Source organism: Cryptomeria japonica, chromosome 1 (assembly GCF_030272615.1).
Source record: "Cryptomeria japonica chromosome 1, Sugi_1.0, whole genome shotgun sequence".
In the NCBI taxonomy this organism is placed as follows: Eukaryota; Viridiplantae; Streptophyta; class Pinopsida; order Cupressales; family Cupressaceae; genus Cryptomeria; species Cryptomeria japonica.
In genome coordinates this window covers 419507479-419795836 of record NC_081405.1, presented here as the reverse complement: position 1 = coordinate 419795836, position 288358 = coordinate 419507479, and the positions used below count along the sequence as shown (strand labels likewise).

The 288358-nt window shown below is 36.2% G+C and overlaps 1 protein-coding gene and 1 non-coding gene across 3 annotated transcripts; both read right to left on the bottom strand.

The window, feature by feature from the left end:
* Positions 1-81132: 81132 nt before the first annotated feature.
* On the bottom strand, positions 81133-208206 carry LOC131065353 (uncharacterized). Of its 2 annotated transcripts, XR_009111406.2 has the most exons (13): positions 207828-208206; positions 202808-202893; positions 195499-195578; positions 177104-177159; positions 175493-175541; positions 151363-151524; positions 151129-151224; positions 113431-113544; positions 113160-113287; positions 96696-96943; positions 82172-83053; positions 81582-81831; positions 81133-81411 (listed from the first exon to the last, which is right to left on the bottom strand). XR_009111406.2 is itself a non-coding variant. In XM_057999847.2 (12 exons), exons 1-12 carry the CDS (start codon positions 208019-208021, stop codon positions 81782-81784), a joined length of 2145 nt encoding a protein of 714 aa, XP_057855830.2. In that variant the 5' UTR covers positions 208022-208206; the 3' UTR covers positions 81133-81781. The 2 variants fall into 2 exon arrangements, 1 of the variants encoding a protein (XP_057855830.2); XM_057999847.2 differs by having other exon boundaries at positions 81133-81831.
* Positions 101769-101840, bottom strand: TRNAN-GUU (transfer RNA asparagine (anticodon GUU)). The gene has a single exon. It is a non-coding gene; the product is annotated as a tRNA-Asn (tRNA).
* Positions 208207-288358: the final 80152 nt, after the last annotated feature.

Here is a 288358-nt window from a genome sequence, read left to right as displayed (position 1 = left end):
TTTGTAAACGTATTTTCATTTGTAAATGTTATGCTTGCATGAGTGTTCAATTTGGTAATTTGTTTAATTTATAAATTTCAATAGGGACAATTGCCATGTGTGTATTTGTGAGGTGGAATTTTTTTTGTAGTGTCACTTGACACATGTGTTGTATGTTGAGTTGGCATTGTCATGCCTGTTTTTGAGGAATTTATTTTACCAATGTTATATTTCCAATTATCCTTGAAGGTCCCAAGTAAACCTAGGATAGCGAGCCATTAGGAGAGTCAACTCAAAGTTGACCCGTAGGTAAACTTTGGGTGGACTTTCAAAGGGTTAAACAAACTCCTAGAGTTAGTTTAGGAGCATTTTTAGTGGGCCATATGGTGTACCTATGGATGAAGGCCAAATTTGGCCATGTGTCCACTCCCTAGGACTTGTTTAACCTCCCCAAAAAGTGAGTTTTCCAAGTTGGCCGAATTTCATTTTTAGGAGAGTCTTCCTTGGTTAGATAACCTTCTTGGTATGTGTCATTCATTTTCCCCATTTCCATTTCCCTTTTTGGAGGTGTCTTGGTTAGGGAGTGTGTAAGGCTTTGGGAAGACCAACCAATGTGATCTCTCACTCTATCCAAGAAGTTGGAAACAGTGAGAGAAGCCTTCTTAGGCAAGGGTTTGAGACTAAAGAAGTTAATCACCCACTCTCCATCTTTGGAGACTAGTTCTTGAAATTTTGGAAGCAAGTTTAGGATATAATTTTTGGCTAAGTGTTGAAGGAAAGAAGTGTGGATTTGCGTTGCTCTTTTCCAAACTATCCCTTGTAAACCCTTGGCAGATTCAAGGTTGGTTCAATCTTTTACTTTGTATGTTGAAACTTTGTTTTTGAAAGATTGTTTGAATGTAGTTGTTTTCTTCCCTTGTGTTTTATTTGTGAAGATATATATGTGATCTTTCACTTGTTTTTGGTTATGCATTTACTTGTGTTTTGGGAGTATCCAAGGCCATCTCACCCTTGGGAAGGTAGAGTGGCCTTGGAGGTGGAAGCTTGTTTGACAACCTTAGAGTGAGAGGCTCTTTTTGGAAGGGAGTGATCTCAAGGGTTTGTTTATGTGACTCTTGTTGCATAGTTTTTGTTTATGCATTTGGGGGTCATAATGGAGAGATATTATGGCTTGCATGCCTTGGGGGTCATAAGGATGTTGAGTCAAGTTGGACTTTTGATGTGTTCTTGGTTGCCATGAGATGGCTTGTAATCTACTATTTTACAGTTTCTCCTCAAGGTACTTAGTCCACTTCCACCCATGTAAAAATCACATTATGTGATGATGTTTAGCCTTGGGATGGGAATATGTTTGTTGTGATTTTTTCATGCTTGTTTGTGTATTGCTTGAGTGTAACCTGTCTAGGTCTTGATTCTCCAAGCTCGGGGGTGGCTTCTAGTAAGCCTAGGTTGGGAGGTGAGCCCTCCATGGTCACAACCTTAAGATTTTGTATTGCAAGTTTGCTTGGAAAAGAAGAAAAACGAAAGCTAGGAGTTGCTACAATATTATTTATTCGAGTTGCAAAAGAATAATGTATTTATTTATTTAAGTCTTCATTTATTAGAAAAGAGAGGTTAAGTTGGGTATTTCACCCATTTGTAAAGTTGACATATTGTATTTAAAGTATTCTTTTAAGAAATGCATTCTTTTGTTAAGTTGTTATTGCAAAATGAAATATATATTTATGGGTTAAGTTTTTTATAGTTTGAGTTAAAATCTATTGCTTTTATTTCTTAAAAAAAAAAAGGGCATTCTATCTCTTTATAAACATGAATGTTAGTAAGCTAGAAATAAACATTTAGTCCTAGTTATTTATTTATTTCCAAATACAAATATGCTTAATAGATATTAGAAGAATAATAGTTTTGCATTTTTAATGTTTTTAAGAGATTTCTAGACTATATTAATGCTGCTGTAATCTATTTATTTCTGTCATTTGTTTAAAAAAAAATGCAGAAAATAAAGGTAGATAAATTAATCTTTTTCTATAGTTAACCATATAACAGTAAAAGAAAAAAGAAAAAAAGAAATACAGTCATTTAATTCTGTTAGTTTTAGAAAATATGCTTTTATGTGATTAGGAAAAAAAAATACAGATTTAGACATAGAAGAGAAATCTAGAAATTCAGATAGATTTAAAAAAAAGGAAAACCAGTTAGTTTTAAATACCTTGTATAAAAAAAAGGGGGGAGAGAAATACATATTTAAATATTCTATACTTTAAAACTATTGGAAAGGAAATATTTAACTACATGTTGTTGGTTTACTTCCATGACAGTCATTATTTTATGACATCCTTGCATATTGAAAAGTTAGAGAAACATTATATTCATATATATATATATATATATTCTTCTATTTACAAGTTAAGTAAAAGGAAAAAAAAAAAGAAATGAAATGTATATATATTTATAGGTTGTCATTATTTTATTTTTTACTGCATAAAAAAAGAGAGAGTAATATAACCCTATATATTCTTTTGAGGGCATTATATATATATATATATATATATATATATATATATATATGTTTTATGTTTTTTTAAGCATTTATATTTTTCTTTAAAAAATAAAATATTAAATAAAGAAAAGCCAAAAAAAAAAGTAACCAAGGGCAGACTCGGCCCCACCGTGGATAGCCAAAGTCGGCGGTGCCAGAGTCCGCCACTGTGGGTAACCACAGTGAGCGGCGCCGGAGTCCATCACTGTGGGTATCCACAGTGGGCGGTGCGGAGACTGCCACTGTGAGTGAGCAGCGCCAGAGTCCGTCACTGTGGGTATCCACAGTGGGGGCGCGGAGACCGCCACTGTGGGTAACCATAGTGAGCGGCACGGGGCCACCACTGCAGGTACCTTCAGTGGTGCACGTCGGCCTCCTCTGCGATGCGGCAAGCCAGCCTTGCCTCGTCCCCCACCATGGCTGCCTCTATTGATCTCCGCTGCCATTTAACCCCGTGCCTCCACCGAGCCATCCCACCTGCACACACACACTTTGCATACAAGGAAAAATATGTTAGAAAAGAAAATATGCCCTAACCCAATTTTGGGTTAGGGTTAGTTATTGAAAAGTATGAGATAAGGGATAAGTTTTAAAGAAAACAAACCCTAGTTAGGGTTTTAAAAAGGTATAAATTATAAAATAACGAGAAAAGAGGAGGGAAAATGTTCCTCTAAGTATTTGAAATGGAATTATTCACTTAACTTGAGTTATTATTTAGTTTAGTAGGCTAGTTAAAAATTTAATGGATAATGTAATGAATTATTTTATATTTGGGTAAATGTTTTTAGTGAAAAGTTTAATTAGTATGGAGAGTAAAATTTAGTTTAAGAAGTAATTTTATATGTCTATCATTAATTATTAATATTTATTAAATTTGGGAATCGTTTAGTTATAGAGAAGTAATATACTCTTTTTGAGTAGTTTTATTAAAAGGGTTTATTGATGGAAATTCTTATTAAGTTTAATGATTTAACTTTAAACTTAGAGGTAAGGTATATCATGAATATTAAAAATTTATATTAATGTTTGGATGATTAACATATTACAACTTGATTTAAGTTGTATAGATATTTTTTAGAAATTTTATTGGTATTTATAATTAAATGGAAGAATTTAATATAGGTTATCAAAAGTTTATTTGAAAGGGGATATTGTAGTGAAATTATATATATTTCTAAAATAAGTCAATGATCTTGATCTTGCGAACTTATTTAATCCAGATGGAACTTTATATTAAATAAACCAATTAACATTTTAACATTTGGCACAACAAATTTTAATCGCTCAATTAATTAATATTATTACGTTAAAATCGTATTAATAATTAATTAATAGATGCAAGATTTAATTCAGTTAAAGGAAGGATGTAATAACAATGATGGAGGAAACTTGTTATTAGATAATAATTGATATCGAATCAAGTAATTATATTATGTCTATTTAGTAGAAGTTGATCTAATTGAGTATTATAATTCGCAATGAAATGGAAGGGACATTTGAGTGAATTTATTATTGTCCTTATAAAATTTATTTCTTCCGCTTGATAATAGGAGTTATCGTAATTGTTATGTAAGTAATATTCTAATTATATCGTCTAGGAGTTTTGTCGAAACCTAAGGCTTCTAATTAAATTTTATTTCATCGCTCTCTAAGAAACCCATTTTAATATTAATTAAAGTTTTGTTGGAACAACTTATTAAGTTGTCATGGCTATTTAAGCACAGGATGCATATAATTAAGTGTTCAAAAAATTTGTTGTTTATGTTTTTGCCCAAAAGTTTGGGCATGACATTTTGGTATCAGAGCCCTAGGTTCATACACTAGTGAACATGGGCTACATTCATAGCTTAGTTGAACTGAACTATGGCTTCGAAGAATAACACCTAGGTGGAAACTCAAGAAATAACAAAGTGAAACATAAGTAAAAATTCTTTTAAACCAACATATCAACATATATCAATTCAAGGGTTTCCAAGGGTCACTAAAAGCCTTGAAATTTGAAACTTATTAGTCATAATGATTATGGCATAATAAGACCCCAAAGGCTACGAAAATTTTAAAATTATAAATATTTTTGGTGTTTAATAATGGAAATTAGATCCTTAGTGCTTATGAGGTTACCATTCAATTTGAACCTAAACGCACTAATTGCCCTAATCAAATCGAGTATGAGGAGTTAATTCTTCAATAAAATACCTCTGATGGTAACTAAGAGTATACCATCCGTCGAGGTATGTTCTTGACATGGCAAGTCAAGCAAGATAGTTAGGCATGAGATGAAGGCACTATAAACAAGATAATTAAGATAGAGACAGTCCAAGTTAACCTTTTAAGCTATACGAAAATTTTGGTGGTTCAAGAACCAAGACCGCCATTTGAGGCACCAATGAAGAAAAGATAGTACTCCTATGAATCTCAGAAAGAAGTATTAACCTATCCTAATGAATAGGTACCTTAAGCGTGTGGTCATGCTAGGTTGCTTATTAAGGACATTTGTTAGACAATTCTCATAGCAATGCAGAAAAGCCAGTGGTGGATAACCCAAAAGATAAGGACTAAAATGATGAATGACAATCTCCTTGATAAGTGAACCCTAGTAAAACTATAGATGGATTAAAATAAGAAGAAAAGAGACATGAACTTCTTGGGTTAAAACACGTAATTGAAATAAACCCTAAGTTCTTCCATAGTTATATTTTTGGGGAAACAAGCAAAGTAAAGCCACCACTAGTTCCCTTATGGGAAGATAGTCTTGAAAGGACTAAGTAAAATGGTGAAAAGAGGAGAGAATTTGGGAATCATGAAAAATCCCTATTGAAGTACAAGGAGTGTAGAAGAATCATGGTATTATAATCTAGGAATGATTAACTTATATCCGTTCAGAACCTAAGGAGAAAAGTGCAACTCAATCATGGCTAGTCGCTAGGTACAAGACAATATGGAACACAATTTAAACTGCTTGGTACAACAGAAGTAGGTTTGTAAATTATGGCACTCAAGTGTGTGAGTATGCGAAACATTAAGTATGGATGAAACAACATGCAGTTGGAAAGGGGCTTATGGAAAGATTGTATAGCAGTATTGTAATACCAAAGTTTTAATGAAATTAGCTGGCAGAATAAAAAAATGTTTTTTGAGAACATTGACAAGGAGCCGAATTATGTGGTTAGCTAAGGGAGAACTTGAAAATTATGGGAGTCTTAAGACATTGGTAATTATTGGACACCTTTATATTATACCGTAATTGGGTAACTGGATATTATGATGATATGTTGGTATATTTCGATTGAGGAGAATCGTAAGTTGTGATATGTCGGAATTGGCTAGTAAGTAAATATAAATAAGTAATATGGAAAGAGATAACTTCCTTTTTACCAAATTTTATTTAAAAGGGTGGGTGTTGGTCACTTCTCGAGTGCACACCCCCTTGATTTCATAGTTGCATAAGTGAAGTAGGAGAGAATAAGTCAACTCTCTGAGTTGTTTGAAATATGTCATGAAATGTGTGGATAGAAATTGTTGTCAACCGTTATTGATTTTACTTGACAATTATTCCACTCTAAATGGTTCTTAACCATAAGTGTTAGTAATTTGGCAACATGCTCCTACTTAACGAGAACAAATGGATGATTAGAGGTGATAATTCAAGGAGCTAGCAAAGGTGCTAAGAAAACAAATGAGGTCCCTAGTAATATTATATGATTACATTATACAAATCCTAAGTGTTTCTAAGTATACAAGTGGCAATTTTGTACCGAACTATCAACCGCGTGTGTAAGTAAGACTTGAAAGTGTTGATGCATGAGTTACCACGTAACATTGAACCAAGGTTTAGCATATTAAGATAATTAATGGAAGTCCAAGAAGAATGGATGGAGAATGGTAGAGTTAGTGCAATCACCTGTTAGATTTTAATTATGGATGTTAATAACTCTAAATGGATAGCAAATTATATCAGAAAGTGTTTCTTATAATAGAAATCATGTGAAGGTTAATTTGGAACATGATCTATAAAACGATTGCGATCTCTTGTGTATAAGATTTTATTTCGTAAATTAATAAAGGATTATAAATAATCTAAGAACCTTAAGAGTCTAATAATCACTTCCTAACACACTCAGGACGTGTGATCTTGGGTGATGTGTTGCGATTACTCCCTATAGTATGACTAGTATGGTCATCTTGTTTCGAGTTTTGATTCGTCAGTGTTTTCAACTTTCTTTGAATAGTATATTGTCACCTAGGGGCTAGTACTTTCTTTTATATTTTTATTTTTTATGATGAAAGGACCACTAAATTTATGTTTCTTTTATTGGAGCTATGGCACTTGCTGTGTTGCTTGCTAGTTTTAATATCTTTCAATTGCCGATATTTTTCTTCTTTTTATTGGACTTGGCAAAAGTAACTTTTATTTTTTGATCTTTTAAAGTGTCAAGTGGTCATTTTGATGGTTGATATAGCTAGCCCTAGTGATATGATTTGTGTAATGTCTATCATGTTCATTGAACCACTGATAGTGTGTCAAGGGAGAATACCGCAAGAAGTGAAATTAGGCACAAAGAATTAACAAAGAATGTTATATCAAATTAAGATAAAGGAAGGAATACCCTCCTAAATAGAATTATTTGCGACTAATCTAATCGAGAAAATTTATAACAAAAAAAAATTATCTAGACCTAATGAATTGTGAAAGTGATGATAATTGCAGACTTGTGAGTTTGGCATGTGTACGGAGATGTTTGCATGGATGATATCTAAATTTAGTATTATTATTTTTCATCACTCCCTTCAAACGAGATGGTTATACACCTTAATGTTTGGGGTTTGCGAATAATGTACCCTATGTAACTTAAACCTTGGTGCCTAGAAATATAAACATTGTAAGCCCTAGAGGTAGAAAACTACCCTATATAGGGGTGGATTTGAAGAACTTAAATTTGATTATGCCTTCTTGCCTAAGGATGTTAGAAGATATAATGCACCTAGGGTGGTTTAACAAATATGTAATTAACACCCTTATGAGGTGACTTGATGTAAAATAAGTAGATTCATTTTGCATTAAGTGTGATGTCAATTTTCTTAAGTAACATGCATGGATGAGAATTGCAGTGGGATAAACATGTTTTTACACAAATCCTTAACAAAGTATGACTCCTAGAAGTTTAATAAGTAAACTATTATGTGTAACCTTGATTTTGGGAGTTGATGTGTGTTATTGATATGATTTGGATGGTGCATTAATGTAAATTGTTGAAAGATAGAATTTTGTAAACACCTACCTAAGATGGAAGTGAAATGTAATAAAAATGCTAAGAATTTAACCTTATGAAGATAGTAAGCTAATTACAATAGTAAGTTGGTTTTGGTATTGCATATTTCTAGTAGGAAAGATAAGATTTAGAGTAACTTATTGAAATTGTGGGAAATGTTATGTCCCTATTTCGTATTCTACTCATGCGGCCTCAAGGCATAAGTCAAACTCTAGGGGAGGAGGATGTAGGGCCCCTCCCCAATCAAGCTCTGATTAACTTATTTGACCATGGTTGACCCTGTAATACCCTAAAAATGGTCATCTAAACCATGAGCCCCTAATCTCGACAGCGTCACCAAAGTCCTAACCAAAGGCAATTAAATAAATCTTGAGCACACAATTAATTCTAAAATCATCAAAGTCACATGGCAAAATTAATCAACCAATATTAATTAAATATTTATTTAATTAATTAAATCATTCCAAGTAAATCATTTTTTAAACAATTATCTTATTTATTTTAATTAAATATCCTAGCATATTTAATTAAATAAATCAATTTGCCACAAATCTTCAAAAAAGGAAATAAATCAAAAAAATGAATTAATTGACCAATAAAGTATTAAAATTTGAGAAAAGAAATCAATTGGAGATAATCTTGAAAAATAAATTAAAAATTGATAAATAATCTCAAAGAAAGAAATTAAAACAAATTAAATATTAAAAATGAATGAAATAGAGAATAAATCAGTTTTTTCTAATTTTATCTTAATTTTAGTACAATTTCCTTTAAAACTGAGAAAATCATCCAATCACATCAATTCACCTGGATTGTGCTTCCTCTTGGAAAATCTTGAGTGCTCATCATCATTTGATCTCAGCCTTTGGTTTCTTTCTGAATTTTCTATAAATTCAAGCTCTCGTCTCTCATTCAAAAGATCCTGGAGAATATATTGTTATCATGTTGTTTTCGCTCTAGGTTCAATAATATTTGTGAATTTAGATAAGACATCAATTGTCGTATGATTCTGTTTTCTGTTAGATTAAAAGCAAGTTTCACTTTTCGGAGTTTTCTTGAATTAAATTTTGATTACGCTAACGCTGACCCTGAATTGTCTTCTGTCTACCTAGTATTTTCACAGCCTAACCAGTTTCTTGTAGGATGCTTGTCAAAGAATTTATCAATCAAACATATGCCTGCCAAAGAATAAAAACAACATGACTACTGATGCGTTGTTTTTGCAGGTTGCCTAAAGAGAAATCAATCAAACATCATGTATTCTTCAATTTTTTTTAGGTACCTTACTTGCTATCTGGTTAATGAACAAATCTATCTTTTGAACAAATCTAGACCCTTGAGGTATTTTCTTTGTTTGAGATTTGTACATCTTTAGCAGGCCTGCCCTTCCGAGGGGTTGAAAAACTCTTAAAGCCGTTATAGTCGGTATGAGGGGAACGACCTAAGTGGAAATGACTAAATGCCAAGTACTCCAACCCACTATAAAATAAACATGATTTGATGAAAATCAAGTCAACGACAGTGCTCGAGAATAGCTCTCCTCAGTACCTTCAAGTATATTGAACCTTGGTTTTCAAGGTTGGGAGACCTCTTAATTGAGTTTATACCTCGACGCGTCAAACGGAACCCTTACTAGATCCAATTAAGATTATAAGCTACCTGATTCACCTCTGAAAGGTTGATAATCTTTGTGCAAGAGAGATAGTAACTCTCTCAAGGCACTTGCCATATCATGCCCCATTAGCATTCGGCTAATACGGCATTGAGAATCCATTGCGTGAGACTCAACAGCCATATTTTGATTAGCTATTGGGTGTGTACCTAAGTCAACAAGCAAAGGTTTTTTTCTCTAAGATAACTTCCATAGGGTTTGCATGTTGTGATTGGAGTTACTATTTATACTACGTGTTTTCTGTGTTTTCATCTCTGAAACTAAAACTGGAATACCAAAACTGGAGAAAACCAATCAAACAAATCAACAACTCAGTGATAAAACTCTATCCATGTCAAAGCTACTCTATCCATGTCAAAAATCAGTCCACCTCAGAATTGGTCATACTCAGTTGTCAGACTCAGCAATCGAAAAAACTCAAAATTCTTGTCTATGTCCTGTTAACAGTCGTACAAGCTTGATCATTTGTCGTCCTGCACTATATCCTGTGTTGTACGAGTATTCTAAATTGTCATCCGAGCTAAATCCTTAGTCATACGAGACCCAACAGTCTCTCATTTAAGCTAAATCCTGTGTCATACGAGACATAACTGTACTGAATCTTTTATCGTTCGGGACCTACCCATTTGTCGTACGGTACTAGGCAGCAACTCGTACGAAACAAAACTGTTGTCGTCCTAAAGCTATTATATTGTCGTATGGTCTCATAAATTATGTCATACAAGTTTCTGATTTTGCCAGTCCAGAACAGCCAAACCTGTCTAAAATAGTCTACAACAAGCCTAAAACTGGTTATCATCCTTTGGAGCATAAACAACCTTGATAGTGTACCTCTAGCATTGTGTTGCATGATTTTGTCAATCATCTCTCAGCTAGTTCAAACAAACATCTTATCAAACCTAAGTTAACTTAGATAATGTCTTATACATAATAGATCATTCCTAAAACCAGACCAGATCTTAGTTACTTCTCTCAATCACTACGTTAAACGAACTACTAGCTACAATTTGATCTTGACTTTTGCAAAACATTTGGCTCTCGGTCCTGTCGGTTACAAAATGTCTGTTCATACCAGAAATTTTAGCAACAAAAGAGACAAAGAAAAAGAAACGCCCTTTTCATCAAAAGACAATCCATTCTTTGTGGAAAACCCCTTTTACAATAAACCGTCCTCGTCACAGATACCAATTTACGATCTACCAATCTTTGGTCAACCCCTATCTCCCACCATGTCTGGGGAAAGACAAGAAAGGGACGCTAATAAACGAGACACTCATGATGACTTCAGAAATCATGCCACTGACAGTGATTCCTCATTGACTGAATATGAGCTTCCTGAACCTCCTGAAGCCGAAGTACATAGATGTCATAATGATAAAGAGTTTGGAAAAATGATGAAGGTCATCATGGCTAGGGAAAAAGAAGACTATTTCTTAGAATTAGCAAAGCAAGGTGCCAAACTCCCTACTAGTTATAATGTGGAGGCCCTCGTCACTAAAGAGGAAGAGACACCATGGGGAAAGATAAGCAAACAAATGCAAACATTACAAATTGTGGTCACGAAACTGCAAAACAAAGATAAAAAACCAAAACAATATTCTTTGGACACAATATGCCCATTCCCATTTGACAAAAACCTTTACATGCCTCCATCTCCTTCATGGGTTGAGATCCCAAAATTTGACAAATATAATGGTACCTCAGATCCTCAAGATCATGTCAGAGAGTTTTGTGTCACCTCTATGGAGTTCATGCACGATCAAACATACCTCATGCGCCTTTTTCCAAGAAGTTTAGGGGGTCAATCAATGGAATGGTTCTCAAGTCTACCCAAAGGAATAAAAATGTTTGAAGAACTAATCCAACTATTTTTACAACAATACTCATACAAAATTCGTCACCTGGTCACCATGATAGAACTTTGCAATACCAGACAAAAGATAGGAGAACCCTTTCTCACTTTTCTCCAACGATGGAGAAAGATGTTCTCTAGATATTCACAGAGTATCCCAGATCTTGAGAAAATGGATATCTTTGTCAACAACCTAATCCTGAAATTAAAGTACAGTGTCCAGATGCAAGTACATCCTTCATTCAACAAAATGGTAGATAACGCCCTCAGAATGGAAGATGTGCTTATAAAAAAGGGAGATATATCGCTTTGGAAAGAAACATCGCAAGGTTCTAGCTCTAAAGAAAAGAGCAAGTACTAAAAAATACATAAAAGATAACAACAGAAATGTTGTTAGTGATGGAGTGGTAGATATTGTCCAAGCAAAAACAAAATCCATAATATTTAACTTAGCCAGTGGCATGCAAGCACTCAAGGCAACTGAAACTGCAACAGAAAATCCTCCAAAGAAAACAAGAGAATGGTTTAAAGATAAGCCTTGGCTCTCAAAACCTAAGCGTGATTTTACTCCTCTAGATGAATCATATGAATCCACTTTTAAAACCTTATTGGCAAATAATCTGATAACATTGCCAGACAATTCTAGACCATATGACCCAGAAATTAGACCAAAATGGTGGAGAGAAAATGAATACTGTGACTACCATCAGAACAAGGGACATAACATAAACAACTGCATGAAACTCCGACATGAAATCCAAGATCTCATTGACGCAAGCAAGATCTTCGTTGGAAATCACACAACTAATGCTGATCATAAGGCCTTTAAAGATCCCTTACCGACTTATGAACAAGGAGATTCCTCAAAATCCAAGGGAGGAGCTAGAGTCAATTATACCTACACTAACAACGATAATGTGATCAACATGATTGAATATGCTCAACCTAAATATTGCAATGTGATCATAGTCCAGGATCACCAAAGTCAAGCACAAACTGCTAATGTCATGACTCACGCTCAAAGGAAGATTACTCTCCTAGTAGCTAGTTCCTCAACTTTCGATCAAACAACATCAAATCTACCAAATAGATAAATAGACACAATCATGGCCAAATCAAAACAGTTGGCTTCATCATCTTCTCCTGGTTATAGTATTGTTGAACAATTGAAGAGAACCAATGCTCAAATCTCCATTTTGGAACTGCTTAAGATCTCTTCTACTCATAGAGAGGTCTTGGACAAGGCTTTAGTTACCACCAGTGTCCCTAAATATTTAGACATAGATTGGTTTCAATCCATGGTGGGTCACCTGACCTCACCTCATTACGTCACTTTCTCTGAAGAAGATGATAACTCACTGAGTCACCCACATAACCAGCCATTACACATTGAAGCCATGATCCATAAACATCGAGTTAAACATGTTTTGATAGATGGAGGCACTGGGTTGAATATCTGTACATACAATCTACTGACATAGCTGGGATTTTCTGCAAATGTTATTGATCCAATAAAGAAAATAACAATCAAGGCTTATGATGAAGAAGAAAGAACCTCTAAGGGTCTGGTACGATTACCGATCAAGGTAGGACCTGTAGAAAGAGATGTCATTTTTCAAGTCCTGGATCTTCATCTTTCATACAACATCTTACTGGGCAGGCCATGGATTCATGAGATGAAAGCAGTACCATCTACGTATCATTAATGCCTAAAATATCCTTATAATGGAGTTGAAGTTAGTATTCTTGCCGATACAAGTTATACCTGCAATGCATTAACGCAAAGTGTCGATGCTTTTGTTCCTCATAATAGAGCAGCCTCTACAACTGAAAGTTCAAAATCTTTGCTAAAAGATTTAGAAAAGAAATTGAAAATCGCAAACACTGGCATAGATGGCTACAAAATAGAGCATATACTCTCATTAATGTCTCTTCCTCCATCGCCAAGACAATCAGGAAAACCATCAGAGGTTATGAAGCCACAAATTTCAGCTCCAAAAGTCATTTATAATGGTGTCTTTATATAGTCCTCTACTTCTCTTGTAGATGAAATAGAAGAGGATGATGTTCTCAAATCGCTTTTCTAAGAAGATAGTGCAAATAAAGAAATACGACATTGTGAGATTTCCCCGACACAATATGGTCCAAGCTATAAGATGCTTCAACGCATGGAATATTCAGGTACTGGTCCTCTAGGAAAATGTCAAAAAGGTATTGTTGAACCTATTCAGTTACAAACTAAGTCTGTCAATGATAAAGTTGGACTAGGATATGATCTAAGAAAGCAATCAGATCAGAAGCACATGTCCCACCATCAACGTAAGTGGAAGAAAAAGGTACTACCTTTAACAACACAAGAAATTAATACTCAACAAACTTAGGAAGAGTGTGATGATGAACAAAAAGAATTGCCCACCCAAAGAGAGGAAACATATGGTAATCAAGTTCCAGTTATATCAACTATAATACCACAGGAAATAGAAGTCCTAGAGGATATGAGAGAAGAAGTATACAGAATCAGAGAATTGTTTGTCCCGCTGAACATTCTGGTCACATATACTGGCAAACAACAAGTAGATGATTCAGAAACTGATTCAAATGAGTATGAATGGGGTCCTGACCATCTCTCAGATACATCTACTATAGAAACTCCTAAAGAATCCAGTGATATCACAGATGATGCACAAGAGCTCATACGCCTAAAAATGCAAAAGGAAATGGAAGAAATCAAACTAAAAAGACAAGAAGACTATGAATGACAGTTGGAGGAAGAATAGACCTAAGCAATTTCTTCACCTACCAACTCTCCCTCTAATGAGATAAGCCAAATCAGGTATGGAACTACAAAAGAAGAATTAGAAGCTACAAAAACCGAACCAGTCATCAGTCCAAAGGAAGCTGAATGGAACAAATGACAGGGATTAACAGAACCATCAAGGTTATGTCCACAAGTGTGTCAAATACAAGAAATCAATGAACTAAATCACGAAGAAAATTGCACCATCAAAGATGTGGGTATTGATACTATATATACTTTTACTAAGCCACTTGAAGATGAGTCAGAAACTTCATCCTATGACTCTGATGACTCAGACAGGAGCTCTATTTATAACAACAACTATTCAACAACGCATTATGACTACTCTGTTATGAAAGTTGAGATGTTGTCCGCTGACCCTATTACCGTCACACCACGGTATGTAGTCCAGTCTGAAGTAGGTGACAACGCTAGAAGTAGGTCGGTTGGGTTAGGTTCAATAAATACTAACATGAATTTCTATAATCGTGTTGTAACTCTTCCTGGTCTCAAGACACATACGCAAGGTTGTCTTCTGGAACTCGACTGGTCAGTCCGAAGCTATGATGATAGTATCATGAACTCCCTTGAGCCTGTTCCAACCTTATCCTTAATACACCCTGAACTGATTGATTGTACTCTTTATAACCAACCCTTGAATGTACCTACTTTTGCCAATGACTATACATTAGCCTATTATCTCAATGCAGTTGAACCCATGAACTCTTCCACCAGTGAACAAAGTGAAAACATGACTGGAATGGATATCAAGTATCTTAGTCGCAAAAGTAAGAAAAATAAAAATAAAAGACCTGATGGTGAAAACCACATTGTGGCGGTATCAGAATCTAAAAAAGAGAAAATAAAGGATGTACCTAAGGGTGAAAACCTCTCCGAGGCACCTGGAGGTGAGATACTTGATATACTGCCAAGTCATTTTCAGGAGAGATTTTCCATATTGATCGAGCCAACTCAACCAGTGAACATTGGGAGTCAAGAGACACCACACATCATTCATTTAGCTCAATCACTATCAGCAGAAGAGTTAAAGGATTTCAACAACCTTTTTTAAGAAAATAAAATCAACTTTGCATGGACATACTCAGATATGCCAGGACTAGATCCTGATCTCATCATGCATCATCTCTCTATTACACCAGGAGTTAAACCAGTCAAGCAAAAACTTTGTAAGATGCATCCTCATGTGGCACTACTAGTCAAAGTTGAACTAGAAAAATTGCTAAAAGCTGGATTTATCAGAGCTATAGACTACACAGAATGGATATCAAATATAGTACCTATATCAAAGGTAGACAAATCTATTAGAGTTTGCACAGACTTAAGGGATCTCCAACAAAGCATGTCCATAAGACGATTTTCCATTACCCAACATTGACATGATAGTAGATATGACTGCTAGATATGAGATGTATTCATTAATAGATGAATTCTCTGGTTACAATCAGATCAAGATAGCACTTGAAGATCAAGAAAAGACATCTTTCACGTGTGCATGGGGAACCTTCTGCTGGAATGTTATGCCATTTGGGCTAAAGAACGCAGGAGCTACTTACCAAAGAATAGTAACCATTATCTTCTATGATATGATGCTTACAAACATGGAAGATTATGTTGATGATACCCTGGTAAAGACTATGAAGAGATCTACGCATATTCAAGAGCTAGGCCTCATACTCGATAGAATGGAAAGATTCAAGCTCCGATTAAATCCTAAAAAGTGTGTATTTGGAGTAACATCAGAAAAATTGCTTGGTTACATAATTTCAAAAAAAAGAATTGAGGTTGACCCTGAAAAGGTCCAAGCTATAATGGAAATGCCCCCACCCAAGAATATCAGTCAAATGAGAAGTTTACAAGGCCGTCTTCAGTCAATAAGGTGCTTTATATCTCAGCTAGCAAACAAAGCTCAACCCTTCACAAAGGTATTAAGGAAAGGAGTTCAATACAACTAGGATAAAGATTGTGAACAACATTTACAACAAATCAAAGAATACCTTTCTAATCCACCCATATTAATGCCACCAATTCAAGGTAAGCCATTGATCCTATACATATCAGCTATAGATACTTCACTGGGGGTGCTTTTGACACAACAAGATGACAATAAAAAGGAATGAGCTATCTATTACATCAACAGCAAATTGGTGTCGTATGAAATGAACTACACTATAATAGAGAAAGTATGCTTGGATTTGGTCTTTACATCACAAAAATTAAGGCACTATATGTTGGCACACTCTATTAAGCTGGTAGCTAAGATTGAACCGTTCAAATATCTTCTCAGTAAAGCAACGCTTACAAGGAGACTGGCCAAATGGGTTATGGTTCTTACAGAATTTGATATCAAATATGTGGAATGCAAAGTCATCAAAGGATAGGTTATTGCAGACCAACTTGTTGATACTCCACTTGAAGACAATCAACCTCTGCATATAGAATTCCCAGATGAATCAATCATGCACCTTACTGAACAATCATGGAAGATGTTATTTGATGGGTCTTTCACTCAACATGGTTCTGGTGCCAGAATACTTTTTATTACTCCTAAAAAATATTCAATCCCAAAAGCTTACAAGATTCTCTTCCCTTGCACAAACAACATTACAGAATATGAAGCTTTGGTAAACGGGATCAAGCTGGCCATCGAGTGGAAGATTGTTGAATTACACATCTATGGAGATTCTCAACTCATTATCAACCAAATAATGATCTATATCAAACAAGAGATGATAAATTGATGCCTTATAAGAGAATGGTGGATGATCTCAAGAAATACTTTGCCTTCGTATCATTTCAGCAGATCCCCAGAACAACAAATAGAGCAGTGGATGCAATGGCCACTTTGGCATCTATACCATAGCTACAGGAGTCTAATTTTCGCTTTGAATTCCTGGTGGAAGAGTTACATTATCCTGCCTATGATTCCCCCGAGTCCCAGATGGTCTGTTCTATTATTGGACATGACTCATCTTGTTATAGCCACATTTACTCTTACCTACGTGACCAAGTTGTCCCTGCTAATCTTTCCCGAAATGAAAAAAGGAACCTAATTTGAAATGCATCACAGTACGTCATCATTGCTAACGACCTATTTAGGCGAGGTTTAGATAATACTTTGCTTAGATGTCTAGAAACTGAGGAGTACCAACGTGCATTATCTAAGGTTCATGAAGGCGTTTGTGGATCCCATTCGAACGGTCTAACTTTAGCACAAAAACTACTAAGGGTTGGCTACTACTGGCCAGACATGGAGAAAGAAGCTATAAAATTTTCTAAAACCTGTGAAAAGTGTCAGTTGCATGGGCACCTTATACACGCTCCAGCAAGGGATCTCATACCCTTTGTGACACACTGGCCCTTTCAACAGTGGTTGTTTGATCTAATTGGCCAAATATATCCTGCATCATCTAACGAACACAAATTTATTATCACTACCACTGAGTACTTCACTAAGTGGTTAGAAGCGGTTCCACTCATCAAAGCAGCCGACAAACAAGTAGCTCTATTTATTCTTAATTATATCATTTGCAGGTATGGTATACCTTCATCCATTATAACTGACAATGGAGGACAGTTCAAGAACAAAGATCTAGATGAACTCTGTGAGAAATTCAAAATAAAACAACACTGGTCATCAGTATATTACCCTCAAGGTAATGGACAAGTAGAGACATCTAACAAAAACCTACCGACTATCTTGCACAGAACAGTGAACAAATCTAGGAAGGATTGGCATCTGCAGCTCAATCCTGCACTATGGGCTTATAGAACAAGTATTAGAACACCTACTGGAGCTACACCTTTTTCTTTGGTGTATGGGTCTGAAGCAGTATTACCTATTGACGTGGAAATACCATCTGTAAGAGTTTCTTTGCAAGGTCTTGTTACTGATGAAGAATATAGAATATCTAGATTACAAGAGCTCGAATTGCTAGATGAGCGTCAGCAGGTGGAATTTGATCATCTCAGAGTATACCAAAAGAGAATGTCCAGATGATATAACAAAAAGGTTCGACACCAAGAATTTCAGGTTGGTGACCTAGTTTTAAGAGAAAATCCTAAAAATCAACAGTTTCGAGACAAAAAAGGGAAGTTTGAACCCAACTAGTCGGGTCCCTATATCGTTACTGTAGCTTTTGGCTCTGGTGCCTATCAACTCTTAACATCGGAAGGAGAACAGCTCCACGAACCGATCAACACCATCCACCTGAAGAAATTCTTCACTTAAATATTATCTACTCCAGCAGCCTATACAACTAAAAAGTCCTGAAGAAATCATAAAAATCAGAAAAAGTCCTGAAGAAATCCTAAAAATCAGAAAAAGTCCTGAAGAAAAGAAAAAAAGAAAAAAAAGGGGAAAAAGAGAGAAAATGCCTTGGTGAAAACCTAGTAAACAGGCACCTTGGTAAAAAAAAGAAAAAAATGAATCTCTGCCAAGCAAGTGAAAACCTGGTAAACAAGCGCCTCTTGTACTCAAGCGCTCCATCTATCAACGCAACATTGGCATTCCCACTTTCCTGCATATTTTCTTTCGCTTGTACATATTTCAATCACTTTTGTGATATCCTGGTTCATTGGAACCTTCATGGCTTGAACTAATCAGCGTCCTAGTCTTAGATTACTCGACAGAACAATTCACATGTCCTAAGCAATATCAACCAAGTCAACCTTACGTCAGTGAAACCTGGTCGTCCACTCCGAGTCAGACACCTGTCTCCTGACTACTGAAGAGTTTTATCATTCAGTAAACAAGCAAAACAACAAACCAAAAAATAATCACTAAACAGTTTGAGCTATGAATGAAAATTTTCTTTGTGTGTTGTCTTTTATATTGGTTTTCGATTATTATCCCTCTGAGTAACTCGAGGAAGTCTATCTTGATTAAGAGGAACAAGGATCGGGGGCATAATATTTTCTTGTTTTCTACTTGTAGAAATGATTCCAATGATCTGGAAACATGTAACTTAGTTGGGTTTCTGTGATAAGAGCCTTCACATCAAGGTGTAATCACCTCACATACCTCGACTTCGCTTATTTGTATGCTACAAGGAGGTTCCCATCATTTCTTTGTCTGTTTTGAGGAAATTTCTTCATTGTGCAATCCAGGTCCCTGCGAAATTTGTCCAAGGATATGAACCAAAAAAAAGGTCATTGCGGACAAGATAATTAATATTGCACATGAAAAGCAAGGAACTCTAATCTGCCTGTTGTGGTTGTAAAACACTCAATGATGAAAATTAAGCTTTTCAAATCCAATGACTAGGTTTAGATCACATTTTGCATCTCATTTTGCATTTCATTCTGCATCTTGTGAATTTAGAGTGAATTCGGTATGGTAACAATGATCTCCTTATTTTCTGAATAAGAGTTGGAAGCTTCATCATTTCTTCACTAAGTGGTCTCTTTTCATCATTTTTCTGATCGAGTACTTGTGTTTTGAGATGTTAGCTGCATACATAAGCATTTTATATAGATTCATACATTTCATTATCACTTATTTGCATTCATCTTATTGCATAGAAAAAATGAAAAATTTGCATTACTCCTTACTCATTCACATTCATTTATTTGCATATGAAAAGAAAGAAAAATAGACATCCATGATCATTTGCATTGCATACATTCATGCTAGAAAGAAATGCATACATGTAGAATAAAGCATATAGAAGACATCTCATAAACGAATCAACACAAACTCCCATTGGAGCAAGAATCGTATGGCTACAAAAAATGGGTGTGCCTACAAAAAATATCTGAGCTACAAAAAGAATATCTAGCTCTGGGCCTCTCCCTCTTCGCCTAGTGGAGGAGGTGGAGCCTGATGATCGAGATCCTGACGAGGTGCCCGAGCTCCCTCTGAATGTGCCATGTACTGCGAATAGGGTATAACCTAGTGCGCAACTAGAACTATGACAATATATGTCGTAACATAGTAGGTTACCCTACTATTCTGATGAAGGACCTCCTGTCGCAAGGGCTCTATCTCATTTCTCATATTTGCTCTCATATCTGAGATCTGGCGATCACTCTCAACCTTAAGATCGGCAAGTTGTCGGTCTTGCTCCACTAGTTGAGTCTGAGCCACTGTCAACTGTGACTGCAGCTCTGCTAAACATGCCCTCATCGACCGTCCAGCGTCTGTCCCCTGCTCTCTCACAGGCTCTCCACCCCCATCTCCACCTCCAGTACCACCCTGCTCCTCTCGCCATTGAGGGACCTGTCTCGGAGCTGCTTGCTCCTCCTCAGTCCCGCCCAATCTCACTCCTACACACCCTAGGGATTCGCCCTCACCCCTCTATTGTCCACCCTCAACCAGAACCCTGCTGCTACTAGCACTAGGATCACCACCTGTCTGGCTCGGAGCCTCAACTATCTGTCCCTATCCCTGCCTTTGCCCCTGTCCCTGTGCCAGTGCGGGGCATCATCCTCAACATCCTCAATATGAGGAGACTGCTCTGCTGGATCTGTGAATCGAGGGAATGGATGCTACTGAAACCAATCCCTGAACTGGGGCAATACCCCGGCATCTGTCACATCGTCCAAATAGTCCCATCTCAATCGCTGGAGACCAGTCAGCTCCTGCATAGCCAGGGCATAGGATAACCGTGGAGACCATCCCTGTCTCTCCTCATCCGCATAATGCACATAAGCTATATACTCTTGGGATATCCCCTAAGGCCGGCCATACTGCCTCATCATCCGTGAAACAATGAATCATTTAACAATGGTCAGTGATCTCCCGATGAGAGGCGCGTAACAAAAAGGTCCCTGCGAACCAACCGCCAGCCATCCCATGACTCTAAGCCCCTGTATGATCTCCATAGTACAGATATCAGGTCATCAAGCTGTCGTCTCCAAAAATTTGTCCTGCTCAGATGGGGCTGTGTAATATAACCAGCACACCTGTATATAATCAGTTGCCCAAACTCTCTACTATCATCTAGAATCGATAGACAAATGAGAAGATGCTCCCAAGCCCAAACCTGTAAAATATATACACTCGCAACCATGCTCCTACCATCTCTGTACACAATCTCATGCATCTCTTGATACATGTGAGCCTGTATTCATGAACCTCAGCCAAGTCTCTGAGGGGTCTCAACCAATCTCTCCAGCATCCAACCCCATTCACACTGGAAACCTTGTTGCCCTCTATCTGGCATCAAAAAACAACCAATGAAACCTACTAGAACACATGCCAGCAGATACTCCTCGTTGTATTTGCTCATCAATATGTCCCAACTGATAGAATGGGTCAAAATGTCCGGATCCCTGAATACATGCCTAACCGCCTGTAATCCAAGTAATAGTGCGGTATCATAATCCACCTTATCCCCAGCAAAAGGGATACGAAGGATCCTGTACACATCCTCGAGAGTAATGGTCATCTCCCCCAGTGGAAAATGAAACGTGTTATGCTCTGAGGGAAAGCGCTCAACCAATGTTGTGAGCATACCGTGATTAACACAGATATCTGGTAAACCAAGAAGATGAGTCAAACCACATAAATCAACCTGATCCTGCTCAACCTCAGATAAATGTTGTACTAATGCCATGGTGGGAGGATATAAGCATTTGAAGAGCACGGGAGGTAATCGAACCTGCAAAAAAAAAAAAGAACATCAGAAAACATTCCAAATAAGCCGAGACGAGAAATAAAATATCACGCAAATCCAACTAAGTCAAGTGCAAAATCAAAATTTCAAGTTTAGACCTTAAAAAATGCTCACTGTTTCCCGAACGACAAAACACAGAAGGGCAGCATCTCGTACGAGTCAAGAATGGCTTTTGTATGATAAAACATTCTCAAATGACAAATTATAAGACCCCGCACGACAAAATAGTCTTTTTACTGACATGTCATACGACACAAGGGTAGGGTCCGAACGACAAATCTAATGGTCCCAAATGACAAAAGAAAATTTACCAGTTACTCGTACGAGACAGGATCTTGTCTCGCACGATAAAACGTAAGACCCGATCCCAAACATGCGAAAAACTTGAAAAATGAACAAAAAATTCAAAATTGGAAACATAAAGAGGCTTAAGATAGATCACTTACCACTGGCTCGTAGTTTCGGGGTCGGTTATGACGTCTTTGGTGTTCGAATCGATGCTGACGAGTAGGGACCACCATTTTCTTCGCAGAAGGCTTTTTGAATTTTCAAACTTTGGAAGGTTAAAATGAATTGAAAATGACCCTTTTGTCCCATATATAGCCAAAAACCTAATTTTTCAACTTGCTCCGATGGTCATGAAAATTGTACCCTTAGCTAATTTGACCATCTTGATTCCATTTTTGGGATCGAAATCGAAATTCGAGATCATCTTGTTAGTCAATTTCACAAAGTTTGGACCACTTAGTGCTTTTCATCAAAAGCTCATTCTCTCTTCTAATTGCACTCAATTTCTTGCAAATCAACGCTGAATCTCAATTTAATTTCTACAAATCAACTTTGTGCTCAATCAACACAAATTTTTCAAAATTTCCTCTGAATCAATTTGTGCTCAAAACAACTTATCATCGCTAAAAATTGCCTATCATCATGTACCCTCGCTATCTTTCGATTTCGCTCCCGAGGGGGCATACTCGTGACCTTATGACCTCACATCTTCAAATGTCGAGAAAATTTTCAAATCTTCATCGAAAGTCGAGCAAAACATCTTTTTCAACTAAAGACAATCAAACAAAACCTCATCGCTAGGGGCATCTCAACTTCATCACTTATATCAAGTTGAGATTTCTCGATCATCTGAATCAAATCAATCTATAGGGGCATATGAGTTTCATTGCTTCATATCAAGCTGATATTTGTCTTCATCTAAATCAATCTCTTAACGTTAATCAGTTTCATCGCTTTTCATCAAGCTGATTATTCGTTTAAACTCAATCAAGGGTTTAAAGATTTTTCTTTGATCATGTTCAATCTAAGCAGGTGTTTAGTATTCGTCGCTTTGGATCAAGCTGGACAGTTTATCTTCGCTCATCGTGTCTTGATCAATCAAGTTCAAGATCGATTTTTTGTCATCACTCACTGTATCTAAGTTCAATCAAGTTCTAGATCAATAAGATCCGCTTCTTGATCAATCAAGTTCAAGTTCGGTATCTTTTGTTTTCTATTGTTCCTAAGTTCAATCAAGTTCGGGAACGATATCGCTTTAATCAGACTTCATTCAGCTTCATCGCTTCGAATCAATCTTAACACCTCGCTTTCATCTAGTTCGTGATCAATCAAGTTCAGAATTGGTATCTCCTAGACATCAACTATTCTTTGAACCAACGTGCTACTCGCATATTAATTCAAAGAGGGGCAAATGTAATACCCTAAAAATGGTCATCTAAACCGTGAGCCCCTAATCTCGACAATGTCATCAAGGTCCTAACCAAAGGCAATTAAATAAATCTTGAGCACACAATTAATTCTAAAATCATCAAAGTCACATGGCAAAATTAATCAACCAACATTAATTAAATATTTGTTTAATTAATTAAATCATTCCAAGTGAATCATTTTTGAAACAATTGTCTTATTTATTTTAATTAAATATCCTAGCATATTTAATTAAATAAATCAATTTGCCACAAATCTTCAAAAAATGAAATAAATCAAAAAAAGGAATTAATTGACCAAGAATTAAAAATTGAGAAAAGAAATCAATTGGAGATAATCTTGAAAAACAAATTAAAAATTGATAAATAATCTCAAAGAAAGCAATTAAAACAAATTAAATATTAAAATTGAATGAAACAGAGAATAAATCAGTTTTTTCTGATTTTATCTTAATTTTAGTTCAATTTCCTTTAAAACTAAGAAAAGCATCCAATCACATCAATTCACCTGGATTGTGCTTCCTCTTGGAAAATCTTGACCGCTCATCATCATTTGATCTCAGCCTTTGGTTTCTTTTAGAATTTTCTATAAATTCAGGCTCTCATCTCTCATTCAAAAGATCCTGGAGAATATATTGTTATCATGCTATTTTTGCTCTCGGTTCAATAATATTTGTGCATTTAGATATTTGCATATTAGTTATTACATACATATTTAAACCATTTATCTTGTTTATTGATTAAATCATGTTAGATTAATCTTGCATCCATCTACCTTGAATTCATGTTCATACAGATTAAAAATCCTTCGTTTAAGTGTTGTCTAGTCACTGGATAGCTTAGCAATCTAAGAGCAATCTATACTTGCATCTACTAGAAGGCAATGGGTCAATTTGTTATGGTGTTCATATTCATCTTTATATCTATCTAACCATACATGTAATGACTTAAATGAAGTGTTTTGTATTCTAGATACAGATACAGCTCCACTCTTCACACACACAGACCCTATTAATAAATGCTATAATTCAATAGGATGGGCTATGTTAGACGGATAGATTGGTGAGAAAAGTAATTGAACCAAGTTACAGAATCATTTCACGTTGCGGTGTACACTTTGATGTGTTGTGGATTTGAAATCCTATATAATCCAATGATTGGATAATCTTGATCTGATGTATGACAGCTATATCTGAATTTGCAGAACTTTATTATGATGTTAGAAATATGATGCATGTCTTATGAATGGTTGAAATTTATGAGGGTTATGATAATGTCATTAAGTGAATTGCTTTATGTGTATTTCATTAGATATATGGTAAATTGATTCGTATGATGGCAATTATATGTGGAGTGATTGAATTGTATTCCTTTTTATATGTTAAATTTATATATGGTTATTCGGGAATTACTAATGTGTAATTGAGATGCACAGGAAAATTATCCATTTGACCATGGAAACAATATGGAGAATCAAGCCTAGGTCTATGTGTGATTGTGAAGTCAGGGGTTGTCTATTAGGAGAGACAACCCCTCGTTTGTAAACATATTTTAATTTGTAAATGTTATACTTGCATGAGTGTTCAATCTGGTAATTTGTTTAATTTATAAATTTCAATAGGGACAATTGTCATGTGTGTATTTGTGATGTGGAATTCTTTTTGTAGTGTCACTTGACACGTGTTGTATGTTGAGTTGGCATTGTCATGCCTCTTTTTGAGGAATTTATTTTACTCATGTTATATTTCCAATTATCCTTGAAGATCCCAAGTAAACCTAGGATAGTGAGCCGTTAGGAGGGTCAACTTAGAGTTGACCCATAGGTAAACTTTGGGTGGACTTTCAAAGGGTTAAACCAACTCCTAGAGTCAGTTTAGGAACATTTTTAGTGGGCCATATGGTGCACCTATGGATGAAGGTCAAATTTGGCCATGTGTCCACTCCCTCGGACTTGTTTAACCTCCCCAAAAAGTGAGTTTCCAAAGTTGGCCGAATTTCATCTTTAGGAGAGCCTTCCTTGATTAGATAACCTTTTTGGTATGTGTCATTTCTTTTCTCCATTTCCATTTCCCTTTTTGGAGGTGTCTTGGTTAGGGAGTGTGTAAGGCTTTGGAAAGACCAACTAATGTGAGCTCTTACTCTATCCAAGAGGTTGGAAAGAGTGAGAGAAGTCTTCTTAGGCAAGGGATTGAGACTTAGGAAGTTAATCACCCACTCTCCATCTTTGGAGACTAGTTTTTTAAATTTTGGAAGCAAGTTTAGGATATAATTTTTGGCTAAGTGTTGAAGGAAAGAAGTGTGGATTTGGGCTGCTCTTCTCCAAACTATCCCTTGTAAACCCTTGGTAGATTCAAAGTTGGTTCAATCTCTTACTTTGTATGTTGAAACTTTGTTTTTGAAAGATTGCTTGAATGTAGTTGTTTTCTTCCCTTGTGTTTTATTTGTGAAGATATATATGTGATCTTTCACTTGTTTTTGGTTATGCATTTACTTGTGTTTTGGGAGTATCCAAGGCCATCTCACCCTTGGGAAGGTAGAGTGGCCTTGGGGATGGAAGGTTGTTTGACAACCTTAGAGTGAGAGACTCTCTTTGGAAGAGAGTGATCTCAAGGGTTTGTTTATGTGACACTTGCTGCATAGTTTTTGTTTATGCATTCTAGGGTCATAAGGGGAGATATTATGGCTTCTATGCCTTGGGGGTCATAAGGATGTTGGGTCAAGTTGGACTTGTGATGTGTTCTTGGTTGCCATGAGATAGCTTATGATCTACTATTTTGCAGTTTCTCCTCAAGATATTTAGTCCACTTCCACCCATGTAAAAATCAAATTATATGATGATGTTTAGCCTTGGGATGGGAATATGTTTGTTGTGAATTTTTCATGCTTGTTTGTGTATTGCTTGAGTGTAACCCATCTAGGTCTTGGTTCTCCAAGCTCGAGGGTGGCTTCTAGTAAGCCTAGGTTGGGAGGTGAGCCCTCTATGGTCACAACCTTAAGATTTTGTATTGCAGGTTTGTGTGGAAAAGAAGAAAAAGGAAAACTAGGAGTTGCTACAATATTATTTATTCGAGTTGCAAAAGAATAATGTATTTATTTATTTAAGTTTTCATTTATTAGAAAAGAGAGGTTAAATTGGGTATTTCACCCATTTGTAAAGTTGATATATTGTATTTAGAGTATTCTTTTAAGAAATGCATTCTTTTGTTAAGTTGTTATTGCAAAATGAAATATATATTTATGGGTTAAGTTTTCTATAGTTTGAGTTAAAATCTATTGCTTTTATTTCTTGAAAAAAAAGGACATTTTATATCTTTATAAACATGAATGTTAGTAAGCTAGAAATAAACATTTAGTCCTAATTATTTATTTATTTCCAAATACAAATATGCTTAATAAATATTAGAAGAATAATAGTTTTGCATTTTTAATGTTTTTAAGAGATTTCTAGACTATATTAATGCTGATGTAATCTATTTATTTTTGTCATTTGTTTCAAAACAAATGCAGAAAATAAAGGTAGATAAATTAATGTTTTTCTATAGTTAACCATATAACAGTAAAAAAAAAAATACAATCATTTAAATCTGTTAGTTTTAGAAAATCTGCTTTTATGTGATTAGAAAAAAAATATACAGATTTAGACATAGAAGAGAAATCTAGAAATTCAGATAGATTTTTTAAAAAAAGGAAAACCGGTTAGTTTTAAATACCTTGTATAAATTTAAAAAAGGAGAGAAATACATATTTAAATAATCCATACTTAAAAACTATTGGAAAGGAAATATTTAACTACATGTTGCTTGTTTATTTCCATGATAGTCATTATATTTATGACATCCCTGCATATTGAAAAGTTAGAGAAACATTATATATATATATATATATATATATATATATATATATATATATATATATATATATATATATATATATATATATATATATATAATTTCTTCTATTTGCAAGTTAAGTAAAAGGCAAAAAAAAAGAAATGAAATGTGTATCTATTTATATGCTGTCATTATTTTATTATCTCCTGCATAAAAAAAAAAAGTAATATAACGCTATATATATATATATATATATATATATATATATATATATATATATATATATATATATATATATATATATATATATATATAACATTTATATATGTTTTATGTTTTTTTTTTGCATTTATATTTTTCTTTTAAAAAAAATATTAAATAAAGAAAAGCACAAAAAAAAACGTAACCAAGGGCAGACTCGGCCCCACCGTGGATAACCACAGTGGGTGGTTGCCGCCACTGTGGATAGCCACAGTGGGCGGCGCCGAGACCGCCACAGTGGGTGGTGTCGAGGTCGCCGCTGTGGATAACCACAGTGAGCGTCACGAGGCCGCCACTGCGAGTACCCTCAGTGGTGCACGTCGGCCTCCTCTGTGCTGCGGCAAGCCAGCCTCGCCTCATCCCCCGCCATGGTTGCCTCCATCGGCCTCTGCTGTTGTTTAACCTCGCACTTCCACCTAGCCATCCCACTTGCACACACACACTTTGCATACAAGGAAAAATATGTTAGAAAAGAAAATATGCCCTGACCCAATTTCGGGTTAGGATTAGTTATTGAAAAGTATGAGATAAAGGATAAGTTTTAAAGAAAGCAAACCCTAGTTAGGGTTTTAAAAAGGTATAAATTATAAAATAATGAGAAAAGAGGAGGGAAAATGTTCCTCTAAGTATTTGAAATGGAATTATTCACTTAAGTTATTATTTAGTTTAGTAGACTAGTTGGAAATTTAATGGATAATGTAATGAATTATTTTACATTTGGGTAAACGTTTTTAGTGAAAAGTTTAATTAGTATGGAGATTAAAATTTAGTTTAAGAAGTAATTTTATATGTCTATCATTAATTATTAATATTTATTAAATTTAGGAATCGTTTAGTTATAGAGAAGTAATATACTCTTTTTTAGTAGTTTTATTAAAAGGGTTTATTGATGGAAATTTTTATTAAGTTTAATGATTTAACTTTAAACCTAGAGGTAAGGTATATCTTGAATATTAAATATTTATATTAATGTTTGGAAGATTAACATATTACAACTTGATTTAAGCTGTATAGATACTTTTTAGAAATTTTAATGGTATTCATAATTAAATGGAAGAATTTAATATAGGTTAGTAAAAGTTTATTTGAAAGGGGACATTGTAGTGGAATTATATATATTTCTAAAATAAGGCAATGATCTTGATCTTGCGAACTTATTTAACCTAGATGGAACCTTATATTAAATAAACCAATTAACATTTTAACGTTTGGCACACCAAATTTTAATAGCTTAATTAATTAATATTATTATGTTACAATTGTATTAATAATTAATTAATAGATGTAAGATTTAATCCAGTTAAAGGAAGGATGTAATAACAATGATGGAGGAAACTTGTTATTAGATAATAATTGATATTGAATCAAGTAATTATATTATGTCTATTTAGTAGAAGTTGATCTAATTAAGTATTATAATTCGCAACTGAAATGAAAGGGACATTTGAGTGAATTTATTATTGTCCTTATAAAATTTATTTGTTTCGCTTGATAATAGGAGTTATCGTAATTGTTATGTAAGTAATATTCTAATTCTATCGTCTAGGAGTTTTGTCGAAACCTAAGGCTTCTAATTAAATTTTATTTCATCGCTCTCTAAGAAACCCATTTTAATATTAATTAAGGTTTCGTTGGAACAACTTATTTAGTTGTCATGGCTATTTAAGCATAGGATGCATATAATTAAGTGTTCAAAAAATTTGTTGTTTGTATTTTTGCCCAAAAGTTTGGGCATGACAATAGGATTCTGAATAGTATGAGTATCTACCACTAGTGGCCTCTTGCGAGAGATATTTTGTTGTTGCACTTGTCCAACACCAAGACAACTAGTATCAGTAGTACTACTCATGCCAACCCCACCAATCGCAGTGGCACTTGACTGAACACTAATAGGAATACTATCCCCATATTCCCCACCAGTGGCAATGGCACGTGATTCACCACCAATGGGAATACCAAGATGTGGTGGTGGTTGTGGATTTGAACCTCTAACAAATGCAGGTGGACCTGGAGGGTAATTATTTGTACCTTTCTGTGATGACTCTGACGAATCAAGTCCAATGACTGGTTTAACAAGAGCTTTTGATTTTGAATCTGATGGAAGTTGTACCTCAAGTGGAAACCAAATGCCGTCTCATCGGGGACCTAGACCACCACCTTCAAAACCCATTTTTTCCACAATGTTTGCCCCTTTGCTATATTTTTCTTTCATGGACTCATTGGCTCCACCTAATATTGCAGGGACTGTAGTAGTTGTTGGAGTGGCCTCAACTTCATACTTATTTTCATCATCACTCATGTCATATGTTGTTGTGGGATGCACTGTATTCCACAATTTTCTAAACTCTGCATCCTCATCGATGGTCTCAAAATCTGCACTGGTCTTTGGTTCACCGAGATTCTTCCTCATATTCCAAAAATCATTTATTTTGGTTTGAGTCCAAAATAAGTCTACACATTCTTACAAAATTGTTTTAGGAATAGATTTGTTAGATGGATTAGCAGATTTTTGGTAGAATTTGTAGGACCTCCTATTTTGGATGCCCTCCTCTGTTGTCTTGTGTGTGTGCAATGTCATAATTTGTGATGACAATTCTTTTGTTGAAATGTTATTGTCAGCGGCAATTTTTTCCATCTCTTTTTTTACCTCATCCCAGGAGTCCATGTTTCTAAGCTTTTCTAGCAATGGTTTACTTTCATGTTGACATAACGCTAAAAAGTTCCTATTTTTCTTAAGCCTTGCTTGAACTACACCGATTGGATCATACTACCAGAGACCCTCATCACCAAAGCTAAAAACTGTCAAAAAATCATGTGCCACATTGAATGCTTCTCTCTCAAATGTGAACCCTCCACATGAGAAAGGCAAGGAAGGAAATATGCTCTTCTTTTGCTAACCATGAAAGTGCCTATCTGTACTCTCCAGCTTTCGTACATATTCCAGTGCAAATACCCTCTCTGTCACATGTATTGGAAGTCTGTAGCGTTTTAATGTTGATCCATAAAACCTTAACATAGTGTATTCTTTCATGAAAAACAATTTGCCAATTGTATTTGACTTCCGAGTTGAATGCAATCTCTACAAGACACAGACAATCTAGGCATTGGAGTGCTTGTAATTTCATTATACATTAGTGCCAAAAAGAAGTCTATAAAATGGTTGTCGTTCTTTCTGTTATCATGCATCCTTATCTTAGGTGTCCATTCATATATTGGACACTTTGTTATGTTCCGAGTCTTCTCATCAATCTTATAGTTAACAATGTGAAGATTGTTGATCTCAAATATTGCATGATACTTGGATAGAAGAAGATAACACCAGTAGGATGAGAACCTAAATGTCTTAAAGGAACTTTTTTTTATCATTAGTAATTGGTTTTGCATGGATTGAACAATGTGGTCAACAAAATTATATCTTATTGGTTGACTTACACAATGGATAATAAAAATCATTTCAAGAAGGCTAGCACCCACTTCCCTCTCATTTTCCAATCCCCGACAAAATGTCAGCAAGGAAATTATATCCTGAACCCATGGAACAAAAATGTTACAATCATAAGGAGGCTTATGATTCCGATCCAACGGAGTACCGCACATTATTAGAGCTTTGATAAATGAATCTCTATGACTTGGATCGAGACTCTCATAATTCTCTCCCAACTAACCTAGGTCAATGTGGACGTTTGAGTTTTGTGCTTCAAACCCTAGGTTCAACAAACGAACAAATTCTCCCTCGTTTATGGATAGAATTTCCTCTTTTGTATTTTTATTGACAATTTGTTTTTTATCTTCATCATAATTTTTGGCCAGAGCATGACAAATTCAAGGCAAGGGAATACTTCAGGTAACACCATGCTTCCCAATCCAGCATCCCACGATGCGATTTTATTTGTTCTTTGTTTTAACTTTGTGTTGAAAATAGTAAATTTTGCCATACTTGGATCTGTCACATTATTAGACAATGGATATCTAATTTCTATGGTATGCTTTTCACTATGGATAGCAGGGTCATAAATATCATGGTATTCATCAGTGAAACCTGGTGTTTTAACCAGTTCGGTTACGTATATTTTTTTATTCACTTGGCTTCCTGTTGAACTACTACTTCCCAGTTTCCCCATCGCTGTTACTATTAATAATTCAAAATAATGCTTGATACAAAGCTAAAAATGCTAACCCTCAAATTGAACCACGAGATTAAAAAAAATAAAAAAATGCGGGATGTAGGTGTTCTAGATTTTACCCGAAATTTCTATTTTGCTAGATTGGCACAGACAGACTCTGTTGAATTCCTCAATCTAGTAGTCGTTTCTGAATCTCCCTGGATTTACTAGTTTGTCCATGAAATGAAATACGATTATGAGTCACTTATTTTGAAAACACTGAAAAGTTCAAAAGTAATACCTAAAGGGCAAATTTTCTAGAATCTTGTTGTAATTTTATAAATTATTATTAATATCTATTCGCCGCCGAAGGACAAAACATTCATTGCTTCAGTTTAAATTCTGAAGACAATGGACACGTCACCAGACTCGACTGATGAGTCACTTTTCCAAACTGTTTTTGAAGTCTTTTAAATCATTTTCAACTTTCGCCTGAAATAGAGCTTAATTATAGTTAATTAAATGTAAAAAGTTCAATTCCGAGTCAAGTTCTCAAAAATGTATTTACTTCCCACATTCGATCCAAAATCCACCCTAAGCCATTGATCTATGCTCATCCAACGAACAATGGTATCTGTTGTTGGTTGTCGTGGGTCCTACGACTTTTGCCATTTTTCGGCCACATCACCAGACTCGAATCACTTTTCGGGAATGGTTTTGAAGACTTTTTAATCATTTTCAACTTCTGCCCGAAAGAGAGCTTATTACAGTTAATTAAGTATACAATTACAAATTTAGAATTTAACTATACTTAATTAAATGTTTATCGTTTATGGAAGTCTTCCGTTAGAACTTTGCAAAAAAAATTATCGTTCCCACATTCGGCCCGAAATACACCTTACGTCGTTGATCTGCGCTCATCCAACAGATGACAATATCCTTTGTCAGTTGTTGTGGGTCCCATTATACATAGGATTTCTGCCACCCAAACGCCGCGTCACCTGACACTTCCTCATCCCATGGGCCAAAACCTTTCTTTGCTATCAGTGTTCAAAGACACGTATTTCCGGTGAAAGTTTGCAAAAAATTTAGAGATCCCACGTTCGGCCCGAAATACACCTTAAGTCGTTGATCCGTGCTCATCCAACGGACAACAGTATCCATTGTCGGTTGTCATTCGTCCCATTATCAATAGGATTTGAATATGAATTAAATGAAAAATATATAAATTTATAATAAATTAAATATATAATTTAAATATGTAATTTCAAAACTTGCATGATATTTCATTTTTTTTTATCGATAATTTTTGTATTGTATTACTTGGAAATAAAATATTACAAATATGCAAGTATAGGTGGTATAGTAAAACCACCAGAGTTCTGCCACCGCAAAAAACACCCCCAAGGGCCAAAACCACCATTCCCAACAAAAAATAAAACCCTACTACATGCAAAAACCCCAGAATTCCAATTCGACATACCAAAATTTGTAGCAAAAATCCCCTCATACATACAAAGTTGGGGAGAAAACGAACATGGAACAAAAAGATACAAACAAACAATACCAAACACCACCGACCATAGCAGGATTAACCCAGAAACGGCCTGTACTCCGAGTCATCATAGAATTCTGAGGGTCGCTTCATTGCTTGGGTAGTCTTGGGTCTCATCCGCAACTCTCAACCCACCTCTGCACGTGCCACTTCATGAAGGATCGTTAAAAGTTCATCACGTTGCATCAACCTTGCAAACATTTTGAAGGCCTTCCACCCGCGCCAAGCAGGAGCTCTACATCTTGCCTTCAAATCATCATCAACCCATTGAATGAGTGGTAGCGGCGCCACCGGACCAGCCACCCCTTCCTCAGGAACAATGCCCACCTTCGGGACCACATGAGTACACACACTATCCAGATTTAACAGGTAGTGCCCATCAATTACAACTCTCAGGGCATTTTTTACCTTATCCACCTCGTGTTCAAATTGGAAACCCCAAGCGGCAATCAATGAATATGCCTCCATGTTTGTCCTGTAGCGATGACCTACATGACCAATTTCCTCTCCCAACAACATTTTCACACTCTCGTGCAGTCGCTCATCCTTAAACAAGAACAAACCTTTCAATCTCATGTCCATAAATCGTCTGAGAAATGAGACTAATTTCATATTAGTATGGAAGGAAAAATTGGCTTCCATGCTGCTTAAGAAACCCAAGACAATGCTACAAGTGCATATAGTATGATACCAAGACTTCCAATCCACCCAAGATTTAAACACCTCTCACTCAATTCTAATTTATGGCATCCAACGGTGGCGATCGTCGGTATTAATCACAAACTCTAGCATCATTCCTCTGCATGCACTAGTTCAACCACATAATTCGTCCGCACAAGCCGACATTAAAGTCGAATAAAGGCTAAATGTTAACCATTAACTTTCAGTGATGTGCATACCATAGGTTCATAAGGCAATATTACTGCATATCCGTTGTCATTTCCCGTGGGTCCCATCATACATAGGATTTCTGCCACCCAAACGCCACGTCACCTGGTGCTTCATCATCCCATGGGCCATAGCCTTTATTTCGTGTCGGTGTTCAATGACACGTATTTTCGATGTTCAATGTACATGTATCTAGTTAGTTGGACTTTTTTTTATATTGAAATTAAGCAGAAAAAATTACAAGTTGGACTTTTAATTCACTTGTTTTTCATGCGATAAACATAATTTTTTTTTAATATTTATAATCAATGATAATCAATGTACAAATAATTAATGGAATGAAATAGATTTTTTTATATATATATTAAATATAGAGGAAAAAACATTACATAAAAAAGATCACAATATTAAATTTATTTCCATTGTTTAACAAAATATTGAAATAATGTAGCTCATAGACATTGCGATCCTTATTGGATGCTATCACTTGCAGCCAAACCCTGACATTATGTTTTTTCAAATACTTCTTTGTCAAGCACTTCAAATATCTTTTAGAAAAGGTCGTCGTAGAAGTGACCCTGAGTTTGTTCTTTAACTTTAGAGAAGAAATTAGAATAGACCTGCTATTTTTTATGGTGAAAATTAAATCTTATATCCACACAAATTAATAACTATTTAAGATATTTCAAAACAATAATGATTATGCTAAGTATCCTTCCATGGCATGATGCTAGCAACAAATAATAAAATCAAATAGAAAGCATTTTTATATCCACAAGAGGCAAACTGAAACGAACTGAAATTTAAAAAATTATCATTAATATATATGTTTCGCAAATTTACAATTTTTATATGTAGGAGTCCCTCAAAAACTTTAAAGCCAAAATGAGTGAGATTACGAGGAAATAGCCAAAAAAAAAAAACTACTAGGGGGTCTAGGCTAGGGCACAAGCAATGGACACATTCATGGTTTATGTAGTACCCCTGCCCTAATCAATTTCTAATCTCGGTTTAATCTTGGTCAGTTTATCTTAATATAATGTTATAGTCAAATGTTTGATTTAGTGCATAGCTGTTGATGTGGTTTTCGCACTAGTTGTATGCAAGTTGTTTAGTGTTCCTATTTCATGGTATTAATATCGCGCTAATGCTTTCATTAAGGTTATATATGTATGCATGTATGACTCTTGGTTGCAAGAGATTTCAGGTACAACGCCGCATGAGTGCGAGGTTCGTCTTCACCTAGATTTGCAGGTTTGAGTGTACCTCTTTAATCCTTAGAGTTGGATTAGGTGGTCGTAAGACTCTAGTTGACCATAGTCATGCTCAAGTGAGCATCGTCAGTCGTCGTCGGTATTCCCTTTTTGTTTGGGTTTGCGAGTCGTCTGTCTGGTTGACCTTCTTGGTTTGCGTGTTTGGTGTGTGTGGTTAAATTGATTATTAGTCCTTAGTATTTAATTTGATTAAATATGTGTTTGTGCATTAAAGATTATGGACTAAATTAATCAAGATTTCGTTATGTGATTATCGTTGATATTGGATTGCTCGTCTTAAATTAGGAGTAAGTTCAATTAAATGGTTGATTTTGAATATTAAATGCATTTTGTATATGTTGTTGAAAAAGAAAGATTTAAATTTAATTGCAATAGAATTAATTTAATCTTTTGGCATTTTTGAAATAGAAGGTTAAATTTCAGTGAGTGAGAAAATCAATTTTGAATTGAAAAACAATTTAATTTGTTGACATAGTTGGAAAAGAATTATTTTTTAGAATTATTTTTTAAATAAAAATTTTAATTCCAAAAAAATGAAATTTTGGTCAACTCTTCCTTATAACCTAGACTTTTGGAAAATTTTGGAGGATGGATATTTTTGGAAAAATGTTTTGTTGGAAAAAAAAATATTTTGGAAGAAATTTTGGGGTTTTGAGAGGAAGAAGGTTTTTGGAGCTTGCAGGTTGGGCTCTTCTTCAAATCTCTTCCAAGAATGCGTATGGAGGTAGGAATTACCTTATTTGTCTTCCTTGTTACCAAAGAAATGGTCTGTGGTTGAAAGAAAAATGTTTGTTGTTAAAAAAATGAAGCTTTCAAATTGATTTTAGATTTAATTTGGATATGTGATTTTAAAACTATGCATATGACCGGTGTTCTTGCAAAAATAGTTGAATCATGGTGTTAAAAATGGTTCTTTTTGCCCATATATGGATTTTTGTTTAAAAAAAAAATTAATTGGGGTTTTGATATTCCTCAATTTGTTTTGGGTGTTTGAAACCCATTTGTGTTTGGAAGGAAGAATACCCATCAAAAAAAAAAAAAAGGAAACCAAAACATATTTCATACCAAACTGATTTTCATGGCAAATCAAAATTGTGTTTTTTTTTTTTTTTAAAAAGAATATTTTAGTCTCTGGGAGACTGTATTTTTCTTACTGTGCATTTTTGACAGTAAAATGTTTTTAAAAAAAAAAAAAATTTAAAAAATAATAATATTTTATACCCACGTGGCAGGGCACAAACCCCCACCACGTGGGAGGTAGCTTGATACCATGGTAGCGGACTACTACCAAATGGTAGCAGCGCTACCCATGACAGCCGCTTGCTACCATTCGGTAGCAGCGCTACCGTGGGTAGCGTGAGCTCCCAAGGGCGGGCCCACGTGGGGTTCCACGTGGGTACCCTCCCTCCCCTTATTTTATAATTTTTGTTTTCGTAAAAAAAAAAAAAGAATGTGTTTTTTTTAAAATAAAAATATATATATATTATAATTTAATATTATAAAAAATGCATTTTTAATTAAGTTTATTTTTAATTATGATTAAATATTCATTAAGTAATAAACTATGATTAATTTGTTATTAATTATTTGTATAATGGAAAGTGTACATTAATTAATGCTCAAATTTTATTTTATTATTAATGAATATTTCTCTAATTAAATACTTAATTTGTTAATTCCGTTATTAATTATTAATTTGTTATATTTAATTAATCGTGGATTAATATATATATTTATTAATTAATAGTTAATTTTAGATTCTTCTATATGCGCGAAGGGAAGTAATTTTTGGATTTTGGAAATGATTATCTTTATTTGGATTTCGTATATATTTATGTTTCCTTGATCCGTATAGTATAACTGAGCTTGGAAAATATGAAACTGTAGAGGTTGGTTTTGAACCAGTATGTCAATGATGTTTTAATTGGAGATTAAATATCTTATTTAATTGGTTAATGGTTGTCTGATTTTATGAATGAGAAATTGGTTTAAGAACTCATTATGGCTTTTATGTGTGTTCGATGCTATGAACCTTAGAGAGTTAGAAAACCAAGAACAACCTGTATCTTAATGAAGTAGATAACTGCAATCTCTTTTAGATCATGTAGAAAACTTGATCAACTTTTAATGTTTAGATCAATTCGGAAAAGATTGTATCTGCTGAATATTACCTATGCGAGTTTAATTTATGTATTCGCTTTTGCTTATGTAATGGCAAGTCGTGTTTTGTTTGATAGGACCCTGTCATATGGAATGATTTGGGGGTACCTGTTTCAGTCCTCGGTTCCGAGTTGACTGTTGTTTTGTGGTAGTGTCGTGTTTGGTCATATCCTTTGTGTGGGAGTCGAATGATGATTCGTGGTTGACCTTAGTCGGTCAGGTCTCTAGTTGAAGTACCGTCTATCAGTGCACCTCGTATGAAGTCATGTTTGACCAAATGGTGGATTTCTCCATTTTGAACTCCGTTCGTCTGACCATGTGTATTCCTTGGTTTTTGAGTTCGTCTGAGTATAGTCCAGTGTCGTATGGGAAAGTGGCTTTCGATTGGGGGCCGCGCCCAAAGTGGTTGTTGGGTAACCCTTCGAAAGTGAGTCTAATAAGTGATAACCTATCAGTAGATTAGGATGTAATCTCTAAGTAAGATAAATGTGTCTCACACATGGGACGAGTGCTAACATAGACTCGACATGTTGTGAGAAGGCCTGAAATGGCAAACCATCATCCTTGTCTTCACGAGAGGATGTGTGGGTCCACATGAGGCTGGGATGGGCCGGAGGCTCGGATTAGGTTGCCAGGGTAACCCAGTGTATGGGGTCGGGACCTATGAAGACCTGCCATGGTAACCATACCAGGTTGTGTGATGACACTTGTCCCTACGTTCGCTAGTATGTTGTCGTTTTGTCCTGTTAGGAGTACCTTTGTGGGTCGTCCTTCTGTCTATGCCCTTCTAAGTACTTGGTTTCATGTTAGACCTTGGGTGGGGATGACTCAGTTTTGTGGATGCTCCAATGGACCTTTGTATTAGCTTAGATTATGTTCAGTTGGATCCTTTTATTTTAAGGGGTCGTTTATGTATTAATTGACCGATGTGGTCGTTTGTATATTGTTTATGTTTCGCCTTGATGGCAGGATTGTAAATGGTGTAACCTCTTGTATTCCTAACTTTATTATTTATCAGAGGGGTCTTGTAGTTGAGCAGACCTGGAGATGTAGCCCTTTAGGGGTGAACTCCGAGATCATTATGGTGTTATGTGATGTTATTCTCTAATGTTTCCCTTATTCAACTTTATCATGTATGAATAGCTTATGTTAGAATGTATAAGTGGATAAGATGGAATTAACTTTAAATGTTTATATGCAGTTCTTTCTTGAATGCCATTTTGATCGAATGCATAAGTGGTTTAGATGAGATTTATCGTAGATGCATGTATGCAATCGCCTTTTAAAATGCAATAAATTGGAATATGAAAGAATGTAGCTTAGAGTAATGGAATATATTCAGTTGTTGTTAAGGAAATTAAGTATGCTTGAAAAGATCTCATATGTTATGATGAAATTCTAGTGTGTTAGAATATTAGATGTATGGCTTGTATTTTAATGAAAAGCTTGAATGAAGATTATGAATAGATCTTAATGGATGAATCTTTGCTTGTGATTTATATTTCCATCTTCTGAAAGAAATTATCCTGATTAAGAATTATCTCGTTATTAAGATAATCAACTTATTGGATTAATTGTGTGAGTTAAGTGAATTGTGAAATTTAAGTAATCTTGTTGGGAAACTCTTTAGGTGTTAGTTGATGTCTTCCGCTATGTAATCTGAATCTTTGATATCTTGTTGTATCTTAATGTGGTGTAACTTTAAAAAAAAAAATTATTGCACTCTATTCTTGTGTTTTGGCTTATCCCTTCAGGGTTTCCTGGTGGGGCATTACAGTTTACCCTAAGAATCTTTCCCTCCCTCTATGTAGAATTCTTCAGACATTATAAGCTATGAGAATTCTTCAAGCCAACTGTAGTCTGAAAAGTCATCCAGGAGGAGCCATTTCCGAAGAAAGTCCTTACCAATCCGCGCCCATTTCCTATGACGTGTCAACTGCTCCGCATTCAAGTTCAAAAGAAATGGTTGTCTGGTCACTATTTGGTCGGGGAGGAGAAGCTTGCTTAATTCATTCGCCCAAGGGATCCCCACCCCTACTTTTGCAAAGACGACAACAGTAATGTCGTCTCCAAGCAAATCTTCTTTAAACACCTTCCTTAACAGCATCAACATATCCACCTTGTCTCGTCCGAGGTCCAGAAGAGACACCAAGAACCGAGACATAACGTTCGTGTTAACAAAGTATTTATTTTCATTACGCAGAAACTCTCTGCCTAGCACCATCCTCACAGCCTCATTAGTAAACATCTCAACCTCCTTATAAACTGATTGGAGGATTGGGTCTCTAACAGAGCCCAAAAAGGCCCTTTGGTCCTTTGCATAAATGTTTCTCAAGCGGATAGGAGTGTCAATCTTGAGAAATCAGAATACCCAATTATACAGCCTGAGCCTATAGACCTAAACTAGAGACAAAATTTAAATACCGTGAGCTCCGACGATTTATCTACCAAAGGCTAATTGAAGATGAAAGAAGCAGAGATCGTCTATAAATAGCTGAAGTTCTTGATTGTAATAATTTCTTCTCTAACTGTATTAATTCCTTCAAAAAAAATTTAAATCTTTCGTATATCTTTGCAAATCTTTCCCATAATTGCACTAGTGTGCAAAATTGGAAACAACTATAAACCAGTACCAAATACCATATTGGAAGTCGTGGGGATAGAGTGGATTGCAGTTAGTGACTAGACATATACTAAATGACCAGCGTTATCAACCGTGATATTTGATGTGTCTATTGAATCCAATTTCATTCTGGGCACTTTATGGAAAACTACGTTCTCTTCATAAATTTGGGCCAAAATAAAACTTCAGCCATTGATATATGATCATCAAACGGTTTAAAATCATTGATGGATTTTAGGTACGTGTCACGTGGCAAAGAGGTTGCACTTATCAATAGATCGTGCAGATTCCGGACTCAATGTGATATACTGATGTGATGTGATGTGCCTTGTCTATTAATGGCAATGAATTCATGAAATCGCCAATAAAATATATATTTTTTCATAAATAACGAAATATTAGCCAAACAAATTAAATAATTTTCAAGCGGTGGATAAAAATCGCCAATACACTTAAATAATTTTTCCTTCAGAGTAAAAAATTTTGCCCATACACTTATATATTTGTTCCTTTAAACGAAAAATATTCGCCTCATACAATATATATTTTCCCCACAGAACAAAGTATTATTTGCCAAAATTTTATGGAATTTTCGTACCCTAGAAAAAAATCACCAATACAAATTAATGTTTTTTCCTACTTTGAAAAAAAATTCGCCATCAATATGAAAATTCCCCCCCCAAAATAATGCATGATTCACCAGGGTTTTACAGTTTTGCCCGGGGGGTGTTTTCTTAAAGTTATCCCTAAGGACAACAAGCTTGCAAGGTGAAAAGTATTTTATGATATTAATTGATGATTTTACTTGTATGACATGGGTGACATTTTTGAAAGAAAAATTAGAGGCCTTAGAAAATTTTAAAGCCCTAGTTGAGAATGAAATGGATTTGAAGATTAAGTGTTTGAGTTCTAACAATGGTGGTGAATTTACATCTAACGAATTTGTGATTTTTTGTGAGCAAAATGGAATTAAGAGACAGGTTCCAACGTCCAGAACACCACAACAAAATGATGTTGTTGAAAAGAAGAATATAACCATATAAGAAATGGCTCATAGAATGATGAATGAAGCCAAGATTAGCGATGCTTTTTGAAGAGAAGATGTTCATACAGTTGTGTATATACAAAACAGAGGTTTGCTAAGAGTCAAATATAACAAGACAACTTATGAGTTGTGACGGGGTAAACCAACAACAAATAAATATTTTTAAGATTTTTGGTAGTCATTGTTATATCAAAATAGATGATGATAATCTAGGTAAGTTTGATCATAGATCAGATGAGGGTATTTTCTTGGGTTATTCTTCTAAAATCAAAGCTTATAGATGTTTCAACAAAAGGTTGCATAAAATTGTTGAAAGTGTTAATGTAAAAGTTCATGAGATGACTAACACTTCTTATGAGAATGGAAATGGCAACAACAATGCTCAAAAGGAGGAGACAAGTAGTGCTATTCAACCCTCTTCTTCACAACCACAAGCGGGGACAACAAGTAATAACACTCAAAATACTTCTAGAAATTCTCAATCAGGAGCTAGAAATGAATTTTCTTCTTCTAATACGCAAGCTAGGACAACAAGCACACATTCTGAAAATGAATCAGAGATTGAATTTGGTAAGACCTCTTTCAAAACTCCTTATAAGTTTGTGCAAAGAAATCATTCTGTTGATCAGATTTTACCTGAGAATAGAGCTAGAGCTAATAGAAGGAATGTAAATTATTTTGAAGATGAAGATGTTTCATTACTTTCTATGTTTGAACCCAAGTGTTTTGAAGAAGCAGCTGAAGATAAACATTGGATAGCTGCTATGAAAGAGGAGCTTGGGCAAATTCAAAAGAGTGACATATGGGAACTTGTGCCTAGCCCCAAAGACGAGAATGTCATTGGCACGAAATGGGTCTACAGAAACAACCTAAATGAGGAAGGTCAAGTGGTAAGAAATAAAGCACATTTAGTATGTAAAGGATATGCTCAAATAGAAGGTGTGCTTTATGATTAAACTTTTGTACTTGTAGCACGTCTAGAAACCATTAGACTTTTTCTTGCCTTTGCCACATATAAGGGTTACAAAGTGTTTCAAATGGATGTTAAATCTGCATTTTTGAATGGTAATTTGAGTGAAGAAGTCTATATTGAACAAACTAGTAGATTTGTATTGACTGACAAACTTGACCATGTTTGCAAGATGAAAAAGGCACTATATGGTCTTAAACAGGCTCCACGAGCTTGGTATGACAGGCTGCATAAGTACTTGCCACAACAAGGCTTCAGAAAAGGTGTTGTGAACAACAATCTGTATGTGAAGGAAGAAGGTAACACCATTTTGGTTGTTGTAGTTTATGTGAATGATATAATATTTGGTAGTGATTGCATAGGTATGAGCAAAGAGTTCACTGCAAATATAAAACAAGAGTTTGAAATGTCTATGTTGGGTGAGTTGTCTTATTTTTTGGGTCTTCATATTCAACAGTTATCAAAAGGTATCTTTATCTCTCAAACAAAGTATATTAGAGAAATGTTTAAAAGATTTAGAATGGAGGATTGTAATCTTGTTAGTACGCCTATGGAAACATGATGTAAACTTAGTAAAGATGATCAATGTCTTAATGTTAATCAAACTTATTACAAGTCTATGGGAGACAGTTTATTATAGGTTACAACTACAAGACCTGACATTATGCAGGCAGTTGGGTATGTTGCTAGATTTTAGGCCTCACCTAAGGATACTCATGTGCTACCATTAAAAAGGATTTCCAAGTACCTTAAGGGTACAATGAACTTTGGTTTAGGGTATCCTAGATGTCGTGATTTTACACAACAACATATACTAATGCAGATTGGGGAGGTTCAATAGATTGGGGTGCTTTCTTTGTTGGTGGTTGCCTTGTTTCTTGGCTTAGTAAAAAACAAGCTTCTGTCTCATTGTCAACAATGGAAGCTGAATACATAGCAAGTGTATCTTGTTGCACTCAGGGGATATGGATGAAACACACATTGCAAGTTTTTAAGGTTGAAAATGTTGAACCTATTTCTATTCTATGTGATAATACGAGTGTTATTGATATCTCAAAAAATCCAGTTTTGCACTCTCATACTAAGCATATCCCTATTAAATATCATTATTTGTGAGAACAAGTTGATATTCAAATTGTCAAGTTGGAATATGTGTGTTCTAAAGAACGGGTCGCTGATATTTTTACGAAGCCCCTATCAAAAGAAATATTTGAGTTTTTCAGACAGAAACATGGAGTGCTTACCTTACAATATTGATTTATGGGTTGCTTTCAGGGGGAGTACTCATGGTTTCATTTCTTGCCCCTGTTCAGTTATTCGGGTTGTTTTCATATTTGCAATTTTGCCAAGTTCATTGATGTCAAAAGGGGGAGACGTAGGGGGAGCTTTTCAGGTGGTTTGGTATCAATGTAAAATAGGGGGAGATTGTTATTTTTGTTTTGTCATTGATGTCACGTTGTAAGCTTGTTGTTTTCAGTTCAGAGGTCGCCATGTGTTCTCAAGTATGAATTTTAGAGTTGGATTTTGATTTCAGTTTGGAAGTCGATAGGTGTGAGTTGCTCTCTTTTATACTTATGCCAAATCTATATTTTGTTGAGCTTCCAAATGCGTTACTTTAACTTCTTCCAAAGTGCGTAATACATGTTGTGTCAGAACTGCATGTGTAACATCTCTTCTAGAAATGTTTACAATGATTTTGGTATGTAAGTTTTTCTTGAAAGTTGAAATTTGTTCTCAGCATGGTTGGTGGCGACAATTAAGTTGTTCAGAAGAGTCGTTTTCTTTACCTAGTTCGATTCTTGTGGTTGGACAAGTGGAAGAATCTCTAACCACTGTAATTTATGCGATCTGTACCTTTTTTTTCTTGGATGATTTGTTTAACCTATGCCTAGTTAATATTGTGAGACATTATTCTTTTCTGGAACAAGTGTGCGTGTGTGTCTGATTGAGGCTAAGTTGAAACATTTTTGATGGAATGATTTAATATCTTGTAACTTTTTTTTTAGTTGAGCACCTTATTTTCCATTGTGGTTTGATGAGCCGATTTTTTTGATATTCATGGTCTATTCTTGGCGTGAAGGTGGTGATGAATTTTTCTTTCCAAAAAAACAGAAGATGTTGAGAGGCATAAAAACATAATGCAGATTCATGTTGATAAGACTTTTTTTTAGAAAGGTTTTTGTTTACTGAAGACTTATTTTTAGAGAAATTTGTGTGTGGTGCCATTTCTTTTGATGGGGTATGAAGAATAGAGATGAGAAATTTGGATATTTTGTTTGCAACGTGGAATAAAAATTGTGAAGGCTAAAGGTTAGATTATGTGTTGTGAATAGATCACATTTTACTCTGAATATTATTCTCCCAGTGAAATGTATGAAGTCGTTGAACTCTTACTTGGTGAAAAGAAAAAAGAAAATGGAGTTTATGTTTTTGATTAAGGAAAATCATGGTTTAAGGGACCCGAAACCCTCTTACATAACGAGGAAATAAGCATAATAGAAACTAGAAAGAACAAAACAAATATAGAAAGGCTGCAACAGAACAACAGAAAAAACAACAACCAAGGAAAAGAACAACATAAGGCCAACGAGAAACTGGAGTTTATGTTGTATTCATGCAGCAGAGATGTTTTTTGAGAGCATGTTGTATTAAAGAGAAGATACATTTTCTCGTATGTAGCCTTGTCATAGAATTTGTAGAAATAATTTTATGAAGTTTGGACGAATAGTAAGCTGGGAAAGTTCTGGACAATGTTTTCAAGGATTTATGATTGTTTCTACATGGTTGATTGTTTGATAGATATAACTATGAGACTGTGATATATTTGTGTGTGTGTAACATATAGGTGCAAAATATCTTTGTAAACAGTGTGTAGAACTAAATACTAAATGTTTCAAAGTCCAAAAAGAGTTGTGTGCATTTTACTTATATCAGAGTAAGACATTGTGTCTAAATGGTCTTTTAAGTCTTCATTTGCAATAAAAAAATTAGAGTGGGTGCTCTAAAGGGTTTTGCGTGATTGTATTGATTTGGTTCTCTTTGAGTGAGTTGGAGCTCACCGCTATAAGGGTTGATGCCCAAGTAAAGTTTTGAAAGTATTATTTTGAACCATGGTTTTTTACCATGTTGGGTTTTCCACGTGATAAAAATTTGTGTCATTGTCTCTTTGATTATCTTGTTCTAAGATGTGTGTGATCAAAACTCTCTAAATTTTATAAATATTGATTCACCCCCTCCCCCTCTCAGTATTTTTTGTTTGTTTTTCACCATATTCTCTACATCTATTAAAGATTTGCCTCAAATGAGAGAAGTGCTCCTTTGCATCATTGAAAAAATAGCAATATCATCTAAATAAATCAGCACCATTTTATACATTAAGCCTTGAAAAGCAATATCCAAGGCCCTTTGAAATTTTGCCCCAACATTAGACAAACCAAAAGGCATCTTATTGTAAGTCATTGTACCCCATTTTGTTGTAAATGTTGTCTTATATTGGCTTTCTTCCTTCACTAAAATCTAATTATAACCAAAATACTTATAAAGTAGGGAAAACCTTTTAGAACAAGAAACTACTTGGAGTATTTGGTCCATCAAAGGTAGTAGATAGTGGTCTTTAAGTAAAGGTCTATTCATGTCATGAAAGTCAACACAGAACATTATCTCTCCATTCTTCTTCCCAACAAGCACAAGGTTGGAAACCCAAGAGGTATTTTTGATGGGATAGACTATGCTACCCTCAATCATCTTATTAAGTTATTTTCCCATGAGAGGCTCAAGCTTGGGGTTAAGAGGTCTTTTCTTTTGCCTTACTGATTTTGCACTAGGCTCTAATTTAATAGTATGATGGACAGTTTTGGTGTCAAATCCCTTTAAATCATAATACTCCCAAGAAAAAATATAACTAAATTCTTGAGAAAGCAATACAACAACCTCTATTTCTTCTTTAGTGAATACCTTTTCCAACTTGAGAAGCTTACCTTTGATGCTCTCTACTTCTTCATAATGATCAAGTTTGATTTGCATGCTGATTTTCTTTTTTTTGTTTGGTCATCAGAACTGAAAATAGATTCCAAAGTGACCAACCCCTTAGGCAACTTATTAGTTTTCAGTCGTATGATCTGATCACCATACTTTGGTTGTAACTTGTCTTAGTTGTTAGCTAAAAACTCAACCTCTCCTTGCAAAAAATTAATTATTTAGTGGTCACTATCAAAAACTTGCCAATGAACATGGTTATCAGGAATAGAAGGCCTTACCACCACTTTTTTATACTAATGTTTTTTACCACTACTGATTTCACTGGCTATGCCATTGTAATGGTGGGAAATGAGGTATTCACTAGTTTAACTATGTAAACAACAATTAACCCACTTCTTGTAAATTACATTAAAGAGAAATGAAATCAATAGATTTAACCTCAATTTTGTGAAAAGGCTTGAATGTTGATCGAATTTTATCCCTTTGTTTGAGTTGAAAATGAGTTATGCAAAGAATGTGAAGTGAAGATGATGTCGAATTGATATTAGCATGCACAAACAATCTCAGATCAGATATGCGGACATAAAATACAAATATGGAAATAGGAGCTAGAGATGAACCTATGTTTGAAATCTTGACTAAAAAATGCAGGACATGGTCACTTGGGGTGACCTTGTTCTTGGTGTCGGATATAGATAACGTATATCTTTTCAAGATTAGGATGTTTTGATTAATTAAAAATAGGTTTTTGAAAGGAACCCTGAACCTTGTTACAGGGCAAGAGAAAGATACAGCATACAAGAGGCATAAAACAACAGTGCCTGATCACCCATAGAACAGTTCCCAGTCAAAAAAAAGGGAACACAAGACAAAGGAAGCAACACTAGACAGCCAAAGGAAAGCACAAAGACATCACATAGACAAAACAAGGACAACTAAATGTTTCTCATGAGTTCTTCAGCATGAACCACCATCTCCTTCATATTGATCGCATAATTTTTCATTTCTTCCAGCTCTTTTTCCTTGATATCAACCTGTTTCTGAGTGTTGGCCCTTGTTCTTTTTCGGTGACCCTTCTTCTCCATCTGATCCTTATCATCCTCCTTGTCTTTAATCTGTTCAAATTTGTTAATTACGATGTTAACATGGTCAACAATGGCCTTAAGGATCTGGAAGTTTTGCTCAACAATCCTCTTCACAGTAAGTTCCATCCTATCCACTCTGTTGACCAGATTGTTCAGGTTAGTATTCAGACCCTTATCATCTCTGATCCCTTCCAGCTCCTTCACCTTCTTTTTCGTTTTCAGAATTTTACTAACCATGGCCTTAAATGCTTCAGCCTTGTTAATAACAACCATTAATTCTTTAACGTTTTCAGAGAGAGGCTTCTCACCCATAGTAGCCTTTTTTATCATATTGAGGTCGGTCTTCAAGTCACTAATCTCTTTCGCCATTTTGCTAGTGACCTCACAAAAACCCTTGATGATGTCATTACCAATGGCACCATGACTGTCATTTTGATTTCCCATGTTGTTCTCTTGACCCTCATTCTGCATTCTCTCTGTGCTCAGGTTCTCCCCATGATCACCCTCTAGCATTTCATCTTCCTCCTTACCCTTATAATTGTTTGTTTTTTCAACCTTAGTATCCTCATCAAAAGAAATAATAATCTTCCTTTTCACCTTATTTATCCCCTTACTAGTCTCCTTGGTCCTTTGGGTTTGTTTACCCATACCCTTTCTCTTCTTGCTTTTTATGAATTTATCATCAAAAGACTCGTCCTTAGAGTCTGAAAGGTTAGAATCCAGAACAATCCCCTTGCTCTTTCCCTTGGTCTTCCCCTTGTTGTTGAAATCCTCAGACTCACCTTCAGTTTCAGAATAGAGATTGAACCCACTATTCTCACTTTCAGTATCATCATCCCTAATTTGTTTGCCTTTATTTATGGGTTTCTCAATAGTCTTCCCCTTCAACATCTTATAAACTAAAATCATTAAACCCTGGTGGAGGGCATAGTCTCTTTGAGAGTCTTTCTGCACTTCACGAATAGTATGATCCATAGAGAATGCAAGACAGTAAGGTAGACTAGCCTTGTCACCATGGCGAAAGTGATTGAGCAGCACAAAATGATGCCCATAAGCCCTTGTGAATCTCTCGTCCAGAGTAATGTAGCTGATGGTGGCAAACAACACAAACCTCCATGACTTGCAAATACGTTTAGGGGAATGGTAGGGATTATCCACCTTCACCAGTTTCCTTTTTTCTCCATCAATGACGGGAAACCTATCCGCAACCTTGTAAGACACACTTCGATCTCTGTAAAATTTAATACCTTCTTTAACCATACCCGTAGCTTCAGCAATGACATCTTCGTCCACCTTCATCATCTGGGTACCAACAAGAACCTTACCATTCTTCCAGTTTTTTATGAAATGCTTAGTGACAGTAGGGTCTTTGCCGCAGAGCCTTTCCATAAAAACACTCAAACCTCCCTCTTGAAGAATCTCCCAGACTTCATTGTTTTTCTTCCAGTCCGAGCAAGAAGCCAGTTCAAACCTCTTTTTATTACCTCCCTTATTACCCTTAATTTTACAATTCCTCCTTATCTCAACTCTGTTATTTTCTCTGTGATCTCTGTGAAGAAACCTAACAATTTTGTTGTTGTTATGAAGAGCCACCTAGAATCTATGCCAAGTAAATATGATATAACAAATAATAAAACAAGCCACGCCATCGTAGTGATCGATCATAGGAAAATGAGGAAAAGACATTAGAAGTTGTGATTAGCAAAGACACGTTGCTTCATCTGGATATGGTCCAGTTCAATCAAAGATTTCACCTCACACTTGAGATTACTCTCACCATAAAGGGCAATGAGTTTGTCAGAGCGGCAGCCAGGTTGGCAGCCCAATTAGCACACATGTTGGCTTCTCTATATGCATGTGTGAAAATACACATTTCAAAAGTTTCACTAATTTCCTTCGCAATTTTGATGGCATTGTGTATAGACCAAGAAGGAGGGAAAACATTATTCAGGCAATTAATAATGTTCAAAGAATCGCCTTCAACCCACACTTTAGTGCAATTTGAATCTTTAGCAAGAACCAACCCTTGATAAGCAACAATGGCCTCGAGCACATGGTTGGTTTGATTACCTATAGGAATACATTTGATAGCTTTGCATATTCCCCTTTCATCCCTTAAAACCACACCACACCCTGCATTGCCAAGGTTACCCTTGGAAGCACCATCGAAGTTAATTTTCATCCATCCATGAGGGGGGCATTCCCATCTCGCCTCTTCTATAGGATTAGCATGTATGAGGTCACTCCCCTTTATTCTCCAATTCTTGAAAATGATGTTATCGCCTTGATCTTTGGGGTTCATTATTCCACCACTGATGTACAGGTTGACCACCATATGTCTTTTGATTTTCTCAAAAATAATTTGAGCTTTTGAAGCCTTATCTCTTAACACTGTCATTTCTTTCTTTCCAGATTCCCCAACAAATATGGGGTAAAGAAAATCTCCATAACAAAGTAACTGAATTGTTCTTCGAAGGGTGGAACCAGGAATTAAAAACATCTTGGACAGCTTCAGGGAAGACCCATCTGACATTGAACTTGTCCAAACATCTAGCCCAAATATCAGCAGAGAAGGGACAATGGATAAACATGTGATTAATGGTTTCCTCATTCTGCATACAAAGATGACAAATACTAGGCAAACAAAAACCTCTAGTTTTGAGATTGTCAGTCGTTAGATTCTTATTTTGAAGGACAGTCCAGAAAAAAAATATTAATTTTGGGAATAAGTCCTTTCACCCAAGCCTTAGCCCAACAGGGACTTTCCTGACTAGAATATTGTTGAAAATAAAGAGAGGAGACAAAAAATTTACCATTAGTAGTAAGTTTCCAAATAAGTTGGTCCTCGTCATCAACCACCACCATAGAATTCATAATTTTATTCAGATGCTCAAGGGAAAGATCAACAAAGGATAAGTCCTTCCACTAACCTAAATTCCAGTAGTCAGCCATAGTAGTACCAAATTTTTTCTTACACTGATCCTAAAACTTGCCCCACTCAGGATTGTCACTAATGGGAGAGTCTAACCAAGTGTCTTCCCAGAATTTAATAAAATTACCCTTCCCCACCTTCCATTTCACTCCTTTGACTATAATATCTCTAGTTCTAGTGACATTCTTCCAGATATTGGAGCCAATCGAAATATCTTCAACCTTGAGGAAACTGTGAAGGGTAGGGAGTTGTCTTTTATACTTATTGCCCCATATCAATTTCCATTCTCCCTCAATATTATAACCTCTCCATATCTGCTTAGCCATGAGAAACTCATTCATATCTTTGATTCTTCTAAGACCAAGTCCTCCTTTTCTTATAGGTTTGCACACCTTGTCCCATGCAATCAAATTCATTCTCTTCTTTTCCTCAACCCCAGTCCAAAGAAAGGTTCTTTGAATTTTTTCAATAGCCTCCGCAAACTTAACAGGGATTCTAAAAAGACTGATGGTATATGGGTAAGTGCACAAAGTTGTGTCCACTTAGTGTGGAAGTTTTACACTTAGAAAAAAATGGCAAATCTCACGGAGCACATGAGAAACGAAACGGGATCTCGTTTCACATCGGGATCCTGAGCCAAAATTTGAAACGGGATCTCGTTTAGCTTCGAGATCCTATTTCAAAAACAAAATGGGATCCCGTTACAAAAAAAAAATGGGATCCCGTTTCCTTTTATTTTTATTTTTTAATTTTTTAATTTTTTAAAATTTCTTTTATAAAAAATACAAGCTATATATACATGAAATATAAAATTTATATATAAGTCGCATTTCTCTTTGTCTTTTTTTTCCTTTCTATCTCACCTTGTCCCCTCTCTCCCAAAATCTAAAACTATGTCTCTACCTCTCTCTCACATCCTTAACTCTTTACTCTTTATCTTCGCTATCTCTATAAACCTCCCCTACCTACCTATATTTCTCTAAATATACATCTCTACCTCTCTCTTAGCGTACCATCTCTCTCTCCCAACCAACTTATCTTTCTCTACATATGTCATAATAGGTCCTACTAAGGGGTCTTATGTCATAATCGGTCCTAATAAGAGGTAGAATGTCTTAATAGATCCTCTTAAGGGGTCTTATGATATAATAGGACCTATTATGTCATAATAGGTCGTATTATGTCATAATAGGACCTATCATGTCACAATGGGACCTATTATGTCATAATGGGACCTATTATGACATAATAGGTCACATTATGTCACAATAGGTCCTATTATGACATAATACCTTTAACAAGTCCTAGTAAGGGGTATAAAGTCATAATAGGTGTTCTTAAGGGATTTTATGACATAATATGACCTATGATGTCATAATAGGACCTGTGATGACATAATAGGACCTATTACATCATCATAGATCTTATTATGTCATTATTAGTCCTATTATGACATAATACCCTTTAACAAGTCCTACTAAGGGGTACAATGTCATAATAGGTCCTCTTAAGGGGATGACATTATAGTCCTATTATGTGATAATCGATCTTATTATATCATAATAGATCCTACTAAGGGGTCTTATATCATAATAGGTACTCTTAAGGGGTCTTATGACATAATAGGACACTATTATGACATAATAGGTCGTATTATGACATAATAGGTCGTATTATGTCACAATAGGACCTATTATGACATAATAGGACCTATTATGTCAAAATAGGTCATATTATGTCACAATGCGATTTAGTATGACATAATAGGTCGTATTATGAAATTATAGGTCCTATTATGTCACAATGTGACCTATTATGACATAATAGCCCGTATTATGACATTATAGGTCCTTCTATGTCACAATAGGTCCTGTTATGACATAATACCCCTTAACTCTTTCTAAAAGTACCATCTCTCTCTTTCAACCGGCTTATCTTTCTCTACATATATCATAATAGGTCCTACTAAGGGGTCTTATGTCATAATAGATCATAGTAAGAGGTATAATGTCATAATAGGTCCTCTTAAGGGGTCTTATGACATAATAGGTCGTATTATGACATAAGAGGTCGTATTATGTCATAATAAGACCTTTCTCTTAAGGGGTCTTATGACATAAGAGGTATTATGACATAAGAGGTCGTATTATGTCATAATTGATAGTTCTGATACTTAATGTAAGTACAGTGATGGAAATATTGTCATTGATGTCAAAGATGCAAGAAGACTATCATCAATGTCAAAGGTGATAGTTAAGGAATTTGTTAATGGAGATTGATGAACATATAGTTGATGAGATTGCTATACTATGGAGATTGATGAACATATTATGTGATGAGATTGCTATACTATGAAGATTGATGAACATATTATGCTATGGAGATTGAAGGGAGATTGATGGAAACTTCTTAGAGGCAGGTGTGTTGGAAATATTGTCATTGATGACAAAGGAGTTTACTGTTTCATAAAGATTAATGAAGATACAATGGAGATTGATGGACATATCATGGAGTTTGATGAATGCTTGCACATTGTTGATTATACAAAAGTTTGGTTTATATTATGATCATGATATCCTACAGTCTGATCATAAACATCTCACAGTCTGATTATATATATTCTACATATCACAGATCTAATTTAGTTGAAGTCGCCCAACGTAGCTACAGATCTGAGTATACCATCCATTGTACATACAGTGTGCATATAATTGAGTATACCATCCATGTGTATATCATTCCCTTTGTTTATGATAAGATATCAATCCATGAAAGAAAACGATGATATATTAGTAATCATCGATCACCATTCTAAGTGGTAGAGTCGGTGAACATACAATCGGTAATTAATAACTAAGTCTTCTTTATTTAGTTTTGATAACCGATAAAAGGAAAATGTTGAGATATTGGACATTGATATATGAACTCCAGTATATAATTTATGATCAGCAATCAAGGAGCTTGTGAGAGCAATGATCTGTTAGTTTGAGTCTATGGTTTACTGAGACAACCGATTGAAGGAAAACGATTGTTGTAATTAGTCAAAACAAAAGAAAAAGCAGACCACATTATGCAGCGATGTCTGAAAGTGACTTATGCAGCAATACAGATATGTAGCGATCAGTATTGAAGATAACAACAAAACAATGAACACATGCGGTGAAGATAAGTAATACTTTATACAAATTGAGTTATTTATGGAACGGTTTGATCATTGTCTTTAGTGACTTTGTATTTGTATGCAAGTGATGCGATTAAAACAAAAAGACAACTGATACGATTAATAAGATTAGTGAAATGAAGCGATCATATTATGAGGCCCATACACAGAGTAGTGATTTGGAAAGAAGTATAGCTAGAACAAATTCTAGATAGCAACGGTTGATGTCAGTAATAATGACGGTATCATTATGCATACTCCATACCTGTACAATAACTCACAGTTATCGTGAAGTTGAAATAATGTTATTATGAACAATAAGATATCGTGGACAGATGACAGACATAGATGCCTAGTGTAAAACAGATATCATATATATGTCAGCCATTGTAATAATATTATGACAAATGCCACATCACGTAAGAGGATGTATTCTATAACTAAAATAAATGACAGCGATTCATAAAAGATGAAGTTATCAAGACAAGCCAACATACACGTCAGAAAGAAGATCAGAATATGTTGATCGATAAAAAAAAAAAGGATTAAAATTTGTCAAAACAACAGTACATAAATTAAGAGTGCAGCGATTACACTCTGACAGTAATCTACGATGATTTCGTTGGTAATTATGAACAAGTGATCGATCAGTTTGTAATGCTCAGAAAGACAGCGACTAGTTTTTAAAGAACATTTTATAGAAGTCGACTTCATGGTGTATGCAATCTGGACTGCAATAACAAAGCAACGTGGCAGGATTATTTCATAAGTGTGATGCTTTTAAAACAAACATATATCAATTAAAAGATTATTGATGGTTAAAGAATGTTAAAACCGATAGTCATATTAAAACAAGAGAATTATGTATCGGTAATTAAAAGTAATAAAACATGACCGATAGTTATTGAATTGGTATATTCAAGAGAGATGCAATTATAGGCATGACCTTTGGGTCTCAAAAAGATGTACCTTTTCATGAATGGTTACGTGAAAGATATTTAAGGGAAATAGAATCGTGTGAAAAAAAAAAAAAGGTGTGTTGAGCATGAAATAAAAACTATCTAGAAAAGAGTTGAGAGTGTGAATAAAGTGTGTGTGTGTTTGGAGTAGAGAATAATAATTTTCTGAAAGTAAATGATACATGGGTTATAATTAAAAGACAAGAAAATCATTTGTACAGAATACACCAAAAGCATGTATCAGAAATTAGAATCGAGGAAATTTAAATGAAAGCCACTACCATGAATGTATGTTGTGTATAAGAGGAACTTGTAAAACAATACTGAAACCATCTATAACAGAAGGATAATTTTGATGCAGATTATGAGAAAATAAAGAGTATGGAATAAAAAAGGGAAGGAAGATCTTTGAGATGTAAGTGTGCAGTATATGAGAAGTTTATATCAGATATACATATGAAGAAATATGAACAGTTAGGATAGGTCTCAAGGCAGAAATGTATATGAAGAAATTGCCATATTTATGATCAGATTTATAACAGAGTTGGGAAGGGAATTGCAGCAGATATAGAAGAAGATTATGCAAACTTAAAGGTAGATTTGTAGAGTTTATAACAGAATTATAAGTGCAGATTGGAGAACAGATTGGAAAGGATTTTATCAAGGAATTGTGATCAATTTTGTGACAAATTTATTGTCACCATAATGATAGTTTGAATAAGAGAGTTTGAGAAAGAAAAGGATATCCATCATCCGTTGTTATAACAACATTTTGAAGGTGGAATTTCAGATTTATGTGAAGTGGGTTGGTGCTCACAAATTCAGAAGTGAGAGTTGGTGCATCCAGTGGGTAGGTGCTCACAAATCAGATTTGGGAGTTGGTGCTCACAAACAGTGTTAGGGGTTGGTGCCTCTAGTAGGTTGGTGCCTATGAAATATTGTAAAAGAAGAAATATATATATAAGCATTGATTTACCGTGGTTTTCTCCCGTAAGGGTTTCCACGCATATATCTTGTGTTCTACTTGTGTTCATATTATTTAGATCACATATGAATATTGGTGTGCAATGAATATGTTTATGAGATAACTTATATACTTGTGAATGAAGTTGAAAAAGTTCAAATTGGTAAAATTAGTTGTTATACTGATTCACCCCCCCCTCTCAGTATAACCGTGTGCTCTTCATACAGATGTCGATAGCTAACAAGATGAGAGGGGGGGGGTGAATCATACAAACTTAATCTTTCATAAAAACAACAGATTCGACCTCGGTAACTTATACTTCAGCAATATAACCAAAATTGCTAAACATGCAAACTCATAAGCATATAATTATCATAACACTCATAACACCAGATTTAACGTGGAAACCCAAATAGGGAAAAACCACTATGGGATTTCGGACCCACTAAGAAATATACTCTTCTAGAGTATGCTCGGTTAAAAACAAATCCTGTTAAAGATTACAAACACATTGCTAGATGTGACCCGGTTAAGGGATTTCCCTCAGATCTGTTAGGATCTTCACTTTGTTAGAAGTGACCTTGTCAAAGGATTTCAAACGCTCATTTAGAATGTTACCTTGCTAGAGGGTTTACATATAAGACTGTTAAGTCCACTCGGTTAAGAGATTTTCTATCACTTACAAAATAACAGTAATAAAAATCTATCTGCAACTTCACATCTAAAATGCTAAAGCAGATTCTTATTTGCTCAAAACAATCTAGTCATAAGACTTATCTTGTCCCTCTGTTGGGCTTTCTACTATGTTATTCAAACAGGTCTTCAAGCTTTTGTGCTTGGTAATCACTATGTAGCATCCATGTGCATACACTTGCACGCATTCATTGTTTATAAACAATTCTTTATTTATAAACAATTGCTAACCGCTAAATCTCCTTGATCACATTTCCCATGATCAATCTTAGCCATCAGATCTTCAAACTTGACCAGGTTCAATGTATCCTTTCGATCTGAAAACGTTTTACCTTACCTTGGGACTTGCAGTCCTTTCTTGGAACTTGCACAAGTTTATTGCGGTTCAATTTGTGCTGTAGATCTCCCTGTCGATTTTCCTTTGCCATAGATCCTTAACAAACTTCATGCACGACATGCCGATCATTTATACATCTCCAGCTAATCATTGTTCTTCATTAAATAATGCTTTTATCCATCCCATGCGCACTGTCATAACTCGGTAAATACTAAATTTTACTCGGTAGACATTTCACCTTCATTAATCGATATCGATAACCTTAGGGTTTACCGACTAGGTTCTTTTCTCGGTGACATAGTATAGTATTAACCTTACAATTAACAACATGTGTAGAATATCAAAACAATCTAAACATCATGATCTCATCATTGTCTAACTTGGTAATAGTTGCCCATTGAATAACTTATTTCTCCCCTTTTTCATCACATTCTTTCTGTGTCTTTTACCGACATCTTAATTCTCTTCAAACCAATCTTCTCAAGATATGGCAACATCATACTGAGTCAGATAATCAATCTCTTGACATCAATGACAAAATAATGTTATAAAGATAGTTATCATCCTTCTTCAGTTATATCAATAATCTTCAACAACCTTCTCAATATCCTTACTGAATATCAACAATCTTCTGATATTGAAATGCAAACAATCTTTCTTACAGTACTGCCAACAATAATAAGACCTATTATGTCACAATGGGACCTATTATGACCTAATAGGTCATATTATGACATTATAGGTCCTATTATGTCACAATAGGTCATATTATGACATAATACCCTTAACAAGTCCTAGTAAGGTGTATAAAGTCATAATAGGTCCTCTTAAGGGGTTTTATGACATAATATGACCTATGATGTCATAATAGGACCTATGATGACATAATAGGACCTATTACATCATCATAGATCCTAATATGTCATTATTAGTCCTATTATGACATAATACCCTTTAACAGGTCCTAGTAAGGGGTATAATGTCATAATAGGTCCTCTTAAGGGGTCTTATGACATAATAGGACCTATTATGACATGACAGGTCCTCTTAAGGGGTCTTATAACATTATACGACATAATAGGTCCTATTATGCAATAATCAACCCTATTATGTCATAATAGGTCATACTAAGGTCCGTCTTATTTCATAATAGGTCCTAGTAAGAGATATAATGTCATAATAGGTCCTCTTAAGGGGTCTTATGACATAATAGGACCTATTATGGCGTAATAGGTCCTATTATGTAATAATCGATCATATTATGTCATAATAGGTCCTACTAAAGGGTCTTATGTCATAATAGAGTAAGAGGTATAATGTCATAATAGGTCCTCTTAAGAGGTCTTATGACATAATAGGTCGTATTATGTCACAATAGGACCTATTATGACACAACAAGACCTATTATGTAATAGGTCATATTATGACATGGTATAGGTCCTATTATGTCACAATAGGTCTTGTTATGACATAATACCCCTCAACTCTCTCTAAACATACCATCTCTCTCTTCCTACCAACTTATCTTTCTCTACATATGTCATAATAGGTCCTACTAAGGGGTCTTATGTCATAATAGGTCCTCTTAAGGGGTCTTATGACATAATAGGTCATATTATGACTTAATAAGTCATATTATGTCATAATGGGACCTATTATGTCACAATGGGACCTATTATGACATAATAGGTCGTATTATGACATAATAGGTCGTATTATGTCATAATGGGACCTATTATGTCACAATGGGACCTATTATAACATAATAGGTCGTATTATGACATTATAGGTCTTATTATGACATTATAGGTCTTATTATGTCGCAATAGGTCCTATTATGACATAATACCCCTTAACATGTCCTAGTAAGGGGTATAAAGTCATAATAGGTCCTCTTAAGGGGTTTTATGACATAATATGACCTATGATGTCATAATAGGACCTACAATGATATTATAGGACCTATTACATCATCATAGGTCATATTATGTCATAATTCATCCTTTTATGACATAATACCCTTTAACAAGTCCTACTAAGGGGCATAATGTTATAATAGGTCCTCTTAAGGGGTCTTATAACATAATAGGACCAATTATGACATGACAAGTTATCTTAAGGGGTCTTATGACATTATATAACCTATATGACATAATAGGTCCTATTATATGATAATCGATCATATTGTGTCATAATACGTCTTATTAAGGGGTCTTATGTCATAATAGGTCCTAGTAAGAGGTATAATGTCGTAATAGGTCCTCTTAAGGGGTATTATGACACAAAAGGACCTATTATGTCACAATGAGACCTATTATGACATAATAGGTCGTATTATGACATTATAGGTCCTATTATGTCACAATAGGTCTTGTTATGATATAATACCCCTTAACAAGTCCTACTAAGGGGTATAAAGTCATAATAGGTCCTCTTAAGGGATTGTATGACATAATATGACCTATTATGTAAATCATAGGTCCTATTATGTCATAATCAGTCCTATTATGACATAATACCCTTCAATAGGTCCTACTAAGGGGTATAATGTCATAATACGTCCTCTTAAGAGGTCTTATGACATGACATGTCCTCTTAAGGGGTCTTATGACATTATAGGACCTATTATGACATAATAGGTCCTACTAAGGGGTCTTAAGTCATAATAGTTCCTATTAAGAGGTATAATGTCATAATAAGTCTTTTTGAGGGGTCTTATGACATAATAGGACCTATTATAACTTAATAGGTTGCATTATATCATAATAGGACCTATTATAACTTAATAGGTTGTATTATGTCATAATAGGACCTATTATAACTTAATAGGTCGTATTATGTCATAATGGGACCTATTATGACACAACCTATTATGACACATAAGGACCTATTATGTCACAATGGGACTTATTATGACATTAGAAGTCCTATTATGTCATAATTTATAAGATCTTCTAAAATCTAGAATCTATATTATAACTCCTAGAGATCTGAAACCACTCTCAAACATCTTGCCAATATATACATGAAATATAACTTAAAGTATAAGAAAGGAAAAAGACAAAGGGAAATGTGACTTAAACTTAAATGTTATATTTCATTTATATATAGTTTGTTTTAAAATAAAAAATTATTATTATTTTTTTAAATGTATATATAGTTTATTTAAAAAAAAAAAATTTAAAAAGGGAAACGGGATCTCGTTTTGTTTTTGAAACGGGATCCTGTTTGCTAAATGTTTTTTTAATTATTTTAAAAAATGAAACGGGGTCCCATTTTTAAAAATTTCAAACTTTGGTTCGGTTGTAGCTTCGGTTTTGGCTTGGGAAATGGCTTGGAGAGCCAACCCTTTGGCTTGGACTTGGTTTGACCTGCAACTTGAAGGCCAAATCACTCTTCATATAAAATAATGACTTCAAAAATATATCTGAACACCAAATTTTCAGAATTTTTTTAAACAATGAAAATCCATTATAGTAGAGACTGTCTATATTCAAAATATATTATTTTTAAAAAAAATTGATCGATATTTTTATTTTTAAAATAATTACTAATGAAAGAGGTCTATGAACTCGAAATAACATGGTTTTTTAGTTTTTGTAATAACTTTTTTGTCTCTAAGTTTTTTGAAAAAAAATTATATGGCATCAAACAAGAGACAATTCTATACAGTTTAAAAAAAAAAAAAAAAAAAATGTTAAGTTTAGGTCAAATTATGCTTGTCGTACACAAAAAATTTTCAAAACAATGATTATACCCAATAAAAAATTAACCAAAATAAAATATGCAGAAAAAAATTATAAATAAATATTCTCTGCAAAGGTGAGTGAGTTATAGATCTTTTCCCAAAAGGATTTATAAAAATAATTTCATTTAGGTCAAATTATGCTCGTTGTACACGGGCATGGTATGGGCCTGAAAAGTGACTTTTAAACTATAGGTTTTAGTAATGCCTATTCAAACTTCATTTTTAAGATTTGGGTATTAAAATAAATTACATATTTGTAAAGTAGACATCGAGCACTACATTTTCTATTACTGAATTTTTCCAAGATTCATTCTTTAAGTGCCTCAAATATTTAGGTCAAATGGGACGAAATCGAAACAAAAGGGAAAAAACTTCCACTTTTTGGCCAAAAAGTGGACACAACTTCTTGCACTTACCCATATAGAGGGATACTCTGAAGAGTAGATTTCAAAAGTTGGACTTTTCCTGCTTGACTGAGCAAAGAGTCTTTCCATCCAGCTAACTTCTTATGAACTTTATCCACAAGAGCGCCCTAGAAGGTATCAGGAGGCACCTGACATAAAGGGAGCCCAAGATAGGAAGCAGGGAGATTCCCAATTTGGCTACCCAAAATATTACTAATCTTTGTCTATCTTCTCTCTGGAGTGTTTATGAAATTAACAAAACTTTTAGACCAATTAATCAGTTGACCAGTAGCAATCCCATATCTATCCAAAGCTTTCTTTAAGCTTCTAGAATCTTTCACAAAAGAATTCCCCATAATAATTGAGTTGTCCACAAATTGTTGATGAGAACACACTTGGTCAACTGATGAAGGTTTAAGCCCTCTAAAATCTCCCTTCTCAACTAGTTTTCCAATAAATCTACCCAAGCATTCCACCATGATTTTGAAAAGAACAGGGGAGAGAGGGTCCCCCTATCTGAGACCCCTGGAGGACTTGAAAAAGGGAGAAGGAGACCCCTTGACCAACACAGAAAAAGAAGTAGAGGAAACCACTTGCATATAAGACTGATGCTTCTTGAACAAAATCCAAAGGCAGAAAGAACAATCTGCATAAAGCCCCAATCAACTCTATCATAGGCTTTAAATAAGTCAAGCTTCAAAAAGAAACCTTCTTTTTTAACCCTAGAAAGAGAATGAATGTTCTCATGGACCGTAATTATCGAGTCCAAAATTTGCGTCCCAGGGACAAAACCACTTTGTCGAGGAGATATGATAGAGGGGAGCAAAGTCAAAATTCTAGAGGTCAAGACTTTAGAGATAATATTGTACAAAGAATTGCAGAGGCTGATAGATCTAAAAAGGTCCATGGAGTCAACTCCCATCTTCTTGGGAATAAGAGCAATGAAAGTACCATTCAATTCTTTAAAAATTCTCCTAGCACCAAAGAATTTTTTCACAGCACTGGAAACATCCCTTCCAACAATATGCCAATATATTTGAAAAAAGAACATAGGGAAACCATCCGGGCCCAGGGCCTTATTACCTTCAAAAGAGTTGACAGCTTTCAAAATCTCATCATTAGTTGGGATAGTAGTCAGATAGGAATTTTGGTCAGCATCCAAGATAGGATGGATGCGGTCCAAAAGATCCCTTTGAGCTTGAAGGTCCAGGTTTTGATCCTTTGTCAAAAGATTGGAGAAGATCTCCAGGGCAGCTTTCCTCATAGAATCTTCATCATCAATAGTTCTACCATTGACTTTAAACAGCCTTGTGTTTCAAAGTGGACATGTGAAAGTATTTGGTGTTTTTATCCCCCTCCTTCAGCCATATATTTATCGACCTCTGTCTCCAAAAAGTTTCTTCTTTGGCTATGATGTCATGATATTTCATAAGAATCTCATCTTCAGCCTCTCTAGAGACATTGTTGTAGCCATTATTCTGAATCTCAGCTTGGATATCTTTCAGATCTAAGAGAATGACAGCTTTGGAGACAAAAATGTTCCCAAAGGAGTCCTTATTCCATCTTTTAACATTGTCTTTCACAAACTTCAACTTTTTGGCCACCTTATACATAGCATTTCCTTCAACTCTAACCTGCCACCAATCCTTGATTTTGCTTTCAAGGTCTGGGTGTTTGGTCCACATTCTTTCAAATATATAAGGGAAATGTCTCCTTCCCTACTTGGGAACGGTATTAAAAAATATGGGATAATGATCTGACCTGGCCCTGATATGAGCAGACAAAGAACAAAAGTAGGAATTAAACCAGTCATGAGAGATTAAAGCTCTATCAAGCTTGACCTGAATTAATTCTTCACCACTCCTTCTGTTGGTCCAAGTGTATTTAACCCCTTGCAAGTCCAGATCATGGAGAGCATGGTTAATAATGAACTCCATCAAGCCCAATCTGTTGTCCAGATTGGTTTGGCTCCCTCCCTTCTTCTCATATTCTCTCAGAGGGGTATTGAAATCCCCCATGATAATCCAACTATCTTCAACAAACTTACTTCTGAGAGAGGATAGTTTTCTCCAGAAAGCACTTCTACCAGCTTTGGTGTTAGAGGCATACACATTAGTCAAGACCCATGAAGTACCGTCTTTCAAATGCTTATATCTAATACAAGCCATGTTGTTATCTTGAATCAACACCTCTCCCTTAACATTATTACTATTCCAAAACGTTGCTATACCCCCAGACGCCCCTTCAGAGCTACCACCACTAACTCCCCCATTACTAAACATTTTCAGACATTCAACCTTCTCCCTAGACATTTTAGTTTCTTGAATCATAATAATATCCGGGTTTTTGTCTCTACTCATACTTTTTATTAAATCTTGTTTATGAGGATTATTCAATCCTCATATATTCCAGGAAATAATCTTCATGATTTTTTGGAAATACCTGCTTCAAAGATGGTTCTTTGAGTACCATCCGCTAGATTTTTGTTGGTTTCCATGGTCCTCTTCTTTGCATTTGAATATTTTTCAGGTGATGTGTGCTGAGCTCCCACATCCCCTAGTCTACTTTTGATGTTTCTGGTAGTCAGATGGTTGTTATTATTGTTTTTTTTTTCTTCTTGCCCTTTCTATTGTCCTCTGATATTTCTTCCTCCTCCTATTTTATCCCACTCTTTCTCAAAGCCTTACTTATGTCTTCTTCATTTCCCCATATTGGAGCATTTTCCTCTGGGAAAGTTAGCTTGACTTGGGCCGGAGAAGCCAGAGATATCTCCGAGTGTCCTTTCTCTAGGATATTATCATGTTGAGCATCTTTGTTAACCCTACTTTTTGTGGAGTGAAAATTGTTGGAATTCTTGTGTTAAACAATTTGAGTCGATAACGATATTCAACGAAAAATGAATATATGCAAAGCATGAATATGTGTGATTTATTTTCATTTGACGAAGTCAAGAGGTCTAACCGATCAATTTCTTTAAAAAGAAAAAAAATTATTATTAAAAGCCATTTTAGCCTATGTCATGAGTCATAAGAAAAGAATCTTGAAGTTGTTTTAATGTTCGTAGAAACCCCTTGACGAAACAACCTACTATCAACAATGTCTTGTAAATGTACCAATGACACAAGAAGTGAATTTGCCTATGATAGGGATGGTCTTCCTATTCCATGGTTAACTATTAATTTTTGGCTTTGAAAGAGAGTAAAATGACTCGGACGGACTTCATTGCTGAATGCACCCTTATCCGTCCTTGCGATATGTAATGTGATAACCGTATTATACAATCGAGTTTGAAATATAGATTGCAGGTTTTCACGGCATGGAGGTAAGACACTTCAAAGAATGGTTTTGAGACTCTTACACTAGAAGCGACTCACTTGGGAGATGTACACCATCGGCAGTTTAAGCCGGCAGTTAACCAAGTGTTAGCGGCAGGTTGGTAGAACAATCAAAGCGCCCATATCCACCAAGTTCAAAAAGTGAATTGATTGTTATCGCCAAGTTGGTAAATAACATAAGTAACCGATATGTTTTCACGCAAAGTTTTGACAACTTCTTCATCGGTAAGTTGGTGGAGTCCATATATAAGAAAAAAGAACAAACTAATTCACTTTATCCCATGGCAACTTGTGGATGGAGATTAAACCACCGATACATAAAGATCCAATTATCATTAATGAAGTGTTGATGGCCAGATAATCGCGAAGTTGAAAGCATCAAATTACCAATATGTTTCTTCGCAATAAATATAAATAACTTAGCAATCACCTCCATGCACCAGCAAGTTAATAAGATACCAATACATGCTAAGTTGTTGTTCTTATCGGCAAAGGAGAATTTTAAAGAAAGAAGACCAAGAATCCCACGTGGTGCATAAAAGACGTAAAGACGTTATTGTATTGTGCTTTATAGCCACGGTTTTGTTTCATTGTCGCTGAGTTGGTGGGAAGCATCAAATTATCGATGCATTCCATTCCTACACACAACGTGGAAAAACTTGAAGTCATGTAACTGTTTCATTCACCGGTGAGTTGGCCAACCTTAACAAGATGTCGATACACTTCAATTCCTCTCTATTCTCATCAGCAAAGACAATGTCTTCCCCTTGAACGTCCATCTGGCGAATTGAAGACACCACGTGGCTTGTGAAAGATAGCAAATTCAGTTTTATAACTACTTCCACCATTTGTTTTGCATGTCGATAGATATGCATGCTATCGTGCTCTCTAAACTCCACTCGCAAGTTGAAGACCACTCGCAGGTATTGAATATGAAACGTTTAAACGCCTTGTATTCTGCAGATACGTGGTATGTGTATCAGATGGCTCCTTTCACGCAGATGCAACTGGCGGGTGCTAGTTGATATTTGACTAGTTTCTAAGTCATTTCCTTTTCTTCATGACAAAACGTTAGAGATATCTTGCCATTCTTGGTAGTATTGTTTCTGTTGATACGTATTAATGCTGCCAATTATATAAGATTTTACAGTTACAAATGCTCTGGTCGACATACATACAACAGACGACAAGGTGTTTTCGATAGAAGCAGGGTACGGCAATAGTGGATCCGGATGTAGAGTCATCGGTAACAAAGGCAAAGACACTTCCTCAAATAAATGTGGTCGCAACACAGAATGAATCAGCTGAAGAGGTTTTAGAAGCTTTCAAGTCTGTAAAACGTACATCCAAACATAAAGAATGGGTATACATGATTACATTCTGCACTCGCAGAGTAATGTATTATAACAGAGTTTTAAAGACTTCCTTGTAAATAAAGAGGAACTTGTGTGAGTTTTAGTTCAAATCGATATCATTCATGCATTGAAGAAGACTGGGTCAGTTTACTTCAAAACCTATGCTAGCTATCTCAAGGAGCTTTAAATATGTTATAAGTATCCTTTTCAAATACAGATTGAAGAAGGAGTTATGTCAGATATCATGAAATACAAGGCTCAAGAGTATGAGTATGCCCCGATGATCACCACCATGATTCCAGAGGTTCATGATACCAAGATTGGGCACATAAATTTGCAGGAGATCAAAAATTTCTTCATGGAAGGTGACAGATCAAAATTGTCTTGTAGAGTGGCAGGAAGTGGCTTGATTGAAGCAGCGTGTTTTCCCATCTCAATTCAATGTACAGATTTGGTGCTAGAATGCTCAAAAAGATATAATCCTGATGCAAGAGAGATAAGAGCTGCAGACGGATCCTTAATGGCCAAACTAGACGAAATTTCAATAGCTATTATTCTTCGTTTGCCATATAAGGAAAAGTTCACTCACATCAATAAGCAAAAAGCTTATCAATACTTCAGCGATAATAGAAGCAAATGCCTCAACAATCTGGCTAAAGAATGGATGGTTGCGCCACGAGGAGGACAGTCTCAGCTTCCAAAAACACTCCATCGTTCTCTTTTCATCAAAGAGATTTGTTACTTGATTATCTTACTCCATAGAGTGACAGGAAGTTCTGACTCTATTGAGTTTGAAATGTGGATGTATCTCTTCATAACAGTCATCTCTATCGGTAAGCAATTCATTGACTGGGGCCATTTCATCAGCAACTGCATACATGACCAGTTAGTGCACTTCAAAACAAGTCAACGCTTCCATATGACCTCTTACTTGATATATGCTATTGCTAATTTGAGGTCATGGCCAGGGTTAAGTACTAATGGTGTCCTGAATCAAGAAACTCAAATTTACCATTATAACAAGCAACTGCAACTCGAGGAAAGTTTTGTGTATTTCAGGTGGGTGAATGATGCTTTCACAATGTGGACAGTAAGGTTATTACAAGCAGACATTGCCACCAGAATATCAAAGGAAGCCGCTAAATTGATAAAGAAATATGGAAGTTTCTTCATCCAGTTTCCGAGATTTACCTATCTTCGAGTAGGAGGATTTGAAGGTTATCCACACAAGCTACCTAGATATGTTGATGATAAGCTAATTTTAGTTGAGCTTTGTCGGCAATTGGTTTCAGTTCAAAAGAAATGTAGAGATAGAAAGAATAAAGGGGTAGCCTTTCCCATTTGTCTCGGGCACTATAGATGTGAGTCAAGTTCAAGAGCAGATGAGACAGAAAAAGCTTTATCCAAGGTTAACTTGTATCCATATCAGATGAGATTTCCTTTTGATAGTAAGGATTATGTCAAGAACAGCTTAAAGTTAGGTCCTGGCTATTTTCATTTTCCTAATCTTGAAGACTTTTGGGAGGATTGCGAAGACGAGTTCGACGTTAGAAAAAGAGATTGGACAAGGTTAACTTTGAAGAAAATGAAAGATTTCAAGATGGATTGGACCATAGAAGGCATTGAAGATGATGGATCATATTTGATTGATCCTATCTATTTTGAGCAAGTCCAGTCCCAGCCACTTCCCAGTTTGAATTGGGCAGATCCGGAAATGAGAGATGTCAGAGAAAGAACAAGTTTTGTAATCAAGAATTCTGAAGCCTGGATTAAGAAGAAGATTACTCAAATGACTGCTACCAGACCAACAAAGGAAACCCCAAGAAGGAAAGGAAGTCAGCTTGAGAGCTCTACGTCACTGCATTCTTCCCATACTCCAGCTAGGGATACTCCTTCTTACCAGAATACTCAAGGAAGTGATGGAGATGAAGACCCTCAAAGGAGGAACAATCTTCAAAACACATGTGGTGATGAACCCCGACAAAAGAGGAAGAAATCCAGAGCAAAAGACATAGAAGAAAATTCTATTGCAAGTCAAGTAAAGGATCAAGTTCCAATGGAAATTCTGGATGACACAAGATTTGATGATGGAATGCATTCCATATCTCCCTCAGTTCCTATTGAATCCCTACGACAAGAACAACAAAATACTTTCGTCATGGATTCATCATTTCCAAGCAATCCAAGCGATCAATTTGAAGAAATCGGAGAGGTGACAACAACACTGGTAGGAAGACAAGAAATCATCCAAGAGTCTACAGAAAATTCTTCTTTCCCATGGTTAGAACAAAGTCTATTGAAGAAGAGGAAGGTAGAAAAGCTAGTAGTACCTGAATTTAGTAGCATATCTGATCTCTTTGGAAAAGCTGAAAAACCGAAGAAACTCAAAGTATCCTCAAGAATAAAGACTGATCCAAATTCAAGGAATATGTGCTTAGAGATTGCTCAACCCATATCTGAGAAAGATACAAATGAGGCCACCTCTGCGGACTTTGTCATGACGAAGATTGATATGGGACCTTCTTCTCGTGAGTCTGATATACAGAACTTTAATGTGATGGCAGCCAGAATGGTGGAGAGAAGTGAAAAGGATAAGCAATCCAAGGATCAATTGAAACAACAAGTGCACACTTTGTCTTCTTACTTGAAATCCGTAGTTGATACCTCCACTATGCCACTAAGTGTAGATCGCCAGCCAATTATATTGACACCAGAAGGAGAAATTGAAAGGGATGTTATGGATAATCTTCAAAAGTACCAAGCCTATGGAAAGGTAACTGAAGGTTGGGTAGAAAAGGTCAAAACTCTCGCATGTGAATTCCTAGTCCAAGCAAAATCTATCCATGATGAGGCCTTAATAAAGAAAAATACTATTGAGAAAGACTTGAAGAATGTCAAGAAAGAGGAGGCAGCTTGGAAAGAAATTGTGAATGATTTTAAACAAATGATAGAAATTGGAATGGACACCCTTGCAACCGAGAAAATCTTGCCTAGTAATGAAAAAGATTATCCAGAGATATGGATAGAAAGCATTAACTGGAAACTAGTGATCATAGATCAAGTTTCATCAGAGTTAGAAAAGCTCATGCTTTCATGTGATCAAGTGTGTGTCAAACTCCAAGGACAACTTACTGCTCTTCTCCCAAATGTGACATTGATGGAAGACTTGCAGGTGTTACAGAATAGCTTCCAGAACATGGTAGATCAACAGCTTTTTAACAGGACAAATTTCAGTGAAAATACCATCGAAAGGTTGATTGATATTTACTATTCCTTGAGAACTTCTATGCCTCAGACACTCAGCATGGTGACAGAACTAAGTGGCATTCATAGAAACTTGAAGACATGGAAAATGAGGATAGCTAACATCCTAATTCCCAAAGGAAAATCTGTCACTTCGGTCATTCGACTTTTCAAAATCTTCAGAGACAAAGGACCTGGACAACCTAATGTGCCTACAGAAGCAACAGCCTCATCGGCAATGCAAGGAGTTAGCTTAGAATAAGTGCAGAGTTGCATTTTGTATAGTCTTCATTTTTGTTGTGTTACTTTCATCATGTTTTTGTCTTTCTTTGTAAATAACTCTCATGATCGAGTTTTCTTTCTCTCATCTCTTTTTCTGTATTGTAATAAAGGATAATCTTGGCTCTTTTCATATGAGGTAGTTATCCTAAGTTCTCATTTTGGGTAGTTATTCTAAGTAGTTAATTCTCCCAAAGTTGAGGAAGTTATTTCAAGTAGTTGAGGAAGTTATAAAGTAGTTATAAAGGTGGTTAGGGTAGTTACCTCAGGTGGTTACCACTTCACCTACATATGCCTCATTATTATTCAATGTAGGGATGCCACTTTTTCACAAGCTTTGTATGAGAGACTTGGATAGTATTATTCAAGAAATTAAGCAATAGAGATCAATTTGGATGTGTGTTCAACTTATTCTCATGGGTTATTATCAATGTTCTTATGTTTAATTGATGATTACCTAATGCTTTCCCTTTAACATTGAATGTGAAGAAGATTATTTCAAGTTGTGGTATCTCAAACTTGATTATATGGAATTTATTTTAAACTAGATTCATACCTTGTATGACGTTCAATCTTTCTTTATTGTTCGTTCTTTAAATTTTCGAAAAATCCAAATACCCCCATTATACAAGGGAGCTGCCCCTCTCAAACGCAGAGAAGAATTACCATTTCTTTGAGATTCTTCAACTGTTGAGAATGCTTTGTTGCTAATTACAGGGCAAAACAGAGTTTTTCAAGAAAGTTTCTTAAAGCAACAAATCCGTTTACCAACAATCTTGAAACTAGCTTACTCTATTTTCTAACCCAAAGAAATTTCTTCTGAGTTAGGAACATCTCCCTTCTTCTTATTGTCCTTGGTTTGACTGTCTCCCTTATCCATCTGACTACTTTCCCTCTTCTCACTCTCAACTATATTCTGATATGTTGTGTCGTTTTGGTCATTTAGGTAGTTGCCTTGTGAGTTCTTCTCTCCATCATTAGAATCCCATCCACTTTTCTCCAGCTCATTTTCCTGCTGGGAAATCTTATCTTCCACTCCATCCACCGTTTCATTTCCTGATTCCCTAGCTAAATCCTCCTCATTTCTTCCAATCTGGGACTGTTTCTCCTAATCCGAACCATCAAAAGGAAGATCTTTCAAAGATTTTTTTGTATTATTATATGGGTTCATTTCCACCTTTTTCCAAACCCTGGTTTGGGTTTGAGGTTTGGATACTTTGTTTGGGCATTTTTTAGCCCAATGCCCAACTCTCTTATAGTGAAAACAGGCAAAGGGTATAGATTCATAAACGATTTTTTGCATCCATTTGCCAAGTTTAGAATCTGTTGGCATATGCACACTCCAATGAGACATTGTAGGTGATTGAAGGTTTTGTCATTGATGGCAACCTTACAATCCTATGACACCGGCAAGGCATCCCACCGGCACTAGCAAGATCAGACTCTACACCGGCACACAAACCATCGGCACCGGCAGTGAAAGGAAGCATACCAACACAGAAGCTGACAAGAATTTTGTTGTTAATATATTTTGTTTATTATTGTAAAATCATTGTAAGCCGACTTGGCAAGTTGTAAAATGACTCTTATATAAGAGAGATCATTGTAGAACATTTTGTAATGAGAGATAGAGGAATGTAATTAGGCGAAATAAGGCAGACCTATTATGCGAATTATAGGTTAAGGGTTTATGTAAGAAGCAGAGCAGAAACCGGTACTGAATCTAGCATTATAGATGCTATTTCGAAGCAGTACAAGGCACTGGATTTATATAATCCATTTTGTAAGTCAGTGAGACTTCCTATTTTGTATTTGAGCAATGACCTCTAGGCACTTGGCCTTCCTGCATGTGCAGGCCCCTCTTGTAACAGTAATATTCTCTTATTGGCCAGTAAGCGAATATTGTGGGTCACAAATCTCACCGAGGTTTTTCCCACACCGGGTTTCCTCGTTAAAATATTGTGTTATGGTGTGTTTTTCATGTGGTTGCTTTTGTCTCTATTTATTGCATTACTTTCTGTTTACCGGTACACAGTATTAATATGCTCTACATGTTTCAAGTTAAGAAAATCTTATAACCGGATAGATATTGATTCACCCGCCCCCCCCTCTCAGTATCTGTGGGAATCCTAACAGAATCTATCTCTATCTCCTCTGGCATATCTGTATCAGGCCCAACTGCTATACAGATTCTAGCATAAATGAGTCTTCTTTTGGACATCGTCACCGGGTCAATGGAGAGAAGCTCCCCGAAAGCATTAGCTATTCCAGCAAACACATCTTCCTCCCAGGATTCCATTGGAAGACTTGGAAGCTTTATCCATACAGGCACTTGGACCACAAACTCATCATCCAGACCCGAGTTAGGGTACCATTTCTGGATATACATTATATATTTACCTATCATCCAGGTTCCATTGCAGAAGATTTGTTTGCGGTCTTCCTCACATGAGAAGGAAAAGGAGAGACAACCTTTATTCATAGCTACCACATCCACCTAGCCTTTTAGATTCCATTTTCTCTTCACGAATCCGCGAAGAACCTCAATGTTAGGTCTCGCCCCAAAGAATTTGCCTATCAAGGTACTTTCCATCCGAGCAATATTATGATCTATAATTTGATCAGGAATGGATATGGTGTACTTTCCCTGAGAAATATTTGAGATATATTCAACAGGAGGCAAAGTGAACTTACCTTTAGGTTTGATGTCATACAAAGAAGACCATTTACCGATCTTCTCAAGCTTAGGTCCACGTGATCTAGGACCCCCACCTGGGTCCCCCGAATCCAAAGGGGCATCGAGTTCCAAACCATCTGATCCCTCCCCCTCCAAAGGGCCGGAGAGTCCGCCTACTACCTGTTCTCCTCATGCTTCTCCAGGTCTCCCACCCAAAAAAATTGAATTTTGGGCCAGACCATTCCCCTTGTCCACTCCGCTCTACTCCATCATTGTTCGATCCAATATTTGGATAATACAGTGCTTCAAGATTAGGATGTTGTTTTGAGTGTTTCCATAAAGTTTTATCAGAATAGTGTCAGACAATGGTGCTTGGGGCAACCTTATCCTCACCTTTTTGTTTTTGTGAAAGTTGGTTCTGTATGTCTCTATCCTCTTTTCTTGAATCTATATTTGTTGCCTTCAGATCTTGCCACTTGCACATACAAAGGAGAAAAATGATATTGTTGATCGGGGTTTGCCTAGGTCAACCCCCAAGTTTGGAATTAACCGTTAATTGAAATAGATAAATTAAAATGGAAAGCTCTGAAGAAGAATGTTGAATATTAAACCTCAAATTTATTGTAATTGATAATGTTGATGATGTAATGCTCTTTGAATGTGACACACAAGTGTTTATACAATAGCATGACATGACAAGACATAAAGGAATTCATCACGAAAGTATGCTTTCATGAAGATTGTTGCAACTTGTTGCTCGATAATGCTCAAATCTAAAGAAAGCTTGAAGGATTTGATGGGATGAAATGGCATCTTAATGCTTGTAGATGGAGGTGGTATGATACAATGCTTCTAATATAAGTGGATGATGAAAATGAATTGAAAGAATGTTTTTGATAAAAAAAAGCAGCGTTAACAAGGGCGTTGACCCAATACAAAGAGACCTCAATCCCTCAACGATTAGCGTTAACTATTGCTAATTGTTTTTGAAACAAAGCAGCGTTAAGAAGGGCCTTGACCCATTACAAAGCCAAAGGCTATCAAAATTAAAGACCAAGCAGGGGTGCAAACCCCAAAAGGACAAAGTCGAACCGGCTAAACCAACCAATCAAACCAACAACACCCAAACCAAATCAAGAGGGGGGAGAAAACCTCGACTCTTGAGAAAGGAGGGCTTGGGAAAGGTGGTTAGAATTTCCTTTCCGCCTATGACAAACCACCGTCCAGGCAACACTATCACTAGGAACTTTCGCAAAAGAAACAGGCGGGGAAAACCCTGCAAAGTCACTACCAGACTGCTATTGCAGAGCGGCAACAAGTTGTTGCAGCGGAGCAACAACAAGAGAAGGAACGCTAGGAGCAGAGTGAAAGTGAGAGGTAGGAGAAACAGGAGGAGGATCCAAGGGGGCGGAAGGGGCCACAACAACAGTAACATCAACCAGGGCTTCATCAGCTGTAAGGGGCACCTCATCTTGGGATGAATCAACTGAAACAGAATCTGAAGCATTAATCGTCAAGTGGTCCTCTATAGCATCTTTCCACCAAGTAGCAGCACCTTTGCGGCGAGAGAGAGAACAGTCAGAAGCAAGGTGACCCGTTGAGAAACACCTTCGACAGCGAAATGGGAGGCCCTCATAATCCAGCGATTGAGACCAAGGCCTGTCTCCAACCATAAGAACTGCATCCCTAGGGAGGGCCAGCGATAAGTCAACATCAATTAATAGGCGAGCAAAGGTAGAATGACCCATGGAGAATGTGGCATCATCAACCTTCAAGAAGCTGCCAATGGAGTTACCGATGGCCTCAAAACAAGAAGGTTCCCAGAAATGGAGGGGGAGATTGGGGAGGCGGACCCAAACCGGACGAACAGAGAGAGATTTTGTAAGGGGGTTGAAGGAAGGAGTCCAGGGCTTAAGGGAGAGAGAGTGATCCTCCCAAGACCAAAGCTTACCCAAAATCAAGTCACGATCTTGAGTAGAGGCAAAGGAAGCAACAAAAAACCCCTTAGCACAAGGGAAAAGCTCAATGCCATAAGAAATATGGGGCTTCCAAGAATCACTCACCCAGCGATGAAGGTTCGGGAAGGAAGGCCAAAACCCAGTAAATTTGCAGACCAAAGCACTGCGTTGATAGAAGTCCACATTCTCCATAACCTCACGGCCACAGACCACAACAGGAGAGGTCTTGGCACAAGGAAGAGGACGAACCCCCCTAGAAGGCTGGGCAGCAGATTTAGCCACACAGGCAAAGCTACGCATCCCAGCAAAGGATCTGGGCATAGCAGTCTCACCTGCACGAAGGTCGTCACTAGCCCCAGCAACAGTCGCCAAGGTATCCAAATCCAAAAATGGATCAGAGACACCAGGTTTGGGAGGGACAAAACCACCAACAGGGATCTTGGCATCCAAACCCCCAACATTAGTACCCAAAGCCGTAGGAAGACCTTATGTAGCAGCAAAATCACCCAGTGTAGCAGACAGAGCCGCCACGACACCAACACCAGAAGTAGCAACCACGAGTGGGGGAAACTCACCATCGTTGTGGGAACCACCAGTGACCCACCCAACAGCAGACCAAGGCACCAATTCTGAAGAGGAGCATGGAGCAGCAGTCGCAACCTCAACCTGGCCAGAAGCACGACCCAGCGCAGAGGGGAGCGGAGAGCCTTTGCTGGTCCATGCAGTAGCAAGCACATTTGAAATGCAGGAAGCGGGAGAGCCGTTGGGGAGCGGGTGCAGGAGAGACATTTTGAATTGAAAGAATGTTGTTATATAGGTTTCTCAAGATATTTCATAAATTAGGCCAACCTTCAACGATAATATTGAGACATGAGGATCAAAAACCAATTAGTGAGAACCAAACACCAACATTTTCAAAATTGGGCCCAATTTTGAGGGCCAAGGATGCCCCTAACACCCTTGTTTAGGATAAGGACACCCCAAATACCCTTGTCCACCCAAAACAAGGTGAATAAGGTGCACTCAGTCCTAGGATAGAGGTTCACATCACCATGTAAACATATGACATCAATTTTGCAAAATAAAGGCCAAAAATTGGCTTGGATGAAAGCTAGCAGAAAACACACTACAGCAGGGGCACAAAAAATATTGTAAAATCATAAAGGGTTACAATTTATGACATTAAATTTAGCCCCCACTTTAGTGGGAGTATGAGTTTACACAAACTCAAAATAAAGGAGAGAGAGAGAGAGAGAGAGAGAGAGAGAGAGAGAGAGAGAGAGAGAGAGAGAGAGAGAGAGAGAGAGAGAGAAAACTTCCTACACTAACCTTGAGAGGAGGGTAATGCAAAAACTTTTACAGATCTATACAATAGTTACATAAACTTAACAAAAATAAACATGAATAGCATACATACCACAGCACAATGATTTACATGGGAAAAACCCTTTTAGAATGTTTTTTTAAAATTAAAAAATAAAAATAAAAAATAAAAAATAAAAAATAAAAAAAATAAAATAAAAAAACCTCACACTCCAAAAGTCGCCCATATATTATTAAGAAATCAACAACAAATTATAAAATACTTGCAAAGTAAGCTTCTTATAGGATTATCACCAACATAGATCTAGGGGCAACGCAATAGCTATCAGACTTTTCAAATACATCACAATAGACTATCGTAATACAATGCCCTCATAAAATAAGGTTACCTTCTAGGGAAAACAAAGCACACAAAATATCCACAATTAGATCTATGATCTAATTATAAACAACCAAGATTTACAATGACAAATTATACATAAAATGTGGCTTTAAAGGTGTTGCCCCTGAAATCCTCCATCAAGGCACGCAACACCCGGATACCCTGCCAAGGGTCATCCCCCTACACCCCACAAGGGGGGTACCCCCTGCACTCATTTATCAATAGTAACCTTTTATTATTGCAAGGTTGAGACACCATTTTCCTAGAGAGAGAGAGAGAGAGAGAGAGAGAGAGAGAGAGAGATCAGTTGTTGGGAGCAAGAGTACAAAGAGATAAGACATCACTAAATTCAAGGGAACAAGCACCCAAGCTTAGGATCTTAACTCAGACAATCACATACAAGGACACGCATAATAAAACTAAAACAAAGCTAAAAAGGGCAAAAGAAAAACAAAGACAAAGACACACAAAAGAGGGTTAGTACTAAAAGTAAAAGCTCCAAGTCAACTAGTTGAAGGGACCTCAATAATCAAAATTTCTCAACCACTAATATCATTCTCAGAATGGTATTGCAAGAGCACAAGTGGTCACATGGAGAGAGCAAGAGCATAGAACAAGTGATGAGGCAAGAAACCATGATCCAACGACTAGCAAGGTATGTTATGCTATGGGTTCATGGGGGAAGTAGAAACGAAACATGGATTCCACGGGCTATTAAGTTGTGATATGGTAGGTGATCTGTGTGTGTGTGTGTGTGTGTGTGTGTGTGTGTGTGTGTGTGTGTGTGAGAGAGAGAGAGAGAGAGAGGAAAGGAACATGAATTCCATAGGCTAGTAAGTTGTGTTATGCTAGGTGATCCATGAAAATATGAATTCTACGTGACAACAAGTTGTGTTATGTTGTGTGATCTGTGTGAAAAAGGAGAGGAAGAGTCAAAAAGGTTTAGCAAGTTGTGTTATGCTAGTCAACCCATCCTAAAATATGGTGCAAGGAGAGTCAAAAGGTCCAGGAAGTTGTGTTATGCTAGTCAACTCATCCTGAAATACAGAGATTGCTTAAAAATGCTTTCTTTTTACAAAGCAATTGATTGGTGCAAATTGAAAGATAGTTAAAAGGCCTAGCAAGTTGTGTTATGCTAGTCAACTCATCCTGATATGGTATTGTCTGGTTTTATGAATGAAGCATCTTGTCTAAGACTTTAGGTTTGGTTTTGAGTATGCAATAGCCTATATAAGACAAATGAAAGGCAATATTTATTTTTGGAAAATGACACATCTCATTTAAGACATCAAGTCTAATTTCGAGCATGTAAGAACCCATATAAGATAAATGGTAATTGATATAGGTGACCAAAAATGCAATAAGGAGGCCGCATATATGCCCCACCTTAAAATGTCAACATAACCTTGTGTTGATGTCTTGAGGTAGAAAGAAAAGACAAGGATAAACATCTTCAACACCAAGGAGATATCCTTTAGTGAACAATGTGCATACACTCCAAACTAAAAAGAGGGCATAGCTCTTTTGAAGCAAGGAACAAATAGTTGTAAAAGAGATATCTTACAACAAGCGTAAAGGGATACTTTTGAGACATGCATGATTACAAATATGGAAGAGGGAGGAAAGACTAGATGAATCTCTTGCTTTTTAAACTTTATTGTTCTTTTACTCTATGATGGCTCCATCATTTGAAAACAATTGCATTGCAACACTGAAAAGTTCATGACCATATTGAGTCAATTAGCCTCCATTCATGGATACAAGAATCCCATTTTGGTAGAATAAAAATATCTGATTGATCCCAAGTGTGTGAATTAGGTGCAAATCAGAGTGTATAGGTCTGATTAACACCTAAAATAAGTGAAAGTAGCAAAAAGTGTGTATCGAGCTTATAAGTCCAATTTGCACTTAAGAAAAAAAAAATCATAAAAGAGGTGTATATCAAACTTATAAGTCCGGTATGCACTTTTTGAAAAGCTTAAATCAAAGAGATGCATATCGGGTTTATAACCTCGATATGCACTTGGTAAGACCGAAATATGAAGGTGCATATCAGGGTTATAAACCCTATATGCACTTCATACCACAAAAATGCAAGTCAAAAATAAAATGGTGTTATTCAGGTTTATAACCCCAACTCGCACATGGGAAGTTCGATTTGGGTGCGAGTCAGAGCTACAACCTTGACATGCACCCAGGGATAACACTTGAAAAAAAAGTAGTGTTGGGTGTAAGTCGAGGTGGTAGCCCCGACATGCACCACAGAGCAAAGCTAGTGGGGTTACCATCCCACCTTGCACCAAGGTAAGGTCGCAAAAATAAAAACAATATGTATGACGAGGCCATGGCCCCAACATGCACGTTGGAGAAAAAAACTCTGGTTCATGGCGAGGTCACGATACCACCATCCATCGAGCTAAGGGTATCTCAAATACACAAAACAAAATAATGATGTGGGTCGGGTTGAGGGTCAACACACATAAAAGCCGAAGCTTTGGTGTGTATTGTTAATATTAAAATCTGACTGTGATAAATCACAAAAGGGAAAGCATAAATACATACCCAGATAAGATGAAATCGATCACAAGCAAGAATAGCTCTGGCACAAAAAGAATCACCACACAACAAAGAAGAAGAAAAAGAAATTCGATTTAAATCATACTCTCAAATGATTAATTACCAATATGTGCTTCATAATGGTGTAAATCAGACTTATAGGTTCGATTTGCACCAAAATGCCCTAAATGGTGTAAATCGAGCTTATAGGTCCGATTGACACCACAAAGACTTCAAAGGTGTAAAATCGGATTTAAAACCCGACATGACACCTAGTGACCAAAATGATGCAAAATCATGATTTAAACCCGATTTGACACCAAAACAAGAAATTTATCTCTCCAAGTTAAAATTTGAAATTTTAACTAATAGGATGAAATTCCAAGATCGAATACCAAGTATTCAAGGACAAATGAGACAACAAAAATATCACAAAAACTAACCTTAGAGAAATGAGAATGAATTCAAAAATTCGTAGGGGGTTATCTTGTTTTCTCTCAAAATGGAAACAAGGATAACATATCAAAATTATTTTTTTAAACACGATAACTATGGATGTGGGTACCTAAGACTCTAGAATTGGCGAAGGCATCAAATATAAAGCCAAAACTCACCAAATCCTTATTTTTAAACATTGCTAAGCTTGAGATTCTAGACCTTTCGGCTTCACCCCAAATTTTTATTTGTCATCTCTCAAAGGTAGGATGATTATTATTAATGACAAGTTTTGTAACAAATATACTCATACATCCATTCTAATTACTATAAAAAGAAATTAATAACCTCAAAATTAAATTCAAAATCTTAATAAAAAATCATTTTTCCCCTCATTCATTGCAGCAATATAAATTTGAGAGCAAAATGTGTTTCTTTAACTATAAGGAACCCAAAGTAATGCATTGAATTTTTCCAAAGATGCTAACTACAAAATCTTTATATAATGAGAATGATGAAATTAAATTGTAACTTTTCTTGCATTAAATTGGATGATGGCAGTTGTTGCAATGCTTCATACATCCTAATCATCATCTCACCACTGTTTGTCAATTGCAGTTTGAAAAGGTTTCTTAATATAACAATTCTTCAAACATATCACCTTATTTTCATAACATGAAATATGGATAACTAGTATGAAATAGTTTAGCTTGTTGGCAATAAGTAAGTCCAAAGTAAGGCGGGTTGGGTGTTCGGCTGAGTCACGAGGATACCTCTAGCACAACAACAACAACAACAAAAAGCTTAGCTTGCTAATTACACAAATGTAGTGAGAACAAAATTTTCATGTCATACTATGTTTATTGATTAATTACAATACAAAAGCCAATGGCAGATAATTATCATAAAGACCTCAAACTTCAACCCAAATATTTGAAATAAGTAATGCCTTCTTGCATTCAATTGGATAATGACAATGTTTCAGAGCTTTGTACAACTACATTGTTCCTTATCTTACCACAATTCATCAATTGTGGAGTGAAAGGGTTTCCTCTCATGTACCTTGAGGACTTGTCCCTTATATTTTGACCTTAGAGATTTCAAGGATGCAAGAATGGGTAGGAAATGTTCCCACCCTATAGTTAATTGTTTTGTTTTTTTTAAACTCTCAAGGACAACCATTTTTGGATAGGAAATGGCAAAGTATAGCAAAGGCTAATTAGTCATCTCTAAGACAACCCAAACAATATATGCAATTTTAAAAATTGAAAAATTGGGTGGGATGCCCACAAGGACTCCCAAACTCCATTACACCAACCCTAAAACTACAAAAGTCCTAACAACCCAAAAAAAATCATTTGTTATTTTCCATATTGTAAGGAAGACAAAAAAAAAAAAGAGAGTGAAAAGGGAAGAGTGTCAAAAACATTTAACTTAAATGTAATAAAATTATGAAAAATCATAAATGTTGTTGTCCTTGAAACTTGCAAGTGACGCTACCTCTCAACCCCACTACCATTGCCCCAAATCTCTGAGGGGCATTGCCCCTCAACTCCACTAGGGGCACTACCCATTGACCCCACCTACAACTTCATATAGTAAATTAAAGAGGAATGGGCACATTAGAATGTCAATCCCAAAGATGCCATGTAGGTTGATAAGGAAGAATTGGTTTAGATTCCTCTAGGTGAAGCAACCTCTCATGGAGGCAAAGCATTAGACGTAGACTTAGACTCTGGTTTTATTGCAGTCTTACCAAGTATTAATTAGGGGCAGCAACATAATTTTCATGTTTTTGTTATTTTGTAGTTGAAACTTGCAGCCTTTGGCTTTTGTTGTAATTTTTATACAATATATATGCACATTGATGAGGAAAACAATTAAATTTTGGGAATTTGTGTCAACTCTCTTATAAAATCTCAATTCAATTCTAATGTTTTTTATATTGATAAGTTAGATTGGAAGGGCCCGAACCATTGTTAAACAACATAGCCAAAAGGCAGATGAAACGTGTACAAAAAGAGTGAGGTGCAACTGCAGCCAAGCTACCAAATAACAACTACAAACAGATGATAAAGTTGGGACCCCTAGGATCCCACTTAGACAATACCAAATCTTGCTCGATTTGACTTCTCACCTATCACTCTAGCATGGGTTTGGGATAAAGATTTAGGAAGACCTTTCTTCCTCTTTTTAACAACAATCCCAAGAGATACCATCCTCTAGGTCCTTAGAAAAAGGGTAAGTGAGGGGGCATTACTCCTCAAAGAGCCCATCAATGTGCAAAGGAGCAATAGAACGGTGAGGCGAAAGGTGACCCTCCACCACAGGAGCAATCTGAAATTTATCCATAGCCAAAGGCAAATCAAGCTATGAGATTGGGATAGGAGGTTGTCCAATAGGGTCTGAAGGAGCAGAAGGAGAAGGGCTCATTAGAGCTGTACCAGAAGCTAAAGAATCATTCTCTTGAGAAGATTCATCATCCTAAGGGGAGCCATCTGTCAGGGAATTAGGGGCAATGATTAGACAAGTGATCTTCATTAGCATTCTTCTACCAAGTAGTTGTGCCCTTGCATTGAGAGAGAGGACAATCTATAGTTAGGTGACTGATGGAAAAGCATCATCTGCATCTAAAAGGGAGACCTTCATGGTCAAGTAGTCAAGTCCAAGAACCGCATCCCCATGAAGAGGCTTGGAGATATCACTGTCCACCATAATAAAAGAAAAAGTTGAGTGTCCCATATTGGAAGTGGAATCATCAACCCTCAAGAAGTGACCAATAGAATTGCCTACTACCTCATAGCATGAAGCCTCCCAAAACTGGAGGAGTTTCGGAAGTATAATGTTACGCGTTAAGATTCTATAATGTATATGATGAATGCCTTAGCATATGAATATTTGAAATTTCCTTATATTCTAAATTTTTCCATATGCTTTAATATAAATCCCCCTGCAGTCCACTAAAAAATGCCCTCCCAAAAAATCTGTTCTATAAATACATCTCCCTTATCCCCTACCGTTTGAATCCCAGAAATTTGGTGGAACATAGGTTTCCTCATAAAACAGCTCTTGATCATATCACCTTCAAAAAGAGTTAACATTCAACATATGTCTCAATATTAAAATTAAATAGCTTAGCTTGCTAACACAAGTACAATGTGAATAAAAGTTTCATGCCCTACTATGATAATTAATTAAGTACAATACAATGGCCAATGGCAGATTTATCTCATACAGACCTGTGATTGCCAGTCAAAAAGATATCTACATGTCATTTGAAATGTGTGATGAATCTCTGCGGGGGCAACCTTTTATTGGTACCCAACATACAATAAATTGTAAGCACAAATTCATAATGATAACTTACAAGTACATGAAGGTGGATTTGCAGGCATGCAGGAATACTAAGAAGCAATGGTCCAATCAAGCATTAATGTTCTGCAGAAAAAGTCCAATGAATCACACCATATGAAACATTTTTAGATTCTTCGAAATAAGAAAGCTCATAACTTCTTAGCAAACATGTATGCACACTGAACTTGTTTTTCTTCTTAGATATATACATCTAGCAGGATGGACGATTACACACATCTGTCAGCATCACTTACTTCTGCTGTCTTGTCCATAATCCTTTTGTATATGTCTACATTTCTAGAGTAACTCCAAAATACTGAAAATAGTAGGTCACTTCTGTACTGCTGCTTCCTTGAGCTTATAAAGAGAACTCGAATTGTGCCAACAAGAGCATGGACTTAATCTTGAAGTACCTTAATTTAATTGATAACTGCATTAAAGATTATCGAACCCATTAATACCCATACTTATCATTAAGTGAAGTGCGGCCATCTCCTGTTTGCCCTGCATACAGAAAAATAAACCAACAATAGATGCATTATTACCTTGCAGACATAAATTATTTAAACTATTTAATTTCATTGTATTCCATGAATGAGTGATCATCACCAAAAAACCCCTCATAAAGAGGCTTAAATGTACTAAATCCAGTAACATGGACAATCATAACAAAAGATTTAAAATGTTCTATATACATTCCACTCTAGCATAACCCAAATAGTGGCATAAAATCATTAACAGACTCAAAATTCTTTTATACATCTGCAAAAAAAATTCAAGTCGCCCTCATCCTTAAAAATAAAAAGACATTGAGTGCCTCAAACCCATGTTCCTTAGCAATTACCTTGAGGAGGTACCCATGCATCGTAATGAGTGCAATCTTCTTCCAAAAAAGCTGGTTTCTCAGGTCCAAGTCTTCTGGTTTTCTTTTTCTGAGCAGATTCATCTTTACCTGTTATGTCTTCCTCTTCAATCTGGTCTTGTTTGTCAGAAGTAGCAAGGCCCCGCTTGTGCCTTAGCAACAGAGCAACAGCATCTTCTGCAGCTGTTTCTGCATCCACCCCAGTATTGGAGGACACATTCTCATTTTTATTGTCTTCCTTCCTTATTTTTATGGGGTCAGGCGTGCAATTCATCTCTTTTGGTTTCAATATTACGAGGCCTTCTGCATCTTCTAGAATAGATTTTGAGGTTCTATCTTCCTTGGTGCTTGGAAGTACCTTTTTTCTCTCTTTATATCCAACAAATTCACTTGAATCAAATGCATTCTCAGGATGACTAATTTCCCCTTGATTGTGCACATTGTCTTCTGTATTATGTACAGCTCCAAGCCACTGTTTTTTTGTTACAGCTGAAATCTCTTTATTCGGAACCCCACTGGTACTCTTCACCTCCTCATCAGAACCCCCAATGCTACTTTTTTCATTTCGTGATGGTCCATCAACCACTGCTGTCAATGGCAAGTTTTTAACACCAACAGCATTATCTCCTCTTTGTAATTTGATAGGATTCTTCTTGTCCTTACAGAACTGTGTGTCAATAGGTTTACCAGCTGAACCTAAAGCCAACTGCCCTGCTTGGAAAGTAGTTGATGAACACAACTTTGGTTCTTGTTTCCGACAAACCTCTCCAGTTGGGTCCGCAATTTTAAGCAAAAAAACAATTCGGTCCATTTCAGATTGAAGCTTTTCAAGTTTCTTTTGAAGTCGAGTAGTCTTATCTTTCACTGAAAAGAGATTTTTTTGAATCAGTAGATGAAATATATATCCTGAGATTGATTCCATCTTAGCTATTTTCCACAACTCTATCCAATTATATAGTTCTGCAACATATACAATTTGTACTGCACACTTCCTATTCCACCAATTATTTCAACACAAAAAAACAGATCAATAAGGATCCCTGATTTTGTTGTTAACTAAACGTTTTAGCATTTAAGAAATTATCCATGTAATAAATTAAAATTGCAGTCCCATATGCCATTGCATCTCAACAATAAAACAAATTAATTGTTGCTAAATTATTTATCAAATATATCGCATTCCTAGCATCATAATATATTTAAAATCTCCTTGCTAAGCTAATACGATGTAATAGATATCAGATTTGGCGCCTGTACATAGACAATTCCAGTCTCTAAAGAAATTGTATAAAATCCATTGAAAAGAACACGAACATTACAAATGCCAATAAATTGGCCTTCTGTTACAACAATCAGAGAATTATAACAGATCATGACCATGGCATGAAGCAGCACCAGAGGACCAAGATACAGTGTCCCATACATAGAATTGCTTGAAACACTAAGAAGCTATGTAAAATAATAATTCCTGGACGTGTATCCAAATGGACTCTAGAATGCAAAAATGATGAGATTCTGAATCACAAAAATTGCAATAGAAGGCAATTACTATTGGAAAATGACTAGAGAAGTATTAAAAATGAAGAAAGTATGCTTATTTCTCTACCTATGGCTATAATTTGGCATTTTCTTGGGCCTTTTTTGATCCATAATTTCCAGCAAAATATGTTAGGAGCTAGAGAATCAAGCAAATAAATTATTGTTCTGACAGTGATAATTGAAAGGAATTAAGGCACTGGTCGCAAAGAGATGAAGTGCTGTAATGAAAAGAAGCAACACCAGTACAGAAATTTTATCTTTCAAAAAATCCTCTAAAAGGTGAAACATGCAGTTGGTAGACACAATTGCATTTTTACCATAGTGTATTGCTCAAATGAAAAAAGACAAATGTATTACATCTTCTGACAAGTCCTTCTAATTCAGCTTTCTTCTTTTTAGAGATGTAATCTTTTAAATTCTCCTCCTTTTTGATCCGATGCATGATTTTAGACCATACTCTCCTCTTCTCTACATAGCTGCTTCTGTTGGTACAGCCCTCCTTGTTGAATTGAAGGATTCCCAAACAGAATTTGAAGTGAATAAGTCAGCTGTCTTCTTAACATTTCATTTGGAATCAGCTGGGCCCAAACTGCAAGTCGGTGTTGATTCACAGGCACGGATTCATCCAACCAGTGCAAGTTAGTTCACTGGAATTTTTCTATGTTGTTTCCATCTGTGAATGAACTTTTTCGCCTGGATCCATTATGGATCACACATCCCTTCTCAGAGAGCTTTTGATCCCACAAAAGCTTATATTTGGGATTTAAGAAAAATTTCCCCCCCACTTGTGAGATTCCTATGTGTAGCAGCTTAACAAATTTCATTGTGCTGAAACTCCAATAGCTACAATATATTAAGATGCTCAAGGCATGAAAAAAGGCTGCTATGTGTTAGGAACAATATTATCAAGATTCGCACTACACACATCAAGTGGTACAGATTACCAGTTGCAACGGAAACATTGCTATAGAAAGATGAGCATAATACAACTGTTGTGCATGCTATTTCAAAGCGCAAAGATTTTATATCTGTTCCCATAAAAGAAATCATGTCTTATAGTAGCTTTCTTGAAAAATCTGTGATGCATACAACATGCTAGAGTAGTCACCCTTTTGGTGATTTTCTTCAGCCTCTATGATTCATACAACATGCTATAGTGACTGCCTTTTGTCTGTGTTATTGATTTGTCCCCTATTGGCTGGAACCACGTCCACTTTGCACCTGGTCCAAATTTGACTCAGTGTAGGAGGATATTTTACAAGGAGGCACACAAAGGAGTGTCAGTTTGCCTCAAGCAAACTCATGATGAACCCACTCAGAAAAACTACTTTTAATTTTTTAATTATTTTTGGATTTGATCCCTCGTCCTGTTATGTGTTGGGCCTCTCTCACTTCTCTGGACCTGTATTTCATCTATATCTATGAAATGAAGCTCATGATTTTTATCTCTATATGGGGCACCAAAGCTTTAGATATTAACGAGGTGGTGAGGGTTGTTCTGCCCAAGTTTTTTTGTCAAAGATGTTAGTACCCAAATATGGAGAATTTTCTTGTGCTTTCGAAGGAAAGTGGTTGTGGTGGCTCTGCTACAGGTGTTGGTTGAGCCCATTGTTAATACATGGGCATTAATAATGTCATTCAGACAGAAATACAGGTTGATGGGCATGGCACCACCAGATTTGTGAAGGCGCCTGGTTGTGTGCTCACAAGTTTCAATAATGATAAAGTGGTTCAACAAGTTGATGAAGAGAGCATCATTGATATGGTCGGTGAAGGTTTTCCAGTTCAAATTGTTTATTATTGCTTTTCAAGGTTTGTATGACTCCTTTTCCTTTATAATTGCTGTGCATAAATAAATAAATGAAATGAAAATGGAGAGCTGTTTAATCATGTTCGACAGATATAATGGTACCACTAAAATCTTGTCATGTTCAATTTTTTTAATGTCCTCTTTTTTTATTATTAGTTTATTATTAAACAATGAATATGACAATTGAGTTTGACTATTTAACATTGAAGTAGTATTTTGAATTTCATGGTGATTTTGTTTATTATATGATGCTATGTAGTATTATAAACTCAATTAGTGTTTTTATACTGCTTATACGTATATATTTACGATTTTTATGTCTTTTGTACAAATGAACCCAACCACAATTTTTTTACCAAACTTGAAACGGCAACTTACTTATTTTTGGTTGACATGAACAATCCTATTTGTATTGGGAGATCATTTTACAATAATTATAAAAGATTGAACAAAGTGGCCCTTCTTATTGCATCTATGTACAAGAAGGCCTTCAATATTTACAATGTTAAAATATATCCTGTAACATATTACTGCAGCCTCGTATATTTAAAACTATATCCTGTTGTCTTGAATATATAAGCTCTATAGTTGGCAATTCCTATATCATACAAAAGACTATGATGTTATTGCTATAGGTGTATACTGCTTGAGTTTTAACACGGAGAAATGAATTGGAATATTAGCTGTTGGAAACCGTTTTTAAGGTCTCAGATGAGGATTTATCTTCTTAAGACATGTTAGATTTCGTTCAAAGCATTGTTGACCCTTGTTATAGTCATCATGAATGGTAGCTGTGAAATGGTTCAGGTGCATCAATGATGTTATACAGTTAAAACTTAAAACTTGAAATGCTGAAATGTAAATTGTGCACTAGATCTTAATGATGAAGCTAATATGGGTCAGGGTTTCAAAAAAGGCACTCAGTTGTTAGAATCAGACTGATTAGGATCTCATAATAAACTAGTCGTAAAACACTTGATATTCCGATGCATATTTCAAACATGACTCAAAAGCAACTTAATCAGTGATCCCAGCTTCTGTTATGGCTTAATATTGGATCAGACAAGAAATTTAAAGGTTTAATATTGATTTCATATGACTTAACTAAATTTCCAATGCAGGCACCCTCACCCATGTTAACTACAAGATGCCATGGATCATCATACAATTGGTCGTTGTCATCAAGGATCTTGATTCCTGCTTGAGATGTCTAATGAGTTAACCAATACTGGATATGCAGGTACTGAAATACTTCCGTAAAAACAGTAGTTAAGTCGGGTGTGGATCACTACATTTATGAGTTAGTTACTTTATTATGAAAATGGTGAATTTGATCAGGAAATCTGTACTTAAAAAAAAATTACATGTGGAATTTTTGGGGGATTTCTAAGTGAAACTTCACACATACATTGCATCTAGCTTCAAGTTGGAGACTTTCAATAGTTAGCAAGATTTCAGTATTTGGGCGTTTTCAACATTGTGACTAATCTTTTAATATAATTATGATCATTACAGTCTTTGTAATCATTGAATGAGTTATTTGAATGAAATAATTTGTTCGAACGAGTTTATATGACCAATATATAATGCCACTTATATAAATATTCTTTATTAATCTCTAATTTAACCAAAGGGTCATAATATCCTTTCTTTTTCTATATCCTTAATTATCAAGGGCTATTTCATAAGTTTCTCTTCTCTTGGAGAAAAAATCATATAACACAATCCAAATAAATGTGTGTTGTGGATATTTTAAATTTAATCATTTTGGTTCAGAATCATTACAATATTTCAGATCTAAGAATTTTTACATAAATATTTAACTTAGGGTCATTGCATGTAATCAAAAGCACATCAACACCTATTGCTATTAGGGTTAATAAAAAATGTAAAATTATAAACACATAGCAGAGAGTGCAACATTTAAGTTTAGAATTAAAAAAACAATAATAAACTGAAAAAACAAAACAAAAAAGCTAACTCCATTGTCTGATAGAATATAAAAAATAGAAAACCCTAAGCTTAGTTTTTGTTTATGGGTTTTGGTTAGGACCTACAAAAAACTGAAGCATTTCTCTCAAAAACACTTGTTAGGGTTCATGATATTATGAATTATAAATAAGATTTAAGAATTTTAGAAAAAGAATGCTTGAAAAACCTTACCTCTATCACATTGTGCAACTGAAAAAATACAAAATGATGGTTTGAAGAAGTAATGTAGAAATGTGCATCATTGTGTCCTAGTTGATGATCATAAAATGTCTGGTTTGATGTTTGCAATCACACAAGAAAGTTTGAAAATCTATTTATCTCCTACTTTAAATTGCAAAAATGTCAAAAAAAAAAAAACAAGTCTACGGACTTTAGAGACAAAAACCCACAAGCTGACTGAAAAAACTCTCGTTTTTGTTTAATTGCATGTGTATAAAACACAATTTTTTTCATTTATCTATGCTTTCCACTATTTGACTTGCATTAATCCAGTTTTGACCAACTTTTTGAATTACTTGGGCATGGCACAATTTTGGGGCCAGGAATGTTTTGAATGCAAGTATACACATTTTATCCACTTTTTTTTGTGACTATGGATATGAATATAGATGGAAGTAAAGTTCGGAATTGGAAATATTTAAGTTGCCTCCCACTTTCTCAAAATCAAATAGAGAGCCTTGTGATAGTTTTGGAGGAGATTCCTCCCCCTTTGCTCCTCCTAAAAGATGCAATCTATTACATGGGAAACAAAGAGGGATTCTGTAAGTTTAATATGGTATAGGACTTATTAATACAAAATAAGCATCCACCTTTGGAGGACTAGTGGGTTGACCGGACATGTTTTGCTTTGTTGCCCCCTAAATGCAATGCTTTTGTGTGGCTGGTGGAAGAAACGAGATTTTGACATTTGATAACCCATTGAAATGTTCTTTCCATAGCCCCTCAAAATGCCCCCTCTATTGGGCTAAATTTGAATGAATGAATCATCTTCTCCAAAGTTCATCCTCCTAGGTGCTTTGGTTCAATATTATTGGCCTATTAGGGATAAATTGGATACTACAACACATGCAAACGGCTGAAAGGGACTCTTTGCCTGCAACTACTTTGGAAGACAACAATGTTATGTGCCTTGTGAGGCATTCAGTTGGAGTGGAACCAACAAATTTTAGTGGCGAAGAACTCTCAAGGCAGCATTGTTGGTTGCATTATTTACAAATTTTACTTCGTCCAGGAAAGAGTTTCAAATTTTGAGTCAGTAGAATTTCCAATTAGATTCCCCTACTAATGAGGCAATAGTTGATAATAAGAAGGTCCTTGAAATAAGATAGACCCCTTCAAATGAATGGCGAAAGCTCAATTTTGATGGGGCTTCAAGGGGTAACAAGGGTCTGCCAAGCATTGGTTATATTCTTCACAATCCGAGCAATGAGATGATCAAGGGGTGCTTCTTGTAGTTAGGGAAGAGAACAAATAATGAAGTAGAGTGGTAGGGTGCTACTGGACGTTTATTTTTGGCCCTATCAAGAGAGAAAATTTGGTAATTGGAGGTGACTAAACTCGCCTAAGAATATCAACATAGTGATGTAACCAAATCTCTAATGTTAGAGGTTGGTAATTGGAGATAGCTAAACTAGCCTAATTTAGTGTTACATGGTATTAAGTTATTAAAATTTGGCAATATTTTGTCTTGTTCCTTGAGTGTCGTGTTTTTCTTTTACCAATTACGCAGACTATTGAAGCTAGTTTTAGTTTGCTTTTTCCCCTGCCAAGGTTGCTAATTCAGGATTTAAAATTTCTTTGTAGTATTCATCTTCTCATTTGCTTATGGGCTAGGCACCTATAATAGAACCCCAAAAATTAAATGGAAAAAAAAATTGTATGAGTTTTAGAAAGCTAGTGATAGGTAAATAAGAACCATGTTTTGTGTTTTTAGGTTGCTTTTAAGGTTATTTACATTTTTGGGTTTTTTATCTTTTAATGTGTTTATATTTAATTTTTTTTCACTTTTTGGGCCACTTCTTATGCAGGTTCACTCAAGGCATGGCCTAGGCACCACAAGTAAAATCCAAGTTGTGCCCTAAGGTAAACCCTAAGGAATGGGGAACCAAGACAATATGAGCCAAGTACAAGGTCCTAATTAGCTAAACCTTACAATTTATCAATCAATTTATAGCCTTTACAAAGACAATATTAAAGGATTTATTTACATCCAAAGGGTTCTCCTTGACTTGTGCATGGTGTAAACCTCTACTTAGAGCATTCCCCAATCTCTATGCTCTCATATACAAGACTCTCAAATGGTGATCTTTCATTTACTTTGATTGGTTGGATTGTTCCTTGCTCATCTTTACATAGTCCTCTTTCCTCATATCCCATCTTCTCTAGCAACTTGGACCCTACACCCCTTGTGTGACTATCAAGCTTGATAATAGAATTCAGCTTTAAAAGCATTGAAGAAACATGCATGCTTCCCTTGCATACCTAATTTGTTTGTCTTTCTTGAGTAGGGGATGGTCAATTCTTTTTCATAGACTCTTCTTGGAGCTTTGGTTGTAGTTCATCCTTTTCCGGCAATTCTTATTGCAATTGCTCAAGGGTCCCAATCAAAACTTCAGATTGGTCCCTTTTTTGCAACTCTTCAATACTTTCCCCAAAATGATGCCCAATACTAATTCATGGATTCCTTGGAGTTCGTCAAGCTTCTTCATGGATTTTGTCATGGTTGTCTCTTTGCTACCCATACAGATTAAGAATAATTTGCAAAAATGGTTATAAACAAATATCCTACATTACCAAATTTTGCCCTACAAGTTCAAGGAACTTGTGAGTCTGTTATCAAGTGATCTGTAATTTCCACCAATACAAAATAGAAACTATGGAATCAAAAACATAAAATGCTATAATTGGCATCCAAATGGCAGTGATAATAAGGAGGAATTAAACAGTAGTTCACAAAAAAAATGAAGTGCTGAAATGAAAATAAGCAATGAAAACATTTGATTTTTATCCTAAGGAAACCCTTATGAAAATCCCAATTTATAGGGTCAATTGCTCTTCTACTAGACTGTGTTGCTCAAATGGATGAGTACAAACGTAGTACATCCTCTATCAAGCCCTTCTACTTCAGCTTTCTACTTCTTAGATATACAGTCTTTTAAATTATCCCCCTTTTAATCCAGTAGATGATTTTACACCATAGTCACCTCTTCTCTATATAATTGTTGTTGGTGGGACTATTAAATAATAATTGTGTAGGTTTATATAAACATAATAAAGCTCGTTTATATAAACTTGCTAATAAAACATTCTTGTAAACCTTCTCATTATAGCAAGTTATAATTGATTTGTAACCCCCGTAAATAAATGACCAATCTTGCACACATTGTGCAATGCCTCATTCTTCTCTCATTGTCATTTCTTCATTGTTGATCCTTATTAAGATTGAAATCAAAGGAGGTTGACAATTTTGGGGTAACCAATAAACGAGGATATAACAATGGTTGAAAGATTTTCAAGAAAGTCAAGAAGGAAGATGTGACGTACAAAAAAGTTAAGCCACTTGCAATGTAAGTATGTGACAAAAATTGCAATTCCAAGTGAAGGAGATACAAGTCACTATTTGCAATAGATGTGCCGAGAGAAGTAAGGGTCGTGTAGATGCAAATGAGTGAAAGCCATACCACTAGTGTTTTTGCAAATGTGTGAAACCAAAAAAATTCCTAAAGTCACATTTTTTACATACCAATCACAATTTACATTTTGATAAACATCCATTGTGCTTATGTGAAATCATGATTTAGATCTACTGACCATATGAAATCATGATTTTTTGTAGTAATGAATAAATCTCAAAAAAGCACCCACATTTGCAGTCTATGATAAAGGGGCAGATCTAGTCGCATTGAGGGCATTCTATAGTTGAGAAGGAAAGAACTAATTGCTTTGAGGGCATCCTACAGTCACCAGCGGGCACATTTTTTGCAATCTAAACAGGCATTTCCAAAGGTAGCATTGTCCTACACAGGAGGTTCAGCTTTTTGCCAGTATGGTCTATAAAAAATCTTCATAGTCTAAGAAAATTCCTTTTTGGTGGATGGAAAGAAGTCTGGGTTAGAGTCTTTTTTTTTTGAAAAATTGTGCAAAATAAATTTAAAATTTATTTAGGCTTTTACATTTTTGTGTCCGCCTTGCAATAGCTAATATACAAAATTTAATTCTATTAGATGTGCAGAAGCGAACTAACCAGCATTTCAATAATTGGAGTCACAATATTCACAATTGTTAAAATGAAATGTGTGATCAAATACTTTTAAACACTAAAACCAAACCTGCAACAATGCTTGAGAATTATGACAAGTGTTAAAGTTTAGCCCATAAACAATTTCAGGGTGTATTGAAGTTGTTGAAGGATCCAATTTAGCATGCTTGTGCCAAACAGATTGATTCATCATCACTACATCCGCCAACTGGTTGATCTTTATTACTGCACATCTCAAGAGCAATCTATTGATATAATGGCTAAACTTCTTGGACCTACCTTCTTTGTCAAATTTCAGGAGAAAACTTGGGTTGTTTCCAATTAAGTCATTATAAAGGGGTATAAAATAATAATTGTGTAGGTTTATATAAACCTGCTAATACGACATTCCATTTATAGCTTTAATTTATAACTGATTTGTAACCCCCATAATATAATAAATAAAATCAGGCCCCCACACATTGTGTGGTCTCATTCTTCTCTCTCTCATTTCTTCATTGCTGATTCTTAAAAAAAGGTATAGCCTCTTGTCAAATTGAAGATTGTTAGCAGTGGAAGTGTCTGCTGTTCACTTCACGATCCTGTTGATGTGTTTTTAGGCACAATCGAACACAGAATAAAATACCAAAAGTATGCTATCCTCTCTTGATCAAAATCTCCTCGGATGCTAAATGATGTGATCAACCGAGACAACTCCAAGGTTTCTATAGTCAAGTAATAACACGTGGATAGCTCAATTGGTCGATGCGATTGTTGGTAATCCAAGGGGACTTATATTGAATACTTGAATGTTTGGATGTTGCTGGAACTTAGATTCTAACTACTTGCTTGGAAAATAAAATGGCAAAAGACATAGTGTTCGAGGAGTCCATTCTAATCCTAAGAATGTAGGAAAGATGGACAATCTTTGGTGAAACTCAACTAAGCCTTGCTTTGACATGCAAAGAAACAACTCCACAAAGCTTAGTGTGATCTCCTAAGGTAAGCACATGATGTTCAAATCACTATCAACAACAAGGATACCATCAAGGCAATGCATATCAAAGTGTGAATAGTAATTGAAGTTAAGCTTTATTATGGATTCCAGATGACCACACAAGGCAAACTTACAGTCAGCAAATTGCTAGTGGTATGGATATATGATTTTCACCATAGAGCATGCACAAAGTTCTTTCATTTATCTAATTATCATTATCTAACATGAAGATCCAACAAAAAAACATGCAATTGTAGAAGAAACAACACATTCCACCACCATGACTTCAATGAAAAGGATGTTTATTTACAAATTGGCAACAATTTCTGCCTTCCCTTCCTATTCTACTCTAGCTGCTATCTACTACTAAATTCTTTTTAAACTACTAACTATTGTTGAACTATTAACCTGCTATTATTAACCCTTTACAAATGAGAGATTTGAGCCTTTATAGTGCTCTCAATACAATTCGATGGATCAGATTGATTCTCAAAACAATGGCCAAGATTGAAACCCTAGTTAGGGTTTGTTACAACAAACTTCCTTTTGGCCAATAAGATCATTACAATAAATTGGACACATGTCCATCTTGATTTCTAACCAATGAGAGAATAGGTTAGGTACATAAAATAGTATTTGATGAGGCACCATGTGTCACTTGCTCCACCAGGAGATGAATCAGGTTTGTTGAACTTGGACCTGCTGATGTGGAAGTAGCTTGATTGGCTTAAATGTGAATAGGATGCCACATCAGCCTCTTCTGAAACTATCTCCATTCCTTGATCACGTTCACTCTTCTTTACTCTAACTTGGAAATTTTCCTCCTCGTGATGCATTCCTAATCTCAACCTTTGAATCTTGAAGTATTTCCTTCCTTAACCTTCTTTGATCTTGAAATTCTTTGATGACCTTTCTCCCGACATGTTCCTCTACGAATCTAGAAGTTAGAATGCTTCAAAGCTAAATTCCAATAATATTGCTAAGTTCTGATATTTTATTGAGTAATATATATGCTTTCAAATGTATAAAATCAGAACTTAGACTCATCTATGTTAAATTCTGAAAATGTCATGACAGTGCATGTAATTTATACTTCAAAAGCTGAATGTTGTAACCTTGAAATCTGATTATTACTCAGAAAATCTGAGTCATACCTTTCCTTCTTTACTAATGATCAAATTCTACAATTTAATTTCTCAGTAAGGGATAAATGATTTTTAATTAGCACTCACAAATCAGAGTTAAAACTCTTTGAGCTTTGGTCTTTGACCAGGCCCTTTGATTCTTCCTTCCAAAAAATATTCTTTCCAACTGTTACTTCTTCAAGGCGGATTCATGGCACTTGACTTTCTGATTTCTTTAGTTCCTTAGATGAGTTTGTGATACTAATTCAAGGTGAGTTTGTGTACCCAAAGTCAGCGAACTACCTTCCTCATGCAATGTTATCAACCTGAACGAATTTCCTTATTTTGCTTGCTGTGCGATCTTGTTGCTGGGCGAATTTGTTGCATCTAAGAGGTTCTTTCTCCCTTTACTTATATGGCTTAGAGTTAGAGGTCGCACCTCTTCACTTTCTTATGCAAGCCAACTTGTAACTTAAAAGAATTTTTTTTTTTTGTTATTTATTTTTTTTTCCTCCTCACCTTCAGCGCCTTACTATAGATGCAAGTTCATCTTACTTTGGAATGCTCCTCAACCTTAACCCTTCGAACTTCCACCTTCCAGCGATCTGCCTTGTGGCAATTTCTTGTGTTGGTTTAAATTTGCACTTTCCTTCACTTGATAATTCCACCAACTTGCATCCTTAGAGGTTCGAGTTTTAAATTTGATACTTAATGATTCTCTATCCTCATCTTTGCAACTTAAAGGTTTCATCCTTCATCTTCCTAGAGGACAGATTTCCTTTTGCCTCTTGAAATTCGCTAGTGTTTAAGTTAGATGCAAATCAACTTCCTCTCTTCCAACGTCTAGTTCTCTTCCTTTTGAAACATGGTCGGATCTTACCCTTGATGATTGGAAGTTACATTCTATTTCCCTTTACTTACCCTTCTCACAAACCTAGGTTGATTCGCACTTTTCATCTTCTTACGAAGATCAACTTCCTATCGCTTGAAGTTGATCCTTAACTGCTTTCTCATTTCCTTAGGAAGATCGATTTCCTATCCATCTAAGTTGATCCGTGGCTTCTTTCTCATCGTTGAGAGTTGAATTTGAATAAGTAAACTTAGTTTCTCATCAACCTAAGTTGGTGCGCAGGTGACTTTGTAATACTTGCTTACTTCCCTCAAACTTAAGTTGGCGTGCAAGAGGTTCGCTACTAGCCCAAATTGAAATGTTCTTCATTAATCCTTCTTGCCAACCTAGGTTGATTCGCACCCCTTTTCCTATCATTGAAGGTTGATATTTTAGTTTAAGCAATTTCACATTCCCATCAACCTAAGTTGATCCGCAAGCACACTTAGAACTTCCTACCAACCTAAGTTGATCCGTAGGCACACTTAGAGACTTCCTACCAACCTAAGTTGATCCGCAAGGTCTCATACTTACAAAGTTTTTACCAAAGTTCCCAGACTCAGACTCGGCTCGGACTCGGCAAGGCCGACTCGACTCGTGACTCGGCTATGACTCGGCAACGACTCAGCAATGACTCGGCAAAATAAAAAAACCCTTGAAATTAAGAGATTTTTAACAATTTAAAACTTGTTTCATGCACCCATTATTGAATAAAGCCCAATTATAATGTGTGCTAGCTTGTTATGCCATGAAAGGCATGCTGGTAGAGTATCTACTTGTTTGGGGCTTCTGTTTAGTATTTTCTTTGGCCAAATTGAAATTTTGGGAGCACCAACATGAGACATCATGAACATCTTCACTTGGACACTATAAGGAATGCTTGTATGGTAGCATTCAATAGTGTGCTTTTTGAACTTAGGTTTTACCTTGGGACTATAGTTGACCTTGGTCTTTCTTGGACCTCTTAGTTTTTAGGCTATATATATGTTGGATGGAAGGGGGAATTGTGAGGCCAGAAGGGTTTGAAAATATGCTCCTTAGAGACATGTCCCTTGCCAAAAATAACCTTGTGCCCCATGGGTGGATTTTTTGGGATGTGAGGACAAGTAGGAAATGTCCCCAACTCACCCCCTTTTTTCAAAATTTTAAGAAACATCCCTGTTGTGAGGTACTCACACATCACCCCATTGCAAATGAAGACCCCCACTTTTTCCTTTCTAGGGTTAGCTCTTTTAGTTTTGTTGTTGGTCGTTTTAGTGTCTTAGCCTTTGCATTGAAGGGATTGAGTTTCTCAAAGGTCATCAAATCAGGTGGATCTCCTCAAGGTGGAGTGAAGGAGGTTAGGTCAGTTGAGTGATTAGAACATTCTACTACAAAATAAAGAATTGAATAATTTCATTTCGTTTTACTAGTGATGAGAACAAATCCATCTTGTGAGAACTGAACTTGACAAAGTTTTAAGACATATCTATCCTTTTATCATATTTGCTCAGTATATTCACAAGAAATTAAATTCAGTGGCAAACAAAACTTGCTCACAGTACCTACCTATTCATTCATTTAAAGTTAAAACTCCCTATAAAAACCAAAACTTGTATGACTTCATAACCAGGTAGTAGGTACCTATTTCTATTAGAATTTTACCCATTCAGGAAAATTCCATTGCCATTTACTTGGATAAAAGATTCAATCGTGTTAAATGATTGCAGGCTCAGCATACAAGACTAACCAGTGCACATATATTAATCACAAATCTGAGCCAAATACAAATATAATTTATTGATACACTGGTACAACACTGAAAATTGGAAGTAAACAGACCAATTAAGAGACATTTGCAACTTTAGGTACCTGATTCAGAGCAATTTGGAATGCAAAAAAACTAAACATAAGAATAGCTAAGGGTAATATTTCTAACCTATTTGAGATGAAAGTCCTTTCATAAATGCATCCAAGGGATCCTCTGATTCAAGGCTCTCTCTCCCATTCTCTGTCAGATTACCAGGCTCCTCGGCCTGTAAAGCGGCTATTGTATTCTCTATATCCCTAGCAATGTTTTCCTTCTTTTCAAGCAATGTCTCTGCGGTCTCAACAGCTTGCTGCTTTTCTTCCATGTGTCCTGATCTTGTTCCTTTCTTCGTGCGGTCGTAGAATTCATCACTGTCACTGCAGCAAAGTATTGCAGACAAGCAATTAGGCATCAAATGGCATGCTCACATCATATCTTCTGAATCTGAAAATTAAGAAAATATGAAAAAACATGGCATTTATATACAACCACCCTAAAACTTTTTAAAGAAAAAAGTTTCCACTCAATTGCATTGTTTTATCATTTGATCACCCACCCACCAAACAGCTTGGCCATTAAACATCTTAGAAAAAGAACAGTAAAACACTGAACTCTTCCTCTAAACAGTGATTTTAGATTTCAACCGGCAAACATTTTAAGAATGTATCTGGATACAACTGTATTGAAACTTTTCATTCTATCAAAAATATTCTGAAATCACAAATGAGGTGGTCTATAGAGTAGTAAATTCTGATGCTATATTTAAACTTTTTGCTATAGATAAATCACATTAACCAAACATAATCCAAAACATGGAGTATTAAGTTAATTAAATGACAGTGAGATCAGAGTAGCTTTGGAAATGGATGAATTCAAAAATACTTTTAAGAGCTCATATTTATTTCTGCAAACGGAGTTTCTATTAATCACTCAGAAACTGTGTGCATTGTATCTTGATAGCATTTTAGTTCACATCTTTTTATACGACACAGAACAGATCAAATGTGTAATAAAATTGCTCTTTTGAATCAGAAGGGGAAGCTCCCTGTAAATTAAAAATTAGCCTAAAACTTAGACAATACATACTTGCAATTTACATATACAAAAACCCTCAAGCAGCATATACAGCATATAGTAGAAGACCACTTAGGCTACCCTAATAAACTAACTTTAAACTAGAAGAAAAATAATAAATTTCAAGAAACTTGTCCATCAACATCCTCCTCTGACTACTCAAAATGAATCAATTGGGCCAAGCAACACCTTTAGTGGTTGCAATCGCCTTTACCTACTTTAGAAATTGACCCCTTTGAAGCATTACTTCATCTATGGGCCTCCAATAGCGGAAGGATGGTAGAATTGAAAGGCATCCACCACTGAAGAATCCCCAAACTGTGATCAGCACCTTCAAAATGCCCTTTTCATGATCAGCACCTTCAAAATACCCTCCAAACCATCAAAGAAGTGTCTGCCCACTAGAGAAGACACCATGATTCTTAATAACTTTTTTGGATTCCCCAAAGTCCAGTAAAACAGTCACAAACATGGAGGAAATATTTGAATTAACTCTACATTTGTGATCGGCTTTCATGAATTCATCTCCTAAAATCCATTGAACAACAAACAGCAATAGTCCATGGCACTTTTGTACACACATCTCAACCAATGCCTAGAATTTTACTCAAGAAAGACATGGCACAACCCACAAACTACTATTCAACAAGCAATAACAAACATGAGAGGCCATCGCCTTAAAAACCAGATGAAGAAGATTGCATCATCATTACCATGGATGCTCATGAAGGAGCCGTTTCCCACAGGCTCAATTAAACACATTCCAGGAATAAGATATAATGATTGCAGCTTCCAAATCAATCAGCTAGTGTGAATCTGCTACCATTGGCATTATGTTTTAAACTTGGCCTCACTTCTTAGTAATGACCTTTCCTTTTTGGCATATTCAGGAGTCTTTTTAGCATAGGCCACATCTCTGCCCTCATGTCCACTGTCTATTCTTCACTGTTGTCAATTGCTAGGTTGGCAAGTAAATCTACTCCACATTTATCTCTCAAAAAGCATAGTTGATTGTGTAGTCTTTCATTAATTGTAGCAGTGTAATCACCAATTCAAGAAAATTATTTACCTTCCAACTAGGGGAAAACATAGCACGAATTGCATTGACATTATAGAGGAGTCCCCTTCTATTTTAATTTTATTGAGACCAAACTTCTTAAATAGTTGCAATCCAAGAATAAGCCCTTGCAATTTTGCTTCATTAGTGGTACCGGACTTGAACCTTTTTGAAGCCACAGAAACCAAATCCACATCTGAGTTTATAAAAATGCAACTAGTGCCTAATTTGCCAAGACTGCCTTTAGAAGTGCTACCAAAGCTCACTTTATGCCAACTAATAGGGGGAGCCACCCGGCTTGCCTCTTCTCTTCTTTTTTGTGAATTAACTCCCAAGACCCCATTAACAAGGGTAATAATGAGGCCCTTCCATCTTTTGGACATCAAATTGTCCCATGCTGTGAATATTTACCCTTTATTGATCATAAATCTAGTACAAGCATTGACCACCTCATCAATAGTTGTTTCTATATTGTTTTGCAAGGAGACTACAAATAACCAGAGTTACCCGGGGACGCGTCCCCGACCTGAAAACCCCCGTCCCCGTCTCGGGGACGTTTCGGGGACTTGGGGACGGCCAGGGGACGTTTCCCCCCGTCCCCAAATTGCCCTATATTTTTAGGGGACGTCCTCGAAACGGGGGGACGCCTGCCCTAGCCTTGGGGGACGTCCGTACGTCCCGGGGACGGCTAGGGACAACTGGGACGTCCCCAATCCGTCCCGGGGACGGCTAGACGTCCCCCTTATCTAAGGCCATTAATAAATATTAAAAAACTAAAAAAAGTTGTATTTTCAAATTTTTTAAAATTTTTTCTAATATAGGCCCCTTATTAATTCAAATTGTTAGTAAAAATAAAAAAATTAAAAGATAACATTAATTTAATTCATAATTTTGACAATGAAACTATATGGCAGCAGTGTAGCCTTTGGGCATTTTGACACAGAGATTAGAAAATCGCCCAAAAATCGCCAAACTCGGCGAGTTAATAGAAAAATAACACCCAACACCTTTATGAAAGAATAAGTTTTTTTGGCCTCGCGGGGCGCTGCCCCTCAACCCCGCCCTGTATCGCGACAGGGAGCGCGCAAGGGGCGCTGCCCCTTGACCCCACCTTGGGGGCGCTGCCCCCAAACCCCCGTTGAAAAATATGGGGGGAAACCGCGTCGATAGAAGTAGGGAAAATTTAACCTCTTTGTTTTGACAATGTTGTATGTTCAGAATTTCCATTCTAAAATGTCTTCAACTTTTCATAGTATCATACACATGCCATTTCCATGTTTTATTGTTTTCATATGAATATAATGTATGTATGCATGCTTTATCCATGTTTTCATATGAACATTTAGAATTTTGAAATTTTCCTATATATTTTAAATATTTCCTATATTTTAATAGCCGTCCCCTTTGCCGTCCCCCGCCGTCCCCAAATTTGGCAAAAAAATTTGCCGTCCTGGAAACGCGTCCCGCCGTCCCCTGCCGTCCCCGTCCCGGAAACTCGGGGTAACTTTGCAAATAACCCTTTGTTTTGAAACTCCAATTTCTTTGCTTCCAAATTTCTCAAATCATGATAGAGGGACTGATGATCCATAAACACAAGGAGGAATATTTCATCAGCATAAGCCACACCTTGAAAAGACTACGAATGTCACTAGGCAAGGCACTTATCCACCCCAACTTCTCACACAGCCATTGCCAACACTCTTGAGTAAGCAACAACCCAACAAAAGGTGACCAGTAGATTCCTCATTGGATTTGCATAGCATGCAAGGAGAGGCCAAAGTAACCCTATTGGTGATCCAATTTGTAGGTTTCAAATCCATAAGGTTGGATAGTCTCCCACGTGCCAAGGGTGTCAAACATGGGAAGAATACCACAAATTCTATATTCAAGTTGGACAATTGGGGACCAACCATTGAGATGGGTAGGAACTCCTTCACTCCTAGCTTCGCTAAACCAAGGGGGGTTTCCCTAATGTGTTACAATAGATATCACCACAGAAGATAAAAACTCACCCTAACACAAACCATACATGTTGCATAGTGCACCCCTATTTTAGTAGCCACTTTGTGCCTATATGTTACTTTGGAGAACTCAAGATTAAGCACTCTATTAATACAACTGATCTACCATATGAATGCCCAAGAATGTGTTTTATAATAACCACTTATGTAGTTGTATACATTCAGACATGGCAATGAAAAAACACTAGAATAGATAAAATTGAAAAGATGTTTATATTATTTTGTTGCGAGTGTTTTGGGATAATGGGGAGATGGAACCAGTAGCAAACTAGTGTCCTTATCAAGTTGTGCAACGGAGTCACCGAATTCATACAAAAAATGTATAACTAAAATAAAAGGTGATACCTTAATTAAGATACCACAAAACACTATCTTTCAAAATGCACAAGTTAGGCTCTACACATACATTTAGAAAACAAAAAAAATGGTTGTAGAATATTAAACGAGTCCACTTAATGAGCCATGAGCATACCCATATATTTCCTTTATTATGATTAAAAGATACCTTACAAAGGCTTTGCAAGGATTTTATAGTCATCTAATTTGCCAAGTAAACAATATACATCCAAAAATGTATACCATACACAAGGAGACACTCAACTAAGGTGTGATTCTACCTTTAATCATTCAGTCTACAAAAGTTACAAATGTTTATTACAAAATTGAAACAAACCCAAATCATTACATTACCAAAATACCTCCACTCAAAATTGGAAATTGAAACTCTAGGGCTTGTTGACGGGAATAATCATTATGTTATGTTGTAATATTATGTTTATGTTGTCGTCGGTAATAATGAGTTACGGCGGTCAGTTAGTTAGCCGACGGGTAGGTAGTTGGAGTCGCGACGGTTGTGTCGCACCCCTTCGGCTGTCATATATTGTACCACCTCCGGGTGTTGGAGGACATGTAATGTTGACGACAGAGTATAATATGAACATCTTTTGACATTAATGGAAAGCTTATTCTGGTACTTCCTTTGTGATTGCATTGTGCATTGCTGTTCGGTTTCTGTATTCTTCCTGTTTACCCAGTGAGGTAAACATTTGGCGCCGTTGCCGGGGAACGAACCCGGGTCACCCGCGTAACAGGCGGGAATACTCACCACTATACTACAATGACGCCAAATGTTTACCTCACTGGGTAAACAGGAAGAATACAGAAACCGAACAGCAATGCACAATGCAATCACAAAGGAAGTACCAGAATAAGCTTTCCATTAATGTCATATATTGTACCAGTAGTTCCTGCCGTTCATCTCTATTTTGTATTAAGTCGTCGGAGTCGACTTCTTTTCTTGGGGGGGATGATGTTGACGGGAATAATCATTATGTTATGTTGTAATATTATGTTTATGTTGTCGTCGGTTTCTGTATTCTTCGGTTTCTATATTAATGGAAAGCTTATTCTAGTACTTCCTTTGTGATTGCATTGTGCATTGCTGTTCGGTTTCTGTATTCTTCCTGTTTACCCAGTGAGGTAAACATTTGGCGCCGTTGCCGGGGAACAAACCCGGGTCACCCGCGTGACAGGTGGGAATACTCACCACTATACTACAACGACGCCAAATGTTTACCTCACTGGGTAAACAGGAAGAATACAGAAACCGAACAGCAATGCACAATGCAATCACAAAGGAAGTACCAGAATAAGCTTTCCATTAATGTCATATATTGTACCAGTAGTTCCTGCCGTTCATCTCTATTTTGTATTAAGTCGTCGGAGTCGACTTCTTTTCTTGGGGGGGATGATGTTGACGGGAATAATCATTATGTTATGTTGTAATTTTATGTTTATGTTGTCGTCGGTAATAATGAGTTACGGCGGTCAGTTAGTTAGCCGACGGGTAGGTAGTTGGAGTCGCGACGGTTGTGTCGCACCCCTTCGGCTGTCATATATTGTACCACCTCCGGGTGTTGGAGGACATGTAATGTTGACGACAGAGTATAATATGAACATCTTTTGACATTAATGGAAAGCTTATTCTGGTACTTCCTTTGTGATTGCATTGTGCATTGTTGTTCGGTTTCTGTATTCTTCCTGTTTACCCAGTGAGGTAAACAGGGCTTCCTATGAATATCATTGTTTTGTTGGTTTTGTAACTGCTCCTCTTTTCCATCTTCCTCCTTTCTGGCAAATCTAGAAAATATATATCACTCAACACCATCACAAGATCTTGGGTTAAGAACCATTGTCATATGTAATTGTAGATATCTCCCATGTCTACTTGCATCACCTTCACATGGCCATACACTTGAAACCATGCCCTTCATATCAGCAACCATATACTTTTGTACACCATCCATGTCTTAGAGGAGCCCATAGGTACTAAGAGATGTCTGGGAGCCTTCATATGTCAAATCATATTCATTCTAAGACCATTAATGGCATCTTCATTCATGCAAGGAGGTAGGTAAGGTTTTTTTTGTTTGAACGGAGTTTCAACACAGCATACCAAGCAAGGAAAGTCCAACAAGCATGTCTAGATGACCAAGTCTGAAAACCCAAAAAGGAACTTAGAGAGTAAAAGCGGACTTATCGTGAAAAGTATGCTAGGGCTGATAGGTCCAACAAGAATACCATGATCAAAAACTCCTAAACTTCAAAAAAGGGGCTTAAAAGGGAAAAGAAAACTTAGAGGAAAGGCATGCCAATGATGACAAGTTCGACAAGGATGCCAAGATGAGAAACACTGGAAAGGGGCTTAGAATGGAAAAGAGGACTTGGAGGGAAATGATATGCCAAGGATGATAAGTTTGAAACTCTGAAATTGCATAAAACCCTCTAAAGAAAGGCCAAACTATGAGGCATTGACCAAAAAAAAGTACCCTTTAACAAATTTTACAAAGGATATACCATGGAAACACTTTGAATGAATACCCCTAGATGATTACTCAACATAGGGTACCCAACTATAGATTTCTCATATCAATTGTCAACAAAGGGTGGAAAAGGTCAAATGCACAACCTTTGGAGCTGAACAAAGAAAAGATGAGACATAAAAATGAGGTCTCAACAAACCCAACTTCATAAACTTGTCAATAGTGAGGATTTTTATTTTGCAAAACAAACCAAGAAAACACTCCATCTTTTGAGAAACAAACCTTGTTCCAACATAGATGAATTGGAGGCTCCAATTTTCCTCACAAGTACCCATCACTATATAGCCAATTTTACAAAGTACCTCCCAAACCTAGAGCAATTCCATTTGATGAAGTCATCACCATTCATAAACCATATCCATCTTTCATTCAATATCTCTTGCAATCTCTCCTTGCCTCAATCTTTGGAATCCCAATATCCAAAAAATGAGGTACATGCTTTTGATCAGAGCTATGAACCGAATCTCTCAATTGTTTACACAGTAGAGGGCAACCCCATGAGATTCAAAATTGGGTTGATGGCTCTACAAGCCGCAAGCCCCACCTTCATGCCATATGGACTCCTCTCTATAAATAATAAATATCATGTATAAGCTATATATATATATTTATATTTAATAGCATATTATATTATTTATTATTTATTCATACAAATAAAAACAAATTATATAATAAACTATATTTCATAAAATTAAAGAATGCTTAGGGTAAATTTAAAATTTTCTAAATAAAAAAAAAATTAAAATTTTCACAACTATTACAAAATGGCCCAATTCATATTGTAATGCCCCGCCAGGAACCCTAAAGGAAAACAACACAACTAGGCAACTAAAGGGTGAAATAAAATTTTTTTGTTAAAGACTAAGTGTACTAACTATAATCATTGCACGTTTAACAACACAGCGGAAGTCTATCATAAGTTTTCCTAAGGGTAACCAACGAAGATTAATTTCATAGATTATATTAACACCACAGTTAATCCATTTAATAAGACAAATTGAACACTTAAGTTTAAAACTACACATACATCCAAATTTCATAATAAAGAAATAAAAGAATTCCAATGTATCCAATTTCCATAAACCATTTAAACATAAGATCAAAACAATAACATTCATTTCACTGACATAATAATATTACAATATCCATAAATACATGGCTTCCAATAATATCACTGGTTACACAGATACAATATCAAGGTTACATAAAAGTCTGATACAATGACCACAAGGTCTCAGCTGAACAATGATCTCGAACAAGAGTTGGTCCATAAACCACGATCCAAAAACACCAGCAAAGCCTTTCCTCGCCTGAAGATACAATCCAGAACATCCGATGGGAAGTGGCACTACCACCCGACCATGTGATCCCGAAATGGAACCACCCCACCGTGCTAGGAGATAGTAGAAAACCCTCAAGCAAGCAAAGCAAAACAAGTACAAAAGGACTACAAGACTCTGCAACCATCCATGTAACACAACTCACAAAACACTAGTGACTCTAAGAAGAGAGTGTCATCGCATAGCTTGATGGTTACCATGGTACAGCCTCCATAGGTCCCGGCCCCCATACTCGGGTTTCTCCTGGTAACCTCTCCCGAGCCTCCAGTTCCAACTAAGTCTCATGCGGACCCTACCAATCCTTTCGTGAACACAAGGTGGTAAGTTTGCCATTCCAGGCCTTCTCGTAACATCATGAGCCCTGTACAAGCACTCATCTATGCACGAGGCACATTTATCTTAATTAATATTTAAATCTACCCACCCCTTAATCAATTATTAGGTTATCACTTTTTAACTAACTTTCGACGGGTTATCCTGTCATCCACTTTGGGCACGGCCCCCACTCGAAAGCCACTCTCTCTCTCAGGACACTAACAGGAAATGTTTCTCTGTACGAGAACTCTATGGCAATACAGGCAACCATAAACAATCCTGACAAACACAAGTGATGGATACACAAATACCAACCCAAGAATGACAATTTGGACAAAGACACACAATGGCTCATATCAAATAGGTTATACAACAACACCTGGTCTAGGAGAAATAATATCATAGGACACAATGACAATTTAATCAAAAATTGCGATAAAACTTGACTGAGAACACATTATACGCAAGATCCTATCACAAGCAATCTTTCTTTAAAAACAGTCAAGCATAAATGACATGCAATTTACAAATTTCCAGATAACAAGAATTTACAACTTTTAAAAAAAAAAAAAACATTCACTTTGTCATTTGTCCAAAAAGATTTACAATACAAATAATTCTCCTGATGCATTTTCAACATATTTATTTAAATTAACATTCCAAACTGTAATTAAATAATATTTAAAATAACATTTAAAATATTATAATAACTACCAAAAGAAACATATCTATTATTAAATATATATATATATATATAAACTCATATACGAATATACATATATTTATTTATATACATACATAAAATAATAATTTTTAATTTATTTAATCCCCTGGGTCCAAAACACGAAACAATGAACAGGGTTTAGAATTTAATTTAAAAAGATAACAAAAAAAACACTTTTACAATTACCGAAAAGCCCTGTCACCGTGCAGTTTGTTTTTGTTTGTTTTTTTTAATTTATTTAATTATTTTATATATATTTTTAAACAGGGAAATAATTAAACAATATTTTTTTTTTTTTATAATTTCATTTTAATAAAATTTTAACAATAATAACAAAAAACAATATTTTTCCAATAATTCCATTTTAACAAAATTTCAATTCTTTTTTTTTTTCAAATTTAATTAACCCAAATAAATTTAATGTGTAATTAAATTTATTTTCTTAAGGTAATTAAAACCATTTCTCAGGTAAATACCCTTTCTCCTAAATCATGCAATTTCCATGCACCATAAAACCTTGGCAAACTTTCAAAAATAATTTTCCTAATTTTCACAAAATTACGTCCTTTCCACAAACAAGAAATACACATCAGGCATGAGTTTTCAAACAAAACTCGAATTCACCAGAAGAGAGTTTTGGATTTGACAATTATTTTACACACACATCAAGCAAAGAAAAATAGAAACATTTTTAATAAAACACAAAACTAAGAATTCATCCAACCTGGTATAGCTTTCCTGGAAGAATTTTGTAGAAGAGCCCTAATCCCTTCAATATCTTCCAATAAATTTTCTTCACCTAAATTCTTGACATGTTCCTGTGTGTTCCTGTCTGTGTTTCTAAAATAAAGACCTAACCCCTATTTAAACTAAAATTCTAGGTTCAATAGCTTTTTCACAAAAAACCTAAATTTAGAATAATAGTAATTTATTTTATTTTATTTTCTAAATTTATCACATGCAATAATTAAAAAAGCATTATTCTTTCATTACTTTTCTCATGCACATTAATTAATTTTCTAAATAAAGAATTAATACAATATTTTAATTCCAATTAATTAATTTTCTAAATAAAAAATTAAAACAATACTTTTAATTCCAATTAATTAATTTTCTAAATAAAGAATTAAAACAATACTTTAATTCCAATTAATCCTTTTATTCATTTATTTAATTATAACTTTAGAATACAATTAATCTAATTTATTTTTAAAATAAAAATATATTTTTAATACCATGCAGCTTAATTTAATAATTCCTTTAATTAACTAAATTTATAATCTCAATGCATAAACAATACAATAATGAGATAATTTCATAAACTTAATTAATCAATTAATTAAATCCACTAAACACTCAAATTAACAAATCTCAAGCAATTACCCATAAAAGATAAAATGACAAAATACGAAGACCGAACTAACTGACAAAACGACTAACTGACGACACTCATATGAGTGTAACTGAGTAAAAAATAGGGTCAACTACTATCTCCTCCACTTCCATCGGAAAATATAAGGTACGCTCAGACCTGTGAATCCAGGTGGAGACGATACCCCGTACCTACCCGATACTTGTACCTGCAATATCCTGCATCACCAAACCACACATGCATACATATATATAATATAGAAAACACGGCAAACACACCGATGAAAGAGAATCGCGACGTTCCCTATCTCACCGAAATGAGTGAAGGAAAATCGTCCCCTTGCATCCAATACACTCGCAAACACACAACATATAATTCCACATTGCATAATTAAAGTAAAATGTCAGTACATAGCAATAATACATAAAATGCCATAAATCACAAGTACTGAAATACTGCAAATAAATTATACATCTCATCTCTAAATAAAGCATAATGTCATAAAAATCTGAATAATATGTCATGGTAATGTATCCACTGAAAAACAACCAATAATAAAATATGAGTCTAATGAGTTCAACTAGTAGGGGTACTACACATATTGCTATCGAATGCTTTCTAACTTCACTATGCTAGCAAATACATTTGTTTTAGTCTCTTTCATTTTACATAGGAATTATACATTTAGTTCTATACACAAATTATTTACTTCAAAATTTTGTAAGACGCATGTAAAACATGTATGCCCTATCCCATAGCAATATCCTAGACATTTCTATGGGATTACCTATTTAATTTAAAATTAGAAAAACTTGATTTGCCACTATCAGCTATGTCAACCCAATCAAGAGTATTGGGTTGTGATAGCTAGGACCATGGTGGCAAATACCCACGTCCCTATTATCCTTCTTCAAAAGAAAAAGTTTAAAACCATCCCTGATCACCCTCTTCACTTCACTTTTTGGCATGTTCACACCAAGAAAAAACTAGAAGTGTCAAATGGCTTTTCACAAATGTTTTGCAGCTCCCATAGTTCAAAAAATAGCATGTAATATTAGGTAAATGACATGTTTTAGGGTTTTTAGAGTTGAAAAGTCAAAAAAAAGCAACCGATTAATATGCCACGTCATGAACGGAATAAAGCAAATTTTGGAAGTGTTTGGTGGAATCATTTTGATGTGAACAATACCAAATCCTAAACAATTTCACTGTTGTTTCTGCATTGATTCCCATTTTGAGACATTTGTACTCAAATTCGGTAACTTAGGATTTTTTAGTAGTAAAACTAAAAATTACTAATTAATATTAATAAAAACCAGTTTATACAGCTTATAGAAGGCACACTTTTAAAACCTTACCTACAATTTTTAGAGTTGTCAAACGTTTGTAGAAAGTGCAACTATAGCAGACATGCTTGTACCCCATTTTTTGCTTTTTATTAAAACTTACAAAATTTATAAGAATAAACACCTGCCTTTTATTGTGCTAGGCACACTTTCAGCAGCTACCTGCATTTCTTAAAATTCAAAAGGTTACATGAAATGTGATTTCCCTTTAACAAGGGTGAAATGATAATTTGATGTTGTTTTAAACAAAGGAGAGGAATACTCCTTATATAGAAAATTACAAGAGGATCTTTCCATAATGGAAACCATCACACGAAAAGAGACATTCTAAAAGAAACCAAACATGAAAAGAGAAGGATCCTAAACTAACTAACTAAATGACCAATATAGAAATATTACATAATTACTTTAATACCCTCCCTTAATGGTCATTCTACTAACTACCCTACAGAAGACTTGACATTATCTGCAGGTCATTTGGCCATGAATGCATGGAAGGCTGCCCGCTTCTCAAAACACTCTGCGACATGAGTATGCTGCTGAGACCCTCCCTGGTACTGTAGAACTTCTAGATATGACCATGTTTACCATAATCTTTCTACCACAATCCTTGCAACTCGATGTTGGGTAACAAAGCTATCCCTCCCATTATCCAGAGACACCAAGATCAGCTTCTCAAAAAACTTCGATTTTTGTTGACAAAAATTCAACAAAAATTGAAACCACGATTTTCTGGAAAAATCGGCAAACCCTCCATCATAATTTTTTTGGGAAAAAATCAGAAAACCCACCACCACCATGATTTTTTATGGGAAAAAAAATCAAAAAACCCACCACTATGACTTTTCATGGAAAAAATGAAAAAAAACCCAAAAAACAGTAACACCCCTTCATTATTTTTTGTGGAAAAAATCAGAAAACCCTCCATTAGAGAAAGAACCCATGATTTTTGTGTGAAAAAAATCGTGCAAAAAACGAACAAAGAAACCACAATTTTGAAGAGAAAATCGTGCAAAACCCTCTATGATTTTTTGTGGAGAAAAATCAGAAAACCCATCCACGATTTTTGAGGAGAAAATCCTACAAAACCCCCAGTCTGTTCAAAAACTTTACTCACAGCCATCACGAATAGTAAACAAAAATAAAAACTCTTTGATTTTTGTGGAAAAAAACAAGCAAAACCCTTCCATGATTTTTTGTGGAAAAAATCAGAATACCCACAAATTTTATTACTAAAAAATTCGCCAAAAAGAACCTAAGCTCTAATACCATGAAATGATAATTCGATGTTGTTTTAAACAAAGGAGAGGAATACTCCTTATATAGAAAATTATAAGAGGATCTTTCCTTAATGGAAACGATCGAGAATAGAAACACAAAAGGAGACATTCTAAAAAGAAACTAAACATGAAAGGAGAAAGATCCTAAACTAACTAAATGAATAACTCTTATAGAAATATTACATAATTACTTTAATTAACTGCACCTTTTTAAAATTGCCAAAGTCCTTTGTTTTTTCTTGTCCTTTATTGATCACTCCTTTATAACATTCTATAGTAGGTTGTCGCTGACCATTCTTTTTATTTTGCATTTAATTTTTAATTTTTGATAATTGATTCTTATTTTTTGTTCTTTTATTAATTTTTAAAACAATAAAAATTATTAATAATTATTTTCCCCCACTAATGAGGATGAAAGAGTTAATTCCCCAAATCTTAGAGTGGGATTACAATGGAGTCCCCCCAATGGCTGGTCAAATTTGAAGTTCAATGGAGCCTCAAAAGGAAATCCTAGATGTTGGGATTAAGATGAATAATGAGAGATGAGAGAGGGTATATGATTGAAGCAACTTCGAAGAAACTCAAAGAAAAGACAAATAATGAGGTTGAATCCCAAGCCTTCATCCTAGGCTTGCAATTATGGATCCTATATGGTAGCACCAAAGTTGAAATCGACGACAATTCCAAGGTGATAGTCAATGCAATCAAAAAGAGAAAATCAACAACATTCTTCAAAACGTCTTGCCCCTTCCAAACTCTTTGGAGAATTACACCATCAAACACGTATACAAGGAGATCAAAGAAGAGGTCAATATCCTAGCAAACTCTTCAATGGAAATTAATGAAGAATGTCATATTTATTATTAATACCCCAATCCATGGCCAAGACTTAAGCATAAGATGAATAGCTCATTGAGACAATTGAAAGCCAACGTGTTAGGCAAAATACCACTGATCAATTTTAATTAAAGATAATCATTATCGGTAGTGTCATGTAGATTTTGAAGGTGGCAATTTAACATTCCATAAAATGAAGACATTGAGACCAATGCCAAGTTAGGGAAAATCTACAAGTTTGGATTATGGCCAATCCATAGGACAAAAGAAATTATTACTAAGTGTTGTGAATTATTATTGAAATCAAGAGGCTCCTTTGTTGAAGCATACAAACCCTTCATTAGGAATGGGTTGCATTTGTATATGGCTCAATGGGTTATACAGGAAGAATCAGTGGTCTCCAATCATCACTACCAAGTTAATGACGATATATCCTCAATGTTTATTGTTGTTCTACTAGATCTTGGAGAGGCAAAAGGGGTGATCAAGAAGATGACCAGCTATTTGATGAGGAGTCAATTTCTAGGAGGATTGGACGATGTAATTCTGGTCGCAATTAATGGTTCTGGAATGCCACCGCTGAATGGGACTTTCCTAGTAAACAATGGTGTGGGACAATGGAGGTCATTCATCATCATTGGACTTCCACAGAATGACACAAGCACCAAAAGCTCGATCTTTCTTAAACGAGCAATGGGGTTGGTCATCACAAAAGGTATTTCATGGTTCAACACTCATGTCTAATAGCTCCAACAATAAGGTGGAAATGTAATACCCTGCAATGATCTACTCTGTGTCACAGTTTGTTTAACAAGGGTTCTTATTATATTCATTGTAAATGTGACCTAGGTTGAGAGAACGGAAAATTTAGAATAGGTGTTTTATTTGTTTTCCTCTAAATAGTATAGATATCTAGGCCTTTTGAAACTCCCCATAACTGATGTAAAAAGTCATGTAATTTTGGTTTATATTATAATGTAAAGCGCACAATCCCATGATCATCATTTACCCATCAAAAAAATATCTTTTTATTAAAAAAAACTATTTAAAATTAAAATCAACTAACAATAATAAAATAAATTATTAATTAAAAATCAATATTATTAACAATAATAAAATAAATTATTAATCGTGGAAAAGGCCCAAAGAGCTATGGGAAGAGAGAATTTGCTTGTTTTGCGAGATGGGTGCAATTGAGACTGAATGGCACTTTCTCAGTGAGTGCACGGCTTATGATGATATTCGTGCTCAGTACGAATTCATCTTGAAAAGTGACAACATGCATCGTTTATTTGGCGAAGATAGGATCAATCAGACTGCTAGTTTTCTGGTCAAGATTCATAGCAGGAGATCTGACATGGAAAAGATTATAAATGATTTCCTGGTCCCATAGACCGATCGGTCTCATGGACGTTAGTAAAATCATTCATTCATTCATTCAATCAAAAATAAATATTATTAACAATAATTTTAATTTGGCCAAGCAAATGTGATCTCTCCACTGTGTCATCCAGATCTCCCACAGTCACTGGTTGTGGAGAATCTTTGTTAAACGAAGAAAATCTTGAAAATTGAAAATTTCCAACCTAGGTCTGAGACAAAATGGACTGAAGTAAAGAGGAAGAAGACAACTCCATGAAAACCAGCACACCAAATGACTTTAAGATCATCAAAGAAAAGGAAAGCTTAAAATATCTGTAATTCTGATGCACGCCATTTGGGTCTTGCGAGGTCTGATATTTTTGGTTTCAATATATATGGGAGTGGACCCCTTGTCCACAACTTACCAAAAAAAAAACCCATAGTTTTAGTTAAAATTAATAACTAATAAGTAATAATCAATAATAAACTATCAATTATTAATTAATAATTAAAGTTAAAATTACCAAACAAATTACAAACAATTGGCAATTCAACATTTTTGGGGATTTTAACAGAATTTGGTTTGGCGGAAAAACAACTTTCACTGACTACAACACAAATTTGCCACAGAATTTGGTGATGACAAAGAAATTTCATATAACACGATAATCTTTTGGATTAGGTATAACATATCTACAACTAAAGAATTTTATAAAAAATTATGTATAACACAATAAACTTTTGGATTAGGTATAACATATCTACAACTAAAGAATTTTATAAACAATTATGAATAACACAAAGTAGACTACCACACTCTTTTATAATTTGATTACAAGTGTACAAAGTTTAAAAAACTAGTCTTAATCTCTTTCTAGAATTGAGGACATTAGGGCCAGATAAACCCACAGGGATGTATATTGTTATGAATACTGCAGAAAAATACAGCAAAGTGTATAATGAAAGATGTCACTTGAAATTACCTTTCATCCTCATCTTCATCCACAACTCCTTCCTTCTTTTTTGGACCCACTCTTCCAGATCGTGCCCCAATGCTCTCTTGGATACTCTCATTAAGGGTTTCTTCTAAACTCTCAAGCTCCTCAGCAATCTTAAACAATCAAAGCACCACCTTACCATCAGTTTTAAAGCCTTGCCAAAACCAAAAATGTATTTAAAAGATATTTGTTTGTCCAAGCTTCTGCAAAATATGAAAAGCGCAAGACTTAACCAAGTTATTTCTGAAATACAAACCTGCTGTATGCGTATTTCATTCCGAGCAATTTGAGTCTGTTGACCTTGTGTTAAACCACCCTGTGCTATTTCCTTTGCTTGAATTGCATCAATTTCTTTCTTCAGATTGGCAACCTTTACAAACAGAAATTTCCAGCCACTCAGAATCTATCATATAAACGTGTTCATTCAAAATACACAATATGACTACACATGTTGCATCAATAGTCTTGGCAAATACTCCCTCCCTGTTACCATAAAAAAGCAACTGTAGCCACTTCAATTAAAAAAATCAAAGAAATTTAACATGCAACAAAATTCAAAAGGACAGGATGATATCATGTGCACATTCAGCAAGATATAAACATTATATCATGTGAGTACTATTAATCAAAATCCTAAGAAGAGTCATATAATTTCAAGCCTGTGCCTACAATGTTATTTTAATTTCTAAGCCTAGACCTCGAAAGGAGATCATCAAGTTGTCAGTAATGTGAAAACACTCCCACTTAGTGGCCAAGTACTCACAATTATGGCTCAGCTTATCAAGAAAAAAGTCAAATTCAAGAGAAGAAATAGCCGAGTCAAACATGAGACTTTCGGAAAAGTAAAGAATGCTCTACCAAATTTCCAAACTAGCTTATTTGATATCATAACTCCATATAGAGCATATACTAAATACATGAAAAAGCTGAATCCTTTGAAACAATTTTTCAACAAGAAATAAATTATATTAACATACACAAAGGGGCTAGAAAGTATAGCTATTACAATAGAAAAGTACTAGCGCAAAAAGGGGCCCTAGACCTAAAGCAAACATAATAAAGCAAAGAAAGCGGGGAAACTAAAAGCAAGCGAAAAGAAACCTAAAATAGTCACCCTGAAACAAGTACAATTATAAAAAGATGTCTGAGGGGAAAACATCAATAGAAGATGGAACCACAGCCATTAGAAGAGGAGCTGAGGTGTCAGGGAGCCCTAGAAGTAGTAGACTGCAAGGGAGAGAAATGTCTCAATCTACCCACTCTTGTGCATGAAACAATAGTATCAAAGCGGTGGTTAATACCTTCAGCATCTGTGACATGCTGAGAGAAGGAAAAAATCAGTCTGGTAGCTCTTGGATCTCCACGGAGGGATCTATCCCTGAAGGTGGTGAGCTTTTTGGTACTCAACACACTCTGCCTTGAACTCATAAACAATTACAAATGATGGATTCCCAAGAATGTGAGTTTATCACATATGTAATATTATGGTTACAGAACAAGGATACGAGAGAGTTGTCTCCTCTTAACTTTTGGCAGACCAAGGGTGTATACCTAAGGCCCTGTCTTCGACAATTTTTCAAAACCTAAAAAGATCTGCAGGTAATTTAAACCCTGTGTGTAGGATAAGCCCAATAACCTGTTAACCACACCATACAACTATTTTACCCCTTATATAGCACATCAGAACATTAAACAAAACATTAGGAAAGAAATCATGCAAAGCTTCACCATGATGACTATCCTTAAGATGTTCAGAGATCAAAGTACCAAATATATTTTCCATAAAGCAGTTGCAGAATTAGTTGACTATTAATTTAGATGGAAAGCAAAAGATTTGTCAGACCAAGGGTGTATCCCTAAGATTTTGTCTTCGACACATTTTCAAAACTTAAAGAGATCTGCATGCAATTTAAAACCGTGTGTGTAGGATAATGTAATGTCCCTTCCTTAGACAATTCAGTTGTCAGCAAGGGTTAGCCTATAATCAGGGTTCCCGTGGGCTAATGTGGTGGATAGGGAGCCCATTTGAAGGTTTGGTGACCTTCTGAGGAGTACTGGAGGAGTTTTGGGAGTTCGGGGGCAGTCCCCTATTTTTTACGAGGGTTCCTATTTTTTAGGAGACTGCCAGTTGACTGTTTGACCACCCGGATGACCAAGGAGCATAGCAGAGTAGCTTAGGAGTGTTTACCATCAACTCAAGATAGTCTCCTATTTTTTAGGGGAATCCCAATTTTTTAGGAGACTGCCAATCTCTCTGCTATATTTAGACATCACCCTTGGGCTGGTGGCATCACTCAGTTTTCAGTTCGAAGACCAGGTGGTGATTTCAGGAATAAAATGGGATATTGAAGTTATGACTTTAATGTTCTAAATAAATTAATAAAATAAACATCTAATAAAGTTACTTTATATTATTTTAATAAAGTAACCAATAAGTGGACCACCATGGAGCATGATGCCTAGGAGGGCTTAAATTAAGTTGTTTTAAAAACAACTTATTATTAAATAAGGGAGTCATAAGGGTTTCAATCTTGATGAGGAGATATAAGTTTATAAAATAAACTTACTTAAATAAAGTGAAAACCCTAAAAGGTATGATTAGGATTGGGAGTCAATAAAACAACATGAGGAGGCATCATTTCACTATTCCAGCATTCATTTTTACAGCAGCAAATGGGGTTTGAGCTCTGAGAAAGACTTTGGACAGCAGATCAAGACTTCTGGGAACGAAAACTCCCTAGAGATTGGAAGGTTGGACGAAAACCCAACTTTTCTTGGAGGATGAATTCATCATTGAGCAGAAAACAATGGATCAGTCATATTGAAGGGCAGTTTTAAGGAATCAGATTGGAGATCTGGGTTGCTTGCACACCAATTAATAGTATTTATCAGCAACTTCAGCTAGCCGACACCTCCTTGTGTTATTGCCAGTCAAATCTTTGCTGGACGTTTGGTTCTCAGAGCAGATCAGATCACAAAATCAGATTAGAACCAGTCATTACCAGCAGATCAGCAATTTCCAAATAAAAATGCCAAGTTGGAGCAGCAGTCGCACCACTAGGAGTTAGGGTTTGGCTTTCCAATAAGCAATTTGGGCACAAGTTTCAGATTCAGACATTCTGGAACAATTTGACACTGTTAGTCTTGTAATTCTTTGTGGTTCCATCAATAAAATTCCACCAAAGGACTAGCATGGATTTCGGGTATGATTGCATCTCAATTTGGTGTTTTCTAATTGTTAACCTGAATTTGTATGTTGCTGACTTAGTAGATCAGAACTCAGAAATTCATATCAGTCATCTACAATTCTTGTTTATGAGTTCAAAGCATTGTTTAATGGCATTTATTTCATGTTAAAACCCTCCACCATCAATTGGCATTGAAAACCCAAGCAAACCTTGCAAACAAACCTAAACAAACTCAATCAGCAAACTAAATATATTCAGAAAAATCAGAAAAATTTGGATCAGACCTTGGAGAGGATCTTTCAGTGGTATCAAAGCTGGTGATCTTGCTATCCTGTTAGGGTTTCAGCACTGTTGGTGTCTGTTTTATTACCTACCAAACATTAGATCCTCTCCTGAAAAATCACTACTGATTCCAAGGTCTATATGTGCGAACAAGCGACTTTAGTGGAATAGCTTCTTGGGTAGTGTATGCTGAAATTTTCAAGGGGGACTTATGTTTGACAAGTATTTTGAACTGCTGGACTTAGATGGATTTAGCAATTTAGGCTCTTCTTTTTTTTGGGGGGGGGAATTTTCTGGGATTTAGACTTTCAAAAGAAAGGGAAAAAGAGATAGGGTTTAGAAAGGCTAATCTAATCCTATGAATTTCGAAGATGGTATCAACTGGGTGCTTTCGAGAAACCAAACCTTGCTTCGCCGCACTAGGGACAACTACACAAGGCCGGTGCAATCTTCAATGGGTTGTGCTTATGATTGAGATGTTGGGATGCACAGGGGATGGGCTCAGACTAACTTTGCACGGTAGAATGGAAATCATCCATTTACCAAAAGTATGAGCGGAAGTACACCATCAATTGACACTTATCAAATCCTTCATTCAAATTAACAACAATGAAAGCAAATCTAAATTAATTCTAACTAAGTGTTGAGGCAATTGAAACAATGCAAATCATTCAAATAATAGAGATTACAAAGCAGCACACATGCAATATATTATCTGGAAATGACCTTAAGCAACAATACATCAAAAACCTCACACTCTCCAAATGAGAGGAGGTAGCCTTATATAGTTTTCAAGAATAAATGAACGGCCGAGATCAAACAGTGATCAAGGGCCCAGATTGAAAGCTATAAACCCTAATTAGGGTTTCCCAAAACTAACTACCCTTGACCAATTACATTTGGGACACTTGTCCTTCTTGCTAAATATGAACCATCAATGAAAATAGAAGGTTGTTGCATTGTGAAGTGTGCCCTTCTAGAAGCTTCTTGATAAGTCATGTTCATCGAACCTAGACATGCTGACTTGGAGCGATCTGATTGGTTGGAAAATGACGAGGCGCCACCTCAACGTGTTGGATGTCTTCCTTGAATTCTCCAATATGTGTCAAGAAATCATCTCAGTATGGAAATTTGATTCCTTCTTGTCGCCATTTGATTCTGCTTGGGAGCTTGTCTTTTTAATTCCTTCAGGAGATGAAATCCTTCAAGAAGTTGGAAGTTTATTTAACTTTCCCATATTTTCACCAAGTCTGAGAACTTTTCCTTCTTGATGCCTTGAGATTCTTTCAAGTGCCTCGAATTTGGAGAAGAAATCTCTTCGTGAAGTATTTCTCATACTTAGCCAAATTTTGTCCCTCTCTATGCTCAGACGAACCTTGCTCGTGGTCCCGTTTTCAATTCTGAAATTGGCTCGAAACTCCATTTGTGTTTTTTGTGATGATCCTACCTTCAGTTGCCAATTTATGTTGCGTGGGAGGAGGGTTAAAAAGCTCTAGGTAACCCCTTGCAAATATGAAATGATGGGATCAAGTTGTTCAGGCATTCGCTGTGATCATGTCCTTCTTCTCGATACCCTGACATGCCTTCAACATTTCCCATACTTAGCCAAATTTTGGCTATCTTCACGCCCGAATGAACCTTGCCTGTGAACTCCAACTGCGATCTCTACGATGATCCCACTTCTATTTCCTCCTGCAACCTGTAAAACCAAAGGAAAATAAGTTAGAAATCTATCTTGGATTAAAGAAAATCGAGGCTGCGAACGGCTAAGTGTTTGGAAAATTTCACTTCATTTTCATACTTAGCCATGAGAATGGGATTTTCACATGTAAATTCTCCAACCTTCAAGATAACTGTGATCACAATCCAACACCAAGTGTTATAACTCCGAAAATTTCTTATACTTAGCCAAAAAAATGATTTTCCTCCATTAGAAATTCGAACAAATTTACTAAAAATCATTTCTCAAACTCTGGAAAAACTCAAAAAATACATAAATCTGCATCATGAATTTAATTTCACCTTCAAAAATACTCAAAAATTCAGGAGAGATTCAATAATTCGTCCTTATACTAGTTGTCTTTCTCCAAAAATCTGTGAAACTTTTGTCAAAAAAGTTTATCCATCTTCCAGCAATATCCAAAACTTTCTCCAGATGAACTCCAAACTGAAAGTATTTTACTATGCTCTCCTTAATATTTTTGAACTTCTTGGTGTAGAAATGAAGTTTACAACGAAGTATTTGTAAATAAAGTTAAATCCTCAATCAGAAACCCTTAAAATCTTCCAAATCATGTTTCCAATTTTAACTTCATTCTTTTGGAAAGTGTTGTCATGTTTCCAAATTCAAAGAAAATATCTTCCAAAAGTTTCCAATTTGGCTATAAGTTCGAAATATTTATTAATCTTCCAATATTCTCTTTAAAAAAAACTTTCCATTTTGGATTTAAGTTCGAAATCCTTATCAATCTTCCAATATTCTCCTTTTGAAAACTTTCTATTTTGGATTTAAGTTCGAAATCTTGAAGGATTTTCATGACATCACTTTGTATTTTCGTTGATTCTATTTGACTTTTATGTGTAGGCGGACTTTTGGAGGCTTACCTTCATCTTCCTCAAACTTGGGCAGACTTTCCTTACCTCTCCAAGGCATGGCGGAGTTTGAGAAGGCTCTTCAACATCATACTTAGCATCTACTTCCTTGGGCGGAGTTTTGAAGGGTCCCTTCAACATGGAGGGCGGATTTTGAGCAAAGCTCAATCAAGGCGAATTTTTAGCTAAGGCATAGGGCGGACTTTGGAACACACCCCCTAGGCGGACTTCTAAGACATCTCCAACATGGGCGGACTTCTAGACCTTTGCATCATTTTGCTAGGGTAGGGCGAAGTTTTGATGGGTCTCCAACATAGGGCGAACTTTGGACTTCACCCCTTGGGTACCCCACACACATGGCGGACTTTAGAGTGTTGGCCATCCATCAAGGCGAAATTTTGGCTAAGGCATGGGGCGGACTTTGAAGGCCTCTCCTCATGGCTCTCTTTACCCTTGGCAGACTTTGGAGGTCTCTCCTACATGGCCTTGAAAACCTTGGGCGGACTTTAGCCTTTGCTCCTTCATGGCGAAATTTTGGCTAAGGCATGGGGCGGACTTTAGACATTGCTCCTTCATGGCCTCCATCAAGGTGTAAATTTGACTAAGGCATGGGGCGGACTTTGAAGTTAGCTCCCACATGACCTCTCTTCTTGGGCGGACTTTGGACAAGGCTTCTCCATCACTTGGCATGCTTGGGCAGACTTTAAAGAGTGCTCCCACCTTGGGCGGACTTTGAGGCGCTTTCCAAATGCTTGGGCGGACTTTGAAGAGTGCTCCCACATGCTTGGGCGGACTTTGAGGTGCTCTCCACATGCTTGGGCGGACTTTGAAGAGTGCTCCCACATGACCTCCCAACCCATGGCAGACTTTGAAGGTCTCTCAAGAGGGCGGACTATATATGAAATATAGCATCTTATACTTTAAGTTATATTTCATATATATTGTCAGAATGTTTGAGAGTGGTTTCGGGCCTCTAGGACTAATAATGCAAAATCTAGTTTTTGGAGGATTCTCCAATTTTCTAGACTTAGTCAAATTTCAGGATCAGGATGACACTTAGCCAAATTTCAGGGCATTTGAGGATCAAGATGATTTTTCGAGCTGATTATCCTTTGAAGGTGCCATGACCCCCTAAAATATAGGAACTTAGCTTTTTGGGTCAAAACTTGAAAATTTTGGATCGCGGTCGAAACAAGTCAGTGGTACAAGTGTAAACCCTAGGTTTGCATCCCGAAAAAGCAAAAAGTCTAAAATCTAGGGATTTAGCTTTTTTAGATCAAAACTTGGAATTTTCGAGTTCTGGTCGAAGCTGGTCAGTGGTGCAAGTGTAAACCCTAGGTTTGCATCCCGAAAAAGCAAAAAAGCCTAAAATCTAGGGATTTAGCTTTTTTAGATCAAAACTTGGAATTTTCGAGTTCCGGTCGAAGCAGGTCAGTGGTGCAAGTGTAAACCCTAGGTTCCCATTCGGAAAAGCAAAAAGCAGACATCCCTAAAAAATAGGGAAAACTTTCTAAAAATAGCCATACCGGGGATTGGGCTAAAAAGGCCAAAAACGAAACTTCCTAAAAAATAGGAAAAAGCAAAAAAGCAAACTTTCTAGAAATAGAAAGTTGTCCAAATTTGTCCAAATCAATTGCGATCTTCATCCTTTGGCCTCTCTAAGCACTCTGGTGGTGTTCGCATTTCGGAATCACATTACTTGCAAAAACTAACTTTCAATCGTCAGGCTTGAAATGCTCTGAACTGGACAAGGCTTGGTGAAACTGCAGCAAAAGGTCATAGGACACTAACAAAAACCCTAGAGAGCAAGAAAGAGAGGGTCCCCATTTGCAATGGGGCGATGTGTGAAAAAGGTCACAACAAGCACTGCATGTCAGATTTTGCAGTTGCATGTGCGTCGGATGTTATTGCATGTCAATTTGGTGAACCACACCATACAACTATTTTACCCCTTATATAGCACATCAGAACATTAAACAAAACATTAAAAAAGAAATCATGCAAAGCTTCACCATGATTACTATCCTTAAGATATTCAGAGATTAAAGTACCAAATATACTTTCCATAAAGCAGTTGCAGAATTGGTTGAGGATTAATTTAGATTGAACACAAAATATTTGGAAAGAATAATCAATTTCATGTTGAGAGCCTCTTATCCCACTGGATAAAACAAATAGCAAAGGTGTGAAGGAAATCCATAGATCTATAGAATTTTTATCTTATTTATTTGATTTGCATCATGCTTCAATAGATCTCAGAGACAATGTATGAATATTATATTCAGAAAAGCTACAGTTTACATTAACATAATCATAGACAATGAGACAGTAACACAGATATGAAGCTTAAGACCAAAACTCAGCCAAAATGTACAGTATACCAGTATAGAAAGCTTATACCATTCACGTCAGGGTAGTTTTCCACCTGGGTATACACAATAAGGTGAATGCCTAACCATAATTCAATATATGATCAACATGTTGACCCAGGGCTTGTGACTGTTATCCCACCGCACAATTTACTACTTCTAGAGAAATCACCCCTACTGAGCAGACTCAGCTTTACATCACAAACCTGAAAACTTTATTATGACCTAAAACTACACAGTTCAGCACTAGAATTCCAGAACAAAGGAAAAGGATTCAGATGCAAGGTAGAGAGCTACACTACATAGCAAAGGGAACAATGCTCACCCAGTGGGTGATTACCAACTGTTCCATACCATTTACATCACATATCTATAAGCCAAAACCCACCCAAAAAGCAAGGCCCACAACACCAAGGAAGCTCAATATATGCCTCACTAATAGGAATAAAGTGGGGCACACGTGACACCAAAGCAACACAAATACCACAGATTACTAATTTCATATTATTAACAAACCGCGCTGTGTTCCTGAATATTCTCACCTGATACTGCAGTTCACTAATAGTTACCTGGATGTGATACATGCCGCCAACAATGACCCTCAAATGATGTGCCACTTCCCCCTAGTCAGAGATAGGAACATGGAAAGCATTAACAGCCAACAACTTCAAGCATTGGAGCATCTCTCCTTGATTTGCGTTTTAGTGAATTAGTTCCCTCCTAAAATTTTTAGAGATGCTCATTTAAGTTTTAGTACTTAATGAGATACTTGTAGAGAAGAAGTTGTGATGGACTTTACCCCTTCTTATGTGTCCCAAGCCATATACTCAACTGCAATGCTTCCTCTACCTCTCAGTGGTGACCTAGGAAAAGAAGCCATCTTCTCTTTTCTGTTTACTGTCTCTCTCAAGATGACTAAGCCACAATACATTTGAAGGTCTCCATTGTTGATTATATTTATAGAATCCCTTTTCATTTGTCAGTTCAATTGCCCCATCAGAATAAATCCAACAATCCCAAACATCCAAGTCACTGCCCAAGACTGAGGCTGCACCATTCCACCTTTCCCTTTTCCTTCCTCAATACTCCTGACTGATCAAATGTAATGTCCCTTTTTACAGGTTCTCTTGTAGTGCAGCTGGTGCTGACTTATAGGATTTATGTCAGCCAATTCAGAGGAGTATTCCAATGTCGCCACTTTGTATTTACTGGAGTTGTGTGACACTTTCTAGAGGGATTTCAAACAATTTGTCTGTACTTACTATTCATAAGAAGTGTCAATCTAGTCACCGAACTCATCAGTTGGCAAAGTTATTATTTTTGGAGAGTCGGTGATTGATTTTCATTTGAGATATATTGGCAAAATAAGGTGTTTTGAGATTTCATTTTAAATAACATTAAAGTTCTAAAACGTTATTTAATTTTATAAAGTGACTTTATATTGGCACCTAAACTGTTACTTTAATTTATCTGATAAAGTGCTTTCTAGATGGCTGCCAAATTAGGGAGGCATAAGCTGAATTTAAAATTAAATTAAAAGTGCAACGCCCTAATTAGGGCGCTGGCCTTGGGGGAGCTTATTTAAAGGCATTTCAAAGATCATTTGCATATGTTGAAGATTATTATTTCTCTGAGAAAACCCTGCATGGTTCTAGAGATTTGGACTTCAGCCTTCCTGAGGACGAAATCCCTCTTGAATAAAACTAACTATGGTAGCGAAAGATCTGCATTGGCTAGTAGGTATTTCACAGTGCATTCAAAGAAAATTTTTGGGATTCAGATTATCAGGCTTGTAGATTCCAGCTAAAAGGTAAAGAATGTTTAATATTTCCATTGCAAATTGTTGGGTGATAGATTCTTACCTAATACTTGGCAAGTTAATAAGATGGGCATAAAAGACAAATATTCAAGTTAAAGGAATTTGTATCTATGCTAAAAGACAACAATAGTTGAATCACGTTGCATGGACACGGATACGGATACAAATAAGACACGGATATGGATACAATACGAATAAGATACTGGATATGGATACAGCCATTTTTTAAGATCCCCAATATGGATATGGCTGGATACGCCATTCATTAAAAAACATACACATATAATTAACACAATTTTCTAGGTTATTCAAGGAGATTTTCATTACTTCAAAAGCAATAGAGACACATAATTGTTACATAAATTATGATAAGTTGATTTAAAATTTTACAATATCTAAAAATAGTAGAGTTGCATGGGAAGATAACCCAAAAAATGGGTCACTGAAATAGAAGAACATTTCATTTGTCTTTCTCCTTTGCTGTAGGTTTTGTTTATACCAAAAAAAAAATTAAATGCATGAATGAAGTTTTTTAAAATTAAATTCAGAAAGATTTACATCAAATTTTAGAAAAACCAAATCACATAGTATCCAGCATGGTTGGAAATCAAGGTCTCTTGGGCATGCATGGGTACAGTATTCGAAGTGTCTCCAAGCTATATTGGATATATATCCGTTTCGGATAAGGGGATATGTGTGCTCAGGGAGGGACAAAGAAGTTTCCGGCTACTCTGCTTCAAAAAGTATTGTTATTTCATGATTTGATTTTGGAGGGCTTAAGACAAATTATCAGAAGTGAAGGCTTTAGAAAAGACAAGTCAGATAAACCAGCTTCTTCCAAATTTTTTGCCAGCCGTATTAGTATTTGAAGGAGGTGCTAGAAACAAAGATTGAATAGACAAGCTCATAAAAGATCAAAAACTCTTAAAAAGACACAGGCTATAAAGGCATTCCTTTGAGTGGAATCACATCATACTAAGCAGAACATTGAAAAAGTCATTAAGAATTGTACCTAAAGGGTGACGTGGCTCTGAAAGGGATTCAGCGTACAAGGTAAAAAGGGGCGGCCATCATCTTGTTTAGATGTGGCCACTACAGGGGTTGACTCAGCAAACTATAGCCACTCTTAGCATATTTACCTTAAATCGTGACCATCTAGGGGATGGTACAACAGAATATCTGCATTCTAGCTATAACTAATAACCTGAAGCTCATTCCAGCTTGGACGTGTTTCCCTCTAAACTTGGCATGAAACTTTCTCATTGTATGGGACGTCGATAAAACCTGTTGCTCATAGATTTAAGAGGAATCACTTCACGAATGGGGGTTGTCTTGCTAGCCACCAGGAACTGAAGATTGTTGCAAATGTGTGGTGAGAGTGTATGACTTTGGAAGAAACTTGGGATTCAATAGCTACTCATTGTAAGACTGAGTTTCATACTCAAAACGCTTGTATACAATCTACAATTAACAAGTTTGCTGCTCATTCTCATATATGTAAGTCAGCCCATGACTTATCTATCTCATTGAAAAAACTGGTGCTATTGTAACTGATATAACAGCAGATTAGAACTAATATTTAGTAATCATTGAATTTGTCTGTCTCCTGTTAATTGCAAATTGTGAAAATGTCAAGTTGCAATGAAATGATTTTATGAATGCATTTACATCGCAACATCAAGTCAATTCAAGCCAAAACAGAAAACCAAGAAATTCCAAGCAAGTAAACTGTTTGACGAATTGCCTGTATTGCCAAGTGTGGAAAAACTGCAAAAAAAAGCAGCAAACAGGGTAGGACATTACAAAGGTATAAGAGCACAGAAATCTGCCTACTGACCTGTTGGGAAACTCTGAAGACTAATTTTCAGTTGGGTAGCATGGCATCAAAGGATAGAAAGTGGTTGGCCAAATTGCATTATGAGACAAGTAGCAAACTCAATTTGGAATCTCAAACAAGGAAAGTTGTTCTCAACATTCTGATCCAATTAGAGGGATGTTTGACCGTTGTAGAGCAATCACCTTCTGACATGTTGCAGATAGCTCTTTTTCCTACAGTGACTGCTTTGAGTCAACACAGGTAGTTGAGATATTCAAATGGTGAGATAAGGCTGTTGGTTACTGCTTATTTGATGGAGATCATGATAAATTTAGTACATCAGGAACCCTATAACGATAACACAATGAAGGAGGTAATTCAACTAAAATTGTAGATAGTTTATGTTAGACTTTTTGTCATTGATGTCAGGTAGTTTTTGTCAGGCTTATGCTATTCAAGCTAGAGGTTTACTCAAAGTAATAATGGATTGAGTTAAAAGTGCTTTTCGAGCTACTATTTATTCATTAGATCTTCTCAATTTTGGTTGACCTGCTTGACCTGCTTCAACTCCTTACCCGCTTGCTCCAACTGCTTGCTTGCTTGATTGAGGTGCCTGCTTGGCTGCTTGAGGTGTCTGGCTGTCAGCTTCAGCTAGTTGTTTGCTTACTTGTCACTTTTGTCTGCTGCTACATCAGATTCTTGCCATGTCAGCATTGTATATTCCAAAAGGTGGGGATGTTTTTGAACTTTATTTGTGGCGGCAAAGTTTGATACATATTCAATGCATATTTTTCCTATCTATGGACGGCTTAAATTCCACGATATTTTTGGGGAGCATGTCCACTAAAAGTTTGAGCTGTCGTTTTTTTTTTGGTGTTCTTAAAATTTGATGAAGTGCTTTGATGGAAGGATGCTGTGCCTTTTTCTTACGTGGCCACATGCTCCAGCACAACTTTATCAATTCATAATGTTTTTACGTTTTTTGCCGGATTTGGAAGATGTGATGGTTAAAATTGATTGGTGGAGGAGTAACGTGGTGATACCACGATTTATTTTGTAACCGATGGACGTATGGTGGGTCGGGAAAAGGAAGTGGAGCCTGCTCAAAAATTAAATGTGATGCTGATATTGATTTGGGTCTAGACGTTTTTTTTGTTTTGCCTGAATATCATGTTTATTTTAACGCACAACAATAAGATGCAAGGGCCTTGGAAAATATTAGGGGGTGCCTTCGTGGCCAATATATTTGAAGTTTTTTTTGTTTTGTGGAAGTGCACTACAAGGGAGATATTGAAAAAAAAAAAATCGAGGCTATTTTTCTAATGTTATTAACAAACATTTTGAAGTAGCTTGTGGGTAATAATTCTTTGGCAAAGGTCGTGTTCTTGGTAGAAAATTCTAAAAATCAAAAGCATCGATTTCTACATGTATCAATTTTGTTAAAGATTTCCTGTGTTGATGAGAGTGGGCAAAAGGTGTGCGTGTTATGTTTCTTGGTCGAACGAGAGTGAAGGAGTGAGCTTCTTAAGCTAGGAATAATATTGTTTGAAGGTGAATCATCGGGTAAGTTTATCCTGTGTCTGGAAGTTAAAGTCATGTAAGCTCCTTCAGTGTGGGGGATGAAAACAAATTTTTTAAAATATATATATATATATATTTCGACAACACTTAGAAGGTGTGTGTTATCTGAGTTGAAGCTTATATTGAGCTTGGTGCCTCATCAATTCTGAGTTGGTGCTCTTATTGTTCTTAGTTGGTGTTGAGAGGAGAGTTGGTGCTCTCTTTGATAGTTGCTTATTTTGTAATCTGGGTTGGTGCCCATACTGAGTTAATGAATGTCTTTTGATGTCGTGGTTTTTACCCAAAACGGTTTTCCACGAGAAATACTTGTGTTGGTGATTGCTTACTTTATATTTTATATGGTTTCATGTTTTAAGTTTTTAAAATTCCTGCAATACTGATTCACTCCCCCCCCTTGGCTCTCAATATTGCTTGTGTGCTTTTCAATTAGTATCAAAGACAGTACCTTCTTCAAAAGCTTAAAAGGTTGAAGGCTTTTTTGTGCTTGGTCATAAGATGGATGCCTTGGAAGAGGATTAGCAACGAATAGAGCCCCTCTATTTGATGGATCTAACTACACCTTTTGGTGTGTTAGAATGCGAGCATACTTAATGTCTCTTGGATTTGATGTTTGGAATTGCGTGGCAACTGGCTATACAGTTCCTCAAAACCCACCATCCATTACTGATGAAAAAAAAGCATTTGAGAGCAATGCAAAGGCTATGAATGCTATACTGTGTGGATTGTCAAAATCTGAATTTGTTAAAGTCATGCTTTGTTATACTGCTCAGGCTATGTGGGATAAACTCAAGAATGCTTATGAAGAAGATGAAAAGGTGAAGAAAGCCAAACTTCAGACTCATAGGGCTATGTGGGATAAACTTCAAAGCTCAGTGTAGGGATAAACACTGAGCACCAACTCCAGTATACTAACGCACCAACCTCAACTCAAGCACCAACTTCTATATATTTGTTATATTTCTAATTTTCAATTTTTAAAACTTCCCTCTGACTTATTCAAAGCTACAGGAAACTCCACCTCAGATACACAACTCCGGAATGTATTTTTCTTAAGACAGAGCAATTCAAACTTTCAATCTTGGAATGACAATATTCACAACTTTCAAGCAAACTAGAATCATTCCCTTTCACACAAAACACTTGATTTTAGAATACTTAATGCTAACTTCTCAGCTCACAAAATTTGTATTACACTTTACAAAAGAATTCGAAGCTTATACCCGGCAATCAATAACTTGTGTGCTTTTGTTAGGCATGAACTCTACCCAGACGTCTACCAAACTTGCTTCCAAATAAATAGTTACAATCACACCGCACCATACACAAATCTCATACCACTAATTTCTCCCAGCTTATTCGTTTTTACTCACAAAACTTGCGTATTATTTCCTTTCTCTATTATGCAACCATACCCAATCACCTTTATGACAACCAAAAGAGAAAAGAGGGAAAAAAAAAACTTCACACCTGATATGCCTGTTTTTCTATATGAAGTCTATGCACACTCAACACCCAATGGCACTACTACTACCATAGCTCAAAAAATTATTAAGTACACGACGGTAAACAAATTTGTTGCTACGAACATTTCTTCGAAATGACCCTGTTTACCCTGTGAGCAGCAAAAACAAATTTGTTGCTACGAACATTTCTTCGAAATGACCCTGTTTACCCTGTGAGCAGCAACAAATGTTTAAAACAATTGGAAGATCGTTGTTGAATATCGATCTTCCTCTGCGTTTGAGAGGGGCAGCTCCCTCGTAAGATAAGGGTATATTGTATTTTTGTGGTTTATGAACAAAAAATGTGTTAGAAAAATGAGATAAAGAAATAGGAAATAAACTATTTTTTAAAGTCCCACATATTCAAGTTGAGATACCAAAACTCGATATGATAATCTTGTTCACATACATCATTAAAGGAAGCAAAAGTTATTATTGATGAGACATAAGAAGCATCAACAATAACACATGAGAATGAATTGAACACACATCCAAAACTTGTTCTCTATTTGCTTTTCTACTTGAATGATGCTATTTAAGTCCTTCATACAATGCCTTATGAAAAAGTGGAACCCCAAGTACTGTAGAACACAAGATGCCACTGAGAGGGGGGGTGAATCAGTGATTTCCAAACTTAATCCTTTTAAACATGACTATATGTGTACCGGTTAGCAGATCTAACACAAGGTGGATATACCGGTGAGATAGGGAGAAGACTCAAATGCAAGCACACACAAAAAAAACATCACATAACATCGGATATACGAGGAAAACCCAACATGGGAAAAACCTCGGTGAGAAATGTTGCTGGAGTCTACTGCTCCAATCCAGCCTCACAATAAACACTATTACAAAGTTTAGGGCACGAACCCAAGGAGCACCAACCCCTACACTGAGCTCCAACTCAGTGATTACAATGTTTGTAAATAATACAAAAGTAATACCCCGGTTACAAATGAGTTATGTAACCTCTGCAATCTCTCTTCCGGTTCAGCCCTGCTCTAATCTCTGCTTAACCGATTCTCTGCTCTTCTTTCCTCTCTGCTGCAACCTTACCGATTCAGCTCTTCTCAATCTTGCTGCTTCTATTCTTTGTTTGTTCTTCGATCACTCTGACCTACTGCTTCTTGACATCACTGGTGCTCTTCACTCTGTCGATTCTGTTCACTCTATTGGTGTTGTTCACTCTTTTGCTCAGTCTCTGTCGTGTCTGATCTTTTCTCACACTCACACTTCACCGCTTCACACTCTGCTACCTTCTTACCGATTCTAACACTACCGGTTCATACTACTGTCAAACTCAGTGACAGTCCACCTGTTGCCTTCACCTTGTCAGTTGAACACTTCTTATCAGTTCCTTCTTCAACTCTCTCAATTGCTTTAATGTTTAGCAATAGACTCTCAGACTGATTGTCTCTTAGCTTGCACTCACCAGCGTCACTCTCTCCTGCAGCAGCAAACCACTATGATCTCTGGTCTGCATATTTATCCTTTTTCTTTCCCGCCAAGATGGACATTCAAACTTGCCATGCTAGGGTTCCTTCATCAACCACGAGGCGTATCAAATCAGATCAGATCTCTTCTCTGAGATAGTCAACCTACAACCGATCACCCATCACCACCAATCTCCTAGCTTCCAAAACACTTTTGCTATATTTAGCAAACACGGTAAATTGATCATCAACCTGTTTCTATCAGACATATTAAATGATCTCTCGGTTGCCACTCCAAATCTGATCTGCACCAGAATATCCAGCATCGATCAAAGCATGCCATGGATCGTCATTGTTCATCCTGCCTCGAGCCGCAAACTTCTGCTCTCGACCCATGATTTATGCTATCGACATTAATGTCGACCAATCACCAACTACCTCACCGACAATGCACGGTCCATTTGTTTGACACCTGGACTCCACGTGGCGTCTCTATCGGCATGCACCTCAGCTCAGTTACCTATGTCGGCTTAGACTCTGTCACCGAACACAACATACACTACCGGTACTTACCTACCAGTTTTCTAAACCTACTGGTTATACAACAACCGGTCAATCTTCAAGCCTACACTTTGTTGTTCTGTCGATTGACATACTTACCAGTAACCACCTTGATGACACCATGCCATCAATCTTCAACTCTCTCCATCAGCATTCCGGATGCACTCTTTGTCTGCAATGCTGAACCTTTCCTTCTTCATTAGACCGGTTCTCCTCTCAACTGGTTTGTCAAAGTGACAAACTTATCCTTCCTTTTCTATATCGGTAACTCATCATGCCATCACTTGTTGAACCAGTGCATATCTCTGATTTCATGCACCTGAGGCATCCTCATGTTCCACTATGGTCATCCGGTATAATCCTTCAATCGCCTGCCTTCAACTTCTCTGACTATCTTATCTCAGAGGTTTATGATGCATTCCATGCATGTTGAAAGATAAGGTTAGTATGACCACTTACCGGTGGGAGTAGATCCTTGTCACTCATTCTACTTCCGACATTGCACAGATATGCCTTCCCTGTTTGAGCAAACACAACTTCAGTTAGGCACATAACCCGGTAGACATCCCCTTTGCCTACCTTACTACCTTGTAGTAGTCCAAACTCTGTCGGTCATATCAGCATCCTAAGATAACCTCTTCATCTAGTGGGAGTCCTATTGTATGACATCGAACAAACAGCATACCGGTTGTTTGTCCTTCTTCAATAGCTCACCTTACTTTCTTACTGGTCACAAGCATACCGGTTGGCAACCATACACTGCCAAACCATCACTTACCGGTTATCATTCCATACCGGTCTCCAATACTTATGTCTTCAAAACAAGCCAACACTAACTTGTATACCGGTGACTCCAATGACCACAATGCTGGTTGACATCCTCTTCTTACCGGTGACAAGCTATATTGGTAATTTGCTATACCGGTTGACATCAATGAGAACACAATGCCAACAATTACATCTTATTGAAGCATATATATAGGTGTGGGAAAGTTATCCACTTAGGATAACTGCCCAACTACTTTTCATAACCATTTAAAATAACCTATTAAGGTAAGCACTTAAGATAACTTCCTAAAGTAGTTTTCTTAGAATAACCACCTAGGTTCTCACTTAGGATAACTACTGACTTAGAAACAAATTAGGATAAACCTAACTTTTACAATGAAAAAACCCAAAAGCCAACTTTGATTATGAAAAAGTACAAGTCATGTTACATTAGTTACAATCAATCAAAATCGTGACTTGCAACCAACCCAAAAACTATACAAAGACATTGTCAATATTCCATCATCCTTCTATGTTGGTTGATGGGATCGCTGATGTATTTGTTGATGCTGTTGTCTGGCCTTGCTGAGGAGGGGACTTTTCCTTGAAGATCCTGAAAAGTCTAACAGCAGGAGCAACTAGTTTGTTCTTTGGAATGATGACACTAGATCTCCTCATTCTCCAAATCTTCAAACTCTTGTGAATTCCTTCTAGTTCAAGTTGTTAATCCCACATGTGAGTGACAGAAAGCTTCAGGGATGCAAAAATATCACTAAACCTTTCCATTGCGCCTTCATTGAGAACTTCCCTACCCAAGAGTTCCTTGTTTATCATATCCTGGGAGTTCTTTTGTATGGTTTGAATTTCTTCCATCAGTGACACATTGGTATAAACGGATGAGAACTCATTCTGAACCTTGACTTGTATTTGATCACAAGTCACTACAAGCCTTTCATGTTCTGCCATTACCTGGCTGATACTTACCAACTTCCATTCAATGTGCTCAAGCCAAGTTTTTGAGTAATTTTCACCAACACTTGGGAATATTTTCTCTGCCACTAGGATCCTAGCGTCTATTTGTCATATGTATCATCTCCCTGAGTTCCCTAAGGATTCCTTCCCAGCTTGCTTCTTCTTTCTTGATATTGCCCATATCGTTTTCAATGGCCTCTTTTCTGATTCTTGCTTCGTCATAGATTGCCTTCACTTTCACAAAGAAGTTGGATGCATTTGTTTTCAACTTTTCAAACCATTTTTATGTTGCTCTTCCATAAGACTGGTATTTCTGGAGGCTTTCTATAACTCCTCTTTCAATTTCTCCTTCTGGACCTGTGATGACCAGTGGATGATCTATGTTCAATGGCAATGTAGTAGTGTCCACAATAGATTTCAAGTAAGAAGTGAGGCTCTGCACCTGTTGTATAAGTTGATCTTTAGAGTGCTCTTCCTTTTCAGTCCTTTCTACTAATTTAGCTGCACCACATTGAAATCAACTTTGGTCAGTCATGACGAAGTCAGCAGGAGTGGCCTCGTTCACATTCTTTTCTGAGGTAGGTTGAGCTATCTCCAAGCACATGTTCCCTGAAGTTGGATCTGTATTTATTCTATAGGTAACTTTTATCTTCTTCTTCTTCTCGGGCCTCTGGAAAAGATTTGAAATTGTATCAAATTCTGAACAGCCAATTCTGCCATTTTCCTCTTCTTCATCAAACTTTGTGTTGAACATTATGTTTGAAAATAAAATAAAAATATTCCCAAGGGCGTGAAAACTAAAAGGTTATCGACCAAAGTGTCATATCGAGCATCTCAAAAGGAGTTTCACCGAAAGAATGCTTTCATCGAAATAAAGCATGACGTGTAAAGCACTACGTAAAAAGGTCTTCGGCAGAATATCACTTTCGATAAATGAAGGCAGCCGCTCATCGATACTCCAGTTTCATCGAAAAGCAAAAAGCAAAAGGCAAAAAGTGATTTCAATGAGAAACAACTGCCGAAGAAATTCAAAAAGCATTCATCGAAATACAAATCTCATCGACAGCATTGTATCGAACAAAAACAGAGGGGTTTTATCGATGAGGAGGATGTCGAAGAAAAATGACTTTCGAAGAGCTTGCATGAACTTTCACCGAAGAATAGAACTCATCGAAATATGATTTCGATGAAACTTGCGAGTGACTTATCGGAAGAAAGTTCATTGAAGAAAAGATGATTTCGAGGAGACTTGAAAAGGGTTTTTCGACATAGGCTATTCACCGATGAAGTGATATCGAAGGAAGTGAGCTTTCGATGAAAGGCTAAAGTATCCGGCCGAAGACAAGGGTTTCATCGAAAACTCGATTTACGATCATTTCAGTTGAACAGTACTTCCCGCGAAAGAGTTAAAAGCCCAAGTGAAGAATGTCACATCTGCAATTAAGTTTAAACATTTGAATAGCCGTTATAGACGCAGAGACATTAACTGTGCACAAGTTGCCCATGCAATTATAGCTGAACTGATCGAATTTTTCATGAGAACCAGATTGATGCTAAGAAACTGAAAGCTGCAAGGAATTTGCTGGAATTCGTGAACGACAATCAGAGGAGCTAGACAAATTTTTCAAGTAAGTTTGATTTCTCGTATTTATTATGGAACCGTCTTCTTCTTCTAAAAAGAGTAGGAAAGGGAAAGAGCTAAACCCTGAAGAGAAGCCCAAAAGACAGAAAAAGGAAGGTAGAGCTTTGACTCAGGATTTGCTAGACCAGTGCTCGACATCCAGCGTGAGGTCTAAAAAGATCAAAAGTGAAGAAGAAGGATTGGAAGATAGATTTGAACATCTGGGAGACATATGGACCGAAATCAGGGGACATGAATTGTTCCTGTTTAGTTACAAAAGAAGGGATGCTCCTGAGCCTATAAGTAATCTGTGGAAGAAAAACTTAGGGAAATTGGTAGTCCCAAATGTGTTTGTGGATGTTGAATTAATGAAAGCTCTGGTAGATTGCTATAATCCGAGAACCAAAACCATATGCGACTACCGAGGGAATCCCTTGGTGGTGATTAACAAACAGACTATTGATATGGTGTTTGATCTAGACTGGGAAGTAGAGGAGAAAATTGATATGCAGAAACTGTCGCAAGAATTCTTTAGCTTGGAAAACATCTACAGGACATGGAGATTACCTATTCACCGGCCGAAAGTGGGCGGGTCCATTGTTCCATTCAGCAAAAATGACAAGGTGCCATTCGATGTCAACCATTTCCATCCGTATTTTAAATATACATACTATGCTGCAGCCCAAGTATTAGGCTTAGAGGCTCATCCTCTCATGGATATTGGGGTTATGGTTCTGTGTGCCGATTTACAATCGAAAGACCCTAGGTCAATTGATTATGCCACTTATGTTGCAGATGCCCTAAATCATGGTTTGGAGAAGTTGAAAGGAGACCTTGTGAATATCCATTTTTCATTGTACTCTTTATTGATGCATATTATTCTTTATTGTGGACAAGAAATCAATTTCTGGTCAGAAGATTTCTGCATCAGAGCTTATGATAAGAATGGTTTGAAGAAACCAGTTCAGTTGTGGGTTTCTGCATGGGATCAAAGATTCATGAACAACCAGTACTGGCACTTTCAGGAATATTTTGTGAAACCCCTTAGTGCGGCCTTTGGGCAACATAGAGATTATACTTTGTCCCCTGAGATTAAGAGATTCCTCAGGCCAAAAGACTTCTCTCCGGAGTCCCAGATTGATCACAATTGGGGTGACTGGTATTGCCACAATAATCATACAGAAATCAGGGTATTTGGGTATGAAGGAAAGCCATACATGCTTCCAATTACAGTACCAAATAGGGTGGCTAGCCTGGAGATTGTGAGACAGTTATCTACTGTCAGTGCCAAACATCTTACGGATTTTGGTAAACAGTCCATTGTTCCAGGGTTATTGGTTTTTTCCGATTTTATTGTTAAAAGTTCAAAAAGCTATCATCTACTTCAAAATAAATTAGATTATTATGGCATGACTCTGGGTGAACCTAGAGAGAACTTTGATCTTGAAGGATATATAAGAGCTGCCAAGGCGTCACAAAAACTAAAGGCCGGAATACATGTGGCTAAAATGCCAGATGACTTGATCAAGAACCTTGAAAGGGAAGAGGCCAGGGCTTTGAGAGAAAAAAGCGAAATGACTTGGGAAGCCTTCAAATGGAAAAGAGCAAGGGGGATGGTGGATGGTGACCTGCTTGGAAACCTCCAAGACCCTGTGGAGATAGCCAAAAGGCTACTTCAACATGAAGTAGAGATTACACATAGGGTGCCCCCCCAGTTCCTTCATTTTATCAATACTGAAAAGGATAGTCAACCATTGGCTCACATGTCACCAAAATCATCTGCTAGTAGTATCCCTGTTGACTCTCCTAGAGAGGATTATCCTCCGGGTTTTGAAGCAGAAGTGGATGTAGACACTGGTGAATTCAACATCAAAGATGTAGTTGACATAAGAATGACAGAGCATGAGGACGTTACTGATGACGGATTCGCCTCTTCAAGGGAATTCCTTTCATTCTTGTACCAGTATAAAGGGGCCCATGTGAAACGAAGCATGGCTGGAAGACCCGAAGAAGAACAGATGAAAAGATTACAGGATGAAATCGACACCCTCATGAAGGATATGACCCCTGAGAAAGGGAGGAAAATATTAAAAGAAGCTGGTGTCATCATTTTCTCTGGTTGGGACATAAATTCTGCACTTCTTTTTGACGGATTCTTGAAAAAACAGGATTTGAATCAACAGGTGTTGCCTCAGGAGGTAGATAAATTGTTCCTAGGCTCCGGGTATGATCCTGATCAAAAGGCTCTCCTACAATGGGCATTATATCCAAAGGGAAAAAGGCCAATTATTGTAGATATCGAAGAAACCTTTGGACACCTCATGATTCATCAGGTTGGAAAGACTGACCCTAGGGTCACTGCAAAGTTGAACCTGGATGTGGCCAAATTAAATATGGATCAGACAGAGTTTTTGGTCAGAGAAAATATTACTTATAAGGGCTTATATGAAAAATCTAAAGAAGAGAATCAAAAGTTGCAAACGAAAATATTACAACTTGAGACAGGGATTCCCTTGAATGAATATGCCTCGTATCCTACAGGACAGAGCTTGGACGATGTTTCTGATGCTCTATATTGGAAGTATCAAGTAGATAAGGCTACCAAACAGATAAACAATATCCAGCAAAAAATGGATAAATTGGTTAATGACATCATTGAACACCGATTCAACACCATGCTTATACATGTCGAACATTACTGGAGGGTGTACGCTGGAACTATAAAAGCATTAAGAGAGCATGAAAAATTAAAAGCATGATTGGATGAGGTGATGAGCAGTATTGATGTGATGACGCCAGAGGAGAAGGCTGAAGGGACTTCACACATAGAAGATCATGCTAAGTTTGAAGGTATGCTAAAGCGAGATCTTAAAGAATTGGATGATGGGAGCCCTATTGGAATGCCCTCATTTTATAAAGAAGGAGGAGCAGTGTCCATGGAAGATTTGCGGAATGAGCTTATAAGCATCAAGGATTGGGCTCTGTCAAGATTGGACCGAAGCAAAGACATGGCCCCTACCGTCAACCAGATGATCTTCGAATACCTTTCACAAGGAGAAGAATTGAAGAAACAGAGTGTTAAGATCAAGACTTTCAAAGAGGATGATTATATTCATCATTTAGGAATTCTTAATCTCTTTTTACTTAAGTTTGTTAGGAATATTCGAATTAACGATTAAACCTTTTGAAAAGACACGTCTTTTCATATTTGGCTCTTGCTCTCATATATATGTGAGAAAGGCTTTTTGTAATATGGTAACAAGTTAGAATAGGAACAAGATAGCAATGTATGCCCACCTGTAAGTTCTCTGTTATACAAATTTTGATGGAATACATGCTATGATCAGTTGTTTTTCTTTGCGTATGTGTTGTGGATTATTCCATTTTGTTTTGGCAATCGCTTGTGATATTATCTAAAGAGATAAGGTTATTCATATTCTTGGAATGAAATTTATGCTATATGTTATAAAGTTGAAATAAAAGTTCTGCTTGCGAATTGTAATTGTTCTTCGCAGTGCTTACTTGAATGGTCCCTTAAGGGTAGGGTTAAATTCGTTCAAGCAACTTATGATATAAGCATTCAATTGATCTCAAAAGATATAATAACCGACAGGTCCATAAAGGGGTGGGTTAAAAAGCTGTCTCACAGGTTCGCATAATAAGTCCTAAAGAAAATATAATGACTCTGTAGCCCAAACAGCGAAGAAGGCACTGGTTATTTACAGATTACACTTATCACCGTATTTGTCATATGTCATTTTAAAAGCAACAGGAGTAACTAAGTAAGAAACATAGATCGAATAGCTTCTACAACAACAATCTTGAACTCATCTGCTATATCTCCATCCTAGGAATCCATGCCATCTTAAGATAGGAGGAAACCAGATCAAAACACTTAATCTGCTATAAAAAACACCGGTCATTAAGAACAACTGGTGAATAGGTACACCCACCTAGGTCCTGCAGAGCCTGAAGTGAGAGAGTTAACAACTAAACAAGTTCACTCTATATGTTGGCCAAGTCAATTGGAGGGTTTGATCATAGGAGTTGGCATTTCCTTAGAACCTATCCAATCTGTTGATTTGAGACCCAACACTTTGTTCAACCCATGAAAGAGAAGGATCTTGGGAAGACTCAGGCATGTCATTATGTTGAGGATGTTGTGGCATGAATGAAGTAAAAACATCTTGTCCCAAGACTTCTTCTGAAGAAAACATTGTTTCTGTCAAAGATGAGGATGGCATATTCAATACAGTGTCCTGAATTTCATGGTGAGGGCAGTCAATGAGGATAGAAGGGGACATGGTGGGTATCCCTTCATTGACTCCGATGTCATCTCGAACTTCATTCGAGTTTCTTGTTTTGCTTTCTTCTTGTGTACATCCCATTATTTTCTCTTTAGACTTAGATTTCTTCCTCTTGCCCTTGGGATCATCGCTACAGGTGCTTTCGAGGTTATTCCTCCTTGGCGGATCCTCATCACAGCCATCTCTTTGAGCACTTTGTTGAAAAGAGTTGCTTGCAGCTGGAATTGGAGATGGCACTGAAGAGGTAGTGTCTCCTTGATGACTACTCTTTCTCCTTGGAGTCTCTTTCGCGTTTGAAGGTTTTGTTGCAGTCATCTCAGCTATCTTCTTTTTGATCCAAGCTTCTGACCTTTTGATCACAAAGGTTGTCCTTTCACTGATCTCTCTGACTTCTGGATCCGCCCAATTGATAGTTGGGAGGGGTTCAGCTTGAACTTTCTCATAATAGAGAGGATCTACTAAGTCTGATCCATCATCTTCTATCACATCAATGACCCAGTCCATTCTGAACTCTTTCATCTGACTTATGATGAGCCTTGTCCAATCTCGTCTCCTAAAATCAAATTCATCTTCACAATCCTCCTACAAGTCTTCAATATTAAGGAAGCGGATGTATCCAGGACCTAACTTCAGGTTATCTCTGACATATCCCTTGCTATCAAAAGGGAATCTCATTTTGTAACCATACAAATTGATTTTGACTAATACTCTTTCCACATTCTTTGCATCTGAGATGGACCCGCAAATGTAGCAATTGAGCTTGATGGGGAATAGGATACCAATCTTCTTTTTATCTCTGCATTTCTTCTGAACTGCAGCTAATTGCCTACAAAGCTCAATCAAGATGAGCTTGTCATCAACATATCTCGGCAACTTGAATGGGTAGCCATCAAACCCACCTACCCATAGATATGTGAATTTTGGAAACTGAATAAAAAAACTCGCGTACTGTTTTACCAATGCAGCTGCTTGTGCTGATATCCTCATAGCTGTATTTCCCTGGAGTAGCCTTACTGCTAGCATTGTGAAGGTGTCGTTGACTCTCCTGAAATGAATGTAGCTTTCCTCCAACTGCAACTGTTTATAATAGTCATATACTTGTGTTGTTTGGTTGAGCACACCTCTAGAGCTAAGTCCTGGCCAAGGTCTCAGATTAGCAATTGCATAAACAAGGTAAGAAGACATGGAAGTGCTGACTTTCTTTAAAGTGGACCAACTGTTCGTGCAAGCTATCAATAATGAGACTACCCCAATCAATGAATTGTTTCCCTTCTGAAACAACTAAGATGAGAAGGTACATCCATATTTCAAAATTTATCAAATCTGCACTTCCCATCGATCGATGAAGCAGTACTATCAAATTGGAGAGTTCTCTAATGAAGAGGGAACGATGAAGCATCTTAGGGAGCTGAGACTTCCCTCCTTTGGGAGACTCCAACCAGTTTTTAGCTAGGTTGTTTAAGCACTTACTTCTATTCTCACTAAAATATTTGAGTGCCATTTGTTGATCAATGTAGTGAAACTTTTCTCTATATGGTAACCTGAGAACTATGGCCATAGATATTCCATCAATCTTAGCCATCAATTGGCCATCAACTGTCCTAATTTCTCTAGCTTCTGGGTTATACCCCTTTACACACTCATATACCAAATCAGGACACTGCACCACCACTGGAAACCCTGCAGCATGAGCTAACCCATTGTCAAAAATCCTTTGTGCCAATGCTGACTGGTTTTCATCTATTACTGATTCCCAAAAGCTCTGCCAGCTTATGTGACCAAGTTTTGTGTCAAGGATATTTGGAAAAGTTATATCAATCATGGGAGCGTACTTGTATCCTTGGTAATCATACTTCATGATGCTGATTTCTGATATCAAGACTTTACTTATGATGTTGTAGACTAAACTTGGAAAGTTGTGAGGCTCATTTGCTAGAAGCAATTCGTGAGTCTGGCTGATTAATAAACACCCTATGTAGACCCCGTCTCCATTGTATTCAATGAGATAAGCTCTTCTTTTAGTCACTGACTGTCAAACAAGTTACAGAGCTTGTCAATGTTTTCTACCCTTAATGTTTTGAAAACTGGTTATATCCTCTATTCCAAAGTTCTTATCATTCAGAGTCGTAAGAACATATTGTTTCTTTATTGTATTGTTAAACAATTCACATCCTTGTATATGCTTCTAAATTCTACGGGCTATGAGGGTGTTGCGGATTTGTTTTCATACCTGTCAACTACAAAAGCATGTGTCATTTTATGGCTTTTGGTCTAGTTGCAAAAAGCAAAATCTTTGGAGATATTTAGCCTTTATTCATACATGATTTACAGCCACCAAGAAAATACATTCACACAACCATAATATCTCTGTTTGGAATCTTCTTAAGATAGCTACCATAAGCATGAAGATTTGTTTAAGAAGTCCTAAAGCCTTTCGACAAATATATCTTCCACATATTTTGCAACTACTGCTTTCCATGAGATGTCTCCTAGAGGTAATCTGATAAATAGTTCACACACCACTTGCACTTCACATTTTTCATGCATGTTCACTGGAGAATCTCCAACTATGATTCCTGCCAATAAACCATTCTCTTCTTTTGCTTTGGTGAATGTAAATCTTTTCTATAGCTACCAATTTGTATTTACTTGATGGATTCGGTCAAAAAGTTAGCATTCCTTGTCAAATGCTCCCATTTTGTGTAGGCAGGGAGGTCGCTGAGAAAGGCTATGGAATTTGATATTACCCTTGCGTTTGCATCTGCTTGAAAGATTCTAGACCTGTTTCAGCAAATATATTTCGTGCATATCCTGAATTTGTAGGATTCCATGACACAAGGTCTTCTTTGAGGCTGTTTGCAAAACGTTTCGCATGCTCTGTCTTATGATTTGTGTTTCGCATGTACTTCAATACTCTACAATTTGATGCATGCTCATTTCTTTGTGCAAAGCTTACATTTCCACGTGTAAATGAAGGAGATGTATTTGCTTAGTTTTTTAGATAGTGACAATAAATGCCTTATCTTTTCAGCTATCGGGCCTTTGTAATGCTTTCCAAACTGTTTGAAATGGCTGACAAACTTCAATGAAAACTTGAATACACCGAGCCTTGTTTCGTTATCAGGCCTTTGGAGACGTCTATCAAACAAGCCATGGATGAGCTTTCACATTTCATATACATATCTATGTGGGTACTTGCAACGTATAGCATCTAATAAAATTCCTCTGCAACTTCGCGCTTTGATGGATGTTTATAACCTTTTCAAAGGCTCCTATTTTCCGCGAGTGGAAATGACATTGGCAAAGATTGTTAAATTTGGCTTCGGCCTGCCAAATGCATTTGTTCTCAAGTTTCAAATTTGCTAAGCCGACTACCCTCGTTTAAGGGATAATTGGTAGTTATTGTAACTGCTAATCAGCTTCTTTACGAAGTTGGCCAAGTTGCCGATAAAGATGGACGATGGAATGATTCATCTTTCCGAACTGATCTTGATCTCCATCAGTGATTTGCTAAAGTGCCATAACTTGCCGATTAAGGTAAAAACATCCGTTTGACATTTGTGAGATGACATGACTGCCACCTCCTCTATCAGTTACTCGAGCAGTTTGAAGAAGGGACCAATATGTATGCTTTTTGGTGACTTTCGAAAGAGTCACAACTTGCCGAAAGGAACAGCCAGCTAAGTTCCCGATAAACGTGGATGATGGAGTGACTACGTCTTCTCAAACTAATCTTCACCACATCGGCAACTTTTGAAAGTGCCACAAGATGCCGAAGTTGGAATGGCTAATGAACCAAGCGCAATCTTTACTTCATAGGCAACTTATGTATGTTGTAAAAGTCTCTAAAATGTTTGAACATTTATGAAAACAAAATTACCAACTCTCAGTGGAAACTATGGCCAAAGAAACTTGCCGATAACACATTCAAATGCTTTTGAAAGATAAGGCCAATATTTGCATTTTAATGGGTTCGATGAACAATGTGAAGTGGCACATCTTTCCTTTACTATCGGCTTTTAGAAGACAAAGTAATGTTATCATTGGCCTTTTGAACAACTAGACCAACTTGTCGATAACAAACCTACACCATTTGCATGTCAGAGAACGTTTACAAGTTGACCAAGTCACTAAACAGTCTGATTGCTCGAGATTTCAACATTTTGCATGTACTTCTCGTAAAAATAATTACACATTGACGACACCTGATCGAGATTTGCATTGTTATACTTCCATAAGACAAAATCTCATTTGAGGAATCTTGTCGATTCATGAGTGTATTTCTTTCATTGTCCCTGATGAAAGTATCAATGTACACAAAAACTGCCAATGAAGACTAGATGTGTTAGAAATATAATGTGTAACCCTTGCAATATTAATACATTCTTTTTTTCATTTCCACCAATCTCACCGATCACATTATTTTTTGTGGGTAATTGCATGCTCATTTTTTCTTTTTTTCTTTAGTCACCTCTTATCCTTCATCTTTTTGATTTTCCACTTTCTATTTCTTGCAGATGTCTATAGTCCACTTATACGTATATCAAATCAATAACATGAACACGTTGGGAAAGACATCAAAAAGAGTCACCCATATAGACATCGAAGCATGCCATTGGTAAGATAGGACCAGGTGCTACTAGATGACAATAAGGAGTTATTCTCATGGCTACTCTTATCCAAATTCGTGTTTTGAGTTACACCTTACAAACATCAATTTTTCAAAGTAGGGAATGATTGATTGACACTTTGGCCTTGAATATAAAATGATGTTTGTCAACACAATTTGAAAGCATATGGAATGGTAGGGTATATTAACCCAAAGATAGGGTTACATGAGTGCTATTTTCAAAAATTTGGGTCGAGCTCAAAAACGGGGCAACAATACACCATGCCCAGAATCAATAAAAAGAAATTTTCTGAAAAATTCAACGCCTTTTCCCAAAGACCAACAAAGAAAATCAATAATCAATTTACAAAGCAATCTTAGCACATATGCTGGAAGAATACACAGAGCAATCTTAGCACATATGCTAGAAGAATACACAAATCGCATGAAACGTCCAACCCACGTCTTAAGAGCATTAATTAAACATTAAAGTTAAATATTTATATTTAACTTAAGGAGGTTTAATTAAATTACCCAATTAATTAATGGCTCATTAAATTTGCACCTCCATACACCTCCAACTAAATACACCTCCACTATCCACGAAGGCACCAAAAGGATTAAAATAGACTTTTCGCTTACAAGAGGGCAGAGCTGGTAATACATTTTAAAGTCTTCCACGAATTCAATTAGACTTACAAATCTGAATTGAAACCTCCACTTCCAGAAAATAAGGAAACATAACCACGTAAACACAAATTTTTTTTTGAAACAAAACTTTGCTGGAGAATATCAACTCTACTTTTGGAGACAAGGAATGACTTGGCACTTAGACAAATAAAGTTGCTGACCAAGTGACAAGTAGGCACTCACACACCCAACTCAATCACGCCCAACTAGCTGAAGTAGGCAACTAAGTAGCTGAAGCCCACAACTAGCCAGCTCAATCAAGATGCATAACCAAACTCAATTAAGCCTTTGACATGAATAACAAACAATTCAACAAGTTGTGTGATCAAGGACACAGTTTGAGTTTTAATTCAGACTGTTGTGAAGTTATAAAAGATGGTAAACATATTGCAAATGCAAATAGAGCTGCTAACAATTTATACACTCTTGATGATATCAAAAAGGAGAAGTTTGGAGTATTTCCACTCCATCGAGCTGCCTGCTTGGACTCAGGGGGAGTTCTTTCATTGTCACATTCTTTCAGCCCCATTTTTGTTATGCAGGATGGTTTCAGCTTTTGCAGGTTGGTTTTGTCATTGATGTCAAGGGAGAGAAGTAAGTTTGGGGGAGAAGTATCTCAAGGGGAGCAGTATTTGTTTTGTTGGTTTCAAGAGGTGACTTTGCAGGTGGGGTTGCCATCAATGAGAAAGGGGGAGATTGTTAGACTTTTTGTCTTTGATGTCAAGTGGTTTTTGTCAAGCTTGTGCTATTCAAGCTAGAGGTTTCCTCAAAGTAATATTGGATTGAGTTTAAAGTGCTTTTCAAGCTACTGTGTATTCATTAGATCTTCTCAATTTTGGTTGAGCTGCTTGAGGTACTTGACGTGCTTAAGTTGCTTGCCCTGATTCAGCTCCTTGCCCACTTGCTCCAACTGCTTGCTTGGTTGATTGAGGTGCCTGGTTGGCTGCTTGAGGTGTCTGGCTGTCAACTTCAGCTAGTTGTTTGCTTACTTGTCACAGATTCTTGCCATGTCAGCATTGAATATTCCAAAAGGTGGGGATGTGTTTGGACTTTATTTGTGGCGGCAGAGTTTGATACGTATTCAATGCATATTCTTCCTATCTATAGACGACTTAAATTCCATGATATTTTTGGGGGGAATGTACACTAAAAGTTTGATATCCTTGTTAATGAAGACATGGTGAAAAAAAATTCAGATGAAGGGGATCAAGAGAACAAATGTGACGATGACTTCAAATCAGTTGCAAATGGAGAGCTCTATGAGGCCAAACAGTTCAAAGAACAGGAGACCAGATAAATGGCCAAGGAGATTGTTTGCCCTCTCGGGTAAACGGTTAAATGCAGAAAGTAAATGCACAGAACATAATGGAAATATATTAAATAACCAGCCTCTATATTAATTCCACAGTCCATGTACAATAAGTGCTTATAACATTACATTTGACATGACTAACATGATCCTACTTCGAAGAAAAGGTACACCATATATAATACCCGAAGGGGTGCGACACAACCGTCGCAACTCCAACTACCTACCCGTCAGCTAACTAACTGACCACCGTAACTCATTATTACCGACGACAACATAAACATAATATAACAACATAACATAATGATTATTCTCGTCAACATCATCCCCCCCAAGAAAAGAAGTCGACTCCGACGACTTAATACAAAATAGAGATGAATGGCAGGAACTACTGGCGCCAGTCGGGCCCGGATCTTATACACTTGCTGCATCCTCGCCTAAAAAACCCGTTTCTGCTACCATCCGATGCTCAAGTGCGGATTTCACCAATATTGCTTTCTTTGCCATCACAATCCTCCTGTGCTTAACCCAAACTTGTCTGCAAAACACGTTTTTCAGTCTTAGCTTCCACCAACTGCTACTCAATTGATACCATCTCCCTAGCCAATTTGTCCTCGATAGCCACCCGTGCTGCTCTCCCGGCATCCAACTCCTGGGTACGCTGAACTAAGTCTCACGTGACTATTGCCTCCAACTTGGTGGTCAGCTCCTCCCGAGCCCTCTGTGCATCCACCAAGGCAACCTCACGTCCAGCCGAGACATACTCTGAGTTCCTCAAAGCGTACCAGTCATGCCATGAGGTGGCCACAATCCGCTAGCACAAATGCTAGGAGACACCTCAAATCCTCCATCACACTCCCCAAAGGCCAAAAACTGAACTGAATAACTCCCTAGTGTCATACAACTGCGCAGACCTGCAATGCCTTCCCTCAAACTCTGTTTGTTCCCAACCTCCAAATCCGTCTCCCGCTACGGCTTATGGCTTCCCCGCCAATGCTTAGCTGCAGGCTTCTTTCTCACAGTACGGACAACCACAACACTTCTCGTGGTCTTCTGTAGCTCAAAATAAACTGGGGGTCTGGGGGCAACGCCCCCAGCGAGGTCGAGGGGCAGCGCCCCTCGCGAGGTCCTGGGGCAGCGCATCATTTCAGTGATATTTTAAGATGCCAAAAACCCTTCTTTTCCAGTGTCCTGGCTTCAAACTCCAGCAAATCATTTTAAATCTGGCCGTCGTCGTTTTTTTTTTCTTTTTTTTTGGCACTGTAATTTCCCCAATGGCATCCCGGCCATACAACCTTCCTGTACGGTCAACAACAGCACTGGCACCTCCGATCGTGCGGTCAACACCCTCCACCGTACGTCTGTGTTTGTTTGTGCGGGGGCTGCGTTTATGTCTTCGTGCTCCGCGACAGCAGTGGTTTCCACCGCACGATGGTTCCACCGCCGGTGTTGCCACCGTACGATGGTTCCACCGCACGGTGGTTCCACTGCCGATGGCCCCACCGTCGATGTTGCCACCGCACGGTGGTGCTACCGTACGATGGTTCCACCGTGGCTTTCTTCTCCTTTTTTTTCCGTACGGTCAGCTGACCCGTACGGCCATACGATTTTTTTTTCTTTTTTTCTTTTTTTCTTTTTTTTTTTCTGCTAGAGAGTCTTCTGTTGGGGTCCCCTGTCTCTGAGATCGCCCTTCATCCTTCTCAATTTTCCTTGCCCAAGGGTCTCCTGTTGTGGTCCTGTGCCTCTTGAGTCGCCTGCCTCGCCTCTCAGGTCCCCTTCCATCCGCTCAGGTCCCCCTTTGAGCTCTAGGGTGTCCTTCCGACCTCTCGGGTCCCCTGCGCACTTCACGTGGTACGGTTTCAATTTGTACCCGTTGGTGGCAAGTCTATTTTCCATGGCCATCCGAAGACCTGGAACCACAAATTCTACAGGGACCACGACCTCCTTCCCGTACATAAGAAGAAGAAGAATAATAAAGATTTTGAATACTGCGGTCTTGCACACAGGGTTCCAATCGTTGCTGACACTCTTCAGATTATTTACGTCGCCAAGGTTTGGGGCGTCTCCCTTCCAATATTCTTTGTATTCCAGCGGGTACACCTCTGTTGGTTGCTCTGGTTCCTCTACTTCGAGCCTGTAGCTTTGGAACATTTCGTAATCCTCCATTTGCCAATGGAAGAGCCCGTTAAATGAGCATACCTCATCTTCAGAACATCCCTCCAATTCGAGCACCCCTTCATTGTTCGGCTCCATCGCGTTCTTGCCCTTGCTTTCATCGGGACCCCCTTCCCTTTTATTAGAGTCCTCTGAGTCCGAGTCTGAAGAGGCGAGCTCTTCACCGACATCTTGGGTGTGTAGGTCAATGGTATATTTCCGCCCTCCCTTCTCCATGGAAAGTGTATTTTTCTTCCAGTTGTGGTTTACCCTCGCGTTGATCAACCACGCTCTCCCCAGGATGGCATCATAGCCTTTCTTCTTCGAGGGAATAACCACGAAATCTAACAAGAATGGTTGCGTACCAATTGTCACTTGCTGGGCCATCAACAGCCCGAGTGGCTTAATGCCATGTTGGTCCGCTCCCACTAGGTTGAATGTGGGTGGCCATAGGGTGGGTTTCCCCAGCCGCTTCCATGTTTCTTCTGGTAGTACATTCACCCCAGATCCCCCGTCCACAATGGTGTCCTTCAGAATGGTCCCACGGATACCCATTTCTACCACGGCTGGGTGTCTACCATTGCTCAAGGCTAATAACATTGGGTCAGTCGAAGGGCTGACGGAAACCTCCACCTGTGTGTACTCTTCGAAGCGGTGGCGGGAACCCCTACCTGTGGTGCACTCGACGATGCGGTGGCAGGAACCCGTACCTGTGGTGCACTCGACGATGCGGTGGCGGGAACCCGTACCTGTGGTGCACTCGACGCTGCGGTGCTTTGCACATTGGTGAGGATGGCAGTCCTCAATTGTGGCATAGAGTCTAGAAGGTCTTTTACCTTTATCGGCACCTCCATCTGCAAGATTTGCCCAATGATGTTATTTTCCGCTTCCATATGGGATGATGTACTCGCCACCTCATTGTCCCGTCGTTCGGTCATCATCTCACGTTCAATATTGGCCTTTGCCTCCCGTAATCTCTCCTTCTCCGTACGGGGGTCTAGATAAGTGGCTTTTTTCGTCTGGGCGCAGGTGATCGCCAATACTTCTTTCTCACCAGTCTTCTCAGCCTTCTCAATGTTGAGGAGATTAACCCCTGCCTGCGGGCAATTTGCGTCCTCATGGTTGCCTGGCCCACACCAACGGCAGATGTGTTGAGGGGTGGCTTCCTTCGTGCAATCACGGGCGAAGTGCCCCCACTGATTACAAGCCCTACATTGGATGATTGGCCGGCCCTTGGCGTCATACTGGATACGGCTTCCGTTATTGTTATTGTTGCTACTCCTTCCGCCACCGCGTCTGTTGTCCCGGTATCCTCTAGATGATGCCGTTGTGTTAGTATGTTGGCCGGTACCCGTTGGTGCGGATGTTGTGGCCTGCTCCGTGAACAGCCCCTGGTTCATTTGCGTACTTCGGGTTTTCATGTTGTATGGGCACTCCTTGGTGGAGTGTCCCATCACTTGGCAAATCTCACAGAATGCCTTCTTTTGGCAAGTACCCTTTGTGTGCCCTTCCTCTTTGCACTCAGTGCACCATATGTCCCCTTCGTTCCGACTAGTGCTTCTCATTATTTTGAATTCCTTTCTCATTCGCTCCATGTCTTTCTGGAGCGCTTGCACCCGTTTGCCAGCCTCGCCATCACTGCTGCTTTCCTGTGAAGAGTCATCGTCCTCGGATGAGGATTTATTACTTTTCTTCTTCTTTGATGTTTTGTGTTCGCTCTCCAAGTCCATCGCCCTATTATAAGCGTCGTCATATGACGTCGGGGGTACAATTTTCATCTTCCTCCGTAGGGAGGATTTCAACCCTTCAACGAACCATCGTTTCTTCAATCCATCTGCGGGTTGGCTTTCCATTTTACCCAAGAGTTCTTTCAGCCTCCGACTGTATGCCCGTACTGTCTCCCCGGTACCTTGTTTGGTACTGTATATCTCCGTTACAATTTCATTGTCATCACGGAGCAACTGAAACTCCCTCGTGAATTCCTTCTGTAGATTGGCCCACGTGGCCACTTTTTGCTTGTCCACATCAAAGTACCAATCTATGGCAACTCCTCGTAACGTCGCTGGGAACTGTTGTACCCAGTCATCCTGGTCCATTACTCCGTTGGCGGACCAAATGGTTTCACATGTACGGCAGTGCCGTAAGGGGTCTTCCTTGCCCTCCCCTGTGAACTTTGGCAATTTTTGTTTACTCGCCATCCCACCGCTGGGTCTCGCTCCTCTAATTCCTTGTGTGCTTGTGCCTGGCGATCCTCCGCCTCCTGCAACTGAACCTCCACTCGTGGGTCCTCCGGAAAAAGTTGCTGACACCGAACCAACCAAATTGCCTCCCGTACGGTACCCTTGTGCTCCCTCGGCACCTTCGGTCGTACCGTCACCTTCCGATGTCTCCCTCCGGTTGTCCTCTGAAATGGACAAATTCTTTAGCAAGTCTCTGGTAGCGTCGATCAGGTTTAGACTTCGCCTTGTTTGTTCCACCAACTCTTCGCGGCTTCTTACCCTACGGTGGTATTCTGGTGAACTGTAGAGTTCTCCTTCGGCACCCTCCGTGACTCCTTCTGGCAGCCCTACAACAGTGTAGACAGTGTAGTTCTCTCCGTCTATCTCTGCCTCCGCAACCTCCGTGACACCTCCTGGGTTCCCTTCGGGCAACCCCTCGGCCGATCGTCCCTCGGCAAGCTGCCTTAGCCTACGCCTTCGTTCTATCTGCTGTCTAAGATTCAACGCGGTTTGTGCCACTTCCCATTCGTCACTCTGTATCTTTTTATTTTGTCCTTATTTAGTCTATTGGGCATAAGTCACTTCCATACACAGCAAACACACGCCATGTACACAAAAAAAACTTTTATTATTTTTATTTTTATTTTGCCTTTCGGCCACAATTTATATCAGCAGTGTGTCGGGATTATTACAAGGTTCAATTTCCTCCTGGCCTGGCGCCATCTCGTTCCGTTACCTGTCGGCTGTTCTCTTCGTAGCGTTGCAGGATTTGTTGTCGTCGCTCTTCCTGGGCAATCTCCTCCAAGCGGGCTTGTTGTGCCAGCGATGCCTGTGCAAGCAACCGGGGGAGGTGGTTCATCAACCGGTTTACTGCCGGGCTAACCTCCAGCGCTGTCCACACGGCACTTGGTGGGATTTCTGCCTCCACCGCTTCTCGTCGAACGTATGTTTGAATGGCTACCTGGAGCAAAATCGAAAATCCTCGCATTGCCGTGTCTTCTCCTGTGTAAAGTTTTGTCCACGCGTCGTCGGCCTCCGAGTTTATTTCACCAACGGGTAGGCCCATTGTGTCTGTGCACCATCCGTGTCTTCCGTTCCCGAGTTCGTCTAGGCAGCGGCGCCAAATGTTTGCCCTCTCGGGTAAACAGTTAAATGCAAAAAGTAAATGCATAGAACATAATGGAAATATATTAAATAACCAGCCTCTATATTAATTCCACAGTCCATGTACAATAAGTGCTTATAACATTACATTTGACATGACTAACATGATCCTACTTCGAAGAAAAGGTACACCATATATAATACCCGAAGGGGTGCGACACAACCGTCGCAACTCCAACTACCTACCCGTCAGCTAATTAACTGCCCGCCGTAACTCATTATTACCGACGACAACATAAACATAATATAACAACATAACATAATGATTATTCCCGTCAACAGAGATCAATCAGGTAATGGAGGAGCTTGATTGCATCCAAAAGGAGTATGATCTTGCAAATTGTCCCATAAAATAAAAAAATAAAAGTTTGGATCAGTAGGACTCAAGAGTCAAGACTCCTTGTACCAGAAATGATGCAATTCAGATAACTATACTATCAATCAATCATTATAGAATGTCAAAGCTATCTGCAATCCCCACCCATCTACTCTTAGACTCGTGTCCAGATCATCATTCAACAATCTTAATTCATGTAATTAGTGTGTCGTTCTAAAGTGTGAATCCCCAATGAAGCATGTTATCCAAGCTTACAACACCGGATCAATTTTAACAATTTATTTGAAACCTCTAGGCCCACATTTGTGATTTCAAAGGAATTAATTTTTGGCTCAATCTGAGGCTAGCTGATGATACTAGGTCCACTCCAGAGCACTATCATTTATTTTTATTCTACAATTTCCTGGCAATGGCTTTAAATATGGACTTATCATTTATGTTTCGAATCTCTTACTTTGTACCTCCCAACAATATGAGCTTCTTATCATTACCGTCCCTGTTAGGCAGTAAGCTTTCTAAAAGCATTCCAGTCATATCATTTATTGCCTCAAGGAATCTTACAGATAATTTCTAATACTATCCTTTTATGAATTAAGACTAGCAACATAAAGGTATAATTCTGAATCCAGATAACCCACCTCAATATTATTGTGTGCATTACCTTTTCATTCCGCTTGATAATTTTATCTCGAGTTTTATTCTGTTTCTCAGTAAGCTCGCCTTTATATGTCTCCCAAGTAACTTCCTCATCCTCTTCCTACATACAAATGAAAAGTATTTAAAAACTACATGCTGCATTATTTTCATAAAGAATAAATATAATTTTAGTGTGATTCAGGAACAATGTTTTCAAGGATTGCAAAGAGCAAAAGTCCATAATTTCTCTAAACATTACCTTTGTATCTTCCTCAATTGCATCCTCCATCATTCCCCATGATATTCCATCAGCAAGTTCAGCCTCTCTCTTTGCACGCAATAATGAGGCTTCCATATCATCCATCTCCTCTAAACTATGGGATCCACTGAGACTCTGGCTCCTGCCTTTTGTTAGCCTTTCCTGTGTAAATAAGCTAAAACTGTTAGGAACCAACAATGTCATAATACAGAGATAAGGTAAGCAAAATTTGTTACAAATACATTGAAACGCATATACAATATTGCATTTATGTAACTCAGCCAGATCAATTTCTAGCTTAGACTTGTGGTTGATTATCATTAGACATACAACCCAAAAGTTGTGTAGCAGACCAGCTTGTTTAGAGTGATAGTACGATACAGAAGATTGTTGAATTGATATAAAATAAATATAATAATGCTTTAAAAACAACTATGGTCATGTTTAAATCAATTTATTTTTTCTATTTTGTTAGTGATTGCATCTAACTCATTTTTAATTTGAAAACACCGACATTGAAATACAGGCATGCAAACAACCATTTTATTTAATGCTCACACAAGAAAATAAATTCCCTCAGCTTACAAAGCACACTGCTCAGTCGTGTAACTTGTTGGGCAGTTTCCTTATTCTAAATAAAAAGATTTTTGGTGGACCCCATCACTTTATTTTCAGAAGGGTGGCTTAAATACTATAGGACCTTTGTAATATTTAAAATGAGTTTTTAACACTTATTTGATATGGAATTCAAAAAGAGTTTTTGTAATTTTAAAAGTATTTTTAATACTTGGAAGGAAAAAGTAAAGTCAAATAGAGGGTCCAAAAGCCAACTATAAAAGAAAGGCACTGATCAAAAGCATATTCGTTTTGTCATTTCATTGTTCCTAACATTTTGAAGATTGAAGCATTCAAAACTGAAAACCCTTTGTGTGAGAGATCCAAAGGACAAAAGCACTTTTAGTTTCCATATGGATTTTAGGACAAAAACCCTCTTCTCCATGTGAGGTGATTCCATCCAGGAATCACATATGTGCTAAAAGATTGAAGTCGTTCACTTTGCTACAGTGTCACTACAGTGATTTGTTTGAAAATTTTGATTTGTGGAGTATTGGATTGATCAATATTTGCAACCAAATCAGAGCTATACTTTCAAGGCATTACCATTTCTATTTGTGAAGGGAATCAAGTATTATTTGTTGTCATACAAGGTTAGATCTGTTGTTTTCAGTCACTATAGCTACTGTTTGTGAGGAGTTTTAAAGATAATTATTGCCGAGATTATTGTTATATAGAGATTGAAGAAGTTGTTGGGCTTTGAGCAATGTACACCTCCTATGCCAATCGCACTTTCCTATCAAATATTTATGTGAGACAAGTTTAGATTTTGAGTTTAAGTATCAACATTCTATTTGCTGCAAAATTTCATTGCTGCCATACAAAATTGTGCCCTACCATAATTAATGGCTATTGCAGCGAATATTACAGTAGTACCTAGCTCATACAGTTAGGGTTTTGACTCAAATACAGCATTTGAGTGGTCAATCCTTTTGAATATGCTACAGTTAACATGTGTTGCCAAGAAGGTTAGTTCGCAGCCCTGCTGTAGCCATTCATCGATTGTCATAACAACTACCCAACTCAACTGCTTCAATATTTTCATCAATCCAGTCAATATCAGCTGCTGTATATTATTGGTTGAAGTCGTAGCATTGAAAGATCATTCACCAGAAACCAATTTCAATCTTTTATATATCTATTTCAAGCGTGCTATCAAGGTGTGATTTATATCAAATCTATTATTTTGTTGTTAAATATATGCTCTAGTATGCCTAGTGCAATCATTGTCCTGTCATTGCCATTATTTATTACAGCAATGGTTACTTGGTGTTTAATTTTAATATTCATATCAGTAATTTATATTGCATATTAAGTGGAAATTTGTAATGTCCCCAACTAGGGATTACCTGAATTTTGTCCTAAATTAGTAATTCCACAATATAGTTTATCATTTTTGACTTAATCTAGTCATTCAATAAACTTAAGAATTGACAAATAAATACATGGATTAATAACACATATATTACAAAGAATGATAAACATGTCTTTCTACCTATAACCAATCATAGTTTAGTTTGGTAGGAAAGCCTCGAGAGGGTGCCTGTAAACTACTCAACCCAACTAAGCCCAAGAGCGGACAGCGTCCCACTATGACAACTCACCTCTTGGCCCTCAAGAGGCAGGAACGTCCCACTATGGCAATTTCTTCTTCAAAAGGTCTTCTTAATGCTACGGTATCATTCTTTCTCAAGGTTCCCTTGCTGCAATCATCTTCATAATCTGAAAACACTTCCTGCTGATGGATTTGTCCATTTTGTTTTTGGTAAGTGACATCATACTCGTATCCATCATTGTCAAAGAATTCATACTCATTCATAACAGACAGCATATTAATTGTTTGGCCATCATCATACTCCTCTTATTCATCGTACCCTATCTCATCATCTTGTAAATTTTGTGCCACAATACATTGCAATGGGGAATGTGGCAAATTCTAGGCAACACACCAAGGGGCACCCTCCACTAAGTGGTTATTTTGTTTCTTCAAAGCATCAAGGGTCTCTTTATTGTTATTCTTTTCATCAATAGGCCTGCTATCTTTCCAATTAGTTATGTATGGCATATCATGTAGTCTTGGTCTATCACTTCTCTGAAACTGAAGCCTATCATTCTTTGTTACTTTGTGTGTGTGATCTTTCAGAGCATTTATGACTTTATCCATTTTATCTTCTTCTTTGGGTTGTCTATTTGGTATTTCGGGATTGTAGAGTCTTGCATCATCTCTCCTAGTTGTTTTACCGGAAGCTTTTTTGTTGCTTTCGATAATAATTGCAACTTTATAAGCCTCTGTTAAATTAGGGGGGGTTTTGGCACTCAGCTCATACCCTGTTTTGGGATCAAAGGCATTAATGTAAAATATCAAGCTCATTGAATCATTAGGCTTCAAATTAGGAGCTAACTTATTAAGTAATTTTGTAAACTTCATGTTAAAGCTAGCAATTGTTTCATTGTACCCATTCTGGATATTTGTAATTTCATGTAGGGCGAACTTTGGGTCTACATGACTTCCATACTATTCAATAAAAATCCTTTTGAATTCTTCCCAATTGTGAATTGATGAATCGGGCAAGCCCTTATACCAATCCCTGGCATCCTCAAGTAGGGATTACAGGAATAATTTCATGAAGACATCCTCTTCTTGCACGTCAAATTCATCCAAAATGTTTTGAAAGCTTCTTAGGTGATCTTCCCCTGATACTGCTCCATTCCCCGAGAACTCAGGTACTGCCTTTCTCAATTTGTCATTGATAGGGTTTGGTAAAATCCCTATGAAGTCCATCTGCCTATATCTATCCACATTCATAGGACCTCTTGTGAACATATTTTGTTGGTATTGATATTGATTCCCATACTGGTATTGATGTTGTAATCTAGCTTGAGATTGGTTTGTATTATATTGATAATTTTGGTAATTCCCACCATAGTTATATTGTGGTATGTATTGCCCGGTCCCAAAAGGGTTGTATCCATTACTACGGGAAGTCGCAACTGAATGGATTGGGTTACTAACAGGAGCAAATGTCATTGGCATAGTATGTTGATTGTGACGTGAGGTATTTCCAGCTGAAGTGGTCATTAAGGAATGTGATTGGGCTATTAGTCATGGGCATGCTTTGTTGCAATTGAGTGGACACATGGGGAGTATTTTGTGTAAATTGTGTAGCCAGGCTAGCTACCTCCTGGGCTATCATGTCTCTTCTTTGTATTAGCATCAATCTTATTTTTTCTTTCTCAAGCATAAGAATTTCTGCTTGCCAGTCTTGCTCCAAAGATCCTTGTGTTTGGCTGCTTGATGAGGAAGATTTATTACTAGTACTTCCAGGCAATGAAAATCCTGGGGGAGTGTTAAAAAATCTGTGCATTATTATCTCTCCCTTGATGTTGGTGTGCCATTATTGATTTTATATTCTTCTTTCAGCTTTTGTAGGGAATTCTATATCTGCCAATCGATTTACATATTGACTATAAGATCTCCCATTTTTATCCTTTTGGTGTTCCATTCCGACTTGATTTACTTCTTTTTGAATTTGATTTTGGTTTCTTCTTCTGCTATTTTTTCTTGGTCCTAATTCTACGTGATCAGCTGGATGATATTTATGCAATGATCTTCCGTACATACAAGGCTTAATTGAATCCCCAATATATCTGAAATAAAAAGAGTCAGAGTCGCCACCCTTTTAATTTAGGGAAATAATGATCTTCTCCCCAACAGAGTCACCAATTTGTTGGATCTCTGTAATGTCCCCTCATGGGTTTAGGCATGTTTTAGCCATAATTAATCAACTTCAATATACTTATGACTCAAACTAAATATATTAGGAGATAATTCCACCTTAACATGCATCAAATCAGTGATATTCTGCAGCTCAATCAATTAAATATTAATAAATAATTTGTTCATCTATCAAACATCCATAGTTCTTAACTAAGTCACTACGTTCGAATTCGAAATTGAGTTCGGCAACCATAAAATTTGGATGAAATTCGACAAAGGCGAAAAATTCGAAAAAAAAATTCGCCATTAAATTCGCCTTATATAAAAAAAATTTAAATATAATATATCTAATATATATCGAAATAGTTTAAGATTGTAAAATAGATTTGAAAGCATTATAAACAAATTCAAATTGGGAAAAAGATTTGAGATTAAATTTGTCTTATGTGAATTTGATTTAAAAATATATATATATATATATAATATATTCACAAAATGATTAAAATAATTTAATTTTGATAAAAACATTTAGAGATTAGATTCATTGATATAATGTAAAATTAGAAATTAATTTACAATACCACATACATAACATGCATAATGTATATAATAAACAAAATAACTATCAAAATTATAATATAATTAATAAATTAAATAATATTAAATTTTAAACCATGTACTATTATATTAAAAATTAAAATATTAAATTTTAAATTTAATATTTTAAAGATATATAATGTTATATTAATAAATTTAAAATATTTAACTTTAACTATAAATGTATTAATCTCTAAGGTAAAACTACGATTCCATTTCAGCATCGAACGGAATTCCATATTTTATCCGTGCAACCACCGCCAAACTAGAATAGAACCAATCCATTAAATCAGCCAGCGAATAACCCAATCGAGCAGGTCTTGTGCACTATCTGAGCGGTATGGATAGATCATAAATAGGGTTGAGAGAATAGCCAGCAATCGGGCGTATTCAAATATTATGGTTTGAACGTGTCAAATGCATCTTGAACCCTAGAAAACAGCGGAAAAAAAGCCCTCCTAGAACGTAGAAATGGCGGAAACCCTTAAAAAAACCCTTTTGTGCAAAAAAAATGGCAAGGAAAAAACAACGGTTTTTATCCATACGAATATGAGGGGAATTTCATCGAATTTTCAATGAGTCTTTGAAGTCCACCGAATTTCGAACTTCATGTCTGAAATTTGACAAATGCAGTGACTTAGGTTCTTAATGTAACTATCAAACCAGTTGTAATGTCCCCTATTAGGAACATCTCTTTTCCCAACTTCTTAAACACATACAGTCGAAACAGAAAAACATATTCTTCTTCCTGATATTAACTCAAGAATTCTTCTTATTTATACTCTAATATTTATTTGTCTGATCAAAACATTATTTTATATATATATATATATATATATATATATTCATTTATAGATATTATTATTATTATATACAACTGCAGAGCAGTCGTCAGAAAATATTATAATAATTATAATTACTATATTATTATTAATATTTATAATATTATTAGATTCTGCATAAGAAATGACAGCAACTTCATATATTAAGCATACCAATTAAGTGCATCCCACACATTACTGAAGTGCGTCCCACACATATTACCGCGAGCAGAGATGTTGCTACCTGTAACATTCTGACAGTTTTTTATTCTATCAGCACTTTATACTTGTTGTCCTCCCTTGTCTTATTCCCTGATTTCCTTCCTTTTTCTTCTTCCTGCAATATTCTCCTTAATATTTTTCCTCCGCATCCCTTCTTCCTTGCAGACCCCGTGCTTTATACTGGGGCAAAGATTGTGTCCGTTGGGAGAGACGTGGCTTATGTGGGGTCACGTCTCCCCTCAAATGGAGTTTTGACTTTGCTTGACTGCCACCGTTTTGTTATTGGTAATCGGTGGCAATAACTAATTAAATATTATTGTTAGATAATACTAAGAATTAAGTATTATTGTTAAATGAACATTAAGTATTAAATATTACTGTTGGATACACATTAAATATTTAGATAAATTCATTAGTAATACATATAAAGGATGGAAATGAGTTATTAAGAAATGTGTAACAATATTTATATGGGGATATGACAGTCCGCCCTTCCCCAAAATTGCTTGTCCTCAAGCAATTGACAACTTTTCTCAGGCTGAGTCATTTCCTAATAAACACAAGGTAGTGATATATATATAGACACGAAGCATACACAATACATGTATGGTAATGAGGCATGAAGCCTGAATACATTTAGTACACATGAAGCATGAGGCATCAAGAATATGTAAGACATGTATGGCATGAAGTAGTACACATGAAGTCATTTAAACACATGCAAGGCTTGAAGTATACATGGAAGTCTTCAAGCATAAACATAAGTAATGCATGTAGTGATATTCACAAATACATGTAAGATCCTAAGCGTAAACCATGTATATGCAACATCTACAGAGTAAACACTCTATGCACACTCAATACATCATACACATGAACACTTAGGACATGAGTCATACATATGAATATAGGAGGTGTAAATCCAAAAGATATAAAGCAAGAAGGATCCGCATGAGACATTAAGTGGCAAATATGTAAAGCATGTAGTATACATATGAAGCGTGAGGTAATGCACATAAATGCCATAAGACATGATGGCCACGTATAAGGCTCAAAACAATGTAAGGCAAGGAACAGCATGCGCGAATACACGTAAAGAATGAAGTAATGCACATAAGTAAAGCATGAATCATTCATAATGCATGTAGACATATGCATGTCAGGGGTAAAGCAATAAATACACAAAAGGTACACAAAGCATGAAGCAATACAGACATGTGCAAAACATGAAGTACATACGTGAAGTATGAAGTAGTGCACATGTAAACATTAAGTAATATACACTAAAGCATGAAGTATGCACATAAGAAATGTAAGGCCTGAAGCAATACAAATACACATATGGTACAAAGCATTTATAAGAGAGGCACTCTTGGAGTGGACATGCTGAAGACACATCAGTCATGAAGCAACACATAAAGACACAAGTCGTACATGCTGAAAAATATATCAGACATGAGACAATCACACGAATTCATGTAGTATATAAGCAAAGAGTACACAAAGCACACATTAGGAAGATTTAATCATGCCAAAATCATGACAGCATTAAACAATCTCATAATTATGTATATAATGGAGCAATCAGGTTGAAGATACATCAGGTATATAGCAAACACATAGATATATGCAAGCCATGAGTATACACTTGAGAGAAATATACATAAGGAACTTGAATACACTTAAAGCATGAAGTATACACTTAAGGCATGAAGTACACACGTAAATCATAAAGTATAGGACATAGATGATACGCATGAAAACACTTACAACATAATCATATATATGAATACACATAAACCATATAGGACATGAAGCATACATACAAATATCACACTTCCTTAACTATCAAGAAGGTTAAGAGAGAGAGAATATCAAGAAGGTTAAGAGAGAGAGAATCTTCTTATCTTTCTGAAATAAATAACCTGCAATACAAGTTAGAAAATATATTTCTAATTACAACATATAAATGATTACCAGTAATGAATGATAAATGAAAGAGAAAAGAAAAGAAGCTAACTATGATTGATGAATCAAAGAATTGCAACTAAAGAACTACTGTAATAGAATTTAATTAATTATGGAAACATCACTGTAGTGAAGGAAGCAGAAAGTTCTGAATTATAGTTAAAAGAAATGTAATTGCCTTGATAGGGTGTCTTATCATATGGTTCTCCCAGATCAAGACATTCAGTGAGGGTGTCTTAATGATGGTTCTCCCTCAAGAAATACAGTGAGGGTGTCTTAGCAACAGTTCTCCCTCAAGAAATACAGTGAGGGTGTCTTAGTGACGGTTCTCCCTCTGACTGTATTCAACATGTATTCAGGGTATATTTATAGACAGATCAATTTAATGACAGAAAATATAGGATCATATATATACGACATATTCATACTGCAAACATGCAGAAATTATAATGCTTATAATACCATAATGCATCTATAATATACTGATGTGAATAACTTACAGAGTTCTTACAGTTTGAATCTCTGGTTGATAGCATGGGTGACAGGATGTAGGCTTTCATGTTATTTCTTCTTCTTTAATCCAAGCTGGCAGCCTTTTTCCCCCAGGTGAGCAGGAAATGCTCCGATACCACTTGTAATGTCCCCTCATGGGTTTAGGCATGCTTTAGCCATAATTAATCAACTTCAATATACTTATGACTCAAACTAAATATATTAGGAGACAATTCCACCTTAACATGCATCAAATCAGTGATATTCCGCAGCTCAATCAATTAAATATTAATAAATAATTTGTTAATCTATCAAACATCCATAGTTCTTAATGTAAGTATCAAACCAATTGTACTGTCCCCTATTAGGAACATCTCTTTTCCCAGCTTCTTAAACACATACAATCGAAACAGAAAAACGTATTCTTCTTCCCAATATATACATATTCATTTATAGATATTATAATTATTATTATATACAACTGCAGAGCAGTCCTCAGAAAATATTATAATATATATATATATATATATATTATTATTATTATTATTATATACAACTGCAGAGGAGTTCTCAAAAAATATTATGATTATTATATTATTATTAATATTTATAATATTATTAAATTCTGCATAAGAAAGGACAGCAGCTTCATATATTAAGCATACCAATTAAGTGCATCCCACACATTACCAAAGTGCGTCCCACACATTAGTAATGTGTGGGATGCACTTTGGTAATGTTGCTGCCTGTAACTTTCTGACGGTTTCTGATTCTGTCAGCACTTTATCCTTGCTGTCCTCCCTTGTCTTATTCCCTGATTTCATTCCTTTTTCTTCTTTCTGCAATATTCTCCTTAATATTTCTCCTCCACGTCCCTTCTTCCTTGCAAACCCCGTGCTTTTTACTGGGGCAGAGGCTGTGTCCGTTGGGAAAGACGTGGCTTATGTGGGGTCGCGTCTCCCCTAAAATGGATTTTTGACTTTGCTTGACTGCCACCGTTTTGTTACTGGTAATCGGTGGCAATAACTAATTAAATATTATTGTTAGATAATACTAAACATTAGGTATTATTGTTGAATGAACATTAAGTATTAAATATTACTGTTGGATAAACATTAAATATTTAGATAAATTCATTAGTAATACATATGAAGGATGGAAATGAGTTATTAAGAAATGTGTAACAATATTTATATGGGGATAATGACAAGCTCAAAAATGCAGGTTTTGTTAAACTCTAAGAATAGGCCAGATTCTATAGTTGAGTTCAAAAATCAGTATTGGCCAACTAACGGATTGAACCAACTATGGTTACTAATCCCTACACTTCAGGCTCTACTAATACCTAGGCAGGTTTACCTAAAATGAATTATAGCAGATTTATCAGTTTAAACTATGTACAACTTTGGCCTCTAAAGTAAACTAAATAATATATACAAAATGGAAATAATGGAGGAGATCAGTGCCTTATTATTATTGGGTGCAGAGTCAACTTGGTTCCTAATAATATTCCTTATGTTTTCCTTATTAGACAATTTTTAATCTCACACCTGATATGAGTTTGTCAACTGTTCATTTTCTTATACTTAGTGATTTATCTTTACTACAAGGACTATTCTGCATGTATTTAATCTTTCTTTGAGAGAACCAAACACAACAATCATCCAAAGATAAAGAATTCCTTGATCAATCCAAAATATCCTTGATATAATAGACTGAAATAATAAGGTAACCACAACCTACAGAAAATGTTTGAACAGCCTTTGATTACTGTAATCAAAATTATAAGCCAAACTGAATATTAAAAGGAACTTGATAACATTTATCGCACAGTATAATGAAAAGATAAAATTTTATAGATTGTTGGCATTCAAAAGTCTTTTTTCCATCATGATAATTAAAAACAAACGATCTCCCTCTTATAAGGAATGACCACCTAGTTTGAAACAACATGTCTTTTGATGAAAGAACACAACTTAATGAGTGAACCATTGTTCACGTGGAATGAGTGAACCATCATCACCATGGAGGATAGCAGGGAGGCTTTCTATGTCTTCTTTGACCAAACGGTCCATATCTTCCACAAGTTCCTCTTGGTTTTCCTGATGTTTGGCAAGCAACCCCTTAATTCCTTTTGAATCTTCAGAAGATGCAAGATCCTTGAGCTTAAGTTCCTCCACCTTTTCTTTTATTTTGCCTGCAAGTCTGATGTGTTCTTTGTGAGCTCTGAAAGTACCAGCATATGCACTCCAATAATCATTAGAATAAAACATCATTTCATTGAGCTTGTGGGTTGTTGACTTGGTGGTCAGCACCTCCTTCAGGGTTCGTGACATGGCTTAACCGCCTCCCGTGGATCTAGGTAAGTCTGGTGTTTGTGATGTTCGTTGACAGCTCGAGCTTTTGGCGCAACGACAAACATACCAACAATTGGTATCAAAGCCTTGGGTCACGAGTTCGAATCCCAAGAGGTCTCCTTCATTTCGTCGATGCGGAACCCTCAGTCAGTGCTGAGGGGGAGATTGTTGACTTGGTGGTCAGCACCTCCTTTGGGATTCATGACATGGCTTTACCGCCTCCCGTGGATTTGGGTAAATCTGGTGTTTGTGACATTCGTTGACAGCTTGAGCTTTTGGCGCAACGGCAAACATACCAACATGGGTGACCAACTCTGCCATCATATTGTATACAGCTTTATTTTCTTGTTGACTCTTTCTCCTTAGTCTTCTTTTCAAGCTTCTCTGCCTTGTATCTCCAATAGTTTGTATCTTGCAATGCCTGGACAATTTGTTGTTCATGTTCAAATGAGAACTCCCCCTTTTCAGTAATTGATATCATTTTTTCTTCATTTTGCAATCTTATTTCTTCTGATTGTTCATATTTCAATTTACAGACATCTCTTTCCCTAACCAACTATTCCATCTATGCCTTATTGAACTTCGCAACATTAATATTTAAATCTGCAGAAACTAAAGAGTTTGTCTCTCCAATCCTTTGCACCAATATGTGGTCGAAGACTTTATCAGTGTTTACAAGAGTGGGCTTTTTATCCTTCGGATAGAGTGCCCATTGTAACAAGGCCTTTCGATCAGGATCATATCCTATGCCACAGTATATCCTGTCCACATCTTTAAGTAGCATTTTCTTCTTTGTGTTCTGACTCTTTACAAAACTATCAAATACTATGGAGGAACTCCTATCCCATCCAGGAACGATAATAATCCATGCCTCCTGACAAAATACCAACGGTATTCTATCCTCTCTTGATCAAAATACTCTTCGATAATAAGTAAAATGATCAACCAAGATGACTCCAAGGTTTCCTTAGTCAGGTCTTGACGTGTGGATAACTCAATTGGTTGATGTGATTGTTGGTAATCCAAGGGGCCTTACGTATATGCTTCTTAAGAGATGGATGTCTTGATTTCAAGGAATGCTTTTCGAATGATATGCAATGTAGCTCTCTTGCTACTATTTCTAGATGTTTGATAAAGAAAATGCAAAAGTTGAAAGGTTGAGAAATACTAATCTATGCCTAAGAATGTATGGATGAAGGATGATGTTTGATGAAACTCTACTAGTCTTTGCTTTGACATGCAAGAACAAATCCACAAAGACTAGTGCAATCTTCTAAGGAAGTTAAATGAATTTTCAATTACTACCAAATAGAGACACCATCATTTGAATGCTTATCAATGATTGAATAATAATTGAACTTAAGCTCATTCAAGAATTCCAATTGACCACACAAGGCAAACTTACAATCAGCAAATTGCTAGTGGTATGGACATATGAGTTTCACCATGAATTATACACAACATTCCATTATTCAACTTAGATACTTAAACAAAATTTGAAGCTTAAATTGAGAAGATGAATAACCATGCATATGCTCCAAAGATGGAATATAAAATCACCGCACTTCAATGTCTTTCTATTAACCTAGTAGCAAAATAGCAACAATTGTTGAAGTCTCTCTCTTCTTATTTAAAAATGAAAAATGGCAGCTTATATAGAGCTCCAAAAATAAAATGGAGGGCCAAGATTGCCGTGAAATGAACGGCTAAGATTTAAACCCTAATTAGGGTTAGCTGTAGCCAACCAAATAATTTCAAAATCAGCCAATAGAAAATGAACATCTTTCGACACAACTTTGAGAAAAATTCCTCCAATAAGAAAATAGACATCAAATGGAATCACAACAAACTTTCTTCTAGAAGCTTGTTTCCTTTATATCTTTCCTTAGAAGCAAATTCAATGAATCTGGTCATGATATGACTAAGCTCTTCTTTTGGAATATTGGGGATGATCTTCATCTGATCTTCCATGTAGTCCAACTCCTCAGTAGCTGAAGCAAAGATCTTTTCCCATTCAGGTCCCAAGTCACTAATATTGCCCACAAGTGTCATGAGTGATTGAATATCTTCCAACTGTCCTTCTGAAAGTGATCCAGAAGCTTCACAAAAGACACTTTGAACCTTTTCTGCTATCTTGTCAACAGCTATGTCAGCTTCAACTTTCATTTCTACTCCAAGAATTGTTTCAGCTGCTGCTACAGTCTTATCATTTATTGCTTTTATCATGTTTGCTACTAAATCACATCCACTATTGATGCCTTCAAACATACTTCTTCTCATCTTGAGTGTAGAATACCATCCACGGAAGTCATATTTCTGCCCATTCTTTACTATTCCAGCATCCAGCAACGTTTGTCTTGGAATATCCATTAAAGCTTGTAATCTTGGGATGGTGAAATCCCTTGTATAAACAAATACATCATAAGAAGCCATAAGAACAGTAGTCCTGTCAAGTAAAGCTGAAAGTGTATCAAATACATGAGCCAACTCCCCTACAAATTCATTGGCTTTAGTGGATGAACTGTCAATCCATTTTTCCAACATTTGGGAATTGTTTCTCATCTCCTCTAAATCATCTATTGAATCTGACGAAGCAATGCTAGAGGCATGCTTGAAGGATCAACTTGCTTTATGGGATTGTTAAGTTGTTGCACATAATTCTTCAAAGCATTCAAATTTTTTTCCAGCTTCCTGCTATGCTACAGCTCCATTTGTAATAGCTCACGAACTGTCTTCACTGTGTCATCCAAGTTTTCCATTGCCTGTACTCTAGTAATAGGTCCCAACTCAATTGTCTCCACATCGTACTCATCAGCAGTGATTTGATCTTGTGGCTTGTCCACTATTGGGGTAGCAATCTTTATGACTCGGGATCCAGCACTGTCTCTTGTGATCTTTGAAAGCTTGGCAACCTTCTTCTTCTCTTCTGTCCTAATGTCCTTGTTTAATCTTTCTTGTAGCCATGCTGGAATAGTGGACCTTTCCTTCTCTACTTGTAACTCCCTGACTTGTTCTTCTCGGGGTGGAGAAGATGCATCATCCTCATGATTTCCTATATCCACATATTCGTCTTCGGCTGTCTTATCATTTGCAATTGCTTCTTGTGTTCTTGGAGGATCTTGTACTTGGGGCTGCTTCCCTTTAGCTATCCTATCTCCTTGATTGTTGTGTATAGTAGACTCTAGTGATTCATTTGCAGCTTGATCACTACCTTCCTTCCTAGATGATTGCCCTTCATTGTTGGTTGCTTTATTCATATTGACCTCATGGATAGAAGAAGTGATGGTGGAAGGATGGTTTGTACTTGTCCTTTGTTTCTTCTGTTTTGATCCTTCCTTATGATTTCCTTTTCTTTTAGAGCTCATTGGTTGAATTGACTAGGTAGTATTCTCGCTTATACTTACACTTTCTATTTCCTCATCTGAAGAATCCGAATCTCCCATCATATCAAAGGTGAGTTGTGCATTTTGACCTTTCAATTTGTTATTTTGATATTCTACCCATGTTTGGTGTAGGGCTAAGACAGGTCTCATCAATTCGTTCATATCAGTGACTTCCATCTCAACCCAATTGACCTCTATTTCTTTATCCTTCACTTGCTCATAAGCATGCTAGAGGCGTCTTCCATCCTCTTGCACTTGATCTGGGATTGTGAACACTCTAAATGCTCTGATGATATCTATAGGCAATCTGGAGAACATCATTTTCCGAATCTCAAAATCATCTTTGACATTCATCCAATAGTCTTCTATATGTGGTTTGTGCTTGTGTTTGTTACCATTCTTCCTCCTTATGTTGCCATATGGATCAAAATTATCCCTTGAAGGATATTCAGTGAGGGGATAAAATTTCTTCTCTTCTTCTACTCTCTCAGCTACCTGCAAAGATGGGCATACCTCCAATGATTGTCCTACCATAATGGGAAAGGAAATCCTCGTCTTATGTTTGTCCCTTTGAATCCTATCATAAGCAACTAATTGTCTCAACACCTCCAACAACACTATCTTGTCAGTAGGATAACGTGGAAGCTTGTATGGTGGAGATGGAGATCCTTGAACACATATATAAGTGAAATTGGGAAAATGAATGAACCAAGCACCGTATTGCTTCACCAATTCTTGTGCCTGCGGGGATAACCTTGGATGAATACCGCCTTGCAACTTTCTTGTTATATGCATGGAGAAGGCATCATTTACTCTTCGATAATGAGCCTTGTTTACGAAAATTCAGTTGTGTATAGTTCTCACATACCCTTATTTCTCCTTTACCATTCCCTATCGGGCCTCTATACATCAATCATGTGTACTCTGTTTTTGGCTAATGATTAGATGATGTAGGAGCTCATATGAGTCTTCTCAATTGAAGATTAGGTTTGTTGCTTATGATCTTAGCCCAATTGATCTTCTCACTTTCAGTTGTCACTGCTTCTATGAAGAAGAACACATTTCTCAAACGGGGGGGCTTGTGGACTTCCCATGATCCTATTGAGTAGGGTAATCAAATCACTGAATTCCTCTTGATGTTTGTTCTATGGAGATTACCTAGCACTTTGTTGAGAACGGGCCTAGCTTTCGACAACCAATACTTATTGATGATGTCAAGGCATTTGTCAAGTTCATCCTCATACATCGCCAATGCTGCTTCTTTACTATTGTATATCATATCCTTAGGCTCGGGTATGTTGAAAACCCCACAAATAGCAGCTTCTGACAAGAATGCTAACACTTTGCCATTGGATGTCTTTATTTGCCTTGTGTTGGTATCATAGTGGCTTGCACGTTCAACTATTAGTTCGTTGCATTGGATGGCAAGAGAAAAACCAGCCACTTGGACAATTCCACTATTGATCATCTTCTCTGAAATCTCGGTTGGCTTGCTTGTGTAGAGCGGGCCTTGAAATTTCTTCATGTCAATCTTGCCCAAGTTAGTGTCTCCCACATTCGCCCATTGCGAAGTAATCTTTGATTCACGTATTATTCCCTTTGCATCTTCTTTGATGAGAGCCTGCCTTGAGAGACCTCCAGCTTTCAAGGCTGCCATCTATTTCCTAGAAGATTTGTCTAAGTTAGGATTTTAATATGATATTTGATATTTTATCTACTAAAAATCTTCTATTAAGTTAGCAATCCAGTTGTAAAGTGAATATTATTAAAACCTTAATGAATTGCTAAACTTTAAACTCTTATCCTATAACCTTGATAGTGAAAAAATCAGACTTTGCTTTGCAGATGTCTATCAAATTTGTAGATAAATTTCAATTAAAACCATGAATCAGCCAATTTAGAATTTTCAAAAACAAATGATGACAAAAATTCCCAATTAAAATCCTTTCAAAATTCTAATTTATGACTGAAAATTGATAAAGTTGACCCTAGATCTGATAAAATATAAAAATGATCAAAAAATATATTGAAATCAGACCTGGTAATAAATTACTGATGATAATCTACAAAAGATGTTTAAAATCTGCTCTTTATTGATCCAAAATCTGCTCCAAAATTTCCCTATTTAATTTCCTTGCAGAGCTGATTTTATTAATTCAATTGCCTTGAGTGGTAAATGCATTTAAAATATCCTCCTTTATATAGGTGCCAACTGCTAAGAGTCGCCTCTTTTCACATTAGGCCGACTTGCTTTTGATAGGAATTCATTTCATTTAAAAAAAATTGAATTTTCAACAGTTTATGAAATGCCTATGTCCTTGGGTCCACGTCGGCTCTCTTTCACCTTTAGCTGGCGCTACTTACTTTCTTCCATCCTTATCAGGTCTTTGGAAGTCAAAGTGGGGGGTCGATTTTTTATTATTTTAGATGCTTGACATTTCCTTTTATTTTCCTTGCCTCTTATCGTGGTCAAGTGGTGGCATCTCATTTTTAAATAAAACCTTTCTTTAAATGTATGAGTCCCCTTTCATGATCCTAGGTGGCGCTGGGATTTTTCTTCATACATTATTTTGAGTAGGCCCTCTTTTTACCTTGCTGATGCTACATCTTCCTATACCCATGCCTTGGTCTTAGTAATCACATGCCACGGTGAAGCTTGGAGAGGAAGGTGGGGTGTTAAGTATGTGCCACGAGAGAGAGGGAGGGAGGAAGGTCGGTAGAGAGTATATGCCACAAGGGAAAGGAAGGGAGGGATGTAGGGGGGGAAGATGTCGTGATGGAGAGGAAGGGAAGGATGTCGGTGGAAAGGAGATGCCGCGGTGGAGGAAGGGATGTTAAGGAAGGAAGGAAGATACCAAGGGTAGAGGGTGGGTGGTAAGGGATGGGATATGTTAGTGAAGGGATGTTAGGAATTGGCGGTGCGTAAAGGGAGTTGGGAAATGTAGAGGGTAAAAGTTGGCTTAGGATGTAGGTTAGGAAAAAGATAATTAGGAAATGAAGGTAGGTAGGTAATGTGGATAGGTGGAGGGTAGGGAAGTAGTGGTAGTGGTCGTAAATTAATTTTAGGATATGTTAAGGGAGATAGAAGGATAGGTGGGTAGGTAGGTAGGGGGTAGAATAAGATAAGAAGGTTAATGATAAAAGATGTAGGGTGTGTAAGGGATAGTTAGGATGGGATGTGGGTAGGTATAAGAAAGTTAAGAATGGAACGGAGGTTATGTAGGTGAAGTGGGTTAGGACACGGGGATAGGTGGAAGGAAGGGTAGTGGTATAAGATAGGATAGGAAAATAAGTGGGTTAGGAGGTAGAATGGTAAGGAAGTATGGGATATAGGTTAACAAAATGTAGGGAAGAGAAGGTAGGTAGGTGGGAAGTGGAAGGGTAGGCTAGGATGGGATGGAGAGTTAGGTAGGTGAGGTGGAAAGGGATATTTAGGGGTGAGGTGATGAAGGATAGGTTAAGGTGAAGGTAGGGGAAGGTGCAGGATATATGGAGGTGAATGGATTAGTTAAGGGGTGGTAAAGGAAGAAAGATGGAGGAGGATGGAGGGATAAAGGACGAGATGGAAGAGGATGAAAGGAGGAGGATGAGTAGAAGGTAAAGGATGTGTGGTAGAATGGAAGGAAAGTGAAGTGGAAGGGAGGTATAAGGGATATGAAGGATGGAAGTGAAGGATGTAAGGATGGAAGGAGGAAGGATAGGAATGGAGTGGAAGATGAAGGATGGAGAAGGATGGAAGGAAGAGGGAGGGGAGTATGGATGATGGAAACGAACATGGGAGGAAGAATGGGGGATGAGAAGGATGAATAAAAAAAGGATAGGAAGTCACGGTTAGGGAGGGATGGATGGAAGGAGGATGTCAAATGGAGGATATGGGATGGAGGGATGGAACTCATATAGAAAGATTGGGATTGCATTAAGTTCCTCATCTGCTCATGCAAGTGTGACTGATTATCTTTGCCCAATTCATCATTCCTTCGCCTTCCATTACTTCACCAACGAGTAAAACATCCATGGTTCAAACGTGAAGGCCTACGGACATCGCATGATTCTAATCAACACCAACACAAGGTCAGCATACTCTTGCTTTAAGTCCATGTTGGTGATATGCTTGGGCATCTTGGAAATATGTGGCTTTGGCCTCTACATGCAAACTTTGTTAACTATTCCGGCACATCTCTCGAGGCCAGCATCATATATCATTGTTGCTCTTTCTTTGGTCTTGTACGTCATGGAATGGTATGTTGGAATTCGAAATGTTTCTCCAATTGCTTCAATTGAAGGGTTGGCCAGGAGTACGCCATCCGATGCCAAAATTGCCCTTCTTTCAGCATTGTAATGTTTTGTGCACTCCATAATCAGCTCCGAGCACTAGATGGCTAGAGGGAAGCCGGCAGCTGCAACAATACCACTCTTGACAAACTTTTGTGGCAATGGATGACAAAGCACGTCCAACTGTTCCAAATACTCTTTCCCTGAACTCTCCTAGCCTGAACGTTCCCAAGTTAGTGTCACTAACTTCTCTCCACTTCGAAATAATCTTTGATTCCAAAAGAAATCCTCTTTTCTCATTTTTTATCTGCGCCTGCCAAGAGCTGTTTGCAGCCTTGCTGGATTTCGCCATTCCTGCACAATAAAATAATAAGCATTAGATTCGTCATAAAAAAATTCAATAAATCTTATGAGGAAGGATATCCAAGCTGTAAATTCCATACTTGGAATAAAATAAAACCTCCAAGAACGAGAACTTCCGGAAAATGATAAAACTTTGCTTCTAACTTTTCTCCAATTCTCTCTAGCTTCGAATTTCTCCAAAAATCGTTGTGATAAATGAATTCCAATTCACCATTTAAATATAAGTCTCCCACCAAGCTGCTAAGTTGGCGAGGTGTTAAAATTGGCAATTGCATTAAAATGTGTCATATTTCCTTCGATAACTCGCCATGCAAGCAAACCTCGTCATCATCTTGAGTTCAAAAAATGGAAACTTCTATAAGTTTTCGAGTTGTGTCATAAATACGGAATATTCCCCTTGCATGTTGCCAACTCATTTATTACGAAAATTTTTCCATTCTAGACGCATAAAGATACTTTGAAAGATTTTCCTTCCTTGGAAGAATTTTAACACTTCTGAAGGAAAGAATTTTAACACTTCTAAAGGAATCCTGTACATCTGGAATTCTAGGAGAAAGAAAAAATTGTGTAGAGAGATTTTTGTCCTAAACGAATATTTTTGCGTTCTTGTTCACATCTTGTCCTAAAGGGAGATTTTTCCATCAACTGACCATTTTTCCATGTCTGAGGAATTTTATTTTGTCCGAAGTTTTGGAGAGAGAAAATTTTCACATAGCCAATTTTTCCTGTGCCTTGAAATTCTTCTCTTTGAGCACATTTCCATCTTGAGGAAGGAATTTTTCTTGGATTTTGAACTTTCTCCTTATTGTCCTTGACTAGGAGCACATTTCACTTGGGAGGGAGGAATTTTGGAGAATAGTGAATTTTCCTCCCTAACATCATTTTGGCGCTCTATTTCTTCCTAGAGTGCATTTTCAAGGAGGTGAAGGAAATTCTTCAATTTTGCATTTTCCTCCACATTGGATTTGAGCCCAACACTTGACTTGAAGTGCTCCTTGAGGGGTGTGAAGGAATTTGGCCAGAGAAAGAAAATTCTCCACTTCATGCTTTTAGCGCTCTAACTTGACCTTGGACACATTTTCTCTATGGAGGAGGATTTTTTGATGTGGAGGAAAATTCCTCCTCAACCCCATTTTGGCACCCAACACTTGACTAGGGCACACATTTTGACTAGGATGAAGGAATTCTTTGAAACTTGGAAATTCTTTCTTGCTTTGTGAAATGTGCCTTCTTTCCAATTTTGACTGACATCTTTGGATTGAGGAAGATTTCTCAGGTGAAGGAAGAATTTTTCCATGTCTCTAAATAGACTTTCTAGCCTTTGCCAATTTTGGAAGGACTTCCAAACTTAGCCATTTTTCTGATCAACAACCTGCTTTTTCAACTTTCCAGATTTGGAACTTGGATTTTCAAGAATACTCCACCATTAGTGTCTTGCCAACTGCCTAAGATAGACCTGCCAAAAATAGACTTACTAAAAATAAAGTACTTCCAAACACCAAATTAGGGAAAACCAAGACAAGGTGACACTAAAAATAGACTTACTAAAAATAGTAAGTTTGTTTAAAGGCAAAATTAGGCCAATCCAAGACATAGTGAGACTTACTAAAAATAGTAAGTGCTCAAAATTTGTTCAAATTTCATTGATAGCTTCCTTGAAGGGTTCTGACTTCATAGCTACATTTAGATTTTCCAAAACCCTAAGAAAATGATTTCAAATCTAAAAGGGCAAAAACCCTAAAATAGACAAAACAAGCTCCAGACTTAGTCAAATTCGCTCAAAACACTTGCAGACTTGATTAGAATTTGTCAAAACATTTGCAAACCTAGGGAGATAGAAGAGACTACTGCTAAGAGACCCAAAAGACCACAACCAAAATACCAAGTGGACCAAAAATGTAAAGGGTCCCCATTTGGAATGGGGTGATGTGTGATTAGGTCATGTAATGCCCCCTATTTAATTTCTTAAGGAGTGGAGGCAATTAACTAGCACTTTATTCACACCTGATTACTTTTTTTTAGTAATTGATACCAACCTTGAAATAGATAATAGTAAATACCACTTATAATGAGAATTATAAGTCACAATCCGCTATATGAATATATCTATTTCTTAACTTGATGTAATTGACATTTGGAACAATATATATATACTCTGCAACTTTATTCTTGGTACAGTGGATATGATGTTCAGAATTTGTAATATCTATAATCCTTACGAAATTGATATGGTGTAATATCTTTTCTATGTATTGATCTTAGGGTAGGAGTTATGCAATGACCGTATACTGTGTAATACCTTCCTGCTGTTTCTGATATGTCTGTAACCTATGAAATATCTTTCTGCTGTGTCTGATATAACTGTATACTTATGCTGTCGGTCTTATTCTTGTCACCTATAGTGATGGTAATAACTACTGTGTCTGTTCATTCCTTGGTGGTATGTAAATAATGGTGCTGTGCCTGAAAACAATTCCCCCCCTTTCTCCTTTATCACAGATGATATCTTATACTTATTCGAACAGCAACAATCCTTTGAAGGAATGTATCTCTTCATACAAATGCAACTCTCCGTTTATTCTTAATCGCACTTATTTAGAAAGTCATTACTAACTATAACCACAACCTTTAATATCAGATTTGCTACTGACTAATCGTATTTTATTACCTTGCTGTTCATGACTTAGTACGTGATTTTCCAAGAGACTAGTCTCTTCCTAAACTGGTGCCACTTCACAATTAACTGATTTGTTTATATAGCAAATCGCGGCTGTTGAATAGTCAACTTGTGGCTGTTAAAATACTGATTTATATTTTCGGTTTGTTAATCAAATATTGTTTAATGTTTGATCAGTATTCTATTCATTCTATATGCATCGATCATTAAGTCTTGATACTAATCACTGTCTTTTATGCCAAGTGCTGCCTTTTATAGTTATTGACTTTAATAATAAATGAAATATGAAATATTAATAAATAATATAAATATTAATATTTAAGATATGAAATACATTAATAATATTAATACTTAATAAATATGAAATATAAATCTTATTAGTCATTAATAGGATTTATTATTGATCATCACTAATATGTATCTTATTATTATATTATTATATAAGATTTGATTATATCATTCATTTATATATTATAATTATACTAATCCATTATTATATTAATACTGAGTTCAATTTAATGATAAATTATATTATAATTTATTATTATTTATTTGTTCATTAATTTTGTTTCAGAGTGAGGACATTACAGGTCACAACAGGTCACAACAGGTCCCTTTCCCCTACCGGCTGGCAAATGGTTTCTTTCCCCTCCCCCACCAACTGGCACATAGTTTCTCATGGCAGATCGCTTCAAAGTTCCAAATCTCATTGTCAGGCGTGCATGGCAGCGTGAGCTGCATGCAGCTATAAGGAGGAAAAATTCAAATATAAATTTCATTCACAAAAGTGCACTATAAAGGGAAAAAAATCAAATCTAAATCACACTCAAAAGTATGCATGGAAATGAGATGCATGCACTATGAGGGGGAAATTTTGAAAGCTAAAGTATATTTAGAAGTGTGCACCTAAATGGAGGACACTTAGAAATTTCAAATTATAATCTATATTTTTAGTATTACGCTAATCATTTTTAGATTATCAATTTTTGAATCTCTTGTCATGCAAAAGTTTGTCTTCTAAGTGTTACTTTGCAATAGTCTTGACCGTCAGTTTAACTAACAATTGCATGGTTTTAGTTTTAGATTTAGTGCATAAGATTTTATGATAAAACTTGCATTGCGTGAAAGCAATCATTCTTAAAGTAAAAGTCGCAGTTTATTGTTTATTTATTTCATTCAATAGCTTTCTAAATATTATAAAAAATCTTGGAGGAGAAAGGTCTTCCTATACCATCATACCAAACTCATGCTAGAGTGTTGGGTGAAAGGTCAGTTCATACAAGGCCTGATATTGTCTAAAGTGGGAACCCAGAATTTCCAGCTCTTTCAATTGTTTGTAGTTGTTTTCAGCAACTTCACTGCAGTTGTACCTCAGTCTTTTGGAGTGTTGTTATTCTATTGTTTCTGGCCAGCTTGGGGTGTGTTTGGAGTCTTTTGACTTGCCTTATGATAGCTTTTGTAAAGGGTCAGGACCCTTGTTTTGCCACTTATCTAATCAAAACATCATAAACAAGTGCCATTTGCAATTAGTTTTCTAATGGTAATTCTCACACCTACTTATAGCTGAAATGCATTTTAACAATGTTGTTAATCAAAGACATAGTATTCATTCAATAGAATTTATTACGTGTATCTTGCTCTTATCAAGTTGCAAGATGATTTTTATTGTAGGTTTGCTCAAATTAGAAGAATGTAACTTCGTAAAAATCTCTTAATTTCAATTACCAGAGATTCATGTCTTTATGCTTAATCTTATTCACTCTCTCAAGGTGTACTTGCATTGTTCAGAATCAACTTTTAACTAAAAATTGCAAGTGTATAATTATACTATTTATTTTCAGTCAAAAAGCATAAAAACGTTTTGCCTCACATTGAAGTGAATGTCAACCATTTCCCTAAGTGAAATCAAAAAGGTATACAATTAATTTTATTCAGCAGGAGCGTTAAGCACACGAAAAAACATTGTAAATACTTTAAATAGAAATTACTTATTGTGCAAACTAAATTACTTTTTATTTTGCAAAGCCCTTCTACTTTAAAAAGCGGTTCTACCACACATCTGTTATGTTTTGTGTCACACAAAAAGGTGTGAATTAAAACACTTACAAATTCATGGCAATGTGCAATTGTTTGTGCATTTCAAAAGCTAGGCACAATCGGTCTACTGACATAATAAAATTTATTGTTTGTTTATTTGAGTTTCTAAATACTTTAGCTTGAAGAAAAACATCAATATAACATAGAAAATGAGATAGATAATATTTCTATGCTGTATTTCTTAAATCAAATAAATTAACCATCCATTCTTCAACAGAAACTCATGTTAAGTATCACCACAATGGACAACAGAGACATCAAGAGAAAATATATGATTCATTAACATAAAATCCTTGCACAAATGCTACAAGATTTCAAGTTAATAGCTATAATCCCCACCAAAAGAAGAAAAATTATTTAGAAGCTAATAAAAAATCTCTAAATGTCTCAAAATTGTCAACAACTGTAAAAAGAGAAATTTCTTCTTCTATTCCATTTTTTAATGGTATGTCAATATGCATAGATGCGATTTCTCAGAGGTGATAAGCATTTGGGTACATTTTTTCTTTTGATTTACTAAATAGAGATGGTTGAAGAAAAAAACTCACCTTTGTCATCAGCTCAGTAGGACCTTGGAAAATGTATAAACGCGAGGAACTGCTTCAAAACAAACAAAATGGTTAAAATATTAGAAATTACTTGGCATATCCAATCAGATTTTGTTGGATATAACATTTAAAGATCTTGTACATTTTTTAGCTATAATTAGAGTGAAGAAAAAAGAAAAACCATAACACAAGAAAATGCAAAAGGGAAGCCTCCAAATACCCCCAAAATCCTAGAAATGGTATTTGAATAGGAAAATAGAATGAAACAAGGATGAGGGATCAAGGAGCCAATACATGTTCCTATGAAGCATAGTATAAACTACTATAAAGTAAGAATAATTAAATAATCAATTGAAACTGTTCGGTCAGCTATGGTGGTGAAAATATTAATCAATGCCATGCATGATCACAAGGATCTAAAGAATCAATTTGATGTCGATCTAATTCAGATTTCACATACAGTGAGGGAAAAAAAAAGTCGTAAATTTCAACGAACTTTGGCCAAAGAAGATGCACAGACAATTTAATATGTCCAACAGAGACAGTTTGATATGTCCAACATGGTGTGGATTTACTGATGAAAGGGAATTCTTACTTATAAACCCATAATGTCTGTAACTCTGTATGCAAGTGAAGGATGGTTACTGAAGTAGCTGAGATTATTGGTACATACATCTTTTGCAGGAGGGTTTAACGAAGTAAAAATGAAAGAATGAGGAAATGAACGGTGATGGATGGTTTACCATGATAGCTCACTAGAGAAGGCCAATGATAGCCATACAGCATGCATGCCAATAAGCGAAAAATTTAGGATCAAAACAGGAAAGTTGACAAGGCCATTGTAAATAAACAAAACTCAATAAGTTACAAACTTCTGAAAGCTACATATTTGATATGCCACCATAATACACACATTCACAAGCCTCAAACAGTTCTAGGGCTATGGTAGCATCAGGCAAGGAGTTGGTAGAGACAATCATATCCTAATAGGTGAAGCAGCAACAGAAGCAAAAATAAAACTTACAACAGGGTTAGCATTTGGCTCAGCAGTTGGTCTTGGTGGTACTACATTGTCTTCATCACAAGTACCCCAGCCAAGTTAGGCTCCTCTTAAAATCCTCAGCTGAATATTTTGCCCAGAAATGAGTCTGGTTTTAATTTTTTCTTTTCAAAGGGGAGAGGGTGTATGCAGCATTAAGGTTATTCAGTGACTTCTGAATATTTCTTAGCAGACTTTCAATGTGTTTTGCAGTTAGGTTCCAAAAGCTGCTAAAAAAGTGGTTCCAGAATGGGTTTTTGGTCAAAGCTGGTCTTGATAATAGAAATTGGATTGTATATATTTAGAATTATTACCTACATTCAAAACATCACTGCCATATGCAACTCCGTTTTATATATGTTTGCCATTCGTGCATATTCAATTAAATAGACGTAAATTTTACACTTTGAAAATTGTTCTTGTAAAAAAGCTATTAAACACAAGAGTTGGGTTTGGTCAAATAAATAAGGATGACCAGAAAAATGCAATCATAGATACAAAACATACAAGACATAAATAATAAGTATCTATATTATGTTTTAGTCATTAGTAAAGGATGCAAGCAAACTTACTGGCCAAATCGAAGAACATCTCCCACATATAACTCTTGATAAACCTTTGGTTTAACCTACGTAAATGGCAAAACATGACAAATAAAAATGCTGTTAAAAACATTGACAAATTGCTGTCGAAAAAAATTAATTCTTGGATCAAACATATTAGCTTCAAAAATCAAAATATATGTATTAATTCATCTAAGAATCTGCATATAATGCATTTAAAAATCATACTTACCATAAGTGTAGACATTAGTAAGCATGGTATCAAATAAGGTAATATCAACCTTGGATATAGCAGTACAACAAAACATTTATACCCATATGGAAAAGTTATTGGATCCAAATACTGGTCCTAACAATCCAATAGCAAACATTACCATCATTGTAACCAAAAGTCCTTATTTACAGAACGATGGTTATTTCATCCAATAAAGCAAAATGAAAATGAACCAGAGGTATATAGTTTCTGACCTGACCTTTCTGTATTATTTTTATTAAAATTCTATTAAATGTTTGAAAACAAGAAATATGCTTTAAGAAAATCGTAATGAATTTCCAAGGAATCAGTAATACATGCAATCTGCAAAAACAACCAAGACCATAACAAGAGAGGGGTTTGCAGATAATAGACAACATGAAAACCAGACCAATATTACAAGGTATCAATCTTGACATAAACCCAAGGCATCCATACTTTGTTTGCACTACTATAGAACAACTAACATGGGTGTTGAAACATACTCATACTTCCTGTACAAAGTAACAAAATATTAGAGCTTGAACTTTTGTGGGATTCAACCCATGTGTGGTTGATCATCTCAAGACGGCCTGCATGAGTAATCATTACATTAATGACATTTTTTGGTTTTCCCCATGTATTCTCTGTAATTATTATAGGACAAGGAGACCCAGTTAGCACACAAGCACCTATAAGCATCTCTTAGTGGGGAGGATGACAAATGAATTCTAATTCATGCTTTGGGCTTTTCACCCTCTAGCCTCTTTCCTTGTTGAAAAAGTCCTGCAGGATTTAAATTATAACAAATATACTTCCTTTCTTGGTGGAAAAACTATCTTGAGACTTTCATATTTAGAGTTTGATATAGATCAACAACAATAAGTCACACTTGATCTCACTCAAGAACATAGGCTGCTTCATTTATGTCTGCAACTTTCTCTAACTCTACTAGTGGATCATCCTTCCAAGTAATAATCAGCATCTATTCCTAACCAATCATACCATAGTTGAACTACTCGCCAAAAGCAAAAACTTGCCATGGCCCGGAAAAAAAAACTCAGTAAAAACTTGGCAACTTAAAAAATTGCTTAAGTTCAATTAGAAATGCATTTTTTTTGAAAAAATCAATGAGGAGATCATCCAATGAGTACACAAAAGAAACAAGCTGAGTCTAGATATATTTGACTGATTTAAATGCAAATTGGGTACAAAATGGCATCCTCATGTGGAATGTTGATGGTTGATAGTCTGAAACAAAATGAAATAGCAAATTGTTTTTGTAAAACTAAAAGTAAATACCACATCAAAACAATTTACATCTTCCTCTTCCTAGCTCTAGTGAAAACCAGAGGATAGGTAGAACTAGAGGGTCTAGTCCTCGGAGTCCAATGTGGCTTCTCCACCTCCCCAAAATGAGGTTAGGGTAGCACCTGTCACGGGGGTCTGAGGGTGAGAAAGAGAGGGGTAGAGAGATAGATCTAGATCTTGGGGGAGAGAAGGGAGTGAGATAGAGAGTGGTGGAGGGGATAGAGGAAGAGTGATAAGGAGATAGATAGGTCTAGAATTCGAGGCAAATAAAGTGAGTGAGATATAGAGAGAGAGAGAGCGAGAGAAAATTGATAGGAGCCTACTGATTACTGAAATTTGAACTAGGTCTGAAAATTTAAAAGAGCTTCTAAAACCTAGAATTTGCATTATAACTCCTAGAGATCTGAAACCAAACATTTAGACAATTTTTCGATGTGTTTGGGCCTCTCTTTTTTATGTAGCCAAGTTTTTGCCAAAGACTTGCAGAGCTTTTGTGAAAAACTCGGCGAGTTTTTGTGCAAGTTAATGGCGTAAATACTTGCCGAGCAGAATAACTGGTGAATTCTTCAAGACTTTGCAAGTCTTCCATCTATGAATCATACATCCATTGTCTAGTTAAAGATTATATACTTCCAATTAGCAATTGTATTTATATTGTTCTCATTATTGTTGTGTTGTCCCCACCCATAATATAACTGATTTAACTTTATAGGAACTACTTGGATATGTCTCTTCTACCTTCCTCACTGAATTAAACTACATAATGTAAGCTATGTGTGATAGATAACATAACCATACAGATTTCTTATCCCTGCTCAACAGTGAAAATGAACAAAAGCAAAGCATAATATAGTAGAAAATTCTAACATTGCTCAAATCTACCTAGCATTGCATGGAAAACTTACCAAAAAATATGAAGATAAGAAAACTACAATCCAAAAATGGAACTTGCATTCATATCTATATTTCAAAATACAAAGCATCATCTCTCAATAAACTATCTTCATCCATCATCTCTTCCTTTCAGTCAGCCAGAGCTACTATCCATCCATCTTCATCATTTATTTTCTTTCCACACTTAGCAGCTACGTCTTAAACTACTACAATCACAGTCCAAAAACTTGAACTTGGTGAAAATTTGGGAAGCCTAAATTTTGACTTGAACTCGGCACAAACTCAGCAAGCCTAAATTTTAAATCAGACTCAAAACTCAACAAAAACTAGGTATATTAAAAAAAAATACATAAATTTGTAAACAAACTTAAGAGCATGCAAAAAACTGAAATTAGAAAAATCATTGATAGTTCTTCCTTCATTCATAGATCCAAAAAGAAGTTCAATGTACATCATACTTGTAAGGAATCAAAATGTCTCAACATTTGCATTTTTATAATGTCTTTTATTTAATATTTGTGCTCCACCTAAAAAAGGGCATTGGAATTTGTGTAAGGCATTTGGTACCATGTGTCGGCAATTTCTTGCATCAATTGTATGCTATCATAAGGTGGATCTATTTAGCAAATTTGGAGAATCCCTCTTTTGTGGGATTTTATGACAAGTTATGATATAATTTTATGATGCATAAGAGCCAAGAATAAGAGGATTTTCTTTAAAGCCTTACCAGCTATGACAAACTTTATTATTAGTCACATAGTGCTTGTTTTGAGACAATTTATTATAACAAGTTGGGCCCCATGTTGAGTGGGTCAAACTAGAGATTATAGAAGATTTATTGACTTACTATTTTTAGTAGTTTGTGGGAATCTTGGAAATTGATATTGGATTTTTCAAGCCCAAGTTGGCAACCGTACCACTAGAGGTTTTGCACAAAGTGTTTCCATCTTGTTCATTAGTCTATAAATTGGTATTTGAGGAAGTAGTTTAAATATGAGAGATTGCAAATACACGGGGTTCTCACAATGCTGCCAAATTTCTTCCAAGTTCAATTGCTAGTGAAATACTCCTATAAAGACTTGCATTGCAGATGTGTTGTAATCTCTTTCAAAATTTATAATACATTGTGCAAGTTTTGGAGTGTGGGGTTTTTCACTTGAAAGGGTTTTCCCCACATAAATCATTGTGTTATGGCATAATTGTTTATTTATTTATGAATATATTTCTCTACTTTATATAATAGTTTTGGATCAGATTTAAAATTTTCTATACATCATCCGCTTCAATATTAACATAGGAAGTTGTTTCCACACACATTCCTTCCTTACAATAGTGGCATATGATTATTAATTACAAATCCATATAAATAATTTACAAATGACTCCAATGACATAATTCTCAATGGTTGTGCAGGTGCCCTCAAAGTGGATGGTAAATATTCCTGCAAAGAAACATCATCATAAAGCATATCACGATCATCCAATGAAGCCCCTTTTGACACTTTTACCTATGCTTCTACATCCACCACCCATTATGCTACTCCCATCTCAAATCAATGATCTGATCCACTAAAAACATGGGCTCCACATCCTTAGCAGTCCAATCCAACTATGGATCAATATCGCTAAAGTCAATCACTTCATGGTCTATTTTCCCTCCGTTTTTTCAACATCAAGAAGGTTGTACTGTAAAAAGATGAGGTCATCCAACAGATTTTGGATCTACCTATTGTGCTTCTTCATGTCAATGGCCTTAAATGTACTCCGATTGTGCTAATACCTAAAAGCACTACAAGAATGACACAAAATGCAAATGAAAAGTCTTCAAAGACTTGGTGTTTTTGTACATAATCTTCCCACCACAAACATACAAGGACATCATTTTTAACTTCAAATGCAACTTCATGAACTACAATTACACTTATTAAACTTAGTTAACTCATGCTAAGTCATTCTCTTTCAAATGTATAGAGTTTAAGAAAACCTCCCCTCCACAACCTTGTGAATCTATAACTTGTCTAGAATTATGTCTCCATGGAGCCTCGAGGGAATTGGCAAAGAAAACCATCAAATTCAAGTGATAGGCCACTACATATTTTCTTTGTTGGACAATTTGAAATGTTGAATGGCCTTCTTGGCCTTGTTCATGGCCTAATGCAAATAAGCCAATGGAACGTTTTTCTAAAAACAAAAAACTATAAAAAAACAAAATAATAAAAAATTTGAATGATGATAAAGAAAAGATAAATTAAAACTAGAGAAACTGTTAAATATTTTTAAGTTCCAAGTTACCTTGAGGATCTTCATCATACCCTTGGCAAACATATCATCAAAAACAATATTCACGAACCTTTCACCAAAATCATTCTTTGAGTAAGGAGAGTCCACCCACCTAGTTCTCATAAACATCTAAATAAGAGATGTTAGTAAAGTTGCAATGCTCTGTACTGTGAAGAAAGTGATGACATATTGTGTGGCTCCCAATTGCCCAAAGGAACATTTTTCTAATCCACCACGTGTAGAAGCTTGACCAAAGGTTTTGTCATTTAAAAACAAATGACTATTAAAAATCAAAATAATAAAAAAAATTGAATGACGATAAAAGAAAAGTAAATTAAAACTAGAGAAAGTAATAAATACTTTTAAGTTCAAAGTTACCTTGAGGATCTCCTTCATAATCTTGGTAAACATATCATCAAGAACAATCTTCACGACCCTTTCACCAAAAATATTCTTTAAGGAGAGTTCACCCACCTAGTTCTCATAAACATCTAGATAAGAGATTTCAGTAAAGTTGCAATACTTTGTACTGTAAAGAAATTGATGACATATTGTGTGACTCCCAATTGCCCAATTTCCTTTCCCTTGATGTGCTCTCTCATCAAATTAAGGAGCAAAGGGCGCTTGCCGATGTATTTTGTGATGTTCCTCACCTATTCCACCATAGTTTCCACTAATACAAGTTTGTCCATATCTTCAAGAAGAAGATCAATGTAATGGGCATTACAAGGGCTCCAAACCATAGTAGGGAGCCTCTTCTCAAGAGAATTTTGTGTTGCTACATATATTGTCATATTGTCATTCATAACTTGAACAATATTCTCCACATCCACTTCCATCGCCACCTCATCCAACATATTGCATAGAGTCTCAGCATTTTTCTCATTGTGAGAGGCATCAATTGACTTCAAAACACCAACTATCCACCTACAACCACTAGGAAGTTGATCAATGTGCAGTTCTACCGTCCATCCACAAGCTTAAAAAAACAAAGCAATTCTTTTTGTACCGTCATCTTCTAATCTTTGACCATGATCTTGGTGTTTTTGCACAATCTCATACAACAACAGCCCACTCATAGATCTTAAAAAAGTATCCACCCCTTTCATATCTAGAATACAATCAAACACAATTTATCTCCAAAATCCGTAAGTGTATCCTTAATGTTCCATTCTTGCACTTCCATCTCAAAATGAGGGTTCATCAAACCTTCTTACTCTACTTGCTTGTTATTTGCACCCTTGTGCTGATATTATTATCATCTTTTATCAGATCATTTTCTTCATAGTTTCATGTTCTTTCTTTCTTGAGAAGCGTTCTAGGATGTTCTCAAAGAACCCAGATTTATCACAGCTCTCTTCTCCTGGTTGAAAGTCATCCCTTTCAATTTTGAAGCTTTAAGCTATTAGCTTTTCAAGTCCATCTTCCTCGAAATTGTCTTCTTCACCATTCTCACGCTCTTTCAATTGATCCCAAATCTTATGGCAAGAATGAGTACAGATCCTTGATTACCTACTCTATTTACAAACATTTCTATGCTTCTTGCTCCTCCTCCTTAATGATAGCCTTGCATCTTTATAGTATGTTTGGTTGCTCTGCATTTTCAAGCTCCTTCAATATTTCTTCTACGCATAAGAACTCCTTAATTCTTTAAATTTAATACATTAGCATCTAAAAATGAAAAAATTTGAATGAACCAATATTGAACTTCTCCCCAACTTCATTTTTCTTTATGTCATTCTTGATCTGTATAAGAGTTCTTTCATAATGGTTCTCAAGTTTCTAGGAAAAGGTTAACTTACAACATGATAAAAATGTAATGCCGTTTCCGCTCCCTTATACATTGATCATTGTGTCATTATGGATTTCTCCATCTTAAACTCTACAACTAAAAAGTTAGCTAATGGTCGAATTACCTTTGAATGCATAATTCATTGCACCCACTCAAATCTCCTTGTCCCTGAAGACTTCTTCTAGCTGATACAAGAATTCATCCAGTCTAATCTTAAGGAATTGAAAAGATATACTTTCGTGTTGTGGGAACAATCCCCAGGTCAAAGATTTCACTTCCTAGTCTTGCTTTGTCCAAAATGTCTATACAGCATTTGAGTAATCACTCATGGAAGACCTGCATGTCCAGGGGATCAAACCATCTAGATGAGATTGGGTATTATCTTTCCCAGTCACATCTGTAGATTTTCACAAACTTCAAGACGGTAGGACATCAAACTGTTGGTATATGCTAGTTTATTATAGCTCAGTCCACATCGCTGAATGAACTTGCAGCAGTATCTCCCTACCACAATCCTTCTTATCAGAGACTGCTTAGAAATTATACAAGTTCTCTTGAAGCCTCTCCCTTGGTGACACAAGTTATCTTGGAATTGTATAAACTCATATGTATAACAACCAATGAGATAAGCTGGTAAGACTGAAACAACTTTTCAATAGTATTAATATAAATCTATCTAAATATAGAATCAACATTCTGTGCGCTGGTATTTATAACAGCAGGTGCATACAATGAAATCAAGCAAGTAAATATTGAAAACACAAAAGGACAATTGACACACAAATTTACTTTAAAGAAACCCAATATGGAAAAACCTCTGGAAGAGTGGGGTTGTGCCTCATTTTCACTACCATCATTCAAGATTTACAGGCGAATTGATCCCATAGAGCCTCTAAAAACACAAAAGAACTATGCAGCATTGCAAAAATACACTTACATGCTAGCCTTACTCTGAAACAAACTACAGAGATCTTACTTGCCTCCTACACTCAGTTGTACAAGCTTAGACAGTTGATTTTGCATACGTATGCTTCAGCATGAGAATCTAAGTGACAGAAAAGAAACAAAACAACAATTCATCTCAACATCTGGAAAGTGGAACACCATGAATTCCATTGTAGGTGATTGAATTCCTAATTTTTTTATTCGTGATAGATTTAGCACAGTCAAATATGTCCGCTTGACAATGCTTTCTGCTGCTCTATATTGGACAGATTTGGCAGTGCCCAATAAGCTTATTTCAATAGAATGATCAGGTATCATGTTTGAGACATGATATATCATATACGTATCACTGATTTCTGTTTTTATAATTGCTCTTGGCAGCTAGGTCTGTGGATCGCTGCAGAGCCTTTCTGATTTTGTCCTTCATACGACAAAATCTCTCCACACTGTGTCTATCCAATTGTCTTCATTCCAGGTGAGAGTTGAAACATGTGTTGAGCATATCATTGACCATGCAAACATAACGAAATCTGAATGTTTGAAACATAACAATCATGAATGATCCAATACTAATGAAATACTCAGTTGAATTTTGGCTCACAGTGCACAAGAGATTGGACCAGCATGTAGAATTTGCATAGACATGGCTGTAAATAAAGACCTTTATGCTTTGAATGTTTCCTTGCTACATGGGCAAAGATATCTTTAGAGAGGAAAACGGACAAATTCAAGAGGGTGCATTATTTTCAGCAGTTTACAGCAGCCCTCAAATGTCCAAATGACACCAAACATTATCGACAATTCAAAAAATAAAGGGAAATCCATGGGAAAACTCCAAGAATCATTGAGATGTGCTACAAACATGGGAGAGAGGATGGGGAAAGGTTATGCAAAGGAGGAGGGAAAAAAGGGATGCAGGGGTGAGGAGAAGTGGAGATTGTATGTTGCATCCATCTGCCCAAAAAGGAAGAGGACCTCCCGATGGAAAGCTAGAATAAAGATAGGTATGCAATCATGCATACTCAAGGCATAGGCCTATTTAAATAGCAATATAAAAAATCTTATTATCAATCTGTACTATATATATATATCAATGATACTTGAATAGAACATTAAAAAAACATAATGAGAATACTGAAGAACAAATCGTAAATACAACGCGCATGCCTTATCATAAGGAAGGTTATGTCCACAGACTAGAGAACCTGCTTTAGTTATTAAATAAAAATTAAAATTGCTTTTTCAATATAAATCCTAATTACAATTAGCCTCAACTAGTAAACTTCCTTTCCATATTTTTGCAACCAAACATGTGGGCACAACATTACAAAACAAAACTAATTGAAAATTGAGATGACATATTCTCCATGTTTGAGGGAGTTGGCTTCCTCATGTTGAACGAGTTTACAAGAACAAAATGAAGATAACTGATGGGAGTGAACAAACAAAAATAGGATGCAAGATAGTGAGATGATGCTAAATGTTGGTTCCCCAACTTGTATTCCAGTAACTCCTAAAGATTTACCTAATTCTTATGCTCAGGACTGCTGCAAGTTAGGCCAGCGAACAGGAAACACTTTCAATCATGGTTTCCTCTGCACTTCAGGCTTTGCAAAACCTAGGAGGGTTTCCCTTTTTGACATTGAGTGTAAGCATTCAACAAATCTATAACTCACTCCTAGCAGATTGATTCTTGTATTCTTATGACAAGGATTTGTGAATTAGATCTTAAAACATGCAGGCTTCTTGTGATCAATTTGTTTCAGATACAAGGATTTCAAACAAATACAAAAATATAAAATGGTTGATTTAAGACTTATCATTTTATGATCAATTCTAAGGCTATGGGAGAAACTGGCTTGATCAATGCCTATTTAAGGTAACAAAGTCAATACAAAATACATATTCATTCATAAAAATCAATATACTCCAATAGTCAATCTCGAATTATCAAATTGTAACATTTTGACCTGCAAAGGGCTAACAATGTGATCCTTCTTCAAGAATCCTGTAACTATTATCTTCAATGAAAGAAACTAGTGACAAACTACAATGTTTTCTCAAATTTATCAAAGCTTTTTCTGTAGTGTCCTACCCCAAAATGGAAACCAGTTTGCACTTTCCTTTCCAACTCAATCTATTCGCCTTTTAACAAACAGTTTTGGTGTATGCTGGTAAAAGTTTTTCCTGATTGTGGATATGAAGTTTAATTGCTGTCTTAAGTTTTGTATTCTATTGCAAAATTAGTGATGCTTGATTGCAATACTATATGCTCACCATAAAATATCTAACTTAAGGAAAACAGAACAGACCTGAAGTACTACATGAATACTTTTTGAACCACTAAAGAAGACTGTCATACATTTTAGGTAGCACCTCTAAACTTACTTCCCACTAGTAGTGTCAAACAATTTCAACAGTTTGCTGTAGATTACAGAGGAGCGCAAAATGCAGAAATACAAACTCAGACCTCACAAATAACATCAACTATTAAGAATCAACTCTATATAAGCTTAATATAAGCTCAGACCTGTATCAATAACCAATTAAGTCTCACATCTTGGCAAGGCTCCAGAACTTCAACGATGAATTGGCCTGCCACCTCTGTATAACAACTCCCAAACCCAAGTCGACCTGCTCCAAATATCAACCAATAATGCCAAGGTGTGCATGAATTTTCACATCAGGAGTCTTCAAAACTGCCTCTTATGCCCAACAACCAGATAACCCATTTAACCAATCTCATGCATCAACCAATCATACCAATTCTCAACAGCATATGACTCCAGGAAGGTTCTTATCTACGCGCAGCAGCTCACCACACTTTCTTAGAAATATGACAACGCACAGCAAATAAGTGCAAACATCAATTACAGAAGGCAATGGCAAAGTGTTGTCTTCAATCTACCTCCATTTGATCACCCTAAACGCCACGTCCAAGTGAAGCAACCAATATATACTAGCTCCCACATCCAGACTCCAAACATAAGAAATGTTTCCTGTGATATCTGCAACACGCAACTTAGCCAAAGACGACCTGAGAATATTGAATCAACTCCTTTTGTTTAGTTTATACTTCCAGTTCCAGGAAACCACGACCAAGGGGAATTACCTTAACTACGAACAACCAAACCTCCAGTTGATACTTCAATCTTCACGCTAATTCTGTCTGTTGGAAACCATGATTTGGCTTATGCACATGATTTGGATAATCAGTGGACTCTTGCCTTTTCACCAATACATGAAATGGCCTATGTAAACCATCTACTTGATGCTCCAAGTCAGCTACAGCAGCCCTTTTAAGCCACGTCCTGCTAGTATCCAGAATCACTTTAATTCTTGTCGTATTCATCAGAGGGAACAATATGGAGAGATGCAATTCATTTCTTGAAGGGATGCCATTTCCTTTGCTTAAGCACTCCTTCCATTTTATATGTAGCCCAATTAATTCTTTCCACAAATTGCTTGTCTTTTGCTTTGTTTTGTCCTTTGTAAAATTTGTCTTTTCTGAATTTTTGAGCTGCAATTTTTTACTTCCTTGAGATTTAATCAATAATACTTCACACGACTTCCCCTAATTTCATTGTCCTGCCAAACAATTAATTTTAAATAGCTAAGCTTAAAAGGAACTCCGCCAACAAAAATATTATCCTTCTAACTCAATATCATGTGCAAGCTTATCGGCCCTTTGAAGATACAACCAATTCAATAAATAGCTGGGCATAGAAGAATCCCAATGATGCTGCTAATGACAAGTCTTACCCAAATAAATATTCAATTTTACAAACCATTTGCCTCTAAAAAATAAACTCACCTTACCCTAGGCACATCAATATTTTTGTCAATCACCAAACTTCAAATTCAGAAATTTGTCTTCTAAATGAAGACTTAACAAATTTCAGAACTTCAACCTCTAAAATCCAAACTTGGAGAAAACTCTTTCTTTGCACCAATGTGGATCCTAAGTGAATCCACCTTAAATCTGCTCCAAGAATGAGGGTTTTGTACTCGCTTCAACTGTAAATGACCTGTCAATCCCTGTATGGAACCGCTCCAACAAAGCATGAGGGATCCCGTCCTCAACTCCAGACCTTTGGGGTATTCATCCTGCCGGCTAAGTTTGGCTCTCAAGCACAAACCTCTGAAATCTCCACAGAGAAATAATCCACTCAAAATCTTTTGTCCTCTGAAATGAGACTCCCAGCCTCCTTTTATAACCTGCCTTGGGAAACTTCCGAAGAATAATTAATTAAAATCACTTAATAAAATAATTTACCTTATGTCTCCCAAAAGTGAGACTTATTTTAAATATTAGATATCTCAACCTTAGTCACTTAAAAAAAATTAATTAAAGTTGTCATTTAATATACTTTTGTCATACAACTTAAAATTAATTATTTTCGCCTGAAAATGGGGACGTTACATTTTCCAACCTCAAAAATGGTATTGAATCCTCTTTTAAAGACAAGAATCCAAATTCAAGTCGTTGTGAGGAGAAGTTGTCTTTACATTGAACAAATAGCACTAGGTATGCAAACTAGGCATTCTCTGTCATTGCAGATTCTGGAATTCAAATCTGCAGCAAAACTTGGACATTTTGTTGTTAATCCACTCATTCAAGCATTCATTCCAAGATATGGCATGAAATCAAGTGTTGCATGCCTCGGTTTTGGAACATTATAAACACTTGTTGACAAGAAAAATTTAAAAAACACATTTCTCCAAGAAATTGTGAAAATTTGTGCCCACCTACACCATTGCATAAATTGCACAAATCGAAGGGTCATTTTCCATTGCAAAGATTTAGGGGTCATTTCCCCATTATGGAGATTTAGGGGTCATTTTCTCCATTGCGGAGATTCAGGAGTCATTTTCTCCACTGCAAAAATTCAAGGGGTATTTAAATATATTCCTATGGGTTAGATATTTTACAATTGTATAGCTTCTTCAATTTTGGTCGGATTTTTCCCAAATTTGAAAAAGAGATACCCAATTGGATGTTTTGGTACCAAGGCCAAAAAGGGGGAATGGATACAACGAATAGAACATCACCAAAACATCACAAACCCATGAAAACTTTCTCAAGTTGGTTATAAATGATCGGAAATGAGATGAGGGCATGAAAACCTACAAGACCTAACAGTGGCTCTTGTTTGAGGACGCATACTTCAACAAAGCACAGCAAAGATTCAGTAAACTCTGGGACTTCGACCACATAAACACAAACACACCAAAATGGAAAGGAAAAACAATTCATTGTGAGCTACATGCAATCACAGTTGCACAATACCAAACAAACGAAAAGTCTAAACTAATGTGCATGGAAAAGCAAGTAGAGCTCAAGAGAAGTAATGCTTCAGGAATTGTCCATGCGTTGGCAACTCCTAAAATTCTCCATTCATATTCTCAAGAAAATAAGAATTTTCACTATAAGTGTTAATGATAGCACAAGGCCCCAACCACAAAGGAGCAAATTTGTCACGTTTACCTTTGTCTTGAGCCCTTGCATTCCACATCAATACTAGATCACCAACCTTGAATTTTCTGGCACATCTTTTTTGTCAAACAAATATTTTACTTGTTGCTTAATCCCATTACTGCCTGAGCTTGCCTTCTTGACACATCCAATTTTGTCAACTGATCAATCCTACAAGATATTGCATCTTCAAAATCTTTATCATATTCCTATATAAATTTGTAAACAGACAGCAAGTTGTTTGCAGGCATTACTGCATTTGTACCATACATCAAATCATAGGGTGACTTTCTTGTGGCTTTTTTCAAGTAACCCTCTCAGCCCATAGAGTTATACTCAATTTTGAAACCCAGGACTTCTTGTTCTTTCCTATCATCCTCTTTATGATCTTCATCAAACTTTTATTACTGGGCTATGTCTGTCCATTCCCTTGTCGATGGTAGAGAGATGAGTATAACAAGTTAATCTCATATCCAAAGCAAAAATCAACAAACTCTCAAACCTAAAACACATTCCATTGTCAGCGATCAGCTTGCTTGGTACTCCAAACCTTGTAATTATGTGCTCCAATAGAAAATACACAACCACCTTGCTGGTTGCTATCCTAGTTAGGATGGGGTTCAATCTATTTTGGGAAATAATCAGTGGCTACAAGGATCCACTTGAGTCCGCCACCAGACTTTTCCGCGATCTCACCAATGAAATCAATTCCCCACTGATGGAAAGGGGCCCCCACAACAATGGGTCTTAAAGGCAAGGCTCCAGAATTCTTAACTTTGGCATGCATCAGACTTCCTTACAAGCTTCTGAATATTGGCAAATAATGTTAACCACCAATAGCCTGCTTTAAGTATTTTGTGAGTTGCTGTCTTTCCTGTAAAATGTACACCACAATTTCCATTGTGCATCTCTAACAAAAACTTAAAATATTGATCCTCATGCAAACACCTTAAGAGAACACTATCCCTATTCTTCCAATACCAATCAGCCATTGCTGATGACATATCTGATTGCCTAAAGTTTCAACATCCTTTTCTGATTTTCAGTTAAAATTTTCAAAACATATCATATGTTGCAGGTACAATATTACATATTTGTACCATCACAAAGTCTGCAAACTACATTCTTTCAAAGGACTTTCTACTTCCAAGGCATTTACTTGAGCATCCTCTAAATTTGGTTCAAACATGAGCTTAGCCAAGCCTTGTCCTCTGACCAAATTAATGATCTAAATATCAATATTGAATTCATGGATCTTATTAATCAACCTACATCCCCTTCTAGTGATCTCTTGTTGTGTGAAGATGTCTATCATAGCTGCATTTGGAACATATGCAACAATTGTGGCCACTATCAAGTAATGCAGGAAAATTTCACTGCTTTTACCAATGCATACACCTTCTTCTCCACAACATCATATTTCAATTCTGCAGCTCGAAGGAACTTGCTGAAAATTGAAATTAGTTGCTTGCACCCTTCATCATTCTTTTGTAGCAGAACAGCAATTGCATGAAAAGATGCAAATGAAAACAATTGAAAAGACTTTGAGAAGTTAGGTGAAATAAAAACTGGAGCTTGCTTAATCGATTCTTTGATGCTTTGAATTGCTTCAATAGGCTCCCTACCCCAAGCTATAGTCTATCTTTTTTCAACATTTTTGAGATGGCTTTTGTCTTGTCTACAAAGTTAGGAATGAATCTTCTAACAAGGTTAATTTGACCAAAGAATGATTGTAAATCTTTTACTGTCTTTGGTTGTGGGATTCTTCCAATCGTCACTACTCTTTCAAGGTCAATCCTTACACCTTCCTTGGAGACTATATGGCCTAGCAACTTTCCTTGTGTTACCCCAAACACGCATTTATTTGGGTTCAAGGAGATTCCATATTCCCAAGCTCTGATAAAAAACTTCTCTAAATGCATGCAATGATCTTCTTCTCTTTTTTGAAAATGCAGTTAGATCAACCTGATAAACAACCATGATAACATCAATAGAATATGAGAATGCTACATCCATAGCTCTCTAAAAAGTGGCACCAACAAAAGTAAGCCAAAAGTCATCCTTACATAAACATATATGCCCCAAGGTGTAGTGAAGATAGTCTTATATTGTTCTAATTCTTTAACCTTCACTTGATTGTATTCTGAAAAACCAATCCATCATCGACAACAAATCACAACCAATGACCTTATGTAACATAGCTTCCGTATTTGATAAAGGATAGTTATCCTTTAATGATGACACGTTCAAGTTCCTAAAATCCACACAAGGTCTAATGTCTCCATTCTTCTTTCTTACTAGAACTAGATTAGAAAACCTAGGTGGAATGTCTGATTGGCTTTATTATTCCACCATCCCTAAGCTTTTGCCAACTATTGCTACATTTTTGGAGCCACGGTCAGGTTTATAGACCTCTACTTTTGGCTATCTGCACCATTGTGGGAATTGCAGGGTCATTTTCCATTGCAAAGATATAGGGGCCATTTTCCATCATGGAGATTTAGGTGTCATTTTCAATCGCAGAGATTTAGGAGTTATTTTCCTCACTACAGAGCTTTAGGGATCATTTTCTCCATTATAGAGATTTTGTAATGAACCTTTGCTGTACCTGCCTCGCCTTCCTGATAATTAGGGCCTGATCTATCCACCGAAGGTTGGATTTAGGGCCACAAAAGGAAATTATGGTTTCCTGCAACATTTAGATATTTTATTTTATATGTCAGCAGTAATATTAGATCAGTGGCATAATTATTGCAGCACAAAAGACATGCACGACCCATTCTAGATTTTGAGGATTTTCCAGGTTGGCTGGGCTACCCATCCAGACCCATCCCGTCTCTTAGGGCTAATAGGGCCACCTAAGGATGGGCCCAGCATACCCCTGGCTTGCACTCATTATCTTGAATGTACTAACAAACAAAGGATGTCAAGAAGATAACAGATGCACACAGAAAACATAGATTCATGACTATATTACTTGGTTAACATTTATCCATTATATATAAATTTGTGGGGATTAATTCATTATATTTGTTCTTAGTTGCAGAAACATAACTATCATTAATTAGTATTCATTTTCTTTACTTATTAGTTGTGTCTGAGAATGAATGAATTATTTTTATTCTTCTATCTATCACTAAAGTGTATTTTAATGCAGCATACTAAACCTCATATTGCAAGTTACCTATCTAGCATGAAGATTAAGTTCATTTTACCCTTTTGTACATTACAGATGTGCTTAGTTCATTTGGTAAGACATTTTTAGGCATGGAACCGATTTAGCAATTAATCTGGGTCACTAGTTAAATTATATTAATTACTGTTATATGAGGAATGAAAGCAGATTTAATACAACTTGCACAAAGACATACTTCATCATTTCGACATTTAAGCGGATTGGCCTGGGGACGTACCAGCCTGCTGGTGATGGGAAGGAATCCTTACTAGGCGCTGGTTCTTCATCGCTGGGAAGAACCAGCGACTAGCCCTTTTACATCGTTTGTTGACTGATGCGTTCCCAGGGCAGTCCTCATGGTTGTCTAGGCATCATAAATTATGAAAACTGAAATAAATATTATTACTGAGTAACGAAGTTACTTGTTGGATGCTTCTCCTTGCCCTTCTCTCCTTGTCACCTCCTCTCCTGTGTTTCCTTGGGGTGCGGGTTTATACCTCTTTGAAACCACGCGATTCCCTTTGAAACATGGCGTCTATTCCGGAGGTGGCTTGGGAATGGACGCGTCCTTTCATTACTCCCACTAGTTAAGATAAAGCGTATTTTAAGCAGTAAAAATAATTTATGTATTGAAAATATATATATTTATTTACATGTATTGTTTAATGTTTCTAATCATTGCCTGCTGTCTGCATGGGAATATGGCAGATTTAGGGGACATTTTCTCCACTGTAGAAATTCAAGGGATATTTTCTCCACTGGGTAAATTCAAGGGGTATTTGGATATATCCCTATTGGGGTAGAAATTTCGCAATTGCAGAACTTCTTCAATTTTGGTCGAATTTTCCTCAAATTTAAAACAAAGATACCCAATTGGATGTTCTAAAAGACAAAACCCTTGGTGACCCTCACACTTATATACATTCTTATATTTTTAGTTTGGTACCTAGGCCGAAAAGGGGAATGAATACAATGACTAGAACATAACCAAAACATCACAAAATCATAAAAAAATTCTCAGATTGGTTATACATGATGGGAAATGAGATGAAGGTATGAAAACCTGCAAGACCTAATACTAGACACAATGGCATAGCTTGAAATCCACGAGTTGTGCCTAGAAAATCAAAAAATCAAAATCCTCTCAAAAATTCTTTATCGATTTGGTCAAAGATGGATGACGGGTCACCAAGATATTATGAAAAACATGGTGTTCTCTAGATTCACCTTCAGACTTGTACTAAAGTTCATTGAGCACATCGCATGAGAAAATACCTCTACAACTAAATGAAGTGAAGAACAAGCCATTAGTTACAAATACCAGTCCTAAGTAGCAATACTCATTTCAAAGAACTGAACATGCATTCATTCATAAACTTTATGAAAAATAATTATGAATTTCAGCATTATGCACCCATACTTCCAAGAATCAATGATACAAGAAAAATGAAATTTATAATTCCCTCAACAATATTAACTTTTAAAAATTGTTAAGGCCTAACCCACTAAAATTCATCTGCAGATGACTAATAGCAAATAAAGAAAAGTGCATTCTTTACAATGATCAAAATCATAGTAGCAAAATATGTTCTCAAAATTAAATCAGCAAACTAAAAGATGAAGAATTTTTCAAAAAATTGTAATTTAATCAGGAAATATCAGGTTAGGGTTAGGATTTCTAGGCAAAATTGAAAACATCATACAAGAAAGGGTCGAATTTGTGTTTTTATCAGTTTGGGATTTTTTTTGACAATTTAAACACAAATAATCAGTTTCCCTCACATTATATTCTGAAAAACTTGATTGGGAGGCAAGTCTTGATTACTCATGATTTACATAAGTTTTACACAATTAAAGCCCAAGTTCAAATATGATTTAATCTCTATCTTGCCTAGATTGTACCATTTGATAGGTAGACCACAAGGAGTCTAGGAGGTAAAAAATGGTGTAACCAGTGTAATTAAATCTGATTAATCCACTGAACATTATTCATAGGTAACCAAAAGAGATTCATGGCTATAACACTTTAATAAACAAAGTATTGAACAAAACTCATACTGATTCGTATAAAGTAGATAGTGAGTTATTAACTTATTAGAAAGGGTCTATAACCAATTTAATGCTTTCCTACTACATGCAAACAAATCCAACTATGAGACGTCTACTTTTCCTTGTTCAAAAAAAAAAAGTATGTCTTTACAATGTGTACTTTATGCAGAATGCCTTGTAACCCAGTATAGTCACAACATGATGCATCAAAATTTGATAAATACTGTTCATTGCTTTTTACAGAATAATACCTGGATCTTGTTAACAAAAGAGCCATGAGTACTTCCAAGATCGTAAAGAAATGCATCACCATTTCCTTTGTACTGTAGAACTGGAAACACAGCCACATGCAAGATAAGAAGACCAAAAAGACATCAAAATACATGTGTTCATCTTACCCATCTAAATGCAGATGCAGAAACATTACTGATTCGTTCCACAAGAAAATTATCCATATATAATGTCATTGGAATTTAAAACAAAACATGTATGCTCAGTAAGAGAGATGTCAGTTAGGATTGGGATCATATGAACAATTTTCAAATTAATCAACCCAAAAACAACAGGATTCTCTCATGTGTGTGTGTGTCCATAACAAAATATTACAATTTACTTAACATTATGAGCAGGCCATAGCATATATTAGATTCCTGCATTGATTCTACTGACTACTGAAATATTAAGCCACCATCCAAAGTCCCTATGCCAACAGATGCTGCTACAAGAAAAAAAAATATAAGTCAGCTTTAGGTAACAGTTAACATGTTATAATATAGCTTGATTAAACTTTTCAATCTTTTCTAATAGGTGAAATGGGGTGTCTACCTGCCAGTCAATATCAACCAATTAAGAGAAAAATTATTTCTACTTTAGTTTGGAAACAAAAATGTAAATGTATTCAATGGTAAAACTCAACAAGCTCATATCAAATACAATGAGAATTTTGTGAATAGTTTGAAAGTAAACACTGCCCATTTAATAAGGAAATGGAGTTGCATGGAAATGGATACAGTATCTCATACAATTTACAAATATGACAAATTTTCAACACCCCCTAACATAGTTATTAGTTTTAAATTTTTTGTTTGTTATATTTATTTCGTTATATTATGTCTTTAATGATTTAAATGTATATGTGTGCATGTGCAAATAATTTATTTTTAATGTATTATTTCTTTAAATTTGCAATTTTTGAATGTTTTTTATTACCCTAAACTGGATACAGCACCAGATGGTTCTGTATCATATCCAGACATATTGGATGCAGCCAAATATGGGCCCATATATGGATGTCTGGATACGATATTCTCCTGTCTGGGATTATAATATCCATATCTGGATATCTAATACATGCATCTGGGCAAGGGAGGAGAGGTACCCGGCAACTCTTAACAAAGAACCATCTTTGTATAATGGATAAAAAAATTCTGAAATGCAATCAAACCAAAGTGCAAAGCTTATAGTCAGATAAAATGGGAAGACAAAATATCCGAACCAATAACATCAAGTGAATTTTTTTTAATTTTCACCAAAAATGAATATTAATTGTTATATAAAATAATGAATTTTAAAACCCTTCCAATCAGTGATTACTTTTTTGTGAACTAGCTTGTCATGTTTGTGGAAAGATGAAAAAGAATAGAAAAATCTAATTGTAGATATATAAGTATTAAAATAACGAACCATATGAGAATAAGGCATAATACTAGATTAAATTTCCTTAAATAAGTGGTGCATGTAATGTAAAGTACTAAAAAGAGGTAGGCAGTCTATAAAAATACTAAAGGGCACAAAAAGACGATAAATTAATTCAAGTGAACTGAAACTTGCAACAAACTATACATTACTGTCATGTCCCCAATTTTTGCCCTTCCTTAGTAACAGCATTTCTAGCAAGGTTGGTCTATATCAGGTTCCCGTAGGCCAGCAGAATGTAGAGGGAGCCAACTCAGGGGCTTAGAGAGTCATGCATGAGCTTTTCAAGCAGTTTGGAGCAGTTGACGGCAGTTTCCTAAAATTTAGGAAGGATCCCTATTTTTCAAGGGATTGACTGGGAGTGGTCTAGGGGGCATCCTGAGACCTCTGGGAACGTTTTGGAGACTTTGAGTGCATCTCCTATTTTCTAGGAGGTGTAATGTCCCCATCTTAGTCAGGGACTTGGGATTGAGGAGTTAGCTTATTTTTGGACCCTTATAGGCTAACAGAGTATGGATAAAGGGGTCAGTAATGCAGTATCTTGAGGAGTGGTCTGTCTATTTGTTCTAGTTCAGTGTTGAGTTCAGTTCTAGTCTTCGTTTCATCAATTTCTGACACTTTATGAGGATTTCCTATTTTTTAGGGAAAAATTGTTTAAAATAGACATGGTCCTATTTTCATTGGCATGGAAAACTGTGACCCTAGCTTCTGATAGATTCAGTTTCCGAGCAATAATGAGAGAGATATGAATTTTTTACTGGTTCTACAGGCAATTAATATTTTAATGAAATATTAATATAAAATCATAAAGTGCATCACTTAAATTTATTTAAGTGAAGATTTATTATCTCCTAAGCTAGGCGGGGCTTTTAGGGTTAACTTGGGAACCCTAACAGCAAGTTATTACTTTTAAATCCCCAATTGCCAAAAATCACACCTTTTGGGTATTTAGGCAGCCAAGATGAAATTAAACCTCATTCTTGATATTGAGCATTTGACATTTTCTCTTGAGCACTTAGCTATGGCGGCTAGGGTTTGGACCAATTTTGGAGAGCGTGCATTCTTCAGAATTCAGTAGCTTTGAGATTGTGAAAGATCAATCGAATTGTTGCAGCTTGGTTGGCTTCATTCAGAAGTCAAATTGAATTGAATTGGGGCAGATTTGGCTCCTTACAAGGCAGATTTGTTGTAGGGTTTTACTATTTACTGTTTTGTTGTTGATTTTTCTGTGGTTTGGAGGCTTCTTTTCCCAAACACACAGCTTGCTCATTTATTGGCACCATCTTTCACTGTTTGGGTGTCCTAGTATTTAAATAAGAGCAGATCTGAATTGTTCCACAATAAAAATCGGAACTTTGTAAGTTGCTGATTTATTCTTTCTTTTCAATAAATTGGCTAAGGACCTATGGATATGCTTCTAAATTCTCCAATTCATTGTTTCAGTTGATTAAATTCGTGTATTATTCAATATGTGTTGCAAATTAAAGAAACCCTCTTCTGCAACTTCTGTCTATTTCTGAAAGACCATCTTAATAATTAAAAATTACAAAGAAGATCTACAAATTACAACAGGTTGAAGAGTTGAACCAGCAAGGGTTCATCACAGGAGGCGACCCTATTTTTTAGGAGGAACACTCTGGAGGTGCACACAGTAGAGGGGAACCATTGGGATTCAGTTTCAGGGTGACAGGTCCAGTCTCCTACTTTTTAGGAGCATCCCTAGATTTTAGGGGAAAACTACCAGTTGGCTTATGTGGCTCGGGCATTATCCACAGGCAGGTGGCTTCAATCAGTTTACAGTTCTGAGTTTATTTGAACACTTGATGAATAAAATAGGAAATATTAAAATATTTCCTAAGTTGTTTAAATAATAAAAAAGTGATTATATTAATCACTTATCTTATTATATTATTAAATAAAAGTCATAACACCTTTCCTAGGCGTGGCAACTTGGGGGAGTTGGTTTAACTGATTTTGGCCCCATTCAATGAATAATTGACCCCTTTAGCCAATCGAACTTCTAAAGGGATTATCTTGCAAATAAAAAAAAGTTATTTTATTAATAAAAATGGCAAATGAAACCCTAATTCGAAATTAGGGTTTGGGCTGAAAATAAAAGGTGTTTGGGAGCTCATTTTGCACATCTTGAATTCATTATTTTTGCTTCTATCTGATTTTTGAGGTCTGCAACAGCATGTACCAGCTTTGGCAGCCATTGGAGGACAAAATCCCTCCAGAATTTGATTGTGTGGACGAAACCCCACTTCCAGCATCACCACGGTAGCACTATTTGACCAACAATTGGATATTAGAGACCATATTCAGCAGGAATCCACCATTTGCAGCTTTGTCAGGTCTGACCCTATAGATCTGAGCAGTTATCAGACATTTTCCAGCAGGTATTACTCCCAAATTTGCAGATCATACCTTCCAGGGCCAGTCGTACCATTATTTCTTGCCTGTGGATGCATAGAAAATAATTTCAGGGGTTTGGGGTCAGGGTTTTGGCTCAGAATCCATTGTTGAGGATTAATAACAGCAGTCCTTTAGGTCCTTTAGCTATTTAATCAGCTGTGAGAGCAATACGTGTATTTTTGTGGGGAAAGCACCTTGAATTTAAGGGTTTTAGCAGTGCAAGTTCTTCCTCCAATTTGTTTTGGTAATTCATTATTAGTGTAATAAAGCCAATTGGAGTTATTATTGCTTTGAGAAGACTTCTACATCATTCATTATTTCATTCTAGCTCAATAAGGAGGCTCAACCAGATAAGCTTGGACCATTGGTAGGCCAACCCTAGCTTCATTTGTTAAAATCATTCATTCATTTGCAAATGTAATTAGCTGATGAATAATTCTGAGTTCTGCAACTCTATTTCAGTTTGTCATTCTTTCTTGTATTGCAATTATTCTATAATCTTTATTGTCAAAAATTCAAGCAAAAAAACACCTAAAAACATAAAACCTCAAAACTACATCAAAAAACAAAGATCCTAATTGCTGGGCAAAGAAATCAGACTCAGAAAAACATATCAGATTGTTCCGATCAGCATTCAGGATCTTTCAGTGGTATTAGAGCAAAGACCTTGCCAGCCTGTGGTATGCTAAGGGATGGTTACAGAGATGAAAGAGTGGGAAAATGAATTAGCAGTCATCAAAATTGCTAGTTGGTATAACAGGTATTAGAAGAAGAAGAACCATCTAACATTTCAAGAGTATCTAGCTCTTAAGAGGAAAAGTATACCTATGCATGAGAAAGTTATTAGAATCTTTGATGACTACTAATGTGAACCTGAGGAGATCAAGTTTATTGAACCTTTTGATAGGTACTACACAAGGAGAAGGAAAGAAGATTGGTTTCAGCCAATCCATGTTCAAAATAAAAACAAAATTCAGTCATGTGGGAGCCCTATGGTGGAAGAAGAGAACAAAGAGGTGTTCCATCCTACCTATGAAGATATGGACCAGAAAGAATTAACCATTGCCCCTACAAAAGGAGCACACACGGGTCTTCATGACAACCTTGAGGTTGAAGGGAAGGAACCAACTCTATGTTTTATAGGAAAAAATTCAATTTGTGCGTTGGACAGTGATGTTGTTCACTCATATGGAAGCACTACAAAAAGGTGGTCTAGTAGTAAGTTTGATTCCACTTGTTTCATTCACATATTTGCCTTGGAGGAATACTTGATGAGATCATATGAGGCATTTTGCCTTGGAGAGCTGATTGTTGGATCTACGAGATTGCCTAACAAGAAGGTTCTACAATATGATAATGTTTGGTTTGTCATGATGATTTCACTATGGTTGTGTTTGGACGCAAAGAGCATACAAGAAATGCAGATTTGGAATGTTTACTTGGACTTTACATTGAGCTATGAGAACCAGCATAGATTTTGGAGAGGTCTCCATCACACATTCATTGTTGGAGAAAATCAGCCTCTTACAACAGCTGCTCCTATAAAGAAAAATGATAATGCGAGTGGTGTATAAAATCGGTATTTTGTCCCAGCATTTGATGAAGCACATTTAACTTTTGTTGATGAACCTGAAATTACTTCAAAGGATCTAGACAAAAGTTCTGATTTTCAGTATGGTGACCATAACTCTCTATTCTCACATGAGAATGAAACAAGTTTAGAATGCAAGCGATCTGATTATGGATATCATAGCATCTTGGATGAAGACTTCTTTGAGCCACTTACATTTCAAAACCCTTGGGAAAAGCATGAGACGAATCGAGATTCAATGTTGTTTGATGACTACAATGCAAGCAAAGAAGAGAATCTCAAAGGTCTGATTTGGGACAGCAATATTCTTCTTCCTCATTCATATGAGATTGGTACCCTTACACATGGAAAAACTTGTGAAGAAGAGTCTATAAGAGTTGGTACACAAGGAGCATCCATCGGTCATGATGATTTGTCTGATGCATCCCATTATAAGACTGATATCAGATACTTTGGAATCGCTGTTATATTGCAGTTCCGGAAGTTGAAAGAAGGATGGTTAGGAGAGGCAAAGAGAGCTAAGACTGTGGCTCAACAAGCCAAGACAAATCCTCAACATATTTATGATGTTTACCATTCATTTGAGGGACATGAGTTGCCTAATTCAGCATTGCCAGTTGAGACATTTGATCATTCTCATGTTAATGATAGGGGTATGATGGATGATTCTCTTAGTGGGCCAGCCACTCAAGAGTTGTCCCTTATGAGCATGGATGGCACATATACTTCCATTATGAGGTGGTCTCATGGTTTTCTTGACAGGGCAGTTAAGAGCATGTTTGTTTGCACCAACTCTGATTACTCCAAAGGTATGGACATAAGGGAACTATTCAGTCCTAATTTTCAGATTTATAACAGCAGTGATTTATTGTCCCTTTGTCATGGCATTGATGCATATAATCATGGGGAAGTGAGCCATAGTAATTCGGCAGTGTTGGATACACATGACACATGCTTTGACTCTTCTTATGATGGCATATATACTACACCAATGAGGTCGCCACTGGTTATTCTTAATGTGGCAGCGTTATCCTTGCTGTGTGACAGTTTGTTTGACATCGTACTCTCCTACTTCAGCTCCTACAGAGGATTCTTCATCTTGGTTTAGAATCCAGGTATTGACATGTATAATACATTCCTCTAGTGGATTCATGGTACGTTGCTACACTTTGGGGATATTGATGTTTATATCAGAGTAGCACAGCGGATGGGTGATGTGACATGCCTCGGATTGGTATGGGATTCGAGAATTGATGTGCAGTATGCAGGTACAAGTTGCTTGAGGACAAGCAATCTTTGGGAAGGGAGGACTGTCATGTCCCCAATTTTTGCCCGCCCTTGGTAACAGCATTTCTAGCAGGGTTGGTTTATTATTTGGTTCCCGTAGGCCAGAAAAACGTGGAGAGAACCAAGTCAGGGGCTTAGATAGTCATGCATGAGCTTTTCAGGCAGTTTAGAGCAGTTGACGGCAGTTTCCTAAAATTTAGGAGGGATCCAATAAATTAAGTATATTGACAACCAAAAAGGAAATTGCTGACCATTTATCAAACAGTGTTGTTGAATCGCATCTTTAACATATTCATGTTGTGAAATATCTTATAGTCATGCTCTTGCGGTGCTGTCTTCTATTCCCTTACTATTTTCTACTACAAAATAAAATTGGTTTTGCATACCTACCAATCTAAATGTTTGGATTGAAAACACACAAAAAATGTTCATGAAAAGTCCAGGTAATACATTGCTAAGAAAATAGAAATATAAGCACATTGAAGCATGTAATTGATTTTATATTTTCTGCAAAACCTAAGAAACTTTAAATCATGAATCAATCTGCTTAATTAAAACAAATCTGAGCCTACCAGCATGGTAGCGAGAAATAGTGGGATGCTCCAAAACAAAATCACATTGATCACTGCGTCCAAACATATATGCTCCTTTCTGGGAACTGCATTTCACAATTGCAAACATTGTCAACATCAAGTTCAATTGCTAAATTTCAGAATTTTATGATCATACATGCCAAATGGAACACGTAAATAGTCAATATGACAATAACGGTCATGACTAATGGACCAATCTCACAAGAGGCAGTTTTACAAAATAATAAGACTGGAATTCAACTATTTATTTGAGAAGATACATGATTTGTAAAGAATATTACTGCATCGGACTTATGATTTGGTATTGCCTGAAATAATATGTAAAAGAAACTTATGTATTAGAACATACATAATGGTCATATTATACTTCACTGTGATAGTTACAAAGTAGTAGCTAGCTATGAGTGAGTCGTTACTTATGATTCATGAGTAAGTTGACAGTTTGGAGGCAGTTCACAATTACATAAGTCAATTGGATAAAGAACGCTATACATGTAATGCAGAATAGATCATAATGTGAAGAAGTATATTAAGAATTGAAGTATCTAGGACAAAAACAATTATGGAAGGCAAAGGAGGATACAAAGATCACACTTAGAGAAAGGTGAAAGAGATACATAGATGGATATTAGACAGTTATGCAGAAACTAGTTTTATTAGACTTGATGAATAATTCTGAATAGAAAACCTTTCAAGACAGCTTTGCAGAGACATAGTTAACAGAGAAATACAATTATGTTTACTATTTTATCGGTTGTGAAAGGCTTGAAGCAGGGGGTTCCTGTTTTTATTAAAACGGCCCAAGAAGAGCAAACAGACAGTTCTGAATACAAAAAAGTGTCCCGCAGTCCAGTTCAAAGGGATTTATGGGGACCTGAAACAGTTATTGACCTGCATTGATATTTATGTCCTGGAACTAGAGACAAGAAGGAAAGATCTGTAGACATGAGTAGTCCATAAAGTGCTGAAATTCTGATTCTGCAGAACATCTAGAAGACTAGAAACATTGTTGAACTGGATAGCCAGGACTCTGCAGAGCAAGATACCCAAAAAGTCTGCTTTGATCTGAGTTGAAAAAGTTTTTTATCAAACAGAAACATGAAGACCAACATAAACAGAATATTCAGAAAAATAAAAGTTCCTTCAAGTAAAAGCCTGATCTTGGGTGGTAAGCGTGAATGTGAAACCTGGATAAGTTGTTACAAATATAAAACAACTGCAGTTTTCCAAATCCAGATATTTAACTGAAATTGTCAAAAGATAGCCTGTATGGGAAGGAGAGGTTGATGAACTTGGTGAAGATCAGGATCTCCAAACTAAAATTAGAGAGACACTGATGCTTTTGAGAGGATGATGATTCCAAAACTCCAAGTGCTGAATGACAAGTTGTTTGAGGTTTCAGGGTCAAAAGTTGAAGGAGAATTCTAAGTTGGTTGAAAAAAATATACCCTTGAAATGGAAGAGGGAGTTTCCTTCATCAGCAACTGCAGACACATTAAAGAAATCAAGGATCAATTAGCCACCAGAAAATGGAAGGTAGAAGATGCAGATATGAATGCCATCACTCTCAGGAGTTTGTCTCCTTTGAAAATTTTGTTGAAACATTTAATACAGCATCTTAAGATGCTAGGGTATACTGGAAAGTGAATGAGATGAGGATGTCAGGAACTCAGGGCTACTCAAAGAAATTTGGCAGGAATTTCCCAAATTTCAGCAGGGAAGCAGATCCTTCCATCCCCATCATATTCACAGAATACATTTAACTCTTCCCGTCTAGCTACAAATACAACAGGGCTCCCCTTGGGCTTTGAGGGTTTAGGAATCTCCAAGCTGTGTCAGGTGGGTGCTTTTCAGTTGAGAGTATCCTGCATGTTTCAGTTGTTTGCCCTGTGGTACTTTTGTTAGATGCAAGTCTGGTGGTAAAGATATCTTCATCGTCCAAGCAATCAGTTGTTGGATCATGTTTGTCCCAGAGAATATCAAAAGCTAAGATTTTGTCATGGGCTAAAGTCATTTGGAATGGTCCATCAAGTTAGCTTTTCTTCTAGAAGGGTGTTAACTTTTTTGTAGTAAACTTTGTTGCTCATTCTATTCAAGAAGATATTTTAAATTCTTTGCCATTAGATCTTAATGGTTTAAAAGTAGGTTTGAAGCATTGCATCTATATAGTGTGTGTTGCTCTTCTGATTGATCTGAATCTCATAAGTTTTTGGGTAAAAACTATATGGTCTCCCTTTGGAATTCTGGAATTTGGAGATCCACGAATATATAGGAAGAACTCTAGGAGATCTAGTTGAATTAGATCCTTCATCACTGGACTTGTCCTGTGCTTTATATGCTCAGATCAAAATTAGGAGGGACATGGACACCCTGCTGCCTGAAAAATCCTATCTCAACTCTAGTTGTTGAAGGGGACTCTATACTGATAATTGATGCAAGAAGATGGGATCAACCCCCAACTAAAAACTTAATGATATCCTTGCAGATGCAAAAGCTATAGTTCCAAGCATTGCAGAGATCAGATTCCAGCAATGATTTAGAGAGACAGATAGACCTGTGGAGCTTTTGGCACACGCAAAAATGAACACAGATGTGTAGCCTCAGCTGTAAATCAGTTCTAGCGGAGGGGCCTGATCTGCACACCCTCCTAATCAAGGAGCACAATTTCAATTTTTTTCAAATAGAAATAAAAAATATTAAAAATTTTACTTCTACCAACAGCTCTTTGGCAATATAATCAGTAAAACATCATAATCCATACAAATCTATTGAATGGCTAATTGTATCATCCTTCTTGCATGGTGATGAAAATTACCATACTCTCTCCCCCTCTCATTATCATTTAAGTAGATGCCCTTTCAATACTGTCGTGTCCTGTCAAAGATGTAGTACAAAAGAGCTTTGGTAGCTGGTGGTGTTATTTCAAGCAAAATGGATGAAGATGGATTTGAGAGAAATCCCCTGTGTGGGGGCTGCTTCCAACAATTGTCTTGGGAACACTTTTTGGATTGAGGTGCTTGTAAAAGTGGCCATAGTTATCAAAGTGCTGGGTGAGATGGTTTGAGTAACAAAGCAGCTAGGGAAAAACTGATGCTCTGGTATAAGAAGATTTCAACACCAAATGGTCAAAATTGAGGCCATGCACTCTTGGATTCTAGATTATGTATCAAGGGCAAAGGAATATCATGATGAGTTACAAGTTAATGGTGAGCGCTACACTAGAACTCAAACAGATGTTGCAGCACCATGGCAGAAAAAAATGTTCATAATAGATTGGAAGCTATTGTGCTTGTGGTTCACAGAAAAGGCTTGAAGATTGTCAAATTCTATGCAATGCCCACACTAGGACTCAAAAACAGATGTTACAGCACTATGGCAGAAAATTTAGAATGTCCATAGTAGATTGGAAGCTATTGTGTTTGTGGTTCACAGAAAAGACTTGAAGATTGTCAAATTCTATAAAATGCCCATACTCAAACAAATCTGCATCATGTCCCAATTGCCTCCAGGTCATGCAATTTTAGAGCCTGGTGTGAGGCTTGGTTTGATCCCTAGTCAGATGAAAAATGTAGCTTAAAAGGCAGGAAATTGTCCAAGTTCCTTAAACTAAGCAATTGGGCAATGAGATGGGTAGAAATGGGGATATAATATCTGGGAAACTGAAGCTACAGCATTCATAGATTTGGAATGAATTGCCTTCAGTCTGCCTGGCCATCTGTGCTTGAAGCATATGTTGTCTTGGTCAGGTTATCTTTGGATCTTTGGACCTCTTCTTTCTCTCCTGTCAGTGGTTTGTTTTTATTTATTGGCAGCTGTTATAGTGGTTGATGTTGCTATTGTCAAATCGTTTATCAGACCAGTCAAATTTGGGATATAGTTGAGTGTAGAACATGCTCCTCCGGGGTCCCCTGTTTTTATTTGTGGACTTTGATCATCTGGCTGAGGTAGCAATTCTGCAAGTTGCTACCCTAACTCTTTTAAGGCTTTGTAAGGCCTAAGGGCTCCTGACTTTGTTAAAAGCTTTCATGATCATTTGAGTCGGGTTTAAATATATAACCTCAACTTTTTCTGTTATACTGGAGGTTTTGCAGCAGCATTTTTTAGTTCATTGCTTTTGTCCAGACAAATCCAATTGAGCAGTTGCGCATATTAGCTGTAAATTTGTTAATGGCTTTCCCTGTTCAAAGAAGGCATCCCTGACCACTATTTTCTCTTCAATACTGCATATGTTTTTTAAGGGCATTTCGCTTTGGTTCTGCTCCATTTGCCCCTGTGAAATTTTGCTTTGATGCTTGGGATCTTCAAGGTGTTACGAGTTGTATAGTGTAAGGTTGTCAGAAAGTTGTGACGGATCAATTGTCAGTTGGGAGGGCTAAGTTCATTTCGCTCAGAATCTCTGCCTGCTGTATTGGCACTTGATGATCTCCGACTTCTACTTTAGCTTCTGAACATTCCTGTATCATGAGGGTTGTGATCCTCCCTCTTGCTTCTCAGACGAATTGCTGTAAAGACTTGTGGTGTTAGTGAGCACCCTCTCAATCTTGTTCGCAGATAGTAGTTATGCAGTCCAATCTAGAAATGATGCAGTTTGAAGGCCTAACAGATAAGTTGATTATTTATTTTCTGTTTTCTCCCTGGCAATGTTGAAAAAATGCAAATTGCTCCGTGCCAATGTGAATCTGCATCCATCGGGTGAAAGGCTGTAAATCTTTTTATTTTGGAGATGAGGGACCGCGATTAATCGGACAAGAAAAATATATTATAAGCAGGGCAAAGAAATCTGCAGTGAGTAGGATGCTTCTGGAAAAACTGTGTGAGTTTAGTTTGCATAACTTTTTTAGTCACACTACCGATCCATTGTCAAGATGAAAAAGAAAGAAAGATATAGATTTTTGCTTCGGCAGTGGTGTTTGGAGAGAATTATGGCATGCAATGAGCTTTCAAAAAAAGAAATAGAATTACATAACATAATTGAGAATAATGAAATGCAAGTACTTACACGTTGAGGTTGTCGAGAATGACTCCATCCTTGACAAGTTCGATGTAGTAAGGGTGAGGAGGAATTTCACTCCAGGGAGGTATTGCATAAGGCTGAACTGAACAACTGATACTGTTGCTTTTCTCATTATTGTTATCCTCAAGCGTTACAGGGGCAGAAGGAGGACCCATTGGCACCTTCATCGTTTCTTCCATAACTACACAGCCCGCTGGTAGCCCGGACGATGATGAGGGTCGTAGCAGTATTTTTTCCTGTGCCTACCAACAATTGTTTTTAGCCGCGTTTGCCACGGAAAACATATTTATCCCTAGCAAGATTTCGAATTTTGTTGAATGATCCCTCTTCATAGATAGTTGATTCGCAGTGCATCGCAACAAATAAGATTACGGGTTTTTAGTTAAATTTGAATTTTCTACTATTTAGAGGGTTTCAACTTGTCTTCTAATTAAAGATTTAAAAATAATTATACAAGTTATATGTAATGGTGAAATTAGTATATTTATACATGTTTTAATGTAGTTGTATATATATTTTGATAAGAAAATTTTAAGGTACTATTAGATAAAGTGGTATATTTCAGTGGTAAGTTTGGTTTGTAATTAGATTTTTATTTTGTTTAATCTTTAAATTATTGTTTTATAATTTTAGAACTTCTTTTCATTTTCACAGTTAGGAATTTGTCATTGAGAGGGTGAAGAAAGGGTGTGTCAACAAATTAGAAGGGTTAAAGGTCAGTTAATGAGAGTGGATAGTCTCTCCTACATTTTGGACTTAGTTAGACCGAGGAGGGTATTCCTAGAGGTATTCTTAATAGGTTTTTATATCAATCAAAATGTAACATGACTTTAACAATCAATAGTTATATCCAAATGCATACTTGGTCCTATATTTGTCATTAGGCCAATATTAAATAGCCAAATAAAACCAATTAAAAGTTGATAGAACACCTTGTATATGCACCTATAGATAGCAGCACTATCATAACTCCCTCACATGATTCCATACACAATGGCAAGATGCAAACATAATAGACATGATTCTTTAGTGATTTATCTAACTCATTTTGTTTAAATTGGTCCTTGTTTCATAATATTAAATCATGAACAACATACACGTTTTAATATATTTTTACTCAACTACTAAATCTAACAAGGATGGAGTGTTTAAATGATGGAATGTTTCATCCTTCACCAATGTGGACAAGTGCCTACTCCACTAGGCAGCAAAATCATGAACAATAAAGAAGAAATAAATATCATCAAGTAAACCATCAAAGAACTAGATTTCATTACATGAGAATTAAAGATTGCATCAGATATAATAGACATAATCAATAATACATCTCAAAACAATGATAACCCATATGCAATAAAAGAATACAAAGTATTTTTAATGTATAAGATACTATAATACATACATCAAACCCTTATTACAATCACACCAACAAATGTGATCAAATAAAATGTACAATTGTAATTATTCATTCTCTTAAATCATTACAAACTACAATGCAGACATAGTATTACATGAAAATGTGCATTTGCAAAACCTTCTTACTTTTCAAGAGATGTATTTCTTTGTTTATAAACCAAACATGCAATGTTTGATGCCCTAGAATAAACTACAAACTTTCCCAAACCAAAAAATTGGCTCAATGACTAACCCTTGTGTGCAAAAAAAAATAGTATTTACAAATCTTCAATTTAGGTGCACAGTTTTCATGTGAGAACGTTAGGATGGGAGACACACATGGGTGAAATGAGGGAACACATCCCCTTCTAATTATAATAATTCACCACATCAATGGTACCAATAAAATTTAGCATGCAAAATAAAGAAGAGCACACAAAATTTGCTAAAATGGTGGCCTAAAAATGGTGTGGTGACCATCAATCTTAAAACCCTAAGCACCACATTAAATAGTATCATGGGTTGTCTTCATTATTTTATCATTGGAAATACATGTGAATCTACCCACTTATGACTACCTAAGGTTTTGAGTGGAAGATTTAATTAGGTATTTGTAAGGCCTTGTAAGATAATTAATGGATTTTGCAATCATACAAGGAGGTAGGTGAGAGTGAACAATACAAGATGAAAGATTTGTCAAATTTTTAGGTTCAAGGACCTTAATTATACCTCATAACCCATATCATTGTTGAGGTGTTGAACATTAGGAGTAAGGCATACTTCATACTTCAACCAAACAAGTACAAGGGTCATTAAAATTTTGACTTTGAAAAGGCAAATAAAGGAAGTTATCAAGAGTCAAGGATCGAAGGTACCAAAGAATTCATCCATTAAGGTGTGCAAATTTTGATAATCTTGAACTCATGATCTTGATGAGGTTGTATAGTGAAAAAGTGTCAAGGATAAAGGTTTAGGGATACTTCATACCTAGTACTAAATTAAAACTATTTTTGCATCTCCAACTCTAATAAAAAAATAGAAGGAAATGTAAGAAGTTTGAGAGCAAAAAATACCAAGGAAAAGGCATTTTGGTAAAGATATGCTCAAAACTATAGCTCTAAAGATAACTTAGTGCAGTGATCAAGGAAACAAGAATTGAGAGTTGGAAGTGCTTCTTACAAGGTACCCAAATAAAGACAAGTTTGAACCCACAATCCTAATAAGGTAATTCTAAAGAAAAGAGTCAAGGATTAGAGTTTAGGGGAATGAAGGGAATAGTGCTCAATTTAGGGAAAATCTATAAATTTAACGTGAAATATAATTAAATGCAAGAATTTGAGGTTTTAGGGTTTCAAAGTTTGAGGGTTCCAAGGAAATGGTGATATAGAAAGAAATTAATTAAAAACTCCAATGTAAAAAGGAATTCAAGGTAAATGATCATGTTTTGAGGTTTTAATGAAAGGAATGATGGATTGAGGGTTAATCCTCAGAGTAAGGGTGGATCAAGATCAATTCCAGAGTGGACTCCACTAGAAAAGGGGTGGATTAAGATAAATTTTGATGGCGCATTGAGGGGCAACCCAGGGGTCTCTGGAGTTGGGGCTATTGCTCGAGATGAATGGGGAAATACTCTGGCCATTAGTGCTAAAAGATTGGTGGATGGTTTGAACAACGTTGTTGAGTGTCAAGCGGTGTTAGAAGCCATTCTCATGGCTAAGAAATTGGGAGTGAAGAAACTCCATATGGAGGGAGATTCTCAGATTGTGGTGAATGGGATAGCACGAGGCTGAATGGAGGCGTCGCACTTAGACAAGATGATTCGAAGAATGCAACTTTTGTTGGGTGGTTTTGAAGATTTTAAAGTGTCTCATGTCCTCCGGGAAGCTAACTTGGAAGCTAACAAACTCTCTAATGTGGGCTCCTTGGAACATAAGTTTAAATTGTTCGAGGAGTTTAGAAACTTTAGTTCTCATGATTTTGATTTTGGTTAGATGGCTTATTTTAGAAAAGTGAACCCGAGCTTGTTTGTGAAATGACCATTGTAGTCATAGACCTGTGGGAAGTAATGATCCTCGTGGTGTGTGAGATACGATGTTTTGATTAAGTAAAAGCAGGTATTTGAAAGGTACCCGTACCTTGTACAAACCAGGAGAAAGAACTGCTAAAAAAAGTGCCTGGTCACTTCAAAAAACAAAATGAACCCAACGAAAGGGATCAGCTTAACACAACATTACATAATAAAGTATCTTGGTACAGACAGCAAAAGGAAAGCATAAAGACAGCAAAGAGACCTAACCAGGGATAGCAACATAAACTAAATACTATTCATAATTTCCTCAGTGTGAACAACCATTTGTTTCATGTTGTTCACTGAGGTCTTCAGATCCTCCAGCTCACGACCTTCGATGTCGCCTTTTTTCTTTTTGTTAGCTCTTGTCCTCCTTTCATGCCCTTTCTTGTTCGACTGCTCTTTATCACCATCCTTTTCTGCATCATTCTCGAACCTGTTAATAAGGATGTTCATGTTGTCCACCGAGGATTTGAGGATTTGGAAATTTTGGTCGGCAATCTTCTTTACATTGACCTCCAGCTTGTCAATTCTGGTGCTGAAATCTTTCATTTTGTTTTCCATTTCCTTAGGATCTCCCATCTCGTTGACCTTTTTCTCCATTGCCATAATTTTTCCAACCATACATTCAATAGCTTGTGCATTATGCAGAACGACCACCAGTTCTTTAACATGTTCCGCCAAGGGCTTGTCACCGACTGTAATTCTTGCAATGGCTGTGTATTGGTTTTCAAACTATTAACATCCTTCACCATAGTAGCAATGGTCTCACAGAAGGCCTTAACATTGTCTTTGTCACCATTGTCACTTTTATCCCCTTTTTCCTCCTTCTACAAATTTGTGGTATTCACGGTCTCCAAATTATCCATCACCGAGTTACCCTCCCCTTCTTTATCCTAACTATCAACCACCTTGTTTTCTTCAGCCTCCTCTTCCGATTCAATCTGAACATGATTGAAGTCGGAATTGCTCCCCTTTTTAATGTTCTTTTTCTGAGCCTTCTTTCCAGTGGTTTTCCCTTTCCTTTTTTTAGCAGATTTTTCCTCAAGGGATTCAGTTGCAGAGTCCGACGTATCAGAGTCCACAATAATCCTCCTCTTCTTGGCCCTAATCCTCCCTTTCTTGCTAGTTTCCTCCGACTCTCCCTCGGTATCCGAGTCAAAATTAAAACCACTATCCTTACTTTCTATAGTTTCATCTCTAGCATTTTTGCCTTTGATATACGACGTGAGATACAACGTTACTGCAAGTGGCCTAGTGGTGATGGACGATGGAGGCAATCGGTGTGAGTGACTGGCGATGATGCTTAGTTTTCTGCGATGCGTGTGGAGTAATCATGACATGTGATGGTGGCGGCTTTTAAAGGCCTTTGTGTTTCGTCCTCAGCATTTTGAAGTGGTTGTTTGGTGGTTGGCGGTGTGATCAAGTTTTGGAGTAGTTGCGAGCCAGGATGGAAGCTAACTTTTTTTTGATGTCAGACGGGCAAATGCCTGCGTTTCGTGGCTTGATCTCAAGGAATAGGTTGACGAATGTCTTTAGAGTGGATGGAGAAGATTTTTGGAGGGCTGTGAGGTTGTTGTTTGGGGAAGAATTCCTGACATCAGACTGGCGACCGAGAACAAACCTTGACATCTCGTCACTATTCATTGCCTTAGCTTTGCAGGTGGAGAAGTCGACGGAGGAAGTATGACGAGTTACCTCTCTGGTGTTAAGTCCCAAATGGACAGGTGGCTTGCAAGAAGTGGTGGATCAAGCTGCCATTGGTGAGGGGCTGAAGTTGACGGAAGGGTTGTGGCGGAGGATTGGAGTGGTTGGTGGGGTGGTGCAGTCGTTTGTCATTTGGTCGGCTTCCCAGCCAGTTGCATTGCAGATGGAGGATGCAAGGAAAGGTTGGGGCAAGATTGTGGATTTTGTGCGTAAACTGGGGTTGACTGAGCGAGTGAAAATTTGAGGGAAGGTGACCCCAATTCGGTCTGAGGCCCCTCTGGATGAGGATGGGAGGCCTCTAGTCTAACATCAACTTCCAAAGAAGCAGACGAAGGTGGTGGAGCATGAATCTCTAAGTGGTGGCAGGCCAGGAACGGTGCCAGGCGGAAGGAGCGTGTTGCAAGAGGCAGGGTCCAACAGGGGTATCCCAAATTTCTCAAGGGATGAGGCTTTGGGGTGGTTTGGTAATTAGGAATTTTGGGTCATTTGGGGCCTCCTTTTGGTGGGGGTTGTGTATGTAAGGGGCCTTTTTTGTGGATGTTGGCCTTGTTGGGGTGGTGTCTAGTCGGGTTCCTTTTTGTAGTAGGGGCGAGACCCCATGTTGTGGCAGATTGTCTATCTGCTTTTTGGATGTAAATCTTTTCTAATTTAAGCAATATACTATAATGTTATCGATCAAAAAAAAATGAAAGGAATGATGGTAAGGCAAAGTTTAACAACCTAACAAAGATAAAGGAACAAGGTAGAGAATATATGAAATGGATGTTGGGATGGAAAAATCTAGAGGTATAAAATTATTTAACGACCTACCCACATTAAGAGAAATAACCAAAAAAAGCCCACACTTGGAAAATTTTGAGACTTTTGAAACTTCTATGCATGATAGGCACATAGGAGATGACAAATGACAACAATTAGTATAGATTGACAAGTTTCAGGCCCATACAAAGATTTCATTGATCAATTATATATGATGGGAGAAAGGAGGCCTAAGTGCACAAAGGAGTTGGGACTTAAGTAAAATTTACCACTATAGGTTTAAGTCTCAACAAACTCATCATTATCCTATTCTAACTTTGCACTTTCACTCCCTACCTTGAGATCACCATCTTAGTCTTGTAGATTGTTTCTAACTTGGGATTGATCTAGGTCAGTCTAAGGAGCACGAGAATAATTTCTAATTCCCACAATACTAAATTTGAATTATAATTTTTTAATTAGTCTTCTAAACTGACCTATCATATATTTCATGAAATATGTCGTTGTGTATGGGTACATGAAGATAATCAATGTGCTCTTAATTTGAGTGAGAAGGAGATCACATATCAATTAAAGGATACTTCAAGTCTAAAGGAGAATAAAAGAATCAAAATTATACCATCACCATATGAGCCACCTCCATGTTTATGAATGTTGATGAGTCTATATTATGACTCATTTATAGACTTCTATGCTTTAGTTACTAGAGACTTTTTACTTTAAAACCTTGACACCTTCCCACTACAAGACTATTTTATAAGCATTAAAAGTTTGTTTACTTATGAATGAAGCATATTTATGTGTGGAATTATGTTGAGATTATGTGATTATCAATATGGAGAATGTTTTTGTGTACTAATCTTTCATTGCAACTAACCAATCAAATTTCCTATAGGTTCTTTCCAGCCATTGACAATAGAGTCAAAGATAGTTTCTACAGCCAAAGGAATAGAATGTAGATTAGGAATTCAACGTTGATGTGTTCATCCAATGTGTTAAAGGACTCTATCAACAACATAATTTATCATTGCATAAGACATCCTCATTATAATAATTATCATCAAGTTTCTATTATATATGCATTATGGACATTTAAGTTCCTCATTGTTGGCAATTGACACTCATCCGGTAATTTTAGGAGACTTCTGGTGGTTGATTAGTTGTTTAGGGTTGTCATTGATGTCAACTCTTCATGGTGATTTGATCTGCCAGTCATGACATAGCCTATCCAGAAGATAGAGGTAACTAGTAGACAATTAATCGATAAAACAGGGTATTTTGATCATGTGTTGATTTGGAATCATCTCCGGTGTTTGTGGTGATTATTTTTGTGATCTTGGTGTTTGGTAGGACCTTTAAGAAGCGTGTAGTTGCAATATTTTAGTCTGGTGCTATGGTTTGTTCAAGATTGGAGCCGACTTCATCTACATGTTACATCTATTAAGGCTAACTTGAAGGAGATTATTTTTGTGATGAGACCGGATATATAAGATCATTGTAGCGGTTGATTTTAGTAATGTTATGATGTGTTATGTGTGTAAGCAATTAGTTTTGGTGTGATTGAGCGCAGTTTCATGTGCGCATTTTGGTTTCAGATCAACTGGTAACTGACTGAGACCGGAACAGGGTAATCAGTAGAGCAGAGACAGTCAGTGATACAGAGCCTAATCGGAACTCAATTTTGCATAGTCAGATGCTATTTATGAGTTCATTCCATTGTACACTCTCATTGTAATCAAATTGTAAGGTAGTGAGTCTTCCCTAAAGGTTGTATCCTTTCAGACACATATAATTGAGCAGTGAGCTCTAGGCAATGAGCCTGAATGCCAGTGCATTCCCCATCTATGTAATATTTATGTACTCTTGGCCATAGTATATGAATATTGTGGTTTCCATCCCCACCATGGTTTTTCCCTTTCTGAGTTTCCACGTAATTTTTTTGGTGTTGTGAATTTGTGCTTTTATTATTGTATGTGTATGTTCGTATTTGTTATGCATTGTTAACCAATGGATAAAAAATAAGTTTGCAGTTTTAATTTCTGGTAGATCACTGATTCACCCCCCCTCTCAGTGATCCCTGACTCCAACAATCATGGATTAGTTAGATAGTCCTAATATGGCTCTATATGCATTTATGCTTCCCTAGATTTAATTATCCTCTTCCTTAATATTTGGAATGAGCAACAACTTGTATTAGTTAGTTAGGATAGAGTCTATAAATGTGTCATGGAAAGACCACATATGGTTAATAACACTTTTTGTACAAGTTCCTCGTTGCAATAGCATATTAATTTTTATTTATAATCATCTTTTATGAATGAAAGAGCATATGAATATTTCCTAATTTAACAACTTCATCTCATAGTTAATGTGAAGAGTGCATTTACCCCAAGGCAAGGCCCGCTTTAGGTAAAGCACCACTCTATAGTTCATTTCTACAATTTAGTTAGATAGCTAGTTTAATTTAGCAAGTTTTATGTTCAATTCTAATAATTTGTAGCATAGATTTATGATTTTGTATTTCTCAATTCTTGTAGTAGTATCGTTTCATGAATAAGCTTAGCATACATTCATTTGTCTATTATTTTAATAATTTTTAGTTGTTGTGGTGGTTAGTATATCTTTTGTAATTGCAATTTGTTTGGGATGAAATGTTTTTTTTCTAAAGTAAGCTATAAGATATTTTCTTTAGAATATAACAATATAGATAACTCATATTGCACATATAGTGTTGACTCGTTTCAAGTTTGTGTACCTATATTAACAAGTTAAATGTACCTTATACCCCATTAGAGTTTTATCAATATAGCATGAATTCATCTCTGAGTTTTAGAAGCTATCTTAATTAGCCTAAATTATCATGTGGATATAGATAACACTACATTTTTGTGGTTTTGCTTATGATTGTGCGAAACTGTGAAACTATATGGGTTGTATAGTAGTATTTTATGCTTTCCTAGTGTAGACATGTAAAAATTGTGTTCTCCAACCAACCTCAATTTTTCCATTAATTAGGTAAATCCATAATATTACCCCTTTTTCATTATATTAATATCCTTTGTTCTAATAGTATATCCATTTTTCCCTTATCTCATTTAATCCATTAAATTAATATATATTTTATTATTTTTTCATTTAATAACATATATTCCATTATTCCTTTAAATCCATTTTATTCCCAAACCCCTCGCAAATCCTTTTCATCCCTTATTTAGCATTTTGCATATCCATATATTACATCCACCTAATCAATATGAGATAAACATCTCCATTTTCACAATTGATCTATTATCCCACATTTGTCCTACAACATGGATTCACCTAGAGAATGCTTATAAAAAGCAGAGCCCCTCTCCCATTTTGGCAATCCAAGACTTTGCATTCAAATCTGTTACCTTAACATTCTTAGCATCCATCTGTTATCTTACATTTTTTATTTACATCTTTTGATATCCTTAGTGCATTTTTGCATCTTGCTTTTCTTGAAATCCCCATTCTTCGTAGCTTCTTGTGCTTAGTGTTGAAAGAAATTTGAGAGCAAAAATCTTGATTGCAAGATGCTAAAGATAAAGGTGCAAAGAAGTGAGGCTTCATTCAAAATGCACATGCGTGTGTTTTGATTGTTTTCAGCTTTGCATGTGTGTTTCTTTTGTAGGTACTTTATTGAGGATGTTAAAATAAATTTGGATCTTGTCCCATTAAGATTTCAAATATGTTTTTCTCCTTCCACATCTGGCATGCCCGGTGGGACTTCTTCAAACCGCTATACAAATTAATAAGTTAAGAGAAATTTGCAACTACTTGGTGATGTGTACATCTACACTGATGGTTTTTTCTCAATATCTACACTTGTGTGAGCTGCATAAAAATCCTCTCCAGGATTGGGAATGGGTTCTTAAAAGAGTAGCCATCGCATGGGTAGACACTAGGTTCCACTGAAGTTTACAACTAAGAGCCAAATTATTTTAGCAGCCTTACCTTCTACTTGTTGACTCAGTCATTGTGATGCGTGCATGTTGAAGACCCCTCATGTACCCTTCAACTTGAGATAGAATTTTTTTTTAAGAACTTCGGGTCTTTAGAAATTCGAAGCTTGGTATGCTCGAGAAGTGAGTGTTATGGAGGGGAGAGATAGTGCTACCAAGATTCTATCTATCTAATTGAATGTGGTATTCTGGGAAAGGGGATTCGATAAGTATTGTCTTGGCCAAACCTTAGGATTGTGCTTGAATGTACTTTATTCATTGCAAAATCAAAAACATTTTTTCTATCGTGTTTTATGTGTGAGTTCAAAACAAACAAGAACATTTCACAATCAACACCACACTTGACACTGAAACATTAAACCTGTGCTCTCATTAATCCATCGAGAAGCACACATATGCCCCACATTCAAAAATCCCACAAGTTCGTGAAGAAGTCCATATATTGTCATCCTAGGAAAAAGCAGTCCAACCCAAAGGTCATTCAGAAGAGGAGACACTTCTTATTAAAAAATCATAAAGTTTTGTTGAAACATTGCACATTTATACATCATTATCGAGACTTCCAAAATGGTCTTACAATAGAATTTGAACCTGAACCCTTGAGATCACAAGATTTCTTTTCTAAAAGAGCCTTATCACAAGCACATAACAGAGGGCAATACATTCAACCATCTTATCTCCCAACACCAGTAATCTTGTAGAGACATCTATTCCATGTGTCTTGGGATATCATTTTGCAGTTTTGATCTTGTTAGGTCCTTTCATAGTCACTTTCATTCTAGCTTGCCACACCTTTTAGGTCCTTGCATAGTCTCCACCTAGTCGCACCTTTCATCCTTGCATATCTCACTTAGTCATACCTAGTCCTTGCAATATTTAGATCATCCCATTCAATCATACATTTTATCCTTGCATCACATCTTTTAGTTGTTGCATCCTTTAGATTGCTTCATCTCATTGCATATTCAATCCTTGCACTCATTCATTGGTCAAACAAATCTTAGTCTTGCATTTAGGTCGCTCTTAAAAGTTCTTGAAACAAACATTGGTTAACAATCTTCTCATATCACTTGAGGCACATCATCCTTGAGTTAGGGAACATTTTTGCATCTTTGAGCTAGGTGGTCTGCTTGGAGTTCATCATCTCCTACTTAGCACACCCCACAGGGGGCTTCATTGGCTAGGCAATATTATATCACATGCATTCGTATTGGGGGGTTTGATAGCTTAAAAAATAATCTCAATATATTGCCTACTTGGTTAAAATAGCAGGTTTTTTAATTTGAGCTATGAAAAACTGCAATATATGGTCAAAATAGGGGGGTTTTAATTTGGGTTGTGTATTGGGAGGGGGTGACAAAAAAGGATTTTAGGGAAATATTTTTTGAAAATAGGAGGATTATTTAGTATGCCATGAACGCAAGTGCTATAACCCAAGTTCACTAAGTGAAGCCCCCATGGCACACCCTCTCTTGATCACTTGTACTTATGTCTATCCATCATACTAGGTTCACCGTTGGTCGTCAGTACCTCATTTAGAGCCTCATATCATAAGTATCCTATCATATAGTCGAGTCTGCATTTTTAGGGTTTGCATTCCATCCTAAGTCTCATGCATTGTCATAGTTCTAGTCCTAGGTCGAAGATCAGAACAATCGCTTATGTCTCCTAACACGAGAATCAAAATGTTTCAAAATCATTTATTACTAGATGGAGACAACCTTATTGATTTTGAGGAAGAAGAACACATTAGAATTGCAACTAGTGAAACAAGCGAAATGAGTGATGAAGAAATAACTCAATCCACCATTGACAAAGCATTTAACGATCATAGATTTACTAAACTTCTTAAAGAGGTGGTTAAACGTTGTTGTCCTCGTTTTCATTTTGCATGAAAACATGACAACCCCTATGAATTTTTCTTAATTCGTCCTCTTTTCTTTCAAAGTCAAGAAAATGAGACATTTTTTGTCATCTCATTCGTCATCGAATATGCATTGTTTGGTGTTGAAATTCCCACATTGAGTTAAAATTTTGAAATTTTAACTTAAAAAGTGAACTTCCTTGTTTTGATTCTTTTGGGTTGTTTAGTGTAAAACCAGGTTTAAAGCCCGATTTTACACTTAATAATCAATTTGAGTGCAAATCGGACCTATACATCTGATTTACACTTTTATCATGCACGATTTTGTAATGAATGTTTTGGAGTTCGTTTCAAAATGGGTTTTTTTACCCATTTATTCTCTGATTAGTGCCCTAATATTTTATTATCATTTTCTTGATGGATTGGAGAGGTCGATTTTCTCAAGCTTCTTTCATTATTCATGGTATGTATCAATTTCTCAAAGCTTTTAGCTTTGTTTTTTGCTTTAATGTGCCCTAGTTTTTATATTTTGGTTGAAATCGAATTTGAAACCCGATACATATCGAAATATGCATCGGATTACAAATCTAGTTTCATTCTTTTTATTGGTATGTATCGCAGTAAGCAACGAGACTGTATGTCTGTCACACACCCCCACCATTTTTCTTCCCCTTGTTTTATTATCGTAGCAATGCTTGGGCAGGGATATTACCCCGACCATCACCACAATCGATGATTGTGGTGGTGATCGGGGTTGTATCCCCGAACCACCCTTTTATACTTCCTTTCATCGCAAGCGGTGGTGGGTAGGTTTGCACCCTTGACAACCACCACTCTTTGTATAGCGATGGTGGTCGAGGTTACAAACCTGACCACCACATATTTTGGTCTGTGGTTTTTAATAGTGTCGAGCGATGGTCTTGAGTGGGGTTATAACCTTGCTCGAGACCGTTTGATAAAAATTTCCTTTTTGATTAAGTGTCGATCAAGGTTACAACCCCGCCCAACACTGATTATAACCTTCCTTTGAAGATGTCGGTCAAGGTTGTAACCCCACCCGACACCCTGTTAGGACCCAGAGGCAACTAAGAGGGGGGGGGGTGAATCAGTTGTCTATTAATTTCAACCCAAATATAACTTAATCAAACTTGATGCATAATACTGGTAAACCAAACTTAATACCGGTTGACGGTTTAACAATTAATAATAGTACCAGTAAATTTTAATGCATGAAACAGAAAGACAAATAACATCTACAACACATAACACAAATATTTGTACGTGGAAACCCTGTAAGGGGAAAAACCATGGTGGGAAACCTTACCCAAATCAAATGATACTACTGCATATAGTATGTGTGTACAAATGGGGTTTGCACATGCAGAAAGGCCAACTGCCTAGAGCTCACTGCTCAATCACAAAATGAGAGTCACACTAACTACAATTGGATGGTTAAATCCAATGATAATGTACTACTCAAAATAGCATCTTCATATGCTAGATTCAGTACCAGTTAAGCTCAGATTGTCTTCTTCATACCTTCCTTGAATCTTCAAATGATGTCTGCATGTATAGATTTGCTTATATTCACATATAACTTATTACAATCCTTTTTCACTCTCTCTTCAACATAATCTCACAAATGAGATCTTACATATATACCAAAACCTAAGACCAGATGTGTAGGTCGACTCACTAAGAATATTACAATTGAATCAATTACTAATGAATCAATATGCGATTCATCATGTTGTCTTAATGCATTTACAATAATAACCAATAAACAAATCATCTCCATAACGTGTCGTGCTGATCTGGAATAGATAATGCTTGCTAGTCCATAACCTAGACCAATTTGCCGGTAACAACAAATATGCAAACTCGATTAGACTAATAACAAATTCACCAAAACCAAGTGTCCAAACCATGTCTTCGACATAACCAAGTAATCTCCAGATGATAACAAGTCATCCTCTATGTCGGTGAACAATATAACCTACCGGTGAACCAAATACCAGTGACTGTGCATAAGTCACTGAACATGTCGGTGAACATAACCAAAGATCTCCAGTGCTGATAAGTGTTGACAAGTGTTGACATCAATGACAAAACCAATGAAACACATCCATAATACCAACAATCTCCCCCTTTGGCATTGATGGCAACACAAGATGGAAAAACCATCTAAGTGCCAAAGCAGAAATGCCAAAAACCAAAAACCAACAATCTCCCAAAGAGATCAATTACCAAAAATCAAAATACATAATATCTCTCCCCCAATGAATAATCTCTCCCCAAAAGATAATGTGTTTTTCCATAGATATCTCTCCCCCTTTGACATCAAATGCCAAAGCAATACAAAAACCAAATACAATAAGTTCATAGAACTAATTACAAATACCAATTGTTATAACCAACTACTCCCCCTGAGAAGTAGCTCTCCTTCATCAAAGTCAGAAAAATATTTCTCTGTTAATTCCTATCAGTCTGATGTCATGCTCCAACTGTCTAAGTCTCTACTGGTGAGGGTATAACCCCAAGCTGCTCTCTGAGATATTCAAAAGTTTCCTTAGGCAAAGGCTTAGTAAAGATATCTACAATATGCTCTTTAGTATTCACATAAACCAATTTCACTTCTTTTGCTTCAACATTCTCTTTCAGAAAATTGTATTTGATAGAAACATGTTTAGTTTTAGAGTGAAATATTGGATTCTTGGATATATCTATTGCTGCCATATTATCACAATAAATGATTATAGGTTCTTTGCATTTTACCTTTATGTCCTTCAACATTTTCTTAATCCATAATACCTTGGTACAATTAGTTGTTGCTGCAACATATTCTGATTCTGCTATTGATAATGATGTACAACTCTGTTTCTTGCTCAACCATGAAATCAATCTGCTACCAAGAAAGAATGCTCCGCTAGTGGTTCTCTTTATGTCATCTACATCTCCTCCCCAATTTGCATTTGTGTATGCACATAAATCAAAATTTTCATCTTTAGGATATCATAAACCAAGATTTGTTGTGCCTTGTAGATACCAGAAAATCCTTTTCACTGCTGATTCATGATTTTCTTTAGGATTACTCTGAAATCTTGAAACAATACATATTGCATTCATAATATCAAGTCTTGTTTGTGTCAAATACAGTAAATCTCCAATCATAGATTTATATCTTGTCGGATTAACAAGTGTTGATTCATCCTTCAATGATAGTTTATCAGTTTAGATTTTTCCATACCAAATTTCTTTAGTAGTTCTTTCAAGTACTTAGATTGACATATGAATATACCTTTATCAGTCTGTGAAATCTGCAATCCTAAAAATAATTTTATCTCCCCAATCATAGACATTTCAAATTCTTCCTGCATCTTATTAGAAAAGTCTTTACACAATCCATCTTCTCCTCCAAAAATTATATCATCAACAAAAACTTCAATAACCAATATGTCATCACTAGTCACTTTGAAATATAGATTGATGTCAGCATTACCTTTAGTGTAACCAATCTTCAAAAGATATTTGTCCAATCTAGCATACCAAGCTCTAAGAGCTTGCTTCAATCCATATAAAGCTTTCCTTAACCTGCAAACCATATCTTTGTCATTTGTCAAAGAAAATCCATCAGGTTGTTCAATGTAAACTTCCTCTTCAAGATCACCATTTAGAAATGCACATTTAACATCCATTTGATATACTTTATAGTTCTTGTGTGCTGCAAATGCTATAAATAGTCTGACTGCCTCAATTCTAGCTACCAGTGCAAAGGTTTCATTGTAATCAATTCCCTCTTTTTGTGAATATCCCTTACACACTAATCTTGCTTTGTTTTTTATTACCTTACCATCTTCATTAAGTTTATTTCTGAATACCCATTTAGTTTCAATTATATTTTTGTTTGTAGGCCGAGGAACCAATTTCCATGTGTTATTATTTTCAATTTGTTCCAATTCATTTTCCATAGCCTTAATCCAATGTTTATCTGCACATGCCTCATTAATTGATGTTGGTTCAATTTGAGAAATTAGACATACCTCTTCATTTGCCAGTCTTCCTCTAGTCATTACACCTTAATACTTATTCCCAATTATCTAACTTTCAGAGTGATTCAATCTTACATACCTGGGTGTATTCACTTGATGTTGTTCTTCAGTCACTATGGAATTCTCAGATGATGCCGATGTAACTGGGTCAACATTCTGTACTGGTTTATTTGGTGTAGGTTCATTTGTGATTATCTCAACTACCGGTTTAGAGTCCATAGGCCTTGAATTATCTCTAAACTGTTCATCAATCTTCACATTTTCACTCTCAATGATTTTCTGCAATCTCTTATTGAAACATCTATATGCCTTGCTCTTAGATGAATAACCAAGAAATATTCTTTCATCACTTCTAGGATCAAATTTATCAATATAATCATCTCTCCTAATATAACATTTGCTTCCAAATATTCTGAAATATTTAAGAGTAGGAGTATTACCAAACCATAGTTCATGAGGGGTCTTATCGGTTTCACCTTTGATGTGAACTCTGTTGAATGTGTAAACCGTTGTATTTACTGCTTCTCTCCAATACACATGAGGTAGGTTTGCTTCTTATATCATGCTTCGAGCTGCATCCAGAATAGTTCTGTTCTTCCTTTCCACAACTCCATTTTGTTGGGGTGTCTGAGGTGCTGATAATTGTCTTCTAATTCCATTCACTTCACAGAATGTATTAAATTCCTTAGATGTGAATTCACCTCCTTGATCTGATCTTAAACATTTGATTCTCTTGCTGGTTTCATTCTCTACCATTGCCTTGAATAGTTTGAATTTCTCAAAAGCTTCTGATTTCTCCCTGAGAAAAGTAACCCAACACATTCTAGAATAATCATCAATGATTAGCATAAAATATCAATCTCCTTGTAAACTTCTAGTTCTTGTTGGACCACATAAATTAGTATGAATTAAATTCAGAACATTATTGGATTTCTTTGGAATACTCTTAAAAGTTGCTCTAACTTGCTTTCCAAATTGACATTCCTTACATACCGGATTGTGAGGTTTTACAATCTTAGGTAAATCCCTTACTGCCTTAGTAGTACTGATCTTCACAATGCAATCAAAATTTACATGACAAAGTCTCTTGTGCCATAACCAACTTTCATCAATATGTGCAATCAAGCATGTCTTCTCATTGTTAATCGAGTGAAAGATATTACCTCTAGTTTAATTACTGGTTGCAATTTCCAAACCAGTTCTATTCATGATTTTGTATTTACCATTCTTGAATTGTAATTGAAATCCTTTTTCAACTAATTGACCAACACTCAAAAGATTATGCTTCAAACCTTCAACATAATAAATGTTGTCAGTATTGTGCTTGCCATCAAAAGATATAGTGCCTTTTCCTCTGATCAAACAAGCTTTGTCATCCCCAAATCTTACTAGACCTCCATTGTATTCTTGAAAGGTTAAGAATTTACTTTTATCACCAGTCATACGATGTGAACATACGAAATCAATGATCCATTCATTCTTTTCTTCAATTTTAGCTGCCAGGGCCTGCTCTACCGGTTGTATAGTAGGAGTCGGTTGATCTTTTGTTATTGCAACAAAAGCCCATCCATTGTCTGTCGGTTCCTCATTAGAATCATCAATAACATAGTAACTTGATTTGTCTCTATTCTTCTTAAATCTGTATCTCTGATATTCAAGGTTAGGCTTATATGTTCTTTTAGCTTCTTCTTTTAATCTTGCATGTCTATCAAGACACCTAGATGCCATATGACCAATTTTATTGCGGTTAAAACATTTAAATGGTGCTTTACCTTCATACTTACTTCCAACTGGACCTTTAGGCATTTTCCTTGCAAATAGTACTTCAAGCTCTTCCAATTCTTCATTTTCTCTTCTGATGTCTTCAAGTTCTCTCGCATAAATTGCTTTCCAATCAGATTTCTCAGATGATGATGATGATGATGTTGCAGATGATGATGCTTTGAAAGCTAAATCTGTCTTAATTGTAGCAACAGGAACAAATTCCTCAAGTTCAAAAGTTGAAAGTTTTCCAACCAAGGTATCTCTAGATACTGATGTATTAGGCATTGTTCTCAATTCATTAATAGCAGTTACTTTCATTTTGTATGCCGGTGGTAATGCTCTTAAAACTTTAAAAACAATTTCATCTTCACTTAAGGATCCTCCACAACATTGTATACCCAAAACAATTTCATTGACTCTTTCCATAAAAGTAGAAATCATTTCATCTTCTTCCATTTTCAAATTTTCATACCTGACCCGGAAGCATTCCAGTTTTGCAATTTTGACAGTGGTATCACCTTCATTCAATGTCTCCAATTTGTCCCAAATAACTTTAACAGTAGATCGGTCTGATAATCCCATGATTTGTTGATCTGACAATGCACTCAAAAGTGCTTCTCTTGCTTTGCAATCATTCTCCTGATCTTTAGCCAAGGTAGGAGGATTAGGTTGACTCTGTGTAAGACCAACATAGTCATTCTTTGTAACATCCCATATGTTTCTTCCAATGCAATTCAAATGTGTCTCCATTCTGATCTTCTATATACCATAGTTAGTTCTATCAAGCTTCGGATTGTCCTTCCTAAAATAGTTAGTTGCCATAGAATCTCCTCAAGCTATTAAACTTCTGTAAAAAAAGGACTTAGCTTTGATACCAATTGTTAGGACCCACATGCAACTGAGAGGGGGGGGGGTGAATCAATTGTCTATTAATTTCAACCCAAATATAACTTAATCAAACTTGATGCATAATACCGATAAACCAAACTTAATGCCAGTTGACAGTTTAACAATTAATAATAGTAATGAATAATGATGAACAGTAAATACTCAACAGATACTAAGAGGGGGGGGGTGAATCAGTATAGACAAAAATTTCTTTAACAACTTAAACTGCAAAGACTGCATTAACTAGTAAACAACATCACCGATCTAAATCAGGGCACTACCGGTAAAACATAGTAAGACTGTGAAAGACATAAACCAATAACACTTAGATCTTCACAAAACCTAATATCTCATTTCCAATTCACCCATATACATAAACAAGTAATACATCAGAAATATAATGACCACTGGATCAACATGCTTTACCGCTTAACAGAAAACACTAATCATCACATGAAAAAGCATTACACATGACACTTATTTTTCACATGGAAACCCAACTGGGAAAAACCATGGTGGGGATGAATACCCACAAGTTCTTCTTGAACTCTTATGAAGTCCGCTCTGTTAGGAGCCTAGACCGGTTAAGGACTTTACAACAGGTTCTTGCTAGGAACTGATCCTGCTAGGGATCACCTGGTCAAGGGATGGCTAAATACCCGGTTAGAGGTTAAAACCCTGTTAAAGGTTACCTTGTTAGAGGATTTAAAGAACTCAATGATTTTGAGTCACCATGTTAAAGGATTTACAAAAGCCTGTTAAAGCTACCCGACAAAGGGATTTTCCAACTGCTAAAATGGTTAGAAGTCAACAAGTAATACACTGATCTGATAACAACACTTAATGCCAAGGTAGATCCAGTTTAGTTCCTTTACATCTGCAATCATACTCTACAGATCTCTACTCATTGCACCAGTCTGGAAAGAATCAAGTATCTCTTCACTTGGATACACACACACCATTTGCCAACTTCAGATGAGAATCATCATCGACCTTATAGACAATAATTAGGTCGGTAGCCAAAACCTAAAACCCTAAGCATCTAGGTTAAAAATACAGTCGGTCCAATCCTGACCATTCAATCACATTGCATAGGGTAAAACAATCTTGAACAAATCTCAAAACGTTCTCCATCGTTCGTTCTTTGCCGCTTCTGGAAGATGATAACCCATCACACGCTCTCCATTGTTACTGAGACTTCACACATTCCCAAGGTAGATAGAATCAATCTTCTTCATGCAATATACTCAAGGAAAACCTTCACACACACAAGGCTAACGTGGCAACATGATTTGATCTTCATTTCAATGCTAACTCATCACAGCATGTTGTCAGTCAAATTACATAGACTTGGAATGCATCAACCGGAAACCCTGAAGTCGAGATTACCAACCGGTAGTCATATCAAATGAAACCTCGATAGAAACTTTGCATATACCGGTTCACATTCCAACACATCGATTCACCTTTTCACATACACTGATTCACATCATCATACCGGTTCACTTCATACCGTCATATCGGTTCTCTTGCCAGTTTGCTTACTTCAATATACCGGTTCATACTTCAACATATTGACATCAATGACAACATACAATATCATCATGTCATCAAACTCTGCACATATGCCAACAAATATTATCGATAAAGTTTAATGCATGAAACAAAAAGACAAATAACATCCACAACACATAACACAGATATTTGTACATGGAAACCCTGTAAGGGGAAAAACCATAGTGGGAAACCTTACCCACAATCAAATGATACTACTATAGATAGTATGTGTGTACAAATGGGGTCTGCACATGCAAAAAGGCCAACTGCCTAGAGCTCACTGCTCAATCACAAAATGAGAGTCACACTGACTACAATTGGATGGTTAAATCCAATGATAATGTACTACTCAAAATAGCATCTCAATACCATTTAAGCTCAGATTGTCTTCTTCATACCTTCCTTGAATCTTCAAATGATGTCTGCATGTATAGCTTTGCTTATATTCGCATATACCTTATTACAATCCTTTTTCACTCTCTCTTCAATATAATCTCACAAATGAGATCTTACATATATACCAAAACCTAAGACCAAATGTGTAGGTTGGCTCACTAAGAATATTACAATTAAATCAATTACAAATGAATCAATATGTGATGCATCATGCCGGCTTAATGCATTTACAATAATAACCAATAAACAAACCATCTCCATAACGTGTCGTGCTAATCTGGAATAGATAACGCTTGTTGGTTCATAACCTAGACTAGTTTGTCGGTAACATCAAATATGCAAACTCGATTAGACCAATAACCAATTCACCAAAACCAAGTGTCCAAACCATGTCTTCGACATAACCAAGTAATCTCCAGATGATAACAATTCATCCTCTGTGCCGGTGAACAATATAACCTATCGGTGAACCAAATACTGGTGACTATGCATAAGTCACTAAACATGCCAGTGAACATAACCAAAGATCTCTAGTGTTGATAAGTGTTGACATCAATGACAAAACCAATGCAACACATCCATAATACCAACACACCCAACCTTGGCTTTCATGTTTGGAGTGTAAATCAGAGTTTTAAATCTGATATTCACAGTCGATTTACATTATTTTTGATGTAAATTGGAGTTATAACTCCAATTTACATTGCATTGTGAGTTATTTCTATAATGTATTTCGCAGTTATAACTCTGATATACATTATCTTTGATATTACTTTTTATGAAATGCAAATCGGACTTATAAGTCCGATATGTATTTGTCTTGGTTTTTCACTTAAACAAGTGCAAATCGGAAAGTCCGATTTGCATCCAAAACACACACATACAAATTGATGATTTTTGATCAATTTGTGATTGATCGATGAAATTTTCCTATCAAATGAAGATTTTTATGAAGGCTAATCATTTCAAATGATGATATTTTCATGATGCAATATGATGAGCTGAGATATTATCTCCTTGTATTCTTAAAACTCATAAGTTTTTACCATGTTTTAATTCATATAATGGGATAGTAATGATGTATTAGAGTTTGAATATACGCATTCCAGATGTTAATTGAACCCATTAAATCATGTTTTGTCTTGACCAATTATTCATGTTGCCATGCGAATTATCATAGGCGATATCATGTGTAAAATGTATAAGTGTTTTGATTAATTAAAATAGATATATGTGTATTCTTGTATGTTCTATCTTTTTAATTGTAGGATAAATAAGATGTTGCAGAGGCGGTTATTGTGTCACGTCATGAAGGCAGTTAGAGATATTCAAGGGGCGGTTAAAAATTCAAAGCAGCAAAGAGAATAATGGGTGTAAGGAGTGGCAAAGGAATAGCAAGGCATGCAAGACTCATTTATGTTTGTCTCCAGTAAACATCAAATCTTGTAATACCGCCATGCTATATTCTTGGCTGCGGTTTAGTAGAGATCCACGTTTTCAGTGGCCTAACTCCATTTGTTCTCTGTCATAAATTTTCTCTGCCTTATTTCATCGGCATGACCTATATTTTCAGAAGTTGTAGTTTTCTTTTAAATAAGAGTCTATGCCTCTTCTCAGAGGTTAGAGAGAGAGAAGGGTGAAGAGAGACAGAAGATTTAGAAATAAAGTTGCAGAGTATTTTTAGCTTTCTTTCATTCTGTGTGTTGTATCAACCTTTGAAAGACAATGAATAAAGTAATGCTATTCTAAGTATTTAAAGTTATCTTTGGAAGCCTGGATACACTCATCCAAGGGGGCCCACTTGGTGAGTATTCCTGTGCATTTGTTAACTTAGTTTCCCTTTCTGCTGCAGTAGGTGTTCTGGCAATTGACTATTCCTACAACCACTCGAAACATATCCTTTGACTATTCCTGCAACCAAAGCAAATAGAGTAGTTCTGGTTTGTCAGCTTTGGACTTAGTTAGTAGTTCTTTAATTGGGTTTTATGTTAATGCAGAGTTTTCTTGTAGCCATTCAATTGTTATAATTCTTGCTTGCTTATTTCAAATAGGTTTAGTTGCTGCAGTAATGCAGAATAGCTATCGCAGGAACTTAGTGCATATATAGTGCAGACCCATTTCAAGTAATACGTCCCTAGGTTGATAAACAAATGAATTTCAGTTATGGAGATAATAACTTCATAGAGTGAATGTACAAACTTCGAGTTGAGACTTTACCTATAGTTATTGTTCCTATTGGTGAAACAAACACAATACATCTATTACAAATGTCAGGACCCTCATCGAGTAAGAAATCAATGAAGTTCAAAAAGAAAGAAATACATCCAGTGTTTCCTTCTTCTTCAGTGACATCTAACATTGACAATATTAGGGACATTGAGATTGATCATGTAGATCTTGATGTGTTCTTGAAGATGGTTGAATCGCCACCAGTGTCCTACAAGATGGAGCCCACCATAAGTAGTTAAATTCATCTGGTGGTCGCCTTTTCCATGTTAGCTCAAAATATTGAATTTGTGTTGGCTCTTGCTAATAGATATGATTATACCACTAGATCAATGGATGTGGATGGGAAGACACTCATAAAACTTGATGAGGATTTATTTAATACAATTTTCAAATGTTCTCCTATTGATCAACATGCAGATATTGATATGCAGTTAGAAGTGGCATATTTTGATAATATTTCAGAGAAATGCAAGAAGAATATGAATGTGAATTGGCTAAAAACACCTAGTCCTACAATTTCAAGATGGCCTAAAATGCTTCCTCATTGTGACTTCATTGAGGAGGTCAATGATCTTATTAATATTCTCAGTAGAGTAAAAGGCCTTCTAACTTCCAATACCTACCATAAATGGATGTATCAATACATTCATGTCATCAGGAAAAATAAGAAGAATATCTTCTAGGGAAACAATTTGCAAATGCCCTATGTGAACAACTGACAAAGGTGCCTACCACCTTTAAATTTTACATGAATTCTTATCTTGTCTATGCAACTGCCTTGATGAGGTATTTTCCATGGCTATCTACCTCAGGTAACAGGAGTCGAGTTCTTGTCTATAAGTACTTCACTCATTTAAATCTCTCAGAGAGTTTACACCATTTCAGGAGGGTAAATGATGCTTTCTTTTCTCATTACATGTGTTTATTTGATAAATATATTCAAAACAAAAGAGTATCAGATGAAGCATGGAAGGTGGTGAGTGAATATGGTTGCATTTTCCTTCAATTTCCTACCTTCACATATATTAGGATTGGATGCTTTGAAAGTGAACCATTCATGCTCCCAAGGTATCCGTCGGATAAGATCATTCTTATGGATATGGCTCATCAAATGATTTCTATCCATGAGCATCAATCTGGAGCTCATAAGATAGATCTTAAGTTCTGCATTGCCATATGCAAATACTCCATCAATTCCATCTATAAGGCTCGTGTTGTGTAGGAGGAGATGAGGAGAGTGACTATGAGATTCTTCAAACTTGGAAAGTTCTTCAATTATAGGGGTATGAAGAATAAGATTAAGAAGAACTATACTCATATTCATTGGATTGAAGATGTATTGGTGGATTGCAGGATTGAAGAAGATGTGTAGAGAATGGACTATTGTCGTTTGATAGTAGAGCAAACCGAAAACCTTGATCTAGTTGACCTTCCTGAAGATCTTGAAGAGAATGGTGATATCCTTGATCGTGCATATGAAAGAAATAAAGTTGTTGGATTACCTTTGTTTCTCATACAATGGTCCCAAAAGGAGAATACTTATGTAAGGGGCAGGTTCTAGAAAATTCTTGATAATACCGATTTTTGGTGTAACTTACATGGCATTCAGCTGAAGCCTTACTAGACTGAATCATTTGAAGAAGATGTTGTAGGCCCTAAGGGAAAGACTTCTGAATTAAGGACCATGAATAGGCAAGATCGTACAACTCCTAATGGTCCTAAATTCAAATTCACTGTTGGAAATGGTAAAGCTCAAGGAGAGTCTTCAACACAAGAGATTCAAGTTCAAGAACAACTTCAAGAAGAAGATGAACCAAAGAATGAATAAGAACAAGAGGAAGGAGAATTTGATGAGGAGGTTTGCCTGGAATCCCATGTACTTCCCAGTCTCAAGAGACACATGAAGGTATTCCTCTTGCATTATGTTATATCATAGTTACTACTTCAATCTTTGTCACTGATACTATTCCTTTGAGTTATTTTGTATGATTTCCTTCACAAGCTCTTGAAATACATGTTATTCCTTCCACTTCCACAAGTGAAATGTCCCTTGATACACCTCATGACAACCTAGATACTACGTTCCTTACTAATTTGTCTGAGGTCACATCTTCCATGTTAGAAGATTTTGATAAATTCATGTCAGAAACCCAAGTTTCTCCTCAGGTTTCTAATGTTTCCAATCTACCAGTCATTGTCACCTCAACTCCACCTATTGTTACTACCAATATATAGTCTTAGAAGTTTGCAACTCAAGTTTTGACTTCTGGAGTGGATGAAGATGCTTCTTTGCCACCACGACTAGTTTCTAATGCTCCCAAGAGGAATAAACAAGCCATCTTCCCTAATGACTTTGATTTCAGCCAATTGGTACCAGTTAAGCCCAAATTCACAAAGAAGGCCAAGACTTTGTCTAGGTTGAGGATAGATCAATCCAAGAACAAATATGTAGAGATGGCCATCAAAATGATTTGGGAAAGAAAACACACAAAGGTACAATTGAAGATTCTCAAACCTCATTCCAACATCTTTCAGCAATGTTCAATGAAGAGAAAGTGAAGAAACAAGTCGATCAACTCACAGAGGTCCTGATCAAGATTACCAAATCTTCAGAGGTAATCAAGCTGGTCACTTCTTAAGTGGATGAACAAATTGTCAGACAAGCTGAACACATTTCTTATGTTCAATAATTACTCTTTTAACAATATGGAGGAGGTAAAAAATGAAATTGATAAAACTTAGAATTTGTTTTCTAATGAATCAGAAGCACATGAGAAGGACATCAAATCTTGGTTGAAGTTAGATGATTTCAACTAGATATTATGGTTGATAATGAAGCGATTCCTTCAAGAGAAATGTACATTGAGCAATAGGAGATACTGGAAAATCAGATGAATGTTCTTGAGGTTCTTATCAAAGATTTGAGGAAAGCACAAAAAGAATGTAATGATAAAGGGAAAGACATCATCGAAAATATTTAATCTCTTCCTTGTACTTTCCTTGATGAGAATCAAAAGCCCCTCCATGAAGATGCTATTGTTAAGGAATTCAGTTTGTTGATCGGTGAAGAGGTTGATAAACAATTTTCTCAATGTCCTCAATAGACAAGCTGGTGGATATCTAAGTTAATCTGGATGATGTAGCCTTACTTTTGAAGAAGAGCAAGAAATTCTACGTGAACCTCAAAGATTCAATCACCCAAGTCAAAGCCATTACAAGTCACACAAAGGGACCTAATCGGGAACCAATGAAGGCAACTTTGCAAAAGTTTGAGGAATTCATAAAGCAAGATCACAATGGAGTGTCTGGTGACACTTAGTAATTTTCATAGCAGATGCATTTTTGAATAAGACATTGACACTTTAAGTGTCAGTTTTGTATTTAGTTTTTGCACTTAGGTTATGCATGTGTCCTAAGTCAAATCAAACTCTACCTTTGACTTTGTCACAATTAGTTGTAGTTTTCCTAGTTTTAGGTTGCACCTCTCTCTTATATATAAGAGGTTTCTCATTGTAATTTCATCTATTATCTTTAATCTATATGTCGAAACTCTGCCGAAGTGAAAAACTAAGAAGTGAAACTTTGTGTTCCCTTTATAATTTTACAATTTGATGAAATAAGAACAAAGCTTTTGGCATCCAAACTTTGTGTTGGGTTCATTGGTGGTGTATGGTGAGAATGTTCTTGTGTCATTTTCATTATAAATTCTTATTTTACTCAAGTGAAGGTGTGTTGAGAATATTGTTAAAGTGTAGAGGCAATCGTTAATTTGTGAACTTTGTGTCATATCTTGGCAATTGTTGATAGAATAGGAATTGGTGGGTTTGATATCAGTTTGGAGACTTTGTGCTTCATATTGATACTTTTAAATAAGTTTAGGTAAGATATATTCAAGTTATATTTTAAAGAATTTGTGCTTTATTGTATAATCTTGAAAAAGAAAAATTATGATTTGAAGACTTTGAGCTCTTGTCATTATTTTCGAAAAAATATTATCAAAAGTATAATCAAGAATCAGTTTAAAGACTTTGTGCTTTACTTTGGATTTATTGGTTATTACATTGGGTTATGAAAAAAATTATTTGAAGAAAGGTTGATAGGAGAGCAACAATTTTAAGACTTTGAGCTTAAGTACTATTTCATGTCCCAGAGAAGCAATGGAGGACTTTCAACCCTTCATAGAAACTTTGCTTCTTTCCTTATCCATATTTTACTCATTCTTGCATTTAGAGTTAATTTGTAACATTGAAAGTGTAAGAATTATCACTGCTCTATATTATAAATTATTTCCTGAAGTAAGAGGTAAAGAATAACATCTATCTTGAAAAAGAAGATAGGATAACATACCATCCATACTTAGAATAGAAATTAAAGATTGTATTTCATTTTAGTAAAATAGAGTATAAGTTAAAGGGGTATGAGCCTCCCATTAGATGAATAGGAGAGATTAAATCTCATGTTGCTATGATTGAAACCATAATTTTGTAATTTCACATAGTTTACAAAATTTTCAACCAACAAACGTGATCCATGAGCATACTTGAAAGCCCTTGCTAACAAGGGAATTAAATTGCCACCTAATTTTGACATATCATTGCTCACAATTAATGACAAAGCGAGAGCTAGTGAATCTAAACCAACAAAGACAAACAATGATAAGAGGATAAAAGATCATAGACCTTTCTACTTGCAACCAGGATATAATAGGTCTACGAAAACATCAAAACCTATACCTACAAATGATCCTGTTTTGAGTGAATTGAGAGCATTGAGACAAGAGCTAGACACTCTCAATAATAAGAAGGCATCATCACACATGTTTTCTATTGAGGACATATGTCCCCATCCTTTTGACCCAAGTATTCTGATGCCACATTTTCCTAGTCATTGGGAGATACCAAAACTAGATAAACTTTATAGAGGAAAAGGGGAACCAAGAGATCACATGAGAGAATTTTGTGCTGCTACCTTAGAATTTGTAGTGGAAGAAACATACCTCATGAAACTATTTTCTTGTAGTCTTGGAGAAAGTGTTATGGAATGGTTCCCCTGATTACCTCCAACTATCAAATCTTTCCAATAATTGGCTGATAAGTTTATCTCACACTATGCTTACAACTGTGAACATGAGGTGTCCATGATTGACCTCTTCAATACCAAACAAAAACAAGGGGAATCCTTTGTATCTTTTTTGCAAAGATGGAGACATTTAACCAAAAGAGCACCTTATGACATTCTTGATAAGAAACTTGTTGACCTCTTTTGTTGCAATTTAAAGAACAAAATTGGAAGAGAACTTCACCTCAAGTGTTTGAACATATTTTATGAGGTCATAGAAATGGGATTTTAGATCGAACAAACCCTTATCAATGATGGTACTATAAAGATAAATGATGGTAAAGATAAAAAAGGATCAAGTTCGAACCACAAAACACCCTTTTGGCCTAAGAACAAGAATGTGGTTAATGACGGAGTCGATGAAAAAAATGCTAAAACATCATCATCCATTTACAACCTTAAGGGTTCATCCTTAGATAAAGGAAAAGAGAAACAAAGAAGCTTCCCTAAACAAAATTTTACGCCATTGGGACAACCACTCGAGTCAACATTGAAGGAACTCCTTGAGAACGATCTTATAATGTTGTCTGAGATAAGAGAATACGATCTACAAGTCAAACCCCCATGGTGGAATGACGATCACTTTTGTGACTCTCATAGACACAAGGGTCACAAGACTAACAGTTGCAGTAAACTCTGACATTTGATACAAGTCCTTCTTGATGTGGGAAATATTTCAGTTGATGGACATACTTCTTCCAATAACTCCGATCACGAGATATTTAAGAATCCTTTCCCTAAGCATGACAAGGATAAAGGGAAGGCCTCTAAATTTGGTGACAACGTGAATTATACCAGTGCTAAATACAACTATACTATAAATAACATCAGTGAGGCTGACAATCATGTGAACACTTTCATTATAAAGGGCAAAGAACCTGATTGTAATGTTACCACCCGTCGGGGCACACTTATCCTTAGGGGTTCTAATTCTAAACCCGTTGCGCCAACTTCAAAATACAACCTTATAAAGCATTTAGGGAAGATGCCCGCATATATTTCTATACTTGAGTTGGAACGCCTATCCCCTGAACATAAATCTATCCTTGATAAAATGCTTGCTACTACTACAGTGCCTACAAACCTACATGTTGATCAATTTTAAGCTATGGTGGGATATATCGCCTCCCCTCATACCCTCACTTTCATCGAGAATGTTGATTCATCCATGCAACAACCACATAATCCGCCCTTACGCATTGAAGTTCTTGTCCATAGAGTCAAGATCAAGTGACTTTTGATAGATGAAGGAGCAAGTCTTAATATTTGTACTTTGAAATTGGTCATGGAACTAGGGTTCATTGAAAGTGCAATTGATCCAATGATAAAGATTACAATACAAGCATATGATGAAGAGGAATGCTCACCTAAGGGAGAATTTACATTGCCTATCAAAGTGGGACATGTGGTGAAGGATGTGGTTTTCCAAGTCCTTGATCTCCCCTTGTCCTATAATATTCTCCTTGGAAGGTCATGGATCCCTGCAATGCAAGCTATACCCTCTATAATCAGTGCATCAAATTTTCACATAATGGGGTCAAAATTATAATTCCAACAGATCCAAATCCTTTTCTGTATTGCAACATTATGAGTTCTAAGACTGAATCCATCATTCCTAGCAATCGTGAAGCACCTCCTTCCGAAGCATACATTGATATTGAATCCTTAAAAGAGTCCACCTCCAAATCCAATGCAACTGAGATCAAAATAAAATAGACCATGGAGTAGGAGAATATTCTATTAGCCATGTTCTCTGCATTAGAAATGGTAGAGCAAGATAATTCAGAATGAAAGGGAAAAACAAGATAATCTAGATTATCAAGGAACTGGGTACGAATCACTTGATGTTGTGGCTACTAGTCCTAAATGCAAATCTTCTCTAAAGGTGCAAGAAACTCTTGATATCAATATTCTTGAGAGTGGCTCCACAAAGAATCCATTTAATATATCGCCAACCCTTTTGAGAATAACCTTGCCATCAAATCCACTCCTTTCAATTTCACTCCCGTCCTAGACTTGGATCAACAGAATTACAAAAGCCCTTACTCGTCGGAGATTGAAAATCAAGATGTGAAATGAAAAACTCAAAAATCAAAAATAAGAAAAATTTCTTTAGTCCAAATCAAAATCAAAAGCTTTTGGACTCTACAAAAAGAAAAATCAAGGATAAAAATCCTATAAGAAAGAAGAACATGAACTGATCTCCCCTAATGCTAAAATAATTGGGGGCAAAAGTTCTAAAATTTCAAGTCAAAAGGCATACTTGTTGATCCTAAGTCTCCATCATGCCATGCTACTTTCACTTCTTTTCACACTCATAATCCTTCGTTGTACATCCACTTGTTCCATACATCCATCCCCTTTTGGTGGTACATCACATCAATGGACCTTTACAGAACTTCTTCGAAGGGCTTTGCTATCAGAGTTAACCAAACCTCTGTAGTTGATACGCAAATGGGCCTATGTGGGGCACACATAAGCAATTCTACCCTACTTTCATCAACAAGGAAGGAAAAAGACAAATATACTCATCATCCAATCAAATATCGAGTTTCTCGGCAAGATCGAGAAAAGGAAAAATGCAAGTTTGAACCAAATTGCTTGGGTTCATACATCATTACTGCTACATATATACTAGGAGCATACCAGTTGGCTACTTTAGAGGGTGAATCACTTGAAGATCCAATCAATAGCATTCACTTTCGTAGGTTCTATGCTTGAGTATTTTAGAGAATTTCTATTAAAAACCTAAAAAAATACAAAAAAATGAGAAAAAAGACCTGAATAAAATACAAAAAAATGAGAATAAGATCCTGAAAAATACAAACAAATGAGAAAAAGGCAAAAAAAAAAATCGTCACTTTGGTGAAAACCAGGCAAACAGGTGCCTTGTGACACAAAAAAAAGTGAAAAATAAAAAAGTAAAGAAAAATAAATTTGTCCACTGGTGAAAACCTGTCAAACAGTCGCCTTGGGCAAGCACCATGGTGAAAATCAGGCAACTAGCACCATGCATAGAGATTTGGCTCCTCTTTCCTTCAATACTCTACTTGATCATGCCCTATCTGTATCTACCCTCCCATTCCATAATAGCCTTCCCACCCCCATCATAGCTTGTGGATTATTTTGCATAACTTGTGCATGCTACTCTTAAGTTAGTCTTATCCCTCATTGGGGCATCTCCTCAACCTTAGTAGTGGGTTGGGATAGTTGTCATCTCACAATTAGAGGAACTATCTTCTAAAATGTCCTTAAAAAATCCTAAATATCATAAAATATCCTGAAAAAATCTTAAAAATCATTAAATATCCTGAAAAAATCATTAAATGTCCTGAAAAAATCCTTAAAAGCATAAAATGTCCTGAAAAATCATAAAATGACATGAAAAAAATCCTAAAAATTGTAAAAATTTTCATCAAAATCCAAAAACATTTAAAAAACATCATGAAGACACAAACACTTCAGATGAGCATGCAGCTTTAAACTTCAACAAAATCATGACGTGATGATATTGCGGTTGAGAGAATATAACAACATTCAATCGACTTATCAGATCAAACACATTAACTATGAACAAAAATCATTTTAGCGTGACACATAACATCTATCTGTTTGATTATGTCTTTTTTATTATTTCTGATTTTATTTTGGTGACATGTCTTTTAGCTTTTCTGGGATGTCTTTGACTAGAGATTTTATCTCCAGGAAGTCTTTGACTATAAAGGTGAGGATGGGGCATCTTCACCCGTTTGTTTCTTGTGGATTGTTCCTTCATAATATGATGACTCGTCTGAGGACATGATCATCTAAGATCATCGAGGACATAACGGTCTGTTGCAAACTGGGGCATTCGTTTCTTATATGATGTGTTTTATTTCATGCAATTGGTATGTAACTTCATCTAGGTCTGAAAAATATCTATATGTGCTTTATCTTTTGCTATAATAAGCTCGATGATGATATAAGCACTTAAAAAAGCACAAGAATTCTCATCGCTTTCATTCCTCTTTCTCATCACTCATTCTTCTTTCTCATAACTTTTCTCCTTTCATCATCCCTTTCATCTCTCTTTTTCAATCATTTCTTTCATCATATTCTTCATTTCTTCTTATTGTAGTGAGATCAATCAAACACTTTATCTAATTGATGCATGTCTCTGAATCTTCAATCGCTTTATCAAATTAATCAACTTGCTTCTTGCAATCTCCATGACCTTGGATCAATCAATCAATCCTTGGATCACCTTATATTGCACTAACAACAATCCCTATCAGATTAATCAGCTTAACCTAGCTATACTATTCATTTCCATCAATTGTTCAGTTATGCCTCATCAACTATGCATTGTCATCATATGTACATCTTAAACTTAATCACTATTGCAATATCAATCATCCAATTTGCTTTTTATAATCTATCGAGAGATCAATCTCCGTCGATATATTTGATCAATCTCTCGAGGGGGCATAACCAATCAATCATCAGCCTTACCAGGATATCTCTAGGGCATAATATCAGTTGATCATTTTCTTTGAAACAACGCAACAAGTTGCATTGTCTCAAAGAGGGTCCAAATGTAGATATGTAAAAATTATCTTCTCCAATTGACCTCAATTTTTTCCATTAATTAGGTCAATACATAATACTATCCCTTTTTCATTATATTAATATCCATTATTCTAATAGTATATCCATTTTTCTACTATCTCATTTATATTGATTTTTAATCAATATATATTCTATTATTAATCTATTTAATAACACATATTCCATTATTCCCTTAAATCCATTTTATTCTCAAACCCCTCTCAAATCCACTTCATCCCTTATTTATCATTCTTCATATCCATCTATTACATCCACCTAATCAATATGGGATAAACATTTGCATTTTCACAATTCATCTAATATCCCATATTTATCCTAAAACATGGATTCACCCAAAGAATGGTAATAAAAAGTAGAGACCCTCTCCCATTTTGGCAATCCAAGACTTTGCATTCAAATCCGTTACCTTAGCATTTTGAGCATCCATTCGTTATCTTGATTTGTTATTTGCATCTTTTGATATCCCTAGTGCATTTTTGCATCTTACTTTTCTTGAAATCCCCATTCTTCATAGCTTCTTGTGCTTAGTGTTGAAATAAATTTGAGAGCACAAATCTTGATTGCAAGATCTTTAAGATAGAGGTGCAATGGAGTGAGGTTTCATTTGAAATGCACGTGTGTGTTTTGATTGTTTTCAACTTTGCATATGTGTTTTTTTTGCAGCACTCTATTGAAGACGTTGATATAAATCTGGATCTTGTCCCATAAGATTTCAAATACATTTTTCTCCATCCACACCTAGGACTAGAAATATTTATTTTTAGTACTTAGGATTAATCAAAAATCAAGATTGTTTGCTAACAACGTGAAGGCAAGTTGGATTGTGGACTATACCTATTGTATGCAGTAAAAAGGGATATCCTTGGAAGGTTTCTTCCTAGAGATATCAATAGACAAATCAATCCAACCATTGTAGCAAAAATACGTCATGCATGTCATTCTCCATTGTTGGTATTTTGGTATGGTTTTGTCATTGATGTCAACACCTACTGAAAACAAGCACTTTGGAGATCCAACAACATTCACTGGCAAGCAAGTAAACTGTGCAACAGTTACTGGTATATGGTTCACCGGCAGGATATAATGTTCACCGGTACCTAGAAAAATATGGAAGACACTTGGTAATGTCAAAGACATCGTGTGGACACTTTGTTTTGAAGAATTAATCATTGGTATATTCATATTTGCATATTTGCTTTTACCGGCAAATAGGTCTAGGTTATCTAGGGTTACACCGACAGGTTTATCTTTTCCAGATCAGCATGGCACGCTATGGAGATGATTTATTATTGATGTAAATGCATTAAGCCAACATGTTCAATCAGTTATTGTATCGGATATTATATTGTATGTAAAATGTTTTTATATCTTGTAAAGTCGACCTACTAAAATTGGTCTTAAGGTATGCTATAAATGTAAGATCTTATTTGTAAGATCAAGTGTGGAATGCAAAAAAGAATTGAGTGAAGGTATATGCGAGATCAAGAAGAGGTATACATGAAGACATCATTTGAAGGTGAAGCTAGGTTTTTGTATAAGCATATCAACATTACACCGGTACTGAATCTAGCATATGAAGATGCTATTTTGTGCAGTACATTCATATTGGATTTAACCATCCAACTATAGTAAGTGTGACTCCCATTTTGTGATTGAGCAGTGAGCTCTAGGCTGTTGGCCTTTCTACATGTGCAGACACCATTTATGTACACTTACTATCTGCAGTAGTATCATCTGATTGTGGGTAAGGTTTCCCACCGTGGTTTTTCCCCTTACAGCTTTTCCACGCACAAATATTGGTGTTATGTGTCATGGATGACTTTATGTTTGTGTTTCATGCATTAATCTTTACTGGTATAGCAATTTACTATTAACACTGTCTACCGGCATACTTAACTGGTTTACCGGTATTAAGCATTAAGTTGGTTAATTGGTTTTTAGTTTGAATTTATTAGACAACTGATTCACCCCCCCCTCTTAGTTGTCTCTGGGACCTAACATCCACCAACATCACCCACTTCCCAATCAGGCTCTAATTCTTTCTTTGGCTCTTCATCATCTACTTAACCTCAACCAAACATGGGGGATGATAGGGATGATAACCATGATAATGAGATAACTACCTTTCATTTCTTCATTATGGACCAAGAGTGAAATGTTGCACTAAAAAACATACCACCTTCAGTCTATCCTAATTTCCATGGGGTCATAATAGAGGACCCTAACACTTTTCTCTTCGAGTTTGATGTCCTTTGTAGAAGCTACGATCATACTACAAATGCCCATAGGTTAAAATTATCCCTAGTACTCTTAAGATTTTTTCCTTAAGATGGTTCATGTGACTGGGAAGAAATGCAACCACCAATTGGGCTAAAATGAAAGAAGAGTTCCTTAAAAAACTTAAAAGTACTACTGCATAGGAGGAGATGTAAAAGGAGATGACATCTCTTGGATGAGCCATTGGAGGACTATGTAGAGAGGTTATTATTTAGTTTGTAAAAATCTAGACATAATAAGTTGGGAGATGACTCCCTAAATATAATCTTTCTAAAGGGAGTTAATGATGATTGCCTAGATGCTTTGGATTTTATAGGTGGAGGAGACAACTTTCAAGTTTTTTGATAGGATGTTTGGCAAATTTGTGGAAACTAGTCCATAGCCACAATGAAGAAGACTCGTATCTTAAGGACGCTTACCTCAAAGATAGGTGTAAGAGTTTCAAGAAGGGGGATTAGAAACCTACTTAAGGATATGGAATAAGACATTATTAACCACATTAAAAAAATTCTATACACCCTACATGTTAGGTGTAAGGAAACTTGCAATTAACTTTATGACGATTTCCACATAACCCAATTGAGATTTCAACAAAATAATCACTTAAAATCCACATGCAAAGAATAGACAACATACCCATCAAAGATGACACAAGATATACCCTGGGAAAACTCTCACGAGGGTAAAACCCAGCCTCCAAAAGCATCATCCACCATGTATTATCTACAATGCAACTATTACAATACAACTATGGAAAGCCTTCAAAATGATCCATCCAACAAGCACTCCATGTGACCAAGCATGGAACCACACATCCCATGCCATTCTTCCTTCCTTCATAAATGCTAACTTGGCTAACCCAAACAACTACCCTTGTGGTACTTTTATAGACATAAGCTCCCACGTAACCACCAAGTAGCATTACATAAAAACCATGTGGTAAATAACCCCACCTACCCTCAATTACTATTGGGTACTTATTTGATTTATTTCCCAAATAATAATATTTATAATAAAATATAATATACAATGTAACAACTCATCACGTGGTCTCCAAGAATATTCCCCAAGGAATATCTACATGTTGCACGTCCATCTAGATGCTCCTAGGTGCAACAACAACAATAAAACAATACACTACATGTCCATGGGAAATCCATATTAAATAAAATATTACAATTAAACATTATTATACAAGGTGTACAATACCTATTTTCCCAACATTAGGAAGAAGAAACAAGATGCAAAAGTTGCAGTAACAGAGTATTGTCCTCATTTCCAAAACAAGGACTATAAATGCAAAAGGATTTCCAATATAGAAGATAGGCATGAGAGAAATAAATTTAAAACTTTAGAGGATGAAGATAGCTAGGTTTTATACCTATCCCATTGCAAGCCATATAATCAAAGATAAGGTATTCTCTAGTATCTCTTATCCTATAATACTTCCTACTGTGATTCTACTCTATGGAAAAAATAACCTTCATCTAGTTGGGTAAATTATGGTTCACCTTCATGAAATAATCCTCTTGGGTCATGGCCTCCATATCAAGCCTAAGGGTATCACCAAAACTAGTAGTTCATGCACCTAAATTGGCAGTACTAACAACAATAGAGAGGTAATCAGGAATAGGGAAATATCAATGATGGTTACCCATCACAATTGCAAGCCCCGCCTTCTTAACCAGCTATCATTTCTAACCTTACCAATCCTATTCCTACACCACCAAGGGCCACTCAACTAATAGCACAACTTGCACCTAACCCCAACCACAAACCTTCTCAATAGGTCTATGCCAATGACACTGCTCAATTCCCTACATATGTTCTTGATATCAATAATGTGCATCTTCACTCAAAGAAACCTTACCTACTCCAACATCACCACTTGTCATGGATATTCCTTTAGAATAACCCTCTAGTGATTCTAACCCCCCATTAAGCAGCCATGGTTCCCCACCTAAGCAAGAGCATGCTACTACACTAACTCGTCCATTTTCAAAGATATTGAATACCAAAAATTATGAACCTGAACCAGCATTTGATTTCTTGGAACAATTAAAGAATGTGAGTTTTTAAATTCCTTTGTTTTAAGCCATCAAGGATGTACCTATCTATAGCAAAATTATCAAGGAGTTGTGCTTCAACAAACCTAGGAGGAAGAAAAAGGACACCCCTTGTCCATGTTGTATGCCAGTTAGTAGATATAATGCTAGAGGTCATTGTTTCAAAATACATTGATCTTGGTAATCATGTAGTAAATGTCATTATTAATACCAATGTTTTGATACCCAATACATTGATTATCTTAGGGGCAACCTTTAATATGATGACTAGGAAACTATGCAGAATTTGCATTTGTCTAATTTAAGATCTACTCCTATAGTATTGCATCTTGCAAATAGTTCAATAGTCAAACCTAGAGGTGTAATATAATATCTAGTTATTACATTGGACTTGTGGGAGTATCCTACAATTTTCATGATTCTACAACCTAAGGCCAACTTAAGGGGTATGTATTGATCCTAGGCTAACCTTGGCTTGCTATTGTATATACCTTTGTATGGTGTAGATTAATTAATATGATAATTTCCAATGGTAATGTCACCAAGAAATTGATCATGTACCCACTTGTACAACCACATATTGAATTTGATCAATTAGTTTGGCTAGACCTTCGGGATAACGAGAAAAATACTTTACAAGCCTTAATGATAATTAGTAGAAGTCCTGATAGTCCTAAAAATGACTGCACAAAATTTTTCATGCACGAGTCAAAATATTGGTCATTCTGGATTTATTTTGCCCTCTGGCAAAGTTAAAGGTCTAGGGTTTAGGGTTTGTGAATTTCCGATTAAGCCTTGTGAAGGAAAAACCCTAAGCTTGTTATATTCCGTCATTAACTTTTTCCACTTAAGCCAAGGGTCGGTTATCGTTGGTGGGGCCATTGTATTTCTTAAACATTAAGTTGTTTTCAGCCGACCCCTTTATATTTTTCCTAAGTCTAAAATTTTAAATACTTCGGTCGGTGGATAAAGGCAGAATAGATCCTATGGTTCACGCAACCCCACAATCGAAGGTGCAAGGAAGATAAAGACCGTGGCATCATGAGATGATGCCACGTGTCCTTGGCAGAGAGGGTTAAGCCGGTGGTTTAACTATTTAAAATCCTCATATTACTAGTGTAGACATCTAAAAATGGTCAACGCTTGCGGAGTCATACTTTAACATTGGCACATTGCCTTATTTTAGGGTTTTTGCGTCACATTAACATTTCTCCTATGTTGCGCACTTGGTCTTTATCATTTGCGAGCATCAAGTCCTTCTTCTGCATTCTTCATTTGTCTCGCTTTTGAATTTGGTCTTGTCGATAACAATCTTCAGTCATGATTTTGGTCGATCTTATCCTGTCACATCAATGTGCGTGTTTATTTGTCATCATTTTGGACATCGTCAATCCTAATGGATGATGGAATTAGGGTTTTTTCCTCTTATCAATCTTGTCATCTTGCAATCGATTTGTCATCGATCGTTGTCGTTTTCAATCTTATCATCATGCGATCGATTTGTCATCGATCGTTGTCATTTTCAATCTTGTCATCTTGCAATCGATTTGTCATCGTTCGTGGTCATTTTCAATCTTGTCGTTTTGCAATCTATTTTGTCATTGATCGTTGTCATTGTTGTCATTTTGCGATCGATTTGACATCAATCGTCGTCCTTCTCAATCATGTCAATTTGGATCAATTAGTCATTGTTCCTCGTCAATTGATGCATTTATCAATCAAACCATTTGTCAGCATTGGTCCTTTGTCAGTCAGAATCATGATCAAATCGAATCGATATCAATTATCTTTTGTCAAGACCTAATTGTCGTCCTTGCATTTTCTAGGGTTTCATGATTTATTCATTTAACCTTGTTTGTCATTTCTCCCTCTAGGTTAAATAGTTTATTTATCCTAAGTCTTCTTGTCACAATTAAATATTTATTTAATTGGCTAACTAATTCCTCCTCTCTTTGTGAATTAATTAATGAATGAATTTTTTTTAATTAATTTACCTAATTTTCCAATTTTCTAATTTCTCCTAATTCCTAATTTTCTAATTTTCTAATTTCTCCTAATTCCTAATTTTCTAATTTTCTAATTTCTCCTAATTTCTAATTCATCTAATTTTCTAATTTCTCCTATTTCTCCTAATTTCATGGGGATGACATAGCAAATTTGTCATAATTGTCAATCAATCAATTTTGACATAGCAATTTGTCATAATTACCAATCAATCAATTTCACATAGAAAGTGTCAATTTGTCATAATTTGTCATATTTGTCATTCTTGATTTGAAATTTCCTTTCAAATCTCTTCATGCTAATCTTGTCATCTCTCCAATTTATCTATAAATTGGATGAATTTCTTCAATCAAAAGGTCGAATCAATCACGCTTCTAGTACCCTTATGCTGTTGTCTTGTCTTGTCAATCTTGCTCTCACATTATGCTTATGCACTTGAAGGTGAGATCCACAAAAAAAAGCTATTTGAAGGAGAAAGAAGGACAATGGAGATTTCTGGAGGAGACATTCATGTTTGCGTTGGTTTGCATTTGCATTTGAATGTTTTATTTCCCTTTCTCTATTGAATGTTTTTAGGATTGTTGTCATTGCATTTTAGTTTTCATGATTGTACTAGGCTAATTTGTTACTTGCTTTGATGATTTCCGAATTCCTAGCTACAACTGGTTCTCAAGAGATAAAAACCAGACTACTAATGACCCCATCAATTTGCACATGTTTCAATGGACAGTGATGTTATAAGCTGGGTGAAAAGGTGCTCAACTTTTAATTTGCAGAGTTTGGCGGACACTATGGTCGCAAGGTAAAGTGCAAACATATCTAACGAACCTCGTAACCCTAGGAAGGAATATTGAAGAATTTTATGGACTGCGGCATCACCAGATGATGCCACGTGTCCCAGGCTGACCAAGAAGACTGATGGTGGGGCCGCTGATAGTGTTAGTCTAGGAGATGATATGGCACTACTACGTCACATATTTAATGGGTCCACAAGCCATGATGCAAGGTCAATGTCATATTACTATTAATGATTGTTTGATTCGCCAAGCTAGGCAAGATATACGAGAGAGTTTCAAACTGATTTTTAAAAGGGTATTATCTATCACTTGCATGGGAAAAGCTAGAACAAATAGAATGCAGGCTTGTCGACATGGAACAAGATAGCGACAAGTCTAGATATTTGGATGCCGACTCATTCCTGAGGGACTAGTTTGAAGGTTTCTACTAAGTCAGGATTGATTAGACAAGTAAGGACGATGTCTCAGAGGCATGAAAGGATTGGAGAGCTTTTGAATTAGAGATGGGAGATCACGAGTTTCTCTGAGAAATCAAAGGTTGCTTGTTGTTAGGGATTTTGAAGTAGAATTTTTACATCATAGAAGAATAAAATCAAAACAAAATTGTTTACATAAGATGAACCTTAGTAGGATGTAGTGGATTTGATAGGCATGATTTCTAGAATCCATAGCTGGCAGGTTGAGTTGAAAGCACCAAAATGATGACTTTCACGTGAATGAGCATCACCAGATGAAGTGTTTTTTATTATAAATATAATGGGGTGGTGACTTAATTGGTAGAAGAGAAAAGAATCCTTTTCATTTTCTAAGAGCAGTTCTTTCTTCAGCAAGGAAGATGATGTTTGAGCAGGATCGTGCATGGAGTTGTTGTGTGCTCTGTAATACCAGATGGGTGTTTTTCTTCTGTGTGATTGTGTTTATTGTCAAAGGGGTTGTGAAAGTGAGAAGGATTGCCAGAGGGGGCATGAAATCCTTTTATTATAAAAAAAGGCCACATATGGCACAACCTCTGCTTCTACTCTGCCACTAGATGGTAGGGGGTTCGAAGAAGGAGCCCACAGAGGAATGAAAGAAGGATTTGTTTGGGTGGGGAGTGGTAGGCAGTCATTTCTATGACTACATGGAATTTGCGACCCCTCCCCAGCATATTATGTTTCCCCTTAAGCTCCTCCTTCCACTTTCTCTGATCCTAGGCATGAAGGCTAAAGCTCCTCCTCTAGTTTAGAGGCGACTTTTCTTCTTACTGGGACCCGGTATCCCTTCCGAGAAGGGAAACACTCTGTTGAAAAGAACGTAACCTCTCACACTCCATCCAAAGGCATCAAGGTGATAATGGCATGGCTCCAGTGGTTTTGCTTCTACCAATTTTCACCAATTTTCAGTTGAAAATTTTGATTGACAGGTGCCAACGCATGGACATAGAATATTTTTGTAACAAAATCGCATATGGCCTTTTGGGCCTAATTGTTGAGAGTAAAAATATTGTTGACATGTGTCTCTTGGCCTGAAGCTTGTTGCTCCCTTTTCTTCTATAAAAAGGGAAATCAAGGCCATTAGACAGGTTCAGATTTGGGGAGTCTCTTGTCAGTTTAAAATTTCTAGTTCCTTGGGGTTTCCTTGTTTGGTTCCAGTAGTGAGTCTAGGTGAAGTGAGAAAGTTGTAAAGTCATTTACAGAGAAAATGAAAAGCATTTAGGGTCAAGCTTTGTGCAAGTTCTTGAAGGAGTTATATGTAAATTTTATTCTGTGACAAAACTAGTAATTTTATTCAATAGAAATAAATTTTTGATCTATTTCTCTCTAGTGTATAATTCTGTCATCTTTCAAATGAATAGAATCAAGGGTTTTTTCAGTTGTTGCGTTGTTATGATGTATGCAATTTTTCATTTCATGCTTTGACCTAAGGGGTTGATTAAATTCTTGAGTGGGATTACAGAGTGATAGGGCTTATGCAGGGATTTAGATAAGCAGTTTGGGTTGGGATTGCAAATGAGATATATTGTAAGGAAGTATTATCTTAGATCTTATACTATTAGATAAAATTCTGTCACGTTTTTAGTTTACATATTGTATCTTCAGGTGCCCAATGGAGTAAGGCACTGATCACTGCTTATAACTGTCTTTAAATATCAGTCTTGTTTCAAATTCACTAATGAATCGCTATAATTTGTTGATTATCAGAATACCTTTCATTTCATGTATGTTATTATTTATCTTACCCATCTCATGCTCTAGTTAGGTTGAGGATCACTAAAGGATTTTCCATCCTTGAGAATTCTCCTTGTTGTTGAGCCGACTTATGAGATCATCTACTTTGTTTTAGTGAATCTTTGAGTGTGGTGCAGAGATCAAGAAATTCACTAAAGGGATCACCCTCATGGGTTTTGTAGAGCCCGACGCATAGAAAGATTTGCAGAATCCTTGTTAGTTGGTCCAATCCTCGCTATAATTTCCATAATTGAAGTTGGTTGCTTCATAGAAATTGGATTGAGTGTATTGGTGGCTTTCAAAGCATAAAACCCAGTTTGGGAACCAACAAAATGGCGACTCTGCTGGGGAAAATATTTCATAAAGTTTTTTGGGTTTTTCTATGGTTTGATGGTTGAAATTTGCTCTCGTGTCATAGGACCCAAATATTTTGCCTCATAGAGTTATGAGCTTATTAATATGTCCCTTGTCAGTTGAGTCAAATCTCATGAATGTTTCTTGAGAATCTGTTGTATTTTATCTTTCAATGCAAGTTTGTCTAGATTTGTCCCTATTTCATGATTATTACAAACCTTACAAATTGTGAGTGGTGACTCTGAGATCATTGTACCAGTGTGCATTATTTGAAGAAGAACCAAAGAATTTGCAGAAGAGATGAAGTAGATTTGAGCTCTTGTGATGAAGTACCTTGACAAGTTGAGGATGGAATTCATATGATGCTATATGATGATAAGAGGATGTCGCAGTGCTGGTTTTTGAACAAGTTTGACCTGTGAAGAAATTCTAGTTGTTTAAAATTTTGACTTCTGCAAAGATATGGCGACTCTACAAAAGAATCTAATGGAGAGGTGCATATAGTTTCAGACCTATCACTATTGCAAACCAGAAGGTTAATTTCCAGTCACTGCAACATTCTCCAGGTATTTTGATTTTCATGAGTCAAATGTGTTTTCATGAAAATCACACGTAGAAAATGTCTCCTTGTTAAGTGAGTAAAGCACTAAGAGAGGGAATAGTAGTGATTATTTTACATGCTTCTGTGATACATTTCCAAATTTTTGTATTAAGTTGGATGAAGTATGTTTTGAGCTATGCATTGTAATATTTTAGGATTGTGATAAAGGAAAGAAGGGGAATGAGTGATAAGATGTATTGTTTGCCTATACATCCATATGAAATATCAAATGTAAGTGTGTGACCCCTGTCAAGTCACAACAGAATGTTATCAAAGGAAAGATATAAACCATTTAATTTTAATGGTATTCAAGGTTTCCCAAATCCTGTTCCTACTAAGGTTAGGGAATATTTACCAGAGTTCACTGGGAAAGGATCAAAATCAACACATCAACATTTGCAAGAGTTTTCTAATTTGATGGGATATTTTGAGATAAATCAAGAAGATATTCTCATGAATTTTTTTGTTCAATCTTTGAAAGGTGATGCCAGAGATTGGTTCTCTTAGTTGCCAACATGTTCTATTTCTTTGTGGGATAAACTAAAAGCAACTTTCATGGAACAGTTTGGTGAAAGAATTGATCCAGGTTCATTTATAAAAAGATTCATGGGCATTCAAAAGAGGGAAGATGAATTAATCCCTATTTTCAATCTCAGATTTGCACGAACACATGAGGATATTCCTAGTAGCTATAGGCCCAATGATGCAGTGTGTTTAGTTGTTTACCTAGCTGTGTTTGATGAGGAAATGAGATATTTGCTGAGAGACAAGGACCCCAAAACCATGCATCATGCTTATAGGATAGCAATGGATATAAAAAATAACCTAAACTATGGAATCCCTAAAGGTTATCTGTCTGTAAGAGTATGTTGTCCTAAGATGTTCGATGTCGAAGAAAGGTGTGAATCAAAAGGTAAAGGTCAATGTCAAAGCATCTACATCCCTACTGATTTGACTAACCATGTTATGAATTATGATTCAAACAAAAATGTGAGTGAAGAGAACTTGTCTCAGACAATGGTTATTCCTCATGTTAATGAAGACAAGGTTAGTGAGATAATTTCAGTTACTACACCATATGACAACAACAGTAGTTTTTCCAGTAGGGAGATCCCACAAGAGATTCATCCACAATCTTGTGTTTCAGATAAATCCAAGAGTGTGTATGAAGAATTGGAAAGTTGTACATCTGATGAAGAAGATGCTAGTATGAAAGATTTCAATGACATGAATTCAGTCTCTCAGAAATCAGTTATATATGATAATGAAAATTTGAATGATGAGGTGCCACCATTTTTGGTTGATAATGCTCTTGAGATAGAAATTTGCATGGTGTGTTAGAATAAGGAAAATATGTTGTAGCCTATGTGTATGCTACATGGATCCATCCAAAGTAATGTGCATGAAGAGTTAGTTGAGGTATGTGTCCTTGAAAATAATGTTTTGAATAAATGCATACCAGTTGTTCCATTACAAACAGTTGTGCATGAAGAGACTCAAAAGTTTATGAATAATAAAGAGATTACATCAGACAAATCTATGGATCAGCCATATAGTGAGTTTGCTTTTTGTGAAGGGTCTACTTCATATGAAGAATTGGGAAGTGAAGAGGATGAAATAGGTTGTGATGAAACTTGTTATCTTGATGATTTTGATGATTTCTTTAAATTTGATTTAAAAACATTTGTAACTAGTGAACATGAGGGTGATTTTCTTTCTGATGTTACAAGTGCTGACATCGAATATGAGAGTGTGGAGTTCATTGACATCATCCAAGGTTGTGAAATTGATGAAGAAGATTGTTGCCTTGTTGCTCCACATGATACTTTGAAGTCAAATTTGTAACCTTTTGTTGGACATAAGGATAGTTTTATTAAGAAGATGAATAGTGATGCCTTTTTATCATACGGTGATCTGAGTGTGCAAAATGTTTATCAAGAATCAGTGACTATGTTAGTAGAAGACATAAGTGAATAGAATGGTTTTCAAATGTTGATTGTTCAAATATGGATATTTATAAACAAGTTGTTATGTTGGATGGACCAACATATGAGAGCATTTCCTTTGACATCTGTAATGAGTTTGTATTATGTTTGCAAGAGTGTGTAAATGATGAATATGTTATGGAGGTGCCAACAAATGAAGAGACCAATTTTCATGGTGCCATTTGCAGAACAGAGTATGAAGTATTTTACTTCCCTTTTCAGTTTGATGGGGTTATCATGAAACTTGATGAATGTTGTTATCAACATGTTTTTATTTCAGACATTGAGTATGGGTATTGTTTATTTCAAGCAATGCCTCGTGGTAAAGTTCAGATCAATGAAGGATGTATTGAGATAAAGGGTTTTTATGACATGCTGAAGGATGAAGAGCTTGCTAGTCATGAACATTTATATGACAGTAATATCTCTATATTGTTCAAGATGCAATGCGATCATAACTACATATTTGACCGAGGGAAACATTGATTGATTTTCAGATGGCCTAAGGCCATCACATATGGTTTGACCTTCAGGCCACAAGCAACTTGGGGTAGAGAAATCTTTTCTGACTCTATGCCCAATGGAATAGTTATCATTTCCCTCTTGAATTGCTTGCTCATGGATAATTCTTGAAGCTCTACTTTTCTTAAAGTAGTTATTATCCATGAGTGTTAGTTAGGTTTTGTATATTAGTAGGGTAGTTTCCTTTTTGTTGAAGTTGCCCTGTCTAGGTAATTTCTTTTTGGCCTGCTCTGCAAATGGTCTGCTTCACCAAAGATTTTGGATTCTTGCTTCATTCCTGTGAAATGAACGTCCCCAACTAGAGCCACTGATAGTCCTGAAAATGACTGCACAAAATTTTTTTCATGCTTGAGTCAAAATATTGGTCATTCTGGATTCATTTTGCCCTCTGTCAAAGTTCAAGGTCTAGGGTTTAGGGTTTGTGAATTTCCAATTAAATCTTGTGAAGGAAAAACCCTAAGCCTATTATATTCCATCATTACCTTTTTCCACATAAGCCAAGGGTCGGTTACCATTGGCGGGGCCATTGCATTTCCTAAACATTAAGTTGTTTTCGACTGACCCCTTTATATTTTTCCTAAGTCTAAAATTTTAAATACTTTGTCCGGTGGATAAAGGTAGAATAGATCCTACGGTTCACACAGCCCCGTTGTTGAAGGTGCAAGGAAGATAAAGACCACGACATCATGTGATGATGCCATGTGTCCTTGACAAAGAGGGGCAAGTCGGTGGCTTGACTATTCAAAATACTCATATCACCAATTCTCAAGAGATAAAAAACTAGACTACTAATGGCCCCATCAATTTGCACATGTTTCAATGGACAATGATGTTATAAGCTGGGCGAAAAGGTGCTCAACTTTTAATTTACAAAGGTTGGCGAGCATTGTGGTCGCAAGGTAAAGTGCAAACATATCTAACAACCCTCGTAACCTTGGGAAGGAAGATGCAAGAATTTTATGGACCACGACATCACAAGATGATGCCATGTGTCCCGGGCTGACCAAGAAGACCGACGGTGGGGATGTTGACAGTGTTAGTCTAGGAGATGATATGGCACTGCTATGTCACATATTTAATGATTCGACAAGCCACGATGGAAGGTGAATGTTAGATTGACCATTAGTGATCATTTGATTCGCCAGGCTGGGCAAGATCTACAGGAGAGTTTCAAAGTAATTTTTAAAAGGGTATTATTTGTCACCTGCGCAGGAAAAGCTAGAACAAATAGAATGCAAGCTTGTTGACATGGAACAATATAGTGGCAAGTCAGGATATTTGCATGTTGACTCATTCCCGAGGGACTAGTTTGAAGGTTTCTACCGAGTCAGGATTGATTAGATAAGCAATTACGACATCTCAGAGGCATGAAAGGATTGGATAGCTTCTGAATTAGAGATGGGAGATCACGGGTTTCTCTGAGAAATCAGAGGTTGCTTGTTGTCAAGGATTCTGAAGCAGAATTTTCATATTAGAGTAGAATAAAAGTAGAACAAAATCATTCACACAAGATGAAACTTAGTAGGATGCAATGGATTTGATAGGCATGATTTCTAGAATCCATAGCTAGCAGGTTGAGTTGAAAGCACCAAAATGATGATTTTTCATGTGAATGAGCATCACCAGATGAAGTGTTTTTTATTATAAATACAATGGGGTGGTGACTTAATTGGTATAAGAGAAAATAAGCATTTTCATTTTCTGAGAGCAGTTCTTTCTTCAGTAAGGAAGATGATGTTTGAGCAGGATCGTGCATGGAGTTGCTATGTGCTCTGTGATACTAGATGGGTGTTTTTCTTCCATGTGAGTGTGTTTATTGTCAGAGGGGTTGTGAAAGTGAGAAGGATTTCCAGAGGGGGCATGAAAGCCTTTTATTATAAACAAAGGCCACACATGGCACAACCTCTACTTCTACTCTGCCACTGGATGGCAGGGGGTTCAAAGAAGGAGCCCTTAGAGGAATGAAAGAAGGATTTGTTTGGGTGGGGAGTGGTAGCCAGTCATCTCTGTGACTGCATGGAAGTTGTGAACCCTCCCCAACATATTATGTTTCCCCTTAAGCTCCTCCTTCCACTTTCTCTGATCTTGGGCATGAAGGCTGAAGCTCCTCCTCTAGTTCAGACGCGATTTTTCTTCTTGTCGGGACCTAGTATCCATTCTAAGAAGGGAAACACTCTATTAAATATATCATAACGTCTCATACTCCATCCGAAGGCATCAGGGTGATAATGGAATGGCTCAAGTGGTTTTGCTTCTACCAATTTTTAGTTGAAAATTTTGATTCATGGGTGCCAACGCATGGTATAGATTTTTTTTGTAATAGAATCACATATGGCATTTTGGGCCTAATTATTGAGAGTAAAACTGTTGTTGAGATGTGTCTCTTGGCCTGAAGTTTATTTCTCCCTTTTCTTCTATAAAAAGGGAAATCAAGGCCATTAGACAGGTTTGGATTTGGGGAATCTCTTGTGGGTTCAAAATTTCTAGTTCCTAGGGGTTCACCCCGCAGTGTGACGGTTATGTCATGAACCCCGGAATGGGGAGGTCTAGGTTTCGACCCGCATGGCTTGTGTTGGTGTATTTCCCATGCTCATGATATGAATGAATGGTGTTGATGCCATAAGTTTATAGCTCAGCAGTGGTTGGTAGACTACATCCCAGGCGGACAGGCTGGATCCCCAGGCAAAAGGAGCACACGAGTACAATTGGGAGATTGACCCATGGTAGGTACCCATATAGGCTAAGTCGACAGACAATGGAGTGATAAGGGTTCGTACGGAGAGATAAGGAGTGATCGTAGATGGAGAGAGAAGGAGAGGTTATTAGAGTGATAAGGGGTGCCTCATGGAGCGATAAGGAGTGGTGAGAATAAGGTGGCAGGCTTCGGTGTAGTAGGAGTGATAAGGGGGAGGTGTTAATATCTCGGAAACAAGGTAATGTAACCACGGGGATGGGATCCCCCGATGTGATCCCACTGGTTTCAAAAGATCCAGTCAAAAGCATTATCGATCAAAAAAAATAAAAATTCCAGTTCCTTGGGGTTCCCTTGTTTGGTTCCAATAGTGAGTCTAGGTGAAGTTAGTAAGCTGTAAAGTCATTTACAGAGCAAATGAAAAGCATTTAGTGTCAAGCTTTGTGCAGGTTCTTGAAGGAGTTATATGTAAATTTTATTTTGTGACAAAAGTAGTAATTTTATTCAATAGAAATAAAATTATGATATATTTCTCTCTTGTGTATAATTCTATCATCTTTCAAATGAATAGAATCAAGGGTTTTTTCATTTGTTGCATTGTTATGATGTACCTAATTTTTTATTTCATGCTTTGACATAAGGGGTCGATTAAATGCTTGAGTGGGATTGCAAAGTGATAGGGCTTATGCAGGGATTTAGATAAGCATTTTGGGTTGGGATTGAAAATGAGATATATTATAAGGAAGGGCCTTGATCCCAACCTTTGTGAACATAGGATATATATCAAAGAAGATTGATGATTGATAAGACAACCCCAAAGGAGAATGAATTTTGTTGTTAGAGAAATAGTTAAAACATAGCTATAAAAATTACTAGATGTTGTTTTTATATAGCTAATATCTGATAGCAAGTGGGTTTCACCCTTGATTATTATTCCAAATAAAGGAGGCAAGTTGATATTCCACGTGGATTATAGAGAACTCAATTCACCAACAAGTGAAGACCACTTTCCTCTCCCTTTCATTGATCAAGTAGTGGATTCTCTAGTAGGTAAGAACCATTTTTCTTTTCTAGATGGTTTTAGTGGATATAACCAAATAAGGATTGCACCAAAATATTGAGACAAGACAAAAATTACTTGTCCTTGGGGCACATACACATATGCATTCCTACCTTTTGGCATATGCAATGCTCCTACTGTATTTAAAATGGTAGTTCTCAACATATTTTCATATCTAACTCATGGTTGTATGCAATTTTATATGGATGACTTCACCACATATGGTGATACCTATAAAGAGGCATTGGCCAACTTGGAAATAAATTTGTAGTGATGCTAAGACCATAACTTGTCACTATGCAATGATAAGTGTTATATGATGATGGAAGAAGGTGTGGTCTTAGGACACTATGTCTCTAAGCAAGGTGTTCAAGTAGACCTTACTAAGATTGAAGTGGTTAAAAATCTACTAGTGTTTGTTAAGAAAAATTATGTTAGGATTTTCTTCAGTCATGTAGATTACTATGTAGCCCACTATAATCTCCAATCATATTCTTAGTCTAGATGGATTGGGCTAGGGTTCTTAGCACCCTTGTCATCCTAGACTAAGGTGTCTAGCACCATAGTCCAGATCAAAAGGCCCCATTTTTGAACCTTCTAATAATAAAAAAATATTGAGAGGGAAATTATTTATGATGTAACCTTATTTGTAATATTTAAGACATCTCGTGAGGTTAGGTATGAAAAAAAATCTTATCCCCTCATTTGTAATATCACTCAATCATAATCCTAATTACAATTCCTCAAGAACAATTCAAATTCAAGTAAGCAAGCGGTCAAGCATCATTAGATTAGTAAAAGAGAGGCCAACTATTTACATTTAAATCATTCAAGATGTTGTCCATGATCAAATTCTTATGAAGACATCCATGAGTTCCTACATGACAACATTGACCTTTTTATGAAGGCTTTGAGGCAAAGGAGATTCATAAGAAGGTATAATATTTTAATACAACATTCAATCCTAGATCTAATTCTCTTTCTATTTTATTCATCATAGGGTTAATTCCAAACCTAGGGTTTGACCTAGGCAAACCCCTATCTGCCCAATAACATTTTCCCTCTCTTGTGTGTACAAGAGAATTTTTTTGAAGAGAAGGAATACAGATCTAGGAAGTGCAGACTGAGACAAATTGAAATAGATTTTGAAGGAGTAGACAACCATGGATATTGTGGCTTAGCCACATAGTCCAACACTTTTTTGACAAAAAATTAGGGAGATATTCAAAGTGACATACTGATCTTAAATCTATTTTCATCATTTGCATTAAACACCTCTAGGACTATGCTGCCTAGCCACATAGTACAATACTTTTGGGCCCAGATTTCAAAAATAGTTTCCTCTTTACTTCTTGATCTATACACAATGTTTGCATATCTATTCTAAAATTATCTATTTTATGTTGTTCATTGCCAATTTTAAATTATTAACCTTAGTTCTTGCATTTAATTGATTTATATCCAATTATAGTCATTCAACTAAAAAGAGAGTGAATCAAAGTTGTTCTTAGCCCTTTCCATTAGGTTTGAGGTTGAGTCTATTGAATTTCATTCCATTTTAATGTGGATGCATGTTGTAAATGGGTTTGATTTGTATTTTGCATGTTTATACTACTGAACCCCATTTCATCACACTCTTTACATTTCGTTGAACCTAACTAGTGCATTGCATAATTTTTCATTTAGATGCTCAAATATTATTTTTATTTCATATCATTTTCATATTTAGAAGTATTTATTGTTCTATAATGCAATTTTCTTAATTAAGTGTTAATTGATCATTCTATTGGAAAATTGTGTTGTTCAATCATTTTTTTTTTTACATTATCAATTGTATATGAGGCATTGTGAATACAATTCCATTTCATTAGCTTTTCCCTATTTGTGCATGAATTTTGTGACCTTTTTCCTCAAATTCACTATATGAATAAAAAGAAGTTATAGACTTATGACTTCTCAAAGTTTAAATACTAAGGGTATTGAGATTGCGTTGGCTAACCTGTTCCATGGGAACTTGGGTAAATCATCTATTCCTACACAAGATATGTATAACATTGTAGAGAACCATTCTCCTCTTTCTTCTCATGGTGAGGATGATTATTTAACTTGAGTGATTGAATAATAATTGAAGGATCTTGACCATAAATTGAAAAATATTCAACAATGGATGACCCAAGAACACTTAGGTAGAGAAGCAATCCCCTTGGTTGAGTGTTTGAGGAGAATCATTCAAATTGATGAATGAGGTGTGAATGTGTTACTTAAAATTTCTCATATTATGGATAAATGTGTTATGCAAATGAAAATTTGTGCCAAAGAATTTAATCATTCAAACCCCACAAATCAAGTTGAGCATTCCACTCCTACATCCTTTCCTAATCTACCTACATATACATCTTCCATCATGCCTACCTCTACACAAAATTTTAATGCTACATATGTTAGCCATGGGGGGAATCCTATCAATCGATACTCCACATACCTTCTTTCATTATTCTTCCATTTGTTTCCCAACCATCTCCTTTACCCACTTATTTTAATGTTCTTTCTATTGTAGCATCCTAAAATTGTACCCCTTTGCAATTTTGACCGCATTTGGGGCCCTCACCTTAGCGTTCTCATCCCTATGCTTAATCAAGACCTATTTATGCCTTCCCCATGCAATAAAATTCATTTTTTCCTCTTGCACTATGCTGGGGCCCCTTGTTCCTGACCCAATTTGGGATAGGAATAGGGCACCACACCCTGGTCCTCCCTAATTGGGACCTATTTTGGCTCCTAGGCCCTATCTCAAATTTGAGTAGGAATTGATTCCTCATGTCAGCCTATGTCAGAAAATTAAATGTTTGACGATGGGTAGGTATATAAGGAGGTCTTCCCCTCTCATTTGGATATACATTCATGAAGGCAGTATTGGATCTCAAGCATTCAAGCATTCAAGCGTTCAAACATTCATCATCAAGAATTCTTTAAGGATGCATATTCTTCATCTATCCATTGGAGCAACATCACTTCATTCATTTGCAAGCATGTGTGTGTGTTAGGCTTTTTCCATGTTCATGCCATTTCATACAACATATGTGATTACATTCAAGAAGCAAAGCAACATCATCATCTATTGCAGATATGAAGGTATACCTTTCCATAATTTATTTCAAGCATTTGCAGTATTTCATTCAAGGTTGATTCCAAATCGAGGTTTGAATTAGGAAAACCCCTATTCCTGACCCCTTTCTCTTTCTTTCTATGTGCAAGAAATAGGTGCACAACTGTACCTTTGGAATTAAACTTTATTTGCAGAGATAGAAAAACCCTTTTCGACATGCGGAAAGTCCGGAGGAGCAAGAGGGCGGGCATCCTGGTCCGAACACATGGTCCCTGCTACTTTTGGCAGATTTAGTAGAGCATCTTTGAATCATTTCATACTTCTTAGATCCAGGTGAACAACAAAATCCTGAATATGTAGCTCACTGTTTCTGCTTATTTTGTTTTCAATTTCAATACTTTACTTATTCAACTTACAAAAGAGGGTCAAACACATTCCAAACACAATCAATCTACTTAGTATTCAGTCCTTGTGTCATTTAGGATGGGATCTAGTGGATTCATCCCCTCTTTTGAATGTTAAGTCCTCCAAGTGAAAATCGGCTTAGTGATTTCCCCTTCCATGTGATGGATTTGCTAAGCCTGAATTTTTCACTTTACATTTTGGTGAACCAGACGTGAATACACCCTTATTTCTAATTTATATTCTCAGATCGTATTGTTTATGCAATTTAAAATTCAAGTTTTTATTTACAAGTTTGATTTCCTTGCAAATTTTAAAAATTTAGAGGTCACTTTCATTAAAACCCTAATTTTTAATTTCAAAATTGAGCCTGTCAATTGTTTACTTTGGATCAATTATTTCAGATCTGAGCACTTTTTCAATTTCATAATTCAAAATTTCATCTACAAGACATATTTCACAATTAATTTTTAAAATTAAGTGGTTAATTTCAAAAACCCTAATTTTAAAATTTTTAAAAACTGAGCTTGTGGGTTGTATAAATTTTGAATTTCCCTCTTCAAATTTGGTTTCTAATTTCAATTCAAATTCAAAATCACAATCTTATATCAAATTTCAATCTCAAATTTTAATTTTAAAATTAAGTGGTTAATTAAACAAACCCTAATTTTTAAATTTAAATTAATTTTATGCATTTCCCAATTTTTCAATTTCAAAATTCCAATCCTAGATCTATTTTCAAATTTAAATTTTAAAATTACATGGTTCTTTCTACAAGACCCTAATTTTGAATTTAATTTTCTTGTGGACAATCTCAAATTTAAATTTTAAAATTAAGTGGTTAATTAAATAAACCTTAATTTTTAAAATTAAATTGATTTCTTCAAAATTTCAACATTTCAATATTTTAAATTTTAAAATTAAGAGGTTAGTTTTGGACAACCCTAATTTTATATTTAAATCTTCTCTCTTTTCAATTTTCAATTTTAAAATTAAGAGGTTATTTCACTAGGCTCTAATTTTGAAATTCAGTCTCTTTTGTATAATTTTCATTTTCAATTTCCTAGGAGATTGCATTATTGCTCTTTATTCTTTCAATCAATTTCTTCATTTAATTGAATAATTATTTTTCCTAGAATTTTGCATTATTCAGTTATCTTGCAAGTTCCAATTTCAGTTCTCAAATTTTAAAATTCAAAATTTCCCTCCTAGATCTCATTTGAATTACATAAATTTAGTGGTTGAATTTACAAAAACCCTAATTTATAAGTTCTCTTGTGGGTTGCATCTAATTCATTGCATTCACTTCTTTCATTGCAAGCTTCCTTTTCTTAATTTGAAAAAATGTCAAATTTAGTTTTACAAGAGGAGGTTATTAAGTTGAAAGGATTTAAGATATATGAAAACCCCCTTTATGAACCTACCAATAATTCCTCTCCCAAAATTTCTCTCCCTAAAGAGGACATATTGATGCAAGAAGATATTTTTAACACTTCTCTCAATGATCTCCCTATTTGGGATGAACCATTGGAGGATGGAGTGGGTTATTCTATTAATATGTTCTCCCCTCATGAGAATACCTTGGAGAAAGAGGATGATATTTTGGTAAAATAAATTGAAATGAATGAGAATTATTTTGATCACATCACCTTCTATTCATTTCAATAGCCTTCCTCCTAGAGATGAAGCATTAATAACATATGATAGTCTCTTTCCTATTGATTGTCTTAATCATAAAAATACCTTAGAGAAAGAAGATGATGCTATTTCCCATAATTGTAATTCTCTCTCCCAAAAATGAAGAGCCTAACAAAGATCAAATCAATAAAATTCATATTGCTGAGAAATAAAAAATTCTTCTTGATTATCATGCAGTTCCTTACACATATAACAATGAGGGGTTTGATTTAGATGAGACCATACAAATTGAAATGCAATATGCTTTCTTAGTTCTTACAATCCTCTCTCCAATTTTAAAAAAATACACCATCTCCTACTAAAGAAGTTCCTAAAGAAGAACTCTTAGAGGATGATTGGGGGTCCTTAGATTTCACACCTTCTTTTGTATCATATTGTACTATAATTTTTCATATCATTTTCATATGTCTTAAATGGGGTGTTCATTCTTAGAACCAGGGTAAAAACTCTTAGAGCAAGATACTTTACACCCAAAAAAAAATGCAACATGTCTGAGATGGGGTTACACATCACTGAAACCAGAGAAAAGACTCTTACACATGATGGCCTAAAAACCAAGCATGTATCTATCTTATACAGGGTGTTCATTCTTGGAACCAGAGGAAAAAATCTTAGAGTGAGTGAGTCAAGATCCCAATATTGGGGGCTTGGTTCCTCAAAATTAGTGATATATTATACTCCTTGTGATCTTCTTCACATTCCTCATCTTCTTCATCCTTCTTTCTTCTACTTTACCATGAGTATTTATGTCAGTTCATACTCCCACTAAAGTGGGGGCTAAATGTAGTGTCCTCAAATTGCACCCCTTTGCAATTTTGACTGCATTTGGGGCCCTCACCTTAGTGGTCTCATCCCTACATTTAATTGGGACCTATTTATGCCTCCCCCATACAATAAACTTCATGTTTTTGTCTTGCACTATGTTGGGGCCCCTTGTTCCTAACCCAGTTTATGGTAGGACTAGGGTGCCTTGCCCTGGTCCTCCCTAATTGGGACCTATTTTGGCCCCTAGGCCCTATCTCAAATTTGAGTGGAAATTGATTCCTCATGTCGGCCTATGTCAGAAAATTAAATGTTTGATGACAGGTAGGTATATAAGGAGGTCTTCCCCTCTCATTTGTATATACATTCATGAAGGCGAAATTGGATCTCAAGCATTCAAGAATTCATCATCAAGCATTCTTCAAGGCTACATATTCTTCATCTATCCATTGGAGAAAAATCATTTTATTAATTTGCAAGCATGTGTGTGTGTTAGGGTTTTGCCATGTTCATGCCATTTCATACATATGTGATTACATTCAAGAAGCAAAGAATCATCATCATCATCATCTATTGCATATCTGAAGGTATACTTTTCCATCATTTATTTCAAGAATTTGTAGTATTTTATTCAAGGTTGATTCCAAATCGGGGTTTGACTTAGGTAAACCCCTATTCCCAACCCCTTTCTCCTTCTTTTTATGTGTAGGAAATAGGTGCATAGTTGTACCTCTAGAATTAAGTTTTATTTGAGACAAAAAAACCTTGTTCGATGTGCAAAAAGCCTGGAGGACCAAGTTGGTGGGAATCCTAGTCCGAACACACGGTCCCTGCTATTTTTGGCAGATTTCAAAGAGAAGCTCCAAATAATTTCATACTTCTCAGATCCAGGTGCACTTCGAAATCCCAAATCTGTAGCTCACCATTTCCACTTATTTTGTCTTTAATTTTATCACTTTACTTATTCAACTTACACAAGAGGGTAAAACACATTCCAAACACAATCAATCTACTTAGTATTTAGTCCTTGTGTCATTTAGGATTGGATCTAGTGGATTCATCCCCTCTTTTGAATGTAAAGTCCTCCAAGTGAAAATCAACTTAGTGATTTCCCCCTTCCATGTGATGAATTTGCTAAGCCCAAATTTTCCACTTTACACCTATCTATTCTAATTCTCCACCTACCTATCATAATGTTACCCCTCCATCATAATCCAACATGTCCAACTCCAATTCATCCATTGAAAGCCACTATAAACAATTTGGTCCAAAATATTTCATCTTTGCAACAACAACCGGCTTCCATAACCCAATCCAAATTCAATATTTCTACATGTGACACAAAGAGCCCACATTTCGATGACATCATTCATACCCTTGTCCCACAATACACGGAGGTTCCCCCTTTGGATACATATAATGGAAAAGTGACCCCAAACTCATGTGACAACATATCAAACTTTGTATAGTGACTTCTCACATGATCATAAATGCACGGTAAATCTAATCGCTCCTACCCTATGAGAAAATATTTGCAATGATTTTTCTCCTTGCCTCCTCATTCAATTGATACTTTTCAAAAAATGTCTAATGCATTTGTGCAACATTTTCAAAATAATATTGGTCCTCAAATTACATTAATTGATTTGATGCTTTGTAAACAAGGAATTAAGGAAAAAGTGATTCATTTGATTGGTAGATACAAACATTTTCATTTATAAATTGATTATCCTACACCTAATGGTGATGTTAAGAGAATTTTATTAAATAATTTGCAATAGGATATTTGGGATAAGTTTTTATTTTTTTATTATGCATCTTTCACACAATTGTGCATAACATTTTATAAATATCAACTTCAAGTGAGTCAATTTGAATCCTCTTCATCATTGGCTTTGGTTGATAAGAATGAAGATGCTCATCAATTGTTTCAAAAATTTTGAAAGAAAAATAATAATTTCATCAAGATCAATAATAATTGTTTTAACTATATTGATTCTCAAGTGGCAACTACAATACCCATTATAAACCCTTTGTCATCAAATTTCACATGTCATAATTCTAGTCCTCTTTTTGAATCATTGCATAGTATCATACTTAAATTGATTAATTAAAGTGTGATGAAGCTTCCTCCTTTTCATCCCATATATACCTCTAACACTTTGCCTCCTTCCTTTGATCCTAAAGTGTTTTTCCAATACCATTGTCAAGTCAACCACGATACTAAGAAGTGATATAAATTGAAGCACGTGATCCAAGACCTTATTGATTATAATAGTATAGTTGTGAAGGGTTTCAATGATAAAGGAAATAAATTTGTGGCACCTCCAAATCAAAATTTATGAATCCTCACCAAACCTTTGCCTTCTTGTTTTAGTAATATTGTGGACCCTACGAAATAAACTGTATGACTCATAATGATATGTGTGTTTAAGTAAATAACCATGTTATTAATTTTATTGAGCAACCTAAGCCTAAGTATGACCCTTGCATCACATTTTACTTAAGAGAGATTATAGATGCACCTAATGGATATTTATACATTACTGCATAGATGAAATGCCATCTCTTAGGAGGAGTGCTCATTGATCTAGTATGTATGGTGAATGCTATCACAAAAGAACATATTTATACAAAATAATTATATTGATATATATGGTAAATTAGATGTTTTTGATTAAGACAAAAATAGGTTTTAAAGGGACCTGAAACCTTTTAACAATATCAAAGCTCAGTGAAGTCTTAACAAGAAATTAAGTCAACAAAGAACACAAAAAATGAACAGACCCATAATAGAAAATAGCTACATTACATCAAAGGGGCAAAGACCAGACATAGAAAAATGACAAAAATAGGAGAAAGCAAAGAACACAAGACACAAAAAGCCAATAGAGAATCAAGACTAGAGCAACAAAAAACCAACCCAAGTCCAACCATTTCATGGACTATTCCATCTCTTTTTCAATCATGATCATAGTGTTGGTGATCTTCTTGAGCTTCTGAAAGTCAGGAGGAGGTCTACGTGTCTTTCTCTTCAACGTACATCTAGTCCTTTTGCTAGGTCCCAAGGAATATCATGTTCAATATTAGCATCCACATCCTGATAGTTCTGATACTCAAAGATAAGTACAGATACTAAGATAATAAGATGAGAGGGGGTGGGGGTGGGGGGGGGGGCGAATCATACAAACTTAATCTTTCATAAAAACATCAGATTCAACCTCGGTAACATATACTTTAGTGATATAACCAAAACTGCTAAACATGCAAACTCAAAAGCATATAAACATCATATCACTCATAACACTAGATTTAACATGGAAACCCAAATAGGGAAAAACAATTGTGGGATTTTGGACCCACTAAGAAATATACTCTTCTAGAGTATGCTCGGTTAAAAGCAAATCTTGTTAAAGATTACAAACACATTGCTAGATGTGACCCGGTTAAGGGATTTCCCTCAGATCTGTTAGGATCTTCACCTTGTTAGAAGTGACCTTGTTAAAGGATTTCAAACACTCAATCAGAATGTCACCTTGCTAGAGGGTTTTACAAATAAGACTGTTAAGTCCACTCGGTTAAGAGATTTTCTATTACTTTCACAAAATAACAGTAATAAAAATCTATCTGCAACTTCACATCTAAAATGCTAAAGCAGATTCTTATTTGCTCAATACAATCTAGACATAGAACTAATCTTGTCCATCTACTGGGCTTCTATACTCTGTTATTCAAATAGTTCTTCAAGCTTTTGTGCTCGGTTTTCACTATGTAGCATCCCTGTGCATACATTTGCCTGCATGCATTGTTTATCAACAACTCCCTATTTATAAACAATTAGCTAACCGCTTAATCTCTTTGATCACATTTTCCATGATCAATCATAGCCATCGGATCTTCAATCTTGTCCAGGTTCAATGTATCCTTCGATCTGAAAAATGTTTTACCCCGCCTAGGAACTTGCATACATTTCTTGGAACTTGTGCTAGGGTAATGCGGTTCAATCTACGCTGTAGATCTTCATGGCAATTTTCCTTTGCCATAGATTCATTAACAAACTTCATGCATGGCATACCAATCATTTAATCAGTTCTAGCTCATCAACTTCCTTCATTAAATAATGTATTTAACCATTTAATGTATTCTGTTATAGCTCGGTTACAACTCGGTAACAACTTGGTGAATACTAAACTTTACTCGGTAGACATTCTGCCTTCATTAACCAATAGCGATAACCTTAGGGTTTATCGACTAGGTTCTTTGCTCGGTAACATAGTATAGTATTAACCTTACAATTTACAACATATGTATGATGTTAAAACAATCTAAACATCATGATCTCATCATTGTCTGACTCGGTAATAGTTTCCCATTGAATACCTTATTCATCCCCTTATTCATCATATTCTTTCTATGTCTTTTACCGACATCTTTATACTCATCAAATTATACTTCTCAAGATATGGCAACATATACTGAATTAGAAAATCAATTTCTTGACATCAATGACAAAATAATAATATTAAGACAGTAAATCATCCTTAATCAGTTATATCCATAATCATCAACAACCTTCTCAATATCCTTATTGAAATGCCAACAATCTCCCATTGTCTGTTATAATGCCAACACATCCACCACATCCTTCAATTGGAACTGCTCTTCAAAGATGCTAATCATATTCTTAAAGCTTTCCACAGTGGAACCAATCACCCCACGGTTAGTTTTAACAACCATTTTGATGGATTCCTTATGATTTTAGCATTTTTATTTTCCAAAGTTTCCATCCCGATGTCATAGGCTTTCTTGAAGTTGTCAAAAGCTTCCATAGTAGTTTTAAGACATTCTATGACAAAGGCCTTTTCCTTCTCAGACCTGGGGGTCATCTCATCTAACACCTGCACTTTCCCCATCTGCTTGATTTTATCTTTGACAATCTCCAAATTGCTGCTATTAGCTCTTTTTTAAAGTTGGATGTCCTTAATCTCATGAAAAATCCATTTAAAAATCTTAAAAGTATCCACAACGTCATTTCTGACTAGAGAAAGAACATCATTAACAGACTTCTTTTCAGGACAAAGCAAATGTGAAGAGGGTTCAAGAGAGATCGGAAAGGGCTAGTGTTTCTCAAGGTACTGATCAAGAAGGGACTCACTAGAGGCAGAGGGAGAAGGACTCTTACCCTGGCTATGAAGATTGTCAACGGATGCACCAACAAGCTTAGCATTAATATGATGAATAGGGGGGGGGAGCATGAGTTACGAGGGTGCTTTCCCATTACTTTTAGGAGTTGTCGAAGAGGGAATGAATTCCTCATCCTCAATCTCAGTATGGTACTCATCCTCCATTGATTGAGAGTCCTTTGTATCAGAACTAATGTCATGGGGAGGGGAAGTCATAGGCGGAAAATATTTCACATGATCAAAGATAAGAAGGATGAGACCTCTTTGCAAAATAGGGTTTTTGACAGGATCCTTCTTATGATCAACAATGCTGGCATTTAAAGAGCTCGCAAGAAAAAAGGGAAATGAAATTATCACCTTATGCCGAAAATGGTGTAGGAGAGAAAAATGGTAAGAAAAGTCTCTGGTGTACCTCCTATCAAGAGTGACATACTCCATAATCACCTTCAGTACAACACCTCATATGGACATGATCTTCATAGTGTTGTAGGTAGTAGTCCCATCTCACCAAATTTCTCTTCTCCTTCACCCGCTTAGGGAAGAGTTTAACCGCCTTCTCAGAGAATTTCTTGTCTTTATAGAAGTTGGCATCATTGGTAGAGAGACTGGTGACCTCTGCAATGAGGTCCTCATTGATGGAAATATCTCAACCAAAAATGTTGACAGAGCCCTTATTATAGTTTTTGACAAAATATTTTGTAACCTTAGCTATCACCCCATGTAACTTCTCAATGTAGACAGTGAATCCACCTTTCTCCAAAATTCTCCAAATTTTTTGATTGTTTTTTAGCATTGTGCAATCCAAGGGATCCACATGCTTCAAATATCCCCCCATTTTATCACAACCACTGTGCCTAAAAGCCAGTCTTTGAATAGCCAAACCACTGCAATTCTGCAAACATAAATTAGTACCAAATTGTTTATGAATGCACTCAGATCCCAATCTTACCCAGAAAATGTGTGCGAAGAAGGCTCTAGAATAGAAATTAATTCTAATTTCCCAAGAAGTTTCCTACGCACACCACACACATTTAATTCTAATTTCAAAAAATTGCAAGGGTTATTTAGAAATCATTATAATAATCATTGCAACTTTTCTTCTTGGCTGGAAAGGTTATCCAACCTAATTAACCCCCTCAATTCATCCTTCAATTTATCCCCTCTTTGCCAAATTACCTTTTCATGGGCTTCAACTCCTAGGTTGGCAAAATAGTCCACCACCTTATTATTTTATCTATAAGTATGAAAAAATTGACATTCTTCAAAATAATTAATAATTCCAAGAGGCATATCAATTATCAATATTCCAAGAGGCATATTCTTCTTTTTTAAGACATTGGATAATATTTTTAGAGTCCCCTTCAATCCAAACCTTAGTACAATTCATCTATTTTGCAGTCAAGAGGGGCTAATAGGCTCCTATGGCTTTGATAATGTGGTTAGTATGGGTACCTAAGGTGAGTGCCACAACCGAGATACAAATTCCATTACTATCCCTAATCACTCCTCCACACCCAGCTCGGCCTAGATTACCCTTTTCCACCCATCAAAATTAATTTTGAACCATGCCAAAGGAGGTACAAGCCAATAAGTCCCATAACAGGGTTTTCTTATCAACTTGAAGACTCTGGAGTTATCCACTTAAATTTTCCAAGGATTTGTAACCTTGTGATCATAGTCAATACAACTTTGAGTCTCTTTTCTCTAATGGGCACCATTAAGGGAATTAAAGTTTTCCTTTACAACCCTCTAAATTTTATGAAAGACAATCTCAACAGATAAGGCAGAGTTTCTAAATGTCATGTCATTCCTCTCTTTCCATATACCTCAAACAAGGTGTGGAAGAGTATAGGACTAGAGTCTTTTGTTAACTTGATTGTTACTAGGAGCTCTCCATTGACTAAACATATTCGACATAGTAGAAGGAAAGACTCAGCAAAGATCCCAAAGTTGAAGCATTCTCTCCCAAATTTCTTGAGCAAAGGGGCATTTTATGAAGAGATGGGGGACATATTCAACATCAACCATGCAGAGGATGCAAATATTGAGAAGATAAAATCCCCTCTTACATAAGTTGTCAGTGGTCAGAATTTTGTTTTGGAGGAGAATCTAGGAAAAAATATCAACGTTGGGGATAAGATTTTTGATCCAAGCCTTAGCCCAAGTAGGTCTAGAAGAGCTCTGATCCAGAACATCATAGAAAAAGCTAAAGAAACTAAAAAATTACCAGAAGGATTAGCTTTCCACACCATCATATCATTTGACTGAACCACAAAGGCCGAGTTTAGGAGAATTCACAAGGGGAGTAGCTCCAAACTAATCTGAACCAAATTGACCCAACAACCATTCCTCCAATAATCTTCAACCAAGTGACCAAATATTCTAATGCATTCTTCCCTGAAGGGATTGAATGAATAATTAAGGACAAGAGGCTCATTACCAATCCAAATATCCTCCTAGAATAGGATGCTCGACCCATTACCCAATTTCCAACTAGCAGCTTTTGCAACAAAGCTTCTAACCTTAATAATGTTGTTCCAAAGATAGGATCCACGAGGTAAACAATCAGATATGATAAATTCTTTGAATGAGGTAACTTGAATTAAGTATTTAATATGTAATATAGAATTCCATTCCATTCTCTTTGAATAAATCCTCCACACCTGCTTTGCCAATAGCACCTCTAAAAGATCGAATATCCCTCAAACCAAGCCCTCCTAATTTCTTAGGCTTACACACCTCATTCCAAGAAATTATATGAATTCTCTTTTTATCCTCCACTCCAAATGAAGGGATTGAATAAATAATTGAGGACAAAAGGCCCATTAGCAATCCAAATATCCTCCCAGATCAGGATGCTCGACCCATTACCCAATTTCCAACCAACAACTTTTACAGCAAAGATTCTAACCTTAATAATGTTGTTCCAAAGATAGGATGCATGAAGTAAACAATCAGATGTGATAAATTCTTTGAATGAGATAACTTGACTTAAGTATTTACTATACAATATAGAATTCCATTCCATTCTCTTTGAATAAATCCTCCACACCTACTTTGACAATAACACCTCTAAAAGATCTAATATGCCTCAAACCAAGCCCTCCTAATTTATTAGGCTTACACACCTCATTCCAAGAAATTAGATGAATTCTCTTTTTATCCTCCACTCTTGATCATAGGAACCTCTTTTGGATACTATCAATGATTTCTGCAAATTTAGCAGTTATTCTGAAAAAACTCGAGGCATAAACAGGAAGGTTTCTGCAAGGTTGCCTTCAACAATTGAATTTTTCCAGCCTGACTGAGGATAGAACCTTTCTAGCTAGCAATATTCTTGTTGAATCTCTCCACCAGAGAAGCCTAGAAAGAATCTTGTGGTGAAGATCCTAAAGGAAGCCTCAAATAAATAGAAGGGAAGTCTCCAATAGAACACCCTAATAAATTTGCAATTTTCTGTTGCCTTTCAACAAGAGTATTGAGAAAGAAGAGAGAACATTTACCTCTATTTATGAACTATCCTAAGGATTCTTCATAGGTAACAAGGACTTTTTTGAAAGTTCTAGCCTCTCCAATAGCAGATGTTCCCATCAAAATGGCATCATCAACAAACTGTTGATGTGAGAAGATAGTTGAATCAGAAGAAGAGAAGAGACCCTTTAAGCTTTTATCTCTAACCATCTTTTATAAATACCTTCCAAGGCTTTCCGCCATGATTGTGAATAGAATAGGAGATATGGGGTCCCCTTGTCTTATACCTCTAGAAGATTGGAAGAAATGAGAAGGTGATCCATTAACCAAAATTGAGGTATTGAAAGTTGAAATTAGTTGCCAGATAAGCTCTTGAACCTTCTTTCCAAAACCAAAAGCCTCCAAAACCTTGAGAAGAAAATCCCACTCCATCCTATCATAAGCTTTTGACAAATCCAACTTTAGAAGGAATCCCTATCTCTTAGACTCAGCTAGAGAATGAATATTTTTGTGCACCGCCACTATCAAATCAAGGATTTGTCTACCCAAGACAAATCTAGTTTGTTGAGAAGAGATGAGGAGAGGAAGCATAGTCAACAATCTAGAGGTGAGCACTTTGGATATGATCTTGTAAAAAGAGTTACAAATATTGATGGGATAGAAAGCATCAAAAGAATCAGCTCCAAGAACTTTGGGAATAAGAAAAATGAAAGTCGATTTAATCTCTTCAAGGATCCTTCTAGCTCCAAAAAATTTGTTCACAACATTACATATATCTTCAACAACAATATCCCAAAATGTGTGAAAGAAAAACATTGGGAAACCGTCAGGCCCAGGGGCCTTATTGCCTTCAAAGGAAAAAACAACTTTTTTGATCTCTTGGCTAGAAGGGATAGTTGATAGAATTTTGTTATTCTCTTCATTGAGAATATTCAGATTAGCATCAATAAGACACTATTGAGCCTCTGGTCTAAGTCTCGTATCAATTGATAAAAGTTCACTAAAATATAGGACCGCCTCCAAATCGATATCTACCTCATATTCGATCTTATTTCCATCCCTGGAAAATGTAGTTGATTCTATTAGAAGCCCTATATTTCATGGTAGAGAGGTGGAAGAATTCAGTGTTCCTATCACTAGCAAGAAGCTAGGTTGCTCTCGATCTCTGCTTCCAAAATTCCTCCTCCTTTGAAATAATATCATGTAATTTTGACAGAATATCATTTTCTCTAGCTAAGTAGCCATCCTTATAGCCTTCCGCATGAATTTTGTCTTGAATTTATTTCAATTCCAACTGTATAGTAGTCTTGTTGACAAAAATATGCCCAAATGACTCCTTGTTCCATTTTCTGATATTCTTCTTGACCTCCCCTAGCTTCTTCACAACTTTGAACATGGTATATCCATTAATACTAATATTCCACCACCGTTTGATATTTTCATGAAGAGAAGGATGAGACGACCACATTTTCTGAAATCTAAAAGTGAAGTTCCTTTTTCTAGTTAAAGAATTAGCAACAAAACTGATAGGATAGTGATCAGAGCCAATTCTTGAGATAATAGACAGAGAACACAAATAATTACATACCAAATCATTAGAAACTAGATCACGATCAAGTCTAACCTGAATAATGTCATTACCAACTCTTTGGTTTGTCCAAGTGAAGGAATCTCCTTTGAGATCCATATCAATCAGATCATGATTATTTATAAATTCTATGAGATCCAATTTACTATCCATTTTCACTTGGCATCCACCAAATTTTTCAGAATCATTGATCGGGGTATTGAAATCACCGATAACTATCCAAGAATCATTCAGAAATTTGGCTCTAAAATCCTTTAGGGACTTCCAAAATATTCTTCTAGAAGACTTACTATTTGGGGCATAGATATTTGAGAGGATCCAACTCAAATGATCTCTAACATGATTAAATTTATTAGCAACATGATTAGAATATTACCAAACCAATGAATCACTAATAAATTAAGATTCTAGAATGAGGCAATTCCTCTAGAAGAGCCTTCAGAACTATTACCATTAACCCTACAAGAGGTGAAGAACTTCAATTTTTCAACTCTATCTTTAGACATTTTAGATTCTTGGACTAAGACTATATCTGGTTTGTGATCTCTGACAAGGTTACACAAAATCTCTTGTTATGAGAGCTATTTAGCCTCCACATATTCTATGACATTATCTTCATTGTATTGAAGGGGTTAGATTCTTATAGATCTTAGGGATAGTGCTTTGTATCCCATCTGCGATATCTTGGCTGCTATCTTGCTCTCTGTGCCATCTTAAGGATTTTCTTCCAACACTCCCTCTTGTCACCACATCAGCTTTAACTCTGTTCCTAGTAGACATCCCAGGAGTTGTATTTTTCTTAGCACTCTTCTTCTTCTTGGTGACTGTAGTGCACGCACTATCTTTTTCTAGATCTATATCTTCTACAATCAAGGTCTCCTTGCCCGAATCATAGTTTCTCTCTATTTGCTTATCATTTGTACCCTTTTCCAACATTAATCTTTGGCATTTGTCTTCTAATGTGGGTTGGGATCTATTTCCCAAGCAAACTGACCCAACATCAAGGAATGTGGACTTCACACAACTAGCAGATTCGTATGAGTGAGACATATTCTCAGTGTGACTGTTCACAACTTTCTCCAGAGACGAAAGAGGGGATTCAAAGATTTCTTCATTCTCCAGAGACAGAATGGGGGATTCAGAGATTTCCTCTATAGGATTCTCATCTATATTATCCTTTTTACCAACAAAACAAGGGCTTTTATGTTAAATATGCACTGGCACTCTAGCATTCTCTTCACCTTTTTCATCCACCTTCTCTTCCAGTTCTTTTTCTTCTTGCTCAACTTCTCCCTCTGCCTTCTTTGGGAAAAAATTACCCTCAAGGGTAGAGTGGTGGCCTTCCCTTGAACCCTTATTGGCATGATTTTCATTAGGTTTATTTCCTTCTAGAGAATCCTTTTTAGCCTTTCAAACTTTCTTTGTCGTGCCATTATATTTGTCAGCATTAAGCAGATAATTTTTTTCCCAATGGCCCAAATTTTATATTTAAAATAAATAAAAGGAAGAGTTTCAAACTCAACTGGTTGAACCCATTTCCCTAACTTAGAAATAATATCAATCAAAGTTGGGAGATCAGTAGATTGAAGAAAACTTACAAAGATCCTAGCAAAGACCAACCTCTTCCTAGCAGTAGTCATTTGGTCTATTGATAATAACTCCCCAAAAGAGTTTGCGATTCCTCTGAACACATCCTCATTCCATAATTCCATAGGGAGCCCAAGAAGCTTGACCCAAATAGGAATGACCTCAAAGAAAATTCTAGTATATGTTCCATTTGGAGTCCATTTCTTCAAAGCTAATGACGACTTGCCAATAACCTAAGGCCATCCACAACGAGTTGCAACAATATCCTCTTCACATGAAAAGGAAAATGAGAAGAAACCTTCAGGAAAGGGAACAACCTCACTTGCCCTTTCAAACTCCATTTCTTCTCCACAAACTCTCTAATAGTTTCAATATTAGGCCTTGGACCCATAAACTTCCCTACCAGAGACAAAGCCATCAAAGAAATATTGTGATCAATAATTGAGTCTGGTATTGTAATAGATACACTACTGCTGCTACTATCTGAGGAAACTGAAACATGAGGAAAAGAGGATTTTCCATTTGATTTAACTCTAAATAAGGAAAACCAAGGTAGATTACCCCCCACATTTTTCCCACCCATTCTCAAATTTGAATTTTTAACATGCTTTCTTGAGCTAGGATCACCGCCATTGGGCCCCAAAGCAAGGCCATCTTGAACATTGTTGCTAGAACCCCCAACAACACGTAAATCCCCCTGGAGGAGGGGCATTCCTTTGTCAAAAGTCAACTCCTTACCTAGGTCCACCTGAAGGTCACGAGACCCCGTAGAGGGTCACTCCATTCTAGCACCCATGACAGATCCAACAAGGGGTGAAAAACCAATAGTCTATCCTAGATCATTCCTACCATCTTCGTTGCCTTCTACCCCTCCTTTCTTCTACAAACTACCACTATCTTTGCTACCTGCAATCACTACCATCTTCGCTTTTTTCTAGTGTTTCCTATAAATGAGATGTTATGATCAAAGTGCATAATGGTTTCACTTGTCCCACTATAGATTCCATCACACTTCCCATAAAGGTTGGTATTAAATATTTAGATGCTACCTTTGTCATTATCTCTACCTCAAATCAATTTCATGTGAAGTTAGGACACCCTTGGCTTGATTCCATGAAAGTTATAGCTTCTATTATTAATAAGTGTTTGAAGTTCCATCACAATGGGCTTGTTATAAAAATCAATCATAGTATTTATCAACCCTTAGAGATATGTGGAAACTTCACCATTGATTATTTTTGGCCTAAGAAACTTATAACTTTTGAATCTCATGAAGATGTCCTTTTATTATCTTATAGACAATTCAAACGTGAAAGATTATCATCCTTAAGTAATCCTAATGATTCTTCATCTATGGATATGGATATTCCTCCTCTACATCCTAGACCTAGACTTCTTCCTACCCCTCATATTCCTCCTATATATGTTGTGGTCCCACCTCCTACATCTTATAAAAGTTAGAGAGTAAAATTCCTAGCATCCTGTATGTCTTTACCTAATGAGGTTTCTTTAGTTCCTCCTTCTACAAAGGAAGAAAAGAAGCCTATGTTGATTGATCCCCAACCTTCCCATGCTTCAATTCATAACAAGAGAAATCATAATGTAAGAGAATGTATCAATGAATATGTTGTGCTAAGGATCTTGCGATTTCTTCCCAAAATGTTTCTCCCCAAAGCCATCAAATATTTACTTGGTCCCATTTTCCCAACCTTTTCCTAATCTTTGTGAGGAGCTTTATCTTAATCAACCATGTCAAAAATTGAAACTATCTATGTAAAATGATTGTTCTTCTTCATCTCTTTCGAGCATTAGAGATCATTTTGTTATTAGTTTGGATGATGATGTTGATGCTAATAATATGGAGACCAATGATTATGATTATATGTATGAGATTATTTAAATTAATCATGAGCTATCTTCAATATTTTCAAAAGCTTTAATCGTAGCTTCAAGTGACAAACAAATTGTTTCATCATTAGAGAATGGTCATTGTTTGGAATGTGTGATAGCTCCTTTTATTGTGATTTTCGTGGCTCTTCTTGTATCTTGTGGACACAATCCCTAAATGGTGTTAAACAAGATTGAGAGGGGGATGATTTGCTAGACTAGCTTCACTTGTGTAGTGGACTCTTTTGTGTGTTTGCTTGCTTGTGATGTGTTTCACTAGTGATGTGATGCTTGATGTGTCTTTATGTTATGTTAAGATCTCTTTGAATCACCATTATTGTTGTGTTGGTGCAAGGTAATGACAGGACAAAAATTGTTGCGACATTCCTCTATTTGTATCTCAATTCTTCTATATATCATATATATGTTGTGTCATAAATGTGCTATTGTTGTAAATGTACTTTTTTGTTGTGTAATTAGGGACAATGCAAAGTGTTGAGATCTATATGTTTGGTCTCTTCCATGTTGGCCCAAAAATACCTTTGTTTTAATCTTATGTGCTCTTCTTCCATCATTCTCATAGTTGCAATACCTTTAGGGGATAAGGTCAATTCATACTTGATATACATGATTTATCTGATGCACATACTGACTCCAAATATTTCTTATGTGCTCTTTCCTTGTGTCTCATGAACTATCACCTTTTATTTTCATTTCTTGCGGGGGGGGGGGCATTTCATTTTTATGATGTTCTTGTCATTTGGATGCATGTAGTCTACCTTAAAGCAATTGCTCTTGATAAGGCATACATAATCGCTTTAATGTGGGGGCATACACTTTTCTCTTTGTTACCCTTTGGGCACACACCACCAAGTTTGTTTTTTTACACTTGGATCACATACCGTGATATGTCTTGTAATTAATATTTGTTCAAATTAATTTACAAGCTAAGACTTTCTTTTTTAATCTTTGTGCTTGGTGCACATTACAACACCCATTTTGTAGTTGAGTTTTTCTTTCAAATTATTTAACAAACCGATCATTTCATTTGTAATATTTCTTTGTTCTAACATGACTCATAGTAAGTAGATCTTTAGTAGACCAATAAGTAATGTATTTTCTTCTCTCTCTTATCTTCACGTGTTCCTCATTTTATTTTGATATTAGAATGATAAGATCCTTATTCCTTGGGGGCTCAATGTTTCTTATCTCTTTAATATCTTGGTAAAAGTTGAAAGCAAGAAAAAGTAGGAGGTTAGTTGCATATGCTAAATTCATAAAGCAACACGAAATATATAAACAATTAATCTTATACCTTACCAAGCTCCTCCTATTGAGCTAAAAGTAAATGCACCCAAGCTCCACTTGATTTGAACCTTTGATGGATTGATGTGGAATTATCTCAAATACTACACAACAATGGTGGATTGGTGAAGAGAATAGGTGGAATAGACTAGTATGGGTGAATATGACTAAAATTGGCCATTACGGGGATACTATGGATGAATTATAGCATGAAATTGGCATGATAAGGGTGATATGGATGGATTTGGAACATAAAATAACAACATAAGATGATGAATGATGGATGATTTTGTGAAGGGAGGAGACTCCAATATATAGGCTTGAGAGTTCAAAATGTATGGTTGAGATTGGAGGATAATGGAGGGTTGAGATTGAGTGAGAGAAGGTGAGGTGGCTTGATAAGTGTCACAAGTTTAAGTGTCTTGGGAAGAACACTTGGCATGGGGAAGAGGGCAAGGTGTGCTCACACATGTGTGAGCACATCTTGGGAAGAACATGGAGATGACAAGTGGAAGCATTTTTTGGCAAAGTGTAAGAGTCCTAGGTTTGAGGAAGATGACACGTGACTGGAAGAGGAAAGTGTATGGTGGATCTCATGGGGAATATAATTCTCAAACATGTGTGAGCACCATTGGGTCAAAGATGAGGTGGGGGAGAAAGTGACCCTTGCATGTAAGCTCATTTACAAGGGGGAGTCACATGTGGACCTAGGCAAAATTTAAAATTGGAGAAAAGGTTAATGATGATTAGGTTTGGGTTAATTAGGCTAAATGAAGGGGATTAAATAGAGGATTTTTAGGAATCAGGATATTGGTTAATTAATTATACATTAATTAAGTAATTAGGATTAGAATAAATATTGAAGAAATTGGCTAAGGTTGGGGATTAATTAAATTTTTAGAAGAATTAGGGTTTTATATAATTGATTGATAAATTAATTATATGACTGGGGGAATAATTTTAAGAAGAATGAGGAATAATCATAATTAATACAATTAATTATGTGGGAAGAGATAAATTAATTAAATATTAATTTAATCAATTTTGGGTGTCTACATTTTGCCCCTCTTTTTTGAGGTAGCAATAAGCTGGCCAAGTAAAAGAAGAAGATGATGCCCTAGCGTGGAAAATGGAGCGTCGTAGGTGGGATTTAGGTAAGGGATGGTCCCTTGAGAATTTAACCAGAATATTTAATTTTTTTGGGAAAATTCTTAAAAAAGAAAGAAAATGGAGGAAAAAGGAAGGGAGAAGGAAAAGAAAAAATACAACAAAAGAATGGGGCAAGAAGAAGGAAAAGGGAGTGAAGAATGGGGATTATAAGGGTGGAACAAGGGCATATATAGGCCACACAAGGCTCATGGTAGGGTCACTTTCACACACCCAACACACAAGCCACACAGCCTCGAGAGCAAGATGTCGATCCTTTCCCACCATATGCTACAAGGAGAGTGCATCCGATGCTACTAGAAGCCACCCGAGAATGGAGACATGATGTGTACCTTATCCCATCTCTATGGTTTAGTAGGTAGGTGCAATTAATTCACATTTATGCCTAGGTAGGAGGGTACAAAGGGTAGTAGGGCATAGATATCTATCGTCAATTCGACATCTATGCCCCTTTAGTGGCATCTCCACCCGAAGATTCACATTTGCGTAGATGGTAAACATATACGTGGATGGGAGGTGCATGCACATATGGAGTTTGGGTGAAAACCATCTACACTGGGTAGGAGAGTGGGGTTGAACTGCAAAGCAACGTCTTCGCCTATGGCATGACATCTTTGTTACAGTTTTGACGTCTCCACTGGATCAAATGACATCTCTACCTAGGATAGCCTAACAAGATGTGGGGAAAGGGGGATGAGAAAAAAATGGAAAGTGAGGGGATGCCTCAATGGGAATGAGAGGGTGAATGGCTAGAAAAGAACTAATTGGTGTATGTGTGTTGGATGTAGGAGGTACTAGCACCTATTGAGTCTTAGGAGTATTGGTCACCAACCATGGCATTGTGGAAATAGATTGCAATTTGTGGAGCGGATGACTCTCATGGTTGTAGGAATCAATCATGTATCAAAGTGGTTGTATTTGTGTGTGCACAACATGATGCTGACAACCTTGATTAAAAGATGTCATAGTGACACATGCACTTTTCAGCTTCCTACAAGCGATGTCTCTATCACCTTGGAGGATGTGTGGTGGATTTTATGCGTACTAATTAGAGGGCTCATCCCTTAGTATAGATTAGAGGATGGAGAGAACTATCTACAACTATTGTTCTAGACTGATTATTTACCTATAGATCACACCAATACACAATTAGAGCCGACCATGGAGAGGAGGCGATGGATCCTGAGATTCATCCTATGTCTAGTAGTTCTTATTGTTTGTGTGAAAAGTGGATAAAGTCTGCAAGATGTAAGACACAACAGTTCAATAAATCATTACATGCATGGTTAGACAGATATAATCATGAATATTAAAACCATAACAAATCGACCTATTGACTTCTAAAAGATGTGAGTATAGACTTGCTCTCAGATTTGTCTAGGCAATACCAGTGACTAGACTACACCAAGATGAAGGATTTAATCTATATGAGCACAAGAATAAGCTAAATGTATGCAAGATTAAGCTAGATGAATGAATATTAAGCTAGATTAATGAATATTAAGCTAGATGAATGAATATTAAGCTAGATGAATGAATATTAAGCTAGATGAATTCAAGCAATCATGTTAAGCTAGATGAATTCAAGCAATCATGATTGAACTTAGTATGCAGAAAGCTAAACTAAGATGTCATAATCTCAAAGCACAATATTTTCAATGACTCTAGGGAAAAAACTGCATAATAACAATAAATCTCCAGGGTGTCTTGAATGAGAGATGAAGGGCTGAATTTATAGAGACTCAAAAGAGAGACCAATAGTCAGGATCGATTAACAATGAGCGGTTGAGATTCCTCCGGAAAAAGCACAATCCAGGATAATTGAAATAATTGAGAGTTCAAATTAAGTTAATCTTGAGATAGATTCCAATTATAGCCTGATTGAATGCATTAAGATTATAAGTTTGAGTTTGCATTGGGGATAAAATTAGTTGATTCCATGCACTTGAGATAAAATTAGTTGATTCCATGCACATTTCTTTAATTTGCTCAAGATTTTTATTTAGAAAAAGCCTTTTCAATGCAACTGAACCTCTTTCTTGAAGAAAAGCTTTGAGTTTTAATTTTAGAGAAAATGATTAATTCAATTTAATTCCTTTTCTGAAATTTCTCAAGTTATCTCAATTTTAGAAAAAGAAATATCTTAAGTTTGATTTTTTCTCTCAATTTAATTCTTTTCTTTTGTTTTCAATTTAACTCTTTCTTTTGTAGATTAATCCCTTTTTTTTGTGATTAATCTCTTTTTGTAAATTAATTCCTCATTTTCTTTAAATTAATTCCCTTTTTTGTGATTTAAATGGCAAATTAATTTATTAATTAAATATGCTAGGATATTTAATTAAATAAATAGAATAATTGATCAAAATGATTTACTTGGTATGATTTAATTAATTAAATGAATATTTAATTAATATAGAGTGATTTATTTGCCATGTAAGATTAATGATTGAAGAATTAATTAATTATGTGCTCAAGGTTGATTTAATTGCCTTTGGTTAGGACCTTGGTGATGTTGTCGAGATTAGGGGCCCATGGTTTAGGTGACCATTTTTAGGGTATTACGCTTGTTAGTGGGCACATGATGCTCGACTTCAGTGGCCATGGATTTTCTATTAAATAGTTAAGATGCCTCTACAAGATGATGCCCATGGGGATATAGTACGCCTCGGGCTATGTGATGTTAGGATAGTTGTACCATGATATTCACATGTGTGTGTATTGGGGGTACAAGAGTTTTGGCACAAGAGTGATTCATCTACATAATTGGACACTTGATCAAATTATCGTATATTGGCCTATTTGAGCGAGGAAGTGACGACTAGACCATCATACATTGATTGGTAGGATGACCTTCTACATTACACACAAATGGGAGTGATGGGATTTCAGAGGCATTGCATTGATGAGATGATAGATTTTACATGGAGGCCTTATAGGACATGTGAGTCTTGGGATGAGGACCATCATTATCTTATTTATGTATAATCATAATATTGGTTGATGTGTCGAAGAGTCTATGTGATTGATCAATATCTACCCCATAGAGTTATGCACCACTTTAGCGTACAATAGGAAATCATCAGGGAGGAGAAGACACATATGTTGATCACCTATGAGAGTAGCACCTAGGCCAATTCTATTGAGCTTGAGAATTCTTGAAGCAGCTTCATTTACATGACATCGATTTTATGGGATCCACATGTAGACATTGTGGATGCGACATGACATGGGTTTACAATGCATGATGGGATGCCCAAAGGCCAACGGGGCTCACTATACCAGGGGTCTATGAACTAGATGAGGCAACGCCTTTTGTGGATCATGTAGTAGGAGAGGAGGAGGATCAGGGAGGGGATGGAGATAACCATATGGTAGAGATCAGCGCACAAGTACAAAGACAATCTCTGAGGGGGAGGAGGCATGGTAGGAGGGGATAGGATCCTCCTTGGGTAAAAATACAGGTACCTCCTGCATAGGTACAGGGTCCACAAGTACAAGTACAAGTAGTGACACCACCACCAGCACATGCACAACCACAAATCGTACAAGCCATGCTAGATCAAATTATGGCTGAGAGGGATACTAAGAGAGCTCAGACAGTGAGTTTGGAGGATGAGGTGGGCAGAGAGGGTTAGAGTAGATGGGCGGTAGGCTTGAGTTGACAACTTACAGACCAAGTGAGATAGATTATAGGTGGACCTGGATGTGATGATAGCAGAGAGGGATGCCTATAGGATAGAGGTAGAGGTTATAGAAGAGGTCCTATAGGAGGCCAATGGTAGAGAGATGGTGGGTCGGATACAAGAGCTGGAGACAAAGTTGGAGGGAATGAGGGCATAGTTTACACGGGCCTAGGAAAATGCTACCTAGTTGCATGGATAGAGAGATATAGCATGACGTGCCTTAAAACTCATAGGATTGACCTAGGTGTTTGCAAATGCTATAGAGTCACTATGGGCGATAGAGATGGCCTTACATACTACAGAGGGCTATACCAAGATGTAGTGCTCATAGAACAATGAGCTCTGTCATTTGTGAAGAGGACACATACATGACAAACTCAGTCACAAACATGTAGAGAGTCTGTAGAGATGAGAGAATAGCGGCCCCCACCACTAGGTCCCTTAGGAGGATGGACAAATCCCTCTACATCAGATATAGAGAGCAACAAGTAGGGTGTAGCTCATGGACCCAACCATTTTTTATGACTCTTCAGGGATATTATTTCATTGTACCATAATTGGACAAATCATTATTTTTTATATATATGAGATGACTATGATTTTTGATGGTAATTCATTTATGTGTTGTGTATGAGTATGGACATTTATTATGGATTATGATGGACTACATGATGAACCATAGATGATTATTTTTCTATGCTTATGCTATGTGTAATGGTGAGAAAATAGGGTTTCCACCACAAGAAGGATGAAAACTGCTAATTTTTACTTGGGGGACATTACATTAGAGAAAGATAGGAATTAGATAGATCTAAACCTAAGAGGTCTCAATGCTGATCTAATTCTAGGGTGTTTGGAACACACCTCTTCTTTCCCTTAAGTTAAATTGAATTGTTGAATTTGCTGAAATTGGGGTAAATATGTTGGAATTGATGTAAAAATGCATAAATAGTAAGCTACATTCATTGGATTGAGCCAGGGACCTGGATCTAAGGATTGTAATATGATTCAAATATGTTCCTAGAAGGAGCTCCTGATTTGTCGGGACCAGTGTGACAGTCGCTCTAGTCCTCTAAACTTTTTGCACTCCAATGGGGGATTAATTTGTCTTTGCAAATAAATCTTATCTAAAAAATCACAACTCCATACCTATTCCTACTCACACTAGAGAAGGGAAATAGGTTGGGAATAGGGGTTTGCCTTAGGTCAAAACTCAGTTTTGGAGTTAACCATGAAATAGAAATGAAATCTGATTGAATTGAAGTAATGGAAATTTTCTCCTTTTGAGGGAGATATTGAATAATGACTAAAACACAAATAATATACCGCCTTATGATTTTTTTTTTGTCTCCACATGAAATTAGGGTTTCATGAAGTCTTCAATAACATAGAACATGAATTTCAACTCCAATGCTTGAATCTTGACATTATCTCTGCTCCAATGCTTGGATGAAGCCTGATTAATTGCTTGCTTGAGCTTGAATTCTTGATTGCTTGATGTCAAATTGAATTTCATGTGTGTAGATGCCAAAATGAGAGGGGTAGACCTCCTTTTATACTTTCCCATCGCAAAACAATTTAATTTTCTAACATGAGCCAACACAAAGCTAGAATTCCCACTCACATTTCATGACTATTAAGAGGCCCAAATTTGGGTCCTAACTGGGAGGACCAAGGTGCCACACCATGGTCATGCCCAATCAGGGACAAAATTTGAGGGGCAGGATGATGTGCAAAGTGAAAATGGTGATAGATTTTCATAGAAAGAGCATAATAATGTCCCATTCAAGCCTCGGAGCATGAACGGAAAGGTGAGGGATCAAATGCAGACAAAGTTGTAAGGGAGTACAATTTAGGACACTACATTTAGCCCCCACTTTAACAGGAGTATGAGACCAAAAAGATCTCGATAAAGTACAAAGGTTCACATTGAAAGGCTTTCATCAAGATGCTAAGGAGGCAAGACTCACAAGGCCCCTAGTGGACTTTAGGTATCTTACTACTTCAAGATCAAGATAAAAGGGACATCATAAGAAAGAGGGAGAAAGAGAGCTATGAATACTCGTATAGTAAGGTTCACTTATTATGAGTCATGAAAAGAAAAATACAAAAATTACCAAGAAAAAGGCTAATTTTACTAGTAACTTGAGTCTCGAGATGCATAAAGAGAGAAACATTGCGCGGTGTGTATGCCCCCACATTAAAGCAATTGTGTATGCCTTATTGGGATAAATTTATTTATGTTACTATACATTCATCCAAAAGAGAATCACAATATCACAATGATATGCCCCCAAGAAGAGAACAAATCAAAGGATAATGCTCACAAAACACACAACACATAAGGGTTCTACTTAACTCTGGGGTCAGTATGCTCTTATGATAAATAATGTATATCATGTATATATTTGCATTGAACTGTCCTCATCCCCCAAAGAAAGTAGAACCACAATGGAAGAAGGGAACATGTATCTTTTTGAGTTAGCAGGGGAGAGACCAAAAGAGATCTCAACACTTTGTATCATCCTAAAGTACACAACACTAGGGACAACAAATAGAAGAAGGTTATGAACAAGCAAGAGAGGAGACAGAGAATCTAAGACACGAGTGAGGCTAATCAAACAAGTCATTCACCTCCCAATATTTCTCAACATTATTTTGGGAAGGTAGATAATATGCATGAGGAGCCACTTCTAGCACGCTAGGTGGAGCTACCACAAGTTACAAACAAGGACCATGCTCTAATGATGGATCACTTTGTCTATTACTAGGAGCTAGGATTAATGCTTGTGAGAATTATTTAGATAAAACATTGTCAACATCACCATATCCATATTCATCACTTGAATCAATATTTTTAGCATGAACATCATTTCAATCCATCTCTTAATCAAGATTAATAAATATAGGATCTTTAATTGGAATAGAACATGAACCATCATTTTTCTTATGCATTTTATGTCTTGGAGACTTAGGTTGTGTCGTGCCTGTGAAGTGTGTACCTGTTATACCTACAGTTGCAGCACAAAACACTCAATAAATCATAACAAGCAATGGTTAGAAAATTAATCAACGAAAGATAAAACCATAGCTAATCGATCTATTACCTCCTAGTAAATGAGAGTATGAATTTTGCTCTCAGATCTAGTTATGCAAATTCTAGTGACTTGACTACACTTAAATGGAGGATTTAAATGATGAAGATGCATGATCTAGCAATGATAGCATGATTAAGCTACATGATTTCAAGAATATTCTAGAAAATAAGCTAGAATGAAGATGCAATTAAGCTAAAATTGAACATGATAACAATGCTAATAATGATTTGCTAAGAGCTATATGCCTATAGTAAAAATGCTTGAATGCAAATGAGATGAATCAACTGGGATGCAAAAATGATATGAATTGGGACCCTTTGTGCTCCAAAATGAGGTCTATTTATAGGATTTCCCAAAGCTAGGGATGATGTGGCATGAATCAAAGATCGAGATTTGATCTAAAGATATAAATGGTTAAATTGGAGGTGGGTTGAGAAGAGGTTGGATGAAAGGGGACAATTGGAGGTAGGTAGGAGAAGGGGTTGGATGAAAGGGAACAATGCCATCTCCATGGTGACAAGTGTCAAGAAGCTTCTAGAAGGGGTTAGATAAAAGGGAAAACTTAGTGACAAGAGTCACAAGGTTTTTTCTCATGAGAGGGAAAAGTGTTCAAGGAAAGGGGACATGGGTAAATGGAATGGGTTAGGTTTAGAAGAGGTTAGGTTAGGTGGTTAAAAGTTAGGAGAATTTGAATTTTAAAAATTCAAATAATAGGAAAAGGCTAATTAATCTCAACAACTCATGAATTGATTTGTTTTAATTAATTATGGGATTTAGAAGAAATGAATTTGATGGGGGGAATTAATAAATTTGAATTAATTAATTAAAGAGGATTATTGGAATGAACCTATTAAATATATCCTTAGATTTATTAATTAGTATATGAAAAGGGGAATTTAATCAAATTGCTTAGTGAATTCAATTAAATTGGGAAGGGGGATTAATTAAATAATTGTTTATTTAATTAATTATCTTCAGACCATTTTTAGGTGTATACATTTTTTCCCTCTTTGAAGCGAGGTGTGATGACGCGTTGATTCAAAGAATAATTTCATTTGATGCTGATATTGGTTTGATAGGATGTCCCAGCTCTTGATTGCTAAATTCCAGTATGATGATGCCCCCTCAGGAGATTAATTGAGATAATTGATCTTTGGAGTGTTTTTTTTTTTTTTTTTTGATTTTTGCGAAATTGATATCTCGATAGATTTGATTTGATTTCTGCAATTGTGTTTGATGAAAATGCGAGTTCTTCAATTAGCTTGATTGATTAGATTGATAAATATTGACTGATTAGATTGATAAGATCAAGATTCAGTCTGGTTTCAGGAATGACACCTCCTATATAAGACAAAGATGATCAAAGTGGTTGGATTCAGGAAGGATTCATCCTGTATAAGACATTATCAGAACGTCTTGTTTTAGGAAGGATACATCCTGTATAAGACATGAATCAAAATTAGATCATCTGGTTTAAGGAAGGATACATCCTATATAAGACATGATCAAAATCGATTAGGTTTGATTGATTGATTTGATTTGATAAGGTTGATTAGATAAAGAACTGACAGTTTGTTGATATCAAGTTGCAGAAATTTTTGGATATGCTGATATTGATTTTGTTGAGAGAGATATCATAAGATTTTCGTTGGGTCGATAATATCTGAAGAGATATGAGTCATTCATCTAATTGCGTATACACTTGTGATGATACTTTGATGATTCATATGATAGATTTAACCTTGGATAAAAGGAGCATGTGGGATCCCATGCACAAATGAAATGCAAGCTAAAATGCAATGCGACGACCGAACCAGTCACTGGATTATTGCGTTTTTGTCATCACTGAGCTTTTTAAATGTGGGAAGTGAGTGAAAACATTGATGGTATAATTAAACCATGATGACCTGAGCACTTCTTTCCTAGATTTTGATATAGCAAGTTAGCACAAGCATCAAGGTATAATTGAACCGAGATGACCTGAGTGTTGCTTGCGTAAAACAGGTAGTATTAATCATTTCAATACACAAATTGGAAATGTCTTCAATGATATTCCGATGATCATGTCCCGAAACAAATTTGCACATATTAATGATTAATTTTTAGACAACAGACAAGAAAAATATCATGTTTCTTTTTTGTTCCTCTAGTGAAAGACATCCTGAAGTCACTCAAAAATCATGATAGTGAAAATAAATATAGAAAATTTAAACAATCATGTTAAAATCATTATCCAAAGATATATCATCCACTAAAAAGTGTGTGATGTGCTTAGATTGATTTTGTGATAGTTTGATAGTTGATAGTTTGATCTCGTGTTCAATGTTGGATACGTCTCAGTTTTTGCTTGATAAGGGTTGTCTAACCATTTTTTCTACCTGTTTGATTAAGCTCAAAATTGATCCAAAGTTTTTCCCCCAGCTAAGTGCAGGATTTTGCCCCAAGCCTAGAAACAATTTTGTTATGATATATCCAATGATCCAAACCATGGCAAGAAGCCACCTGGGATGCCTGCGTATGTACAAAGGCTTTATGATGGTCAACACCAATGGAAAAATGAATGAATGCAAGCGGGAAGATGCCTGAACTAATAGATGGAAGAGCTAGCTGACATATAGCGCCTGTT

What these genes read in the sequence shown, in the direction of transcription:
- LOC131065353 (XM_057999847.2), bottom strand. Translation starts at nt 208,021, where the DNA reads ATGGAAGAAACGATGAAGGTGCCAATGGGTCCTCCTTCTGCCCCTGTA. An exon ending in TATTTCTCGCTACCATGCTG is followed by an intron (nt 195,579 to 202,807) that starts GTAGGCTCAGAT and finishes CTGTGTTTCCAG; the next exon opens with TTCTACAGTACAAAGGAAAT. An exon ending in CAATTGAGGAAGATACAAAG is followed by an intron (nt 151,225 to 151,362) that starts GTAATGTTTAGA and finishes ATTTGTATGTAG; the next exon opens with GAAGAGGATGAGGAAGTTAC.